The sequence below is a fragment of the Notolabrus celidotus genome, chromosome 21, assembly GCF_009762535.1.
Source record: "Notolabrus celidotus isolate fNotCel1 chromosome 21, fNotCel1.pri, whole genome shotgun sequence".
Classification (NCBI taxonomy): domain Eukaryota; kingdom Metazoa; phylum Chordata; class Actinopteri; order Labriformes; family Labridae; genus Notolabrus; species Notolabrus celidotus.
The window spans coordinates 22,096,063-22,359,316 of record NC_048292.1 but is presented as its reverse complement, the minus strand read 5'-3'; the positions used below and the strand labels follow the sequence as shown (position 1 = coordinate 22,359,316).

Below are 263,254 nucleotides of genomic sequence, written 5' to 3'. Positions count from 1 at the left end.
TTGGATGGTTAACTGAGGGCTGGTTTTCTGCTTCTGATGTTTGTTGAACATTAAAGTTGAAATCAGAAACAATCAGGACGGGTACAGAGTCCAGTGGTAGCTCAGCAGATTAATCATGCACCACTTGTATAGAGGCTAGGGTCCTTAAAGTGGGCATTCTGGGTTTGATCCTGACCTTCTGACCTTTGCTGCATGTCATCCCACATCTCTCCTCTAACCCAGGACTTCCACCAGATCCGTCTCTGATCCATCATGGCACCAGATCTGATAGGTTTCTATTCTAGTCAATGTGTTAACTTCCACTGGATCAGCTCTGTTGCGTTCCGGCTGCATCTCTGATCCGACAGGTCAGAGCCCTCCGGATCAGATACACAAGACTTCTATTTTTGCCGAATGCCGGAGCACGATGCATCAATCTCAACAGAGCAGATGGAGCGGGACAGGAAGTCAGGCACCAAAACAAAATGAAAACATCAGGTTAATAAAGAATGAAACACTCTGTGTTATCACCAGATCGTATTTCACTTAACTACAACAACAAACTGTCATGATGAGTGGAGCCAAGCCTGGAGTCAACAGGTCAGAGGTTTTCAGAGGACCAGAAAGACAACATGGATGAGGAGAGGAGGAGGAGAATCCTTGATTCAGTGATTAATGGCTGAAAACCTTGGTCACATGACTCCAGCTCTGTGCTGCGTTCTGGAAATGCAACCGGTCATTGTTGACGGATGAAAGATCACGGACCCGGACCGCAGCGGATCGTAGACGGACCGGTCACAGATCTGGTGGAAGGCCCGTGTTATACTCTTTTCAGAAGGTTGCAAAAATAATTTGCTGTTAACGATCATAATACCGATCATTTTTATTGATTATATGTTGTTCTGTATTGTATTTTTTATGTCAGTAAATCCTCATCTGGCTGAGGGGACAAAAATAATCTTCATTGTACACATTAGTGCATATTGTTAAAGCCATTTAGGTGTTCACTAAACTTGCTTTGAGATAGCACAAACTAAATCATGCAACTTTAAAAAAAAAAAACACAATTAATACAACTTTTATTTTTACTTAAAAAATATAAATTTTTAGAAAAAAACAGCAGCTCTAAAATACTCTTAATCATAAAATTAGTGAGGGAATATTTTCAGTTCTTACTCACCCAAATAAAAACCTTCATTTTTGAAAAATAAAATGTACAAATCCTTCAAAAGTTGGTGATATAATACACAACTAAAGTATGCAGTAGAGCTGTCACAGGGCTCTGGTTGCTAGAGCAGATGCTGCATACAGTCGTCAATGCATCTGTTGCAGGTTTGACTTCCAGCCTCAACCTTTGATACAGAATCGTCTCACCACGTCAAAGTCTCTTATCATCAACATATCGATTTATTGATGCAGCCTCACGTGAATATATCAGTTTCTACAGTCAGTGAATGCCAGAGTATTTGGTATTAATATAGCTGCTTTCACACCTGGCACAAGACTTTGCTGCCACCTAGGGGTTGTGTTTGGTAAATGCAGGCATTGTTACAAGAAATGATGGAAATCTGAAGTGAAGACTGCACATTTCACATTCTGCAGCAGTTCTGTGGGGAAGTCATTTTTAAACATGACTTAACTGGCTTGGGTTTAACACAGCAGATTGTTAAGAGACTTGAGAGGTGTGATTAGGTGATGTTGTCCATTATATGCTCTCTTACCTGGGATGGTGCCCGTCTATGTTCTTGTTTTGTTTGCCGTTGAACTGCTTGACTTCGGCTTGCAGCAGATGACCATCCACCAATGAGTCTGTTCCTGCCGAAGGTTTCTACCTACCGATTTAAGTGTCTTTCTTTACCACTTCGCAGATGAACTTTTGTAAAGACTTTTATCTACATAAATACTAATTGATTGACTGCTTTGCCCTTTTTTCTCTCACCCAGTGCATACAGAGGCTGTCTTAGTCCTAATGTTCAGTGTTGACACTGCAATACGTCAGGCATGAGGAATTTTTGCATATTCTGCAGAGTAATGAGGACAAGAATGTCTGCATGTTTTGCAGCATCACTGCCCTCTCTGATCTTTTTTAAGGTAAGTCAATGTGCATAGCGTTCTCTTTCAAGTATTGTGTTCAAGCATAGCTGCAGTTGTTGTCATCAAACATCACAATCTGTTTTTAAATGCTACCTTTTCATTTCTTATGCAAGTTGCATTTCTTATTTTGGTTTCCTTTCTGAGTTATGGGTCTCTGAGTGTAATTTTCTGGACGCATTATCAAACTAATGTAGCATTTTATCCTTTTATCGACACTTCATCTAAACATAAAGCAAGAAGCCTTATGGGAGATAGGGAGAGATCGCCATCTAGTGGACAAATCTGTGCACAACAAGAGCTGTCCAAGCTACCCATTTCATCCTGAAGTTCTCTGGATTTTTTCAATATTTGCATAAAATGAATGCAACTTCCAACCCAAACATCCTCACACTCTCCAACGATCAAATGCCAGAGTATGTCCAGTCCTACATTGCATTGGAAGAGCAGAGTGAACAAACTAATCACTGTTTTCATGTCACTTAACCGGGGTCTTCTTTATTTATGTTCCAGTTACAGTCACACAGAAGGATTTGTTGAATCAGGACCTCGTTAATTTATATCAAAAACAAACACAAAGAAAGTTTCTTCAATTAAAACAAAATCAACAAGAGAGCTTCGTTATTTTGTTCTTTAAGAGTTTGATCCAAAGACAAACGTTTAAATCCCAAATCAAACTAACTTTCATTAAATCTATGATCACATAATCTGAACCCATGCTGTTCCAAACAAAACAATAATTCTGCTATAAGTAAAAAACAAAAAGGACACAGGTGTGATTCTGTACTCAGTAGAGACTTCTTAATCAGTGTTTTAAGTTTATTCTTGTCCATGCTCAGACCCCCGAAAGTTCAGATCAGTCCTCAGAACACCTCCAGGTCTGCAGAATTGTAGACCACCGCTGTCTCCTCGATCCCCAGAGCAGTTTCCTCCTGCACCTCCTCCTCGTCTTCCTCTGCAGCCTCCTCTAACGACTCCAAGGCCTCGTTGGTATCGCTGGCAAATGTCTCTCTGGAGACGTCGTCGTGCTCTTGCAGATTCAGCGTGCCGATGGCCTGCTTCATCTTCTTTGCCACCATGTGCCGCCTCCTCTTCTGCGCAGCCTTTTTGCTCTTACACTCTTTCTGCTGCTCCTCACAGAAGACCTTCCTCACCTGGGACTTACTGATGCTGGGCGTGTTCTTCAGCAGGTTGAGATAAACCCCCCCAGGTGTCCGTCGCCGGCTTCCATCCATTGTGTACACACCGCCTGACTCCTCCAGCGTGGCGGTCTCTCCGAGGAGTTCTATAGCTTTCTTCTTCCCGATGATACTAACTACACGTTCTATCAAGTCCTTTTTAGGCTCCTGCAGCCTGTAAGCAATCTCATCTGCCACCTTATCGTCTGAGTCGTCCTCTGTGATCTCATACCGACCCTTGATGTCCATCTCAGCTCTGGAGCCCAGTCTCTCTTTAGCAGACCTCTTCCTCTTTGCATCCCCTCCTGCCCGCTCCTCTGAGTCCCTGCCCTTCATATACTCCTCCAGCTGGGCATCCAGCATGCTCACCTCTCCCTGATTATTCAACTTCTCCATCTCTCTCTCCTTCTCCATTATCTTTTTAGCCAGGACAAAGTTATAAGTCTCTACATTCCTGCTGGACATGCTGACTTCCCCCTCCATGCCGAATATGCCCAGCTCTGCAGCTATAGCATCCTGACACTGCTCCTGGACCACAGACCCCCATATGTTGTTCACCTTGCGGCCTCCCTGCGCGCTCGGAGCAGGCATGCGGGTGGAGCTTGCAGGTGGCTGCGGGGCGTTGGACACTTTCTGCCGCTTCCTTCGCCACAGAGCGGCCTCCTCGTCCGAAGAATCGGGCTCACTGTCGCTGGAGTCCGCCGTCTTCACAGTGCTGCGGTATGCGGCTGCAGAGGACTGTGCAGCGGCTCTGCTGTGTAAGGACTGTCCGCTGAAAGCTGCAGGAACCCGGAGAGGAGGCGCTGCTGTCCCCATGTCTGTATCCGAGCCGGACTCTGAGATCTCGCCATCCTCCAGATTCCCGTCCATTACATCTCCGCTGTCCGCCATTTCTAGCCTGGAAGCCACACATTAGATCACAGCTGATCACTTTCAGTTCATTGTAATACTTCTTTTAACATCAGCTCAAGTTAAGGCCACTCATTCACCATGTTAGCTAGCTTAACTTAACATTAGCAGCTAACAACACAACAGAACTTCATTAAACCGGCAGAGAATGAGACAAATCCGGGTTCAAACAGTCAAACCTTTAATTAACAAACACTTTGGTGAAGATTTACATCAAGATGAAACACTATTTTAATGTTGCATGGCTGTTGTACTCACTGTGAGCAGCTCGGATGAGTTTGACAATCAACAGAAAAACTTAAAACCTTCTGAAGAAATTCGCGCTGAGCTGAAGACACACTTCCGCTTTCCAACTGTCACACCCTTTCAAAATAAGAGCGGCCATGATTTAACGCTAGAACACTATCGCTAAAATTAGTAACACCATCACTAATGGTGGGTGTTTTTTACCTGATATAATATACCCAATAAAAAGTACTTGTCAAAATATATCAAAATATGAGAATACATGACAAATTAGAGTAGTGTTCTGTTATTTTAAACTGTGCCATGTCTAACAAAATGGGAAAAAAATGTATCATGGGAGAACCAAGAGACAACCTCCGGTCTAAAAATATGAGTCCAATGCAGAAGTGCTAAAAACTGCTGGTCATCGAGGATCTGCTTGAGGCTGGCTCCGGAAGTACCGGAAACCACATACACACCAACTCAAAAAAGACGATCTTTACAGCAGAAATAAACATGTTTACAGCCTGGTACAATAAACAAATGTAGTCTGGATAGCTTCTCGATCGGCACACACTGTAGGGGGGGTGATGAATTTTTTTCTAATGCTGCAATTTCAAAGCTATTGAGATTACGAGTCTTCCAATTAGAGGCGCAGCTGACTTGATTGACAGGCAGGAACACTGCAGCTGTGGGCTAGGAAGCTCAAACCCCGCCTCTTTACATCACTCTCGCTCGACAGCAGCAATATGGGTGACGCCGACGATTGGCCTCAAAACAACGCTTCAGAAACAGATGGGTGACGTCACGGATACTACGTCCATATTTTATACAGTCTATGGGTCATCTGTACTACATTCTAATCAGAGTTTTTACACCAACTTTTCCCCTTTGTAACCATCATAGTAATGTTCTATGATATTATGACAATAACAATTTAAAAAGGGGGAGTTCATCTAGTACTATATATAGATAAATTATTTGCCATTGATTGACTTTTTATTTACACTAACACAACTTCTACAACAACAAAATACTAATAATACTGCTTCCGCTTTATGTTATTTGTCTTAAAAATAAATCACTTGAGACTTTAATTTTTTTGACTCAATCGTCTTGCAAACGCTACCGGATGTTATGAAATGCTTGCGTCAGTGAAACCACGCGTGCGCGCAGTGTGGCGCATAACCAATATGGCGGCGTCCGTACAGCGCCTCACTTCAGCAGGGGGATTTCTCCTTCAAAGACATTTATTAAAGACTAATTATCTCAGCAGGGTAAGATACATGTGTTCAGAGTTGTGTTTAGTATAACAATCTTCATCGACTCTACTTTGACAGTTTTATTAAACTGTGTAAAGGAGGGAAACGTCTGTGCACGCGATGTGTTAGGCTACATGTTTGCTAACAGCTGCGACATTCACAGCTGGTCAGAGAGGATGTTTATCTCAATATTTAAAGTTTCACTTGTTTAAAGTATTAATACAGTCGATGACGTTGGTTAGTTATTTTAATTATGGCTTCTAAGTGTGTGACACCAGCTTAAGTCACTGACCTAAATGTGCTGGATCACCATGACTAAGTGTTCTCCACATGTCTGTCTGTTCTCCACCTGTCTGTCTGTTCTCCACCTGCAGCTCCCAGCTGGACAGCACAGACTCTTAGCTACTCAGGCTGCTCACCAGGTGGCTCTCAATGTTCCTGAAACCAAGGTGACCAACCTAGAGAACGGGCTCCGGGTGGCCTCAGAGGACTCTGGGCTCACAACCTGCACAGTAAGTTTAAAGTAAACACACTCGGGCACTTACTTTCAGTGGGTCAGGTGTGCTGACATGATGTGCTGCAGAGAGACTGTTGATAGAGGACATTGAGCTGTTGCACTTCTTTAGTATTGAAGTATAAATATAGATGTTAAAGTAATTTAACTTTATAAATTGAGTGAGTATTGGTGTTGGTGTTGCTTGACATTTACTACACTACTATTAATGTACATCCCTGACTTAAAGCCAATAAATTGAAGTACTTATGGAAGCTTGCCACATGTTAATTTGTGTGGGAATACATGTAAGGATGCAATTGTTTTGTGTGTTAACTATTCAGGATATGCACAATTGAAGGACGCCTTTCCTTTGACAAGGCAGCCTAAATCGTCACAACACCACTGTTATGAACTGGCTGTAGATTCTAGAAATGTTGAATTCAGCCATGAAAATAAAAACATTTTTATAGCTTCTTTTGGTAGAAATGGGGTCAAAACAAAAAAAGCTTTACTTTTTTCTGCTATGTTTGGAGAATACCCATAGACATTCATCAGTAAATGAAGTAATTTAAGATTATTGTGAAAACTCTCTGTTTTCCAATGTCTATGTATCCAGCTATGTTATGATTCCCATCGCTCCCTTTATCACAAACCAATGAAAGCTACTCTCCGACCCTCCGTCTTTATTGGTTGAGAGTGGCCCCTACTACGTTGTCCTGATGGATTGTGAGTACGGCACTACTTCCTCAAAGAGCGTCCACAAGAAGTTCCCAAACAAAGTTTGTAGCAACAATGGCGGACAGCCACGTCACAGACGTCCAATTTCTCCTTTGGCCACGACCACATATACAAAGAAGAAAATGGCCAAGATACCAAAGATGCTTGCTGAGAAGCAGGACACTTGTAAACATTGGTGTTGCGTTTAAAGGTGGAGCGCGCTCACGAGCAGAAAGGGGAGGGGGGATGAGGAGTGAGAGGACATCTGTTTGGGAGGGGTAGTGTTGACCCTCAAAGTCTCTGTCTGAACTGATGATTACTCTGTGACTACCAACAGCAGCTTTAAGGTTATGTTACTTTGTTTAATGTACGTTATTATATACCTTCTGTATGCAGAAACTTAATGAGATTACACAGTCTAAACTCATGAGTAGAAACTCAACAATAAAGTCCTTTTGAATCTGTTGAAATAAAAATACTACTGCATCTATGTGTAGGGTTTTTATTTGCAGGTGACAAATAAGAAAGCTGTTGGAAACCTAATCCATGAGTTACAAACCTATTTTGATGTATAGTTTAATAACATAAGCATCTTGTAGAGGTTTTGTAAAATAGTTTTAATTTATTGTTGACCAATGCTTGTCTCTAAAGCCACCTGTGCTAAGTACAAACAGAAGCAGTAGAAACTGTGAGCTTAATATTTTTGGCTGATTTCTTCCAGGTGGGCCTGTGGATCGATGCCGGCAGTCGCTATGAGAACGAGAGAAACAATGGCACCGCACATTTCCTGGAACATATGGCTTTCAAGGTGAGATGATGGTGCTGTTAAGTTTTGCATTCTGCTTACTATATTAAATGCTCTTTACTGTAAGATCTATCATTGGCACACATGCAGCAATATGAATATAAGCTTAAAAAATAGCAGGATTTCTTCAGGGTGATTTCATGCGAAAAATGAAATAAAACCACTGCATGCATTTGTGGAGTAAAAGATACAGTAATTGTTTAACTTTAGGAGTACAACATTTACCCAAATGTTTGTTCATGTGTGTGTGTGCAACAGGGCACCAGGAAACGATCTCAGCTGGATCTGGAGCTGGAGATTGAGAACATGGGGGCTCACCTTAACGCCTACACATCCCGAGAGCAAACTGTGTACTACGCCAAAGCTTTCTCTAAAGACCTCCCACGAGGTAGAGTACAGAGATGTGAAACCTGCTGCTCACACTGATGTGCACCAAACATCACAGACATGATGTCATTAATTTGTGTAATTAAACGAAATGTTGTTCATATTTTGACCTCCTGCAGCCGTGGAGATCCTGGCTGACATCATCCAGAACAGCACTCTGGGGGAGGCAGAGATTGAGAGGGAGCGAGGTGTGATCCTCAGAGAGATGCAGGAAGTAGAGACCAACCTGCAGGAGGTGGTCTTTGATTACCTGCATGCTACTGCATACAGGTCCACTGCTCTGGGACGGACTATCCTGGGTCCCACTGAGAACATCAAGTAAGACCAAACATTAGCTGCATTCACACATTCTCTGAACTCCTGAACATTTCACACATTTCTAGGAGTGGACTGCATGTGTGAACACAAACAGCTGAGTTTTTCTTCATCGTATAAGTCTGTTGTGTTTGATTGCAGGACGATCAACAGAGGAGACCTGGTGGAGTACATCACCAGTCACTACAAAGGACCCAGAATAGTGCTGGCTGCTGCTGGAGGTCAGTTCTGTTCATCTTATTCCTGCTTCATTTACACTGATCTATTGGCTTGATTTGAAGCAATAATTGATAGTAATTGTTATCAAGATAGATTCACAGATTTTATCACTGGCATGTTAATGTTTTTATTCATGAAAATTCAGCTTTTTTAAGGACTTTTGAAAGTCAGCTGACCAAAACAAAGCTGAGGACATTAAGCTGTTTTTGTCTCAGCGCTGTGTGAGATAAAATACCTTCAAAAACATTAAGAAACATAATGAAGCTAGGCTGATGTTACTGTTCTAACAAACCAAAGTCCTTTATTCACACTAAAGTGAAAGGTGCCTCTGTGTTTGTTCTGTTTTAAATCAGGAGTTGCACACGATGAGCTCATCGACCTGGCAAAGTATCACTTTGGAAAACTTCCCAGCAGAGATAAAGGAGAAGCTCCATCCATTCCTCCATGTGACTTCACAGGGAGTGAGGTAAGCTTGAAATCTTACTGCTCAGATCTGAGGTCATTAAAATCATAAGAATGAAGTTTTCATTTCTGTTGTCTCATTGAAATAACTCCCTGATCAATAACTGTATCATTCAGCTAAAATATGTCTTGGAATAGTAAGGTCTTGAATTACTCTCAGTGGGAAAATGAAGCCTATGTCATCACACACTGTTGTTTCAGATCCGTGTTCGTGACGACAAGATGCCCCTCGCTCACATCGCCATCGCAGTGGAGGCCGTTGGATGGTCACACCCTGACACCATCCCCCTCATGGTGGCCAACACTCTGATTGGAAACTGGGATCGCTCGTTTGGTGGAGGCGTGGTGAGTACAGAGGAAACGAATACTGTAAAACTTCAAATAGAAGCAGGTCTCAATTAATGGGTCTAAATTAGAAGCCCACATATTATAAACTGATTTGAAGCACCAACTTATCAGCCTTACTGCATGGAGAAAACTATAGGACATGAATGCTGTCAGGCTGTCAAGTTTAGGCTACATGAATCAGGAGGAGCAGGATTTAAGAGAGTGAGAGGAAACATAAAGCTGAACTTCAGCTTATGTCCAACAAACACGGTAACATAAAAGCCAACTGCAAAGAAGGAGGGTTGAGGAATTGCTGCAGCGTCATACTTGCCTTCACTGCGCAGAAGCTTGGCATTGATTGGTGTTATAGTCTTTGTTAAAACAATCAGGATAAAGACTAAATAAATGTAAGTCCCAGTCAGTAAAAATAGGGATGATGGAGATGGTCTTGTCCTGGCTTTATGGACAGATATAAAGGTTGAAATAACACAGAAAATTTGCAAACTAGTTTTATACATGGGTAAATATACTTGCTGGTTTGAATCAATATTATTTATGTTTTCTAATCTTTACTGTTTGAAAGATTTTATCCAAAATCAAAAATAATTTAAAGTTCAAAATCAAAATCCGTCTCCTTTAGCAGCCTGTCCCAAATAAAGGCAGGGTGAGTTTATAGATTGAAGCAAATAAAAGCTCAAGTGTATTGATTTAAGTTTTATGGTAATGTAAGTTAACTTCACTCCAATTTTGTTTGCATTTCTTGCAACAGGCAGCACGAGAGGAAATACAACTTTCCAAATTCTTGAAAAGTGAAAACAAACCTGTGTTTATCTCGCTGGTCAACATTAAAGTCTTTTATATAAACTTGGATATATCAAATGTGATGTTAGGTGAGGCTTTCATTATCACAGCAATAACAGATTACATATCTCAAACTTTGTAATTTATGTTTTAAGAACAAACCTTTGGAAGCTGCCTCACACACATATCGTTTGTTTACAGCGTTCCTAACTTTTTTCAAGCTCTCACACTGATCCCTTCACCTGTGAGATAAAATGTGTTATGTTGTGATCAAATGACAAATATATGGTGATATAATGATGATGATCTTATCTTATGTTTATCTTGTGATCTTACAATAATGATTTTTTAATTGTTAGGGGAGTGTATGTCACTTAATTTAAATCTGACCTGAATTCTGTCAGCCTGTATACTTTAGTACAAAACTTTCCTCGTTGTCCTGTTTTTTTTTCCTTTCAACAAGCTTTATTATGAAACCTTCCAGACTGATCAGTTCTTTACTTTCCTCATGACTGAAAAGCAAACAAAATGTCTCATTGTTTAATCTTAAAGTGACTGAAACATCAACAGACTCATCTTCATCCTGTAACCGTCCCTGTTTGTTTGTTCTCTCTGTGATTCAGAACCTGTCCAGTAAACTGGCTCAGATGGCCTGTCAGGGAAACCTGTGCCACAGCTTCCAGTCCTTCAACACCTGCTACACGGACACGGGGCTGTGGGGGCTTTACATGGTGTGTGAGCCCGGGACCATCAAAGACATGATGCACTTCACTCAGATGGAGTGGTGAGAACAGTTACATAGACAGCTTCAAATGTATATTATCATCACATATGTAATGTTAAGAGAGCTGGTGGTAAATGAAACATCTCCTCACTTTAGGATGTCTCTGTGCACGAGTGTGACGGACAGCGAGGTAGCCAGAGCCAAAAACCTGCTCAAAACTAACATGCTGCTTCATCTGGACGGTAAGGCTGAGCCACATCAGGCTGAGCTGATCATCAGTGAAACATTCTTTTTTGTTCTCTGTAGATGTGAGCATGTTTATCTTCCCTTTTCAGGCTCCACCCCCATCTGTGAGGACATTGGCAGACAGATGCTGTGCTACAGTCGAAGGATCCCTCTGCACGAGCTGGAGGCCAGGATTGATGTGAGTGGATGCAGTCAGAACGAACACCAGCAGTTGAGAATGATTGTGTTTTCTGCAGCGAGAGGTTTTAATCATGTTTTTCTCCAAACAGGCTATAGATGCTAAGACTATTAAGGACGTGTGCACCAAATACATCTACAACAAAGCTCCCGCCATTGCAGCAGTCGGTAGGTTCATGTTTGTAAATGTTTTCTCATTAAGGAAAATTCAACACCCTGCAGATAAAACTCATAAAATCAGGATCCATTCTAAGATTTAGCTGCTCACTGTTTACTAGCTTAAAAATGGCTTTTAAGATAACATCAGGCGATTAGAGTGATGAGAAAATTTCCTTTCAGTAGTTATGTGATCACTTACTTACACAAAGCAGGTTTAGAGCAAACCCTGACTCTGTTGACCTTGACATGAGGGAAACTCTGGGTTCTCCATTCCAGAAAGAGAGGTAACTGAAGCCCTGAGTCAGTTACTTGTCTGTGGTAACTGAGCCTGTGAACCTCACCTGAATGGGAGCAGGTTTTCTTCAGTGAACTAAACCCTGAATTTCTCTCCATCTCCCCCCTCTTACAGAGCCAGGACTGCAATTTTATTTCAATAAGATTTCACAAATGACATGTCCCTTCATCAGGAACCTGCAGATGATTGGGCTGCATTTCTCTGCAGGGAGTTGCATTTAAATGTGTGAGGATTTTGAAACATCAGCTGGATGTTTGATAATTACCAGATAACTACCCGTTGGAGCGTTGCAGTTTCTCTTCACATTCTGTACTGTATCTGTATGATCTTATCAAGCCTCACATCATCAACATCCAGATTCTTTTTTCTAATTCCTTTGAATTTGCAGATCATCCAAGTTTGCTTTTCTCCACCCGAGTTGCATTTAGGCTTAAATACTAGAATGTAGGTTCAGTACCACTTCACTAATTTTTGACTTGAATGTTTCAGTTTTATGATTAAAACATTAAATAATCAGAATACATACATCCAAACTTCATTGACTCCAGCAGTAGTTTTCTCTCGCAGTGCTTCCCTCTCTTGCCTCTGCAGCAGAGTTGCTTTTCCTTTCTGTATCGTCAGAGGTTCTGGGGATCTTTTGCAAGAATAATGAATAGTCTTATCTTCTGTTCATTACCTGCTCCAAATTATATGCTTGTAAACGCAAGAAGTAGTTGTTTGACACAATAATTGGAATCTGATCATGGTCAGGGAGCTTAGAATTGAATTAAAAACTGTTAATTTGTTCGCAATGAAGACTTGATAAGTGTCATACCTTTTAATTGCAGTTTTTCTGATTCATGATCTAAATTTAATGAAAGAAACTTTTGGTTTTGGACTCTGACTTCGGCTCTATTGGATACAATAGATACAAGTGTACATGTTTAAGTTATTGCTGCTCTAAAGGCAAGACATCTGATCAGGTCAGGTGTGAACAAGATGACAGTTTTAGTGAGTAGAAATATTTGTACTCTTCCCTGGGTAAATAAATGTATTAAGATAGGAGCAACAGTAAACCTCAGGTGAATGCATGAATTAAAAATCGCTGTAACATGTTACTGATAAATGTCTTCTGTGTTTCAGGTCCGATCGAGCAGCTGCCAGACTACGACCAGGTCCGCAGCGGGATGTTCTGGATGAGACCTTGAGCGGCTCTGAACTAACTGTACAGCATTCAAACAGAACAAAATATTTAAGTCTCACTTGTAGTATTTTTCCTCCTTTAATTTTATTATAAAATAAAGACCAACACAATAATGTTAAAATAACACAGAATACTATTCTTTGTGGTTCTTGTCATTTTTTACTCTTTCCTGCCACATGCTCCTGTGCAGCCTTCTTGGCTTTGACCATCTCCACCAGTTCCTGAAAGAGAGAGAGAGAGGAGGGTCGACAGGTTACATAGATGTTTCTGACCAGTCATTTTATCTTAGCCTACAGAATAAATAAACCACTGTACGCTCAGAATCCAGCTCTGACTCACCTTGTACCTCTTCATACAGTCTTTCTTGTTTCTTCCTGGGACGGCAGCAGCGATCTTCTCCCACCTCTCAGCTGTGCTGACTGGGTAGGTCTTAAGGGCTTGTTCCAGAAGCTTCTGTTCCTCTGTGGTCCAGGGGGCGGCGTTGCTTTCACCACCAGCGGCTGAGTGAGAACACACAGAAGGTCAATGTGGCAGATTTATTTCAGATACAATCATTTACATTTCTTGAGCTTCAAATGTCAGAAAGTACTCAGAAAGATGAACCATTACTGTGATAGTTTTCAGTTGGACACAAAGTGAGACAACATAGCAAAGCTGTTAAAACTCCCATCTTATCCAGCAGAAGGTAACTCAGTCACACGTGAACTACGTAACGTCTCTCAAACACTCACAGTCAAACCTCTCTGAGGGCAGAGCGTTGTCGATGGTTGGGGGAACTGAAGAGTGTTCCTTCTTGAACTTCTCAAAGGCTTTCCTGTTGATCTCGTCTTTCTGTAGCGGGTCTGTGCAGAGGGCATGAACACACATTTCATATACAACGTTAGGATGCAGACAGTACGACTTATTAGGAGAACTGCTGTTCATTTTTTTACCATTATCTAATATTTTCAGACTTCTAAGGCAAGAAATTGCTGTCGCTTCATTTCATACAGGCAACAATGACTCATCTATCCCTGTGTATATATAAGCAGATGAATATATGTATGTCTATATATAAATGTATGAGTACATGTATGTATTCAGAGTGTTTGTATGTATGATAGTATACATGTGTATAAATGTACATATAAACGTGTATGTCTGTATCTGTATGTGTATGTATGTCTACGAGAACGTGTGTGTGTGTATGTATGTATATGTGTGTGTATGTGTATATATATGAGTGTATGTGTATATGAGTGTGTGTGTGTATGTATATATGAGTGTATGTATACATGAGTTTGTATCTATGATAATATACAAGTGTAAGTATGTATATGAATGAGTATGTATGTATATGTAAGTGTATCTATGAGTGTATGTATAAATACATATACATACATACACTCATACATATATATTATATAGCAGCCTCTACCTTCAGTGAGTGAATGTGAAAAGTAGTGTACAAGCGCTTTGAGTGCTCAGAAAGACAAGAAAAGTGCAATATAAGTAAAAGTCCATTTACCATACATACATTCATATATACAAACACATTCACTCATATATACCTACATACGTGCATACATACACATTCATTCATACATACACATATATACATTCACTCATACATACATTTAAATATACATACATTCATATACACAATAATACATTCATATATACACACATACATTCACTCATACATTCATATATGCATGCACACACACTCATACATACATTTATATATACCTACATACCCTCATTTATAAATACATACACACGCATAAACTTACATAAACTTATATATTCATACACTTAACGTTTGTGTTTGAGTGTATATATACATAAACATACATACTCTCATACATAAATACATACTCATATACACACATACACTCATATATGTACACGTCGTGTATGTATAATTAAAATTCTTCTATTTAATTATTGCTGTTTTTTTAACAACACTTTGTGTTACAATATTGTTGTATAAAAGTGCTTTACAATAAAGTCTGATTGATTGATGGATTGCTGGAATGATGGAATGATCTGAATGACAGTTTGCAGTAAAGATCTCACCGAGCCTCTGCAGGTTCTTGGCTTTGTTGATGACGTCTTTGGCGGTCCTCTTCATGCCGCTGGTGGAGTGCAGGTTCATGTAGTTGGCAATAACTTCCCACCTGGAGGAGAAAGAAGGAACACGTGTTAAAGGTTAAACCAAGAGAGGAATCGTCACACACACACACACACACACACACACACACACACACACACACACACACACACACACACACACACACACACACACACACACACACACACACACACACACACACACACACACACACACACACACACACACACACACACACACACACACACACACACACACACACACACACACAATACGTTTCATCTCTGCTTCACTTTCAGACAAGTTTCCAGTAAAAGTTTAGAGAAAGAGTTAGAATGATCCTGTAATATGAAAAATAAATACGGTTTGTTGGTCTTAAGATTAACGTAGACAAATACTGGAGATCTTCCCTGGCTTGTCCCTGAACACATCCTGCAGGTGTCATGTTTGTACCTGGCGTTGGTTCCAGCAGGAAACAGATTAACAGCTTTGATGAGCAGCTGGAGGTCTTCCTCGTTCCAGCCCTTCCCTCCTCCTCCTCCTCCCCCGCTGGCCTGCTCAGTGCTGCGGGCCGCCTGCCTCGCCTGGATCTCGGCATCCCGCTCCTTCTGCAGCTGAGCGTTCACCTCCTGCACCTGAGGGGAGGAGGGACAGCAAGGTTTTTATACTGAGAAGACTCAACATGCATCAATAACTGAACTATTAGCTGTTAACAATTCAAGGAAGACAAAATAATTTAGATTTAAAGAAAGGGGAGAAAATCCTCTGATGAATGTTGAGTTCTTCTTTTCTCGTCTTTGGCAGTGACCAAATATCTTTGAGTTTTCAGTAGAAGAAGACATTTAATGTTGTTTTAAACTATTGGTGATAAAGATGGATGTCTTTTTATATTTTCTGCCTTCATGTAGATCAAGTTGTTGCTAAACAAGCGTCTTACCTGAGTATCCACCGCGGTCTTGCTGTCCTCTTTGGAGCCTGAGGCCAGGATTTCATTCAGAGACTGCAGACTGTAAACAGACAAGCAAAATCACATTCACTTACACACGCTGCTTCCTGTGTGCTCATCTTCAATCCAACAACAACTATATGTATTAGACTGTGGAGACAGACTTGATGTGGTGGAAGAATTTCAGTGTCTCCAACCTCACCTTCAAGAAGACATTAAAAAACTCAAACATTATCAAGTTTAACCTCCAAAGTTCAGCCATCTAACACCTTTTCTCACGGTAAGCAGACATTAGAATTTATGCATGAAGGATTTTTTCTTGCATGGCATTTTGTTTTACAACCTGATCACACACAACAGCCAGCACATTACAACCCAGTACGTCTCTCATTAAGAAGACAGTCAAAGTTTCAGACATGAAACCTCTTTATTTACATAACTAGAATGTAAGAAGCAAACATATTTGTCTTCTTTCATAAGTTGTAAATGTGCTCCCCCCCTTCTTTGAATGAACTTATCACAAATACATTTTCAGGAGAGACTTCCTTCCTTTTTGAGGACAAACTAAATGTGGAGACTGTGATGCACTGAGGTGTGAAGCTAAATTTAGTCAAACTTAATGTCGTCTGTTAGAGGCCAACAGTCCTGAACTAATGACCCACTCATCTCAGAGACTGTGAGGACTACTTAACCTTTAAACAAACACACATCAGTTAAAGACAAACAGGTCATGACCTCATGAATAATGTCTTTCTCTCCTCTGATGCTCGTTCTCAGGACTTTGGGTTCATCTTGCATTTTAACAGCTTGTTTTAAGTGGATCTGTTTTTTGTAGTGTGTTCACTTTGCATGTATTGTTTGTGAGGTACACTGTGAACCATCCTGTGATTGTAAAATGCTAAAATGTTGACTATTGTGCATTTCACTAATCAAATAAACTCAATAATCTTTAGAATCATAGAAACCGAGATTCAAATTACAGCTGCTTCTAAAACTTTGCTCTGCAGTCAGATTTATTTAGTTTTTATGTTCAAGCTGCTCCAAACAAATTTGGATAAATAAAGTTATTTCAACTGAAACAAACTGATCATCTAAAGAAATATGTCCTTAAAGATCTTAAAAGCATAACACTAAGTATTAATACATGACGACGTGGGTGTTTGTACCTCGCCAGCTCCAGTCGATCACAGAGCTTCTCCACCTCCTCCATCATTTTCACACTGTCTGTTTCATCGTCAGCAAAGTAGTTCCAGTTCTGTGAGGACAAAGAAAACGTGAAGCAGAGTTAATGTGTGATGGAGCTCTGAAAGGTCAGTCCAGCTCTGTAGGAATTTGTTTCATTAAGATGAAGGTATTAAAAGGTGCTCTGAATATGTTACAAGCATGAAACTTTTAAATCAGGAAGCTAAAGTCTGAAGTAGGGATGTCAACAATTGATCGAGTATCGATTAATTGATTGTTAAGAACTTACTCAAACACATTTTTTTTGTTTGGATTTTCTATCAAGTGGAACAAACATCATGTAGTCTCATATGTGGTTCAGCTATCAGGGAGGTGTTTTAAGTTTAAAGCATGTTTGGATGTGAATCAGCTGACCGAAGGTGTTGCTCACAGCGGAAACGCTCAGCTGGGGGCTGCAGCAGAGTGACAGGTCTCCACCAGCGCCTTTTTACTCCACCGCCGGGCTGATTATGACCCAGTTGCGCTTTCGGCTGACATCTGACCACGTTCACATGCTTATTTCTCTCAATAAGAACGAGTAGACAGAAACTCGACACTGTGAGTCTGAAATATGTTTCTGTTCAGTTCCCTTGTTGAAGTCTAAACCTTCACTTTTATGACTGTATGTCCGCAGATATTATGAGCCTGCTCCACATGTTGATATTCAGCATGTTTAACATATTGAACACCTCAATATGATCGGTAGCTTTTCAATACTGTCTGTTATATACACTGTGTCGTGAAGGAAAATTTCATTCAGGGGAAAAAACGCATTTGGTATTGTTTTTGACATGGAAAACAATTATGTTTTTTTAATGATTAATCGATAACTCATTGTTAACATTTCCAAAGATCGATCACGGGAAATACTTGAAATTTACATCCCTAGTCTGAAGAAAGAAATAAGAAGAGACATTACGTTCCTTAGGGCCTCCGTTTCTTTACTTACTAAGACATTTCTGACAACACTTTGATTTAATGTACAAAATCATAACTCCACTGATAAAGGAGAAAAATGGGTCTGGGACAACTGTTAAGATTATTACTGTTGGATGCTACATCAGTGACTGGTTTTAATATTTGGAGAGAAAAAAACAGCAGGGTCTAGAGATAACAGTTCAGAAGTGTTGGAGAAACTGTGGTCCAAAAAGAAAGGGAAGCGTACTTTATTTTGTGTTCTGTTAAAGTTAAATCAGGCTTGCACAGTCAGTCCCTCATTTTATTTCACTGCTCAAGACACACTTTTATTGTAAAGCTTTTATTTTGTGAATTTATCTTAATCTTTAACGTTTTACCTCTCTGCTTTTACTGTCAGTTATTGCTTCTTTGCTTTTATTGTGTTTTTATTGGTCTTGTGAAGCACTTTGTTACTCACGAAAAGTACTATACAAATTAAGGTATTATTATTATTATTATTATTATTATTAAATGTTTAGTTGAAGCTTCGGTGTTTGACACCTAGAGTAGAGAATTGTTTGATCAAGCTAAGAACCAAAGTCCAGCCCCCTCAGTGACCCATGAGGACCTTGGTACAGAAACTGTCTCAGCAGACTCCAGAGCCGTACAGCTTTATCTTCTTTTCTTCTCGTGCTCTCTTATTTCTTACCCTCGATGGGATATTTGCAATTTATTTAACATTTTAAGACCATGTGAGGATGTGCATTTGATTTGATTTCCTTATATTAAACCTGCACAGATAAGGAGCAGCGTTAAAGCTTGTGATTTGATGTAAACGATGTACGAACCTTGCAGGTGGTCCTGAGTTTCTGCCTCTCCTTCTTTATGGCTTTCTTCTGGATCTCTTTCTCTTTCTTGGCCTGCTGAGCTAACTGTTTGGCCTCCTCTTCCTCTTTCTCCTTCACCAAACGAGCCGCGTCCAGCTCCGCCTGTCGAATCTGAAACACAGAAAACAGACTGATGAATCCCCTGATGCCCAAGCCTATAATCTGTGGGACCGAGAGACTGAAACATCAGAACATTAAAAAGGTAAATGAAGGTCAGGCGTACCCTGTCCTTCTCTTCCTGCTCTCTCTTCTTGGCGTCAGCTTTGGCTTTCTTCTCAGACTCTTTCCGGGCTTTTTCTTCTTCTTTGAATTTCTTTATTCTAGGGTCACAGCTGTACGCCGTATCTGCAGAGAACATAAGACATCTTCACTAAATATTCAACAGCTTTGTGGAGCTTCAGGATGCTTTAAGCTGCTCTAGGAGAAATCTCTGATGCTGCGGTGTGTGAGAGACTGTACCAACTAGTGTTCGTATTCTGTTCATCTCCTCCTTTTTCCTCTGAGCTCTGGAGGCTCGGTTCTGCTTCTCGATCCATCTCCTCTCATCTCGACTGTGAGACAAGGTCACAACATGTTAATTAGATATTTTAAAGTGTGTTTCTGTGACATGAAGTGCCATCATCACACATCAACCTACCATTCAGCTTTCTCCTTTTCCTCTTCATCCAGGTACGAGAATTCCCTCCATGAGTCAAAGTTGTACCTGAAACAGAAACAGATTTAAGTCCAACACTTTCTCTTCCAGCTCAAAGATTCAAAACCTTCTTTTCTGACACCAAATAATCACCAATGTAACTCTAATCAAATAAAAACTCACCAGAAAGAGTAAAAATTATCGACGTCTTCAAAAGAGGACTCCATGGTTCCAAGTTTGGGCACGTGCTTTTTAGAAGACCATCTGGCATTTCTGTCAAAAACTGCAGCAAAACTCTCAAAAAAGTTCTCTTTGCCTTCGCTCTTTGAAGGCACGGCGTTTTCAAAGGTGGGGTCGACACTGTCGAAGGCTCTCCTCTTCATCGGGTCTGATAGGGTTTCGATAGCTGAGGGTCGAACAATGAGAGAAGACTGTGACTTCGGGAACTTCAGAGACATCAGAGTCACCACTGAGCACAGATATAAAGAGCTTCTCGTACCTTTAGTGATACAGGTGAAGTAGTCGTTGTCTCCTTCTACGATCTGCTCCCCAGCAGCTTTTCTCTTGTCAGGATGATGCTTCAACACGATTAATTTGTCTGTTCAGAGAAGCAGAGAGCGTGACTGAAACATTATTTAAACAGACAGAGGAATGATCGATAAGAAGAGAATGAAAGTCGTACTCACGGGCAGCTTTGATCTGTTTCTGCGTGGCTTTGTACCTCAAGTGTGGCAGCCCGAGGACAGAGTAGTGATCCTGATTCTGAAAGATTAAATCAATAAAACGTTCAATGATCAGTTTTATTTTGAGTAATCTATAAATAAATTATATCACATATGAAGTGGGACTGCAGCTTTCTGATTAATGTCAAATAAGCAGCAATCCACTTTCACAAACACATTCTCTTTATCATGATATATTTCTCTTACTGCATTTCTTTCTTCTTGTAGACATTCAGATCTTTATTTTTTATTCCATCACTGTTCTCATCTTTCTGTCTTCTACTTACTTTTGCATCTTTTGTCCTTTTGCTCCAACTAAACCTTCCTAACTGCACCTTCATTTTGCCTGCTTTTCTTTGCCCTTCATGTTTGGGCTTGTTGCTGTCATGTCACCTTCTGAGTATTCTGATTTGTGCGCCGACTGTGGAAACACTTTGTTATCACTTTGTATACTCAGTTATTTTTGTCGCTACAAAACTCTAAATATAATATAAATATCAAAACTTTTTTGCAACAGATTGTATGCAAACAAATAACCCATAGTTTCCGACAGCTTCATGTCATTTTCTACAGCAAATGTGTGACGGTTTTTAAATCCGTCCTGCTCCTAAAACACGAGGATTTGATGTTTTTTGTTCATTAAATCAAGTAGAAAGAAAAACTCAGCAAAAGCTCAGCAAAACTTCTGCTCCCGAGACGGCCTCAGTACCTTCCAGTCTTTGGGGTCAAGCGTGCGGAGCATGGGATACTCCTCCAGCTGAAACTCCTCATCCTCCTCTTCCTCTGAGGACTCTTCCTCCTCCTCCAGCTCCTGGAAGGAGGTAGATGTACTCCTGTTCCTTCTCTTCACGAAGGCCTCGAACCAGCGGCCCACAGGTTCCACTTGAACCTGCACAGAGGCTGAAAGGGGGGCGGAGAGGTGAGTGAACCGGACTGTCATCGAGTTTAATGACAAAATGAAGAAACTACAACTCTAACCACTGTACATTTTCCTTACACCAGCATCTTTGTGTTGTCTTTCTTTGGTGTCACTTGGATGCCTCCGTGTGTGTTTAATGCATTTAGCTGACCTCATCTAAAATGGAAAAAGGGAGAGGACTGGAAGAGTTCTGTTCTTCATTCTGATCCCCCTCCCAACAGAACTTTTGTTTAGTCAGTCTCTACCGTGAGTATGCTGTTATAGCTAATTGATTTGCTTGCCCTTGCTTTATCACTGAAGATCTACAGAGGAACACCTCATCCTACTTGGACAAGGACTGAAAGCAGGAAACATGAAAGCTATAAATACAAATCAGGGTTTCCTTCAGATATTGATTCATGAACTCTTTCAAACTTGAAACATTCCTTTTTTTTGCTGCATCATTCACACTGAAAAATACTGCATTTGTTTGTCATCCTGTTTTCTTTTCTGCAAACAATGACACATTCATGCCCTTTACAAAAGAGTGATGAGAAGTGAGGTCAGCTCAATCAATACCTTCTTTTAAATCGCTCTTTAAAACCTATTTTTATAAGAAGGCCATTTAGAGTAAATCTGCTGATTGTCTGTTTTTAATTTTATTGTTATTTTAGATTTCAATCACGTAATTTACTTACTTTAACTCCAGTACAACCTGCCTGTATTGTATCTTGCACTTTTAGCAGCTCAGGTCCTACACCTGATGTTTTTCTATGCTTTCAATGTTAGTTTAATCTGCCGGTGTACATTTGTACACTTGGTTTAAAGCGCTTTGTGACTGTGTTTTGAAAGGTGCTACATAAATATTTCAATCAAACGTTGTGGTTCTTTGTTTTTACAAGGAATATTTTGTTTTCTGTGGGATTTTCCAAAATGTGTCACCATATGACACCCAAGAAAAAAGGATGCCAGCTTATAATAAAGTTAAAAACCCTCTCTGTGTGCCACAGGGAAAAAGGTTACAGATAAAACACCAACTGTACTTCCCACCATGTGCAGACAAGTGCCTGTATCTGCATCTGTGTAATATACTTTTTCAAGTCTTTTAGTAGATATTTAGCATTAGAATCACTTTCATACCAACATTATTCTGAGGTTTATCCAGTTTTCTGCAGTTTTTACCTCACCCTGCACTGAGATTTATTTTGTATAATGCCAGAAAAAAAAAACTTAAATCAGCATACTCATGCATGACTCAGAGCATATTGTAATACACCAGTGCCTCCTTTTCTTCCCTTGTTGTGACATGTTATTAAGTCATGCTCAAGTAGAAACAGTCTTTTATTCAGGAAGTATCTGAATGAATGACTTTATGCATTTTACCCTGACAGGTGTGTGAAGGTCCAACAGGTGTCTACATATTATGTAACAGCCCTGTAGTGACTGTCTGACACACAGAGACTGTAAAAGCTTCTTAAATGTCAAACAGGTAAAGTTGTGTTGAATATAAAGAGCTTCCTACACGCTGATGTTGAGCTGAAATAAATCAGTGCACCATGAGTGGGCAGCAGCTCGGCTACTTCACATTATGCAACACAGAAACAGAGCCCGAGATACAAGATCCATTATTCAGAATACAAACCCCTTTACAGCTATATAGGTATAAATCATCCTATTATTAAATAAAGCTCTAACTGTCTTCATATGTGCTTCATGCTAACGAATATGTCATCTCTATCTTTAACACAGATAGCCTCGTTAGCTCCCTCCCTCCCTCTGGCCTCCCTCAGTTCTTACCGGCAGCGGCTGTAAAGAAAGCCGTTTCTTCTCCGTCCAGCGCTTCCAACAACATCTTCTTCTCTCTGGCTACACCAACATACAGGTGACAAATCTATCAAGAGAAACCTTTGTAAAGTGCTGAAGTTTCTGGCCCGCTCATTCACCACATGGGCCTCTCTTCACAAGTGCCAATCCGAAACGAGCTCCGGTGTCACGCCGCAAACCACTCCGTATTGTAGTTCCTCTTCAGCGCGATAGTTCCGGGGAACCATTACAGACATTTTAATCAAACTGGGGCCTTTTTCTTCAAAAATGTACCCCGAAAAAAAAGATTCAATACATCTTGACAATATTTTCCACAAAAAATCGGATAATTTGTGTTTTTAACCCTCCTGTTATGTTGCGGGTCAAATAGACCCTTTTAAAGATCTATTTTATGAAATATATGCCCTCCAAACCAGCCAAATGCAGAATAAAAGTCTGGGCAGCATGTGACAGAAGAGGTGTCGTATTAATTTATCAACATCACTTCATTAAAACAAAATAACTCAAAATTTAAAATACATTTTTTTAAAATCAATGTCATGTAAAACTATTGTTTTTTATATTTAGGGCTTTCCAATCTACATTAAATAAAAGTTTTAACATTAATTTCAATGAAAAACGATTGAGTCATCCTCATTGAACCATGATCTGTGAAAATTAATAAAAAAAATAAACCCAGGAACATTATTGCTGTTCTAGAGAAACGAGCATAACTGGAGGGTTGTTAAAAGTATTTATAACTGGATGTCCGTCCTCCGAAATGTTCCGACACACACTTCCGCTGAGCGGTCACATAACCGGAAGCTGAAAGCTGCTGTGTAATGGTTCAGTCTGGTCGGAAAGTCAGCTCGTTGTTTTGTTAGAAACAGTTTTAATCTCAGTTTAAATATGCCAGATTATTTAGGAGATGACCAGAGGAAGACTAAAGAAGAGGAAAAGGATGACGCACCCATCAGAGGTAATTGCTATATTCAATAAATGTAAAGAAATAGTTAAAAACATTCCTCATTGAAAAGGAATCTGGACGTTAGCATCTCAGCTAATGTTAGCATTGTCCGTCAAACCAACTCGTGCTCTTTTCTCTGCCTTGTATACACCGTAGAGTATAATACATGTCTTTAAAGATGTTTGGGTGAAAGAATAAAATACATAAGATATAATTTGACAGCATTAGTCGTCTATACTGCTCAATTGCACAGTAATGCTAGCTAGCGGCCGGTTGCCTGTCATGCTAACTCATCCGTGTTGTTTTTATCTTCACAGCTTTGGATGAAGGAGACATCGCCCTGCTGAAAACATATGTAAGTATGGATTTATTAAAGATTGTATTAGTCAGTTAATGTCTGACTAAGACAAGGGAAGTCCCTACAGATGATTGACTCCATGCATTCCTGACAAAATAACTAGTCCTCAGCTTGTTCCTTTAAACTTAGCACACTTAAACCAGTGTGAAGTTGGGCTTAGGATCATTTTCTATAAAATACTTAAAAAAACATTGATACCAAATGAGTTATTTTGTAAACACCTATTACAACTTCATCCTGTCTGAAAAGTAGTGTTTTACCCTGTCTATTTGTTGTACGATACTAAAGCTTGCAATCATTGAATCCTGCTTCTAAGATACCTCACACTTGCCTTGTTGTGTTCTTGTTCTCATCTGGTTGTCTGCATGTTGTTTGTCATCAGGGTCAGAGCACATACTCCAGACAGATCAAACAGGTGGAGGATGACATCCAGCAGCTGCTCAAAAAGATTAATGAGCTCACAGGTGAGTGAAAACAAACACACACTTAATGTCATTACAGGCGTTACGTGTGGGACGTGTGCTCCAGGGTTTGCTTCTATCCTAGCAGGCTCAAAATATATAAACTAGTGCTTTTAATTATCATTTCCAAAGTAAGAACAGAAACCCACTGTGAAGCATCCTTTTCATCTTCTACCTTATCTTTCTGGATTATTTTAACATGTTTTTTATCCTTCCTGTGTTAGTTGATTAAAAATTCATGATAGCGTCGCCTCCGTATGTCAGATCTTATTTTTATGAGCCCTTTATTTATACAGTTTTATTCCTTGTGCATAGATTATGGATTATGGGGTCACACTGTTTTTATTCAAGTACATTAAGTGACATAACTGTTGTATGATTGATGTTGTAGAAATAGTTGATTCGCCCACATACATCAGCTCTTCTCAGTACCTTGTTCAGATGTTCAGAATGTTTTCTTGTTTATATTTAAAGCTCTTTTTTGTGTTCCTTTGTCTCTCAGGCATTAAGGAGTCAGACACAGGCCTGGCTCCACCAGCTCTGTGGGATCTGGCTGCAGACAAACAGACTCTGCAGAGTGAACAGCCGCTGCAGGTAGCAAGGTATAGACACGTTTGGTCTTCATAGTGTCAAGTAACTAATGTAGCCATGTTTTTGGAATACAGCTTTTACTTGTTGTTCTTTTTTAAAGGTTATCAACCATGCTCCCTTTAAGTGTCAAACACATCTTTGAATTGGAGTCTCTAATGTTTGTCTTTCTGTTTTTGACTCAAACAGATGCACAAAAATAATCAACGCAGACTCCGAGGACCCGAAATACATCATCAATGTGAAACAGTTTGCTAAGTTTGTGGTGGACCTGAGTGACCAGGTGGCTCCAACCGACATCGAGGAAGGCATGAGAGTCGGGTAAAGCGTTAAAATATCTGAACCCATAATTCAAAGTCACATCTATGTTGAACATTCAGCGACACTAACTTTTTTATTCTTTGTTTCCAGTGTCGACAGAAACAAGTATCAGATCCATATTCCCCTGCCTCCCAAGATCGACCCCACTGTCACCATGATGCAGGTACGATTCAACTAAGGGACTCATTCATAAAAACAATGTCACTCTAAATACTGAATATGCAACATGTTTTTAACAGTTTCTCTGTCATGTTTGAGATGGAAATAGTTTCCATATTTCACTAGAATTCAATTGGAAAAATCCCAAACTCACCGCTTTATTAATTCTGTTCTCATGTTCCAGGTGGAGGAGAAGCCTGATGTGACCTACAGTGATGTGGGTGGATGTAAGGAGCAGATTGAGAAGCTGAGAGAAGTGGTGGAGACTCCACTGCTTCATGTAAGTGTCCATGAATGAAGATAATTTAACTACCAAAGTCTTTAAGAGTCCCAATCTGATGCCCATACGCTGCAGCTAACAGGTCTAAATATAAACACTTCACACACCTCTGTCCTGATTGATCATTTGTCTTTGTCCTCTTCTAACCAGCCTGAGAGGTTTGTCAATCTGGGTATTGAGCCTCCTAAGGGTGTGTTGCTGTTCGGGCCACCCGGCACAGGAAAGACCCTGTGTGCCCGTGCTGTGGCCAACAGAACGGACGCCTGCTTCATCAGAGTCATCGGCTCTGAGCTGGTGCAGAAGTACGTGGGAGAGGTGAGAAACGAACTCTGCAGAGAACAGAAGCTGTTTGAAATGATGAATCCTGATAAATGTAAACATTCACTCTGCGTTCCTGTCTTTGTTTTCAGGGAGCCAGGATGGTGCGTGAGCTGTTTGAGATGGCAAGAACCAAGAAGGCTTGTCTGATCTTCTTTGATGAAATTGATGCCATCGGAGGTAAAGCTCACCGGACTGCCTCAGGATTCTGTGATGGCCGATTGTTAAACCTGGACCTCCACTTTATCAGTGATTCTTTTTGTTTCTGAACCTCCCAGGTGCTCGCTTTGATGACGGAGCTGGTGGCGACAACGAGGTTCAGAGGACCATGCTGGAGCTCATCAACCAGCTGGACGGCTTCGACCCTAGAGGGAACATCAAAGTGCTGATGGCCACCAACAGACCGGACACCCTGGACCCGGCTCTGATGAGACCTGGACGTCTGGACAGGAAGATTGAGTTCAGCCTGCCAGACCTGGAGGTGAAAAACTCAACCTTGGAGCACACTATGTTCAACTTTTTCCAGATCCTTCTGTGAAGTCATCTTCTGACCTTTTTTGTTCTATGTTTCAGGGTCGCACACACATCTTTAAGATCCATGCCCGCTCTATGAGTGTGGAGAGAGACATTCGCTTTGAGCTGCTGGCTCGACTCTGCCCCAACAGCACCGGTAAGACTGAGAGAGAAGCACCAAAACCCTCATTGTCACATCTCAAATAGACCCACAATCGTACCATAGTTTTCTTCCACATGCTTAATAAAGGAGGTTCTTGACTTCTGAAGGACATTAGCTTTCTTTTATAAGGATTATGAAGTTGCTTATGGGGATACTGTCACCTAGTTATTCTGTAACATGGTGACAAATTTCCCTTTTAAATGTCTGTTCATAAGTGTAGCTCTGTGTTGCCACTAGGGAGTGCTGCAACAATATTTTATCTCTGTCCAATCAGTCAATCCTGAGTTTCAGGTCTTAATATAACTATTTTTTTATGCTAAGAGTTGAACATGACCTCTTTCTTCTTCTTCCACCTCTCCTTCGGTCCTTAAGGATGTTCTTAAATCAGACCTTGACGTTGTGTTTCCTCCCCAGGCGCTGAGATCCGCAGCGTGTGCACAGAGGCCGGCATGTTCGCCATCAGAGCTCGCAGGAAGATCGCCACAGAGAAGGACTTCCTGGAGGCCGTCAACAAGGTCATCAAGTCCTACGCCAAGTTCAGCGCCACCCCCAGATACATGACCTACAACTAACCGCGTGTGTGAGAGTTTCTCGTTTGGCTTCCTGTCAAACAAAGTACAAACAAATATTGTCTTTTTGTTGTTAACTTGTTCACTTAAAATAAAGTTTATTCCAGATTTCAGTCTCAATGTTTTTTTTAAAATAACCTTGATGTAACTTTTTAAAAGGCATCCTGTGTTAGACAGTAACAGCATAACTCTCAGGAATAAGAAAACACTTCTTTTTTTCTTACAGAACATATAATACTACTTTAGTGTCGCACTTAAATTGAGTGCAAATCCACTGTAACAACGATGATAGAGCCTTTGCTCCTTTAAATACACATCGACAGACAAATACAGCAGAAAAGATACTCAGACATCCAGCAGCACACCAGTCTTCAGTAACCATCAACATATGATAACAGCTTAATGAGACGTAGCTTCTGGTCTGCTTCTACAACAAACATGAGCTCCTTTCACACATGCTCAACACTCCTGAAAATGTCCTGACTACACACAGGTGAACTGCTTCTGTGAACGAAAACAGACAGTTTTATTTAGCTGAATTTCCCTGGGAGAAGTCTGGTGAGCTGATGTGAGAAGACATCAGGTGAATTCAACGATCGCTACGTTCAATGTTGAGCACTTTCTCCGCTTTATACTCTTTACTGCTCCACACACTAGTCTGTATTATGTTTTAAACTGTACAGAAGACTTCCTCCTCTTGCATGATCGACTGAGTCGTCCCTCCCCTCACTCAAACAGACTGTACCGATATGAGACAGCTTATCTGGCGGAAATTTTCCCAATATGCATGTGTGAATGGTGATTCTCTAGAAGACGTCAGGGGTTCATGTGTGAAAGGAGCTCTGCAGACGTCATCCTACAAAGGTAACATGGACCGCAGCAGCACACATTTTATCATATTCTTTCAACAGAGCAATAAAAGTGATCTACAAACACCTCAGAAGTACACATCTACATAATCCCAACAGCACAGAGGAATAAGGCTTTAGGAATGTCAGCTGGAAACTCAACACTGAATTTCTGATTAGCCTTATTGACCCGCCTTAGTGGCACTTATATGTTACAAATACTACAAACACTCCTCTATTCAATATGAATGACTGCTCAGTTCATCTCTACTGTGATGTTGTCAGAGAGACGTCCAATATCTGGCCTCCACCTCAGTGACCTCGGAGGTGATGTCACTGGTTGGTAGCAGCTGATGGGCGGGGCTTTGAGTGCTGACATCGCAGCACAGCATCGTGGACGGTGGGGAACACCATCTCAGGGGTCACGGTCTCGTTGAAAAACTGTAAGCTGTCCAGCTCAGACAGAAGACTTCCTGTGAGGCAAAAGAAACAAACTCAACATCAGATCTTATTTTTTAAAAATGTGCAGCCACAAACTGATTTTATATCTGGTCTGCCATGTATGTATCAGGCCAAGAGGAAATGTTTCAGCACAAATAAAGGAAGTCAAAAACATCAGCATATCAAAAACAACTAGAATAAACAGTAAAATGGGAACTAAACAGGGACGGTTAGGGAAGAAAAGAGGAACAAATTGAAGGTACAGTGTGTAGAAATGGGAATATTAAGTGATGTCAAGCGGTCAGACTCTAGGCTGAAACGCTTCCTTGCTCACTCCTCCCCTTAGGGAAGTAATGGTGGACAAGAAGCCCCTGTGATGCATGCTAAGTATGATCATTCTTTAAACCATAAAAACATCTAAATACAAACTCTTGTGTGCACAATAACCACTCTCTTCTTTGTCGTGCATTTCACACAGCCACTCCTTTAGTACAAACACATGTAGAAACATGTCGGTGAAAGGGGGAAGGGGCCTGCCTCTTGTAAAGCTTATAGTTAGAGCTGGATCAGGCTTGGACCAGCTCTTAGTTATGCTGCTATAGGCTTAGACTGACGCACTGGGATCCTGTCTTTCCTTCTCTCTCCTCTCTCCCCCCATCACTTTCTTTAACTCTTCCTGTCCCATTAAATTTACTAACCATAGACATTCTGGAGTCCCTGAGCTCTGGATCTCTGCTGCTGTGGACGTGCCAGACTCCAGCTGCTACAACTACTACTATCCATCTCACCACTATTTTTTCTCTCTCTCTCTCTCTCTCTCTCTCTCTCTCTCTCTCTCTCTCTCTCTCTCTCTCTCTCCTCTCTCTCTCTCTCTCTCTCTCTCTCTCTCTCTCTCTCTCTCTCTCTCTCTCTCCTCTGTCTCTCTCTGTCTCTCTCTCTCTCTCTCTCTCTCTCTCTCCCTCTCTCTCCCTCTCTCTCCCTCTCTATCCCTCTCTCCAACATGGTCTCAGCAGATGTGTGTCTAACATGAGTCTGGTCCTGCTGGAGGTTTCTGCCTGTTAAAGGAAGTTTGTCCTTGCCACTGTAACTTGCTAAATGCTGCAAAGTGCTCTGTTCATGGTGGATCAAGATGAGATCAGACTGAGTCATGTCTGTAAGATGGGACTGGATCTTAACCTGTCTTGATGTTGGGTCTTTGTTAATAATACAACATAGAGTACGGTCTAACCTGCTCTGTTTGGAAAGAGTCTAAGGATAACATTTGTTGTGATTTGGCTCTTTATAAATACAGATTGATTGACATAAGGCTCATTCTAATTTAACAAACAAAATTGTTTTTATACTCAGTTGATTTTATACTCTAACATCTAAACAAACTTATGAATATTTTATTCCATTTCTGCCGAGGCTGTTCTGCTTCATGTCTCTAAATATTACACACTGTAACTTAAACACCACTGATGACTGAAAACCCTAAATGAAACATGAAGAATACATTCAAATAATAACAAGAAATTACATGAAAAGTGAAGGAACTTTCAAAATATGGCAATATGGCATTTCAGATGTATAATTTTCACTGCAGCTGCAGTCTACTTTAAAACTGAATCTGTTTTATTTATTATATATATATATATACTGATGATTTATATTTCCATTAAAGCCTTTAAACTTCAATCTTTAAATAGGTTAAACAAGTAATGTCTGAACACGCAAATGGCATGCAAAAACAACAAACTCATTTACACACATCAACAGACAATTGTCAAATCTTCAGTTGGAATAACAAACATCCACCTGAAGAAACCTTTCAGCTCCTGAGGCTAAAAGTTCTCAGTATGTTGTTTGGAAACGGCTGTACTGTTCCTCTAAATCAAACTAAGTATTTAAATTGGGCTGCGTTTTAAAAAGGCAAACTGTGAGCATTAAGGTCAGTTTCATGTTTCTGATTTAAATAACAGACACAGGTGCTGCTTGTTCCCGTTTACAGTTCTGCTTTTCATAAACACAAACCAGTCATTGTATAGACTTACTGCTGCAGCCGGCGATCACCACGGTAACATCCACAGCTGCGTATTCCTTAATAACCTGCAGAGACACACACGACTCGTTCAGTCACATCAAGACTTCAGATTATAATCCACATTTAACGTTGAAAACGTTCAGAAACATCCTCTGCTGGAAAGAAAGGACAAACCTGTTTGATGGCTTTAGCCCCCACAGAGTCGATGAAGCTGGCAGACGACCAGTCCAGGACGATGAAGTGGACGGCGGCCTCTTCGCTGTCCGTCTCGCTGTGTCGGTCCCCGAGCTGGCCGTTCCTCTGCTCCTCTTCAAAGTGGCTCTGGGACAAAATCTCATTGTTCTCTCCTGGTTCCTTATGCTGGAATGAATCAAAGAAACTTACTCTGCATGACTGGATTTCAACAAGTCATCGTGTATTTAAAGCATCACAGCTCAATAAATCATCAAGACAGGATACTGATCTTAAGATATATGACTCTTGAGAAGGATCAGGGTGAAATCAACACTGTTGTTTATGAGAGATTAAAACAGCATGCCTTCCTCTTTCTCCTGAGATGTTAAGAGTTTTTTTGTTTCTTTAGTGAACCTCTGATTTCTTAGTTTAGGATGAAATGCTAAAAAAAAAATCACTGCCTTCTTCTTCCACGACTAAAACCTGATGAGTCAGCCTCATCCTGAGACCACATCGAGCTGTGAAACAAGTTTTTCAAATGCCCCAGGACTCAAACGCAGCCCTCACAACAGACGCACATAGCACCCTGCATATTTACCCTGTCAACAAGCTGAGTGTACTTACTGTACTGAACTGTACGCAATGAGGACATAAGGAGAGGAGGAGAGGAGGACTTACCTTTGCAGACTTCTTCAGAAGAGACTTGTAATTCCCGTTCACCTTATCCTGCAGTTTCTTTTGGGCTTTGCGCGCAGCTTGTAAGTCTTCAGGAGTCACTCCAGTCTGAACAGAAACCATCGCAGACATGTCAGTGAACACAGCTGCTTAAGGGACAGTACGTTTTCTTCACTTAATTTATACTGCTGAATGTGAGCAAGTCTGTGAGCCAGTGTTCACCTAACCAAGAGAAGATGTTTCAGTGACTGTATGGACTGTAAGCCGCTCAATACAACAACCACAGAGTCAATCAGGTTTTATAGCATTACAGTGTTATTAAACTAGGATTATATGACTTGTACACAGAGGACGTAATCCACCCTGATGGACATGGAGTGTGCAAACATTCTTCATTTTACACCCTGCTTTAATCCTGATGAGGCCAGCAGCTTCATCCCACACAGGCATACCAATAAGAGGGTTTTTCCACTAACATGACTCAACGAAAGCGTAAAAAAAACCTCATTCAAACAGAACAAGACTTTAACTAGGACTATTTTAAAACAGAAGAATCACTTAACTCAGGAATCAACTCAACATCTAGTCATCTTCTGTGTGTGTTTGTGTGTTTGTGTTTCCGTGCACCAGCTGTGTGCTCTCGCGGGTCACGTGAGGTGTTTCTGTCCTCGTATATCACTGAGTCTCAGTGGATTAAATGTCCTCGTGGTCTGCTTTACCCAGATAAGTTTTGACCCAGCTTTGAAAAACTAAAACAAAAAAAAACCTTATCAAAAAGTAAAACCGCAAACTAGAGCAACGTGGAATGATGCCAAGGTGTAAGAGGAAATCCTCTTCTCACCACAACATTAATCCTGACTGTTAGCTTACAGTTGTTCTAACAGCTACTTTGATCACATGACTCTGGGTAACTGTTATTATGGATATCATAATTAAAGCAATGTTTGTTTATACTAGACTTCATTGCAGGTCGAACACCTCAATAAAACCAAGGTTTTTAATCATTTTATATGATAATTGTAATATTATAAAAATGTTCTCTTCATCTTTAGAGCACTTCAAACAGAGTCATTGGGTGGAGATACCTTTTCCTTGAGAGCATTCACATAAAGGTCACTGTTCGCAAAGTAGATTGAAGAGTTGGAGTGGAAAATCTTAATCCCCTCGTATTCAGCCGCCTGGGAACAAAACACACATCAGAGACATGTTCAGCTCGGGCCAGCAGACTGTGAGAGATTTCTCTGGGAGTGTTTTTTACCTCTTCATACTCGTCCACGTCACAGTACAGGCCTGTGCCTGACACATGCCCCAGGACGGCACTTTTAGCGCTGAAACACAGAGAAAGATTTTAAAACTCGTACATTAAATGTGTGTGTTGGTGTAAGAAAATCTGCAGCCTGTGAAAAGCACCTCTGTGTCCTGTAGATGACTGTTAGAATGCCGAATGTGATGGCTACCAGGAGGCCGTAATCCAGGCCCAACAGCACAGATGCTACAAAGGCTACCAGCCAGATCGCCTGAGAGAAAAAAGGGAAGAGGAAACATTTAAATACTGAGATAAGGGGAAAATCTAACATCCACATCCTCCTTTCCTTTTTTGACGGGGTAAAAAAGGCAGATTGTTTCAGTCCTACTATCAATGATACTGACACAGATTCTCACAATCATTATATTAACATCCTTGTTTATATATCTCCTTCATTCCCAGCACTTTAGTACATAGGTAATTCTAACTATTCTGCGCTTCTGTATATACTTTATTATTATTTTATTTTATTACATTTTATCTTTACTTTACTTTATTTTATTTGTATTTATATCTTATTTTATTCCTTCTTCTATTAATATCTGACTTTCTTACAGCTCTGTAATGACTGAATTTCCCTCCCCAGGATAAATAAAGTGTTTCTGATTCTGATTCTTTCAGGACCAGAAGAGAAGAGTGACACTTATCTGAAGGGGATCTTTTGATGTCAAAGACCGTATGAAACATGGACGTAGTCTTAGTGATGTCACCCATTGGTTTCTGAAGAGCGCTCAATCTAACTTTCAGTCATATGAGGTACAGACAAACAGGAGGAGCATAGGAGGGCCCTATACCACGGACATTAAGGCCGTGCCTGCCTGCAAGTCCACTATGTCGCCCTTCTTATTATGCAAATCTATTCCCAACTCTTAGTCCAGCTATCTTTAAAAATGATTTTAAAAACATTTAAACCCTGAACAGCATGTACAAATACAAACAAAAAGGCTATCCAGACCCAACATTTTTGTGCGTAAACATATTCAGTCCTGCTGTAAAGTAGGACATTTTAACATGGGTGCCTGGGGGGATTTTTCTTGGCCTTTGCAGCTTTACACAGCTCTTTCTTAAAGGTTGACTATCACAGAACTTGACTCTGTTTAAGATAAGAATTTTTCACAATCCAAAAATAAATATGCATTCACAAGATGTGGAAAAAGAGCAGAGTTCAGGTGCCAATCTAGGAGCTCAAAAGAGATATTTGTGCTTGTTGTGTTGGACAGTAAAGATCCTTCTAACAATGAAAATGTTTACCTAGAATACACCTGTGACCAAAGTACTAAACATGCATCTCAGTTAATATTTGAAGGAGTGACGAACAAATACTTCCTAATGTGTGGTTTAAAGTTGTTCTTTATAGAGGAAGTGTTTAATAACTTAAGTTTGATTTGCAGACCATGTCTAACCACTGACACAAATCTTTTCATGAAAGTTGTTTTGAATTTGCTCATTTTTCAGAGAATCAAGTCTGCATCATAAAACATAAAATTGCAATACTGTAGAGTATAATGTTTCTTCTTACACTCCCATGTTAAACAAATGTAACATGCGTCTGTAGACTTATAAAACTCTAAACCACATGGATTCACTGTTCTTCAAATTAGCTCTAAATTAATTTATGCAAGACCTAAATTGCCATATTTATTTTTTGGATGCTTTTTAAAAACAGAAAAAGCAACCTGTAAAATGTACTAATACAGGCTAACTTCTTACTGGCTAATGAGGTACGAATGCACCATTTTCTTTATTATGGAGTCATATCCAAAACAATAACTTTAATTTTTGTTTGTCATGCTAAAACCACATTAAAACTGCTTGTAAGCTTTCTTTCAGGGTAGAGTGTCTGATCAATAAAGTCAGAACCAAACATAAACCAGAGCAGTCTAAAATGTGCAGAACGAGACCTCTATGATGGATTTTGTTGTGACAGACTGACCAGTTCTATCTTGCTGGTCCTCCACAGAGTAGGAATGTCCCTGAACTGTTTGAACATCCCCAACAGATTCACCATGATGATGGCAGCCAGCGCAGTCTGGGAAACAGAGCAGAAAATCAATCAGCATGAAACAAAGCAATAAAAAACACATTAGAGTAGATACTTGGCAGACTGATCGGCAGGTTTGGTGCCAGCAGCTCCACTGGTGATGTAAAACTGTCAGACTCAAAGGTGGAAGCCTTGCATCATTATTTTCACCCACCTGAGGGAGCGGTTGGAAAACGAATCCGATGGCCACCACCACAAGCAACACCACCAGAGACGCCAGCAGCCCTGCAATCTGCACAAACAATCAATGAAAACTGTGTCAGTGTCATCTCTAATCATAATCATGGCTTTACAGCATAAATCAGGACAGTGAGTAACTGACTCTGTGTGTGTGTGTGTGTGTGTGTGTGTGTGTGTGTGTGTGTGTGTGTGTGTGTGTGTGTGTGTGTGTGTGTGTGTGTGTGTGTGTGTGTGTGTGTGTGTGTGTGTGTGTGTGTTACCTGAGTTTTTCCACCTGTGCTCTCCTGCACCAGGCTCCTGGACATGGAGCAGGTGATGGCAAACGTTTGGAAGAAAGAGCTGATGAAGTTACAAATACCGAGTGCAATCAGCTCCTGAAACACAGAGGTTTGATGTCAGAAAGTTCAAATAATTAATCATAAATGTAAAACAGCTCATTAGGCAGTGAAGACAGTTTAAACCCATGTAGGAAAAAACAAAAAAAACCTATAACTTGTGTGAAAGGTGGTCGATGTTGACAGAGCAAAGGGCACTGAACTTCACAGAGGATCAGTCATTACCTAAAGCATACTGTAAGTCAATAATGTTTCTCTGCTGTCAAAGTGACTTCTTATATCCAGACTTTCCAGTGCAACATGCAGCTGTTCTTTTTATCCCTCCTTCATCCACCTCTCTCTAGTGTCTGTCTGAAGGATCCTACTCACACATGCTCACAAACACAGCTGAGTGGAGACCCCCAGTTAACATAAATTAGACTTCTGCTGGACAAATCTAGCAGGGAAAGGGTTAATAAAACTCTGTTTAAGACTTTAGCTTATTAAAGGAGGCTGGTTGTGACTCTATAGATTTGTCAGTATCTATAGAAGACCAGACTCACCTGGTTGCCATCCACGCTGTACCCGTGCTTCAGGGCGAAGATCTTTGCAAGTGAGATGCCCATTGAGAATCCCACGATTGCTACAGCAAAGGAGTCTGTGATCAGATTGGGCAACAAGGAGAACATCGGAGCAGCCGGAGGGAGAAGCCTGAAAAGAACCACAAACCACAAATTTAATACTGGCGCTGAAAGGACGAACCTTGCAATTGATGCAACTATGGAAGAGCGACACATGAGTTTGAAGGATAAACATATTTCAAAAGAGTATATTGATAAAATGCAAAAACTGTCTTTGTATCATTGCTCTGTCCATCATTCAGGCTTCTGCAGCATGCTTTTGAGGTTATGTCCTGCCTGCAGAGAACTAAACCCCTGCCCACCACACTCCTTTCTGTCAGGGATGACTTCATGCTGTGAGGGACATGTGTGACAGAGCAACTTGAATAATCAGAGAGGAGCTCCTGAAAATGTGTAGAACATTTCAGGACTGCATATCTAAAAGAGGCTTTAGGTATGGTTTCATCAATAACAGTCGTTCCAGACTCCAGCTGCTACAGACGTGCCGAACTCCAGCGGTAACAGCTACTACTACGTTTACTACTACTATCCGTCTCACCACTATCATCCCTCTGGTCCTGCTGGAGGTTTCTGCCTGTGAAAGGAAGTTTGCCCTTGCCACTGTAACTTGCTAAATGCTGCAAAGTGCTCTGCTCATGGTGGATTAAGATGAGATCAGACTGAGTCCTGTCTGTAAGGCTTATCCTGTCTTGATGTTGGGTCTTTGTTAATGATAGAACATAGAGTATGGTCTAGACCTGCTCTGTTTGGAAAGAGTCTGAGGATAACATTTGTTGGGATTTGGGGCTGTATAAATAAAGATTGATTGATTGACTGATTGATTAACAGCAAGCCTTCCCACACTCAGGCCACCTGTAACAGGATTGTGAATGACACTTTTAAAAAGTTGTTTAAATAACACATCAACTGTTTTTAGAAGGTAGGTTTCTGCTGAAGAAGAAAGTCAAAAGAGCAGACACATACAGTAAGCAACATAACAGCATACCCTGTTGGTATCTTCCCAACCACGTCCACCTTGTAGTCGTTTGATAAGGAGAGGCCAAACGAGACGCCGGTCGACACCATGACCACGATGATCTCTCCCGGTATGGGAATGGGCAGTTTCTTCTTGAAACGCTCGTTCAGGTCTTTGATGCCATACAGGAATATGAGGCATGAGAGGCCCAGGATGAGAGTTGTGACATTGGTGCTTTTGATGTCATAGAATACTGCCTTGACACTCTGGAGCAACAGAAACAGATCAGGGAGCAGGTTTAAATGATCATGTTTCTGCATTCATAATACATCAAACTAAATGCAACAAAACCAGGCAGAGACAATATAAAAACTTACATAAATAACAGCCAGAGGACCACTGAAGCGCTGTGTTTTCACCCCTAGCAGGTACTTTAACTGAGAAACAACAACATGCACAGCTGCAGCCGTAGTGAAGCCTCGCACCAGGGGCTCTGTGAGGTAGATTGCAACAAACCCAAACCTGAGAAGACCTAGGACAAACTGGGAAAAATGAAGCAGAAAGAGAGAAATAAGGAGGGAGAGTTAATGCGATGAGAACAAACATCATAATTGTGTTTCAAATGTAAACATGAAATGGAGGTGTGGATACAACAACAGTGATCCTGCTGCTTTGGATAAACACTGATTTCTAGAGTGTGAGAAGATTGTGAGCGAGCGGTATCGCTGTCATGTTTTGGTTGTCTTGAGGCTGACCTGGATGATTCCCACCAGCGTTGTGAGCACGACAGCCACCTGAACCCGTCTTGCGTCACGCTTTTCCACATCCAGGACGGCAGACATGTTGGATCCGTTTGCAGGAAAGACGAGAAACATGTTGTCTGGAGCTTCTCTTACTGCAACCCCACCAATCATCAAACTGATCACTGCGAAGGTGCCTGCAGAATGGACACATAAATGAGACTTGACTTTGCACGGGTTTCTGGGGTCCACTGTAAATGAAGAGCATCTGTTTGTGACAGAGTATCCCTCTGAATGAAAAGGCCATCTTGCCCAGCACTTGAACAGCAGCCCAGTTATTCCTTTACACTCTCTGCCAGAAGTGAAGGGATCTTTATTTCCACAGCAACCTGCTCTCAGACATCTAAATTAAAAGGACCTAAACTCTTCCAGTTATTCACTTCAAACTAGAACTTTTGTTTAAAAAAGTTGAGCAGGTTTGGTTTATAATGTCCAGTGATCAGATGGACTCAAAGGTTAGAGCTGACATCTGAGAAGACTTGGAGCTCTCTCTTGGAAAGAAAGCAGTCAGCCAAGGGAGAAGTGTGGGAGAGAGGGTCACTGACATTTCACAGTCCTGCTGCTCTTTTCAAATGAGGCCGCAGAGAGTCTGAAGTTTATTCAATGATCACCGGATGCTGTTTTCTTTTTTACCCCCCTTTTTAAATATTTCCTTTCCTTGTGATCTGGCACAGAGAGAAACATATGCATCTTTATTTAGCTTATTTAGTGTGGGACAGAGCAGGTTGGCAGTATGAGCCCACCTCGGCACCGACAGTGGACAGAAACCTGGCTTGCTGAAAAGGCAGACAACTTAAAGACCTTTAACTTAGACCAGGGTAACCATTAACAAACACAATCAAAACACCATGTCCTCAACACAGCTATACATTTACAGATATCTTTCCACTTTCCACACTGACGGTAAGGCGTCTCATTTCAGAGAAAGTTTGTTAATGGTTCAACTCTTTGTTCAAAAACCAGATCACCTCAGACTTGCTTAATTCAATTTCCCTGACCTGTGAGACTTCGTTATCTCTCCAGTGGACCTCTCTGGTTTTTGCATCCGGGCTCCCCTGCTAAAGATGTTCTGTATGTAAACATGTAAATATAAAATTGGCTACTCATCAGAACGTAAACCACATTTTTAATCCAACACATTTGACACATATGGTCTCATAACATGTTTGCCTTTACAGTGGGGACATAAAAACATGTCTCATTTCTCATCAAGAGCGTATTTCACCTTGCCCCTCCATGGTGTCCAGTGCAACTAAGGGGTCATGCATTTGTGTGTGTGTGTGTGTGGTGTGTGTGTGTGTGTGTGTGTGTGTGTGTGTGTGTGTGTGTGTGTGTGTGTGTGTGTGTGTGTGTGTGTGTGTGTGTGTGCGTGTGCACGTCCTCCTCTGAGTGAAAAGGCCACCCTGCCCAGCACTTGAACAGCCGCCCAGTTATTCACCCTCACTCTCTGCCAGGAGTCAAGGGATCATGACTGATACAGCAACTGTCCATCAGGAATAGGGTTGCAAAGGGGTGGAAATTTCCGGAAAGTTTCTGGTAAATTTCCATGGGAAGTTAAGCTGGGGAATTTTGGAAATATTCCAAATTGTAAACTTTCCATGGGAATCATGGGGATTAATTGGAATTAACTGTGAATTGAGGGTAATTTAATGGAAAGGTATCATATGCAAGTTTAAATAATTGTTTTTTTAATAAGCAGACATCCATACAAAATAATACAATTACATTTGATATTTGTAAGTTAAACATTAGTACCATACATCAAATGTGTTATATTACCACATAACATCATCAGAACTTAGTCCACAGGGTCAAATGTGTGTCTTCAATAGTCTTTTGCTCTGGGCTCAAAAGTATGGTCCAGGATTCTAGGAATCATCTGTGCATGTGATGGAGGAACGCACAGTGCATGTAGTGGGTGTGGTCTCAATAGCCCTGCAGTAAGCAGTGTGCTATGTGCATGTGATTGAGGAATAGCATAGGTATTCAAATGTACTTGTATGAAATCGGGTTGTTTTAGTCAGGATTATGCTAAAACATATTTTCCCCAACTATATTTAAGTTCCCTATTAAGAGCCAACCTTCAATTTAGTAAATTCCTGGTTTATTCCCATAAATTCCTGTTAATTCCCATGGAAAGTTTCCAACTTTGAAAATTCCCAGAATTTTGCAAACCCTAATTAGGAAGTGGACTCACAAAATTGGAGCTCCTCATCTCTTCAATCTCATCATCATGATGATGAAATGTTCAGATATCAAAGTGTGTTGATACTCAGTTCTGTACAGATAAACAACCTGACTGACTCATTTCCTTTTAGCAGCACATGACCTAAAAACATTATTCCACAAAGAGGGATCAAACAAGTCAGTCAATGATTCTTAAAAATCCAAATAAAATAGTGTTTGGTCGCTTCTAGAGCTGCAGGTTTCTGCTCTCAAATCTAAAAACATCAGGTATCAATGTGACTTAACAGAAGACTGAACGCAGAGATCAGGTGTGCACCTCAGGGCTACTGTAGAGGCATGACGGTGCCACACGTTCTGTCAATAGATCCCTGTCATATCAACACTGAATTAATAACAGTTCGCTACCCGGCTTTCTTATTAATCAACCAGCTGTGTTCAGTAGGGATGTAACGGTATTGTAAATATCGAGGTATTTCGGTATCAAAATTCTCACAATAATACCGTGGCGTGTGACGATATCAAACAGGAACTCGGAGTACTCCCGCTAATGTAGTTTTTTTCTGGCATCATTGAGTGGGCCGGTCTGAGAAGCAAACACCATCTCCCATGATCCCCTGCGCAGTGCAGGAAGAGATGGCAGAAAGCACAGAGGGGGAGCAGAGCGGAAAACTTTAACTAGTGGAACCTCCCGCAAAGTTTAAATCAGAAGTATGGACGCATTTTGGTTTTGCAGGAAACAAAAACGATAGAGGAGAAAACATGACGGACATGCCAAAAAAAACAAAACAGTTTGCAGACACTGCCAGACCGCGATCGTCTAAAAGTCGGGGAATACAAGTAATATGAGAACACACCTGATGAATCATCACCCTGCAGCCGTTTTCACTGGGGGACAATGAGGGATTTAAAAGAGATATTTTTTTTAATTTGCTTGTTACTTGAAACACTGGATGTGCCTGCACTGCTCATTGCACTTGAAAATACCTGTTGGTAGTAGGGCTGTCAACGAATAGTCTAAATTCGAATATTAAAAAAAACGGAGATTCGATTATGAAAATTAATATTCGACTGTGGAAAAGAAACACATCAGTGGCTGCTTTGCGAGTGGGCGCCCTGCATGACGGGTCAGGGACAGGTCACAGGAGTCACACATGCACAGCGTGAAGCAGACGGCAGAGAGAAATCCTTCCGTCCCCGGATCCTCAGTGCGCTCTGAACGCGTCTTTTCCACCGTTGGGAATATACTGAATAAAAAGAGATCGGGCCTCTTCACACTGACTGTCTTGTGTTTTTGGCAAATAACCTGTCCGGCCTAAGACCCTACATTGACAGTGGACTAAAAGAGCCCGACAATCAGTGACACTGGGATAAATGCAGTTTTTCCTCTTTTTTTTTATACAAGCGCCAAGAATGTAAGTGGACTACTTTTTCGTTTTTAACTTCAATTAATGTTAATAATATTTGCTTCAATCACTGAATGAAGCCTGCCTATATTAGGGACAAGAGTCGGGACCTTTAATTGCTCGCACAAGTCTTGTTCAGCACTCACTCAGCGCACTGCGCACAGACAGAGGGGAGGGGGGCGAGCGAGCGAGAGGTCTACGGTCTTAAAAGTGATACGGCCATTAGGTCATTTACTTGTTTTGTAATGTGTGGGTAGGTTTGAGGCATGTTAAATCTGAAATAAAAATACATATACAAGTAGTTATCTCCTTGTATTAGTTTTTCCACCTGTTATTGACATAATGCACAAATATAGATATTCGAATGGTTCGAACCTATGGGTTTTTTAGAGCGAATATTCGAACGTCATTTTGGAGCAATTTTGACAGCCCTATTTGGTGGTAATAAATGTGATTAGAACATTTGAGCATTATGTTTGTGTTCAATTACAGTAAGTGTGTTTATCCTTATCATTCCTGGCACTTTATTTTCCACACTATGACATTTTTTCAAAGTCATCTTTTTTTTTTTGACAATACCGCAATAATACCGTACCGTGGCCTTAATACCGTGACGATAACGTACCGTGAGATTTTAATATCGTTGCATCCCTAGTGTTCAATGCTTGATTCTGATTGGTCAAAGCCCCTTGACATGGTTATTAATTCTGAATAGCAAAGGTGACACCAGGGGCGACCTGATCACACATTTCAAATCAATCTGCAGAGAGGAGTTACGTCACATCTCGTTCACGGCGTATGATTTCACCTATTCCTGTTGACCATGTGGCAAAAACATTACTCTCCAAAAGCATCAATAGACATCACGGCAATGTTAAAAACACACAAGAAGCTGAGCGAGAGAGACGTCGACCAAATTGAAGACACAAAGCGACCTCAAACCACAGCACGATGTGGGCTCTGGCAGAGTTACAGGACTGGTTGAGGGAGAAGAAAACGCCAACAGACTTTTAAATTCTGGGGAAGGAGTGGGCGCTAAAATTGGCTCAAACCAGAAGTTCTTCACAGGAGCTTTAAATACGTAATCGACACAATGTGAGTATTTGTGAAGGCAGAAAGCTTGACAGGCGTGAGTAAAGAGGGGGCTTGACTACCACAAAGTGTTCACTGTATTAACAAAACATTTGACATCTTGTTAAACACAACAGGGACAGAATCTAAGAACAAGATGAGGAAGTTTTGAATTTCTGTGGATGCACCCGGACTTTGTTGAATCCTCAAACTGGCACCCACCACAGCTTGATGCAGGACATGTTCATGCTACAGAGTGAAACCTCTACCAGAAGCTTTATGTTTATGTTCTTACCCACGGATATGTGTCTGGATGTGCCGAAGAAGGTGTAGAGCAGGACCGGGTAAAAGGAGGAGTACAGACCATAAACTGGAGGCACAGCAGCCAGCATAGCGTAGGCCAGACCTGTGGAGCGGAGGAGAGGGAGATGTAAATAAACAGAGCAGTCCCAGGAGCAGAGCGATTTCAACACAACGTCAGAGCTGCAGAGATACAACAACAAAGACAGCGTGAAGCTGGAAGCAGCTCCTCTAGAGTCAGCAGCTGCTTTTCACAGAGCATGTCTTCATACCCTGAATTAGCAGCTTAGTACTGAGTTACCTTCGAGTCTGTAACATTTCACACTTCAACAATCTGAAACTGTGATTCTGTCAGGGATACCGACAGGTGATTGAGTAAATCTGTGAGGTGTTTAAGGTTTTTGGAGCTCTGCATCTGATGATTCGCTGACCTTGTGGGAGCTGCACCACTCCTGTGCTGAGGCCTGAGACCACATCTGAAAACAGGTACTCCTTGACCGGATAGGATGGAAGCCATGTCAGAATCGGCAGGAAAGTGAACAGTGCTGCCTTGGCTTTCCCTGAAGAACACCTGCAAAGAAAAGGCAGATTAATATTATATAAAAATAAGAGGAATTCCTTTGATTTTTTTGCACACAATCATAGAAAATGCATCCTTCTTTCACAGGCAGTCTCACCTGACAGCAGTGGCTTTTAAATATAGATATTTCCTCCTCAAATAAAACATGTAGTGAGTTTAAAAAGAGATTAAAGAAATTTTTGGCTTATATGCTGAAGAGATGACTCAAACTGTAACTGCTTGACAAAATTGATAAACAATCTTTGTTGATATACAAATAGATGATTCAAATATAAATCTTTGTGCCGTCTCCTGCGTCTGATTTCTGAGTTGAACATACAAGAACCCCTTAATGAGCTCATTTTTATGGCTAAATAACATCCTGATAAAAATGTACAGTCACTAAGAGCGGGGTGGGAGTGTTGGGTTTCCCAGGAAAGAGACCATAAAAAGATCATTTATGTCTACACAGGATAACGTCAGAGCAATAGAAATGTTGTTTTTACTGCTTTTTCCCGGATTAAGGACCATAAAAAGACATTTAAAGTCAGGAATGTAGTGCAAAGTCATTATTAGTCAGTGGCTACATCAACAGAGTCTAAATCTTCAATCCTAAGAGCAACAAGAAAGTGTTATTATGCCTGCAGTAGATCACTTAAAAGGGCTGCAATTAAATTATCTTCAATTCCAACAAACTCATAGATTGTTTCCATGATACATCAGTTGCTAGTTTAGTCAAAGTACATCGAAATATGTCTAAAAAGCTCAAACTGTTTCCTTAACTGCAAAGTTCTGTCTTCGAATTGCTTGTTTGTCCAGCCAACAGTCAAAAACTGATAAACTCTTACATTTAAGAGGACGAGGAATTGTTTGACATTTACTAATTAATAAATTACTGATCAAAGTACTGATCTGTGATCAAAGTAGCTTTTGGATTGGAAAATGAATTAATTGACTCGTAATTTAAGTCTAAACTTGAAGGGAAAGGTCAATCAGCACAGCAGGTCTTGTGGTAACCAGGATTCAGAATAACATCCCCAGACTGAAAGCCCTCACTCTGAACCTACCTGAAGCGCTGTGCCAGCCTCTGTCGGAGGTTTGTGGACTTCTCCTTTCGGTGAAGCTCCGTCCTGAAGAAGTCTTCATCACAGACCGGGCGCTCTATCCTGTACATGAGCAGAGTTTCTGCATCCACCGGAGCCTCAGCTTCCTCTGGCCCCATGGTTACATCAGGAGAGCTCATCTCAATGAGTCAGAGTGTCTCTGCTGTTGTTTATGTCCCCTGCTTCTTAAGCTCCGTCATTGCTCTGGCTGGTACATCCCCATTCCTTTTACTGGCTGTCTGCTCCTCCTCCTCTTTCTGTTTGGATGACAGGAGAAGACAGGAAAGATATGTAAATATAACAGGTTTGCATTCAAGTTTCCATTTTTAAACAATACCAGGAGGGAAATGATGCAACTAATCTGGCGTGTGTTCATTCTTGAGCTGATAACAGGGACTCCTTCTGGATTTGTAACTTCCACTTTTTCATCAAACGTCTTGCAAACATCTCTGGCCAGTTCATGCAAATACACAGGCTGTGTAATATGTGATCTATTAATAGGATAAAGCCCTCTGAACACAATCATATGGGGAAACAGCTCCTGTGTGTAAGCTGGAACAGGACAGGTGACAAAGATCTTTTGTTGGGGGAGAATACTTCTCATTCAGAAGTCACGCAGACACATGACATGATAAGATATCTACAGAATCAGGAACTCAGAATTATATTTGAATAAAAAATGGGAACTTAAAGCTACGTTTAAAAGAATTCAGAGCTAAGGGTGCAGCAGTGAGGACGAGATAAACATCAGGATGATTTTATTATTCCTGCCGCTGTAGTTTCAAGCCTCCTTTTACAAACAACATGTTCGTTACAGGCTGCACATTATTCTTACGCATCTTATCTGACATTGGAGTTCCAGTGTGTATTTGTCCCAGGACGTTTCATAGCTGTGGACAAAGACGACCTTTATCAGTGGAAAATATTACACCACATGTTTGGCTATCAATAAAAACAGGAACTTCTACTTCAATCAGCACAATCATGTCTCAGACCCTCACGTTAGAGCAAAGTTTAAAGGTTTGGGTGCACGGGAAGCTTGCAGACTATTAAACATGAGTCAAATTTTCTTCTGCATAGTCTCTATTATGATGAATTTATTATATTATTTATCATCAGTGTACCGATGATGCCAAATACAGAGATTCATATGGCATTCTGTAATATTCTGAGTACTTTTTGGTTGATAAAATATTGCAATGTATTTATTTTAGGACTTTCTTGCAATTTATCATAATGGCAGAATTGCTGTATCATTAAATTATCGTTATCATGGCCAATGACTCGGGTATCCTGTCTTGAGTCACCCTGATACTCCCAGCTTTAATCAGGATGATACTTTCACGTATTAATGACCTCTCCATATTGAGTCCTAATTGTCTTATTTGATCCTAACCTCGGCACAAAACCAACTTCTTCACGGTGAAAACTGGGTTCAGTTGTTCAGCCGTGAACATTATTTAATAACAGTCAAACCTGATTGATGATGAAACCGAGGTCGGATAATGAAGAGATTCAATGGCTCTACAGATGCCGCTGGTGTTTCAGTGTAAAGTGTGACCCTGTTAACTGGTGACTGTCAGCCAAGTGTGCCTCTCACAAATGCTTTCAGTTTTTCATTAAACACATATCTAATGAGTTTATTTTTATATTACAATACACAATAAATTAGGATGTATTCACGAAGACGTCACCAGCTAGCACGGTCACTCTTAACACCAAAACATCGCTTGCTCTGAAACGGTCTTAATCCTGTCTGAATTCCGGAGAACTTCAGTCCGTGGTGGAGTATCGATTCTGACAACCAACCACAGAACAACCAGACTCTTTGATGCTGCGTACAGTTTTAATTCAGTGTTTAAAGCTTGCTAACTCATTGGAATGAACGGAGCTAAACACCGCTTCTGTTGCCAAAATGCACACACACTTCTTCAGTGAGTAGGCTGTGAAGGGGTCTAATAAGTCCTTGGCTGTTGCACATTTTCATATTACAGACGTCTTTTATTTTGAAAATTGTTGGTACATTCCTTTTCCTTCAGAATTTACTGTTTGTAAATTTGTGTCAGGATTGTCTCTTGTAAAAGTGTTTCTGATTTTGTATGGTTTTTTTCTTAAATGTAAATTTGTTTTGACCTAGGTTAAAAATGTTTAATGTGATTCATTTCATAAATTGTAAAAATGTTTTCCAAAATATAAATTTGTCTCCAACTTTGTAAAAGTGTTTCATTCTTTGTAAATTTGCATTGCACTTCCTAGCCACCCTATGAAGGACTTCATTGCAACATGTTAACCCAATGGTAATTTCCATTGACTTTATCTTGTGTAATTGTCAAAGGTTGGTTACAAGATGAATGTGTGATGCTTGATCTTTTAAAGGGCCATGTTTTTATTTATTTTAAAGTGTAACAGTAGTGAGGTGTTAGTAATATCTGAGGGGCTGTACGTGCCAGTTCACAGTCTCATGTCCATGTTGGAGAGTCGACCACTGTTACCAGATGCAGCCAGTGATAAAGCTGCCACTGACGCACCTGTTACTATCATCTCTGACACTAAATAAACCAGTTACATTCTATGTTTATTTTTTATCTCATTTAACAGTATTAATCATTAAGAGTAGCTCTCTGATTTTAAACATGTCTTCATCAGTTTTCTGCCTGACGCTGAGCCGTTTCCTCTCCTTTACGTTAGCTGTTTAAGCTAGCACGTTGCTGATAAATGAAGGACAAACAGTGATTTAATGTTCTAATATCGAAATAATAATCATCATAGTTATATTTGAGTTACAAGCATCGACCAGGGTCCAACTCTACTCCCCTCAAACCAGCAGCAGGGTTTCTCCTGTTCCTAAATCCAAGCTAACTCAGTGATGCTAGCAGAGACAGACTCTTACCTGAGTCCTCCTCCAGCTCTCTGAGGGTGCTGTGGTGAGGATGAAGATGACGAAGGAGGATTATATTCATAAACTGAAGTCTTTAGTTGAAGTTTAACAAGGACACCGTCCTCTCCGGACAGAAGCAGCCGTTTATGAGATACTAACAAAGATAGTTCACGCAGACAGGATGGATCACTCCAGAGGAAAATTCCTCTCACCCTTCCAGGCTGCAACGATGGCCGTTCATCCTTTACGCATGCGCTGTCCTCGTTTACGCTCTGATGTTCCCCGAGTTTCAGGAGATCACAACATTTATTTATTTATTCTGTGTGTGTCCAAGTTTATGTTTGCTGAGCTGCAGGGGCGTGTCCAGAACCGGGGTGGCCCAACTGAGGCCCCCCAGGCAGGGGTGGCCAGTGCATTTACAAATAAATAACATTTACCCTTTCTGTCTTCACAACCTACTTTCATTAAAGTATTAAACAGTTCTTATATTCCTTTTGACTTAAAAAAAAAAAAAAAACATGACAAAGTGGCATAAATCATCTAAGCTTAATTCTTTAAGGACTTACAAAAGATGTTATTTCAAAGTCACATTTGAGGGCACTAATAAAGAAACCCCACCTCTGACAAGGCACACAAGGAAAAAAATATTTTTTATGAATTAAGAATATACTCAAAAAAATAAAAATAAAATGCAAATATATTTAATGAAAGCAAAATGATTTAAAGGTAAATGTCTTTCACAAAATATTAAGATTTTCTAAATTTGTTGCATTCAGGATTTTCTTTTTTGTATTCAATTTGTTAATTTTTTAGAATTTTTGAGTCATGTGGAATATTTTTGTGCCACATTTGATATTTTGGTTTGATTTTAAAAAAAATGAATTTTGTATATTTTTGGTATCAAATGAAATATTTTGGCATCAAGAGAATACATCCTTTCTACAGCCTCATATTTTTTTACATTAATAATTATTTTTTTGATTTCAAAGATTACCACACTTTCTATTGTGTTGATCACGTCTGCTTTTGTTTGTAGTGTGAATTATTTTTTAGAACCAGAAAAAGAGTGATATCAATATTTCATAATTAATTTGAATTAATTGAATTATGAAAAAGTGAAAGGTTGGATTATGAAAAAAATAAAATGTTGATTTAAATCAATTTGAATAGATTCTGTTATCACACGGTATCCATTGTGTGCATTTGTCAGACTAATGTAGTAACTTCCAAACTTCTGATAGATCAGAGTGAGAGCTCTTGCGTCGTTGTGGATCTCAGGTTGTTTGGGGGCAGGGATCTGGATGATGAAAGCAGAACCGCCTTTCACGTCCTGACGTGTGAAGTCACGAGGCTTCCTGCTACAGCTTCCACACTTTCACACTTTCACATGGTCCAAACAAAGCATAGACATATCTACGGTCCAAAGCGAACAAAGATATGCAGGGAGGGGAAACTGTCACTGTGTTGTTCCTAAATTTAAAATCTAAACTGTCTCACCTCTATCTTTATTATAATTCACAACCTTCAACAATGATGTGATTACGACATATGGGGGACCCCATGCTCATTGTGACATTTTTTTAGTTTCCTGTTATCCCATGAGGCGACAAGCAGCCAGTGTGGGATGCATTGTCATGAGTATTTATGTATTTACAGTTTGATTCCATTAGGGGGCGCTAACAGTCAAAAAGTTATCTTACTAAAATGGATGAAAAACCAAGCAGAGTTCAATCATTATGACAAAACATGCAAATAATAATAATGATAACAATAATAATAATAATAATAATAATAATAATAATAATAATAATGATAATCATGATAATAATAATAATAAGAAGAAGAAGAAGAATGATAATGATAATAGTATTAATAAAAACATAATTAAAATAATGATAATATTAATAATAATAATCATTATATAAATAGTAGTTATAATAATAATACAATTATAATACAAATGATAATATTAATCATAATTACAATTTGAAAGTTAAAAATTGTAATATTAATATTCATAATACCTATACTAATTATAATAATGACAATAATATTAATAATAATGATACAAACGATAATAGTATAATATTACAATGGTTATAATGTTAATACAAAAATATGTTATTATTATTAAACTGAAAAAAAAACAATGCAAAGGTTTGGTGTATTAATGAGGTTGTATTTATTTTATAATATATGCATGTTACAAATTATGTCTCAAAATTGAACACTGTATTTGAGTTATCGTGACTAAAGCGTCAAAGGGAAAATATCTTTAAACATCTGTAAACATTTTTCCAAATTTTTATTAATATTTGTGATTAAAAAAAAAAAAAAACATCACTAGATTTGTTGTGATAGGTCCTTAGTTGAAAAATCTGATGTAAACAATCTTACCTCCAAACCTCAATGAAACAACACTCCTCTGCCTCTGTTGGGCTGCATATGCGGTGGGCGTCCCTCTGCACTGAGTGTCATGTATCAACCCCCGGATCTTGAAGTGCTTTTCAAAAATATCATGTGAATGAGATACTAAATAGTGCTAATTAAAGGCACATCTCTTCAGCATTAATATGTGTAAAACACTGATTAGACCTCTCAGCCATACGTTTCTGATTCATCACGATTGTAAACTTCATCTGAGATATTTCAGTACTTCAAATAAAGAAGGCATATAATTCACATGAGCTGATCGGAAGATTTAAAGAGAATCTAAATTATAAGGTTGAATAGAAATGTAAGCATCAAAACATATGTGCAAATAATAAATAAATAATCAGAGTGTTCAATCTGCAGAGAAGTGAACCCGTTGACTATTTTATATGATATTAATCAGGTTGTTAATAAAGATCCATTAATGTGTAAGCATTTTATGGCTGTAGCTGCTGGAGGTGGAGCTACTTCTTACAGCTGGGTTTGGTGCGGTGGTTCCAAATCAAGGTATCCAGCTCCTTCAGCAGCCAAAGAGTGAGTGTGAGGTTCTGAGATGACTTAAGGAAGAGCAAATAAGGCACATATTTCATCATGTTTTTCTTTTACATTGATTTAAAGTTGAGGCTCTGCTAATGGATGGCTCAGTGGAGAGACTCCCTCAAAATACTGTATATTTGAGGAAAAATAATACTGTATATAACACAATATATATACCTACAACATGCATTAAGGGTTTGCTCTGTACCTTCATATGGCATCAGAACAAACCATGCTGGGAACCTCTGACTGTAATGAGTAACTTTTACCACTGCATCATATTTTATATGTTTTATGTTTCTCTGTTAAACCAGAGTTACAACAAAAGTGTCAAATGAATACGATGCAGTTAAAACCAAGCTGATGAGCCGTGAATGTATAAGTTACATGTAATGGAAATATTCATGTTAATCAAAAGAAACTCACTGCACCTGAAACATGAATACTTTCCACTGCTGGTGCTGCTACGGTGTGTCATTATCATCTCCTATTTTGATCTTTAAGGATGATACATCCCGGTGAATGAGTTCAGGGAGATTGCTGTTCAGTGTCATTGACCTCAGCCTCAGTAATAAACCAACAGTAAAACAGTCATGTTGGTAAAACTGTCAGAAAACTTTCCCTCAATCAGTCATGAAGAACTTTCTCTTGCAGGTGTGAATCCATACCTTTTGGCTCCACCAGGTGTGGGTCAAACTTCCAACTTTAATACAAGTTATGGTTATTTATTTAAAGAGTGCCTTAAGACAAAAAAACACTTCAGTATGAGATCTTCACTCATATTTTATCAGCCTCCTGTTGGAGACTAATAAAACCTGCAAAATACTGATATCAACGGCAAGCATCTGAAATGTCCTGTATTTTCTTTTCAGTTGATTTTAACTCTGGTGGTTCTTTGTTTTCTCTTTTTATTTTTCAGACTAAATCTATTTAGATCTTTTTTCTTCCAGAGATTGTGCATGGCTGCCAGGTGATGGTGCTCCAGCTGCAGCACTTTTACTCTGACTCCTCTCATTCACACTGCCAGATGATCTCTGCCTTCACAGTGCTGTAGTCGGCCAGTAACTCTAGTGTCTAATTTTTCCGGACAATTTTTCTGTGTGTTTGTTCGCTGGTGTTTTTCCTCATGGCTTACCTGTTGTGTCTTCTTGCTGAGCCAAACTTCACTGTGCCCCATCCTCCTGCATCAGCCAGCCTCAGCCTCAAATCTGACACAAACTTAGCCCATATCAAGCCTTTCCAATCAGCCTCACGCAAGCCTCCAACCAGAGCGTTCTTGGCCAATAAAAACTCACCTTTTTGTCTTCCTCAGTCTGCCTGTCTTGCTTCTGGGTCCAATTAAAGTTTAGTAGAAATCACAACATTAACATTTATATGCTCTATAGAAGAACAAGGAAGACATAAAGATATTTAAACAACATGCAGGTAAAAGAGATCTGAGCACTCTTACGTCCATGCTGTTGAAAAGATTTCACACAGGTCTGTTTTGTTCAGCGTGACAGAAATAAACATTGTTTATTGCTCCTTAAATGAGAAGTGGGAGAACATTGTTATCATGAGTGGATTTTCCTGCATCTGTCAGCCTTACGACCTCTTCCTGCTTCCCCCGGTGGAAGTGTAGGTGTGACTGAACAGATGATGGATTATGAGACTGTGATAGCTGCTTAAGCGATGTCTTTATTTACAGTGTCTGTCAACATGTTACGTATTATATATATATATATATATATATATATATATATATATATATATATATATATATATATATATATATATATATATATATATATATATATATTATAAAAGCAAAATCCAGACCTGAGTTTTATTCTTATAACAGTTTTATTTCACCTTACTTTATTTATTTATTTATTTATAATCTAGTTTAAATGTAGTCGCCTTTTATTATTTATTTATTCATTTATTTATTCATTTATTTATTTATCTATTTATTATCTAGTTCAAAGTTTAGTCACTCTTTATTGTATTTATTTCTTTACTTATTTTAAGTATAGCATCCTATTTTATTTTAATGGTTTAATATTTTTGTGTTTTATTATCTTAGTAATGTATTTTATTTTGGTGTGTTTAATTTCCTGTGTTGAGTTTTAACATTTATTTTACCTCCGTGTTTTTCCTCATTAAGATATCATGAGAGCATTTCCTCAGTTCGTTCAGCAACTTATTTTTTTTTTTTTATTTATTTTTTTTTTCATTCTTATTGGTATTATTATTATTATTGTTATTATTATTATGGCATATATTGTGTTCTTAACCTTTGGATTGTGGGGTGGGTTTGGGGTCTGGGCTGGGGTTGGGATTAGGATGGGGGGGTCTTTTTATTTAAATTTATATATATATCTTTTTTTTAAATTATATTTTAAGTTATCTTTATGTACAGCACAAAATGTCATTGTATGAAAAGCACTTTATAAATAAAGTCTGATTGATTGATTGATTGATTGATGTATTACCTCTTCAATATGCATTTGTTTTTCCACGTTGTGGCAGCATTCATGTCTTCGGAGTCTCATGGCAGAGCCAGCATTGTCCCTGAAGGAGTGCTTCCTGTGCTTTTTCCTCTCTTTGATTTTTTTATTGGCCCAATTATGTTGTCATTTCATTGTCACAGCTAATTTATACAGCAGACCTGGTTAAAAATGTGCTGCCAGAAATGAGAAACAATGGTAAATGATATCAGAGCACTAGATTAAACTGCCAAAACAAATGTTCAGCAGCAGCCTTTGTTTCATTTTGTAACCCTGCGTGCTCGGCTGTAAAGTGTTGAAACCTCTCCACAGAAGGACACCACATCTGATTTAATTACAATAAAATATATTTGAACAAGACACTGCACTGAGTTTTTAATTGCATATATTTTCGTGTTGCAGCAACAGCTTCTTTAACACCATCTCAAGGGGGGCAGTACAATTGACCAACATATTATGGCCAAGAAGACTCTTTGTTTATACAGCATGTTTGAGGTAATGAGAAGTTTCAAACCACAATGAAATGTAAGAGGTGGAGAGCACTTTTGATTTTCTTGGCTTAAAATATCAAAACAGTCAATCGAGACAATTTCAGGAAGGAAACCTTCATCCTGGATTCTCAAAGCATTCAGATGCGTCACTTAAATGAACTATATTGGTCTTTAAGGTGAGATGACAAATATTAGATACCGGCATCAGTCCACCTGTTTCTGCTCAACAAATGGAAACACAAACAATAACTCAAAAGGAAAACAGTCGTACTCCCATGAAGCAGATCACCAATTACCTCTCATAAATGCCACCATGAGATAACAGAGAACAGCTGAATCATTGTGACTAAAATAAGGACAAACCTGTGATGAAAGAGGGGCCAGAACAAAATATGAGGCTGCTAAGTATCCTGGTCTCCTGACCCAGTCGGCTGAGCTCAAAGCTCTCTTATCACTCTATCCGTCATATGTCATACCTTGTCTCTCTTGGCCTCCTTCTTCCTCTTTGTTTGAGAACAAGAATCCAATAAAAATCAATAGTCTTATATTGATGTGCTTTTTGTTAAACCCTTGTCACTGTTGGGAAATGGAGCCACTGGTAAACTGCAGTTTCTCAAGTGTCCACTTGATGCTGGCTCCAAAAGCCAAGAAATCCCCATTAGAACCCATGTTAACATGCAGTTTTACCACAGAATGAAACATGTTCACAGCCTGGTACAAATAAAAAGAATGATTGGTCTCAAAAGCTGATATCTTCATTTATGATAACTTTACATACAGTAAAGCTCAATCAGCTGAAAGTTAGTTGGATTCATGAATTGTAAAAAACAAACAAAAAAAAACATGTTCGTAGTCTCAGTGATGTCCGTTGGTTTCTGCCTCAGTTTTTAAGCTGAACTATGGCAGTGGCCATGTTGGAAATGCTGACTCAACCTAACTTTGGGTTGACCAAACAAGAGTCCAAGAGTTTAGGTGGGCCTTTAGCCACCTCACTAACAGCCATTGTGCCCGCCCACCTGCCAATCAAGTTAGCCACACCCCTAATCATGCTTTAATATGCTAATATGCTAATATGCTGTAAAATTGCCGTTTAAACATGGGTTTTCTTGGCGTCTTCACAGCTTTTAGAGCCAGCCTCAAGTGGACACTAATGGAAACGCAGTTTTGATTGTAGTCAGCATTTCCAATATGGCGACCCCCATCTTTGGACTTTATAACACCTTTCCAGAAATCAATGGGTGACATTAGTGAGACTAAATTCAACTTTTGTAGTCTATGTTGATGACGCACTGAAGAGCTTCAAGTTAGTTGCTTACGTATTGATGCAAAGCTGGTTAGCTAACACGACAAAGATAGCAGCTTAGACCAGTGTTTTTCAACCTTGTTTGAGCCAAGGCACATTTCATATATTTAAAAAGCCCTGAGTCACACCACCAACCAAAAGTTTTACAAAGTATATTAGTCTTTCAATATATGAATCTATTTATCTGAGAGAGGGACTTCGGCTACTTCTTTAACTGTGTCAGGGCGAAGCATCTTATTTACAATAGCTTTTGCAGGTAGTATTAATGTCTGCCACAATGTGTCCCTTTTTTTATTTGGCTACGAGTTCAGCTACTAAGTAACTAGCTGTGAGAGCTCTCCAAACACCGTTGCAGTTTTTCTCATATAAGTTGCCTTTTCAACCACCCATATTACGCTCTTCATCTGGTCTAGAATTTTGTCCAGGGCCCTGTTTGGAGTTTTCATTTTTCCTTTTTGAATATTTATCCATCGCTATTGTACGCCTACGTCTTGGCACATACACCTCTCGGGCACATCATTAATTCTATTGTCTTAGATTAAACAGGAAATTGGTGTGCTTTATTGCCGTCCAGTGGGTGGGTAGCACAGGTAAGTACATGGACAAGTATTCAATTACTCCGCCAGTCACTACACTGCAGGCACGGACGCACTCCATGGCAAATTATTTGCAGTATATGAATGATACTTTTTTGAAATAATTAAGTGAAATTTGATAATGTCCCACAGCTCACCTGACGATCTGTCACGGCACACTAGTGTGCCACGGCACAGCGGTTGAAAATCACTGCTCTATATTATAGAGTAACCTCCGCTCTTGAGTTCATTTTTCCTACAGGTTTGTGTATATTGTAATTTAGAATTTGTGATTTTTTTTTCAAAAAAGGGTGGGTGAGAATTTTTTTCTTTAAAGTTGTACTTGTTTTTCTTTAATTTCCAAGTAAAAAAGTCAGAGATATGGTGGGGGAACAAGCAAAAATAAGTTCTTAAAGTATAATTTGTATTCTATTTCTGATATTAAAGTGAATTTTTTTTTCTCATAATTCTGACTTTAATATCTGAATGAATAAAAAAAAGACCTTAAATTATTAATGAATGTATTTCTCTCCTGCCCTCCAAACATTGTTCTTTCAGTGGCTAATCCTCTTCTTTATAAAATATTTGTCACACCAATGAATATATTTTTAATTATGTTTATACTAGAGTTAGGGGGCAAAAAATTTGGGAAATGCATCACTTACAAATTAAGAAATTATATTATCAAAGGATTTCTAAGACCTCAGACCAACATGAACAAAAACACAGATGCTAGACCGTGAATATCCACTGCAAAGTAACATTTTCTTTGTTTTTTTTATGTTGTAATACTTAAATTCACAAACAATAGATCAGTTTTAAAAAGTTCAATTAATCAAACTGCCTGCAGATCTAGTTTGCTGATTTAAACGTCATTTTTTCCTACTTAGATTATATAATAAAGTCAAGATAAACTGTTATATGATTATACAGGATGTAATATATACAATTAAGGTGATGAATTATAGTATAGAATATAGTACCTATATTTCATTGCTTGTTTGTACCTGTTACATGCTCAATGACAACAAATTGAATCTAATCTAATATGTGTGCATTGACGTCATGTAGCCGAAATCATTTTTCAAAAAGGTTTTTTTTTGGGTCCCCTGACCAAACGCCCGGAGTTGGGAGTGCTGCTTACCCTCTAGTGATGTCCCAAGGTAAAGGCTAACAAAAAATAATAGTGAAAAAAAGGTAGCAAAGAACATCCTGAGGGCTGGACCTGGCTTCCGGCCTTACGTTGCTGTTAGTTGAATAAGTGAAGCTAACAGCAGTTATCTTCAGCCATTAGTCTACACAGAGGCGATCAGGCCTGAGAGTCAGCACCTTAACAGTCCATCGGGAAAAGAACTTTCATCTGATTGGTCAATCAAGTGAAAATATAATTTCCGTGAGAATATTTTGGTTAGTTTGGACATTACTCTGTACTAGTTTGGTCTATTTTACAAAAACTACTACATTGGGCTTAAGTGATCACAGCATCTTATATTACATCAGGCCATTACATTTAATACATGTTTCAATATTGACAAATACAATAATATAAACTGAGGAGTAACTATGACCAAGTGTTAATGTTTTTTCTTTTTTAAAATGTTGAATGTAGAGCTGAATTGATTCAAAACAGTGTCCTGTTGCAGAATATCAATCTCTGTAATATTTGAACTCTTGCTTTGTCACAAATATTACAAAATACATTTTACTCTCTGAGTTTATTGCTTTTAATGTTGCACAGAAAAGAGATTTGAATGTTCTACGGGGGCTGGGAACGGTGAGAATGGTTTGGGGGGTCAGCTCGTTTATTGTTCAGGTAAAAAAGAAAATTATCTGGATGTGGACAATCAGTGTTACAATTAAAATTAATCAAAGAACTAAGATTTCTGCCCGTGATAGCCACCAGCCTAATATTTTTAAAGGTTATTCATTATTTAGTAAATCTTAAGGTTTAATGCCAATAAATATCCATATGGAAATTCTGTAATGTAAAGAGAGAAATGCTGAGATGAAATCAGATGACAAAAACAACCTGTTGTTAAAAAGTGATTGAAAACCAGCAGCTTGTACAATATGCAACCTGTTTTACAAAATCTGACCTTTTTTAACTCTTGCATCTTATATTCATAAATCATATTGACTGTACCACTTTGAATTTCACAAAATATTGATGCAGAGAATTTATTTTTTATAATTCTCTCAATTATGAACTCTCAAATTCATTGTATTCTTTTTTTTATTGTTTTTATTCATGAACAAATGAACTAAAGCTAATTGTTATAGTTTTTGTGGGGAAAACCAGAGACACCTGGAGGAAACCCACAGTTGGTAAGAGGCTAGTTGGAGTCAGAAGGTTAGGAAGTGTTAGAGGGATGGGGCTGGGGAGTTGTGGACACCGACTTCTTCTTCTTCCACCTCTTTGGTTTCCTCAACCCCAGAGCGTGTCTGAATCTTTTCCAGAATGAATGCTGTGTGGTGTTCACTGCTTCAGCCTCTTCTTGTTGAAGTCCTACCATGGCAGGTCTGTCAGACGTCTCCTCCTCAGATGTCTGCTCTTCGGACTCCTGGGCCTCCTCCTGGACTTCAGCGGTCAATGCCTCAGGTAGGGGCTCCTCCTGCTGGCACGGCTCAGTCTCCTCCTGGCAGCTGGTGGTCTCCGTTTGGGAAGGCACTTCTTCCTCTTTCTCAGTCTTGCTGACCTCCTCTGCTATCTCCTTTTGGAGGGAATCCTGTTCAGAGATGACCCGCAGGTACTCCCTCATTCTGTCTTCATTAGACTGGATGACGTCAGCCTGCTGTTGGACAGTTGAAATCACAGTTTCATACCTTTGATTAAGGTCATTGTATGAAACTGTGAGGCTTTCCCGTTCCTCTTGGAGAACCTTGTTCTTTTGGTTTTGGAGCTGAAGCTCAGCAGCAAACCTCTCCTGGCTGATGGTGTATGTCTTCTTCATGTCCTGGTTCTCTTGTTGACATAGTTTATGGAGGCCGAGTTGAATTTTCAGCTCCTCCAGCTCATTCAACAGATCTCTCTCCCTTTCAAAGGCACTTTGCTGGAGGTCGTTAAAATCCTGCGCCATCTTCTGATGGAGAGCGTCATATTCAGCCCTCATGTCATCCATGTGCCTCTGGTCCTCCAGCACCCTGTCTGCATGAGACTGTTTCTCATTCTCCAGCTCATGGAGAAAGAAACCAGCTTGCTGTCTGAGGGCAGGGACCTCAGTATCATACCTTGAGCTGATGTTTAGGTATGATAGTTTGGTCTCATTCAGCTCCTCTTGGAGAATTCTGCATTTGTCCTTTTCTAGCTGCAGCTCTTCCTTTAAGGCCTGCTGGCTGAGCATGTGACCCACCTGCAGCTCCTCATAGTCTTCTTCAAGATTTCTAAAGTGTGAATGTTTGAATTTGCTGTTTATCAGGGTGGACATCTCTTCTTTGTTGAGGTTTCCTGCTCCATCGTAGAAATTGAGTTTATCCAGCTCTCTCCTCTGCACTTTGCTCCTCTCGATGTAAACATCTTTCAGCTTCTTTGTCTTCAGCAGCTTCTTCTCTAACTCCTCATTGCTGCGCTCCAGCCTCCGATTCTCTCGACGGAGTGAATCCATTTCTCCCATATGCATGTTATTGCTATCAACCTGCTGTTCAGAGGTTAGATCGTAGTCGTTAAAATGAGACATGCTTGTAAAAGTCAGTCTCCAAAATTCTCAATTAACAGCAGAAAAAGTTGATAGATTTGTCGCAAGTGGCTTTTTTGAGAAAGAGTTGCTAGAGGAGTCTGAAAAGTCTCTAAATTGGCAACACTGTGAACATCTGCTCCCGTTTATATACTGCAGAGTATGATCACTTTATGATGTAATAATCGTCATAGGCATTATGATGCGTATGAGTTCAATTATATGTTCCTTTGATCTTCAGATCCGCAACATTACCACGGTAATTTCTGTGTTGCCACGGTAACGAGCTCCGCCCTACAGCATAGCGTCATGAGTTCCTTTGGAGTTTCCCTCCACAGCAGCTGTCAATCAAAGCAAACCCGGAAGTGAAAACCCGTTTTTTAAACTCTAATAACTAACGAAAAAGAAACTTTTAAGAAAAAAGAGGCCTTGAACACAAAACAGTCAAATAACAACTACATATCACCACAGCATACGGATGTGAGAAACATTAGTACGACGTGTATTTATTTTTTAAAGTTTGACTGCAGCCCCATTCAAATGAATGGGAGAGACGGAGTTTTTGACCTATACTGCAGCCAGCCAGTTTGGTGGAAGCTTCAAGCTTTGTGTTGCCCTGTTTATAACTTTAAAACTTTAAAATGCCAACAGTACAGAGTATCTTGTAACAACTAAAAGCTAATATGATAAAGAATCAAATTTGGGAAAATTACCTTTTCATATAGACTCTATAGACAAGAACTGATACTACTCTATATCTGTGTTTTTCAACCTTTTTTGAGCCAAGGCACATTTCATATATTTAAAAAATCCTGAGTCACACCACCAACCAAAAGTTTTACAAAATGACACATTAAGTCTCTCAATATATGAATCTATTTATCTAAGAGAGGGACTTTGGCTACTTCTTTAACTGTGTCAGGGCGAAGCATCTTATTTACAATAGTTTTTGCAGGTAGTATTAATGTCTCTGCCACAATGTGTCCCTTTTTTGATTTTGCTACGAGTTCAGCTACTAAGTAACTAGCTGTGAGAGCTCTCCAAACACCGTTGTAGTTTTTCCCATATAAGTTGCCTTTTCAACAACCCATATTACGCTCTTCATCTGGTCTAGAATTTTGTCCAGGGCCCTCTTTGGAGTTTTCACTTTTCCTTTTTGAATATTTATCCATCGCTATTGTACGCCTACGTCTTGGCACATACACCTCTCGGGCACATTATTAATTCTATTGTCTTAGATTAAACAGGACATTAGTGTGCTTTACCCAGAGGGTGGGTAGCGCAGGTAAGTACATGGACAAGTATTTAATTACTCCGCCAGTCACTACACTGCAGGCACAGACGCACTCCATGGCAAATTATTTGCAGTATATGAATGATACTTTTTTGAAATAATTAAGTGAAATTTGATAATGTCCCACGGCACACCTGGCGATCTGTCATAGCACACTAGTGTGCCACGGCACAGTGGTTGAAAATCATTGGTTTAGACCAATGGGGATCTATCAATCCAACTCACGAGAGCAACGTCTGTAGGTACAATTTAACTCCAAATCAAAGTGGTGCAGTACCTGATGTCTCCCTTTGAGAATGGGCTCAGTGGTTTATACATGATTGAATTATTTCTAAGACCACTATATTTCTGTTAAATCAACCAACATCCTCTGGCAGAAGAACAAAGTGTATTTCTAACAGCAAACGTCCACCAACACTTGTTTGAGTGTGTTGATTGCTCGGAGAGGAACTTAATTCTAAACATAGAAAACCATTCATCTCAGGCTGCACAGCATGCGGTTCATCTGAGGCATAAACACTCTGTTTCCTCTTTGTGCTGGGCTGCAGGATGTCTGAAAACACCACTGACCCTGAGACACAGAAACACACTGCTGCTATCTTTGGTTTGGGTTAAGTTTAACTGTTAATGTTCTGTGAGGGCGAGAATAAATAACTCGGGGCCATGATTAAAAAAAACATTCGCAAGCTGTTGTTAAGAATAATTTCTGACAGATTCTAAGGTCTGCTTGGTTTAATTTTAGATAGCTATAAGGGCTAATTCAGTATGGTTTTATCCGTTAGCTGTTATCATTTTTAAGTGATGTACTTTTGTAATCACGATGACTGAGTTTATTAGCAAACAGGAAGCTAAGTTACTTAGAAATAAGTACATAATCATAAATCTTACTGTAGTGGCTATTTGACTTCGTCAACTTTACAAAACTCAAATCAAAACCAGCCACGGGGCACGGGGAGAGTGGATCGTACATGGTGTCCAAAGATTGCCAATGTCCAGCCAAGTATTCAGTATTTTTGGTGTTTTATTGAACAACAAAAAAAGCTTCTCTCAACAATAGTTAGAGTCTTTGTGCTTTAAAATCTCCCGGTTAAAAACCATTCACCTTCCCCGGTGTGCGCCCCCTCCTGTCTTACCTGACCATCTATATACACGTCACCTGCTGCAAAACTATCAACCTATAAAAGTGAGTAACGAAATATATCAATAACACCTAAGGCACCAAAGTTAATCCTAGAATTACCTTAAATTAAATAACAATAAATAAATTGATTCAAGTAAGATAATCAAATATATCAAACAATGTATTTTTGGTTGTGTTCAGCAGTGTGTTCAACTAGCTAAAAAATCAAAGACATAGACCCTGTTTTTAGTATTGAAACTAACATACGGGTCAAATGCAATCAGCTGTCTGAATGTAACTCTGAGCAAAGTAGTATTTATCAAAAGCAAATAAAATATCAGGTTGTAACAGGGCTTTCAGGGGGTTTCTCCACAGCCCAGTTGCTAATTGTCTTTTCCGTTTTAACAAACATTTTGGTAGACATACCTTTTTATTCCACATTAATGATTTAGCTTATCTTTAGTATTACATTTAATTTAAAAGAGCAACAAAACAAAGTTTTAACCCAATTTTTTAAAATGTGTTATTTCAGAAGCGTGTTGATCTAACCCAATCACACGCTAGGTTGTGCTAACAGTTAGCCTGAGCTGATTACTGCAATGTGATGTTCACCACCCAATGACACGTTATTTTTCCAGGTAGCAGAGTTTTACATGCTCCAAAAAATGTAAAGAAGTATTATAGCTGTTAAACAAAGCAATTACTAAAGTTGCCTAAGCTAACGTAAAGCTAATCAATAAGGTTAAAGAGGAAAATAACAGGAATAGAAGGATTGTTATACATCTACTCGGACATTTCAGGAGTTTCATCTCAGGACAATAAACCTCTGATAATAGCAAGACTACTGTATATTGGTGATTAAACATTTACACCTCAACATCTTTTGTTATGATGTTTTCAATTAACTCATTTGTTGATTACTGATTTGGCCCTCTTGTTTTTGAAACAAGGCTTCAGTGTTATGTTTGCTCTTAACTGTTACTATCGATCATTTTAACCCACGTGAACCCAAAAACTTTGAACCCTGAGCTGGTGTTTGTGTCTGGGTGGGAAACTTTGAAGATCCAAACATCAACATTGTTCCACAAACACAAGAACAATGTTTACTCAGTCCCAAACCACGATTGCTACTGCCACTCTGCAAGAACACTGCATGGATGGTAGTATTAGTCACAGAGGGAAACATGCTTACATATAAGAAAGCACACTTTAAATGTACATCCCAGCAGTCTTTGGGCCTTTATTCATTGCTCATATAAACACTGTTGGAGTTCTTCCTGAGACAGCAGAAGTTATAAAGCTCAGAGGACTGGGAATTTAGAAGCAGCACCTTAAAAGAGCCTTGGAGTCCTGATCATGAGGTGAGTGATCCGTCTGCAACAGTAAGTGCTCTTTAATTGCTCCACATACACTTCCTGCATGTTCGACCTCAGAGGGTCAGAGAGTTTAAGTTTGGAAAGTATGAATTTTGAACTTGGTCGTAATCTGTTGATAAACGTATGTTCATTTCTGGAGCACAAATCTTCCCATCATTAATACTATCTGTGTCATTTAACTAATGTGATTACATCTGATATCTTTGTACAAAATCTCAGGACCTGAATCGGAAGATGTTTGTGTAGTCTGCTGGCTTTATCTCCTCAGGTGATTGTTGTGCTCACAGCCTGAGATAGGTTTAAAGTCTGTGTCATAAAAAACACCTTTCGTGTGTCTGGTGTGAATTGCTATGAGTGTACATTGAAGTTTTATTGGAAGATTAACTGAGGGAAGGTTTATTTTGATGTTGTCCTTGACTGACTGTTTTTGAAAGTTAATTTTCAATCCTCACGTCAGAACAGAGTTTCAAGGAACAAGAGAAGAGTTTGTGTTTTCGTAGATAGGGTGTTTTCATTTGAAATAGCATTTATGAGTTGTATCTTAAATGTCATCCAATAGGCTGTTCTGATATCAAAGTAGCTGCTTAATAGGTTATAAATCTGTAAGTTGAAATACTTTTTTTTCAAATTTTATGGCGCTTAAAGTACAGATATATAAACTAGATGAAGACTGTTTCAGTTTCTGAATCCTTGTTTCATGCCTGAAGTCTCGATATCACACTGTCGTGTCTTTCTGGGTCAGTTAAATGTAAACAATTGTTTTAGTTATATGAATTACTTATGGTTTCCCCCCTCTTGAAGAGTCCTGTATCGAAGAGGCGAACTAAATGCAACATGATGCACATGAATTACACTTTTTAACCAGGATCTTTGTTGATGCTTTACTGCCAGAAAACAAACTACCAAATAACCTTTCACTATATTTTTTACATAGTTCTATTTGTTCCTACCTGACATATTTTTTAACATAAATTATGATATTGTGTAAAGCTTTTGCACCATGTCTTAGTCCCTGGCAGATTATGAACTAGTCATGAAACTCTGACAAAACTTTAAAGGGATACTAAACTAGTACAGTTTACTTCCATACCTTTATGAGATTTGCAATCACAATCAAGAAGTTGCAGTGTGAAGTATCGAGCTGATATGATATTAAGTAAGTAAGAGTATTATCACCTGATTGTAAAAATCATTTTGTGTTTAACTTTGAATAGAAAAGAATATCTTTATTGTCATTGTAACAGGTACAATTCATTTAAGTGCAATTGTATTTCACTGCAAAATGTTTCTGAGGTAATAAAATATAAAATGTGGGCTAAAAAGACCCTACAAAAAACACAAGACAGACAAACCTACACAGACATCTACATTCAACAGTTATTGCACAATTCCCTTGGCAAGGTATCACAGTATATGAATGAATTTATGTTTCGCAGCGTTCAATACGTCGATGGCTGTGGGGTAGAAACAGTTTTTCAGTGTGTTTGTCCTTGTTTTTATGCACCTGTATCTTCTGCCTGATGGTAGCAGTTCAAACAGATTGTGAACAGGGTGCAATGGGTCCTTAGATATGTTTTTTTCCACAGAGGGAAGAGGGAAGCAATTGACTTTCTGAGCAACCTTTATGACCCCCTAGAATGAGCTACTTTTATATCTACGTGAGGAAGTCATCTTGCACCGCCATGTTTCTACAGCAGCACAAAACGGACAAACTAGTAACATACATGTTTTGTGTTAAGTCACTGGTTGCAAAAATGCATGGGTTGCAAGACTAAGAAGAAGAAAGTTGTTATCGTGTGCAAAAAAAGTATTTGATGGAAATAACTTGAAAAATGGAGGATCTTACTTAAAATGCACTCAGGAGCTTCTTGTCCTCGAAGGCCACCGTCATTTCAATGACAGTAGGAGCAAGCAAGGGAGTAATTCAATCTAGAATCTGACAACTAGATAACACTAAATAATCTCATTTCTACAATCTGTACCTTTACCTTTTAGCAGAGTGTTTGGATTTGTTTGAAAGATTTGCCTACGTATTTCCAAAAATGCACCTAAAAATAATTTTGCTTAAGATTTCACTTTTCTTGTTGAGATTTTTCCTCAGACAATACAAGACTTATCTATGGGCAGATATAAAAATCATCCTTTTCCCCCATTTTTTGTTGCTTTTGGATTGACTTACTGTTGGACTACAACTCCCAAATGCATTGATCCATTCCAACACATTAGCAACTGATCAACAAAAAACAGATGCCGTAAGTCATTATGACGCAGGACTGTACGTTATACAACATCAGGAAGATAACTCAGCTGCTCTTCCTTTAATCCACTCCCTTTTATCTGTCTCACCACGTTCTGTTCACAATGACGGGACAGTCGAGTATGCTCTGTGTGCTGAGGCTGCGGGTTGTTTTTGTCCTCTTGAAGTTGCTGGGGATTTTTGCACATTCTCTCCTGTCTGTCTGATAATGTTCAAGGAAACAAACAAACAAGCTGAGTCATGCTGATCCACCACAGCACAAACTGGATTTCGTAAGATGAGTCCTAAACTAGAGAGACGTGAAACAGGTGTCACAACAACTTACACCAGCCGGATATTCTTCTATCAGCTGATAACGTTATTTTATCAAAGCTTTGAAGTTATTAAGCGCCTGTGAACAACAGAGTTATACTTGATAAAGAACAGCGCACAGAAGAGAGAGTCTACTGTAGTGGAGCAGCTCAGTTACATACTGTATATGTTGAAGTGTCTGTAAATGTTCATCCAGTCCGGCAGTTGCTTCTCATGAAGTTTAAACTATATCTGCAACTTTTCATGGATAAAATTCAGTCTTACAAAGACCAGTGAGACCTCATTTTCATGTTCAGAAGTGCTAACAGCTTGGCTCTTGGGGATGGTGCTGCCAGTCGGTTGGCTTATCAGTACACCACCACTTTGATCCAAACTCATATCCCAAAAAGTACCAGATGGATTTCCATTTCCATTTCCATAACTTAATGTACCTCCACATGTAAACAGATATTTCTGAAAGTAGTCTTTTCTCTCTGCCGACATAATCATGATCAGCCATTATTCGGTGATAAAGACTAATCAGTCGGTCAAGTTAAACATCTTAGAAAAGCATTGTGTGCATGATAACTGAATGTCTTCTTGAGCAAATGAATTAAATTAAGAACGATGAAATTTAAAAAAGCGAGAAGATTCATATCTTTGGATGGACGACAAGAGAGATTCACTGCTTTGTGTTTCATTGGAATAACAAGTCAACAAGTGCCAGGGGGATATCGACACGCCCACCATCTTGGATTTATGGTGCATGGGCAAATAATATTAACAACAACTGCCATTTAAAGTTGAGGTAATGATGTCAGCATCCCCCAAAACCTCTATTTCAGCTGTCTTCAATAATATAGGCAAAACACGATGTAAGACCAAAATGCAAAGAAAAAACCTGTGCTTTCAAAAGTATGCACGTATGGGGACAGGGCCTTAGTCTGTCATCTTCACCTGCCATTCATTTGAGTTGATAAATCCTTCGACAACAATGTGTGCTTTGAGCTGTGATAAGCTCCAGTTGTTGGCTTGTCCAGCGCTGGCTCAGAGTTGGATTGCGATAATGATAATTGTAATGATAATAGAAAGGGATAATAATAATAAACAGTTGATGTTTTCTTTCCTGAGCCAAAGTTATCAGCCAATCTATCAAACTATTATGGTCTGTTAACAAAATACTATCTCTTGGCCTGAGCTGGATCACCAGGCAGCAGGCCAGCGGACTAGAGAGGCTTTTTGGAAATGTTAAATAAAATCCTGCCAATGTTTATAAATGTAGAAAGCCTTTATTAACATCTGCCGCATGCAAACTTTTCCAACATACACCAGTATACAAATCCAAACTTATAAAAACTGTAACTGTAAGTATCATTCCAGATACAAAGCTGGGCTCCAGCCAACTGTGTCCTCATTGTCCTTTCGGTAAACTTGGGTTTGACAAATGACTGTTAGTGGGCTGTCGTTAAAGATTAACTAAGCACCACACCACTTCTTCTTTAAACTGAAAACCTCTGTGTTGGAATATTTGGAAGTGTTGTTGATCAGTTCAGGTTCAATCAATCTGGGCTTGAGCTCTTTTAGTCACCTCCTGCTCCACTGATGTTTTTGCAAGTGTTCGTGTGTGCGTATGATTTTTGATCGTGCCGACACAAAGGAGTGAGTGGGTGTGTCTTCATCCCTCCAGAAGCAGAAACTTCAGGGTTTAGTGACCTTTAAACAAACCCCCCCCCTGGGGACCCATCCAAATATTAGTGAGCTGAAAGGTTTTTCCATTTCTAAGCCATGTATCTTCCAATGTAGGTGAAAGAACCAACCTTTTTTAAAGGAAACTCTTGTGCCCATGTCCTGTTGAAACCTAACTTACTCGGGGGAAGGCTCAGAATATCAAACGACCAATCATATCTTCATATAATTAATGAACTACAATCAGGCGATTGCGTTGAGTACATGTTGAATTACAGCTGGCATATAAAGATAATTTCCCTGACACTGTGCGAAGCTGTCCCAATGCCATGAACTCATTTACTTAATTCAAGATATGAGTAAACCACTCTGGGATTTTGAGACAGTGTTGTGCCAGAGTGTGTGTGGTACGTGTGTGCCTCATGAGCACGTTGTTCCTTCACTCTCTGTTTATTATTGGAAATAAATCCATGCCAAGTGTAAATTGATTGACCTTGACTTAATCAACATTAGATCAGTGTTCCTCTATTCACCTGTTATTAATCTTTACTATGACAGAACAAAGGCTGGTAGAAACCACCTTACCAAGGCCGTACGATTCAGCCACCGCGGTCAGTTCAGGTCCTTTTTTTTCACTGCTCCAATAAGATTACCTCAATGAGCACACGTCCACAGTAAAAACAGGAAAGGTGCATTAAAATCAGTGTGCATTAATCACAGTCATTATGAACACCTGTGTCCTGCTGTATCCAAAGCTGAGAGAGTAGAAGTAGTGATTACAATGTCTTCAAGTTTCTTTCCTACCAGCTGTTTCTTTGCAAAGTCATCAATCATTTGCATTAGTCCTTGTAATACTTATGCCATAATGAAAAGATAAGCTCACACTGAGGACACGCCCCCATTTCACCCTCCTCCCAATGCTTTTTGTAATCCTTCAAAATGGCCTTACGTGACTAGATGAGCCAGCAGGGGCCAAATATCAACAAGGTTATCAAGGGAGCAATGCCTTTCACCTATGTTTGTCAAGTTAGACTAACAACACCTAGGGGAGGATCATCACTTTGCTCTGGTGTCCCTGTGTCACCCGTGTTCAGGCTGGCTCTCACTGCCCATCATATCCACATGTGGAGAGAAAGAGACAAGAGAATGACAGAGAAAAGAGAGATGTTAGAAAGAGGACAGGAAAGGCAGAGCCAAGACGAATTGCCTTTTTGGGCTAGAGGCTGTACTGTTACGAACTTCCCCGTGTAGAGGTATGAGTGAAAACTAATACAGCCCTAACATGAACAGTGATATTAAACAAGAGCGAAGGGAAAGGACTGGTTCTCAGTAAGGCAAACTGAAAAGGGTCAGCTCACCTGTGCGTCGGTCCGTCGGACTATACTGGGCGACGTGGGTGGTGAGGGGTGAGCCCAAACTTCTATGAGTTCAACAGTTCTTTTGTTTGGTTGGGTTAAGCTTAAAAGCGCTGTTGGTTCTCCAAGGTTTCATGGACGTCTCTGTCGTTGAGTCTTGTGGTTATCTGCCGGCATCCTCTTCGCATCCCAGCTGCGGCTCATCACCTCAATCAGGTGATGTCATACAAACAGGGCCAACCACCTTTCATGGGTGGCACCTCAGGAACAGGGTGTGTTTAACAATATCAGACAAACCAGTGACCAGTAAATAAAAGAAAAGAAAAGAAATGAAAAGGGGGCTTAAGGTACCCCTTTGTCCTAACAGTACGCTCTACCACCCCCCACTCAACAAGTTTCCTGAGGGAAGAGAGGCGAGAGGAGAGGGCCATCAAAGAGAACCGTCCTTCAAAGTGTAATTAAGAGGACAGGGAAGGCAGAGTCAGGGAGAGAATACTTTTTGGACTAAAGCTCAGCCCTGCCAGGTTAGGCTGTACGCTCTACCTCCCCCGATTCCTAACGTTTCATGAATGAAGAGAAGAGAGAGCCAGGAGAGAAGAGTCCTTGGAGATATGTAAGTAGTAGGACAGTTATGGCAGAGCCAGATCCAGAAGCCTGTTAGGGCTAGAGCTCACCCCAGCCTGGATAGGCTGTACACTCTACCTTCCTCTATTCCCCCATTTTCTCGGGGGAAGACAGGAGAGAGCAAGGAAAGAGAACAGTCCCAAGAAAGGTGTAAATTAGCAGACAGGGAAGGCAGAGCCAGGGCAGGAAGCCTGTTTGGGCTGTGGCTAATCCCCGTCAGGTTAGGCTGAACGCTCTACCTCCCCTTACTCTTACAGTTTCATAAATTTAGCAAAGAGAGGGGTGAGTTTTTTTCTTAAAATGTGCTTTGTGAAGGGAATTCTGCATACAAATATTTGCAAGATAACATTAAAAGCAACAGGAGGGAATTGTGTACAGTTTTCAACAGCAGCTCTAGATTGGGGAATCGTATCCCCAACACAAACGTGGTTGTTGATCATGTCGATATCAGAGGTCCTGCTCATCCCTTATTTTGATCGAGAAGTGAACCTGACATTAATTGAGAGAGCTGCAAGTGCAGAGACAAACACATCTGACACTGCTTTGTCTTTTTGTGCTTTGCAGGCTATTATTAATCTAAAAGCTGATTTGTCTTTGGTTGAGTTTTGTCTGTGATTATATTTTGATGATATTTAAGAAATAGATGATCATTTTAAGTACAATGAAGAAATATTTGCACGCCCTTGTTCCACCTCTTCTGAGCGGTACTCGTCTCCTTTCACACACAAACACATTTCCCATAAACCTGACCTGACCCTGTAAAAACAGAGGAGGGAGGTATCACTTCCACTTTATCCTGAGCAGACACCTCGATAAGACTGAAAGCAGAGAGCAAACCAGTTAAACCTCAACACACACACACACACTCTTACACAAACACACGTTCCCCTGCTTCAGGTTCTGCTCCTGCTTATCAGATATTTTGGAGCCGCTTTAAATTTGGACCAAGCTTCCTTCCCGTTAACTTTCTTTCCTCTCTTTTGTGTTGGATAACGATTAAAGGTTGGCAGAGTTTTAAGATTTCTGGTAAATGTGAAGCTTGATAGACATGCTTTTGAATATAACTTGTGATTCCCGCAGGCAAGCAAGCGTTGCTCCTGCAGACTATTTTTACCTTACCGACCTTCAGCAGCATTCCCCATCCTGAAAAGCGACTTGATTTCCACTTTGTAACAATGACCTGCCCTGTCTGTCCTGTCCACATCCTCCCTACCCTGCCCATCGGTACAGTATATTCCAAACGCTCCACAGAGGCGGAAAAGCCTCCAATGAATGTTGCAGGTTACAGATATCAGACAGAACAATGGTCAAGGATAAGGCAGGGATCCAGCAGTTGTGCGAAACGGAGACTCTATCATAATTGCTGTTAATAATTACAGTCGTGATAAGAGGCAGAGGTGGCATTTATGGATGGAAAAGTTGTCTGGTTTCTCAGTTGGTCTTCAGGAGCTGGAGGTGGAGGCAGAGAGAGTGGGGAGTTTGGATTTGAGACAGATAAGGACGCGATCAGGTAAGTGGGATGAGCTGCTGAGGGAGTGGAAGTTACTTTGAATCTTTTTGACGCTGTTGTGTCAGAAAACTCTAAAACTCTGGAGGATTGAAAAGGCACATGGGGCCAAGTTCTTCAATGGTAATCTTATCCCAGTAAGGCTATCAGTCTGGAGAATGAGATGTTTCAGATTAGATCTCGTTTAAAGCACTGATAATCCAGATTTGGTGATTTGAAGAGGTCTGGATCAGGCTGAACTAATCCAGTTTTGAATGAATTACCAGTGCAGACAAAGATTACAAAATCCAACAATTACTACAAGCTCTAAATGTGACCATGCACTACATAATTTGACCACAGGGGGTGCCAATTTCCACACAACTTGAAAGCCTGACTTTTGATTCTTAATTTGATATTTTTCGTTTGATATTTGGATGATTATATATTAATTTACTTCTGCAATTTAAGAGAAAATATAAATAAACATGTCTGAAGTGTTGACACTGTTGTAAAAAATGTGTTAGTTTGACCTACATAAAAGTTTTGTCATGTTTATCTTGAATCCAGCCCTCTGCTGGGATCAAGATAATCTGGATTTTTTGGATCAAAGTGATACCAATCCTACTCAAACGTTTAAACAACACAAACTGGAGGCTTCACCTGCATGAGAACCAAGATCAGAGACCTGAAATAAATTTCTGGAACTTTTTTGAGATATGATGTTTTTTTTTAAATGTTTGAATCGGTGGATGCTGGATTATGAAATCCAAATTGTGAATAGCTGTGTCTGGAATTCTTGAGGTGCTGATAAAGAACCTGATCTAAGAAAGGTCAAGAAGCTGCAACACTCCAGTGAGAATCTGTTTTCAGAGCTCAGTTAAAGTCTGACAAACCCAGCAGGTCCTGACCTGGCTCGTGTTCCCTGACGATACTTGAGGGTCTGGATCTTTGTAGTTTGCTGTTAATGTTCTTTGATAAGTCGTGTTCAAAGCCACCACAGCATCCTCTTCCTAACTTAATGTGATTACTTGATCTCAGAGCCACATAGAGACGAGGCAGTGGTCCCCAGAGAGCAGAGGAGAGATGATGCGAGCAGGAGCAAGGCAGTATGTGGTGGCCCGGCCGCTGTACTCCGAGGAGTCGTTCTCTGAGGAGCACGAGAAGGTCTACAGACACCGCAAGACCATGCTGGACCACGTCAAGCAGTACTTCACGTAAGGAGCATGAACTGCTTTCAATGTTTCCTGTTTTGAAACCACAGTTTGGTTAACCCTTAATGTCTGTGAGTTATGAATATTTAGATGGAAAAATAATGTATGATGATCATTATAAGAGGGATCATGCATCAGAAAATCAAGTATTATTTTAATGAATTAGATTTTTCCCTCTTCTGACAAGTTTTCACACTTTTCTGTTTCCCATGAGATGTTGTGAAAAAGCAAAGTCCTGACATTTTAATCATTTATGATTCAATAACCCAAAAAATGTCATAAAAAAAAAGTATTGTTATAAAACTGTTTGGTACAGCAGGAGAAAAATACCTGAAACTTGATCCCATTTTTAAAGCAATTTAATGAAACTTAAGTATATAAGAAATTAATTTGACAGAAATCCCTCCACATCAAGTGTATTAAACATTTATTGACTTATTCATCTCTGAACATCTTATCAATGAAGAAAAGATACTACAGGTCAAATCCTAGGTTCAGAAAATTGTTTAAGTTGTTTTAAAAAAGAGCTGTGAGGGAATGTTTTAGTTCAGTGTCTTGTGTTGTATAGTTGAATAAATTCATATTAGATGGTCTTGGGTTACTTCAAGTACAACATTTACAAAACCCATAAATTGGCTCTGTTTTACCATACAAGTCCGGGTGAAATAACACTTTTTACAGAGGAGTTCAAAGGCCACATTAAGGATAAGAAAGTTGAGATTTTGAGGATATAGCCATCATGTTAAGGGACTTAGATTGTAATTTTAAGAGATTCAAGTTGTGACAAAAAAAGCTGAAATGAACGAGAAAATAAAGACAGAAATGTATGAGAATAAAGTAGTAGACTCACATGAAAGTGGCTGTAAATTTACATGATTAAAACAAGAGATGAGAAAAAGAAACAATTTATTTTACAAAAGATTCTTAAGAGGAGAAGAGTGCGAAATGTACAAGAAAAACGTCGGATATTTAAAAAAAGCCATGAATTTACAAGAATAGGCTCAGATATTTACAAGACAACTAGTTTTAAATGCACATGAATAAAGTCCTTCATTAATGAGGAAAATTCAGAATTTAACAAGAATTAAATCAGAAGAGAAAGAAACTTAATATATGAATACAAATCTGAAATTGAAAAAAAAAAGTAGCAAATTTACAAGAATAAACTCACAAGAACATTTACAAAAAAAACATTAATTAAATTTTTTTTAGAAAGTAAACGTAGGATTAAGTTAAATATCTACAACAAGTATATATATATATATATATATATATATATATTTCTTTGGACTGTGGTTGTGTATACACATTCAGCAGTTTCAGTGTGCCGTTCAACTTCTCCTTTCTGTTTCATTAACATTAACTCTGCTGTCATGGTGCAAAGTTTAAAAGCATTCATTTGACCCTGTTCTCCCCTCATAGCTTACTGAAGAGTATTTCTGTTCTCGCTTGATTTTATGTTTCTAATGCTGCTTAGATTAAAGATTTGTCAACCACTTACGCTGCAGTCGGCGATACTTTAAGTGTGATGTACTCAGTTTTGTATTTCCTTTCACTGGCATAAATACATACATTAAACTCTGACTTTATATTTGTTTGTGTTGTTGTGTGGTTGTAGATGTGACGCCAAACGGGCAAAGAATGCAGCTCTCTCCCTTCTGCCTGTCATTGGATGGTTGAGGATCTACAGACTCAAAGAGTGGCTGCTGAGCGACATCGTGTCCGGTGTCAGCACTGGACTGGTCGCTGTCCTGCAAGGTAAATGCTTCAAACAGAGAGGTCCTTTCCTCTGAAGTAGAAACTCCTTAATGCGGTCAGAGGAGAGGAATGTGTGTGGGTACTGTGATACTCCCACAGGTTACACTCAGCTCACCTTCAACTGCTGGACGAATCCTGCTTCAAAGAGGTCGGTCTGCAGAGATATGGAGTCTGAAATTGAGAGAAAAGACTGCTGGGAGAGGTCACTTGGAGAAAATGTAGTATTACACAGAACTGATTCACTATAATGCTGTTTCCTTGAATAAACACTTACACACACCGGCCTGGAAGTGAAAAAGAAGCTGACATGTTTATCAGTCACCTCATTCTCTCTGCATGACCAAACTGACGAGAGCACACAAATACATCTTCAATCACTCAGAGCTGCTAAAGAAAAACCTTGTGCAAGATCATTCCCAGGAAAGAGTTGTGACTGATGCATGCACACATTTGTTTAACCTCTAGATAAGTTATCTGTTTACACAAAAAGCTCCTGTTAGGGACTTCTGGTTTGTGCAGATTTTGGTGCCCTGTGTGGACAAATCTGTAGCTTATTTATCTCTCATACATGAGTAAGCAGCGTGCACTTTCTTCTAAGGGTCACATGTTTCACTCAGAGAGGATCTTTGATGTGGAAAAGGTGAGAAATGCTCCTCATGTCACATCTTTAGACATTCAAAAAGACCACATAGAAAAAATCTTCTTCACTACTCATGGTCTGATTTGCTTTTGTAGGTCTTATATAGGCATCAATGTTTATTTCAGCCAGTTTCATAACCTGCAACAAATTCCACACAGTACCTTTTTACTGTGGACTTTTCAGGTGAATGTGTCTTGAATTAATTGTAGTGAGATGTTTGCACTTGAAATAAGTCAATCTCAAAGAGGTGAGAATTTAGTTTTTGCTGCGGAACACTCTAAAATTAAAGCATTCGTTGATCAAAAACGGAAGAAAAAAAGGGTGAAAGTATTTTTTTTCCTTCCTCATTGGAGGTCTAATGTATTCAATGTGGTTTTACCTTGTTCTGTATTTTTCTCTTAATTTTTAGACTTACATTGTATTTGCTTTGATGGAATATCAACAGTCCAGTGGTGTCAGTGCATGTAGCCTCTAATTTAAACGTCCATACTCTTCCAGCTTTGTAAAAGCTTTTAGAGTTACACCACTTTCTCCATTTCTCAGTAGCTTGAAGATTGTTGAGGCCTTAAAGCATGCATCAAATTCTCTACATCATATGATTCTTCAACAACCTATACAGTTTCTCTGAGTGCAAGGGTCCTCTTTAAGCCGTTCATTTGTATTAGCTTACTTTGACGCTTTGCACGTTTCCCTGTGTCCGATTTCCTAGATATAACACCTCGTAAGTCTGAAGTACTTCATACCCTTACCTTGTTCTGTATTGATAAGTATGCATCTATCCTGTTGTTGCTGCTTTGGCATACAATATTTTGTTGGTGCTGAAGTTTGCAGTCAGTTTTACGTGCACATGTTGTTTCAAACATCCCTAAACTTAACCCTGGCCCTTTCAACCAATACAAAAATCAAGCATGTCGTGCAATATTTATTAAAGCATCATGAGATTTAATGATCGGACTCTTTGGCTCCAGCTTTCATGCTTCTGATTTCACTTGTCTCGTCTTCCACATGGCATAGCTTTCCAATCAGCTCTTGTGTCCAACCTGATAATATATGATAAGCTTCCTGTAGGGTACACAGTCAGTCCTCCTCTATAGCTGAGCTGTTTAGAATAATTATACAGCTCCATGATAATAAATCTGTGGCAGCGGAACAGCGTCCCTCACATGAAAGTGATAAACAACCTGTAGGTTCAATTATTTTACAATATTTATACACAAGTTTGTCTGAAAATAGATGCTGAGAAAGTTGTGTTTATGTATGTTTTACAAGACAAAATGGGACAAACTGGTTGTTTTTTACTAAAAAACGCTTCTTTTGCAACATGGCATCATATTAGGTCCCATTGTGAACTCTCTCACTCTCTATCCGCGCAAGGAGTAGTAACAGGAGGCTGAAAATACTGGCTGACTTTCCTGAAACAAACAAAGCATCAGGACTCTGTGATCTATTTTCGAATCTGAATAATGTGTTGATGATGTGTCTCAGGTCTGGCTTACTGCCTGCTGGCCTCTCTTCCCCCCTGGTACGGACTCTTCTCTGCCTTCTTCCCCGTCATCATCTACTTCTTCCTGGGAACCTCCAGACACATCTCAGTGGGTGAGGCCTGCTCCTAACACGCTCAAATGCCTGATGTGAAGAAGTCAGCCATCTACCCTTCCTCTCTAAGATTTATACACATACATTACATATATATTCATTACATATTATATTCATTACATATATATTCATTACATATATATTCATTACATATTTTATATGCATTAAAACAATGGTGTCACCCACACAGCATATCTCAATGTCCTCACTTGATGTGGTTTGCTCATAAAACCTTCACCTAAATTCAAATATTATGGGATGGTGCTTCTCTCAGGCTGTGACAGGCAGACACATATTTAGCAGCCAGAGGAGTTGCTGACCCTTCCCCCAGGAGAACTGACAGTTTCTCTTCTGGGGTTAATGTTGGGAAGTTTGTTATTATTTAGTAATTTCCCTGTAGTGGGAATCTCTTAGTAAAGAGAACTTGCTACAGTTCAGGAGGAAGTGCATCTCTGTCTATCATCTCTTTCTCTCTCTTTTATCACAGGTCCGTTCCCGGTCTTGTGTCTGATGATCGGCTCAGCGGTCACCAGGTTGGTCCCTGATGAGGGTCCACCTGCCAACATTACCGGGTTTGAGGGCCTGAGCAGAGACGAGCAGAGAGTGTTGGTGGCTTCCTCAATCACCTTCCTGGTCGGTTGCATGCAGGTGAGACAGACTCACCTCAAACACTGAGGTTAACCCTTCAGCAGATCAACTTGCTTAGTGCTTAGTTCCAGCAAACATCTGTCCTGCAAGTTTTGACATCTAACTAAGGGCTGATGGAAACGCTTTCGTCAACATGATCTCTCGGTCTCTTCCAGCTGGCGATGGGTGTCCTTCAGGTGGGCTTTGTAGTCATGTACCTGTCCGACACTCTGATCTCTGGCTTCACCACAGCAGCTGCCGTCCACATCCTGATATCGCAGCTCAAGTTTGTGTTGGGGCTGCATGTCCCGGGCATCAGTGGACCACTGTCTCTCATTTATGTAAGTCCAGAACCATTTAAAGCTTCTAAATGTTCTGAAAGTCAGATGTGTGGGTCTTTCATCCTTCAGACCTGTTTTTTCCAAGTTTCAGAGGCAGACTATTTTTTTTATAAAAGTATAGATCTACCTGGGGGGATAGATCTTTCTCTGTTGCCGCCCCCACCCTCTGGAACGCCTTACCACTAAACATTCGAAACTGCCCCAACCTGTCCACTTTCAAATCACTCACCAAAACCCTCCTATTCAGAACTGCTTTCAATGTATGATTGCTTTTAAATGTATTTTATGCTTTTCTTTCATGTATTTATTCATCTGTTGTTTTATATGATGTTTTTATCCCCTGTGCAGCGTCATTGAGTTTTCAGAAAAGCACTTTATAGATAAAATGTATTATTATCATTATTATTTTAATTACAGTATTAGAAAAAACACTAGTTGTTTATTATATTCAGATTATATCACCACCAAGCTACACATTCCACAGTTCCAAAGTTGGAAGAAAAACTTTTGAAAAAAACCCAAATATTATTAATTTGTATTTATGTAATATGCATTTATTTATTCCATTTTAATTTTCAATTGAATATTTATTTATTTCTGTAGGACTATGGACCTTTTTTTTAATGAAGTATTTGTGTATGAGATCTGCCTCTGAGTCTAACGACTGCATTGTTGTTTTGTATTGTGTTGGCTAAGTCAATTTTTTTAAATCAGGTTCTGCAGAACTAAAGTTAAGTCTTATTTGACCTGAAATGACAGAAATATGCTTTCACTCTTAACTGTTAAGAAGCTGTTTCCTTTTCATACACCCTCATATTTAAAGCTAAAGAGAAACTTTTGTGCTTACTTTGGCGTCCCCTGTGGACAAAGTTGTATCTTTAATGTCTTTGCTGATCTTGACCCATGCCTCGTCCTGTGTTCTTCTTACCATCAAATCTATCACTCATCGAGAATCTTTAATGTTGAAAATGTAAACAAAGTGTGTTTCTGCAGTGTGCTGTTAATATTTGTGACACCTCTCCCTGCTGCAGCAAATTTAAACGTTAGAAATAAACACAGGAATAATCTGTCTTTATGTTGATGGTCTGACTTGTTTCAGTAGCTCATAAAGAGGTAAGAATATTAATTTAAGTCTGTTTCATAACCAGTTAAAAAAAAACTCACAGGAGCTTTAAGATGACTTTATAAAGTCTTGTATTTCAGCTGAACCAGGCTGTCTCACTAAACCCATATTTTCAGGGTAGTTGGCCCAGGTATTAAATTTGATAATGAGGTGAGATGTGGTAGCATGGGTCAGTCTTTTCTTATAGCTCTTGATTTCTGTCTTTTCAGACTCTGGAGATCATTTTTAACAAGATCTCCTCCACCAATGTGTGCGACGTGGTGATCTCTTTGGTGATCATGGTGGTGGTGTTCATCGTGAAGGAGCTGAACGACAGATACAAGTCCAAGCTGCCCGTTCCCATCCCCATAGAAGTCATCATGGTGAGGAACATTGTGAAACACGATCCTCGGGAATGTCTCCATAACACACGTCATATAAGTGTTGTTAGTCATATCAGTAATAATGATAATGTTTAATTTGACTGTGACCGTAACAACCACTGATCTGATTTATGAGGTCATTGAAGGCTTTAAAGGAAAGGATTCTTGCCAGCTCAGGGAAAGAGTTCACAATCTGTGCAGCAGGACATAATAAATATCTCTTCTTTTGTAACTCACACCTCCTGTTGTTTCTTTTGCAGACGGTCATCGTATGTGGAGTTTCTTACGCATTCAACTTCAAGGATCGATTCGGCGTTGATGTTGTCGGACATATTCCAAAAGGGTGAGATATTCTGCACAAGAGCTGAAAGCAAAGGGTCTGTTTTGTTTTTCAAAGCAGGAGTGGAAAAAAAAAGAAGAGCATATCAATGAAACCTTTTGAAACTGGATTCAGAGCAATAAACACATAAAAGGATAATTAGATTAGTTTTTACAAGCAGGTTACAGTAGATAGCTCCCTTGTTGTTTTGCAAGACAATATAAAAATTCCACTGGACTACAACTTAAACGCATTAAAACCTCAAGAGAAAACGTCAGCCTCTGTTGGCCAAACTGAAAATTACATCAACAAACACTTTTCAAATAAGTCTGGAAAAAGAATTAACACGTTTCCCCAGGTAATACATTAATAAAGTAAGATCATTCTGCAAAGATCACTAGCTTTAACCTACAGTAAGGTTGTATTTAAAGGTACAGTGTGTAGAATTTAAAGGTACAGTATATACCTTTACTGTACCTTTAAATACTACACACTGCACATTAAAATACCACACACTGTACCTTTAAATATAACACACTGCAACTTTGAATACAACACACTATACCTTTAAATCCTACACACTGTATCTTTAAATATAACACACTGCACCTTTAAATACTACATACTGTACCTTTAAATACTATACACTGTGCCTTTAAATATACAGTGTTCAGTGTATGTGTAGTTCTTAAAGGTACAGTGTGTATTATTTAAAGGTAGAGTGTGTATTATTTAAAGGTGCATTGTGAAGTATTTAAATATGCAGTGTGTAGTTTTTGAAGGTACAGTGTGTAGTATTTAAAAATACAGTGTGCAGTATTTGAAGGTCCAGTGTGTAGTATTTTAAAATACAGTGTGTAATTTTTAAAGGTACAGTGTGTAGTATTTAAAGTTACAGTGTACCATAATAGAACAAAACAAAACATTACTGCTCAATAACAAGAGGCAGATTGGAAACCAGACTTTAGAGGTAAATCCAGCAGCAACTAAACACTAACTTTAGGGACATAAATGTGCAGGAGGAGCCAGAAAACACCCTGATTGGCTTGTCAAGTGGCTTCCAGATAAAAACTTAACATGAAGACAAATGGACAAATTATGATCTCCCATACCAATTCATAATTTCATAAAGTAAAATTACAACAACCCAGGAGTGATGGGTTATGTGGTTAATCTTTAAGTTTCCCAGATCTCTTCTATGCTTCTCAAACACCTGTCTAAGTTGATTTCAGGTCAGAAATGTGTCTCATATGTGTCGTTACTTTATGAGTTTCTCACTATCAGTCAAAACAGACTCATTCATAGTATCACAGTGTAAAGATAATGAGGTCTTAACAATACAACAAAACATCCATATACCTTTGCCTTAGACTGCACCCATCAGATAGACACTAAGGAGGTGTTTTATGAACTCTGATGTCAGTCAGCTGTAAAAATCTGTAAGTACTGCAATATACGATTGAGTTGATCATTCTTTTATGTGCTCTGTGCAAACTGGGCCAACGACAACTCTTAAGCTAAGGCAGCATAGTGAAAGTTAAAAACATGGCACCTGTTTAAAAATGAGTTACACAGTAATCTCAAGCAGACATGTAAGGAAAGGTAGACTATTGTTGTATTTTAAATACAACCCTACATGTAAAAGATAAGATTGATTGAAATGTGATGTTTGGGTGTCGAAATGCACATATGATGCGTTAGAGTACTCCTATTTCTGTCAAGTAATGTTTGACTAATATCTAATTTGACTTAAGTTACTTTTTTGCAGAAATATTTCAACATAACAGACTACTAACTGTGCTTTGTTCTCAGGTACGAGACTCCGATTGCCCCGGACCTTCAGATCTTCGAGGGAACAGCAGTGGAAGCTTTCCCCATGGCCATCGTGGGATTTGCCGTCGCCTTCTCTGTGGCTAAAGTCTACTCTGTGAAACATGACTACATCATAGATGGAAACCAGGTATGAGCTACAATGATGTTAATCCTCACATCATTAACATTGCAGCTGATCATGATGATGATAGATAGCATGTTTTTTTCTGTAGGAGCTGATAGCTTTTGGAGTCAGCAATATCTTTGGAGCCTCCTTCAAGTCGTTTGCAGCGAGTACAGCTCTGTCCAGGAGCGCAGTTCAGGAGAGCACAGGAGGAAAAACACAGGTACACTAACACGTTTGATTTTATCCTGGTTCAGCCTGATTATAGTCCAAGCTGAGGATGACTTTGAATCAAAGTTGGACAAAATTGAGTAAAACTAGAGCCGAGCCGAGGACACCAAATGGAGAAAACATGAGCGCAGAACTTAAACTTTACTTGTTCTGAAGTTTTGTTAGTTAATTACTGTCCAAACCCTCCAATTGGAGTAAAAATCAATTTCTGTGGAGAATTGTCTTTGCTATAATGCAACATTTTAGCTTTGTGCAGCATGTTTTCTCTGATTAAAGCACGTCCCTATTGCTGCATAGGATTTGGAGTCTTGCATTTGTTCTCTAATTTGCATCGTTTCTGCATTTGTGGCACATTTCTCCTTATGCAGATTATTTGGTCTGTTGCAGATCAGCTGTCATTGTTGGCCTTCTGCTTTTCTTTTGTATAATTCATTTTCTTGTTAAGTGTCTTGGAGAAACTTTTAAAGCGCTTTTATAAATAAAATGTATTATAATTATTACTATTATTATTATTATTATTATTATTGTGCTTGAATATGTGTCAGTAATGAAAAATATAATAATGTCATAAGCAATCTCTCAAACCCTCAGAAGAAAAGTAACTGAAATGATTTTTTACTTTATAGATATTTAAATGTATTACCCAACTTTCTTGCCAATCACTTGCTTATGTTAAATACTTGATTGTGATTGGTCAAAACCCCTTACAATGTGGACAACCAGATCACACGTGTCATATAAAATCAACCCACCGAGAGGAGTCCGTCACATTCCACCTCTGCTTGTTGACACTGTGGTAAAAACATACTATCCAATAGCATCGCTGACAACATGGAGTATATTTTTAAGATTACTTTCATTTAATTCAGAGAGCACGAGCTGATCTGACGTGTCACCTGCAGAGAAAAGATGATAAGAGGATGGAAGCTGGGCAGATAATTGCGAGCAATGTTAAAACACACGAGGAGCTGAGTTAAAGAGACATCTAACAAACAGAAGAAAACAGACAGGAAGCAGTTATGTGAAAGCCAAATTATGCAGCAGTCATGGGGAAATGAATTGCTTCAGGATAGAATAGATCTTGTCTCACATTTTAAGAACTCTATTTTGCATAGCCACCCGCTCACTAGACATTATCCCACTTTGCACAAGGAAATAGGGCTATTAATCACTCTAACATACCTGTTCATGCTTTTCAGATTGCCGGTTTACTGTCAGCCATCGTTGTGATGATCGTCACTCTGGCCATTGGATTCTTACTGCAGCCACTCCCAAAGGTGAACCAAAGAACACCTAGGAACCAAAATAAAAGAGTCTTCAGGGTCTGGACTGTCTGAACTTTAACCTCTGATCCATCATTTACAGTCTGTGCTGGGCGCTGTGATCATTGTCAACCTGAAGGGCATGCTGATGCAGGTCAGAGACGTCCCGTACCTGTGGAGGAAAGACAAACCGGACTGTGTAAGTTCTCTCATACAGATGACTGATATGAAAGATTTAATAATAAGACGTGTGCTTTAAACTCCCTCTCATCTCTGTGCAGGTGGTGTGGATTACTACCTGCGTCGCTTCCATCTTACTGGGGTTAGATATCGGACTGGCTGCAGGCCTCGGTGTGGAGCTGATCAGTGTCGTCCTCAGGGTTCAGTTGTGAGGATCCATCTGACTACTTCTATATCAATCGGACTTTGTGACTTTTAGTTCCTGATCTCATCCTGCAGTTTCTTAGATTTTGTCAACTTTTAGACAAACTCTCATTAAAATGTGTGCAGACCTCAACGGTAACATGTAAAAAACATCTTGAGGCTTCATACCTCCAAATCTAAACTCAAACCATCAGCCACAGTTTTAGTTTTTGTTGCATGTTAACAAGCAAACAGTAGCATGCAAATATGCTAAACTGGAATGCTGAATTATGGTAATGCTACCGGCTTAGCATCTATCTGTTCGCATTGTTATTGTCAGGTATGTTAGCATGTCGAGTTGACATGTAGCTGAAAGCACAGCTGTTCTTAACAACATCCTCTGGAGTAAACATGGCCCTTGTCTTTTAATCTTTCCTATCTTTGCTCAGTTTCAGATTTTGCAGCTTTGTTTTATTTTTTAATAAGTTGTCATGTCCTCATTTCTTTCAGCCCTCGCTGCAGTGTGCTGGCCAACATCCAAGGAACTGATATCTACAAAGACAGAAAGGACTACATCAATGTAAGCTGATCGTGTTCTGAAAGATGTTTCCTATATCTTATTTTGAGTAAAGTTCTTAAGATGAGGAGAATAATACAACACTGTTAAAAGGAAAAAGCTGTGAAAACTCAAGATTTCAAGGCAACTGTCTGCACTCGATTTTTGAGTTTTGAGGCTAACTAGAAATCTTAAATTTGAGCTAACTGATTAGTTTTTGTTGAGATAACTTATCATTCATATGTGGTGTAACTTCAAGTTTTAAGTTCTACATACTAAGAAGTGAAAGTTTTGCAAACTTATTAGTTATTGTTCAGAAAATGTACCTTTATTACTGCACGTCACTACACCGTTTTCACACTTGCAAGGTAGCTAGCTAATGTTCAAGGTGGCTAACTATTGTAATGACCATGCCTTATTAAACTAACTACACAAATTAAAGTTACGTTAACTGGTAATCAATTCACCAACTGTAAAGCTAGAGTTTCAATATAATACTCAAACAAAATACTCACCTTTAGGGCGATCAAATCCACACAGGACAGGAGAGATGGCGCCACATGTGGGGAATTGAAAGTGTTGAAAAACCCTGTAGATTTGAGTTGGAGACCCCGTTCTTTGCCTGAAGCATACTGAAATAATTGAGCCGAGCCTCAAACCCATAACTTCAAGTTTTGCAGACCTAACTTATGAAATGAGACCAACTTTACACAACAAACTTAATACAGGTAGTGAGTTAATACTTTGATGTAGTTTGCAACAAAATTGAATTTTTTTTGTTTACTTAACCAGAAAATCATTTTCAGGCCAACAATTTTAAGTTTTCATTTTTACAGTGCACTGTACACCTGTTTGTAAACATGAGGCTGCATCATAACTGGAAGGAAGTAGAGTTAAAGATCTGGCACATAGGTTGTCCTGCTTATGATGCGATTACTAATATGCATGAAGAAGGAAGAAGGATGTTAAAGGTTAATTTCACCTGCAGTAAGAAAAACTGTTTTTAATGAGCGCTTACTCCCTATAAGAAACACCCTGTGTCTTTATAATCCTTGTGGGAACTAGAGAGGTGATAGATGCCTCCTTCTTCCTCCTTCCTCCTGTGACTTGCATGCTTTTGGCTTTAACCAGAGGATAAATGTGATGCTTCTCTCCAGATATACGAGCCTGAGGGAGTGAAGATCTTCAGGATACCATCACCGATCTTTTTTGCAAACATCGAGTTCTTTAAGAGTAAGCTGGTGGAAGCTGTGAGTACAACATTGGCTGTTTCTTTTTAACGTTGCAGTCTCAAAATATTTATTCACATCCAGAAACCTTCAACGTAGTTCCTTTAATTTGTAAGACATCATCGTCTTGTTGTAGCTACTTTTGTTTCTTAGAAGTCTAAGCTAACTTGAAGGTCTCCTCAGGTTGGATTTAACCCTTTAAGAGTGCTGAGGAAGAGGAACAAAGCGCTGAGGAAGATCCGGAAACTTCTACAGAAGGGAGACCTGCAGTGGACATCAGTGAGTAAAGACTTTGACCGGTTTCAGGTGTAAAAACATCAACAACACACTTTCACTGGAGACACGTTCAGTAAGCCATAAAAGTCCCAGTAAATCATCTTTTATTGTTTTATCGCGTGAAATACTGGGAATGGTTTTTCCTCAGAAGATGGTACAAAGTTCACTTCCAGCTATCTTTTAATTGAAGTAAATGTGTGTTCATAAAATAGGTAGGTCTGCGTTGTGTCAGGCAGGTCAGGCTCTGGTGTTTTACAGCATGTCTACAACTTCTCATACAACATTTAAGCAGACTTTAGTTGTGTTATTTGAAGCTTTAAAAGCTGAGGAACTCCCCTACAAACCAATCAAAGTACAGACCACAGGTAACACACCACGCAATCAGTTTCCCATCAGTCATGTGTGAGATTTAACTATTAAACCATTACAGTAAGTGCAGAGTAGTTCCAAGGATGGACATGGTTTGTGGAGCGGTGCATGCTTCATTGAGCTTTGGGGCTGTCTTCGTTGCAGGAGATATTAGACATCGGAGATTTCTGTCTACTACTCCAAGATAGGGGGTAACAAACTTGAATCCATTAAATAAAAAGGTACAAACTCTGTTTCCCCCTCACAGAAAGGGCTCTTGAACACCTCATGTGGACCCCTCAATGAGTCAGAGGATGAGAGTAACGTAGAGGAGCTGGACCTGCCCACAGACTTTAAGGACCTTCCTGCACGGATTGACTGGAACGCCCGGCTTCCCGCCAACATCATCGTCCCCACAGTGGACGTCCACAGTCTGATTCTGGACTTCGCTGCCGTCTCCTTCATCGACATCTCAGCCCTAAAAGGGCTCAAAATGGTGAGTTGGTGATTTACAGCAGCAGGAGGAGCTGTTTGTCTGTTAATCTAATCTTTAGATGTTTTACAGATGCTGACAGAGCTGATCCGGGTTGAAGTTGAGGTCTACATTGTGGCTTGTGACAGTAAGTATAAACCTGAAGAGATTAAGTCTCGACCATAGACTGTATAAAATATGGACATAGTATTCGTGACGTCACCCATCTGTTTCTGAAGCGCTGTTTGGAGGCCAATCATCGCGGCAGCCATATTGCTGCTGTCCAGTGATTGTGACGTAAAGAGGCGGGCTTTAAGCCTCCTAGCCAACAGCTAAGTGTTCCCGCCTGTCAATCGAGTCAGTTGTGCCTCTCATTGGAAGACTAGTAATCTCAATATCTTCTAAATTAAGGCATTAGAAAAAAATCCCCCCCCCCCGTACAGTGTGTGCCGATCGAGAAATGAGCTATCCGGAGTCTACAACTTTTGTACCAGGCTGCAAACATGTTTATTTCTGCTGTAAAGATCAGCTTTTTTGAATTGGTGTGTATGTGGTTTCCGGTACTTCCGGAGCCAGCCTCAAGCGGATCCCCAATGAACCGCAGTTTTTAGCACTTCCGCATTGGACTCATATTTTAAGACCGGAGGTTGCCGCTTGGTCTCGACCATAGACTGTAAATAAAAATGGACAGCGTTGCTCCGCCTCTTCCCGTTGTACGGTTCTGAAGCCAAAAAATCCCCATTCAAATGAATGGGGGAGCAGTCAGACCTATACTGCAGCCAGCCACCAGGGGGCAGACACACTGCTGAAAGCCTCACTACCAGCCACCGGAGCCTCTCCCTTGGTCTCGACCCACACAGACAGACCTGACAAAGTCATCACCAACCGTTCAGAAAGATCCAAATCTCTCTCTAATGTGTCAATAATGAAGGCTTTTGCAAATCACTACATCACAACACAATCATTCATCAGTTCATTACATCCCCAGAGTTGTGCTAGTTCAGCTGTTTGTGGTGAGTCTCAGTTTCCCTGTAAACCACACCACAAAGGCTTCACTCTGGCTTCCTTCAGCGGTATGAACCTCAAACAGAAACTGATGTTCTTGTGATGTTCTTGTAATTAACGGGTCTTAAGTTTGCTGAAATAACAACATCATGATGCAGATTAGTCAAAAGTCAAGCTTTGTCAGGTCTGTCTTCAAGAGGAGAAGAAAACTACTTTTATAATGTTTGTTTGTTGAATGGAGGTGGGATCCATCATTTCTGATGCTGAGTTTCAGGAAGTCAAGAAATCTAAATGCTGATTGTCTTTAGTGACACAGCATCAGGCAGATTTGTGTCTCATACAAATTATAAATGATTATTATTGCACCACAAACACCAGTGTAGATCCCACACTGACATTCAAATGCCCGGGTAGATTCAGCCTTTTATAAAGAAGTGTTAACAGAGATTAAAAAGTGTGTGACATACTTCAAAGTCTGCGTGAGAGACAACATCTGTAATATAATAGAAATTTTGACTTTAACTTCTTAGAGATAAAACTTCAGTACTTCTCATACCTTCTTCTCACCTGCAGCTTACATTCTGGAAAAACTGCACAACTGTTGCTTTTTTGATGATGAAGTTCAGCCGTCGATGTTTTTCCTGACGCTTCACGACGCCATGCTGCACATTCTAGAAAAACATCCCGAGTCCACGGAAAAGAAATCCGACTTTGACAGGGTAAATATGTCGAGATGTAAACTGTTTGCATGACAATAAGAGTATAAATGTCCACAACATGTTTATTTCTGCATGTTCCTGTTTTGCAGATTATAACAACAGTCACAGTGCACCACCCTGAAGGCAGTTTGAGAAGCAGAGATAGAAATGTAAGTTACTGTATATAGTGATATTGCTGGTCTACTGTATGTCTGCCATGATTAAGCTAATACCTGAAACACGACTCTTCTTCACCCGCAGGCTCTGGATCCAGAAACCAGGTTCTGACATCGGATTTGAGAGATTTCTGTATGAAAACACAAAAAAGACCAAAGAAAAAAGAGTAAATAGTTTACTGATCATGCTGTAAGAGACTCTGATGTAATGAATGACATGATGCTCTGTTTGACTTTTGACCATCTGAGTTTACATATTCACTTTTTACTCTAATGTAAGAAGACAAATTCATGTTTTTATACTGTATATAGCGAGTTTGTAGAAATGTTAGGTGCAATATATTTTACAGTTTTGTATCATATTTTCATGACAATAAATAAGTGCACTTTGAGACACTGCTCCTGAGGTGAGGTGTCAACGCAATGTCAAAAAGACTGAATGTGCATGTGCTGAAATATTGTAATAAATATTTTATCACTCTAAATGATGATATTCAATGTTTGTGTTATTTTTGGGGATAAAAGAAGCATAAAGATTTATTGTCGTGCAAAGACCGTGTTTAGTGGACTGCCTTAATCCTACATTATTTGTAATGGTCACCAGGGGGAGACTCCACTGGTTGCATGGAGACATCTGGTCGTATACAAGTCTGCACATTCAGTGAGCCCTCCTCAAAGTGTGAGTAAAGATGAGGTTAAAAGATTGTCTGCTTGCGTTCACGCATTCTGCACCACCATAAATCTTGGAAAATGCTCAGCGGTTCAGTGAATGTGTTAATACAGCATTACAGGAAAAGACCACACTTCTTGGTTGGTTTATCACAAGCTTCAAGTCTTCCGCAACTCAGCAATGTGTTTATTTTGCAAATTACGGTGCCATTTATAGTAATATAATGATAACAAAGCAGGGTTTAGTGTGTTTGTGTTCCTATCTGAATCCAACCTCTCATCCTGATGTCACTTCTGGTTGCAAAAAGCAGGATGAAGACAGACAAACTATCAAACTCGAGGCTTAAAAATGTTAGTATGAAAAAAAATCTGGGCCGTAATGCTGGTCTTATATACAGTCAGTGGTCTAGTTAAAAAAGTGTTGTAAGTGGCATTAAAATAATCATACTCCTTATTTTGATGCATGCAGCATGAGCTGATATCCTATGATGCTGAACTTTGTTCCTGTTTGCTAAAAGGTGAGTGTTTCCATGTCCTCTGGAGTCCAGTGTTCTTGTAAAAAGAAAATAATCTTGTAAAAATGGTTTGAATGACAGCTTCCCTTTTCAGTTCAGAACATTAGATCATAATTTCATACCTGCAGACATTTACTTCCTGTTTACCGCTTTATATATATTCTGCCATACACACTGGTCATACATTTTCATTCAAACTTTACTTACTGTGATGTGGTTTTTGGTCAGACACCTTTATACAATAATAAATCTCTACTGTATGTGAATAATTCAGTGTTTGCAGTGAAGTTCACAGTCTATGCTGGGTCACACTCAAATGACGGTGTTCAGAGGTGGGCAGCGTTTGCATCTAAATGATTTCCCAGTCTCTCTGTTCCTTTCTTACTTTGATAAACTTTAGTGTGACCCTTATTGTACAAAGATTTTCTTCTCCTTGTTGATAAAACATGCAAATAATCTAAAGTGATCTTCTGCTATTGCTCTATCAGTCAGTTCAAAGCAATTTACGATTCACAAATTGATTTAGCAGACACTTTTGTCCAAAGCAACGTACGTCTGGGAGGAAGCGCAACACAGGTATAGATCTCATTTTAACAAATGCAAAAAAACTAAACAACAACGTGATAACTGCATTATTTATCGTCTTTTGGCTAACCTGCTCTTTAAGTAAGATAAGATAAGATAAGATAAGATAAGATAAGATAAGATAAGATAAGATAAGATAGATAAGATAGTACCTTATTGATCCCCGGGGGGAATTCGGATGTTGCAGCAACACAGACATAAGCACAAATTGAGAATAGTTTAAATAAGTAATAATAAAAATAGAAACGTAAAAATTTGACTAAAAATGTAAGTTATATACAAATGTTACACATGAGTATCAGAATCAGCTGTTGAAAACTAGATATTGGTCAACCACTAGTTTTCACTTATTACAATGAAAACAATGAAATCTGTCTGTGACAATACCTGACATCCGTGGAGTGTGAAAAATAAAAAATAAGGAAATAAAAAGTCATATCAACGCAGTGAATCATACATCTGTCTGTTAATTATTGAACAGAGTTCACACAAAACGGACAGGGATGAGATTGATCTCTGATCGCAGGTAGATAGAAACATACTGACAGACAGACAGTGAACAGAGAAGAAGCAACAGGCAGAGGTTCTCCTGGGAGTCTACAATCTATACCTCAACACATTTTAAACCACACTGGGATTAGATCCCTCCTAGACCTGAGGTAAAACCATGTTGAGGAGTCAATACACAGTGACCAGACCGGTGTACTCTGATGATTCCTTTGCTATCGATCATGAGAAAGTCTTCAGGCTGCGTAAAACCCCCCTGGACAAAGTGAAGGAGTACCTGACGTATGTGGCGAGTATTCTGATCACATTCTTTAATTTGACTTCATAGCTTCCTCTCTTAAATCTTTTAACACAATCAGAGCCAGATTATGATTGAGGGTTTGTAGGCTTATTTTCTGTCTGTTAAATCCAGCTGTGATTCAAAACGCATCAAGAACGTGGTGCTCTCTCTTCTGCCCATCATTGGCTGGATGAGGATCTACAGAATCAAAGAGTGGCTGCTGGGTGATGTGGTCTCTGGAGTCAGCACTGGACTGGTGGCCATCATGCAGGGTAAGGCCAGAGTGTGTGTCTGTAACTGCAGAGTCCTTTCATTTTGGAGCATTCAAAGGAAGTCAAAAACAGATACCAGGAGAAGTGCTTGTACGAGTATCATCGTGGCCTCCACTTTGTACCTTTGATCATTGATAGTTGGTCTCTGGCTTGTAAACACTGTCAGTAAATAAACATTGAAAGAAAAGTCAGATTAACAGACTCGGCATTAAAGGAGCAGTGACTGTAAAGTTGTGCACACTCAAGATAAAAGCAACATTTCTCCGCATTTAGCTTTTTTAAAAGCATGACGTGAACTTTTTAAAGCCACTTTTTAAAATTATAAGACTAATATTAGTGAACTTTGTTTATTTTGTTGTAAAAATATATTATTTATATTCTATAGTATAATATAATTGAGAAATATGAATCTAAATATAAAATTTTAAATCTAAATGATAAAAATAATTTGAAATGTTAAAAAAAATACTTTACATAAATCTGAATGTTAAAAATAAAGCAAAATGTTAAATCATATTGTTTGAAATATATAAAGATATTAAATAGTAGTTTTAAATGTTTAAATAGAAATCTGCTTGTGAAATGTTAGATAAAAGGTTCTACAAATTACTGATTTATATGGATTTATAATTCACACTTGGATTTGAATTTAACATATTGAGTTGAATTTAACATTTTTATTTAACAGTAACAACATTCATATGTTTCAACATTAAAATAAACATGGTAATGTCCACAAATATTGTTCTTAAAGGGATCAAAAAGTGACTTTGAAGAGTTCTCACCATGTTTTTTAGAAATGTTAAATGTAGAGAAATGTTGCTTTAATTTCCGTGTTTACAACTTTACAATCGGCGCCCCATAGTCTTAATTTCCCAACACTCCCCTTTTTATTGTATTGTCACTTGTTCTTGTTATTAAGCTCTTAAAAGTCTTAAAGCTTTTTGTATTTTCATGAAATGTTTGCCATGATATGAGAATTTTAGTATTGCAGTAAAACATTGACCAAAAATGTTACATTCAATGACTTTGCTGGAAAAAGCCCTTCCATTTTGAATGTCTTTTCATCAAAGACAAGCCCAATAGGTTGTTTCACATCATTCAGGATACCACCCTTACTTTTGTTGTACTTTATGAACATCACGAGATTTGTCCACATTATTGCCCAATCATTGAATAGGTGACTGAGAGCTTGTAAACACTTGCATTAAATTAGTATTGAAAGCAGAGTCAGATTAAAGGCCATGGTAACTAGAAAGGAAGAATGTTTTTAATCTGTGCTTGTTATATTTATGTAGTTTTCTTGTTTTTCATTTGATTGTTGGCATGATATGGAAGATTTTACAGATTTTGAATGCTCTGTCAGCAAACCTGCATTGAAATTTAACGTTCGGTCAAAGAAAGAGTGCTCAAGAGGTAGCTCCATAACACATGCATACACCATCCAGACACACACACTTATTACATTGTGCTGTGTGATCTGTTGCCTGGATTATTGCCAAATGCTTGACTTAAGGGTGGAAAATACTGTCATTGAATGCATGGTGAGACTTTTTGTGTTGGGTAACTATACCAAGAAGTTGACAATAATAAGATCTACTTCTGCTGTCGTCTTCCCCAGGACTGGCCTTCTCTCTGCTGGCCTCGCTGCCCCCCAGTTATGGTCTTTACACAGCTTTCTTCCCCGTGCTGACGTACTTCTTCCTGGGTACTTCAAGACACATATCTGTAGGTATGTCACGCAAAGCTTTGCTGAGATTATCGATCAATAGAACATAATAAGATTTTATGTTACAAGGCTGATCTGTGTCATCCATACCCACTTTTACCCAGGATCCTTCCCTGTCCTGAGTCTGATGGTGGGAGCAGTGGTGACCCGCCTGGTCCCAGAAGTTGGACCATCAGCCAACATCACCGGCTTTGATAATCTGACCATGTACGAGAAGAGGGTTGTGGTGGCATCCTCTCTTACCTTCCTCATGGGGATCTTCCAAGTCAGTTCAAATCCATACCAAACCAAACCAGACCATATGAGGGCTAACATACATTACCTACCAATATTGTGTTTTTCTGTCCCATGCAGCTTGCGATGGGTCTCCTGCAGGTGGGCTTTATTGTTGTGTACCTGTCGGACACTCTTGTGTCTGGCTTCACCACAGCAGCTGCAGTCCACATCCTGGTGTCACAGCTCAAGTTTGTGTTGGGATTGGAGGTTCCAGGCATCAGTGGTCCGCTCTCCATCATTTATGTAAGTCATGAATGAGGGAGAAACGGGTGGTTCACTTATCTTTGCTCAAAGACTAGAAACAGGTGAAGGTGGCTATCCTGACTCTGAAATTATAACACAAATTTAACTTCCAGCACTTCTGATTTTTTTAAATGTATATTTGTGGTCTCAAAGCTGGGGTTGGTAGTCAGATTTAGATACACTTCTTGTTATACTGATTAAAATGATCTTTATTTCCCGATGGGAATCAATACACAATGTGTTCTTAAAAAAGAGTGAAAAAAAATGCTATCTACAGCCGGAGTAAACCTGGGAAAACACCAACCAATCCCTACCATCAGGAGCCAAATTATGAAACCAATCAAATCCTGTCCTGCTGTTCTGCCCGCCTCCTGCGCGTACATTTCATGTTTGTTTGTGTTTTTAATTAACGTTTTGGAGGAGCTCCAAGGGGAGGGGCAGAGGGGTTAGACGGAGTCCTGACGAAATACTACATTCAAATTCATGCAAGTTTTCCGTGACTACCAACCCTAGACTTTATAAAATATGGACGTAGTATCCGTGACGTCACCCCTCTGTTTCCGAAGAGCTGTTTGAGGCCAAACGTCGGCGGGAGCCATATTGCTGCTGTTGAGCGATTGTGACGTTAAGAGGCGGGCTTCGAGCCTCTTAGCCAACAGTTAAAGTGTTCCCGCCTGTCAATCAATGAAATCAATTAAACTAATTTTAAAAACGCAGCCTTGAAAAGGGTCGTCACAATTATTCCTTAGAGCTAGCTAACTGCCTGACTAACTGCTAGTTAATTAGCATTTTGAAGAAGCTAGCTTAAACTGCCAGTTAATTAGCACTTTGAAGAAGCTAGCTTAAACTGCCAGTTAGGTAGTTATAGAGATAGGTGCATGTACAGATCATTTGAGCAATACAGTTGACATGTTGATGTCTGTTACATCACTATTGGGAATGTTTTATGAAATTAAAACAACTCAAGAAGTTGTATTTTAAAAATTGCATCATCTCTGTATTTGTATTTTGTCTACTGGTACAATATAATAGATTAGATCTACTATCATATGATAGATTAGATCTACTATCATATGATAAATCAAAGTACACCGGCAAACTGCATCCTGACTTAATGCGTTACACTAGGCAGGTTTATTTAATGGCCTTTATATGACTTCCATATCATCTTTATGTGATTATCCTTGGAGTTTTGCCTTTGTGAAGCGTGATTGATAAAAACTCTTTGTTTTAAACGTGATCAAAGTGCTGATTAAGTTATGTTTGTGTTTTTTCTGTACAGACGCTGGAGGAGAACTTTGTCCAGATCACCTCCACCAACATCTGTGACCTGGTGATGTCCATAATCATCATGATTGTGGTGTTTATTGCGAAGGAGCTGAACGACAAGTACAAAGCCAAGCTGCCTGTTCCCATTCCTATAGAGGTCATCATGGTGAGAGAAAGCACAAACGTACTTTACAGCAGCCAGTTTAACTTATCAAGGTTGGAGAAGCACAAGAGGAACTCTAACACCATTAAACTATGCATGTCCATGTTTGTTTTTCATGCAGACTATCATCTCGTGTGGACTGTCCTATGGTTTCAACTTTGAGAAAAGATTTGGGGTTTCAATTGTTGGCAAAATGGTTAGCGGGTGAGTTTCAAGTTTGTTGCATTTATGAGGAGGTAAAGGTCAAAACAAGCTGGCTGCTGTTTGATTTCTTTCTTAAGGAGCACTGATGGTTTCTATTATTCAGTTAAGCTTACAATGATTGGTTTGTGTCTATAATCATGACTCAAGTTATCAGTGTTATATACTAAACTTAAACCCACTTATCTCTCAGGTATGAGTCTCCCATTGCACCCAGTATAGAAGTCTTCCAGGAGAGTGCTGTGGAGGCTTTTCCTATAGCGATTGTGGGGTTTGCTGTTGCCTTTTCTGTGGCTAAAGTCTACTCCATCAAACATGACTACACCATCGATGGAAACCAGGTGAGTTATAGACTTTATGTGGAGACCTCTTCTATTCTTGTCTGGCTCTGAGAGAGGAAAGGGAGTTAATTTGTTACTGAAACAGAGTGAGTGTGAGAGTAGTGATCATAATGTTATCTCAAGGTTGCATGTGAGCATTCAAGTCATTGTAAAGTCAGCTTTCAGTTGCAAGAAAGGCAACATGACTTTCTATTTTTATCCCAGGAGCTGATTGCGTTTGGAGTCAGCAACATATTTGGTGCAAGCTTCCGGTCGTTTGCAGCCAGCACCGCTCTCTCCAGGTCGGCTGTGCAGGAGAGCTCAGGAGGAAGAACACAGGTCAGTCATTCCTCAAAGAAATTTCTCTGTAATGTGGCTTTACAATCTGTTTGATGTCACATGCTTTTACAACACTTGCACGCTGAAATGAAACATTAACTCTTTTTATAAATGCAGATTGCAGGACTGATCTCAGCTTTAATGGCGATGGTTGTAACTTTGGCGCTTGGCTTCCTGCTGGAGCCACTTCCCAGGGTGAGACTCCCCTCTTCGCCTTTAATGTGCGTTCCTTATATGGAGGGAGAATTATATTCTGTGCTGTTAGGATGAGTCATACATTTGAGAACGCCAAGGAGGGTATGGTTTACAACAGGGATGGGCAGCTCAAGGCCTGTTTGCAACATGGGTCCCCCTCCTCATGCGATGCAGCCTGCAAGTCCAAACATCAAGAAATTATAAACATCACTAAACAGCTGACCACATTCTTACTTTTTCCAAACTGTAATCCAAACTGTTATCCAATAGAGGATGCTCCCTGCAGACACTGGAGCTCCTGTCACAAATCTTCATGAACAGATGAGCACAGCTCTCTTAAAAGACCTGTGATATGGGACGGCATGAGCAATAAAGAATTAAACTAGAGTAAAAGAATCATGTCCAACCAGCATTTGTGCTAAAAATGTATTTCTTAAGGAATCAAAATCTGTGCAACAAATTCTGCCACGATGAATTTCAATTTTGGGTCTACTAAAACAAGGGTTCCCAAACTTTTCAAGCCAGGACCCTTAAAATAAAGGTGCCAGAGACTGGTGACCCCCACTGTCCCTCAAGATGGTTTAACAATACACATTGTTCCAAGCACACACTAACAATCTATTCCAAAAGCCAAACCCAACACAACAAGGTAAGAGGAAGTGTGAAAGTAGTCTTCATTTTGAGGTGGATTTACAATATTTAATTTAAGACGCACTGATGTTTGTTTCAAGGATTTTCATACCTGCTTTAAACCGAGGATACTTTATTTGGTATTTAGGATTCAACACAATCTTTGTATAGGATTTCACACCAAAAAAAGCATTTCAAATAATTTAAGATTTCATTTGTTTTTTGGAAGCATTTCACAACGCCCTTTCAGTGTCTCACGGCTCCCTCTTTGGGGACCACTGTACTTAAACACCATGACCAAACACGCTACTGGTATATGTTTCATTATTTTTGAAAAATGAGTGGCTATAAATTTCCTTGTTAAGCTCATTTATGCAGAATTACTAATTAAATTTGAACCAGATATGGAAATGTAACAATATGCACTTGAATCTAAATAAATACTCTCTTCTTTACATCGAGGAGTTTGCCTGAATTAAGCATTACTATTTGCATTTGAGTTAAATCAATAGAAATGTTGTTATATTAAAGTTTGAGAGAAGGTATATATATATATATAGAGAGAGAGAGATAATTTTTTTTTTTAAGTAAATATAATTTTCTGACTGCAACAATTCTACAATTTGCCCCTCTGTCAGTCAGGATAAAATGTATGGCTCACTTAGTCATAGTTACCTTCGATTGGGCGCTGGTTTGGCCTACAGGTTAAGACGTGAGCCCCATGTACAGAGGTTATAGTCTTCATCACAGCAGTTTGTAGCTTGACTACGACAACCCTTTGTTGCATGTCATCCCCAGCTCTCCACCCCCCACATGTTCTATCTTTCTTCAGCTGAGAAAAAAAAAGTTACCTTTCCTTGATCAACAATAATGTCTTTTTATTCATACCTCTTCTTTTTGGACTCCTTAGTCCGTCCTGGGAGCCTTGGTCATCGTGAACCTGAAGGGCATGCTGATGCAGTTCAGAGAGATTCCTTACCTGTGGAGAAGAGACAAAACAGAATGTGTACGTGCTCCAAGTTTACTATTCTTCACTCTTCATATGATTTTGCTTAAAGTCAGTTCTCTTTCAGTGTTTGACCTCAGGTGTTTTCTGCAGGTGGTCTGGTTGGGGACTTGTATCGGTGCCATCCTGCTGGGACTGGATCTGGGTCTGGGGGTGGGCTTGGGGATCGAGCTGCTCACTGTCGTCTTCAGGACTCAATTGTAATCACACAGTTCCTAACATATTAAAGGTTATGCTTCACCATCAAAGTCCACTCTCTGACCCACTCATGTCTCTGCAGCCCTCGCTGTTCTGTCTTGGCCAGCATTGCGGGCTCCGACCTCTACAAAGACCGCAAAGATTACGTGGAGGTAAGTATTCAGCTGACTCTTTGAATCATGAGATTACCTTCTGATTAGCGTTTGTTTTAACATTGTGCTTCTTTTTCAGCTTTATGAACCTCAGGGAGTAAAAATCTTCAGGATACCCTCGCCTATCTTCTTCGCCAATATTGATTTCTTCAAGGACAAACTTATAGAAGCTGTAAGTTTGACAGGACTAATCTCTCCCCTGCTTCAGTTGCCTTTCATATAATATAAATGTCTGACCGTGATGCAAACTCTTGCTTTTCACAGGTTGGGTTCAACCCTCTGAGGGTTTTAAGGAAAAGGAATAAGGCTCTCATGAAAATCAAGGCAATGTGGCAGAAAAGGGATGTTAATATTACAGAGGTGAGACTTTGGTTTAATATCAACATCTGCATCAGTGAGTGATTCAAAGTCTTCTTCTGAGTGTTTAATCCTGCTCTCTTGCATCCCTCAAACAGAAAGGCATGTGGGATTTATTTCTCCAGATGACCGATGAGTCTCAAATGAAGCCGAGTGAAACGGCCTCTGAGCTCAAAGGCCTTCCCTTTAAAGTCTGCTGGAATGCAGAACTTCCTGCCTGCATCAGCGTTCCCAGAGTGGACATCCACAGTGTGATCCTGGACTTTTCTGCCGTCTCTTTCCTGGACATCTCGGCCCTGAAGGGACTCAAAGCGGTACTAAATTATTCCGGTATAGGCAATGTAAATCTGAGGCCATGACAGTCAGTCTGCAGAGCCATGCATGAAACAGTACCTCACTAATATGTGAATTAAACAGGAGTCAATAACAACAATTCTGTATTTCATATCTTTGAACAACCTTTAAACATTTGACATTAATGTAGATCTCTATGTCACGGCCTGGATTTTGGGATGGGAAGTTTTCTGGTTTGTGTTTGTAGTACATTTGTAATTCCAGTAGGGTTGACCAATCATGCATATGAAGCAGGCTTTAGTGTATGAAGGTAAAATTGTCCATATGGAGAGCAAAAGCAGGCAGGTCACAATCTGCTGTAATGAAAACTCAGCTTCTATCAGTGGTATTCTGATGATGATATATCATGTTTTGCAGCTTGAGTAACAAATCTGCTCGATGTTGTGTCTTGAAAGCAAATCAGCGTTCAGATTTCCTGACTTCCTTGAATACATCAGAAATTAATGATCTTTTCTTTTGCAAATCAGAATCATGGTGATGTTTTTTGCATAAGACTTGTTAATTAAAAGTAAATCACAAGGGGTTCGAACCTCTTAAGTAAGCCAGAGTAAAGCCTCTGTGTTACTTACTATTTACAGTTAAACTGAGACTCACCAGAAACGAATGAAGCAGTACAACTCTGGTGATTTAATGAACTAAGAATGGATTCGGTATATTTTGCAGACAAATCTGGGCAGCTAACTTTGCTTTATTAGGATTTGAGGACAAGGCTGCTTTTTAAGTATCTACTTGGACGGTAAAAAATGCAGCCTGCTGAAAAGGAAGTCCACTGTTAACTGCTGGCTTCAACAGAACAACGGAATAGTTGGCCATCGTATCTGGAGGCATATATTAGTGTCAGATGATTGCTAATGTAGGGAAAAGGATTAGGGCAACTGAAAAAAAGGAGGCTAGACCAACACACATTTTTTGTGATCCAACTTTTTTTTTAAGTTCTTACTATTTCTCAGAATTGTTACCTTCCTGTATTGAGTCTAGTAGATGGTGGTGGTGGTGTTGCAGGAAGGGTGCAAGATGAGCTGATGAGCTGGAGCTGGACACTGACAAGAAGGATCAGAGGTGATCCAGGTGGAGGAGGGTTGAAACATTCAAAGTGAAACGCAGACTGAAAGCGGACCAGGGGAGAACATATTTAAAGTTTTTGGCTGCAGCAAGGTGATTGGTTGATAGAGTTTGAGGCTTGTACTTGAAAAAGTTAACGCCCCATAATAAGCTGATCACTAGAAAGACAGAAACAGGGAGAGGTGTTGATGTGAATAGAACTTACATTAGCTTAAAGTAACTCTTCTTTCGATCCTCAGATGCTCAAAGAGTTCATCCACGTCGATGTGAATGTTTACATCGCTTCATGTGACGGTGAGTTTTTCAATATTTCACTTCAACCTATCACTCACTGTTTACTGACGATACATAACGTGCTTCTCGTGTACCGACAGTGTACATCCTGGAGACTCTGCACAGCTGCATGTTCTTTGATGATGAGATTCACACCTCCATGTTCTTCCCGACCATTCATGACGCCATGCTGCACGTGCTGGAGACACGCAAAGACATAAACACAGGCTGCGTGGTAAGAAGAAATGGAACGGTTCAACTCTTTAATACTTAGGGACTTTGTACTTTAATAGAAAACTAAGTAGGTTAATCACATCTTGCACTGGGGGTTCTCTAAATGATGGGCTGATACTAAAGCATTCTTTATGGGCCCCTACACATCGATGGCCCTCCTTTTTTTATATCTTCTATTATATCTTATATCTTAATGGGCCTTTATTGCATGAGGGCTCTTTACCATCCTCACCCTCAGAGCCATCAGAGGAAACAACCCTCAGATATTGAAATCCAATCTACTGCAGTCCTTGACCCTGATCCTGCCGTCGAGGTAGAGACCTCACCTCTCTCACCTTGCTGAGGTTCTGTTGGAGTATGGAAGCACCACATGAGCAGTCATAACACTATGCTTCTTTTACAGCTCTAACACTCATTCATGTTTTATTCTTTGCAGTTATCAGACACACAACTATAAAAGAGTAACAGCCTCTGGGAAGGACCATCAACAAGACCTCATAGATGTTTACTACATACTGTTTTTACCAACATTTGTACATTTTATTTAGTGAGTTTTTTTTGTTGTTTTTCTTTTACAATTCCTTAAAATTTGAAGAGCATCATGTGATTTTTAGAGGATTGAGTCTTTGTTGTCACAGGACTTGTTACGCTCTATTGTGGTGTCATTTTTAAAGACTGTTTTTACAAGGAATGCAATGTATCCAGTTGAAATAAACACTGTTATACGTTACAAACTGAGTTTAATTTTCATTCTTCATCTCTTTACCTGCAAATCTGTGGCATGCAGTGATTGTGATGTAGATTTGAGTTGAGCAGGGGTGGGTAGGGACCCCCTGGGGGGGTCATGAGACACAAATGGGGGGTCATGAGATGTCTTCCAAAATGTTTTTTTTTGTATTATCTAAAAATAGTACATTTTTACCATTATAGTAAAAATATTGACAAATATATTAGCTTAACTTGGAATAAAACCATGAAAGTTGAAAGTTTCTGCCTTTCTTTTTGCCAGATGACCCCTAAGTTTAGGGTTAGTGAACAGTTCATTATCAAAAGCATCAGTAGCAGTAGGTTAATTCACAACAGCACAGGAAACACAGACACATGCTCATATAGGTAGGCTTATTTTCTGAAGACCAGCTAAGAGAAGCCACATTATATCACTTTGAGGGACAGTGGCGGTCGTAAGTCTGTGGGCTGAAAAGTTTGGGAACCCGTTTTAAAGGACCTGTCAGTTAATTCCCGAGACACTTAGATTTGAGTAGAAGGCAAGTATGAGAGGGATTACTGTCGTGAGGTGGAAAAATTAGCTTGAAAAGAAACACTCAGCCCAGGACTGACAAAATGTCTTGAAAACTCACATCTTTGGTTTTTATCTCTTGTAAGACATGTTTAGTAACCAGATTTGCTGAAAGATGCATTAATGAACAAACCAAGCTGCTTTTTCTGTCAAACAAAGGTGAGATGCAGATCTGCAGTTAAAAATTTATTGACAGTTAACGTCTTTCCATGTACAGTACATGTGTGTGATCAGCTGACATATATACAGAAATATTTACCATACGCTATTAAAAAAAAGGGACATTCCTGTTCTTCTCCAAGTCTATTTGAACGTTCAGCGGGAAGTTCAGAACATGTAACTAAATGTGCAGCACGGACACATTTACTTTGGGGCAGTTGTATTAAAATTAAAGTCCTACATCCTGTAACCCTGAGGTTTGCTATCACATTATTCAGACAGAGTGGTGTGAGACAGAATGACACAGACTGCTGCCCTGCAGTCAGTTGGCAGTTTACTGGTAGTAAGGCCGATAGCGGCCCTGATCTGGGTGGTGGGGTCCAGGCATCTGGCCCTGGGGAGGAGGACCCTGCATTCGCGGTGGTGGGGGTCCTCTCGGAGCCGGCCACATCCCAGGACTGAGCCCTCCCGGCTGGCTGAATGGAGGACTGAGGGTGCCCTGATCTTCAGGGAACTGCTGCATGGAGTTGGGGTTGTAGTGATGTGGCGGGGGAGCGTTGACAGGGGGGCCACTGTGTTGGGGTGGAGGTCCTGGGGGTGGGTGGTTCATGTAGGGGGGCATTTGGCCCATGATGTGCCCTGGTGGAGGGGTGATTGGAGGGGGAGCTGAGGACATGGGGGGAGGAGGGGCCTGGTTGTACACCATGTGTGGTGTCCCGGAGCCCTGAGGAGGATGCTGCATGGGGTGGTTGATAGGAGGAGGAGGGGGCGGCAGGGGGCCAAAGTGCTGTTGTGGTGGCGCCATCATGTGGTGAGAGTGGGTCACTACAGGGGGCTGACCAGGATAGTCGCCTGGATGGTGATGGGGAGGCTGACCAGGGCCTGGTCCAGAGTGTGGCTCCCTGGAGGAGGAGTCATCTTGAATGGGCACGGTGATGAGATTACTGTGTTTACGTGTCGTCACTGTGGCGATGCGGAATGTCTCAGGACCAAGGCCTGAGTTTGGGGGCGGGGCGTCATGAGGGGAGGGAGGGGGTGGCTGACTGTAGGGGTCATGGCCGCCGTGGAGCGGGTTGGGGAGGTGAACGTGGTTCTTGGGTAGGTGAGGAGGAGGCACGCGGAACCGGTCGGGGACCTCAGATGAAGGGGGCATGTGGACCTGCTCCTGGCGGCTTCCAGACTTAGCAGCCCTCAGGTGACGGTGGTTGACATGAGCCTGCAGGTCACGCTGGGACAGGTAGGTGCGTTTGCATCCCGGCACAATGCTGCACATGTAGAGGGAGCCGCGCTGGCACTGCTCGATGCGCTGCACTGGGTCTGTGCAGTTATACATGGTGAGGCTGAAACCACAGAGACAAGCGTTAAACAACCAAACACAAGTATGATACAAAACCACTTTGATACCTCAAGATACAGCAGCGTATAACTCAGCAGGTCTAAAAGATTATAACACAAAGTGTATAAAGCTCACCCAGGACACATCTTGTCTCCCTTCTTCTCGTGTAGCAGAGCACAGTCGTAGCAGAAGACGTGTTTGCAGGGGATCTGAGGAGTGAGACAGAGAGAGTCAGTAAACTCTTACATTAAGTGTTGACAGACAGCAAAGGAGGATTGTTTAAATAAAACACATACCATCCTTCCATAGAGCTGAATAGGAAGACCACATTTATCACAGAAGTGAATCGGTACTTCATCCCTTTCTCCGAGCAAATGTAACTGTGAAGGAAAGAAACTGATTATGAGGAGACATCCTACACCAAGGATCTGATGTGAGTGATTAAGAGTTGGTCATGAACATCACTCTTTAAAAGGCTGCACAGGTTGTTAAGTGGATTCAGTCCCCACAGGTAATGTACCTTGTAGTCCCAAAACAGCTGTTGGGGGAATCTCCTCTGAGTCGCAAACACGTCACCAGCTTTGGCTCCACAATCGAACCTCTCGTCTTGCTTGAAGACAAAATTATCTGCAAAACACACGAGACAATATTAGGATGCGTTCAGAAAAGTGAGGACAGTCCTAAACAAAATTAACAAGTATACATATCCTTTTCTTTTGAGAATCACACATAAAACATTAACAATGACACATTCTGCCTAAATTTGTTTCTTTGAGGATGAATACTCAAATACTGTTTAGAAATGTTATAAGAAAACAAGCTGCCCTAAATATAAAGAGACAATTTAAGTGCTTTTCTAATTCTGCAACACACTGAACCACACTGGATTCAATAACCGAGTTATGGTCACCCCATGTAATTCACTGGCACTCTCTGGTGGTGCAAAGACAAACTGCATAATACACAACTTGAAGAAAAAACACCTCCATAAGCTTTTTGAGCTTCTTATAATAAACCAAGGGTGCCAATACATTTTTAGGGAGCCTTTTTTAACATCTGGCAAGGGACTATGGATGTAAACGAGCCTTTTGGCTAACTCTGGCATATTTACAGAAATGTCAATTAATATGCATGGTCCTTTTAAATAACAAATAAAATAAATAATAAAATAAAAGAGTTGACCCTGTTGCCTATAAAGGAATCACCTTACAGGCAATGATCCTTCAAGATTCTGTGTGCAGGAATCAAAAGAGAATGACGTCTGCGCTCAAACTGCTCCTTCAGAGGGGTTGGGGAAAGAGCTGTACGCAGACCAGTCCAGGTCCTCCTTACTTAAGTGATTTAACTTACTTTTTTTGGCCCTTACTTTGTGCACAGGAGCAAGGTTGGTAAAGCGAAATGTCTCCCCCAAAGTGCTGCCACAAAAACCTCTTTCACACTGAGACCCTGCTGCAGTGCTGTAACAAAGCTCTGTTGTCACCCTGCTTTTGTACTTTAACACTGAACCCCTTGAACAGCACAAGGCAACAATATTGGTGTCCAAGTGTATGTCACTGCTTGTTTCCTCTCTGTTGGTGCTTCTTTTTTTTTTGGCCTTTTTGCCTGTATTAGATAGTACAGCTGAAGAAAATCAGGAAATATGGGGAGTAGAGAGTGGGGGAAGACATGCAGGAAATGGTCGACCGGCCGGGAATCGAACTGGCGACCCCTGCAACGAGGACTGTAGCCTCTGTATGTGGGGCGCTTAGACCGCTAGAGCACAAGCGCCCCTCTGTTGGTACTTCTGATGCCACATTGATAGAAGAACAATCACCTCATCATGGGACACTTATATTGAAGGGGAAGTTAAACAGCGGCGTAACAGTGCCATCTTGGACAGGAAAACTATTATCCCCCTTCCATGTATGGACATTTTTGCTTTCCCACTCAATGCCGTAGCCTCTAGCACCCCTCAATCTCGCTTTAAGTGTAAATGTCACCGATTTGTAGTGGTGGGACCAAGGATTTAATGTCCTCAGGGGTACAGTCCCTCAAAGTGATTTAATGTGGCTTAATTTAGCTGGTCTGCTGAAAATTAGCTTACCTACATGAACATGTGGCTGTGTTTCCTGTACTGTTATGAGTTAACCTACTGCTACTGATGCTGATAATTAACTGTTCACGAACACTAAACTTAGGAGTCATCTGGCAACAAAGAAAGTCAAAAACTCATTATATTTTCAATTTTCAAGGTTTTATTTCAAGGTTAGCTACTATTTTTGTTGATTTTCTTTACAATAATGGGTTACATGTACTAATTTTAGATAACTTTGAAAGTCTAGAAGACTTCTCACGAACCCCCATTTGTGTTTGCGAGACCCCCAGGGGGTCCCGACCCACACTTTGGAAGCCCCTGCTCTACAGTGTTCTAGCCCTCACTTGGCATTGATCACAGTGATGTGAGGTTTGTGTGCAGATGCTTGGCCAAGGAAACTTGTTATATGAAGCTGTAGGAGCAGAGTTTATGGACTGATGTTGGTTAAAGAGGTTGTTTAGATCCCTGCAGTAAGAGCGACAGGTGTCTGTGATTATTAAGCTCTATCAAAGACACTAACCCTGATCTGTGACTTTGAGTGGTTTAATAATTCATGGCTGAACTGTTGCTGCGCCAAGGTGTTTCTACTTCACAATAACAGGACTCACAGCTGAACGGAGGAGAAGTTGCTGAAATCAAAGAAACTTTTTTTGACTTAACTGGGCTTACCGTCCTCCCCAGGCTCGTTCTTACACGGCCTGCTGCTGGGTCTCTGGGCGCGGGGTGGAGGTTTGCTCCTCAGAGGCTGCTTGGATATGAGTTTGATGGGGATTCTTCGCCGGACATCTGGGCCTCCCAAACTCCCAGAGCCATCGCTGCCTTGAAGATCATTGTCTGCAGAGGAAAACACAGGAGAGACATCAACATAAATTCAGCTCGACTTTTTGCGAGGGTGACAAATATGCAACATGTGATCGTGATCCTGTCGACATCAGTACTTCATGACTACTCACTGTGGTGCTCAGCCATTAATCCGACCTTATTGAATATCTCAGAATCGCTGTAATCACGATATTCTTAATGTGGACAATACATCTGTTATCGTCATATTGTGAGTGACCCTGCAATCCTCACCTCCAGCTTTAAGACTTCTAAACTTAAGAAGACTTACAAGTACAAGCATTATACTCCCATGTGCAGCAGGAATGTGACATATAAGAACCTCTTGTTAACTTTTAATGCAAATGCACTGTGACAAGACATGAGATATGAGCCCTAGCCTGCACACTGTCTTTAAACTTTGCATTTATGAGCTTTTAAAACAGCGATTGTGCAGAAAGAGAGAAGAAAACTACAAAAAGGACATGAGGTTGTGGGGGTGATGACATATGTTGCACAAGATGAATACTTTAACACACACTGACATGACTTTTTTTTTTTGCTGGTTGAATTCATTCACATTTTTCCTGTTTTTTGCATAAAAGTAGTTGTTTGATGATCATAACAGAGGCCAGCAGGAGAGCAGCTTCCTGTTACGGCTTGTAACTTGACAGCAGCTAATTTTGTGGAAGGTAGGCCTCGTGTTTACTGAGTCCATCCGGGGGGTGTCTGAGGTATAACAGGGTGAGTGCGTTAGTGAAAGTGAAAGCAAGAGTTTTTGATATCGTTGTTACTGCTTCCTCCGAGAAAGGCTGATTAAAGGAGCACAAACACTACGAGCATGGTGAACCATCATTTCTTCACTTTCCCTCCAACAGCAGAGTCGAGTGCCATATCTGTTCCATCCACTTGCAGATCGTGCTCATCACCTACAAAACCCTCAATGACATCGCCCCCTCATACCTGACGAACCTCCTTATCTTGCCACCTAAGATCACAAGATGCCATCCTCCTGACCTCCATCACAAAGTCGAAGCACTGCACCTTGGGGGACAGAGCTTTCGCCATTGTTGTCCTCAACACTCTCCATATCTCTGATGCATCTTTCTATTCTCCTATACCTGTATCTGTTGTGCACACTATGTTAAGGCCCTTTTAGTATTTAAAAAAGTGCTTTATAAGTCATATTAATTATATTTACTATTAAGTATATCAAGTTTGTCCAACAGAAGTCGGTCCAAGAGTTTGTAGAGGATGATTGTGTCCCCCATGCATGCTGCCACATGTCCCATTATCTGAATGTCCAGCTTTCTCCCATCTTTGTTAAAAACAGTCTGTAATTAATGCCATGATGTAGCTTGGCTTATATATTAGACCTTAATTGATCCTTGAGTTGTAGGCATCAATAGATATATGAATAACTCTCACCTCTTGAGCTCCAAGTACCTCTCCAGCATGTAATCAAAGCTGTGAAACTCCCATTTTATATCAATCTAACACAGAGACGTGACGCCAGAGTAAACACACTGTATCTATAATCTTGCAATGCTGGGAAAAAACTAAGATGAAATGTTGGCCATGTGAGCAGTTTAACCTCTCTGGAGGAGGAATTGTTTGAGCAATTTCACCCAGAAATCCCAGTAATGTGATGTTACTGACATCTATTACTGCCTAACCATCAGTTGTGGACTGTAACAGAATAGATTTACTTGAGTACCTTACTTAAGTAAATTTCTGTACTTTAGTTGAGTATTATCTTTTGGGGGAACTTATTACTTTTACTCCACTACATTTCTATCAATGCTCTAGTTACTCACTACCTTTACTTTGAAGTCAGCTCATGAATATCCTTCTCTTTTCTGAAATCTGATCCTAGAACAGTAAACTGTGTTTGTGTAGTTCTGTTTGTCTCAGTGGTTTAGTCGTACCTGTATATCGTGCGTCTCCACGGTTGAACGTGGAGCAAACACAGAGCAAATTTCACTCAGATCAGGCAGTTCATGTAGGTGGTAATGATGGCTATAATTCTCCACCTGAGCACCCATGGTCATATCTTCAGCCCATGTTAAAGGTATTTGAAATGAGGAATGATATGTATTGTTTGAAATCTTCTCCATGTTTCCCACTCTGCACAAACATACAAACATTCACAGTCCAACCTGAGAAAGTGTGTTGAGCTACGTAACATTTGTTTCATTCCAGATGAACATTTCAAACTAAGCTGTCTGTGCTTGGAGTAACTTTGTTTCTGTTTTTATTCCATGGTATAGTTTTTAGAGATTTCAAGTAATGGTTTCTAGATAAACAGAATGTACTCCCATGTATTCTTGACTGCACTTATGTATTGTGAAAATACAACACTTTGAGATTTTTAAAAGTACTTTGAATACTGAAGTATTCTAAAAACCAAGTACTTCAGTACTTAAACTCAAGTAATAATTTGACAGAGCAACTTTCACTTGTATTGGAGTAATATTTGACCTGGAGTATCTATACTTTGACTTTAAAGTAATGAAGCTGTGTACTTTGTCCACCACTGCTAACCATTACGTTTACTTCCATACAACCTAAACACATCTAAAGCTACCCTTGCAGTTTGGTGTGAAAGCTGAAAGTTAAGAGAAAGAGTTTAAAACTTGCATTAACAATTAGATGACAGCCTCGATTTGAGTGGGCTAGCTTAGTTAGTATTAAGCTAACACTTGCTAGGTTGCATTCGCGCCCCCTACACTATGCAGAAACCAGTAAGCCGTTACGCTGCTTAACAGATTAGATGCATATAGTGTTAATATTTCATATATTTAATATGTTGACTGTGTAAACTCGATTATAACAACCCTGGTGGTGTTGTGGAAGCTCTCAGAACTTGATGCTAACTTTTATAGCTCTAACGTTGCTCCATCAAAGCCTGTAGCTAACATTAGCTTCAACCGTTACGCTGTAAAGCTGTTTCTAAAGTTAACTCGATGACGTAGCAAAACAGAGTTAAAGGAGATTAATGCAAAGCTGTCTGTAGAGATTCTATCGGAAAAGAATAACCGTGTAGTGGTGAATATACTCGTTAAAACAGTTTACAAACATCGGCCCAGTTTTTCGCTTACCGCTTTGGTCCATGATCCAACGAGTGAACGCAGTGCATTGTGGGAAAGAGCGAGGAGAAGGAGAGGTGAAGGAAACGAGGAGGGAAGGAAGGAAAACATGAAGGAATGAGTGTAAGAAACGTTTTAAAAGTGTGTGAAATGATACAAATGTCGTTATGAAGAAGAGATGACACCATGCATTAAAAAAATAAGGATTATACAAATCATTGAGGGCATAATCAGTTACACAAAATCCAGCTTGTATCTCATGTATTGTGTCTTTAAACATAAATCTTCTGTTCGCGTTAGGGATGTAACGATATATCGCAAATCGGTAAAAAAAAAAAAATCGATACAAATAAGGGTGGATTAAAATCGATTCAACAACATTTGTATCTGGATATTATTTTTCTTAGTCTTCACTCTATGAACATGTGTCTGCAGAGATTATTTATAAGTCTGCTCCTCACATTGATATTCAACATGTTTAATATTTTGATCACCTCATTATGATCCGTAGCTGTTCAATACCGTCAGTTATATACACTGTGTCATAAAGGAAAATTTGATTTAGGGGGAAAAACACATTTTGCATTCTTTTTGACATGGAAAACTGCTGATTAAACGATAATTTATCATTAGCTTTGCCAAAGATCGATCGAGGAGAATACTTGAAATTTACATCCCTAATTTAAAGAGATTGACCTTTTTTGTTTTAATATTTAATACTTTCATTTTGAGAATCGTTCACTTTCCATTTCTCTATAATTGTTCTGACATTTTCCGGCAAGGTATTTTTGTACAGTATTTTAAAAAAAAAGTGTGCAGTGGTTTTATTTGAGTTACAACACACCTTAAAAATGAAAAAGGATTACTCTGTTTACATATAAATATAAGAGAAAATATGTATATTGCAACTGTCCATATCAGAGAATTAAAATAAAATAATAGTTATTTAAATTTTGAATTCAATCCAGTTTTCTTGAACATCGTTAGAGAATCGTGAGTAAATTGTATCATGAACCAAAAATCGGGATTCGAATCAAACTCATTGTTTTTTATGTGTTTGGGTACTTGTGTTTTCTTCCTAGGTATGCTGTTGCTTGTCTGTCCAATAATTATGTCAACTGTTGTTTTTAAAGGTTCTATATAAATGAAAAAATATCTATATTGCAATGACCTTACTAATCTATGCATAAGTATAAAGTGTAAATATTGTTTATTGTGAGAATACATTCTGAATTGTGAGATTAAATTCAGAATTCAAATCTAATTCACGAATTTTCGAAAAATACATCTATTTTTCTTATTTTTTCTTTTCAGCCCTGCAAAATTGTGACTTATATTGTCAGATTCTAACCCTATTCTCTTTTGTAATCATCTTATTTTTTTCATATTTAACTATATTGAACATACTATTTTATCTTGATAAGCTTTGATGAGCATATTAATTGTTTTAAACTCTTGTTGATTTATTTGTGATTGTATATATTGTTTGATGTGATTTTGGCAATATTGTTTTAACTTTGATGCAAATAAAGCTATTTCAATTAGAAATTTGAATTTAATACCAAAATAAACAGAGGGTCCCTTGGTTTCTCGCAAAGAAAGGTCCTATTGGTGCCATTCATGTTGTTTTAAGAGGCTTCTTAGTGAACTGTTATTTTCATTGAATAAACAAAGATAGCAGTGTCGCATCATTCAGCCACACAGTCCACATCCACACAGTCCACATCCACGATGCTCTGCTGAGCTCAGTCCACATCCACACAGTCTTCATCCACACAGTCCACATCCACACAGTCTTCATCCACACAGTCCATATCCACACAGTCCCCATCATGGTCCACATCCACGATGCTCTGCTGAGCTTAGTCCACTGCCTGGAGTCAATGCTCGTACCCGTCTAGCTCTCTGCGCGCTCCCGTACATGTCGCCATTTTGATTCGAATAATATGACTGAGTTTTTCCTGCTTTGCTTGCTAAACTTAGCCCCGCGTTTGAATTACTTTGTTAGTGAGTACGAATCATTCTGTCTCGTGTGAAAGAACAGTTATTCCTGTTGCTGTTTAGAAGCCATTGTCGCCGGGGAAGTGTGGATTTGATTGACTTTAAAGGCAGATCTGAGTAACGTTAGCTAAGTTGAGCTAGCTAACTGTAGCCTGACCCTTCTTCAAAACAAATCAAGGCTAATGTCTGCTAGCTAACACAGCTAATGTCTGCTAACACGGAGAGCTAGTTAGCTGCAGAGAGACTTAGTCTGCCTGACGGAAAACTCCACCAACACTCTGATACTGACGGGAGGAACAGCAGCTTTCAATCAAAGGTGAGTGTTTGACGGAGACATCGTTACGAGTTTGAACACTGAGCTAACGTGAACTCTGCTGCTGCTTCGACAAAGTTGAACTAAGTTGTTGAAGTTGAAGCTAACTGAGCTGAGGACACGTTCACTGCTGGAGCTAATTAGCTTCGGTGCTAATCAGAGCAAAGGAGGAACTAACATAAACGTTAGCTGGACATTTCCTAACTTCACAACTTGGAGACTTAAAATCACACCTGATAGTATATTAACAAGCTTAAGGTAACAATCGGTCAACTTTGCTGGAGGTGTCTGTTTTAGCTGTGGTGTTACTTAAAGCTGATCAACGTTAACTTCTGTTTTATGTGGTTGCCATCGAGATCAGCCTTTGTAACTTCTGTCGCAGGTAATATATATCATAAAAGACTAAATGTGTGTTATTTTTCCTGTTTTAAAGAAGCTAGTTAACCTGGGTAATGTGTACGATGCAGCCTCTCGGAGTTGTTTGAGGCCAGCAGCGACGGAGCCATACTGAGTGACTAAAATCAGCCAATTTGAACATTTGATCAACATCAACAGAAAGTTCGGCCTCTTTTCTTAACCAACGAGGTGAAAATGACCTTATAGGTTATAATCACTGTGTTGTAAATGTATTAGTTTATTTTATCCTGTGTTATTTGGTCGTGGTGCCTGGAGTTGAAGTAAACAGAAATCTGAGCTCTAACCGCAGGTCAGTTGATGTGCACTTCATGCCAAGGCTACAGGAGCTCAGTTTACATTTCTTAAGCTACACACAAGTGTTTCTCTCATTGTCATAGTCTTAACTAATGAGCAGAGTACTGTAATAATCAATGAAAGTAAAGTACAGTGATGATATTTGACTGTGAGGAGTTTTGAGCTGCCTATGAAACAGACTGTAATCAATACTGATGTGTCTATGTGACTGAGAATAGCAAACAAGACCATCAGTAACATTGATTACTATTACTATAATGTAAATTGTAATGCCTAAATAAACCACTGCAGCAGGGTAAGTGTCAGGTAAGGCAGAGGTTCCCAAAGTGGGGCTCGGGACCATTGACTGTATTAATAATGGACGTATGTGACATCAGCCATCTGTTTCTAAAGCCAATCATTGGCGGGTGCCATATTGGAAATGCTGAACCCAACCTAACTTTTGTCAAGCTAGTGTGAGGTAAAGAGGTGGGCTTTGATCCTCATCACCAACAGCTACAGTGTTCCCACCTGTCACAAGAATGCCTTACAAAAACAAAATAATATGCAATTGGAATATGTTTTCTTTGTTGCCTCAAAAGACAGCTGAAAAGTTTTACCTCTGAGGTGACTGAGCAAGATAAAGGAAGGTAAACACTAATTTGTGCACATAGGTAGTCTAACTTTCTACTTACCAGCTTAATTAATTATCTTACACCTTATTTTTGTTTTATTTTATCTGTTTTCGGATTAATTTATTAGTTTATTATAGCATATAACCACCTCAAGTTACAGTCAGGGTCGTTTGTCTCTGCTGTCTTTTTTTAAGGGGCTGAGAAGTTTAGGAACTCTTTAAGTAAGGATATGAACAGCAGAGAAAGATCCCTCTTTTGTATTTTGCAGGGCTAAGATTTTTGATAAGCGATACATTCGACCGTCAAAGGAAAGTAGGATGAGATTTTAAAAAATAAGCAGAGACGTACGATATACCAGTTTGTCCACAGGGGGCGCCAAAATAAACACTAATTTAAAGTTACAGTAAGGACCTTTAAGAAGAGCTGTTGGAGCTATTTACATTGATTCATACATCTGATTATTTTTACTTTACTTCATTAATTTAAGGTAAATATGGGATTAAGTTTGATGCTTTAGGTATTTATGAATATATATTTCATTACTCACTTTTGTAAGTTGATAGTTTGCACGGGTGACGGAAGAGAGGGACATAGGAGAGCACAAAAACACAACCTATTGTTTGAAAGAAGCCCTTCCAGACTTCTACCAAGTCCATTTGCCTTACGGATCAAGCTTTGAATTGGACTCTACTCTAGCTAACGTACAAAATACTTCACTCAACATTGACTTTTTATACTTTAACTCAGGGGATTGGGACAGAAAGAGGGGTTGAAGAAAGAGATATGACCCCCAAATTATGTAAAAGCATCCTAAGATGATTGCCGAAGTATAACCAACAGGAGACTATTCATTTATGAACAGATCCTGTTGAAAAAACACCTCCAGGTTGAAGTTATTGAATATTTTAGTAGCATCTTTTCCACTTTATAGATGCTCCCTCAGCACTAAGTTACAGCCTGAGAGTTCACAGTATATTGTCCAGCTCACAGGATGGTTCACACTGATTAGTTTTTGGTTTTATCAAAGCAGCGTTTTGCTGACCTGTGAAGGTTGGCCCTTTGAAGGATAGACCTGTGAATGTGTTCCAGCTTTACAAGAGCACTTCTTGTTGTGATTTCTGCATGAGCATGCATGTTCTCCTCCTCTACATCTAGTGCACCTGACCGTCAGGTGGTGGACTTCAGCCAATTAGCTGGCAGTCATGCAGTTTATGAAGAGGTTGTTTCCTTTTTGCTTTCACTTGTTTTTACTCAGTAACCGATGCAGAGAAGTTCAATACTTCTCACAAGTACACCAAAAAGCCACTCAATCACAGACACTTGAGTAAATGTTATTACTTTCCACCTTCTTATGTTCCAAGTTTATCTATTGGTTCACCAATATTTCAGCTGATTATTGATATCTGCCCCATAATTTGGCATTTACTGAATGCAGTAGCTGATTTATCTTTCAGAAACAAACAAGGTTTTGAATGAAAGTTTGTGGTTGCACCAAGCGGCAACCTCCGATCTCAAAATATGAAGCCCATGCGGTTATAAACTGCAATTCATCGAGCATCCACTTGAGGCTGGCTGCAGAAACACCGGAAACCAGATAGACACCCATTCAAAGAGACGATCTTTGACGATCTTTGCAGCGTTAATAAACAGCCTGGTTCAAAAAACAGCTTGGTTCTACGTAGCTAAATTCTCTATCGGCACACACTGTACCGATTCTCTAACACAAAAGTTCAGAAGATATTAATGTTACACGTTTTTGCCCCAATAAGGACATGACTGACTTGACTCTCTGATGGGAACACCTAGCTGTTGGCTAAGAGGCTGAAAACCTGCCTCTTTACGTCACACTATGCCTGGTTGAGTTCAGGAGTTCATGTAGTATCCGTGATGTCACCCATCTGTTTCTGAAGCGCTGTTTTGAAGCCAATCGTTGGTGGGAGCCATATTGGAAATGCTGAACTCAACATAACTACTGTCAAGCTAGTGTGAGGTAAAGAGGCGGGCCTTTAGCCTCCTCGCTAACCGCTACAGGGTGCCTGCCTGTCAATCAAATTAGCCATACCCGTATTTGGGCAACACTTGTAATCTTAATATCTACTGAACCGTTGCGTTAGAAAACAATTAACCCCCGTACAGTGTGTGCCGATAGAGAAATTAGCTACGTAGACCCAAGCAGTTTCTTGAACCAGGCTGTAAACATGATTATTAATGCTGCAAAGATCGTCTTCTTTGAATTGGTGTGTATGTGGTTTCTGGTGTTTCTGCAGCCAGCCTCATATTTTGAGACCAGAGGTTGCTGCTTGGTTGAAAAGAGGCTAAAGTGGTGAATGTGGAGCAGTTTGATTGTTCAGAAAATAATTTGAGTTAATTTAAATTAGAGTTTGTACAATTGAATTTGTGGTTTTAAAATATTATTACAATGTTCATAAATAGTTATTTAATGAAGATTGATTTTGGTCTAGATTGGGAAAAAAAAATTTTTTTAAGAAAGACAGCAGCTCATACTTTCTTAGTGCATTCTTAGTTTTCACAAACAATGGATACAGATGTTTATGAACTTTTATTTATTGATCCATCATTTTAGCATACATAAATGTATTGTTACCTATAACATGTAAAATATCAGGTGATCAAAGTCAACAAGTTCTTGAAAAAACAAACTCTTGTCAACATCCTGTGACTTTTGTACCAAACATTAGAGATGGATATATTCAACTTATCAGTGCATAAAAGTGAATGTAAGCAGCAACACACTGAGCCAAAATGTAGATGTTAGTCATCTGAAGTGTTCAGTTAGAGATTGTTTGATCCTCTATGAGCACATATTCTGTTCAGTATCCAGTACAGCATAAACACTGACTTTCCTTCAGTGTTCATTTAGTCAGAGAGCGCTCGTGTGAAGTGAAGGTGGGACTTCCCTTTGATTTCACTGCCTGCTGAACTTACTTAATTACAGACTGCTGTTGGCTCAGAACATCCACATCTCTGCCCTTTACATGTCATGCCATTGTTCCTCTTTTCAAGGTCTGTGTGCCTGTACACTGTTTTTTGTTGAGGTTGCCTCTGGTGGGTTCTATTTTGGATGTAAAGTCAAGCATTTGCTTTCCTGCTCTGTGTCCACAGGGAGCGTTCAGCGGGGTTATTATTGCACTTGTGTACTCTGTAAATGTATGCCAGATGGACGCTAGTGCTGCTGCTGCTGCTGCTGCTGCTGCTTCACGTACAGAGAGGGGTCCTCCTCAGGAAAATAAAGAAAAGAGAAAAGGAGGAAGCTCTTTAGTTTCCTCCTTCAGTTTTACTTCCACCACCAACAGTCCGTAGAATGTTGCGAAGAGAGACACATTAGTGCCGACACAGCCGCAGATGTAAATGTGATTTGTCACTGCTGGTGTGTTAGGTTGTCTGGATTAGCTGCCACAGTAACCGCACCAGGAACAACAAACCAAACATACTTGCGTAGTCACAAAAGCATCAAATACTTCATCATATTAACCCCCCTCTCATAGTGAGAAGTTAAAAGACGGGTGATGTTGACTTCACCATGTTTATCACTTGTTTATGTTTACAGTTTTTATACTTTAATGCTTTTCTGAATAAAAACCCCACTTAGAGACCGGCCGGGATCTTGTATTGACATTTACATGACTTAACATGCGTTAAAGTGAAACCTTAAGATAACAGTATGCTTGACAGTAGAACTTGAAATGTCTGTCCGTTCAGTAGAATGGGATGTTATACCTGAGGGAGGCAGTTTCACAGCTAGTGTTGTTCATGAAATCCTCACTATCACAGACATCATGCTACACTCTTTTTGAATGAACATTCTGAAGTTGTTTTTGTTCAAAAGTCTTGTGTGGATTTAAAACAGACTGATTTTATGATGGCTGTCTCTTAATAAGCTACATAAACAAATCAGAGTATTAAGATAAGATCAGATAAGATAAGGGAGTCCTTTACCCGTCCCACAACGGGGAAATTCAAGTGTCACAGTAACAAAGTAGACAGTGCAAAAAATATAAAGCAAACAAGAGCCTATAAAATATCAATTATTAGAAAGTTATTAGCAATTAAAATTAAAGAGTCGAAAAAGAAGCATATCTACAATATATATATAAATATATTATTGGTTATAGAGTCTGACCACCGCAGGAAGAAAAGACCTGTCTCTCATAGTTGAAGTGTACCTCTGATGAAAATTACAGACCTCTTTCATCTTTATAAGTGGGAGAACTTGCAAAATCAGTGGCTGACTAAATACTTTTTTGCCCCACTGTATGTATATATATATATATATATATATATATATATATATATATATATATATATATATATATAATATTGGTTATAGAGTCTGACCACCACAGGAAGAAAAGACCTGCGGTATCTCTCCGTGAGACACCATGGGTGAAGAAGTCTGTCACTGAGCGAGTTACTTAGTGTTGTTGTGGTCTCCTGGAGGGGGTGTGACGTGTTGTCCATCAAAGAAGATAGCTTTGCTATCATCCTCCTGTCAGCCACCACCTCCACAGGGTCCAGTGGGCAGCCCAGGACAGAGCTGGCCTTCTTCACCAGTCTGTTCAGCTTCTTCATGTCAGCAGCAGAGATGCTGCTTCCCCAGCAGACCACTCCAAAGAAGATGGCTGATGCCACCACAGAGTCAAAGAAGGACTTCAGAAGAGCCCCCTCCACACAAAAGACCTGAGTCTCCTAAGCAGAAAGAGTCTGCTTTGTCCCTTCTTGTACAGCGCATTTGAGTTGTCTGACCAGTCCAGTTTATTGTTCAGGTGAACACCCAGGTACTTGTAAGATTTCACAATCTCAATGTCCGTTCCCTGGATGTTCACTGGTGTGTGAGGACGGGGCTTGCGTCTTCTGAAATCCACCACCAGCTCTTTGGTCTTTCCTGCGTTGAGCTGGAGGTGGTTTCTCTGGCACCAGACTGCAAAGTCCTGCGTCAGTTCTCTGTACTCCCTGTCGTCCCCATTGGTGATTAGGCCAACAATGGCGGAGTCGTCAGAGAACTTTTGCAGGTAGCAGCTTGCTGTGTTGTGGGTGAAGCCTGCAGTGTAGAGGGTGAACAGGTACTGATACTGTTGGCATTTTAAAGTTTTAAAGTTATAAACAGGGCAACACAAAGCTTGAAGCTTCCACCAAACTGGCTGGCTGCAGTATAGGTCAAAAACTCCGTCTCCCCCATTCATCTGAATGGGGCTGCAGTCAAACTTTAAAAAATAAATACACGTCGTACTAATGTTTCTCACATCCGTCTGCTTTGGTGATATGTAGTTATTTGACTGTTTTGTGTCCAAGGCCTCTTTTTCTTAAAAGTTTCTTTTTCGTTAGTTATTAGAGTTTAAAAAACAGGGTTTTACTTCCGGGTTTGCTTTGATTGACAGCTGCTATAGAGGGAAACTCCATGGGATCTCATGACGCTATGCTGTAGGGCCAAGCGGCAACCTCCGGTCTCAAACGATGAAGCCCATGCGGAAGTGCTATAAACTGCAATACATCGAAAATCCACTTGAGGCTGGCTGCAGAGACACCTGAAACCACATTGACATTAATGGGAAAAAGACGATCTTTGCAGCATTAATAAACATGTTTACAGCCTGGTTCAAAAAACGGCTCTGCAATGCTAATCTCTCTAATGGCACACACTGTACGGGGGGTGAATTTTTTTCTAACGTGACGGTTCAGAAGATATTAAGATTATGAGTTTTGCCCAAATAAGGACATGACTGACGTGACTCCCGGTCGAGAACACATAGCTATTGGCTAGGAAGCTCACACTACGTCACACTCTGCCTCAGTTCCGCATTTCCAATATGGCTGCTGCCGTCGATTTGCTTCAAAACAGCGCTCAGGAACAGATGGGTGACGTCACGGATACTATGTCCATATTTTATACAGTCTATGTGTAGGGCGGGAGGACCAGAGACACATGGATGACATGAGGGCTGAATATGACGCTCTCCATCAGAAGATGGCGCAGGATTTTAACGACCTCCAGCAAAGTGCCTTTGAAAGGGAGAGGGATCTGTTGAATGAGCTGGAGGAGCTGAAAATTCAACTCGGCCTCCATAAACTATGTCAACAAGAGAACCAGGACATGAAGAAGACATACACCATCAGCCAGGAGAGGTTTGCTGCTGAGCTTCAGCTCCAAAACCAAAAGAACAAGGTTCTCCAAGAGGAACGGGAAAGCCTCACAGTTTCATACAATGACCTTAATCAAAGGTATGAAACTGGGATTTCAACTGTCCAACAGCAGGCTGACGTCATCCAGTGTAATGAAGACAGAATGAGGGAGTACCTGCGGGTCATCTCTGAACAGAAGGCTGAACAGGATGCCCTCCAAAAGGAGATAGCAGAGGAGGTCAGCAAGACTGAGAAAGAGGAAGAAGTGCCTTCCCAAATGGAGACCACCAGCTGCCAGGAGGAGACTGAGCCGTGCCAGCAGGAGGAGCCTCTACCTGAGGCATTGACCGCTAAAGTCCAGGAGGAGGCCCAGGAGTCAGAAGAGCAGACATCTGAGGAGGAGACGTCTGACAGACCTGCCATGGTAGGACTTCAACAAGAAGAGGCTGAAGCAGTGAACACCACACAGCATTCATTCTGGAAAAGATTCAGACACGCTCTGGGGTTGAGGAAACCAAAGAGGTGGAAGAAGAAGAAGTCGGTGTCCACAACTCCCCAGCCCCATCCCTCTAACACCTCCTAACCTTCTGACTCCAACTAGCCCTCTTACCAACTGTGGGTTTCCTCCAGGTGTCTCTGGTTTCCCCCACAAAAACTATAACAATTAGCTTTAGTTCATTTGTTCATGAATAAAAACAATAAAAAAAGAACACAATGAGTTTGAGAGTTCATAATTGAGAGAATTCTAAAAAATAAATTCTCTGCATCAATATTTTGTAATAATTCAAAGTGGTACAGTCAATATGATTTATAAATATAGGATGCAAGAGTTAAAAAAGGTCAGATTTTGTAATACAGGTTGCATATTGTACAAACTGCTGGTTTTCAATCACTTTTTAACAACAGGTTGTTTTTGTCATCTGATTTCATCTCAGCATTTCTCTCTTTACATTATGGAATTTCCATATGGATATTTATTGACATTAAACCTTAAGAATTACTAAATAATTAATAATACGTTGTTTCATGTTTGGTTGCACCATTCCGACACAAAGTTTATTTTAACTAGAACATAGTAATGTCCAAACTAACCAAAATATTGCCATGGAAATTACATTTTCACTTGATTGACCAATCAGTGGAAAGTTCTTTTCCCGATGGACTGTTAAGGTGCTGACTCTCAGGCCTGATCGCCTCTGTGTAGACTAATGGCTGAAGATAACTGCTGTTAGCTTCACTTATTCAACTAACAGCAACGTAAGGCCGGAAGCCAGGTCCAGCCCTCAGGATGTTCTTTGCTACCTTTTTTTCACTATTATTTTTTGTTAGCCTTTACCTTGGGACATCACTAGAGGGTAAGCAGCACTCCCAAATCCGGGCATTTGGTCAGGGGACCCAAAAAAACCTTCTTTGAAAAATGATTTCAGCTACATGACGTCAATGCACACATATTAGATTAGATTCAATTTGTTGTCATTGAGCATGTAACAGGTACAAACAAGCAATGAAATATAGGTACTATATTCTATACTATAATTCCTTATCTTAATTGTATATATTACATCTTGTATGATCATATAACAGTTTATCTTGACTTTATTATATAATCTAAGTAGGTAAAATGACGTTTAAATCGGCAAACTAGATCTGCAGGCAGTTTGATTGATTGAACTCACCCAGCATGGCATTTTGGTTTCATCTGACCACATGGTATTCTCCCAATCCTCTTCTGGATCATCCATATGCTCTCTGGCAAACTTCAGACGGGTCTGGACATGTACTGGCTTAAGCAGGGGGACACGCCTGGCGCTGCAGGACTTGAGTCCCTCTCGGCGTAGTGTGTTACTGATGGTAGCCTTTGTTACTTTGGTCCCAGCTCTCTGCAGGTCATTCATCAGGTCCCTCCATGTAGTTCTGGGATTTTTGCTCACCATTCTCATGATCATTTTGATCCCACGGGATGAGATCTTGCGTGGGGCCCCAGATCGAGGGAGATTACCAATGGTCTTGTATGTCTTCCTTTTTCTTACAGTTGCTCCCACAGTTGATTTATTCACACCAACATGCTTGCCTATTGTAGATTCAATCTTCCCAGCCTGGTGCAGGTCCACAATTTTCTTCCTGGTGTCCTTCGACAGCTCTTTGGTCTTGGCCATGGTTGAGTTTGGAGTCTGACTGTTTGAGGCTGTGGACAGGTGTCTTTTATACAGATAATGAGTTCAAACAGGTGCCATTAATACAGGTAACGAATGGAGGACAGAAGAGCTTCTTAAAGAAGAAGTTACAGGTCTGTGAGAGCCAGAAATATCGCTTGTTTGTGGGTGACCAAATACTTATTTTCCACCATAATTTACAAATCAATTCTTTAAGAATCCTACAATGTGATTTCCTGGATTGTTTTTTCTCATTTTGTCTCTCATAGTTGAAGTGTACCTCTGATGAAAATTACAGACCTCTGTCATCTTTCTAAGTGGGAGAACTTGCAAAATCAGTGGCTGACTAAATACTTTTCTGCCCCACTTTATATATATATATATATATATATATATATATATATTATTGGTTATAGAGTCTGACCACCGCAGGAAGAAAAGACCTGCGGTATCTCTCCGTGAGACACCATGGGTGAAGAAATCTGTCACTGAGCGAGCTACTTAGTGTTGTTGTGGTCTCCTGGAGGGGGTGTGACATGTTGTCCATCAAAGAAGATAGCTTTGCTATCATCCTCCTGTCAGCCACCACCTCCACAGGGTCCAGTGGGCAGCCCAAGACAGAGCTGGCCTTCTTCACCACTCTGTTCAGCTTCTTCCTGTCAGCAGCAGAGATGCTGCTTCCCCAGCAGACCACTCCAAAGAAGATGGCTGATGCCACCACAGAGTCAAAGAAGGACTTCAGAAGAGCCCCCTCCACACAAAAGACCTGAGTCTCCTGAGCAGAAAGAGTCTTTGTCCCTTCTTGTACAGTGCATTTGAGTTGTCTGACCAGTCCAGTTTATTGTTCAGGTGAACACCCAGGTACTTGCAAGATTTCACAATCTCAATGTCCGTTCCCTGGATGTTCACTGGTGTGTGAGGACGGGGCTTGCGTCTTCTGAAATCCACCACCAGCTCTTTGGTCTTTCCTGTGTTGAGCTGGAGGTGGTTTCTCTGGCACCAGACTGCAAAGTTCTGGGTCAGTTCTCCATACTCCCTGTCGTCCCCATTGGTGATTAGGCCAACAATGGCGGAGTCGTCAGAGAACTTTTGCAGGTAGCAGCTCGCTGTGTTGTGGGTGAAGTCTGCAGTGTAGAGGGTGAACAGGAACGGAGCCAGAACTGTTCCCTGGGGGGCCCCCGTGCTGCAGACGATGGTGTTGGACTGACACCTCTGGGCCCTCACATACTGCGGACGATCAGTGAGGTAGTCCAGAATCCAGGCCGTGAGGAGGTGATCCACTCCAGAGTGCTCCAACTTGTTCCTCAGAAGCAACGGCTGAATGGTGTTGAAGGCACTTGAGAAATCAAAAAACATGATCCTCACAGTGGCGCCAGCCGTGTCCTCGTCTGGGTGAGAGAGGGCTCTCTGAATGAGGTATATGACAGCGTCATCCACCCTGGTGCCAGGTTGGTAGGCGAACTGCAGCGGGTCCATCGATGGTCTTACCAGGGGTCTAAGGTGACCAAGTAACACGAAGCTTGATTATTTCTGTACATTTGTTTTCGACGTCTGGAGCTGCCGTCAGCGGTAGGTTTCATATGAAGAGTCACGGCACACTGCAGGAACTGACTCTGTTGTGTTTTCCACAGATGAGTGATGCATTTTACTGTTACGGCGTTTATTGACCGCAAGTACTTTTCAAAGGTCCCGGGGCTTTCGGGGGGCAGGGCCTGCAATGCTGAACAGGTCTGATTGGTAGATTAACCGCATTGTTTTTATTCCACCCGCCGTCCACAATAACATCACATACATCTGTGATTCACTTGATTTCTCTTTCTTTCATTTGTTTATATTTGCTCTATCTTTTTTGTATGTGTGTGTACTTTTCAAAAGAGGAAGCTGTGATTCACTTGAACAGCTTGTAACTGCCATATTTAAAGCAATGGGTTGGTGGATCCGTGCAGAGTATTTCTAACCGTTTTAAATTATTTTTTAAAATGTAATTAGCATTACTTTATCTATTTTTATTTTAACTTTATTTGATTTTTTTCTCATTTTTTTGTCTGTGTTGCTGCAACAACCACATTTTCTCCCGGGATCAATAAAACATTATCTTATCGAATTAAAACTTCTTTATTTGATGATAAAATCCAAGCTTGTCTCCCCTTCATCTCCACTCGTCCCTTAAACCCACTAATGGTTGAATCTATTCATTTCTTCAAAGCTGTCTTTACATTAAAGTAACATTGACATACTTGGCAGCCTCACAGCTCTGCATTAACTTTAGTAAAGCAGCATTCAGTAACACACACGTGGTATTATAAGTTGGGCTCTAACCTGCGACTGAAGAGAGCGAGTGAACCTGCTGCCCTGACCTAAGTGAAGTAGAAGCACAGTGTCCTGTTACTGTTGTTGATTAAACTGAAACCTACATTAGAGATACAGACCGCATCACTGTCCTCTCTAACATCATTATCATGAGCCGGCAGGAGAAAGGCACCAAGGTCACATCGTTAGGACTAACAGGAAGCTTGGTGTCCTAACAGATTTGTTTTTAATGTGTTTGCAATGTTGGGTCCATCAGGAATGAAGGTACACATGGATTCTGTACATGGTATTTACATTGAGTTACACATTAACAACATTATACCACAGTCCCTGACAAAGGGTAGATGCACATGTGTGAGGTTTCTTTCCAGGCAGCATACGTTCGTTTTAAAGAGAGAGAGAGAAATAGTTTGCTGTCTTTAAATTTGTTGTTGAACTCGTCTAGCGGTAGATGACACTTCTTTTGAAGCTCGTGCAGATACTATATTATTCCTGAATCTTTCCCTGACTGGATTATATTACCTCTAACAGCTGATTTGTAATCTGTGCGTCCTCTCCTTGTCCTGCAGGTTATGGTGAGCCTCTCAGCGTCTCATCTCCTACAGAGGCCTGCGTTTTAAGAGGAGACCCATGCTGATAAATGCCAGGCCTCGCCACACTCTCTGTCGTCTGCACAAACACAAATGCCTGCCTGCCTGTGGGGGAGGTCTGATTAAAGATATCCACATTTCATCCACTGGTATGTGTGAGCACTTTGCTGTATGACACCTCCATCTTTTTATACTCGTGTAAGCTCACAGCTGCTTTACCTGGACCACAATAATCCAGCTGTAGTCCTGAGTGTGTTCACTGTGGTATTTTGATATAACGTGGCACAAGAGCTGACTGTAGATGTGTTACTTTCCTTATCCAGCTCGAGTGTCTCACATTGTTTTGATTTACCTTCATTTTTCAAACAGAAGAAGGTTTTGTTTATTCCCTGGACTTCATTCAAAGAGTTCAGAGTTATGTTGTAGAAAAGATCACTTCAACAAAGATGGAGGTTATGGAAAGATCTGCTCCCTGCACCCTGCAGCTGACCTTGTGAGCTAACCTCACTGTAGTCATTGCCCTTGCTTCTTGGAGGTTGCAGTATAGCTGAATGCTCACTTTGCATTCTGCAAGCTTTCCCCACTTAGTCCCTCCACTCCAGGCGTCTCCTGGCTGTCTGAAGCTCCTTCTTTGGCGGTTTAAACTAGTAAATGGTTAATGGCAACAAGAAGCATCCATCCATCAGGAAGCTCCTACGGTAGTTTAAGTTGAGTTAAAGCAGTTGGAGGAAAACTGATCTCTGTAAATCATGATCATTGTTCACCACAGGGAGTAGATAAAGTTATAAAGTTTGGATTATTTCCACTCATGAGTGACGTCCGACTGGACATGGATTTGGTGGAAGTCCCATGTAAGAGCTGTCTCTGATCCGCTGTGGTCCGGCTCCGTGCTCTCTTGTTCGTCAACACCCACCGGTTGGTGGCAGAGACGCAGCCAGAACGCAACAGAGCAGATCCAGTGGAAGTTAACACATTGACTAGAATAGAAATCAGATATGGTGCCGTGATGGATCGGAGAAGGACCGGACTTGTGTTTGGTGGAATTTGGCCGTTAGAAAAACTCAGTGGAGTTCATGAACTTTGACCTAATGCCGGTGGCAGCTTCATGTCATAACAGTGTGGCTACACAGACTTAAAGGATTACATGACGTGAGGCCACTGTTAAAGTCACAGTCATAAGTGTATTTGTATGGCATAAACTGTTGTTTGACAAGCATTATAAAATAATAAAACAGGTTGAGAGGAACTGTGAGCAAAGACCAGACCCTTTTAATTTTGATGCAGATTTATCAACAAGATCCAAACAGTCGGACACTTCAAATATTTTTTTTCTACAAGAAATGAATCAGAAAACTTAAATAAAAGCTTGTTGGTCTCCAAGTCAAAACCTGCTTTAAATGCTTTACATGGTTGCAGCATAAACTGGACTCCCCCATCTCAATTTGATTGTGAATAATGTGATTGTTGATCCAGCTCTAATGTATTTAACCCTCTGACTAACATCTTTGTATCAATTTCTCTCTCCTGATTCCCTCCCCGCTGGTTTCCTCTCTTCCTTTTCTGTCCTGTCTTGCTCTCGTTGTTCTTCCCCCCCATGCTCCTCCACTACCTCTGTGTTTGTCTCTCTTGCTCTCCTCTGTTGTCCCTCCGACCTCAGGGCTGTGTCCCCCGTCCCAGCGGCCACCATGTTTTGGAAGTTCGACCTGCACACCACCTCCCACATCGACCAGCTGCTGGACAGGGAGGACGTGACGCTGAGAGAGCTGATGGAAGAGGATGACGTCCTCCAGGAGTGTAAGGCCCAGAACCGTCGGCTTCTCCTGTTCCTCTCCCAGGACCACTGCATGCAGGAGCTGGTCAGCCTCATCACCACAGAGCCGCCCGCCGACCTGGAGGAGAAGAGTCGCTTTAAGTGAGTCTTTGGACACGATGACGGAGAATTTAGAGATGTTCATGTGAATGGTGAAACGTCCAGTATAGAGCTTATGGAGTTCTCAAGAGTTAGATTTTTGTCAGATAATCAAAATGATACTCCCAGGCCAAATACAAAGCTAATCTTTGGAGAGATAACTTTCTTAATGTGTCAGACTTTTGCTCTCCATCATTCCAACATGCAGCCTTGATGTTTGCATGAATCATTCCCCAGAAGACATCAGATGCATTCACCTGATCTCTGCTTGATACAGTGAATGTTTACTGGTTATGACATGTCAATTATGAAACTGCCAGACAGACGTACAAGGAAAGTCTGCCACCAGTCTCAGCTCACTGGCTCGCACTTCCTTCTGTGGTGGAAATCTGGAAATGATAGACTCAAACAACAACGGTTTGTCTTTGTGAGCTTTATTCCGGCCTTCAGTAAGCTTTGCAAAGCGGTCAGATGGCAGAGTGATCTAACAACCGAGACAAGGTCTGCTCAACTGACCCAGAGTGAAGATACAACACGTTACTTATCCTCTTCAGAGAATAATATTAACACATCATTAAGCATCTTCAAAGAACTGTGAGACAAACAAGAGAGTTTCTTATCACCTCTTGCTTCCTGGTCACCTTCCTGACTTCTCACCTTATGGTCTGCTCCTCAGCCATGGGAACAGATAACAATATGCAAATCACAGGAGGTTTGGTATGTGTGAATGTTTCTAGCTTCTGATCAAAGCAAGAACAACATACTATCATGTCTGTATTTTTCCCACCACACTTCCTTCCTCTAAGTTCAGATGATCAGAAAGATTTCCACATCTTTAATATAAAGGACCGGACTCTTTCTAATTGTCATCCTGTGCTGTTTTTTAACAGGTTTCCCAACATTGCTTGTGAGCTCCTCACATCAGATGTGTCATTAATAAATGATAAACTGGGTGCAGACGACTCTCTCCTCGAGATGCTTTATCACTTCTTGGAGCAGGACCCACCACTCAACCCACTACTGGCCAGCTTCTTCAGCAAAACCATTGGCAATCTCATCGCCAGAAAAACTGAACAGGTGAACTGTCAGTTATTGCTTTGTAACTTTTATTTAATCAAGAAGAAGCTTTGTAGACTAAATTATCATCACTTTGTTTCCAGGTGATCACCTTCCTAAAGAAAAAGGAAGGATTCATCGGTCTAGTGCTGAAACACATTGACGCCTCGGCCATGATGGACCTGCTGCTTCGCCTCATCAGCTGTGTGGAGCCTGCTCCCTTGAGGCAGGAGGTCCTCCATGTAAGATGTCTTCATATGACTTTGTGTACTTGTACATGAGTGTACTAGTGTCTTTAAATGATATAACACTGTGAATGTGTTTCTCCCTGAAGTGGCTAAACGAGGAGAAGTTGGTACAAAGACTCACAGAGCTCATCCATACAGGCAAAGATGAGGAGGTGAGGATCAGAGCTGTCACTGTGTCACATGGAGGAGCTGTTACTCTGAATATCTTTTTATTAACTATGAGTTTTTCACTCTTTCAGAGACAATCAAATGCATCCCAAACACTCTGTGACATCATCCGCCTTAGTCGAGACCAGGCCAATCAGATGCAGGAGAATATGGAGGCCGACCCACTATTGGCTGTACTAGAGTCGTAAGTTTACTCTTTAGATTGAGTGTCTTGGATGAAAGTGTAAACAGTAAAACCAAAACAAAGTGAGTTCTTAACTTGTACCTTTTCTCTTTATTAACCCTCATGTAAGTGGAAGCATTCAGCTGCATAAAATACCCCCTCCGAAATGTTTACAGGAATGCGTTTTAACAGCCAAAAACAACATCAGAGACTGTCACATGCACATCATATCAGAGACCAGCTCCTGTTTTAAGCTGCAAACAAAACCACAAACACACTCTTTCATTTCTACATGGATCTGCCGACGTGTCCACACAGGCAGAGTCAGTAAACAAACTAACTCTGCCCTAGCTGTTCATTAATGGCAAATTTCCCACTTTTGGATTAAAGAGTGTTTCAGGAACCCCTCAGGTTAAAGTGTGCACAAACATTCGCTGGCCCAGCCTGTTTGAAAAGTTGGAGTTTGTGTCCATGATGATGCTTCCTCTGTGTTCATCATGATTTCATCCTCATGAGCTGAAGAAGAGGAATGGAGGACCTGTGAGCTGCCTGATAGAGAACTCCTCTTCTGTTTTTAAAATGTGTCACTTTAAACATCTTTGTCTTACAGGCAGGAAAGTGTAGCAGGGCTCGTCAAGAACATGTTCGAGGGGGAGAGGAACGAGGCCTCCATTGTTAATGGAACTCAAGTGCTACTTACCTTACTGGAGACCAGGAGGTCTGGGTGAGTCCTCTTTGTTCTTAATGTTACGTTTTTAACTCCTTAAAGGAATCAGGAGCGTAGCAAACACAGATATTTTTTAACGTTTAAAGTCCACTAACCCTCCTGTTTCTGTCTGCTGGTGTCTCCAGGTTGGAAGGGCTGATGGATCTGTATTCTCAGGGTTTTGAAAGGTCTTACACTGTCAACAGCAGTATTTTAAATGCCATTGAGCCCCATTTAAAGGACTTCCAGCAGCTTCTTCTGGATCCCCCCAAGGTAAACCCACAGAGCCTTCATGAAGCATGTTTTAACCCTCCTTCTTAGGCTGAATGAGCATATTTTCTGTTCTGCTGGACTGTTTTCTGATACGACCTGGTTTTTGTTCTTCCTTCAACAGAAAAGTGCAATATTGACGACCGTTGGCGTTCTGGAGCAGCCACTGGGGAACGCTCGCCTTCACGTAGCCCGGCTGGTGGCCGCCCTGCTGCAGACCAATGCCCCCAGCATCTGCCAGGAGCTCTGCAATCTTGCCACCATGGACCTACTACTGGTGAGCTTAACCTGGACATCTGAACTCTGCAGCTCCTCACTCTGACTTGTTTTACTGCAGTTTGATTTAACTGCACTCCTGGTCAGAGTGTTTTTAAAAGATGCTTTGTCTGAAAAAAGTTGCATCAGATTTCCACATGTTTGTTTTGAGGCCAGGGAGCTCTGATTACCGTATCACACCACCCAATCAAAGGGCATTGACTGACTCATGTGGAGCAGGTTCATATAAGAGCATATGATTGTTTATAGACGTCCCCTCCTGCCCCAGTTTAACAACACAGCAGCTCTAGAGAAGTCATTTCTGGTCAAGATGTTACACACACACTTTATTTTTATTAAATAAGGGCATGATTAGGGGGCAGAGAAATGTGAGAAATACTCAGAGATGGACTTCTACTTTTGGAGAGATCTTGACAGCTGCTAGTAGTCAAATAAATACACCCCGATAAAATGATAAATAAGACATTTCTTTCAGAAAACAACAAGCTACTAACGTGTACTTGTTGTGAAAGATTAAGCGTCTGATTTATGGAGCATCTCTACGTCACCCTCACACTTCTCTGCTACGTCTCTCCCTCCCTCCCTCTCTCTCTGAACAGGATCTGTTCTTCAAATACTCCTGGAATAACTTTTTGCACTTCCAAGTGGAGCTCTGCGTAGCGGCTATCCTGAACCATCCATCCTCGGACGAGCGGCCCAGCCCAGGCCTCCAAAACCATGACGGAAATCCTGCAGCAACCAACTCGGAGGTGCCAGGGGAGGCAGTGGAGACAGGCCGGACCAGTGACCCACAGACCTCCATCCACAACGCCCTCGTGGCACATGTAGGTGTTGTTCTTAACTCAGAGCTCTCTCTTCTTTTTTTGTAAGCAAGATTTTGATGCATCCTCTGTGTTGAACCCTCAGCTCTTTCAGAAGTGTCAATTGGTACAGAGGATCCTTGATGCCTGGGAGGAGAATGATAAAATACAGTAAGAGTCTCACTATGTACTCAAACTCAGAAAGTTCTCCTTCTCCAGATTATTCTGTTCATGATCAGACTCTGAAGTGAAGTAAACTGAATTTAGACGTTAACTGAAGTGTGTTTATGTCAATCTCAGAGCTGAGGGTGGCACCAGGAGAGGAAACATGGGCCACCTGACCAGAATCTCCAACATGGTGGTTCAGAACCTGGAGAAAGGACCAGTACAGGCCCAGATCACCGACCTCATCAAAGGTATAGTGGTTCGTCTGGTACCACAAAAAGTCACCATATTTAATAAAGTCGGATAAAAATTTGCATAACTGCTCTTCCAGAGCTTCCAGAGGACTGCAGAGGTCGCTGGGAGAGCTTTGTAGATGAGACCCTGCGAGAGACTAACAGGAGGAACACCGTGGAGCTGGTACGAGACTCTTCAGAAGCACTCTGCATCGTTCACACGTGTAGATCTCGCTTGACTCCTTCTTCTTCTTCTCTCCTTATTCTAGCGTTCTGTGTTTAGAGCAGCCAGTCAGTCAGGACAGGAGCAGGCAGACTGGCATTGTGTCAGCCCAAACGCCACCAACATCCCTTTTTTTGTTTAATAAAACCAGAATCTGAGCAACAAGAATCAGAAGTGTTGTTTTGATTAACAAAGAGAGACAGTGGTCCTTGTTTCACTCAGCGTGTTAGAAGCAGGGCCGCAGACGGGAGCTGAACAGCATGTTTACAATGGTTAATGTAATGTTGCTCTCGGAGGAGAGGAGCTTATTCTATTATTAGAAAGATTAGAGACAAAGATACTTTTAGTTTTCATGCCCCGAGAGATGAAATCAGCGTGACAGTTACTGTAGGATGAGAGACAGTCTGCTCTCTGTGTCGAAATCTTGAATTTACAGATAAACATGCTACACATTGTGTCTGTATCATAAATACTAAATGTCATGTTCCACATCTCTCCAAAGAGGCTGCTGAGGATCTGTGGTATGTTTTTAAAGTCTGTAAAACTTCTGCTCTGTGTCGTGCAGGTGAGCACTCACAACATGCACTCATCCAGTGAGGACGACGACATGGAGAGCCCCTTCCCCAACGACCTGTCTCTCCAACAGGTAGGACACAAGCCATCGCAGTGCAGTTAGCCTAGCGGTCTAAGCACGTACCCCGTGTACGGAAACTATAGTCCTCTTTGCAGTGCTCACAGTTTCAACTCCCACTTGCTGCACGTCTTGCCTCGCTCTCTACTCCCCACATTTCCTGTCTTGCTCCAACGAAGGCAAAAATGCTCAAAAACACCACTTAATAAAGGATAGATGCAATCATGGGAACAAAGGAGCCTCTAATAAACTGGTCTCCATATTTCTGAATCATGCTCTGCACGACTCAGAAATGTCTGTAGAGTAGGAAGTGATTGTTCATGATGACTCTGAACACAGATGTTTCTCAGTCTGATGTTTTCCCTGTAAGGCCCCAACTCAACTACACTTCAGCACTCGATCTAAGTCTTTGTTTGAGTCACCTCAGATTTGTTTTCAGCTTAGTCCTTTAATCAGGTGTGAGATTTTTAAATCTGATGTCTGGATCTGAAGCTGTCAGAGAAACAAGCAGAGCAGCAGCTCAGCTGTCAGCCTCTTAACACTGTAAAGCCTGACCATCAAATAATTGCCAGAACATTCTAATTATTTTAAAATGGAGAATTTATTGGACCCTCTGACGAAAAAAAAAAGAAAAAGGAATTAAATAGCAATTTTCATATATAAGTTTTAATTCACATCATATTTGATAAATCAGGCATTTTGGTGCAATTTCTTTTGCTCAAAGTTACTTCTTTTTTAAACAAACTAAAACATATAAAAAAACCAAAATGTATCCTATTAAACTTTGAGTTTCATTCAAATTTTTCCCAAAGTAATTTCAAACCTAGAATTAATTTCTCCCATCTTGCACAACAACGTCAAACATATTTTGTATCTGCTACACAACAAAAAAAAAACTAATTTATTGTATATTTCTTCTCTGAATTGTAAAATTTTTAGTGGAAATCAATGAGCAAAAGACAATTGTTTACTATGGAGCCATTGTAACATTCAACCAGTCATCATTCATCATGATACAGCAGGTTGCATATATAGGAATACAATATACATTATAAATATCTGAATTTCTACTCCAAATATACCAAATTATGTCATTTAAACATGTTCTTAAATGACAAAAAATACTCTATGTTGCTTTATGGAATACATAATGTATGAAATTTAATAAAATGATGATTGGCAGATCTGTAAAGAAATGTCCTTACATACCTGCTGTATCAATTTAAATACACACTTTCAACACGATTTGACTATAAATTAAGTTATGAAATATTACTAAGTTTTACATTGCATCAATCCAGTAAATATTCCTCTTGAAGTTTCAGTAAAAAGTTCTTTTCAGATATGAAATGCTGGGCATTATAGGGTTAAAACCTAATGAAAACACTGACTTTTAAAGGAAGCTGCTGTTCAACGTTTTATTTAGCATGTTTCTGAAAGACGGAGACACCTTCAACTTCTAGTGAAAATAAATCATGATAAACATTTACAGGAGAAAAACTGAGCTGTAGCTTAAGACTTCAGCATATTCCAACATATTTTTGACAAACTGTGAATCACCCTGTTGTCTTCATAGAAACATATGACTCTTATGCATCAGTGTCACTCATCAACTCTTCTTTCTCAATGATGCCACCGTACGTCTCCTCTTCCTCCTCCTCATTTAAACCCACCTCTCTTTTCCCCTCCAGGCCTTCTCAGACTATCAGATCCAACAGATGACCGCTAATTTTGTGGATCAGTTTGGGTTCAATGATGAGGAGTTCAGCGAGCATGACGAAAATATCAAGTAGGTGGTGAAAGTCTGGACACGTTTCCCTCTCAGAGAAATGAAACTTCTTCAAGCACCAAAAACCTCTACTATTATTGATCTGTTTCGTGATATTTTAAAGCTTCAGGATGGATGACTTAGGTTTCTCTGTCATCCCTGAAACATTCTCCTCACATGCTGAGTGTTTGCTTTTCATTTAACTTCTTTCTTCTCTCTCCTCAGCGCTACTTTTGACAGAATCGCCGAAATAAACTTCAATCTAGATGCTGATGATAATAGTGTAAGTGTTTGTGTTGGACTCTCATACGTCATCATTTGTCATGAGGTGATGGGTGTCTGTGCTGCTCCTGTGAATTAACGGAGGCGTGTTTGTTCTCAGGCCAACGCGGCTGCTTTTGACGCCTGCTGTAAAGAGAGGATACGCCCGTTTGACGACGCTGAAGAAGAAGAGGACATTTGGGAGGAGAAGGAGATGAACTATGCAACACAAGTCAAATCCAGAACACGGTAAACCTGAAGGCTTTGGATCTTTGTGTCCTCTCTTTGTTAACCTGTGTCTCTCATTATAAACGTCCGTCCTCATCGCTCTGTTTCAGGTTTGGAGTCACCCAGACCTCAGACGGAAGCTCCAGAGGCAGCTTGGAGAATGGAGGCAGAGAGCGGGACCACAGATCTGAGTCTGACGATGACGAGGACTCTGAACAGAACACATCAGAATCAGGTGAGTGAGAGACCACACGTACGACAGACAGACGTTAACTGAGTCGGACTCCTCTCTGAATGGAAGAGTCTGCTCCTGTTTTCAGGTCCCGGCTGGACGGCAAACTTCAGGGACTCGAGAGGGACTGCAGCATCCCAGACCCCAGCAGGGTGGGAGAGCTCGACCGGAGGCGGAGGAGAGATGCAGGGAAGCGGCTGGGCCAACTTCACTGAGTTCCAGCCTTTCTCTGGGTGAGGAGCAAACTCGCGTCTCCAAACTGAATCAGTCATAGCTGTAACTAGTCCAACAAACGTCAATATATATGAGTCTGAACTTCAGGTACTGTCTTCAGCTGAGACCAGGTAGAACTAAGAAAATAACAAACTCAACGTTTTGGAGCGTCAGAGGCGACGTAATGAGCTCTGACCTCTGATGCGCAGTCACTCAGATGCTTTTAGACTCAGTTTGTTCACAAAACATAAAAACGCTGCATCATCACTAACTACAAAGACATGAGTCGGCATTCATGTTGTTGCTGTTGTAAAGAAGATGAGGTGGAATGTTAAGTTGTGAGAGGATTCTGGTTCATGTTTCTTTAACATTTGTGGTAATTGTTTTACTTATTGATCTTATTGAAACAGAAAAACTTCAGGAGGATTCTTGTAAGACCAGAACTTTAACTAAACTGTTCTATTATCAACAAAGACCCAACATCAAGACAAGATAAGATCCAGTCCCATCTTACAGACAGGACTCAGTCTGATCTCATCTAAATCCACCATGAGCAGAGCACTTTGCAGCATTTAGCAAGTTACATGGGCAAGGACAAACTTCCTTTAACAGGCAGAAACCTCCAGCAGGACCAGACTAATGTTAGACAAACATCTGCTGAGACTGAGTTGGGATTTGATGATCCAAACAGATAATTAATGGGTCATAAAAAAAGAGGACCATGTCAACCTCTGTCATTCTTTTCTTCCTCCATGATCTGGTTCAGTACGGAGACTGAGCCCAGGTGCAGCTCTCCTGTGGAATCTGCTGGTAGTGACTCTGATAAACAAGCCAAACAAAACCACGAGAAGAGCGGTGAGTGAGACCTAAACCCTCTGAACACCTCTTCACTTCACTTCTTTTAATATGTGACATGAAGAACAAACTGAATCCTCTCTTGTGTCTGTTCTTGTATCAGCAGACGGAAGTGCCTCCTCTGGTGCTTGGCCGGTAGGAGAGGGGAAGAAGGCTCCTCTCGTGGCCTCGGACAGCAGCTCCTCCGGGGGATCAGACAGCGAGGAGGAGAAAGGAGAGAAAGGAGAGAAAAGAGAGAAAGGAGAGAAAGGAGATAAAAATGCTGCAGCAGCTATCACCTCCGAAACCCCCGCCTCCCCTGCCGCCCCTGTCTCCCCCGCTGCCCCCGCCAACAAGACAGCTGACCTCAAAAGGTTTGCATCTTAAAGTCCAGATCCTCTGACCGGTCCACTCTGCAGCCATACACACAGAGAGAGGGGACGTGTTTAGAAGCTTCTATATTTGAAACATAATGACCACATTGGGATAATCATAGAGAGGAGCAGAAATGAAGGCACTCATGGAGTTTTCCTTTTTAAGTAAAGTATGACGGGGAGCTCCTCTGGACCTCTGCAGAGACCAGAACTTAGAACGCAGAAATAAAGAGCTTCATGACAGAGACACGGTTCAGAAAGGACGACAGATACACAAGGAGATATTAAAGGTGCATTTCGACCAAGCGCTCCGGGGTCTTTTAGTCCCCAGAACTACTTTACCATGGAACTAAAAGGTTCCTGTGCCCCCATTGTTGTCTGCGTTTCGATTGCGGGCTGAAGTCCCGGGTAGATTGTGTAAATCAGGCCAGTGACGTATGGAGAGAAACAAAGTAAATGCACTACACCACCAGACCAGTAGAGGGCAGTAATATAGAAGCAGACGGACAGGCAGGTATCATTATGAGCAACACAACAGTTAGCCTGTTAGCATGGAAGAGACTCAGATCGCGCTGTTTTAGATGGTGCTATATTTCATCACAGATGGATTCACTGAATCAACACACGTGAGAGGAGATAAGCGCGAGTAGCAAAGACGTTTCAACACGGCTTTAAAATCCTTTTAACTCAAAAAGCCATGGCAGAGATCGACCGGTGTTTTGGTTTAAACTGCGACCCTGTTAACTGGAGACTTTCAGCCGGATGCGTCCCTCATAAACGTCTTTAGACGATCATTAAATATCTGATGAGGATATTTTGAAATCTTAATAAAAACTAAACTAGTTTGCATTCCCAGGAACTCCTTCTGTGTTTCAACAGCTTTGTAAACTCCACAAACACTGATACGTTCAGCTGAAGGTCTCCAGTTTACAGGGTCACTTTTAAAACCATAACACCGGAGAAACATTCACAGTGGGTTTAGAGAAGACTACTGTTACAAGCTGCTAAATCAAGAGAATCACAGCTTCTTCTTTTGAAAAGTACACACACACACACACAAAAACTAATGAAAGAAAGAGAAATCAAGTGAATCACAGATGTGTGTGGTGTCATTGTGGACGGCGGGTGGAATAAACACACTGCGGTTAATCTACCAATCAGACACATTGAGCATTGCAGGCCCTGCCCCCCGAAAGTCCTGGGACCTTTGAAAAGTACTACGCCCCCAGCAGGGGCTTTTCAGGGGTGAGATTAACTACCCCTGAACTAAATTTAGACCCTGGGTCCTCCGCTCGAAACGCACGTAGTTCAGGGGTAAAGTTCCTGCGGTTAAAAGACACCTTTAGAAAATGAAGAAGATTGAGGTTAGCTTAGAGAGTTTTAACATTTAAGGAAATAAATTTAAGATTGAAAGATGATTTGGAGAAGAAAATAGAAGATGCAGAAGAAGACATATCTGATTTTAACCTCCTCTTCATCATCGTCTTGTTTCTGTCATACCTCAGATCTGTTTCATAACCAATGAAAACTCCTCACAGGAGTCTGAGCCCAGAATAGAATGAGCAGAGAGGTCAAAGATCAACTCCAGAACAAAGAGAAGACTTCAGTGGGAAGGGAGGAAGTGTCGGTGAACGGACCTGTACACACACTGCTACAGGAGCAGTAATGACTAACTGTGTATGTATGTGTGTGTGTGTGTGTGTGTGTGTGTGTGTGTGTGTGTGTGTGTGTGTGTGTGTGTGTGTGTGTGTGTGTGTGTGTGTGTGTGTGTGTGTGTGTGTGTGTGTGTGTGTGTGTGTGTGTGTGTGTGTCCGTGTCCTGCAGCGAGGAGAGTCCGGTGTCTCTAGAGAAGCTCTCTCTGTCAGATCCTCCTAAAGCGTCGGAGCAGACACCTGCTGACGACTCACCTGTAGCTCCACAGACTGACAGGAAGTGAGTGATGCTTTTAAAACTCTTATCACACTTTGTTTTTCTTCTCTTTGCTGTGATTTAAAATGTCTTCTTTTAACCTTTTGTTTGTTTTGAAACTTGTTGCTTTGCTCTTACTGCCATATTCCACCAGAGCCGTCTCCGGTCCATCTCCGATCTGTCACAGCACCAGATCTGATAGGTTTCTATTCTAGTCATGTGTTAACTTCCACTGGATCCGCTCCGTTGCGTTGAGACTGCGTCTCTGATCCGGCAGGTCGGAGCCCTCCCGATCAGATACACAAGACTTCTATTTTTGCCGAATGCCGGAGCACGACGCATCAATCTCAACAGAGCAGATGGAGCGGGACAGGAAGTCAGGCACCAAAACAAAATGAAAACATCCGGTTAATTTTCAGAATAAAACATTCTGTGTTATCACCAGATCCTATTTCACTTAACTACAACAACAAACTGTCATGATGAGCGGAGCCAGGCCTGGAGTCAACAGGTCAGAGGTTTTCAGAGGACCAGAAAGACAACATGGATGAGGAGAGGAGGAGGAGAATCCTCGATTCAGTGATTACAGCGGGGAAACCTCGGTCACATGACTCCAGCTGTCCGGCGGTCCTGCTCCATGCTGTGCTCTAAAAACCCAACCGGTGGGTGTTGACGGACGAGAGAGCACGGAGCAGGACTGCAGCAGATTGGAGACAGACCGGACACAGATCTGGTGGAAGTCCCTTGTTACTCTCTGCGGCGTAAAGCTTTTGTCTCTGAACCCTCACACAGTTAAAGTGTGTGTGTGTGTGTGTGTGTGTGTGACTGTGTCCTCTTGTTCCCCTCACAGAGAGGAAATGCCCCCGCCCCAGGAAGTGTCGGTGAACGGGCCGGTCTGAGCGCGTGCAGACTGCTCACAGCCACCTGTGACGGTGCGGCGGACTGTCAGCCTCCTCCAGAGTGACTCCCCTAAAATAACCTCACTGCATACGGTGTTTTTTACTGAATCACTCTGCCATGTTATTGGACCTGGACACTGCCAATCAACACCAATAATGAGGCGGCGGAACATGTAAAAAAAAACAACAAAATTATGAAAAATGAGAAACCAACCAATCCGACAGACGGAGCGGAGGAGTGCCGAGGATCATCTTCAAAGCCTTGTTTCCGATGTTGCACATGATGAAAAGGTGCGGTTTTAATGTAGCAGCGACAGAATCCGAGGGGTAACATCGTCATTATTATTTTTTTATGTCCTGAAAGATTTCTCCGACCTGCTCCCAGCTGTTGGAATCCCGTTGTTTGGGATTTTTTACATCCTCACCCCTGAATGGATAGCACAGGCTAACTTTTAACGATGCCTCAACAATAAATACCTTTTTTTTTCTTTTTTTTTGACAGCATTTTTTTTGTCTTCGAGCTTAAAGAAAAAGCACTTATGCAGCCATTTACTGTACATTATAGCACAATGTAAGTGTTCGACCCTCATCTCTGCTGGCTGTCTTATCTGTCCTCTCACCACGTCGAGGTTTTTATCCCTTTCTTTTCTTTCTTTGGTTGCTGTTGATGAAACATGTCGTTGTCACCAGGTTTCTGAATGTTTGAAGTGCTTCAGGAGGGCCCGTCTAAAAGAGGAAGAGGAGGAGGAGGAGGAGGAAGAGGAGGTCGATGAACAGAGCTCTAATAGTATTACTGTCTTTTTGCTCATGTGCAATAATGTCAATTAGTTATTTAAAAGATGAAATTCAACATTTATTTCTTTCGGATCAATCGAGCGTCACATTCGGTCGTAGCTTTGGGAAAACAAATCTGGATATAATCTCTCTGATTTCAATCTGATCTCTTTGTTTGTTGTTTTTTCTTTTAGTGCATGTATAACCGGTTCTCTGTTGACCTAGCTAGTGAGCTAAGACCTTCTGATTGTAATGACTTTAAGTTCTTATTGCTATTCCCCTTAAATCAACCAAACATTATCTACCTATATACCAATATTATCTACATTTAAAAGTAATTTTACAAGCAATCTTGAGATTACTCTTGTCGTCTGTTCCTTTTCTCTCTCTCCGCTGAGCACTTACTCACAGGGCGAGAGCGGCATCTGGTTAGAGTGACGCTGTATGTTTCTTTTTTTTTTTTAAAGTTTAATTTTATTTCTTTCTGAGCAGCAGGATTTGAACGAGGACAGGTCCGGGCTCTGCAGAGCTCCGGGCCTCTTTGGTGTACTTAAATCATTTGACAGCGATCAGGTTCTACGATCATTGTTAAACAAAAAAAAATGAAATTAAAAGTGTCTGGTTGACCACATTAATACCAAAACCTGGCTTCTGGCCGTCTCGTTGTTGTCTTTCCACCTCTGCAAAGCTCCGGCTGTCGTGAACACAAACGCTTCATGCTCCACAGACCTCTGAAAGAAAGCAGAGGTTCACAAACCTTTCATATCTGAGACCTCCAAAATAAAGGTGCAGAAGACTCACGACCCCCGCTGTCCCTCCAAGTTGTTCAGCGTTGTTTCAGACTTCATTAAGCCGGACTGCAGAAATGTAGCCTCCTACAAGCACGTGTCTGTGTTTCCTGTGCTTTCATGAATGACCCTGCTGCTACTGATGCTAACTGTTAAATGACCCGAACCTCCGGAGTCATCAGGCAACATAGAAAGGAAGAAAAGTACTGAGACTTTTTTTATTTGTCAAGTTGAACTATTATTTTTGTCTTTATTTATACACTTTACATTTTAATGTGTGAAATATTAGGGGTGTAACGATTCTTTTTAACAACGATTCGATTCGTATCATGATTCGTGGTTGTGGATATGATTAAAGGACGATATTGGTTAATTTAGAAAGATAAGATCCGAAACCATTCAGTGACTTGAAATCGATTCAGTAACTTTTCAGCCAAAAATTCAACCAGTGTGACCGTGAAATAAATCCCTCGATACTGGACAGTCCTAGATTCCTGTTGTTTCTTGTAAGAGAATCAGGTATAAATTAATTATGGATATAAACGTGTGAAAACCCATGGTGCCTTAGGTGGTTGGATAGATTTGTGGTGTTGCCGTGGTAACTTTACTTGACCTTTACATATCCTACAAACAGCGAGCGACTTATTTAGAACATCTCCGTCTTTACAAAAACCAAAGTGTTTCCACACGCTGGACTGTATTGGTCGCTTGATAATTTCTCGCTCGCCGGCTTCTTCTCTGCCGTCCGCCATGCTATGTTTTGTTGTCTGCTGGGGCGTGGCGATGATGTCACAGACAGGCAGCCTGAATTGAGTAAAGTTTAACGTCTTTATCATTGAAAGTGCTAAAAAAAACACATCTATATAAAGTCTGCCGTGCTTAAATCCAGTGCGTTATTTCCTAGTATGGATACAATCAATTTATTACTTTTTAAAGCGATGTTAGATCAATATATATGTCGTCAGGAAGGCCAACTTGCCGAGCACAGATCGATGTAGTCGGATCCTAGGAATACAAATCGATACATCGATGTAGTAGATGAATCGTTACACCCCTATAAAATACGCAATTTTAGATTCCTAAAAATAAATAATAATAATGGATCACATCTCGCGACCCCTCAGGGGGTCTCCACCCCCGCTTTGGGAACCCCTGTCTTAAAGGAACGAGAAATATGTTGTTCTTCCTGCTCTGACGGGGGCAACAAAGGTGTCACCAAAGGTCCTAGGAGGTCAGAGGTCAGGAGTCAGCGTCAGATAACAGCAGCAGTCTATAAGGTCATGATAGAAACCGTTCCTGATGAACTGTTGGAGTCCTGTAAGTTGTGAATCATGTTTCTAGTTATTTAAAAAGTAGAGCATCGATAGCCGCAACATCATGACCACTCACCTAAAATTAAAGCCCTTGTTTCTTCACCTCAAGGCAAGCAATAACAGCCTCGACTAGATGAGACCTGGACTCCTCTAGACCTCTGAAGGTGAGCTGTGATATCTGACATCCAGTTGCAGCAGTGGATCCTTTAAGTCCTGGATGCTCATGGATCAGAGTTGCTGTTCTAGCTCATCCCACAGATGCAATGTCGACGCCTTGAGCATGTGGTCCTCCAGGCCGCCTTATTCCATTGCTCTGTGGTCCAGTCCTGATCCTCGTGAGCTTATTGCAACAGGTTTGAGGGGTCAGAATGCAAGTGCCACAGCTCAAACTGTGATCCTCTCTGCATGTTCTGACTCCTCTCTGTCAGACCTTGCATTCACTGTTTCAGCAGTCTGAGCTCCAGCAGCTCTTCTGTTAGGTCGTTGAGTCACTGGTTATCCTTCCTTGGACCCTTGCAGACCAGGAGCACCCCACAAGAGCTGCAGTTTTAGAAGATGCTCTGACCCAGCCTTGTCATAGTCACTTTCATTCTCACACTCACCTGTTCTCTGCTTCAAGGAAGAAGAGCTCACCTGAGTCCTGACAAGTCCATGGTCATGATGGCCAGCTTGTTGTCATATCATCATTCTTCTCTGGTCTTCACTGAAATGTTTGTAAGTTATTAAGTACCTCATTTCTACTGTTGACCCCCGGCTGTGATCAGAGGTTTAATCTCATGAGTGAAAATGACACACCACACAGATTGAAACATTTAAACCCACAGTTTTTATTTGGAACTAAAAACTATATTGACATGATTGACAACATAACCCGGCTCAGAAAATCATTTCTAATAAAAAAAGAAGAAAATAAATAAAAGGATTATGTCTTACTGATGTGGTTAATGTTTCTGTTTAAGAGCGATACCACAGCGAGATGAGTAAACGAGTGAAAAGATGAGCGGGGTCCGACTGGATGTGGACTACAGTCACAAACACAGAATCTGACGCTGCTCCACGACGAGTCTCTGCTCGCTGAACGATGGCAGTGAAGACGTCACAGAGAGACACTTTGAGGTCTAACAAACTTGTGTTAAAGTTCGTCCTTTAAAGGTTGGATTTTACCGCTGAGTGATCTGAAATTTCTGAAACAGTTACAGAAAGGATCCAAACTGCATTCACAAAAACAGCAGGGACAGAAAACAGGAAGTTGCTGCTCTGCTGCGGCCTCCACGTGTTTTATTGTGATAGCGTGTTTTTAAATGTTATTTCAGGTACAGAGGAATACTTGTGCACCTCTTAGGAACACAAATAAAGCTCATGAGTCCAGACAGATGCACGAGCAACTCCAAAGACGTCGTTTGGTGGCTTTGAAACGAGCCGTGTTGCAGATTATTCAGCTTTTCAAATCAGAAGTTATAAATCTGTAGCTTGTGGATCCATCAAGTTCTGTTAGATTAGAATTAACCTTCTTTAAACACCGAAGCCACAAAATAAAGAAACTTATAAGGATCAAATTCTGACTTTCTGGAGGCAGCGATAGACGAGCAACTCCTGGGTACAAAGCTGATTCTGTGAATGAAGTGAGGCGGCTTTAAAGAGATGAAATAACTCTCTTCGGTTTGTTTCTGTGTGCATGAATCTTCAGTGTTGTCAGAAAAGCAGACATCAGTCCGTCAGCGGTGAAACAGACTCTTTAAGAGGATGTTCTTTGACTCTGGAGCAAACTAAAGGAGCAGTTCCAAATCTAAGAAACAAACAGGCCGTTGTTTCTGAGAGTAAACATCAGAATCACCGTTAAGACTCGCAGCAGGCGAACTCAACGTGTTTGAGATTTATTGTGACTGCACTCTTCATCCAGAACATCCCTCCACTGTGGGTGAGCAACACAGTCAAATCCAACCTTACTAAAAACAGCCCACAGGCCTCAGCGTCCGCTCACACAGCGTCTCCACTCCTGCATGAATGGTGACGAGTAAAGACGATGTTACCGAAAAAAAGAAAAAAAAGAAAGAGAGAGCGAGAAGACATCGAGGGTTTAAAAAAAAAAAGCATTAGTCACATTAATACAGAAAATAAACAAATGGCACATTGAATTCCTAATCCAAAATAAAGTGGTGCTTGAGGAACTTTCTTACTGAGGAGACAAGTTAAATAAATTACTACCATAAACGTTACATACAAATCTGGAGTAGTATATACAAAGTTTGAGTTATTAGACACAAAAATCTACAATTTCAAATTTTATGTTCAACAAAGACAGCAGTAGAACCGTATTTTACAGAGCAGGTTTTGTTAACGCAAGTGGTTTGTGTGTGTGTGGAGGAGGGGGGTGAATACAGGTGTGTGTGTGTGTGTGGGGGGGGGGGGGGGGGGCAGTTTAACGAAAACCAACATAACGTATAAAAAAAGTGACGTGATGTTTGAGACCTTCAGGTGAACGTGCTGCCGACTCGTCTGAGAGGAAGCTTTGAGTCTGACCCGCGTCTGATCCGCACACGGCGAGAACACGTGAAGGTGGCGAGACCTTTGAATATGACACACACTCCCAGCGTCAGCTGTGTTAAAGGAGGAGTCAGGCGGAAGGGTCACGCTATGTTTGCACTCAGAACTAGATCGTCTCCTTCACATGAGCTAGCTTTGTTTTCTACGGATGAAACGGTACGAAGCTCACTCTCACTCAAACAGCCGGCTGGTTTTCTTATTCATGCCGGCTGATCAGCTGATCAATAAACTCTGGATAGAGATTAAAAATGCAGAGGAACAATAGTTTGTCTTATTTCATTTGTAAAAGATCTGCAAGAGTTGCTCTTCCTGGTTTTCTTCTTTGGATGTATGAACTTTTATTTCATCATTTTAAGTTTTGTTTTCTTGGATTTTTATGGATCTTAAAGCTCCTGTGAGGAATTTACACTTCTCCTGGTCCTCGTGAACTTCTGATCTTGTCCTGCTCTTGCATAGATTGTGTTTCCTGACTAAACTAATCCTCCTGCTTTATCTTAAGAGGAACATATTTCTGTGTAAGATGTAAAAAGTCCTCTTCCAGGAGCTGATCTAGACGTTAAAAGAGTCACCGTTGGTTCAGATGTGTGGCTCGGTTTCTTCTTGCTGCAGAGTGCAGATCGACTTTGAACGCGTCTATCAGAAATATAATGTGTGGGTGAAGGCAACTCACACCTCACTGCAAAGTCTAAAGATGGAGGATTATAAAGATAGAGGTGAGAAGGTGGTGGACAAAACTGTTACGGTGTGAAAGCAGCGGCTGAATCGGTCTCCTTTCTTTTTCTGCTGATCTGAAGAAATGTCGATCTTATCTTAAGTGTTGCATCCTGAACTGGAGGTGTCCAGAGAGTTAAAGTGATCCACCCCGAGTGATGAAGAGTGTTTGTTCCTGTTTCTCTGAGTGCAAATGTAGCGTGACCCGAAGCCAAAGTGGAACGACTCCACGTCCTCCTTTAACAAACTTCACTTCTTCGTCCCTCGGAGCTCTTCTTTGAGTCGCCTCTTTAAAACTCTGTATTCACTCTAAAGCTTCACTCTACTCACACGTCTCCCTCCCCTTCTTCTTCTTCACCTTCCAGAGCTCCTTCTATAAACTGTTTTTAAAGAAACCGCTACAAAATAAATCCCTCCTTTTTCCTTCAGCATCCCTTGAAATAATCTGAATGTTCGAGTGGTCGTACGGATTAAACACACACAGGCGTGAAGAGTTGAGCTTAGTGAGGGAAGTATCGGTCTACTTTGTAAACACTCTCAGTGAACGCTCGCCGACGACGCACTCAGAATACCTGACAGACTGCGACCTCTGAGCGCCTCTCCTGCTTTGATCTGAACGAGCGAATCATGGCTTTCACAGTATTTAATCATCACGCCGTGCTTAAGACGGCGTGATGGGCGTTGATCTCTTTCTGGTACAAATTTGAGATTTTGGAAAAAAGAAAACAATAAAAGGAAATCCTTCATGAGCCGTTAAGGAGCCCCCCCTCCTCCTCGTGTCCCTGCGTTTGGGCGACATCAGGCAGCGAGGGTTGTTTTGGTCTGTCGATCCACCAGGTGATCTTTAAGATCCGTCTCTGAAAGTCTAAGGAGTCTGTGTGCGGCTGGGACGTCTGCAGCTCCTCCGTCATTCCTCCTGGAGCGTCTGAAAGGGCGGGTGGGGTTAGTCGGAGGGGGAGGAGGTTACAGGTGGAGGGTCTGGAAAGATCTTCATGCTGGTCCGAGCTGCAGATGCATCACGTGCTTCATATGCGTGGTTACTGTGCGCACACAGACATCCAGCACACACACCGTCAGACTGTGGGGGGTGGAGAGGCTGCAGCTACATGTGAGACGACAGCGAGTGGTTCTTCAGGGACGTTTTTTTCTTCTTTTTCTCATTTTATAACAAAAACACTGAAACATGGTGACGCAAAGGTTATTAGTTCAATACTAGCAGACGGAGCCGAGCAGAGCTGGAGGGCGAGAGTTCCCCGTCCTCTCTCTCTGGTGTCCGTCAGGTGATGCAGCTCTGCTCATTCGCTCCTTCAAGAGTCCTGCCTCCTCCTCAGGCGTCTGACAGACAGCTCTGAACGCTGTCCATCCACAGCTGAGCGTTCAGGCTGTCCTGGGCACAGAAGTTGTACACTCGTTTTGTCGTCTTGAGCTGAAAGAGGAGAGGAAAAGAAGTGACTTAAGCCGTTTGGAAAAAGGAAAAACCTTCCGTTTACACGTGCAAACTCAAATTTTCTGCAGCAGACCCAGACTGCGTGAAGCGGAGGTGGACTCACATCAAAGAAGGCTTTCTCATCAATGTTTTTGGGTGCTCCCATGGCGGGTGTTCCTGGAATAACAGACTCTACGTCGGCCAGCTCGATCACTCCTTTACACTCCTTGTCCTGCCGGGTCTCATAGTATCTCAGCTGGAGGCAGAGAGAGGAGATTAAAACTCTGCGACAGTCTGGAGAGTTTACAGATGATAACAAACGTCTCCTTCTTACCTGATGTTTGGTTTTATCCAGGACGAACCATCGTGGTTTCCAGGGTTTCAACAGCGCCCCTTTCTTGTAGAGGATTCCTTCAAAGCTCCTGAAGTGCGCGAGAGAGAGAGAGACGTTTGATTTTAAAGATTTATCTGACTCTGATATTTAAACGCTGTAACGTGTGTCGCTGCACCGACCTGTTCTCACTCTCTGTGCTCTGGAACTGGCTGTACAGCGTGCTGGTGCTGGGCCGGCCCGCGACAGGCGTGGAGGTGGCGCTGGCCTCGCAGTCCAGAGCCAGGTTGATGGAGGATCCCACGCTGCTCTCCTGCAGGTAGACACCCTGAGAGCGCCGCTGGTGGCTCAGGTTGGACGACATTAGCAACGAGCTGGAGAAGGAAGGCTGAGGAGGAGAGAGGAGAGTCAGAGTTTAAATCTGACACTTTAACGTCTCCTTCATGAGCCACATCTTCTTTTAGGGATCCGTCTGTTTATTTTCTAGAAGATGTTTTGGACTCTATCTGTCGTGTGCTGCTGCAGCGCCTCACTCCTTTAACAGCCACAGATCTCAGAGGATAAGAAAAGCTCCTCTAATCCCCCGCAGGGAAAAAACAACAAACAGACAAATCATCACATTGCTTGAGTGATGAAGATAAAAATAACACTGTCTTGACGGCTTAATTTGTTGCACAGGAAATGGTTGGAGCAATGTGAAGCATCATGATGTGACTAAGATATGATGAATAATAAATATTTACTGAGGTAGAAATCTAAACATCACTGAAAAACACAAATTAAAAGATAATGAGGATGAATAAAAACGGAGTGAGGTGCTAAAAATCTGTCTCATTCGTGTTCCACGTAACGTCCTCTCAATTTTGAACAGGAGTCTGAATTTCCACCACAAGATGTCAGCAAAGAGCATCACTCCACACACTCTTCTTCTCCATTACGTCTCAGTCTGCTGTGTTTAATGTTACTGAACAGAGTTTGGAGTAATCCTCTGACGCTCTCTTCAGACCTGTGCCATCAGACAGAGAGTAAAAAAACAGGAGTACTCACCTTGCTCTCCAGTTTGGTCTCGGTTCTCTGCGTGGTCTTGATCTTGTCCCACGTGTCCTTCCACTTCTCCGACGTCTGTCCCAGCTCCGCCTCCAGACTCTGCAGGTCCTGTAGCAGCTTGGTGATGGCGTCGGGCACCGCCTTGCTCAGGCTGTTGTAGCACGGCCACACGATGTGCCTCTGCGATTTGGGCCCGCTGCTATCTGGTTTCTCCGGCGTCTCTTCCACGACACGCTCCGGCCGGCCCCTCAGCTCCCAGTCGTAGGACGGGCCCTCCGACAGAGTCTCCTCTGTGTAGAAGTCCCACACCTTCAGGTTGGAGTTGAAGGTGTACGGCCGCAGAACCTGCAACACAGACACTCATAATAAGTCTCCTTAGTTTGAACTCTTCTTCTGTGATGTGTGAACGTTCAGCGCAGAGCGGCGGCCCACCTCCTCGTCTTCAGGGGCGAACATGTAGTTGTAGAAGTTTGGCGTCTTCTTGTTCAGCCTGTCGATGTAGTCCCACACAGACTTACACACCTGAGGGCTCTTCCTCTCACTTCCTTTCTCCTCGTACAGCACACCTGCACACGCACAGAGGGCTCATCAGAAACACACACACAGTGACACGACTCTCTCTGTGTTAACTCCAGATGAAGAAAAGTTTGTTACCCAGCTCGATGCGCTCGTAGTCCGAGTCCAGCAGGAAGGTGCGGAAGCGGTTGGACACGTAGTGGTAGGCCAAGAACTTCAGGTAGTACTGACTGAACTCAAACTCCATGGGGAACTGAAGGTGGATCTGAGGGAGGGAGGGTCAAAGGGTCAGGATTACAGATTAAACTACAAAAGAACTGCACAGAAAACTATGGGCTGCATTCACACGACTCATGCAGACCCTTTAAAGATTAACGTCACAGATCGAGAACACATGGTGTTTTTTTTCTAGCTTGTGCTTCAAGTATCACCTGGTTCCTCTTCCTATTCTCTAAAAGGAACTCTGAGGCCATTGAAGCTAAGTGACACAAACTTCCTGCATGTGATGATAAGAGGACAGAACACACGTCACTGATCCGCAAAACAGGAAGTGCAGGCGCACAGAGAATAAACATACACGGCAGCTTTAATCTGCTATACGGTGAGAGGACGGAGAGCAGGAGGCTGACGACCTCCAGTTAAACATACATCACATTAAGAGGAGCGCTGATGAGCAGGATGAGGACCAGCAGGGAAAACCCCTGAGCCCTTTCTCTACTCCATCCCACGAGTCTCTAAAGTTATTTCAAGCTTTCAATGATTCCTTATTTTCATTGTGATATAAAGTATTTTAAGAGATATATGACGGATCCTGTAACTTCTGCTCATCGTACCTAAAGTCTCTAAAAGTAGTATGGGAGGTCGAGCCTTCAGTTATCAGGCCCCTCTCCTTTGGAATCATCTACCAGTCAGGGTCCGGGAGGCAGACACCCTCTCTACTTTTAAGAGTAGGCTTCAAACTTTTCTTTTTGATAAAGCTTACAGTTAGAGATGGATCAGGCTTGGACAAGCTCTATGTTATGCTGCTATAGGCTTAGACTGACACACTGGGATCCTGTCTTTCCCTCTCTCTCCTCTCTCCTCCCATCACTTACTTTAACTCTTCCTGTCCCATTAAAGTTATTAACCATAGACCTTTCTGGAGTCCCTGAGCTCCCTTGTCTCATAGGTTCCTCTGGATCTCTGCTGCTGTGGACGTGCCAGACTCCAGCTGCTACAACTACTGCTATCCATCTCACCACTATCATCTCTCTCTTTCTTCACCTCCCTCTATCCTTCTCTTCAATCAGCAGGTGTCAGCAGATGTGTGTCTAACATGAGTCTGGTCCTGCTGGAGGTTTCTGCCTGTTAAAGGAAGTTTGTCCTTGCCACTGTAACTTGCTAAATGCTGCAAAGTGCTCTGCTCATGGTGGATTAAGATGAGATCAGACTGAGTCCTGTCTGTAAGATGGGACTGGATCTTATCCTGTCTTGATGTTGGGTCTTTGTTAATAATAGAACATAGAGTACGCTCTAGAACTGCTCTGTTTGGAAAGAGTATGAGGAGAACATTTGTTGTGATTTGGCGCTATATAAATAAAGATTGATTGATTGAAAACATGATCTGTAATCGAAGCACGAAAGACGTCCATCAGAAACCACATTTCTTCGACGACTCTGCTGACTCACCTGATGCACGCAGTCAAGGAACTGCAGGAAGACCGGGGTGAATCCGCTGCTCTGGCTACCCAGCGTCTGAGCTCCACGGTGGCTGAATCTGTGCCCGAACGACAGCCACTCCTTTTCCACCAGCAACCTGAAGCCGTCAAATGTTCTGTAGTACGGGTCCGAGAGCAGCTGCACCAGAGACACCACCTGAACGCAGCATGGAACAATCAGAGCTCGCTCAGAGGACAGATTTGAGATAAGAAGTTTGAGTTTATGGGTTAGAGTCTGACCTGTGTGGTGACGTCCCATCCGTCCTCCAGGCTCACCATGACCGACGACCCTGTATCCAGGAGCTCCACCACCAGGACCGACACCTGCAGCACTCGGTGCAGCTAAACACACAGAATTCAAACACAAAGGGTCAGAAAAAAAAAAACACTTAAAAGGTCCAACATGATCTGAGAGGACTAAGAGGTATTCACCAGAGCCATCCACTCAGAGTCCTCCAGGCAGCGCAGGAAGCTCATGTTGGGGTCAGAGGTCGAGGAGCTCGGCACACAGGCTTTCATCAGCTTCTTGAAACTGTTCTTCACCTGCCGCACGTCACACACCTCAATGGGAACCACCTCCCACTGCTGGAACGAGTCCTGCTTCCCACCCTGAAGGAAACATGTTCACACTGTAACTCCAAACCAGGTGAAAGCACACCTTCCTCAGCTTCAGGTGCTTTCTCTCATCCCTCTGTGATCCTTATTTCTTTTCTTGCTGAGATTCGGCTCAGGAGGAATTAGAGTATTCAGAAACCAGGGACTCCTTGTTAGAAACATATTTGTGGTCTAAAAGGTGCCAGAAGTTTGGGATTTGCTCAGGCTGATTGCTTCAGACCCTGGTCTCAATAGGACAAACAAATCAGGGCAAAGGTGCTTTATTACAGAGAGTCTGATAGTTCTGGGTTTGTCACTAATTATGGAAAAGAAGCAGAGAAAGAGATCTTTTGTTGAAGCACAGGGAGACCAGAAACTGTTCTATTCCAGACTCCAGTAATTTGATCTCTCAGAAAACAGAGGTTACTGCTCGACCTGTGCTTTATCTTCATGATGTTTATATATGTCCCAGGTCTAAGAATATGGTATTCGTGGTGTGGCATGTTACCTTGAGCTGGGCCTTGTCCCCGATGATGTACAGGTAGGCCTTCTGCTGGCGGAGGAACAGCGCCTCGCTCGGCCCTCCGTTGGGCTGCGGAGACTCCTTCCCTGCCAGACGCGTCCCCACGTCTGGGTTGTAGGCACTTAGACGCCCGCTACCTCTGATACTGCCCCATTTACCTGAATCAAACACAGACAGAGTACAGTCCTCAGAGCTGGATCATCCACAATCCTGTAGAGCCAAAGCCTTTAAAGGATCATTCCGCTTTAGCAAGAAGTGTCCTTTAAATCACATCCACAGCTACGGACAGCCATGCTGGTAAACAAGGCAGAAAGGACTGCAGACTACTCAGCCCAGAGTGCTACAGCGGGCTGAACGACGGCTACATCATGATGAAACTGTGACGAACAGAGAGAAGAATCAAACAGAAAACAACCGACAGGACGTCAGACGGCTGCAGCATGCACACACAGCAGCTCTCTGATCAACACAAGCAGCAACAACAAACCATTAGTCCGCAGAGACAGCACACTACCAGGTCACTGCAAACACACTGACGCTACAGGAAGAGAGATCTGATTGGTTAAGACAGGAGTGAAGGCAAGGGAGGGGGCGTGGCCTACTGTACCTCTAGGAGGGTTCCTGGCCTTGCCAGACACTTTGGGCTGAGAGAGGGAGATGACTTTCGCCCTTTGACCCAGAGCTGAGGTCAAATAACAGAGACGGCGAGTTAACAGCGCCACACAGTGGAGGATGGTTTCAAACACACGCCTGGTCCAAGTCACAGATTGAAGGAGGACTCTAGTGTCTTTAAACCTGATACACTTTCCATTTTAACATATTCTAGGTTCTAAACAACGTATAGATGAAAATGTGGGTCAATTAAAAGTGTTTTTTTTTTTTTTTGCTGATGATTATTCTAAGAGTCTGAAAGCATTCCTCAAGATCCCCTTTAACTACAGACCTTCATGTTGAGGTCAAACGTTTCTTTTTTTAACCCTAAAACACCCCCCTCTTCAAATCCTTCAGACCACACTGACATAAACATTAACTTTAGCTTGTAGAATGAAGGAGGTGCTGATCTACCGCTGCCTTAACCTCTGAGTTTGTCATGTTTTTGCATACTTTGGAGTGTTGCAAGCTCAGTTTTTGTTAAATAATACTGATGTAATTCTCATATCAACATAAATGAAAGTTAATGACAGGGTTAGACAAGAAAGTCCAGTGAATTGAAAATTTTAGTCACTGTCCCCAAACTTTAGTTGCTTTTCGTCATCTAAACCCTAAAACATATTAAAGTATTCCCAGGTTTAAAAGTACCGGAGTCATCCTCTAACACTTCACACACTTTGTTTTGAAACCAGGGCTGAAATTGACTAACAGAAGCTACAGGACACACGGACGCCTCTCACCTCCTCTGCTGAACGTTCCAGGTAAGTCCTCCTTCGTTCCCATCACCTGTTTCATCAGAGCGCCGATCTTGGGCTGCCTGAGCTTATCAGACGAGTCTGTGATGGAAGAAAAATGAGCTCTGTGACCTGAGAGTCTCCTCCATCAGAGAGACGTCACATACGCGTGTGTGAAACTCACCTGAGGTGCTCATGTGTGTGGAGGTGAAGCCGCTGAGCGTGTTCCTGCCGCTGCTCTCGCTGTAGGAAGGCATGGAGCTGATGATGGCCTGCAGGTACTTCTCCTGCTCCAGGCTGGTGGAGTCGGCCTGAGAGGGGACTGCACAGAGAAGAACATTGATTTTCTACTGCCCTCCCAAAGCTTGATCACTCCGTCACTACTCCTACTTCGTTCTTTTAATTCAATCACTTATGTTTCTCGTGTTTTAATGTCATATTTCATAGTTAAACATCTTACTTTTGTCTAATGTCATATTTCTTCATGCTCTTAATGTTCTCAGTGCTTGTTTTCAGTTCCTTGGATCACATTAATTGGCTCTGTGTGTCAATGGTGCATTATAAATAGAAGCTTGTTGATTAAAACCGAACATTTGGAGAAAAGCTGAAGTAAAGTCTTGCTTAAGTTTTTGTTCTTTTATGACTTTTAAACCCTCAATCTTTTGGCTTCTTAATGCCATTTAATATTCTCATCACTACAGTCTAAATAGCAGCTTGTAGTCATGACCTTTGACCCCAATATTCCTTCCTACAGGAGTGGAGTTAAGACTAATCATCAATCATCAAGAACTGGAGAAGAAATGAGTGTAAGATGCGGGTAAATGTGCGATTCGTTTCCTGTCAGTGTGCCACAAAGTGTAAAGTTTGCAAAGATAAAAACTACCATAGATGGTTTAACAAGGTGTTGTTGTTTTACCTGAAGAGGGGGCGTTGGGGGACTTGAAGAAGCCGACCACCCCCTTGGCATGGAGTCCTGCAGACCGCAGCAGGACGGCCTTCGTTCGAGAATTTCTCCAGCAGACTACAGGGAAACGATTCTGTCGATAGCACCGACAGATTCTCTGGATGGTCGTATCGGGGATGCTCTGAGGCACGATCAGCAGGCCGGGGTAGCTGTCACACACACACACACACACGATCAGGTTATATTACACACTCCTCCATATACAACTTGTTCTTCCTACATGTCAGCGTATGTGTGTGTGTGTGTGTGATCTCTCACCTCCTGCAGACGGTGTACATGCGGTTGACGGTCGAAATCCTGAAAGGCTCGTTCTTGGAGCGCGTCAGGCTGTTACTGAGCGTGCCCAGACCAAGCCGCTGGTAGTCTCTGCAGCAGGCCCGTTCCACAACGTTGCTCATGGTCTGCCTGTCGGACGAGCGGATGGTGGAGGAGAGGGTGAGGGAGCTCTGGTCCACTTCTTCTGACACTGAGGAGGGAAACACAGGAGAGTTTGATTTCCAGGTCTAACATGGACCTGATGGACCTGATCTAGTCCTGGTTTTGTGCCACTTCTTTTAGTGAAATGTTAAATGCTTTAAAGACAGTACGCATTTTCTGTGACGAGATGGACGGAGCTCACGAGGAGACATGATCTGGGATAGTTTGAATTTGTCCTCCCGTCTTGGTTTAAGGTTTATAAAAGTGTGTTAACCTGAGATTTCATCCTCGTCCATCTCGGACTGGAAGCTGCTCCTGTTCTCCCAGGTTGGAGGAGAATACTTCTTCCTGGTCACGTGCTGACGCCCAATCGTCCTCTTCGCAGTCTTCACCAGGTTTTTAGAAAGCGTCCTGCAGAAAAGATGAAGAAAGAAAGATATTTGTTTAATTTATTTAGCCGTCTGTTTGGTTTTCAGGACACAGAGGTGCATTTAGATTTGAACCAAGGCACGACTGATTGTGACTTAAAGTTAATCAACAACCTTTAATTTGCTGCTGTGCTGCTGGTTCAGCTTGAGACACAGCTGCAGTGTGTGTTAATATGACTGAATGGAGGTTTTTTTTAGCATTCACACGCATGCACTCATGGAAAGTGCATGGGAACAACAGCGACCACATTTTCCGCTGATGAATAATTCAAAGGTTTCTCTTTCTGCTCCTTTCATTCAGCAGAGGAGAAAGAGAGGAGCGCTTTGACTGTGTGTGGGTTTGAGTGTGTGTGTTCAACAGCGAGCGAGCGAGTGTGTGTGTGTGTGTGTGTGTGTGTGTGTGTGTGTGTGTGTGTGTGTGTGTGTGGTTTGGGAGGGGATGCTGAGGCACTGAATAAAGATGGGATATATTCCCATTGTGGTAAGATCAGGACATTGACTAATAAAACGCCTACGCAGAGAAACATTTGAGGCTTTTAACGTTTCCTCCTCCTGCTTTTCAAACTGAAGTGATGACTTCAAACACGAAAAAGACGCAGAGGGAGTTTCTCCAATCTTTCCTGAGAGGAAGTCAAGCTGAAGTTTTGCAGTGAGGATGATTCACAGCCAGAGCTCAGAAGGAAAAGTGGCAAATTAAGGTATTAACTTAAATTCGGGAGCAGCACCACCCCCTAAACCACGCCCTCAATCACCTGACAAGCCTACTTAAATGTAGCCAGCCTGCTCCAAGCGTTTGTCTGTGATTCTTCAACCCACCCTCACTCACCTTACTCTGCTTCAATGAACCTTTTTCTTATCCCCTTCTACTCAACTTGTGCTCGCTTCTTCTATGCCCTTGTCTACTTCCAGGTACAACCTGGGTCAAGATCAGCTCGGCAGGATAACGCTGAGAGGGAACCCCCAACCTAAGTCTCCTTCTGCTGGGCCACACTACGCACAAATAATTCATTAAATGTTCAAACTTATATCCTTGTGTGGCGTGGTACTTGAAAAAGCATCCAGCGGGACATAAATGCTGCTCTGTTCTCGCTGTCTGACCTGAGAGCTTTTCATGTTTTCACTCTCACACTTCAGGTGTAATGCACCGTGGTGTCGTGACCAAGGGGACTCCACATACATGCACATGAAGCACGTAACATGCAACGAAGAAATCAAACTCCTCCGGCAGAATAATCTGTTTATTCCTTTCACACACTGCGATGAGGTTCATGCAGCTGAATCACAAAGGGGCGAAGGTTTGTTTAACAGACTGAGCATAAGCTGCTCGTGTTTGTGGAGGTTTTGTAGGAAGACAAAGAGAGGCAGGTGCTGTGTGCTCATTTCAAAACATTTCCCTTTGACGTCAAAATCTTTTGAACTTTTCTGCTCAGAGAAGTCAGAGTGATTGAACTTTTGCAGAACAGTGTGGTTTATATTTCCCAATGAGGAGGATGCATGTTGGGCGGTCGTCTGCAGAGTGATGGAGTCTAGATTAGATGGTTCAGTTTAGATGGTTCTTGTGCAGCTACTTCAAGAGTCTGAAGATGAAATCTTCTGAACTTTCCAGGAAGATTCTTCGTCACTGTTCTTGTGTCTTAATTTGTTTTGTTTTTTTATAACAGTTAAAATATTCATTGTCATGCATAAAAAAGAAGCTCAAATGAGAGAGGAAGATGGTAAGCAATTCAATATTTCTGAATCATGTCAGTAAAAATAAACATGTTTTACAGATTATATATTCTGACATTTATCTTTGTAAAAATGTTAAAGTTGTACTTTATGTCTGTATTATATTCAATGAGTTATTTCACTTTATCCACCCTGAGTACCTGCAACATCTGGCTTTCAAAAAATAGCTGCATCACGCTCCTACCTCTACCTCATTGGTTACACAACTCACTGTGACCTTTGACCTTTAGCCTCCTGAAATATGCAGTGAAAGTTCTCGGTAAGTAGGGCAAATATGAGAGCAACATCTGGGGCAGCCGTGAAGTCACAGATGTTAATAGACGGTTAAAGATGTGAGAGGCACCGCGTGTCATCGGCTGAGTTACTGCGCAATAACAGACAGAGTCAAAGTAAGTATGAGGGATTTAACAGTCGGTGATGGAGAGTTTCAGAGCAAAACTACAACTCTCTCTGACACTTAGTTTCTCCTACATTAAACTGCAGTTCATCACAGAACCATAAGGACAAGATTTCATGAAGAAGTAGTCCCTAAAGTCTTCTTTCTGAAGGTTTATTTCAGGTCATCTTTTCCCTCTACACGGACAGTTCCATACCTGAGCGATTGGTTCTTGTCCTTGGTCTTGTGCTCCACCACCAGCTTCCCACTCTGACCCACTGTGAAGGCAAAGGTGCCCTGGACGTGCTGAGGGTAGCGCAGTTTGTGCATGTGCTTCCTGAAAACCTCGGCCAGGTCTGACGCCACCTCCTCGTCAAACGCGATTTTTATCAGCTATGGACGGATGGAGGAATCGGAGAGAGAGAGAGAGAGAGAGAAAGAGAGAGAAAGAGAGGGAGAGAGAGAGAGAGAGAGAGAGAGAGAGAGAGAGAGAGAGAGAGAGAGAGAGAGAGAGAGAGAGAGAGAGAGAGAGAGAGAGAGAGAGAGAGAGAGAGAGAGAGAGAGAGAGAGAGCGTTAAGCAAGGACAGGGGTAAAATCAGAATCCTGCTCATTCATGCTGATTTAATACAATCTGCAAATGTTAAAGTTCTTCATGTAAGACTGAACACCCGAGGCAGGAGATGAGAGCGTACCTGGAAGGTGCAGGAGCGCAGCTGCAGCCCCTCCTGGACGAACTGGTCCATGGGTAAAGTGACTGAGATCCTCTTCTCCTTGGTCAGAGAGGCGATGGGGAACGATCGAGTCACCACCTGCTCTCCCACTGCAGGACGAAGACACACGAGAGAACGAGCAGGGTTTAGAGAACCTTCACACACACCATGGAGACAGAGAGAGGAACTTCAAGACTTTCAGATGTGTGTTTCTGCTCTCACCCAGCGGGTCGGTGGGCGTGCCCCTGAAGATGAGCCTGTAGGTGGTGAGGAAGATGGCGCCCTCAGCAGGAAGCAGAGGCGGACCTCCCATCAGCCCCGTGGCCTCCTCGCGGCCGTCGGGGATCAGGTGGACCCGCATGGCGTCCATCACAAGCTCCTCACCGGGTAGGAGTGTAGGCCTCAGTAGCTTCGGCTAAACGGAGACAGAGACAGAGAGAGAGAGAAGAGGAGAAGAGGAGGAGGAGGAGGAGAAGACGAGAAGAGGAAGATTAATGATGCAGCAGAGAAAGACGAGTCATAACAGAATTCAGACTGAGGGAACTCAAACGTTGTTACACCAGAGGAGGACAGTTTGACACAATTTCAAGATCCTAGACTGTTTCCAGATTGATTTCCTTCCTTCCCTCTTTCTCTCGCTCCCTCCCGCCCTCCTTCCTTTCTTTCTCCCTCTCTTTCATACTCTCTATCTATCTCTCTCCGTCTCTTTTTCCTTCATTTCTTCCTTCCTTTCTCTATGTCTCTTTTCCTTCCTCCCCATCCCTCTTTCTTTCTTCATCTCTCACTCCCTCCCTCCCTCCCTCCCTCCTTCCCTCCTTTCTTCCTACCTCCCTCCCTTCTCCCTTCTTTCCTCCCTCTTTCTCTCTTTCTCATACTCCCTATCTATCTCTCTCACACCCTTCCTTGTTTCCTTCCTTCCCTCCTTCCTTTTTCTCCCTTCCTTACCTCGCTCCTCACGCCCTTGCTTCCTATCTTTCTTCCTTCCCCTTTTCTTTATTTCTTTCCTTCCTCTCTATCCCCCTCCCTTTCTCCTTCTTTCGTTCCCTCCTTCATACTCTTTCCTTCTTCCTTGCTTCCTTCCTTCCATCCCTGATGCTTTCCTCCTACCTCCTCATTTTTCAAAGATCAGATTCTTGTAGTGTAAGGGAACCTAGTGAGCACAATAATGCCTGGCAGAATAATAAACTGTGTAACTGTTCCTTTAAATACTCCTGATTGTTGTTTCTACATCCATAAAAAAACGCTGCACTCATCAGACATGTTGTCGTTATTGATCAAACCTGTGAGGTATCCCAGTATTTAGATTTGTGGTTCTCTTATAGTTAATAAAAACACAGTCACTGGTTTACCTGAAGTTACAGATGAAGAGAAACTATTCAGTTCATTTCAGAAACAGATCAAAACAATCATTTTTAAAAAAGCATCTTTTTACTCAGATTGTTGAATATGTTAGTTTGCCCTGCGTGCTCTGACGCCTTCCTGAAGTTTAATATTCTCTGCAGAACAAACATCAACACCAAACCACTGCACTCTTCAGGATCTCATGCTGTCACATCCAAGCTGAGGTTTCACGGCTGCAGAGTCTCTGAGGTTAGAATGACGGAGGCTAACGATGACGTATCTTTATTGTGTAACACACACTGCGAGAGGACGATCCTTCCATATTCTTTAGATAAAAGTCTGAACACTCTTGAGTCCTGATTACAGCACTGACTTTGTCCTCCAGCCTCTTACATCACTTCCTGTTCCTCAGTGAGGCCCGGAGAGCTTCCTAAGGAACTCCACCATTGATAGGAAGTGAATTACAACTCTGCTAACCTGTTTCATAATCTGTTGCACAACACCTAGTGCTGCACGCGTCCTCAGTCCAGCTGCAGCCACACAGCGAGGAAAGGGGCGGCGTTTCCTTCGCAGCTGAGACATCAAAGATTCATACGACCTAACAAAATGCTGTGAGGGCGGTTTGGAGGACATGAGAGCACGGGGCAGTTTAATGTTCCACTCGAGTGTTTCAGTAAGTGACAGAACGCGTCACATCATGGTCCGCACGGCGGCGTCCCTCTCCAACACACTGCACGCAAACGTCACACTCAGGAGGGAGAGCAGTCACCCAGCATGCACTGCTCCGGCGTGCAGTGAGTCACACGCTTCTGTCTCAGGAGGACAGACGTACCTGTCGTGACACTGTGAGCCTGTACTGCAGGGATTGGTGGAGAGGGGAGTGGGCGGGGCTTGCAGGGGCTTAGCGTGGTCTTTGTCCAGTGGGACGTAAAAAATGGAGTTCTTTACCTTTTGGATCGGAGGCAGTCTCTTACTCTCCCGGTGGACTGCGTCTAATGTCTCGATGTGCATCTGAACGATATCTGGAAACACAGACATGTCAGATTTCTCCACAAGGTTTGGTTCAAAGCTGTCAGAGAGTTCAACGAGGGATGCTTCAGGGTGTGCTTACCTGGTATCATGGTGTGGAGAGCCTTCAGGTGCTCGTTGGTCACTCCACTCTCGTTACACACTTTGTCTACGAAGCGGTTGATGAAGCGGACCACAGAGTTGGCCACGTCAGAGCTCTCAGCGTCTTCGAAGCCGCTTTCTGTGTCGTAACTCTCTGCCATGCTGCCAGCAATACTGTGAAAAAACACAAACACAACTGCTGTAAACATTTAAGCTCTTTATCTACACAACCAGCTTTAGAAATCGACAAAGTGTGTTTTAAGGATACAAAATCTCTTCATCTCCCTCTATCCCTCTCTCAAGTGCTCTGCTCATGGTGGATTAAGATGAGATCAAAGTGAGTCCTGTCTGTAAGATGGGACGGGATCTTATCCTGTCTTGATGTTGGGTCTTTGTTAATAATAGAACATAGAGTATGGTCTAGAACTGCTCTGTTTATAGTACAGTTTGTTGGGATTTGGCACTAAATGAAAAAATAGCAGTAGTCGGTACCTGTTTGTGACGTAGCTGTTGCTGACGCTCTCCACGTCTCCGAGGCCGGTGCTCCGGAGCAGCCGGTTCTTGCTGGTGTCGAGCGGCAGCAGCAGGTAGCTCATCCTGTTGGCGTAGTGGATGGCCTGACTGAACACGGTGCTCTCCTCCTTCTGCACGCGCTCCGCCTGCATCTCCTTGCTGAGCGTCGGCCACAGACGGTTCTGCTCCGAAGCCAGGTCCAGCGCGCTGATTTCCCTCCCGGTGGCTGACCCGTCTGGCAGCTCCTGGAACAAATCAGAGGAAGTTTGTTCATGATTGATCATCTCAGGAAAAAAGTGATGTCCTGCTCAGCGGGCTGGGAGGCTGATTTATTAGTCTCCTCTCTGAAAACTTTTTACACAGTTTCTCTCTAATAACGGCGCTCACCAAGTTGTTCTGCTGCCCTCCGTCTTCCGTCTCCAGGTACAGAGCTCTGATGTGGTTCTGCACGTCACTGTAGAACATGGACTCCCAGAACTGCATGGTGGTCCACACCATGTGCTCCTGGACGCAGCTGTAGGCGAACTGAGTGATGCCTGCGCCCAGTTTCTGTCACACAAACACAAAACATTTAAGTTTAAGATCATGCATTTTTATTATTTGATAGAACCATACAGGAACACTGGATCTAAGCTGTGGTTTATTTGCTGGATGTGAAATGGCTGCTGTGATGAACTCACTCTGCAGAAGGCCGTGACCAGAGGAAGAAGAGCTGCTGCGATGCCGTGTTCATCCATATGAGAGCAATCCTGAAGAGAAACAGGTCAGGAGTCATGTAACAATGTGCAAATTATTAAAGAGAGCTACATTAAAAATCTGTACCAGCTGAGTTAATTATTCACTTATTCATCTGCAGCGGTTTAAAGACAGCCTTCATCTTTATACTACACTTGTACTGATAAAAAATGTAAATAAATTGATTTTTTCTTATATCTGCAGCTAAAAATCAAGTCAAGGTGTTTCCGAAAAAGTTCAAAGATTTATTTAAGTTTAATTTGACTTTTTGATTGATTCGACTGAGATCAGAGTTTCTGATTCCCCCAGAAAAATGATCCAAAAGGCGACTAGACTTCAATAAAGTTCTTCAACACTTTGATAAAGTTGAGCTGAATGACACTCTGGACTCTCAGCATGCTCTACCTGCAGCGTGCAGTTCATCATCCTGACGATGTAATCAAATTGCTGATCATCCAGAACGGCTCGGTTCTGCAGGACGTGCTGGTTCAGCTCCTGGGTCAAACAAATCCGGGCTGCACGACCCTTCAACGCTCGCAGCACAGCTGGCATCAACTGAGAGGAGACAAAACAACCGCAACAGCTTCATTAATAACACAGTTCTGTAATCTGAGAGTGGATTTAATCTGAGTGTATCTCTCTGTTTTACCTTCTTGGCCTCCAACATCTTGTTCTCAAAGATGTACGTGATGCAGTTCCTGACCACTTCCAGCCTGCGGGCGCTGTTGGCCATCACACTGCCGTTTCTGTCCACGCTGTCTCCTGCAGAGACGAGGGAGAGAAGATCAGAGTCTCATTCATCACCGCAGCACCGAGACTCGATCCCATTAAACACACACTGAGAGACGAGCTGTCGTAGCTTAGAGTTCACACCAGAGGCTCAAAGGTGGAGGGGAAACGTTGAGGTAAAGTTTTCATCAGTGACAACATCTGTTATTTCTGATTACTGTGATAAACTTTTTTTGGAGTGTCTTTGAACAATCTGTGCAACTTTAAGATTTGTACATGGTGTAAGCTTTTATCTTAATCAATCTGAAAATGTTGAAACTGGAGTTAACAATCAAAATTGCAGCTCACCCAGCGGAGGCCCGGACGGCACCATGCCTTTGAGCTCTGCTTTGACTACAGGGGGTGCCGTCTTGAGTTTGGCTGCAGCGTGGTCGATGAAGAGTTGCACCGCGACATCGTCCAACGCGGGGAACTGAGACTGATTCTGTGCAGGATTCTGACTGTTCTCTGACGGCCGCTGGACTTTGTGCATTGCCACAGCGGGGTACGGATTCTCCTGCAGGGGGGAGGAGAGACAGAGAGGGGATTAAACAAAGGGAGAGGGAAACTGTTGAGGAAAGAAAAACCAAGAAGCAGCAAAACAAGAGAGAACAATGCAAAAAAAACAACCCAAAAAGCTCACAGGAAATAAATGAGAGAGGAGACAACAGAGATAAAAGGAATCCTGGTGAAAGGAAGGGAACGTACGTTTTTAAAGAGCTGCTCCGCCAGCTCTTTAACGTGGTTCATCACTTTGTGTGGACACGTCTCCTCCTGTCGTATCCGCTCCCCATGATTGGCTACAAGCTGTGGAAACAGGACAAAGAAGTGCGATCACATTAAAGTTTTGCATCATAAATACGTTTATTCATCCCTCAGTGTAACAGTAAAGGTTTAGCTATCCAATGTGCTGACAGACTCACATCATCAAACAGGTCGGTGGCTCTGTACGGCGGCCCTCTCTCTGACACAAAGCCCGCAAACGCCATCCCGTCCAACACCTTCATGAGGAAGTCATCCTCTGACACCGCCCTCTGACCCAGGAAGGCCGCCTTTAGACAGAAACGTTTCAGTAAACTCTAACACGTCTTTAAAAATTAGTTGTTCTCAGAAGATTTTAGAGTTCACAGACCTTGTGGAAGCGAATCACTGGTTCTGGGTGGATGCGGATGATGTGTAAACACCAGCGATAGCCCTGGAAGAGCCGAGCAAACAGCCACAGGAAAACTCCCCGGATCTCCTTATCCTGAAACACACAGAGCAGGCCGGTTAAAGCCGACTGAGAAGAGACTGGAAAACATCTGTTATCCAAGGCTTGCAAACTTAATCTGGTCTCATTTCAGATTTACCCTGACAGAGCTCTCTCTGATTCAGCTCAAAGCCTGGTTTATACTAGCCTGCGTTGACTCAACTTGGTAGTAGCCCATGCCATTGTGAGCACTACACTTCTACGTCAGAGTGTCTGCGTCACTCTGCAATCAGCAGTGGGATTTCTCTGCTTGTTTGTGCATGTCGATTCAGAGTCAGAGCATATTATTTTATTGCAAAGAAAAACAGAGAGGAGACATTGGAGGAGATAGATTGTACGGCTGATGCGCGACGATTCTGGAAATATGATACCAACCAGTGGAACCAATCTGTGCATCGTTTTGACGAGTAATTACATTTTTAAGGAGGTGCACGTCAGGATACTTGTATAGACTTTTGCGTAGAGTCGATGTAGAAGTATAAACCAGGCTTAATGTGCAGGATATCTGCACTTACGACAGCCCCTGCAAAAAAATCTGATACTGGAACCCTGAAGAAAAGAATCACCTTGATTGATCAGAATGCTCTCCCAACAGCTGCCTTCACTGTAAGATAAGACGTCCTACCACCATGGATTATATCATGGTTGCAACAAACAGCTGTAACTCTGAGCTGGCTTAATGTCACTAAGTGTGTTGCTTTCTTTAGCAGACACACAACTCTCTTAAATCAGTTTAGTAAAATAGTTACTGCAGGAGCCAATGATGAAGTTTCTTATCCTAAGGTTTCTTTGCAGGAAAAAAGCTGCAGAGAAAAGATGGCCGATTGATGTTCTCACCTGGATCTTTAGTGCAGAGGGTTGAGTGGAGGGAGGGGGAAAGGCCTGATCAGCGATTTCCAGCTCAGGATCCAAAAACTACAAGAGACACATAAGAAGATAAATCATTCACTGACTGCATCTCATCATCACAAGGAGGGCAGGACATGAGAGACACCTGGAGACAGAACCATGGCCTCATCATAAGGTGACAAACTGACGTAACTATTAACAACAAAATGAGCTTTAAACTGTGAAACTGTGGAGTTACAGCAGCAGGTAATCAGAGCAAATAAAGCAGCAGGAATTCAACTAACCAGGAATAAATAATGGGCTCAAAAAGAGTAAATATAGAGACTAACATATATTTAAAAAAATTGACAAGTGTGTGCAGGTTATTGATGCACAGTTATTCCATACATCAAAATTAAAACTTGAGACCTGTTTGAAGGCTGTTTGTGATACTTTGATTTTCCAGATGTGATGTTTTTCTTTGACGGTATGACCTCTGATTACAAATCTTTGGAATAAAATCAGTTCTTTGTACGTCAACTTCGACTAAAGAGTATTTTGAAGCGCATTTTTCTGGAATCTAATGGGCTAGTCTGTAACCTCATTCAAAAACACATCAGATGATCAATGGCTAATGTTAGTGACAACCTATATCTACAATATGTCTTCTTTTAAAAGCATAACTTCCTGAAAAACAAACATTATTTCATCAAATCCAGGCCTCGTTTTTCATTAATGGTCTGGCTTTCTGCATATTAAGGTTAGAACTTATGCAGCAACTTTCTTTAAAGCATAACAAATTAATTAAATGTGTCTTCTTTAACAAACTGATGTGTTTAGTAGAAACAAAACACCTGTAGGTGAAGCATTGTCTGTGGAACTGTACCAAACATAACTTCTCATTTACAGACGGATTATTTCTGCAACAAAACTCTGAAGACGACGGCATAAAGATTGACCAAACTGAGCCAAACCAGCAAACACCATCGATGAAACATCCTTCAGACTCAAACCAGAAAATAGAAATTAATCTGAGACTGTAAGAGGAGAGCAGCAGCTAAGCCCCGGTTCACGGTTGCTCCCCGACAATCTTCTGCATCACTCCTACTGCAGCCTTCGCTCTGACCAGCCTTCAACAGATGAAACACCTGCTTCACCAACACCCCGATCAGTTTCCAGGAGGTCTGTCCTCTCTCCGGTCTGGCTTTAGTGCCCGTTTGGAGCTACGATCCTGAACTTTATTCATCTATGTTAGTGTCTGCTGTTTGAGGACACAGGCCTGTCACCCAGTAAACTTCAGTTCCCAGTGCTACTTGCATCACTAAAGAAGAGTCTCTGGGTCAGAAGCTACAAAGCACACAGAGCAACCAAAAACAAGAAACACAAAAACATGCAGATTTCCCCAAAACATGACTTCTGTTTGTTTATAAGATCAATGCAGAGGATGATTAAAGGGCAAGAATGCAGCTCAGGGACTCTGACTCATGAAAAATGCTGCCTTTGGGGTCACAGCCATTCTTTAAAATCATCCAAAGTTTATCAAAACAAAATATTAAGTCCAACTTTGGAGTCCTCCAGCTCTCTTTTACCTTATTTATGATCTAACAGGAGGCTGAAAGATCGTGTTGAGCAGGTTAGAAACCGAGGAAGGAGTGATCTGAGTCCCCTCCTTGCACACTTTTAATTGGCTTTCCTGGAAATAAACATCAGCGTAGATAAACTCAAGATAATAAAACAATTAAGAGGACATAAAGGAGATAAAAGAAGGTTGTGTTGTGTTTGTGTGAGCAGATAAGCAGGAAAAAAGGAAGTGAGGGTGACATAATGAGTGATTATGTAGCTGCAGAGTGCTGACTGAGGTGAGTGAAGGACTCAGAACATAACATATTGATCCAACACAACAAAGGTGGATGCTTCAGGTCGTCAAAATGATGTTACAGGTTGGAAATCTGTTATCTGAATGAGTTTTTGAACTTTTTTTACAAGTTTAAAACTCAAAAAATCCTCTTCACCAGGATTCCTTTGTGAAAACATTGCCTGTATTCAGAGTTAGGGAAAGAAAAAACTCTAATTAAACTTCATTTTGGTAGGGATGTGTTTCCTGTTACAAGCAGACGGTTAATTGGGACATGAAATAATTTGCACTTCTTTTGCTTCATCATTCAAATAAAATATTTGTAGTTTAGCTTTTCAGAAAGAGAGATTACATTTCCAGCATTTCTTAAATTACAAGTATTTCAAATATGTAAGGAGTCTGTGGGAATATCATGTTTGCAGTCCCACACTTTGCAAACTAGCCAACTGCATTTTCTCCAAAACAAACACTTCTTACATTCCGCCTCTGCGGTATCACTTTTATGATTCTGTGCAAACTCGTTTGCCAGGAACTCATTTCATACAGTAATCAAACGGGGATTACGATAAAACTGTTAACACAAGACTACAGGAAGAAATTACTCTGCATTTTACTGAACAGGAAGAATTCCTCAGCATTCTTCAGATAACTGGAAGCTGCACGTTTTAAATAAAGATGAGGTAACAAGAAAGTCTGCTAACGGAGAAATACAGAGAGCAACAACTGCAGGTGTTTTTATGCCTCATCATTTACTTTAAAAAAGAACAGATGAATTTAAAAACAATAAAGAATGGTGTTTAAATATGACATACAAGAACTTAGTCAAATTTGAACCAGACTTTGTTATTATACATTAAATTAAAGTTAAAAATACAGATAGACTAATATGTAAGAGGGATTTACTTAAAGGGCCAGTTGAGGTTATTTAATTGTAATAAAAAAGCGGAAAAGGTGTTTTAGTCTCATTTTTTAATATTTAAAAACCCTTTAAAGTCTTATTTTCTAGGTTATAATTTTAAGGTTTTGTGAATGATCTTGTTTTATTTTTTTAATCCAACTAAATTTAGTCAGTTTTTTTTCATGTTGTTGAGACGTTATGGTGCAAATTTATGAAGAGACAGCAAAAAAGGATCAATCAAAGCTCTTTATCAGCTGGACCCTCCAGACAAGATAAAAAAATCATTGCATTTATAACATTTATATTCTTATTTTTTATCTGTAGAGGAGAGTGACATCCAAGACTAATGAACCATTAGATGATCTTCTCTACAGCCCATGAATATACTGCATGTGTTGACTGACACATGCTCTGCAGTTGATCACAGAGAGAGGTCCTACAGTCCATCCCTCCTGTTGATGCACTGATTGAAGTGCAGCATCTCATGTTAAATTTAAACCTTCTCATACATCTGCTTTAAAAATGATGTGCAGCTGATTGCTTGCTGTTTGGTTCGTTTCCTGTGTGTCACTCCCCTCTCTCTATCTCTCTCTCTCCTGGTCTCCTGCTCGATCCACCGTCCTATCCTCTCTGACTGAAGGCGTACAAGCCCCCGAACTTCAGCTTTGGAGAGAGTCTGAAAGAGTGACACAAAGCTGCATGGAGACAGCACGTGTGTTTATCTCCTCCACATGTTTCCTGGTTGTCATCGTTATAAAATTCAAATTTAACCCTTGACTATTTCATGATTGAAATAATAATAAAGCAGAAATTCAGGGAAGGAAATGCTTTTTTTATGAGTGCTCTAAATTCCTTATAACAGCATCATTACGAGTAACATCATGAAGTCTTTATCTGCTCGATACGTGACTCAAATGTAACATCAATCTAGTAGAATAATCATAAACTGAAGAGCATTTCCTGAAATATTCCCTGATTTATGGAACTAAGTTTTAACGTAAACACACAGTCATCACATATTTGATAGGATGAATCGTAAACGATGCAAATGAAGGGAAGCAGGAAAGATGTTCGTGTTTTCTACAGAGATTAGTGAGAGAATAAGGAAGCAGGGGAATTATTTGTTACACTTCATAAAACACATGAAAAAGTATTTCCGAGAATGAGCTTGAGTTCAGGAAGACGAGTTCAGTGCATGACACGTAGTGAAGGAGTTATACCTCTGCTCCTGATTTTAAAAAAGCATCTTACTCTATAATTAAAGTCTCTGTCAGTTTACCTGCATGGTGAAGTCAAGCTATGTTTGTGGTAGGGATGTAAATTGTAAAAAAAATTCTGGATCGATCTTTGGAAAGGTAACGATCAATTATCGATCAATCATAAAACAAAAGCGTAAACATTTTCCATGTCAACAACAATGCCAAATGCGTTTTGTCCCCTGAATTGAATTTTTCTCTGACCTTTGACTTGGAGAGATTTCAGTCAAATTGACATTTTTACAAGTATTTTTAAAGTCCAGTTTAAGTCAGACTTACTAATTGTATTAGCGTGATGTAAATGTTTTGACTTGAAATAACATTTTGAACCTTTAAGTTGCAAAAATAAGACTTTATAAAAGATATTGAACCCATCTCGACTTGTTTGCAGCTGCTGGTTGAAGCTACCTATCAGAGCCAGACAATGAGGCCAAGTTTTTACCTTTAAAGCTCAGACTGAAACAGAAACCAACAACTTTAAACTTGCAATATGAAATTTAAAAAAGTGAAACAATACACCATGAACAAATTAGAAATGAAAACAAGACAGACATCAAATCACCAGGAAAACAATCCAAGAAGAGATTCCTGGCATCTCAGCCCATAAAGCGCCACCGGGGAATTTACTGCCTGGTAGAAACCACCCACATGATGTTAATGAGACTTCCCAGAGTTCAGTGTGCGTGTGTGTGTGTGTGTGTGTGTGTGTGTGTGTGTGTGTGTGTGTGTGTGTGTGTGTGTGTATTATTGTGAATCAGGGGTGTGTGCAGTGTGTAGGCTGCAGCTCTTACTATGGAGAGCACAGTCTGGGTCTGCTGGAGGAGCGGCTCAGGCAGCAGCGAGATGTGGACACACTCAGGGATCGTCACGGTGCCGCCATCCAGGTCTGCGATGATCACGTCCAACTGAGACACACACAAACACAAACACACGCATTAACACATTTTTAATGTGTGTGTCTGACATCGTAGATCAAAAGTAATCATCTCCTTCAACAGCTTCTCATTACTCAAAACAGACACACATTGACCTCATGATGACCTTTGACCCCTGACCCTGATGTGTGCTTGTGCATTAATAATGACTACACAACAGAATATGAGATAATGACTCCTTCAGCAGCAGCAGACAGTCTGATATCTCCAACAGAAGCATTCATTACACTCTCATCAGACTTTAATAAGACAGCAGATAATCACTTCCTTTGATCACAAGGTATGGGCGGTAATTATCGTTGTGTGTGTGTCGGTATAATTCATGTTGGCACAGCTTGTAAAGAGCAAGAATGTACATACGTACACCGGCACAGTAAAGGAGAGAGAGCAGTTTATTAAAAGATAAGTGTACCATTAATCAAAGGGTCAGGGAGAGTTTAGATTAGACTCAGATCAAGGTCAGTGTTTTCTAATGAAGACTTTTGGCATCCTCTGCTCATGTTTTGGTTCCTTAAGGGGGTCAGTTCACGGAGATACAGAACAATGCATTCTTCTCCTTCTATACTTTCTCATAAGTGATAACACGTTGCATCATGTTTGCTTGAATTTCCAGGACACAGATGATATGTTGTCAGATTGTAAATGTTCATCCAGATTACAGCTGGCTCACAGTCTGCACTCTCTGTTTTGTTGATTTGATTTGATGGGACTGGATTTGATCCTGTCGCATTTGGCATTTTTTTTGACATGGAAAATCTTTATGTTATTTTTAATGATTAATCGATAATTGATAGTTAACATTTCCAAAGATCAATCACAGAAATTACTTCAAATTTGCAATTCCCTAAGGCAAAGTTATGTAATTTTAAACATGCCATTAAAAATGTGATTGTTCAGGAATTTAAAACTTTATGCTTTGACAGCTCTAATTTTAACATTTATAAGAGTTTTCAACCATGGCAGCAAAATGTCTCCACCTTATCTTTTAAAAACAGCACTACCAAAGCAGTAGCTCATGGTTATGTTTACTGTTTGTCATAAAATCAAAGAACATTCAGTCATTTGATGCTCTAAAAGAATAAATGTTAAAAAGCTGAGAGGATTAAATACTTCTTCTCTCTTTATTGTGAGCTGTTTGTTTTATAATGTTTTAGAAAGTTTTATAGATAAACAGAGCACTTTGTTTTACTCTGTGATCATAACATGTTTCTTTCCATCAAATGTGCAGCAGGTGTCAGTCTTTTCAGCTCCACTTGCAGGTCTCTACAGGGTTCTGAGAGTAAAATTCAAGCACTTTAAAGGTACCTAAACAAGTCTCTGAAAGCTTTTATTATCACTCTTTTACTCTGTAGTTTCAAAATAAAAGTTTACGACATAAGAAAAGTTTTTGTTTTTGGTTTAAGAAAGTGGTTTCGCATGTTCAATTGCACATTCAGTGACCATTTCAGAGGATTGCACACACTCTGATGGTCTTTGGCTCATTGCTCAACATTCAGCATCTTTGTTCTCTTCGTCTTATCCAAATAAACAAAATACTGTTGTGACATTCTTCGCGTTGCTGGGATGAGAACTCACCAGTTCTTGTGTCTCCGAGCGAAAGAACGAGTTGACACCGATGATGAAGGGAGTGGGAGTGCTCAGGACCTCGAGAAGCTTCCCGGGCAGGATGGGAATGTAGGTGAAGCTGAAACGGACGCAAACAGATCGAGATTTAACACATCTGTCTTCAACAACAGCTCTCCTCCTCTAAACTGTGACTCTATCTGATCAGATGTGTGAGAGGGATGAAAGGACATAGAAAAGGGATGCTGAGAGGGGGTCACACCTGTATTTGAGGGGGAACATGATGGCCAGCAGACCCCGGCATGCGTCTGTTAGTCTCTGGTAGCTGCTGGACAGAAACAGGATCTTATGCTCCGTCAGGGCGGCACAGAACAGACACAGCACGTTTGCGATACCTGAGGGGGGAACAGAGAAGAGACGAGGCGTCCCAGGGCGTCACTATCATCTGTTAGAAACATGAGGGTGCTAACAAGGATCGATCCAAAGCTTCTGTCTTTAACTACCACGAGTTAGGTTTTATTTGTTAAAGGGAAATTCTGGCATTTTAACCACATTGCTCCTGTAGATTTCTGCAGTTGCTATGCTGGCTTCAATAGCTGCAGATTCATCATCCTTGAGGGTCTCCTCTTAAAGTTCTTGTGTCTGACTACATCACAAAAAGGTTCCTGACACAAAGGACCTTAAAGAGCAAAACCAGAAGTTACTGCTCCACAATCTTCTGTTATAATCCACCTGACAGAGGAACGCTATCTTACTTCACCGTTGAACTTGAGTCGCTGGTCTCCTGCTTCCTCTATCGGTAAGTTTTTTCATGTTTTAGTGTTATAAAAAATCTTGTGACGGTTTGCTTTCTAAAAACCAGAGTCACACAATGCCACAGAGACATGAATGAACAAGAGGAAGCCAGGAGAGTGAGTGTCCTGCATGATCAAACTACTGTTTCTGTCCCTGGTGTCTGACACCTCTGAAGAGAGCATTTAGTGTCTCTTCTGGGTTTTATAAAAAGGACATTACTTTAAGAAGAGAAACTATTTACATCAACTGACTTTAAAATGTGATGCAATGGAGAAACAGGGGGAGAAATGTCCTTACCAGGATCGAAATCAGAAGATTACAGCTTAAAGATAAGCACATTTTAAAAAGAGGGTAGCGTGTGATTCAGGCCATGTATCGGCTTTATTTTTCATTTGAAGTTATTTCTTTATTTTGTAGTTTTGTTTGCATTTTTACTTTGATTGCACTTGTTTAATACAAATACAAAGTACGTTTGCTGATTTTACAAAGTCAATGCAATCATGTGAAGACTGACAAACGATATACTTTATTTAGAGGTAAACTTTTTTTCAGAGAAGACATGAAAACGTTAACAAGTGGAAAACTGTGTTTTCAGTGTTTGTGTGTTGATGTGGTTAATGAAATAAGAATAAAAATACACTACCAGTCAAACGTTTGGACAAACATTCTCATTCAATGGTTTCTATTTATTCAATTATTTTCATCATGGTAGATTAATACTGAAGACATCAAAACTATGAAATAATCTGGTTTTGCCATAATCTGGATTACAACAGTAGTCAAATAGGGCTATCCATTGTGTACTAACCCTACCTCTGAACAACACTGATGGAACTGATGGTCTCAAATACATTAAGAAGGCAAGTCATTCTACAAATGAACTCTTGACAAGGTTCATGTTAATTAGAAACCATTCCAGGAGACCACTTCATGAAGCAGACTGAGAGAATACCAAGAGTGTGCAAAGCTGTCATGAAGGAAAAAGGGGGCTACTTCACAGAATCTAAAATATAAAACATATTCTGCGTTGTTTAACACTTTTTTGTTCATTAAATAATTCCATATATGTTCTTTCATAGTTTGGATGTCTTTGGTTTTAATCTACAGTGTTTACAATAATCAAAATAAATACAAACCCTTGAATGAGAAGGTGTGTCCAAACTTTTGACTCGTAGTGTATGTATGTATGTTGGAGAAACTTAAATAAGTGCAAAAGTACGAACAAGTTTAAGAAATACAAAAATTTCCTGTAAACTTTCTGATTCATGAGATTTCACCTTTGTAGAAACATAAAAATCTTTCATAAAAAATATTCGTACCAAGCTGTCTGAAGAGCTGGGCCACGCTGTTGCCGCTGACAGGAAGGGCGTCATCGATGGGGGTTTGGATGACCTGCCGGTCGCCAGCACCTAACGTTATAGTCCTCTATAGATTAAAAGAGAGAAGGAGAGAAAAGAGGGATTATAAAGGAGGTGAGAAAAACAAGAAGACATGCGTGTTTCTTGGAAAATCAGGGTTTATCAGCCGTGGTTTAATCAAAGTCGTGCGTGTCCTGAGAGCAGCGTGATCAGCGACAGAGAGATGGAGAGGGATCCCAGAAGCTTAGCAGGTACATCACAAATCAAACACAAGCCATTCCAGCTGATCAGAACCAATGGAGCTTAGCGGGACTCCATGCCGACGACCTTACATCAGACAATAACAGATCAGAGGGAAGAATCAAAGCGACATGGCAGGCGTCATGTGCAGGTGATTTTCCACTCGCTCCAGAGGAAGGAGGTTTATCAGAGTGAATCTGCATGGAGGATTCATCTCAGGCCGAGACGTGTGACGATGATTAAATTCAAATTTCTGTCATTTAACACTACGGACACACGTAACTGTTACCTCAGGTCTTTCAATAGAGCATCATTAAAGCTGTTAAAGGGAATAAAAGATCAGCTCGTACTCTTCTGTGTTGGTTTCTGCGTCCTCTTTGCAAACAGATTGATTTTGTAAAACTGTATCAGTGTGCTCCGGTTCAGACAGAAGGCAGAGCCAATAAAATATTGATTTATGAGCGGTTTTGATAACAAGCGTAACCCAGAGGGAGAGACGGATGATTTAGAGAGCCAAAATATAAATCAATACAGGATGAGCGCTTTGATACAGCACGCCCAAACATTGAAGAAGCATTGTGCTTGAATTCAATGCTTCCGTTTCATCAGTGCAGGAGTTTAATGCTGCAAAACTTAGAAACTGAGACTGGACTCCAGACGGGGTTGCCGCCTCCATCTTGAACTCTGCGGCAGATACTCAAGGCGGCAGAATTTGGTGCATGATACAAATCCACATTTTTCTCGTGATCTCAACCAAAGAGAAAACAAAACGACATGAAAGGAGTTGAAAATCAGAAATCTGAGGCCTGCTGCTTCATCCAGGAGTGGTTCAAAGTTTCAGTCAGTAATCTGTGTGCAGCAGACGAGCCACGGCAAAGAAGTGCAGGATTATTCTCATGCTCTCTACAGAAGCAGCAAGCATCAGCAACCATAGATGAGCTGTTAGCGACTCCAAACTGTGACCAACATCTGATCTGCATGTGTCCCGCTCAGGTCTGACAGGCTGGATGTCTTTATTAAAGACCACGTGGCTCTGATGCATCATCTTCACCAATGTGTGCAACAGACTTTTGAGCTAAGCTTGTTGGAGAAGAAACTCAAAATTACTCTTTTTAAGGAGCGGGAAGTTACAGCTTCAGGAAAACTGTGTTTAATACCCATCAGAGATCAGATGTTGGTCACATTTCAAGTCAGTATTCAAGTGTTTTGATTGGTTCTCCAGCCACAGAAAGTGTGCATGGATCAGCCGAAGAAAACTTGGTGGAGAAAAGGAGGCTGAGAAAGCTTGGAGCTGATTGTTCGTTATGTGAGGGGAGAATGAAGTCAGGCTGGCGTACCAAACTCTCCTCTCTCTCCTCCTGGCCCGGCTACTCAAGCGCCCAGCAGAGAAACAAACACACAAAAATACACACCCCGCAGGAAAAGACACAGGTTAGAAACAGCAGTTACCCAAACTTGAAAACAATATGACAGTAATGTTTCAGCACGCCAAAATAGGTAAGCTGCACAAAGGATAACATAATGAATATGGACTGTAGGATGAGGACTGTAAAAACATGGTATGAGCATTACAGGTGACGGACACATGTGCAAAATGAAATAAGAGCATCGTTTAGCATTCTGCAAAACAATAACAGCAACAGATGGATGTCATGACATTTCACTGCCAACTTTAATCTAACACACAGAGGAGAAACAGGGATTTCAGCAGCAGTGATGAGGGAGGAACAGAAGCAGCTGTCGTCTGAAGATAAAAGAGTTACCCCAATAAGGCCAACATGACATCAGAAAGATATTTGAGGTGCAAAAACATTGTGCGGTATTGCTAGGACAGTGTGAAGTGCATATGATCACTTAAATCAGAGTAAGTAGCAACTTTACTCTGGTGTTTGAAAAATGAAGCAAGTGCAGATGTGCAAAGCAACTGCAGTTCCTCAAGAGACCACTTGAGGCTGGCTCCACAAGCAAAGGAAACCCCATTAGGATCCATGTTAAAATGCCAGTTTTGCAGCAGATACAGCAAGTTTTTATAGCTCATGTCTTAATGCATGAAGACTGTGAGGGGATGAATGTTTTTATTACCCATTTTTATGATATCAAAGTAGCTATGGATGCATTCGCATAATAATGGGTGCACTGAGTTGACTGACACTAAGGCGGGTGGACTAACTCGGGACTTCCACCAGATCTGTGTCCGGTCTGTCTCCGATACGCTGCGGTCCGGCTCCGTGCTCTCTCATCCGTCAACACCGGTTGCGTTTTCGGAACGCAGCACAGAGCAGGACCTCCGGATAGCTGGAGTCATGTGACCGAGGTTTTCCCGTGGTAATCACTGAATCAAGGATTCTCCTCCTCCTCCTCTCCTCATCCATGTTGTCTTTCTGGGCCTCTGAAAACCTCTGAACTGTTGACTCCAGGCCTGGTTCCGCCCAAAAATTACATTTTGTTGTTGTAGTTAAGTTAAAAACAATCTAACGATGACACAGAGTGTTTTATTCTGAAAATTAACCAGATGTTTTCATTTTGTTTTGTTGCCTGACTTCCTGTCCCGCTCCATCTGCTCTGTTGAGATTGATGTGTTGTGCTCCGGCATCCGGCAAAAATAGAAGTCTTGTGTATCTGATTCAGAGAGCTCCGACCAGCCGGATCAGAGACTCAGCCAGAACGCAACGGAGCAGATCCAGTGGAAGTTAACACATTGACTAGAATAGAAGCCTATCAGATCCGGTGCTGTGGTGGATCAGAGACGGGCCAGACACAGATATGGTGGAATGTGGCCCTTAGTGATGTAGCTGTTAGCAAGAAAGCTAAAAGCCTGCCTCAACTCTCATTTCCAATATGGAGAGCATCATCTTTGGGCTTTATGATACCTCTTCAGAAACCAAAGGGTGACTTCTTTATGTCCACGTTTCACAGAGTGCATATTGGCTAAGACTTACAGTTCCTTTGCTTGCAACATGTTCCTGAATCCAGACTGAAACCAGAAAGTTGAACTTGTAGCAATGATTCAGAGTCTGTTTGTGGGACTATTAAACCAAGACCTCAGTCTCTAGTTTCTAATGAGGGCATTTAAGAGCATTTCAAACTGTCATCATACAAACTGAATTGATTTAAATATCGTTGATGTCCTTGCAGTGTTTAATTCGCACCTGTAGCATCATCAGGGAAAATAATATACAGATTAAGGTTCTATGTTAGCCAGCACTCTACGTCAGAGACTTGGATTGGGGATGAAAAACTTAACCAGGTAGGACTAAACAGAGGTGAAAAAGAAGTACGCAGTCCACTGTAGGTCTTATACACACACTCTGCAAAGGTGCAGAGGGGAAGCTTTAAGCAGCACATCTATCACGTGATCTTCGCCCCAACATGATTTTTCAACAGTAACTCTAATGTGATGAGAAAGCTTCTTCAGTGGTTTTACTTTTACTTCCAGAATGAAAACCATAGTAGGGCTTTCCCGACACCACATGACTGATTAAAACCTGCAACAGGTGCTCGATCTGATACTGGAAATAGGAGTTCCTGTAATACAATCACATTTCCCACCTCAATCTCACCGACACACTGAGCTGATAAGAAGTGCTTACGAGCTACGTGAGAAAAAGCGCGTGTTTCATCATGTAAGTAATAAAAAGCGGTAATCACCTGGAGGAGAATGACTTACTCAACTATCAGTTTGTCGGGGGTTTCTCTCAGGTGGAGCTGTTCATGTCAGTCAGAGCAGTTGGCTCTGCGACAGGGAGTGTCGAGAAACAGGGATTTTAATTCTCCCATTATCTCTGTTTATTTAGGACACAGATATTAATGAGTTCCTGTAAAAGCTGAAATCGGATGGGCTGCAAAAGGAGCAGGTAACCTTCCTCCAAAGTAAACAGAAGTCATCCACCCACACTTCCATACACACATACCGGTACACAAACACAGGTCAAAGGTCAGGGTTCATGTACAGATTCACATCTTGAAATAAATCCTCTATATTTGTCGCTCCTTGTTTTTTGGTTAAATGTAGCATCCTTAATTACAAACATGCTCCACTTTGGTAACTCCTAATGTCTCACATCGGGCCAAAAGCCTGCAGTTCACGTCACATCAGGGTTGAGTAAACTACTCAGATGAATAACTGGAGTGTTGAAACACCTCACAGGTCAACCTGAGCAATCAGACACTTCTGGTAAGATACAAAGAAAATAAACAGTTTGGTTCTTTCAGGAGAAAAACTGCAGCCAACTGTGACGGTTACTCTATAAGATAAATGTTGACACTTTGCTCCAACGGATTACGGTTATAGAAAAGGACTTTGAATCCTCTCAGTGACCCCTGATGTCAGTGTCTGGCTTGCCAAATTTACCATTCACTAAGCCCCGCCCTCCTTAGTTAGCTTGCTTAGTCTGTCAGGCTTTCTGTTCCTGAGCTAAAACATAATATGTACATTAATAAATACTTGACCTTAAATGTAGGGCCAAGTTCTGGATCTGGGTAGTAAGCTTTATAGCCAGACATGGTAATGTGTTCAGGTTTCATCACAGCAGACAAACAAACTGTTTCCAAAGAGGCGTCCACACAGTCTTAATTCGAAAGACTGCCTCTGGTGAGACTTTACGGAAGAAAATAAAGTTAAACATAAAGGTGCTTTTCAACTTGAAGTACCAGGAACTTTTACTTCAAGTAACTACTCTTCAAGGAACTAAATGGTTCCTGAGGCCCATTGTTGTCCAACGATTATGCAAATCCAGCCAGTGATGCATGGAGAAGCAATACAAGTAGTTGGACTACACGACAGACCAGTAGAGGGCAGGGAGAAAGAGATGAAGGCCGTTCAACAAGGATGACGCCATAGAGGGCTACAAGCATGTAGGCGTCGGCATGTGTGATGCTACAGATAGCCTGTTAGCATTGTGATGTCTTTCATCTTCAATCAACACATGAAGGGAGACAAGCATGACTGGCAATGCAGTTTCAAAAGCCTGAAATGCTCGACTTAAAGCAAGAAGCAGTGACTTTTCAAAGGCCAGAATTAAATTAGACCCTGGTTCCTGCTGTTGAAACAGCCAGAGTTTCTGAGGCAAGCTCCTGCTGTTGAAAAGCACCATGTTGTAATTTTTAACACTTGTAACTGCTGCTGCAAGGTCATTGTCAGGTGAGACACTTTAATGTATTCACATTGAGTGACACATCTGACATTTAAAGACAGCAGGAAGAGACTCATTGCTATACAACACTCCTCATATACACTACCAGTCAAAAGTTTGGACACACCTTCTCATTCAATGGTTTTTATTTATTTTAATTATTTTCAACATTGTAGATTAACACTGAAGACATCAAAACTATGAAATAATCTGGTTTTGCCATAATCTGGATTACAACAGTAGTCAAATAGGGCTATCCATTGTGTACTAACCCTACCTCTGAACAACACAACTGATGGTCTCAAACACATTAAGAAGGCAAGTCATTCTACAAATGAACTCTTGACAAGGCTCATGTTAATTAGAAACCATTCCAGGAGACCACTTCATGAAGCAGACTGAGAAAATACCAAGAGTGTGCAAAGCTGTCATGAAGGAAAAAGGGGGCTACTTTACAGAATCTAAAATATAAAACATATTCTGCTTTGTTTAACACTTTTTTGTTCATTAAATAATTCCCTATTTGTTATTACACAGTTTTGATGTCTTTGGTATTAATCTACAGTGTTTCAAGCGATTATAATATGATGTAATAACTAACATTTTAACTGGTAGTGTACGTACAGAACAAGACCACCAAAGAGATTAAAGTTCCTCACTGGAGCTTTAATCCTTCTTTCTACCTATCTCTGTAAAAACTTTACGATCTGCTGCATCATTACATAAAGCGTCTCAGCAGTCCTGAGGCAATGTTGCACTTTTGTTCAACGGATTATAAAACATACTTACACACATATAATTTATTAAACAGGATATTTGCAACACTTCATTGAACAATAGTTAATGTATTACTCCACTACAGTCTTGTTTACTTCCTGTAAAGTCTTTCATGTTTGTAGCAGTGAAGTTTAGTATTTCCTATCTTATCTTAAATAAATCGTTCCTAACTAAACTTTGTCTCCTTCCTTTCCACAAGATTTTGGGAAGGATATTTAAAAAAGTACCACATATATTTAGAATGAACAGACTCTTACTATAACCCTGTGTACCCTTTGGAGACTGGGTTAATAAACCATGATCAGACAAATACTGAAGAGTCAGGAAGTCATTGCTTCAAATCAAAACAGTCTTCAATAGAGATTCTTGTCGGTTTCCAAATCTGCTGGAGTAAATGTAACTGCCCTGCTTGTTGGGTCACTTAATTAGGCGTCTATCAAGCTAATATTTTAAGTAACATGCAACTTTGGAGAAGTGTTATTAAATCATTACATCAAAATTACCCAAGATGTATCATATCATGATATTCAGCTAGAAATATATCAGGAATTTCTAGCTCATACCAAGAACTGATGCTTATCAATCTAGCAAATACAAATAAATCAACAAACACATTAAATGATGTCTCATGTCGGCACTGCAGACTTTGAAAGAAGGTGTTCCTTTAACAGAGCTGGCTTCAGTGTCACGTTGCTGCAGTCTCTTTGCTCTGTGTTCAGGCTGAGGTTGAACAGACAGACTCTGTGATAATGACACACACTCAGAAAGGCTGAGTCCTGTGTGATTTAACAGTTACAGGAATGTGTGTGAGTGTGTGATCTTCTCCTCTAAGTGGCCTGTGCTCTTCTTGAGTCGAAGGATCAGAACTGTTTGTGCTCTGCTGGAAGAAACAGGACAGACTCATTTGTTAAAGGCTAGAGGATGTGTGTGTAAATATGCAGGTGTTTGTTTAGAGAGACTGCAGACACAACATTATTCTGCAGCCTTAAAATCAGACTAATATTACGCCTGTGAGCCACTCAGTGTTTGTGTGTTTGTGTGTGTGAGCCGAGCTGCACTCAGCCGTGTTGTTGTGGTCTGTATGTGTGTTAATACTGATTAGATCTGGTTCTGTCATTCAGATGCTGCGCTGCCCGGTAGGAAGCCATCTGCCGTCCCATATGTTCACCTCACAACTGAACTACGACCTGCACAACAACCGCTTTGAGTGAGTGTGTGTTTTAAGAGTGCAGAAACAACCCATAAATAATCAGTGCTGTAAAACATTAAAAAGAAAAAGCTGGAACAAATCAAGTTGATGACAAAAAAGAAAAGAAATGCATGAAATGATTAACACGGTCCTGTAAAAACTGATCACATAACACATAATAAAGCTGAAGCACCATCAATCACGCATGATTTGAAATGGCTGCAGAACAGAAAACTCGGGTTGTTGCTTGATCAACAAAAACATCGAGCCAGTTGTTGATTGGTGAAGCTTGCAAAAACATGAAAGTTACCTGGAGACAGGCCAGCAGCCAGTCACAGGCCAGCACCTGAGGAACCTTTTCTAAACTACAAACTGGGGACTCATTTATCTGTAACACAGAGGAACCAGTGTAGAGTGGAGTGCACACACATGACACACAAAACATCTGGAAACCACACTCATGTGCAATAAGAGAATATAGACACTTCTACTGCTTGTGCACCAATTGTTACGAGACTTTGGGTTTCAACTGCAGAATACGATCATCAATAAGCAGAAAGAAGTCACTATTTTCTGGATGTGATGCAAGAAAAACATGGCGCTTACAAATTAAAGGAAATCTGAGTAACAAAAAACATGAAATGTAAAGAGAATTAAAGAAAAAAGCTTCCTTTCTTTTCTCATGCCCTGTAACTTCAGAAACGAGGACAAACCCTGCTGCTGTTTGGCTGAGTTATTTCAGCTATTCTGCAAGTAAACAAAGATAAACAAAAAACTGAAGCATGGTTTCAAGAGTCTTAGATATGAAAAGTTATGTAACAGGAACACAAACATGTTTGCTTGTTTTATCTTGTTATAAATAGAAGGATTGTTGTTTTCTTTCACGGCCATATCACTTCAAAATGTACAATTCAGAGGCAGCTATTCTTCTGATGAGCCTGTTACATTTAAAATGAACTGAAGTAATGCTGAAGAGTAATGTGTGTGTGTAGGGAGTCTGACTGAGCTGATTATAGGAGCTACTCTGACACCAGATCTATCAAAAAAAGTGACGTTTCAGCTTTCATGGCTCTTGAGAACATTATAAATCAATGACTTCAAGCAATACACCTGCATGTTAAAAAGGTCTGGATGTGCAGCGCCACAGTCTGTATATCTGCAAAGAGCCAAATGACTTCAGTCAAGTCTGACCTGTGAAGACGAAATGGTATGATCTCAAATATGAAATCCTTTTAAAGCTTCAAATCCCAAATTCAAGGAATTATGGGAAAAAATATAATCATACATTAATCCTAGGAGCCCCTATTTTGTTTGATTGTTTTACCTAAGCCATAAACACCTGAGTGCATGTGTGCATATCCTTTCACCCTCTCTTTAAATTGAAGAAAACCCTGAGTCGTCATATTTTTTTTGTTCAATTCTAATAACACAAAGTCTATACTGTTGTGAGTTTTGTGCACTAGCGTCTCTGCATGGTTAGCCAATTAAATACCATGAAGTTTCAACAAAAAGCAGTCCCCAATTAAAAGCAGGGTTCCTTTTACGTGTCTGGTGTGGCTGAATGGGTTGAAAAATAAAGGCAGGGCTCAATTAGAAGCCTACATACATTCATTGTTTACCTGCCTAATGTGCACCTTATGTTTTTACTCTAACTCAAACACCACAGCAAAGTTGACATTTATAAATGTGCATGGGGAAACAGAATACTGTCAGGCTGCTGAGTTTACAAAAATCAGGAGAAACAGCTCTACACTTAAACTTTTTTAGGTGTATTTAGTTCTATACTGTGTTCAAATTAAAATACATATATGTATATATCAAAAAACGTGTCCCCTATAGAAGCCTGTCCCAGATAAAAAGCTGGGTGACTTTATTGATTGAAGGAAATAAAAGCCTGCGGCATTAATCTAAGTTTTACAGTAACTTAAAAGCAAGTTATCAGTGGGCTTTCTCAGCCGCTGTATTGAGACTGTTACAGCAATTTGCAAGTAGTGCAAACAGCAACAACTGATACAACTGATTGTGAGATAATTACGCTGGAGCTGATAAATGTTGCACAGCAGTTAATGTAAGAGTGTAAAATATACCTAAAGATAATAAAACAAGCACAGCCACCTGCAGTGCTATCAAGCTGACCAATCACAGCAAGGCTTGCATCACAGGAATGCGCATTTAGATTTCTGAGAAGCTGCACGTAATGCTATGGAATAACATGAATGATGTTCCTGTGCTAAGCTCTACTTTATCAATGGCTTTCTGGCTGAAGAAGCTATCTTGCTGTGCAAAGAATGAGAAAACAGAAGGAGAATTTACCACCCAGCAGAAGAAGTCACAGTTTATCATTGTTACTTTCATCCTCGACCACAGCAGCTCTTTCCTCATGACATTAAATGACAATCCTTGCCGTTTGCCTCTGTATGGTTGTGTAGTTTGTACAGGTGTATTTGTGAGAAGGGGTCAAGGGTCAGACGTTACCTGTGAGCCTCCAGCTATGGGGATGATACATGTGAGGAGGTTTCCTATCACTGTTTCTAAGGGGGCAGAGAGGCCATCTACATGGACGGTGTAGATCAGACCCAGACAGTTCTGTTCAATGGAGAGAGAGAGAGAGAGAGAGAGAGAGAGAGAGAGAGAGAGAGAGAGAGAGAGAGAGAGAGAGAGAGAGAGAGAGAGAGAGGTCAAAGGTTAAACTACAGTCTTTTATTCTAAAACAAATCTAAGTCAACTGTGCAAATAAGTTATCACAACATTAGTCCCTACTAGTCCACAATGTCACAAAAAATTGTATCGTGCATGCAGTAAATATCTATATAAACAATAACAAACATGCTTGTTTTTTTTTGTTTTAGCTTATTTTCAGAATCAGAATCAGAATCAGAATCAGAAATACTTTATTTATCCCGGGGGAAATTCAGTAAATCTAAATGTATCATAAATAATGGAAAAGGTTACAATACTGTAATATTTCAAATAACATAAGGACAATAAAAAGCATTTGTAGTCGTCATTTTCGTACCCTGAACACCTCGGTGTAGTCCAGTCGGGACACCAGCACCAGGCTCTTGGGGGCAAAGACCTGAGCTGATTGGACGACGGCCGGCTCTTCATCCGCCTCATCTACCTCGTTGGCTTCAGCTTTCTGCAGCTGGACACAGAGAACAACAGATATTACTGTAATCATATCGTAATACAACACATGCATGGTTTCACTCTTCATCATGTAGCATCTTTAGTTTACAAGCTGTGTGGTCTCAGAGTTAGCACGATGGACAAAAACACAGAGAATATTCACATCTGTCTAAATGTTGAGTAAACACTCAACCTCTGGATCACATCAACATGAGCCCTTTGTTGCAGATGGTCAAAATAATTGTCGAGAAGAGCAGTTGCATTGATTATACACGACCAGTCAAACGTTTGGACACACCTTCTCATTCAATGGTTTTTATTTATTTTAATTATTTTCAACATTGTAGATTAACACTGAAGACATCAAAACTATGAAATAATCTGGTTTTGCCATAATCTGGATTACAACAGTAGTCAAATAGGGCTATCCATTGTGTACTAACCCTACCTCTGAACAACACAACTGATGGTCTCAAACACATTAAGAAGGCAAGTCATTCTACAAATGAACTCTTGACAAGGTTCATGTTAATTAGAAACCATTCCAGGAGACCACTTCATGAAGCAGACTGAGAGAATACCAAGAGTGTGCAAAGCTGTCATGAAGGAAAAAGGGGGCTACTTTACAGAATCTAAAATATAAAACATATTCTGCTTTGTTTAACACTTTTTTGTTCATTAAATAATTCCATATATGTTCTTTCATAGTTATGATGTCTTTGGTATTAATCTACAGTGTTTCAAATCATTAAAATAAATTAAACCCTTGAATGAGAAGGTGTGTCCAAACTTTTGACTAGAAGTGTACGTGATGTGTACCCGTGCTCTAAGAGATTTTTGAACAAGTTTAAAGCTCAAATCTCAATCTTAATGTGCGATTGTTTATCTTAAGTCTGTTTTGCATTTTAAAGAGTGAACAGGGACTCTTTAACAGGTCGTAAATAAATGTAACTATTGCAAACTGCCTATTGTTACATGCACAGTTAAAAAAATCTATATTTACTAGAAAATAAGATTCTGAGAAGTAGCAGTAGTGTACTCATTCATTGTTTTTGTTAAAAAAAAACTTCATAAATATCCCAAGGAGAAAAAACTACTGTTGACAGTCCCTGCAAACTGTAAACTACAGGGACAAAATATAGTAACTAAAGGTCTGTGAACATTCTGTTTTATTAATTCAAGCTTAAATAAATCGTTTTAATTTAGTCTCCTGTTCTTAAAAACTCGCTAAAGTTTTAAATCTCTGTCAGAAAAACAATCATTGATATTCCCTGAAACTGTAGATCTTCACACAAGAATGGCTCAGGGTGTTTCCTTTGTGATTAATCCAGTACAGGTCCTGCAGCCTAGATTACATTACAGTAAAAGGTAACTGATAACTCATATCAGTCTCACCTGGCTCCGGTCCAAACCCTCCCAGAAGGTGAAGCAGGCACAGTAGTGACGGTCTGAGTTGATGTCAGTCAAAACCGCTACAAAGAAGGAGGCAGGCTGCCGCTCAGGAACCAGCTGCCAACCACTGGGCTGACAGAACTAGGGAGGAGGAGGAGGAAGAGGAGGAGGAGGCCAGAGGGGAAACAGGGACAGGAGAAAGATGAGTGAACATAAAAGCTGTGCACGTGTTCTTACAACACTTCAGTGTGATTCATCCTGTGATGAGCTGTCATTACTTTAACAAAAACATGTCCTGAAAACTTTCACCTGATCTAATACAACATGAAAATGCAGCCAAATCTCAACTGAAGGATGTGAAAGTATATTTTACTATCTTTTCTACTTTACTGCTTTTAAAAATCTGCAGTGTGTTGTTTGTGAATATTTACTCAACAAGATGTAAAGTTAGTGAAACAATCTGAAGTGTTATTGCTGCTGAGCAGACAATAAGACGTCCACGTTAGATGTGTTTTCTTAAAGTATTGAATTTCTTACTTAATATTCAGGGTTCATCAGATTACCTCACTGACTCTTGGACTTCCTCTAAACTTTTTTTAACCCTTAAAGGTCTGTTTTAGAGATTCCCCTCCAACACCTACAGTCGTATGTTTTCTCACGTGTTGATGTAAGAAAAATGAGCTGTCATAAGTCCATGAATACCTCATCTCTCAAGGGAATAAAACACAAACAAACTCTTACTTTTCAGAATACCTTTCATCAGTCTTCACGTATTTCTCCTTATCTAGTCCAGAGTGTGATGACAGGATAAATCTAAGTCCTCTAAAGTGTGTCCGTGTTGACTTACCAGCTCTATCCCTTGTGGGAACGGGCTGTCCTCCCAGTCTTTCTCAGGAAACCGCTGGAGAATTCGACCCTGACCCTCACCCTCCACTGCAGAGAGACAGAGAGAGAGAGACAGATGCAGAGGTCAGTCTGTGTTATTTAGACTGTTTGTTGTGTGTTTGTTTCTGTAAATAAGCCCCTTTAAGTCCTTTTAAAACCACATCAATGCGATGACGTTTGTTGTGTCTTCTTCGGGTGTTTCATTGTTTGTACGACAGCTTAAATTAAATCTTTAACATTCAAAGAATCACACCACTGAGGCTGTAGAGTTTACCACACTGTCCTATAACATATAAGAGACTGGTGAACATGCTCCACTGAGTTAGTGACCCGAGGTTATTTGAATGCATGCAACATACAGTTAGACAGAAAGTCTGTTCATGATATTACACATGTAGTGCAAAGAAAGCTTGTTTGGATGGTTATTCCAAATAAAACTAGCAAATAAAAAAGCAAAGGGCCAAAAGAGCATCAAAATACACCAGACTGCTCCTCAGTTTTCACAGAGTCTGATGTTGAAGAGGTGAGTAAGCACTTAGGGCTCACGAGGAAAGGCAAACTAATTTGTGAGCAGGCATGAGTAGATGAAAAATTACATTAACTTAACTTTCACAACTTAAAAAAAGGGAAATATTCTGCAGCCTGCAAATAATCACTCAGACTGACACCTACCCCCAGACATTAAAAATAATCACTGATAAACAGTCTTTGTTTGGACGGTCTGCTTTCTTTTTGTATCCCTTAAAACGTTCTCAATAGCCATAGCCAGACTCCAGACAGACCACCAGAGTGCCCTCTTCCTCATCTCTGGGGACTTCAACCATTTATTTATTTTCTACATACATACACATTGGAATATCTTCCAAAATGACACGTCATAAAAAAAATCACCCCTGTACAGTGTGTGCTGATAGAGAAATTAGCTACGTAGACCCAAGTTGTTTTTTGAACCAGGCTGTAAACATGTTTATTTCTGCTGTAAAGATTATCTTCTTTGAATGGGTGTGTATGTGGTTTCTGGTGTTTCTGCAGCCAGCCTCAAGTGGACGCTCGATGAACTACAGTTTTTAGTAGGGATGGGCATTTCAAGCCAAAATACTATATGATAATCATTGGCTTCTATTCAACAATTATTTCTCCACCCCCCACCCACAGACCTGTCACATTAACGTCCCGTTTGTGTGTCAGTCACGTTAACCAGCAGCAGGACGAGGTGCTGCTAGTAGCGGGCACTGTCAGCGTCTGTCTCGATCTTTATGTCAGTGTTTCTGTGACGCAGCGTGGCGTGTGTGTTTTACAGCAATGCTCAGTTTCTGGAAATAAAATCACAGCGACTTTCTCTTATGTTTTCTTCTTCTTTTGCTATTTAATGCAGTTAGCGTTGTTCTTCTTCTGTTACTTAATGCGGTTTGCAAAAAGCTTTAAGACGCTCTGTAGCCACTGCCTGGAGGGAATACCGTTTTTAGGCACTGGTAAAAAAGATGAAAATTGAACTTTTAAAATGAGAAAATATTCGAAGTAACTCTTCGATTTTTACAAAGTGAACAAATATTGGAATACTGGAATATTTGAATATTCCAATGTTCGAAAATCATTGCCCATCCCTATTTTTTAGCACTCCTGCATGGGCTTCATATTTAAAGACTGGATGTTTTGCCGCTTTGCTTCAATAGAATGTATTACTACTACACAGAAGCTGCTGAGCTCCTAAGTTATGACTTAGGAAAAGTGCAAAAGGAAAAGAAAAATGTTTCTTCATAAACTTTGTGTCAAACATTGAAATGTAAAATCTCTTCTTTAACACAGAATATTTAAAACAGTGTGAATCCCTCCGTCCTGCCTGAAACACTGCGAGCTGTGTTAAATGTTTATTTGCTGCTGGTTAATGAGGCCACTTCCACTGTTGGACCGGGCCCGGCTCATCACATCAGCACAATGACATGACAAAGAGCGACTTATGTAACCACCACAGGCCCGCCTTTCAGCCCAGCTCCGTCTGAAGCCCGGCTGGCTGCTTAATGGCAGCATTCATCCACACAGAGAATACACTTATCCTCCAGATACAAAGGATGCAAATCTTGCAGAAAAACGCAACAAAACTAAATATTATCCCACGCTGAATACGAAGACTTTCTCCTCCAGCATTTAAACTGAACCTGGACAGTGAGGACTAAATGCTGCCTCAGAGAAATAAAAAAGCCTCTGGGCTTCTACCGAGGGAACTTAAACAGAGGCAGAGACACACAGAGACAATACACAAACAGAAAGTAGGCCAGCTCCCAAAACACACAGGGAAATGCTCAAGTCTTCGCCTCTCCCTCGTGAACTGGAGGCTTGTGGGAGTGCTGCTATAGGATCATCTCAGACGAGAGGTTACTTTGCTTTTTGTTTGGGGAGGACCAACATGAGAGGCTCTTTCAAGCTGTTTCTCAGGTTGTTCTTTTAACATGCGCATGTGTTATAGTCATTACAGGATGCACAGTGTGCATCATCAGACCTGAAACATGTCATGCTGTCTCCAGTTTCTCGTTTCCATCATGAAACTACCGTAAAAGTCTGATATCCCTTTACTGCATCCTCTCTAAAACACACAGAGAAGTATCGCTGTGCCTGCAGAGTCTGTGCAGAGAGTGTCACATGACTGCAGAATGTAAACATGCACGCAACACTGCTGACCCCAAATAACGCTGGATTAAGCAGAATGGATTTTGAGAGTATCCTCACTCTGCTCGGTGCTCATTGATGTCGTAGGTGCACATTAGACTCTCTGTAAGAGGGATTGATCCAGTGTGGTAAAAGCAGGAGGGGGGTTGATTTGAAAGAGACTTAAAGGTCCAAATAATAAAAAACAATCATATGTTTGACATTTTGGATTGTGTATAAGTGCACAAAACACGCTGCATTAGTTGGCGTAAATTCCTGGTTTTTTTTGCAGCCCAAAGAGAGCTGCGTTCAATCATTTGTAGGGCAGAAAGAAAACCTATTTCTGTATGGAGGTGTGTGAATGTTGAGCAGAGGTGAATGAATCGTGACCTCCTGAAGCAGATTCATCTAAAATTTAAGACAGCAAAGGCAACCATAAACGGAAGTCCTGTGCAGAATAACTCCATGTGTAGATGAAGTAGGGATGTAAGGATACGCTCAACCCACGATTTGATTTGAACCCCGCTTTTTCATTTATATTTCTGATGGTATTGAATAGCTACGGATCATAATGAGGTGTTTAAAATATCAAACATGCTGAATATCAACGTTAGGAGCATGCTTATAAATAATCTCCATGGACACAAAAATAATATCCTGATACAAATTATGTTGAATTGGTTTTAATCCACCCTTATTTGTGTCGATTTTTTACTGATTTGCGATATATCATTACACCCCTAAGATGTAGACTTTAAGATGAATGCAGGATCAGACAGGGCTGGGTATCGTTCAAAAATGTTCGATACCAATACCGATACCTTCATTTTGATACCGGTTCCTTAACGATAATTTTTTCGACACCAACTTTATAAAATCAATTGTAACAAAAAGAAAAACACATTACACATTATCAACAAATGTTGAGTTTTATTTTTCAGCTTTGTTATTCAGACCTATATCTGGTTTAAGTGCAGATATGTGAAATCAAAACATACGCATAAAAAAAGCAGATTGGAGTCACATATGACCAAAAAAGATCAGACTTCAGCCACCTTTGTCTGCAGACTTAATGCTGCCTTTGTTTTGACACTTCACATCATGTGACTGAGACAACCCCTTGTTTTACTGGGGTGAATCATCCGGTGTTGTGTACCAGAGCTGATGCATGCTGGGACTTGATGTCACCTCCTATCTTCCTCCTTGGAGACGTATATTTAAAACAGCAGCTCACACGTCGCCTTGTTCGGCCTTACATTATGCTCTGAAGCAATGCATTGGGAGTGGATGGCAAACTGTAGGTGTGTCAGGAACACACAAGCACACACACACACACACACACAATGAAAAAACACTCACAGCCAATAGTGAGGCAGGGTGGAGATTACACAGCCAGTCAAAGCAGGACATCCTGCTGCAGAGGGAGGGTTGTGTGAATGAGTCTGATGGGAGTGAGACAGGAAGAAAACTGAAGCTAGTTCACTCCCTGAACCCTGCACGCTGCACGAGGCCGGTTCATGCAGAGGTATGCACGACACAAGAAGTGTCTCCTCGCCACAAGAGACTCTTTTCAACTCTAATCCAGTGATGTCAGATTATGTGCATGTACACAAAAAGGAATCTGAGGAATGTAAACAGGACTGTTAGAGCTTCAATTGACTTCACAGAAGCAGCTATTACTGAGAGAAATGAGAGATTACAACAACGCACAAATAAACATAACTTTCAACATACTCAAGTTAAACTAAGAGGTCTCTCCTTGTTCTTCATGCAGCTGAAATGACAATGTGTCTTTCAGTCAAAGCCGAGTTGCTCAACAGTGTTACAGTAAACTCTCCCAGATTAACTTCAGCTGGAGTCCGGACAGTCGTCTTTTTACTTCAAGCTCTAAATCAGTCACAAACAATAAGCAGCCGCGGTTAAAGCTGGGGAGTCCTATGAGTCCTACCAGCAGATTGAAGAAATGAAGCTTTTGTTCCTTCTGGGAAACAAGTTTCAGCTTCTCTTGAGTTGAAGATGATAGGAAATATGACGAACAGCGTTACTTTGTCTGCAAGGTTGTCTTTTCTGATTAATCTGGCAATGATTGTTCCACGTGGTCGTTAGTAAATTCTTCCATAAAACGTCTGAAAATGTTGAAAAATGTTTCCAAAGTCCAAATAACTACTGGAAAGGATAAACCAGCCAGTTAAATATCAAAAACAGGAACAAATATCTTTGTCTTTGTATCTAGAATATTCAGTTTTTCTTGAAATAAAAACAACTCTAAAAGCAATACAAGCTCCCAAAGATAACAAGCAACTAACTGAATAAATAAACAAGACTCAAAACCACAGGGAGTTTGTTAGCACAGCAGCTAACCAAACATAAGGCACTGAAATGAAACCAAATTTGAAAGGAGACCAGACCAAAGTCATGATTACTTCCCTGTTTTAATGTTTAATTGTCCTCAATAAAGCAGACTAAAGATGGCCGTCGCTCTGCAGCATTAATGGCTTATGATATAATAAGAAAAACTGAGGCAAGTAGCTTTAAAAATACGTAGTATCCTTATACGTTATTACTGGCAAGGTAGAATGTTGGCAGCTTAAAGCTTTCTCTATCTAAAGGTGCTTTTTGACCAGAAGAACCAGGAACTACTCTGCCAGGAACTAATACCCCTTTTTGACCAACCAGCCCTGGTTGTATGTCTGGTCTGGTGCTCATGTTGGTTCGGAGCTGGTTCAACTCGCGAAATCAACTCGGCACCAGTTTGTTTTTCCACCCGCTCGAGCCAGTGGAAGAGCGACGTCATGACGTCACTTCTACGTGACTGCTTTTCCCAGTAGCCGTAGCTAGCACAAACTTTTCCTCACAACAACAATGATGGCAAAAAGCAGCAGCTTGTCCCTGACATAAGCCGTTCGCAGTTCTAGGCCAACAAAGAGTTGGAGCTGCTCTGGAACCTTTTTTCCTGGCCGGGAGCTGGTTCTCTCACAGTCAAAACACAAAAAACTTATTTTCAAGTGAGCACCGGCTCCGAACCAGCCCTGAAACTGTCTTGGTGGAAAAGGGCTATAAATGGTTCTTGTGGCCCATTGCTGTCTGCGTTCCCACCGAGGCCTGAGGTCCTGTGGAGATTATGCAAATCAAGCCAGGGACGTATGAAGGGGGTAAAAAAAGTTATGGAAGAGCTATGGCACAGATCGACCGGTGTTTCGGTTTAAATAGCTACCCTGTTAACTGGAAACTGTCACTGCTGTCTTGAGATGATAATTGAATGTATGATGAGGATATTTGGACATTTTATTTAACAACTAAACTAGTTTGCATTCCCGAGGACTCTTTCTGTGTTTCAACAGCTGTGATAAACTCCACAAACACGGACATGTTCAGCTGAAGGTCTCCAGTTAACAGGGTCACTCATAATACCATAACACCGGGAGTTGACGCATTCGTAGTCAGCTCAGAGAAGGTGACTCTTACACAGCTAATAAACAAAGTGAATCACAGTTGTGTGTAGGTTATTGTGGACAGGGGGATATTAAATACCACAGAACTAAATTTAGTCTCGGGTTCCTACTAGTTCCTCAAAAGGTACCTAGTTCCTGGGGAAAGGAACTGCGGTTGAAAAGCACCTATAGTGAAACTAACAGCCTGAAAATAGGATTTTTTCATTTAAATTTTGGAGAACACTGAAAGTCTACTGAACTCAAGGTAAAACTTCATGCATGTAACTTTTTTGTGGCCCTTTGGAGCTCACTAACCGAGGAACAGAAAGTGAAACAAACTCTGCAGCTGTAACAGTCTCTGCTGAGTGCTGTAGCATGCAGAGGAGGGTAAGGCAGAGGTCAGACAGGGAGCTACGAGCCCGTCAGTCACCGCAGGGAGCTGCAGACATACAGACAGATCAGCTGCGTACAGGAGGACAGGAACAACTTTTAGCACGTGTGGTGTGATGAAGAAAAAGGCCATGGACTGAAAACCTCACACCTCAAAAACAAGCTGCATGACATCATTCCTTTATTCCCTTCATAAAGATTCTTGGTTTCAAATTCCTCTGTGATTAGGAACTCAAAGTTCACAGAGCGGATCCTAAACGCTGATTGTGAAGTGAAACTAATCTGCGAGGGAGGCCACCTCTCAGCTTCTGCTTAAAGGTGAGTGTAGGAGACTGAAACTGTCCCTGCACGCAAACATCATTTTACAAACTCATCTTGGATATTTCCTCAATAAAAAACAGGAATCGTCAACATTTAGCCACAAAAACAAAGCCAGTTGGATTAGAGGAATATCTGGGTACTAGCTGTTTTTGTTTTTCAGGGCTGCATGGAAATGAGCATCTGTCACAAAGCAGTCCAGAAGACATGGTGATGTGAAGCTGTTTGTAAGTGCCAAACTCCAAGAGAGATTATATCCCAAATTTGAGCAATTTACCAGCAACATTTTCTCCCACTAAGTTGCTCCTTATTGTCTTTTTGTTGTGACTGGCCAGGCAGCCAACAGGTGGACTACAGGATGATCCTCTGCCACGAATAAAACCAAACGTTAACTACTAGTTAAACCTAATATAATATATCCTATACACATAAATAATAAATCAAAGTAGACTTTAAAAAGGGCAAACATATCCCTGCACTCTTGGTCTGAAAAAGCATCCTTGCAGAAAGCCCTGAGGGTGAACTGTAAGGCCACTTTACTGCTGAGCGATCACACAGCAGTAAAGTGGCATTAGGTAATACTCAGAAGCCTGGTTTATACTTCTTGGTTGAATCTACGCTGCAGCATACAAACCTAAGCACGTAGCCTGATGAGCACCGCCTCAAAAATGTAACTACGCCTCAAAATGCAGACAGCAAGCCCTGTGATTGGTCCACTGGGTTGGTGCTTCCTCTGCGTACACCAATTCAGTGGCTGTATATTCTGTCTCCTCCGAATTCTCCTCTCTTTCCTTGTTCCCAATAATTCCAGCATCCTCCAACAGCTCTAACTCAAACAAAATATGCTCCGATTCAAAGGCACCATAGCTTCTTGTACACAAACAATCAGGGAGCATAAGGGGATTGTAAACTAGTGGTGTGACTTACATGCAGACTAGCGTTTAGGTGAAATATTACAGAGCGGCGCAACACTTGTTAAACAAGCATGCAGTGCTCTCCATGCCGTTGGCAGCTACAGCATAGCTATGGGGTAGAATCAGATTGCATTATTAGCATTATGATCATTGTTTTAACATTAATTGTATTAATGTTATTTTATTCTATCTTATTCTATTTTTAGTGGTATTTATTTTATTTTATTTTATTTTTCTGGTATTTATCTGATTTTATTGTATTAATTGTATTTAATTAATTTGTTTGTAATGATTTGATTCAATTTTCTGGTATTTATTATAATCTTTATTTATAAAATATCTGATTTTATCTAATTGATTTCATTTTCTAAATACTTCATATCACTTTGCTTTCCACTTGCTCTAGTTGTTATGAACTAACAAATGTAATGCTGTCTTCATGAGCTCAAACTCAAGCTACTTCTCAGTCATATACACATCTAGATTAGATTAGATTAATGCTTTGTATGTTGAAATATTTGCGCCCTTCTTCAGTTTAATTCATTGTAATCTAATCTATTTCTGTCTAACTCAAGCTGCAGTTATTTCAAGTAATGAAAACAACGATCACAGCCATGACCGTGTATTTATTTTCTCTGTTTCAATACTATAGTTTATTTTTCAACACGTCCACACCTTCATAAAAGGCACTGAGGTGACACAGCTGAGAGGTTGCATTCTGTTCAGATTTTATAACACCTGTAATTCTCTATATATGTTCTGCTAAGAGTTCTGGGTTGTGTACAAACAAACAAACACAAACTGAAGGACAAACTTTTCTTCTGAGTAAGAGCTGAACAACAGCAGAGCGTCGTGTTTTATGGGATTCATTACTCGGACTGGAATGTGATTCTGGCCTTTTAGGCTCCTTGGATCAAACTACCCATTATTAAATCTAATTTTTTCCAGCTTCTGCAGAAATACTGTTGCGTGTCACTGGATTGATCCGCTGTTTGTTGGCAGAGCGATGCACTGCCTGATTATACGCTCTTACCGACTGCAAATAAGCCCGCTTTGTTCGATGTTTCAGAACACAAACGTATTCAAAGTGCGATGCAGTCTTAAAGGACTGTAAGAAGACTGCGTTGTGGAGCTTAGAGGAAGGCCTGCAGGGGTCTGGCACTCAGAGCAGACACTTGGATCTTCCAGTTTAGGGTCCAAACAGTGACGCATGTTAGTTTGTCTGCTGGAGACAGACTGAGAGCAGAAGAGAAAGACAGCGACGTCACCTCGGCTCTTTGTGATTGATCCTGACCTGCAGAAAGTCACAGAGAGCTTCACACTGCTGCACAATGATTGATGCTTTAATATCCAGAATAAGAAACAACAAGTTACACAACTCGACCACGATAACAGGAGAAGAACAACCTTAAGTTTCAGCAGGTCTTCTTCGTGTCACCACATGCTTTCCAGTCACATCCAGTTAAACGACCGTGGCTGCGAGCTGTGTGTGAAGAAACCCCCACACACAGCGGCCCTGCACCAGATGAATCATATCCAATCAAACTACATGACCTTGATTTTTGTTCCAACCAGCTGCAGGTTAGCATCTGGAACCCAAGACGTTTTTATCCATGTTTTATTCAACAAAAAGAGAAGCTCATCTTTAATTAAGGACATACTTTTCTCACTAGTACACGATAAAGAGGTCAAACAAAATCAACATTTAACACTTCATTTCACTCGCATCACGTGACCCGCGGCTGTTAAACATTGACCTGATTTTGACATCCAAAGCCAAAAGTGCAGAGCGAATTAATGTTCCACTTACAATCCAAATGAATCAAAGTAATTTCCTTATTAACCGCAATGATACAGCCCGAGGTGCGTACATAAATGGATCTGGCACACGTTCATGCTGGGTGTGTGTGTGTGAGCTGCAGGTGTAAACATTCAATAAGACGCGCTGCTGTTCAGGAAGAAGTGAGGAATTTGCAGGAGTGAGTGACTGCACGAGTTATGTCAGACGAATGTTTTCGCAGCTCACTATCAGTCTGCGGTGAGTGAGGAATCTGAAACGTGTGGAGTCTGTGGCCTCGCAGAACTATCAGCTCTACCAGCAGATTCTTGATCTATAATCGACTATCATTCCACTAAACTGTACTGTCCATGTTTGCACGATGTCTTTCTGGCATCAGATTGTCGTGCAGCCTCTAACTTATTTCGACAATTTCCTCCAGCAGCACAGTATATCCTCAAATCTTAAACTCTGGACATGACCAGAAACTTCATCTGCAGGTTTCCATCTGTGCATCAGCCTCTATTTCCTCCTGGACGGACTATCCGTGCACGACTTGCTGCAACAACAAAAACAGAGTGCTGTAGACTGTGCTTTGTCACCTCATGAGCATGCATTGATCTGACAGATAAAAACAAAGTATTATTTGCTTCACCGTGACTGCACAGTTCAGTCCTGTGTTGATGGCTCCTGAATCTGCAGCTGCATGTTTTTACACGGTGAGAAACACAATCAGCAAGTCTCAATCAGTGCATTCATGTCCTACAGTGCTGAGCAACCAAAGAGCCTCCCTGAATGTGCAGACTGTGAACAGGCTTTTCAACCTCTGCTGGGCTCTCTGTTCGGCAAATAAAAGACAGATCTGGCTTCCCTCTGTGTCTGAAGTCTTTTTAATTCATGCACTAGTTCAGCCCGCCGAACCTACAACGGTTTGCAGGTTCATTACAGACTCTTAAGAAGTTCGGCACTGCAGATTTCTGTTTCTAACCGAAAAGCTTGAATATTTAGTCAGTTATCAAAAACAGAAATTCAACAAAATATTACTTTTCTCAGGTTTTTAAGAGGAGACATGCTGTTTTAACAGAGAAGAGGATTGCATGGGTTGAAAAATAAGCAAGATGATGACTACAATGAACATTTCTAGTTAGCAAATATGGCCTTTTAGCATAGTCACACTGCAGTGTCAATTTCATTAACGAAAATTATGACTATATGTGTTCGTCAACAACCCGTTTTTAATGACGAAGACGAGGGTATGACGAGCTAAAGTGCATCACTGATGATAAAAAGTCTGACCGTGTGTTTTGTTTTTATTATTATTTTTATTCATTATTTTTATTAGTTAGTGGCCGACTGTCGGACATTGAAAGTCCATGTTTTCACTCGTTGTGGGTCTAATCTTTAAAGATAAAGTGATGACTTCCTGTGACAGGCTGAGTTATTATCTGAGGAGCTCAGTGTTAGCTTGGTCTCTACCTGCAGCAGGTGTGCTTTATGAACCAGCTCTTTCCACCTCCATGCATCTGTCTCATCTTCATTGATGATTTTTACCTCCTAGTGTGCGTTAGTGACGAAGACACAAGCTTTGACACAGCTCTGCGTCAACAGCTTGTTAACATTTGGTGATACATCAGACACATTTAGTAAGTTTTGATCAACTCCTTGTCATCAAACAACAACGCAGCCCTTGTGTTTTGTGTTCATGGCATACAGTACAAATACAGTCACAGTGGTCACATCATGACAGTTTCCTTTTGTCTTTTTAGCAGGGACAGGCTGAATTATTTCACTTAAAGCTAGGGTTGGTAGCCACAGAAAACTAGCAGGAATTTGAATGTAGCATTTCCTCAGGACTCCGTCTTCTCAAATGCTATTTCTTGCTCTGTTCTAGGGCTGTTGCAATATACCGATAATGACAATAACTGCCTTTTCTTTAAATTAAATATTAATATTCTACTAAAGTAAGCTTACTGTAAAAGCATGCATCTACTAGGTTCATTGAAGGGGCAGTATGTTCTTTATGTTGGTTTCCAAGCGCCATAGACAATGTTTAATTAAGCAAATATTAACAAACATTAAAGAATGCAGAGTGGCTATGACGCACATTTTTTATGTCGATATGATGTTTGTGATGTTTCGCACATACCATGCCCATCTTAAATTAAAAACACATCAGAAAGTTGGGTTTTTTTATGACTTAACTGGAGCTGATTAATCTGAAGCTGCCTGAGAGCTAACTTGTGCTTCACCTGACCTGAAGAGAGAGGATGTAGAAGCATGAATACTTTACACAGGCTTACTTCTAACAAATAAAGGTTTATTATTACTTGTTTAAAAAGTCTTTCTTGCTGCACAGCAACAGCACAGATGAGCTCATCAATCAGAGCAGCAGTAACAAACCAGAGGCCTTGCTGTCTGCTTCTTAGACATGATGCACATGTTAAAAAGCTTCTTCAAACTCAGGGAGAGAGAGAGAGAGAGAGAGAGAGAGAGAGAGAGAGAGAGAGAGAGAGAGAGAGAGAGAGAGAGAGAGAGAGAGAGAGAGAGAGAGAGGTTTGCAAAGGATGAAAGACAGGAGCAAGGAGGAAATGTGGGTCACATGTGCAGTGTGTGTCTGTGTGTGTGTGTGTGTGTGTGTGTGTGTGTGTGTGTGTGTGTGTGTCACCATGATGACTCTTCACACAGATGACTCTTCACACAGATGAATACTTGCTGTGATGCTCTGTGACACAGGAGAGAGGCAGACCGGCTGGTCATGTGATCTCTGAATGATACCAGTCAGAGCTGAAATGAGTCTGTAGTTCAACGTACGTGTGTGTGTGTGTGTGTGTGTGTGTGTGTGTGTGTGTGTGTGTGTGTGTGTGTGTGTGTGTGTGTGTGTGTGTGTGTGTGTGTGTGTGTGTGTGTGTGTGTGTGTGTGTGTGTGAGCCATGCCACAGCTTCTCGTTTACAGGCCTCCTAACCACAGTGACACGACATCAGGCGGTTTCCACAGCGACAGGACAAAAGACCTTTGAGCGCCGTTTGTTTCCACGCGTCTTTGTGTTCATGAACAAACTGTGTGTGTAGATCTGAAACTGCTGCCAGAATAAAGTGTGCAGTTTGGTCTCAGGCGAGTTTACTGCATTAAGTAAGGTCACTAAGTTTTCCTACAGGGATTTATTGACGAGCTGTGTGACCTTATTGGTTTTTAAAGTCTGTCTTCACCTCCACGTCTGAGTAACCTCACACTGCATCATTCTGAAACATGCAGAGTGAGTGAGGGCGGACTAACAGCAAAAGACTGATAATATCAAGTTCTCTGTAAGCTATCAATGCTTTCTAACTCAATATGGTTATAATTGACCTGTTGTATGGAGATCTGGGTATAATAGCCATGTTGACACATCATTTTATTGCACTCAGATTAAGATATCAGCTACTCTCAGATCACTTCATGCCAGTTTAGTGGTTCAGGGGAGACATGTTGCAAACAGGTATTGTGTTAAGCCTGGAGAACAACAGAGACACTAAGCTGTATTCACACATGCATAAAACTTCTTCAAACTTCCCAAATATTTCAGGTTGAGCTTAGAGCCGGGCGATATAAAAAAATATATGTTATCACGATATCTCTGATCCGGAGGGCTCCGACCTGCCGGATCAGAGACGCAGCCAGAGCGCAACGGAGTGGATCCAGTGGAAGTTAACACATTGACTAGAATAGAAACCTATCAGATCTGGTGCCGTGACGGATTGAAGATGGACCGGACACGGATCTGGTGGAATCATGCAATTGGTGCAAAGTTAGAAGAGCGATCGATAACAGGATGAATAAAAATATCCAAGGTTGAAAGAGAATCATTTTCAAAACAAGAGACACAAAGATGTCTGCACGTAGAATTTATATAAATGCAAAAACAATCATCACAGCATAAGTCTCTGCTGCATCGTCTTTCATCGAGTTGTAAACACTTCACTGTGGCTTTCACAGCATGCTTTGGTGTCATTGACTCATCTCCTGTAAGTTTGGACAAAGCTTCGAAGAATTTCCTAGAAGATTCCATGGGTGCACGTTTGAAAGAGGGTAAAGACACAGGGAGTTACATCTAGTCTGCACTCCATTATGCACATTGGTTTTGCAATATTGAAGAATGTTATCCCATATCTTTCTGCAGGTCTACTCACATCAGCTGAAATATTGATGGCATATCTGCAGCATCTCTCAAACTCAGGCTGTGAATATAATCCTGATCTCATTACTTACCACACTTTTTAAGAACCAGCTCAAAGCTGCAACAACATCTTTACTTTATTTGTATAACAGGATAAGAGCAGACACTGCACAACTTTTCAAAACAAAATCTGCTCTGAGTTAAGATAAAATCTCATCGTAGAGTTCAAGTATTCGGGCAATAATCAATTAAACTATGACATCATTATGTTCAAACTTTACACCCCACCCTCTGACGGAGATCGCCCAGTGTCCACCCATTCTTTATTACACACACACACACACACACACACACACACACACACACACACACACTCCTGAAGATATGGACGCTCAGACACACACTCTGATACACAACATGCAGGAGAGTCCCGTTGAGTAATATGAAGAAGTGTGAGTCACTCTCTGATTAAAAACAGCCTCTCATTGTTTCAGGAGGAACCACAGAGGCGTTCAGCACATCAATAAGTAACACTTGACATTCAGAGCTGTCCTAAACTTGCATCAGATGACGTAAAAATTATAATCCCACTCTGAGTACGTGTTGGAAACCGACTGTCTGAGCGAAGCTGCCATTTAGGAGCCGAATAAAGGCTGAAAAAAAAAAACCTTGCTCCATCTGGCAGCCACCGTCGTCCTGGAGACAATGTGGGACATTTTCTTTGTGAAAAAGCTCTTCAGCAAACTCACATCCTTCCTGCTAAACTAATGCCCCCCTCTCTGCAGCAGCAGAGCCCCCAAAACAAAAAGAAAGGCTTTCCAGGAGAGGAAACGGCCTAAGAGAGCGACACGGCTACAGGGATGAGAAGTGTTCGGATTAAAACGATTTAATGAAGCTGAAACTGAAGAAATCAGATTGTTACACAGCGATGATTCATGACAGCAACTTGGTCTCTGCTCACTTCTCTTTTTGCTTCCGATGCTACAGGTGGCTGTCTGATTAACGGACATCCAGGATTCAACTTCACTCCATACAAAGAGACGATGGTGGTTAGCTCAGATGAACAGGTGAAAAATGCCTCACTAGCGGCGTGCTAGCTCTTATCAGGGATGCACTGATCCAACTTCTAAAGTCCTGATCTGATACCGATACCAGGACTTTAGGTATCGCTAACCCACTCCAACGAAGTCCATGGTATTTCATGCTGCTAGAATCTTCTCTCCAAAAAGCAGTTCCTTGATGGCCGTCTGAATCGAGTCACAAGTCTGGTTTGGGACAGGAGATGAGTCAATGACACCAAAGCATGCTGTGAAAGCCACAGTGAAGTGTTTACAACTCGATGAAAGACGAAGCAGCAGAGACTTACGCTGTGATGAGAGTTTTGGCATTTAAATAATTCTACGTGCAGACATCTTTGCTTCTCTTGTTTTGAAAACGATTCTCCTTCAACCTCAGATAATTTTATTCATCCTGTTATTGGTAGCTCTTCTAACTTTGCACCAGTTGCATGATTCCACCAGATCTGTGTCGGATCCGTATCCAAACGTCACAGCACTTCCACTGGATCCACTCCGTTGCGTTCCAGCTACGTCTCTGATCCAGCAGGTCGGAGTCCTCCGGTTCAGAGACATAAGACTTCAATTTTTGCTGGACCGGACACGGATCTGGTGGAAGTCCTGTGTGAGTCAGTATCAGACTGATATCCACAAACAACTGCAAATAAGAGCAGCTGTAGCCAAAACTTTCCTGCTAATTTCCCTGAAATGATGTGAAATCATCTCAAAAGTGACTTTACTTTACACCCAGTCTTTGCAAACTCTAAAGATCTGTGTGTTCAAAGTCTGAGAGGATTAGAGAGACCTTTCAGAGTCCTCCAGTGTGTGGTTAGCTTGATTTAAAATATGCATGTTTGCCTGTATTGTTGGACTGCTCAGAAGCCAAAATGAAGTGACAGAAGGAGAGTGACAGGACTCGTCTGTGAATGACGATCACATGATGAGGAGTATCTGGGACGCTACTGAAGAAGCATCATCAGAGCAGGGTTCAGAGCAGGATGGATTACATGTCAGTCTTAATAAACTTTGTGATTCAAACACAATGAAACAGGATATAACGTACACTCTTAATGCAAGCAGCTCCTCTGGAACAAGATGCACACAAACATTTCCGTGTGCTCCCCCAGATTACCGCAACAGGAAACATGAGAGCTGTGGGCTAATGCACTCAATCACTACTTATCTTCAGACACCCGGGCCTTTTGTCTCCACTGAGCAGCACATCACACTCGACTTCTCTCACATATCACTTACACTACATGTTAGTGACACATTGTGTTTCGTTGCAGATTAACCCTCTCACCTTTTCGTCTTATAGTAACATCAATCACACTCGCACATGGCGCTGAAATTACATCTCGTCAGCCGGGCAATCAGAAGTAAAGACACAGATGTGTGCTTGATCTCTCATCAGGAAGCAGACAGAGTGACTCTCACACAGTAAAACAGACTGCTCAGTGAGGGCTGAATCTAACATTTAATGTCTGTTTGAATCCACTGAATACTAAAATATCACCTTTTTATACACTTAATCTGTTGTGACACTGAAGGAGCTAAAACGAGTGTAACTGTGCACAAATAAATCCAGCTTTCGGCGTGATGATTCAGAACTTTTTCTTCAAACTTTTGAATTAAAATGAAGATAATGTAAACATTTACCTTTAACTCAACACCTCAATTTAATCCTACCTTTAAGCATGAGTCTATCTTCAGAAATGAACCCTTAACCACTTTTCCACCGAGGCAGTTTCAGTTTTTTGTGTTTCGACTGCGAGAGAACCGGCTCCCGGCCAGGAAAACAGGTTCCAGAGCAGCACCATCTCTTTGCTGGTCTAGAACCGCAAACCGCTTCTGTCAGGGGCGAGGAGTGAGGCTGCCGTGACATGTAAAGCATGACAAGAAGCACAGAAGTGAAGCCAGGAGCAACACCAGCAAGCCTGCTAGGTTGTCCGCCATCGTTGTTATCGTGAGGGAAAGTTCCTGTAAGCGCTGCTGGGTAAAGCGTTCACGTAGAAGTCACGTCATAGGGGCGCTGGTGGCCTAGCGGTCTAAGCGCCCCACACAGAGGCTACAGTCCTCGTTGCAGAGGTTGCCGGTTCTTCCCCCACTCTCTATTCCCCACACTTCCTGTCTCTCTTCAGCTGTCCTATCAAATAAAGGCAAAAAGCCCCCCCAAAAATTATAACTTTGAAGTGACGTCATGACATGGCTCTTCCACGGGCTCGAGCAGGTGGAAAAACAAACTGGTGTCAAGTTGAACCAGCTTTGAACCAGCTTCGAACCAGCGTGAACACCAGCACGCAACTAGAGCCACGTTTGCATTGGTCAAAAAGGGGTAAGTCTGAATCAAGACACTTTCTGAAGGAGACTTTCTTTCATTCTACCAACAAACACCTTCAGGGTAATACCTTCCTAAATCGCATGTCTGCAAGTTTTTGCAATCAAATATCTGAACTATAAATGCAAATAGTTTGACACAGAGCGATGCTCAGTGAGTTTGGCTGAGTTAATTAGCATGCAACAGCTGATAAGAAATCTTACTGCCTTTATTATCATCTTACTTTTTATCCCATCTTATCATCCTTTCATTGTTTTACTCTCTTAATATCTCATTTACTACCACTAATGCTTTTATTCATCTTGATTTGTGTTTTTATTTTATTCCTTTTATCTCTTTCGTGTCTTTACTTCTTGTTATTGTCCTGATTTATTTTATTTCAATTTATTTGATCCCTTTTTATCTAAATGATGATTGTAACTCTGTATTGCTTTTACCCCTCTTTTACTGCTTGTAGCCTTAGAGTTTCTTTCCTTTTATACTTTTAATTCACTCACTCTCTTTGTCCCTCTGGTTTCATTTCATATCGTCGGATTGCCTGTGATGTTGGGTTAAATCGTTGTTTGGGTCTTGATGTCTGATTTTAATTTCTGTTAAGCTCTCTCTGCGGTTGAATTCTCCTTGTGTTAGGTTTTATGTGCCCTGCCGTTTGCTTTTTAAAAGGTGCTATATAAATAAAGGTATTATTATTATTATTATTAAGTGGTGCCTTGCTTGTGAAACTGCTGTTCTAGAAACATCGTTCTTCAACTGTATTAGGACATAAATGGCTCCTCTGGGTTACATTGTGTAATAAATACGTTAGCAGAGAACCAAAGCGAGGGTTTGAGGCGTTATATTGTACCGTTAAACCCCCTAAAATAAACCCCAGATATGCAATATGTGCACATTTGTGGTTTCTGGTCATATTCACTTGTGCAGCATAATGTTCCTGCACAATGTTTCAATCAGGAGAGACAACGCTGTGTCATGCTTCTTTCTAGACACTTGTGCCATCTGCAGATTATGCACAGGCCTAATACTATTTTCAAGCTACACAGAATTAAACGATCACGTCTGATAAAGTTTTTTATGAAGTTACAGGTGGCACAGGTGTAATAGTACATGTTAATGTCTGTCTGCACAAAGTTTGTCCTTTTTTGTCTCTTTTGTCCAAACTGTCCTGCAGAAAAAATAACTTTAGGAAACAAATAACACGAGACAAACCTCCTCAAAACTTTGTATTCCCCTTGTCTGATGGTTTCATACGACTTGATTTATTCTCCGTGTGAAAAAAGAGCAAATGAAGGAGTGATTGAATCCATGACAGCGCTGTAAATGAGCCAGTATAAGATGTGTATTTAATCCCTCCCTGTGTATAATTAACTGTGTGCTGCTGCAGCCTTTAATTATGAGAGCATTCAGTTCAGACCTCTGATGTATTAAAAGAAATGCTCCAACATGGTGAGACTGCAGATGTGATGTTTGCATGGCACAGGAAGTTACTCTGTGATCGTCAGTGAAAGCTCCTGTGCAGGTCCAAAGGTGAACCATCAGGCCAACACTCACTTACAGCATGATGTAAAGCCCTAAGCTTCAACATTAATCTTAAAACAACTGACACCCTCCTTTGGGGGAGGGGAGCAAAGACGTGCCATAAATACAGTGCAGTGATAAAGACATCAAACCAGGTCTGGACCAATAACAGACCTTTAATCTGTGCATTTAAACCAATCACAGGCTAGATTAGAGCGAGCACAGTGTGCGTCTGGGAGGCAGATTTTCTTTTTTTCTGAAGGACAGATTTGACCTGGAAACCGTCTTAACAAAGACGAGACTTAATCTTCCACCGGCGGTTGTCGTCGATCACCGTCAGTGTCACTGATGTGTTTATGTAGCCGACGCTGAGATTCAATCAACGCAGAAATCTAAGGATGAGATAACGAGGGAGCTGAAGAACAGACTGAACTCTGGGTAACAAACAGGCAATAAAACCCAGGAACAGACCTTTTCTCATCAGCACACAATGATCTAAAGTTGATCATTAAACATTCATGTCTTCAGCAGGCTTTAAAGAACATCATTTCCCAGAAGCCCCAGACATCCATGGGCCAATTTAGGAGTCAAAACAGGCGTGCACAACAAACACATTGCTAAAGACTGAATCAATACTTTCTCACTCTGCATGTGCACATTTCTCCTCGTGGATGAGTACAATCGTTTCACTTTAGCATTTATATGCAGCCTGATGAAGCTTAAGCTAACTATCATGCTACTCTCTGAGTACCTTGTGCACATTAAGCAATAAAAAAACAGCTTTTTAGATTTATTTAAGATGCAGGAGGGACATTCTGCAAAGGCAGGTATTGTAAAAATGCAATGTTCCCTCGCAGATATTGCGACTTTAAGTTGAAGCTAATATGCACAACGTAAATGAACATTTTCCTGATAGAGTGAAGGCATGGTAAGGATCATTTGCATCACTGACTAATCTGTTCATTGTGTTTTTAATTGATGCATTTGTTCCTCAAACTCACACGGACAAACTTAAGATTACTTGTTTAGACCTCAATCAAAATATATAGAGTTTAATGTCAGAAAGTAGTGTAAAAAACTAAGTATTGAAATTAAAGAAGCTGAAATCAGAGATTTATGGGTATATATTTGCAGAGGAGACATGTAGAGCTTTTTCATTTTGTTGAAATCACTAAATAAAAACTGCTGAAACGAGCCTGATTTATTCAATTATTTTCTAAAACAAGAATGAAAGGACTGCTGCTAGAAAGGTTGCACTGAGGTGTAAAAAGCTGGAGCACATGCGCCTTAAAGTAGCATCATAATATTTGTAATTAGACTAAATGATAAAAAAGGATTGTGGTAAAGACTTAAATTTAAGATTTTCGATCAAGGTGCAATGAAAATATTCTAAGTAAGGATATGATTTGCATACGATCATTTGTGCAGCGATGTGTTTTTACCTCAGCCTCACCAACCATCTCTTCTAATCCAAACAACCCCCCCCTATCTTAACTATCTTAAAATCAAAAGTGGTCTGGACACGCTGGAATCACCCCTCGGGGATCTGAACGATTGCTCCCTTGGGCGCCGAGAGGCCGACTGTGAGCAACACTGACTCAGCCTTTGTCCCGAGAGGGGACGGAGACATTCTCTGGATTCCAGGGAAACCATCAAAGCATCAAGAACCAGGGCATCCCTAACACACACACACACACACACACACACACACACACACACACACACACACACACACACACACACACACACACAAACACACACAAACACACACACACACACAAACACACACACACACACACACACACACACACACACACACACATTAGCATCTTTCATACTGTATGATTTGAGTTTTAGTCGTATAGAGAGCTTCAAAAATGACAGCACATCTTGTAGAAACAGAAGCCAAGTCGCATCAACTCAACTTCTTTTAGAATTGATTTTAAAGTTATTTTACTTGTTTCAAAGCTCCTCCATACATCACTGATCTCCTGTTATTTTATGTTCCACAACAATCACTGAGGTCCTGGAATGTTTCCCTTTTAAATGTTCCTCGTGTGTCCCTCACAAAGAGAGAGAGCTTTCTGTTTTTATTCCCTTAAACTCTGAACTCTCTGCATCTGGACATTAAAACGGCAAGCTCTCTAAACGGAAGACTTACCTTTTTATCTGGCTTTAACTTGGAGTGTTTTATTTTTAGCCGTGGACTGCTTTATAACCATTAATACCATTCTTTTAGCATCATTTCTATTTTTTATTTGATGCATTTTATTTTTATTAATTCATTTTCTTCTGGTATTTGTCTGATTTTATTATATCGATTTTATTATAATTACTTTATTTTATTCTTCTGGTATTGATATGTTATTTTATTGATTTTATTGTACTAATTCATTCATTTTTTCTGATATTTATAACATTTTATTTTATTGATTTTATTGTTATTATTTTATTTTATTTTTCTGATATTTATCAGATTTTATTTTATTAATTTTATAGTAACTATTACATTTTTAAGTATTTCATATTCTACACTAGCTTGGTTTAGCCTCATATAATTTTAATTGCTGTTGTTTTCTCTCTGTTGTTGTTTTTTGTGAAGCACTTTGGGCTGCATGCTTGAATGTATGAAAGCTGCTGTATAAATAAGAATGAGTTGAGAAGTCTAGCCAAGTAGTACAGAGAAATACAATATAAATCAGCGTTTTCAGTGTTTTTGACATTTCAATGACGTGTTCTGTTTGTTTTAAAGAGAAGGAGATCTCAGAGAATGATTCATTCATTGTTTTATGAGATACTGTCAAAGTTTACAGCCTAACATCCCACTGATGTCTCGTGTCTCTGTGTATAAAAGCATACAAATAAAATCAAAGAAGAAATGGTTCCTAAAAATGTGACATTCTCTTGGTGTTTCCCGACAAGGGGGCGGTCCTGATGTAGTCTAAATCTGGGGCAAAGAGCAAGCCCTCTGTTGACCCCCCGGGGTGCACATCACATTTATTAAGTAACACACACACACACACACACACACACACACACACACACACACACACACACACACACACACACACACACACACACACACACACACACACACACACACACACACACACACACACACACACACACACAACCACACAGAGTATAAAGTTTGTGACAGTAGAATAAGTGCCTGCCAAGAAAAGTGGTGCACAGGTCCTCTGTGTGTAAAGAAGCATGTGTGTGTGTCAGCATCCCTACCCCCAGCACGCACGCACACACACACACACACACACACACACACACACACACACACACACACACACACACACACACACACACACACACACACACACACACACACACACACACACACACACACACACACACACACACACACACACTTCTCTGTATCTGTGTAACAGGAATGAGGGAATGAGGGCAGTGTTGGGGCCCCGGGGCCGTCGTCTTCCTCATGAATAACAACATTCAGCACAGCAGACAGACTGTTGTAATGCAGCCACACACACACAGACACACACACACATAGACTCACTCACACTGGGACTATTACTACATCACAGCACTAATATGAGGGAGGTTTTAACCCTGGCCACAGCACCATGACAACAGTCTGCAGCGGCTGCAAATATGTTTCCTGTTCTTTTAATTGCAGATTATGAATACATCATTTTGGTCGTGCCTCACTAAAGCAGAAGTCTACGTGTCTTTAGGAGCTGCTGAGGCTTCATATTTCTCTAAATCAAGCACCTGTGGAGGCTTCAGAAGTTTCACTGCTTCAAAAGTTGAATAAGAGTACAAAATAAACTCATAATCAACAACATATCAGTGAAAATATCTTCTTAAAGTCTGAGCATCTTGGCTACCTGTGAATGGTCCAGCTCTGCTCACCATCCCCATGCAGCCTGGCAGCCTGCAGGGGGTTAACATCACCATGGAAATGCAGCAAACACACAGAGACAGCCACAAACATTCAGCCTGAGATCTGAATGGCTGAGTGGAGAGAGAGAGGGAGAGAGCAGCTCACGCCAACACACAGACACACAAGCGTCAGTGCACCGCAGCCATGACCCAGCGTCACTCTGTCCCCCTATGAAAGGCAGATTGTGACGGCTATTTCTGGAGGGCTGAAAGGCTGCAGCCCGGCGATGGAGCGACGGAGGAAGTGGCTGGCCACAGGCAGGCACTGCTGGCAGCGTCACACACACTCCTCTCTCCTCCACTCACTTCATGTTGCTCTCAATCTGAGGTTTCTGTTTCCCCTCTGAGCTTTGTGCATACTCATATCGACCGGATCCTGCAGTGACTGTCAGCACTGAATTAACCTGTGAGATCCACCATGAAAGAAATATCGACTTTAAAACTGCAGGAACACTCTGCATCAAATATTATGAGGCTTTTCAACAGTATGATGACATGTTTGTTAAAGCAGGGCAGCTTAGTGAGGTGAGTGTTTAACAAAGCTGCAGGGTGGGACCAAAAATCCCCTGGTGCAACTTTAACTTCTCACAGCCAAATTCCACCAGCTCCGTGTCCGGTCCGTCTCCGATCCGTCACAGCACCAGATCTGATGGGTTTCTATTCTAGTCAATGTGTTAACTTCCACTGGATCCGCTCCGTTGCGTTCCAGGTGCGTCTCTGATCTGGCAGGTCGGAGCCCTCCGGATCAGATACACAAGACTTCAATTTTTGCCGGGGTGCTGGAGCACGACGCATCAATCTCAACAGAGCAGATGGAGCGGGACAGGAAGTCAGGCACCAAAACAAAATTAAAGCATCCGGTTTATTTTCAGAATGAAACACTCTGTGTTATCACCAGATCGTATTTCACTTAACTACAACAACAAACACCGTCATGATGAGTGGAGCCAGGCCTGGAGTCAACAGGTCAGAGGTTTTCAGAGGACCAGAAAGACAACATGGATGAGGAGAGGAGGAGGAGAATCCTTGATTCAGTGATTACCGCGGGAAAACCTCGGTCACATGACTCCAGCTGTCCATGTTGCGTTCCGAAAATGAGTGATTGACGGACGAGACAGCATGGAGCCGGACCGCAGCGGACTGGCCACGGATCTCGTGGTTGTCCCGTATCAGCGTTGGCATTGAAACTTTGACAGAGTGATGATGAACCTCTGTTTTGAGCCCTGCTTCTTAATGACAGTCACCTAGCTATCTGATAAAAGGCTTCATATGTTGGTGTGCAGGAAATCCAGAGTGGCCAGCATTTTAAATACACAATTAGCTGCACTGCTTACAATTAAATCAGCAACTTGAGAAGCCACCATGTGTTCAGATCGAAAGTTCAGTTCAGTTCTCCCCCCGAGATATGTCTGCAAAGTGAACGCTGCCATTCTTGAGTCATAAAAAGTCCCCACCGTAATGCCAGTTTATTTATTTGTGGTGAGTCTCAGTTTCACTGTAAATTGTAAGTTCCACAGAGGCTTCACTCTGGCTTACTTCAGTGGTTTGAACCTGAAACAGAAACTGATAATCTTGTGATTTCCTTGCATTCAATGGGTTTGAAGTTTGCTGAAATAACATCATGAAGCAGATTTGTGAAAATAAAAATGCTAGCTTTGTCAGGTTTGTCCTCAACAGGGGAAGAAAATGCTAACTAGCTTCAAACTCATGATCTAGGAACAGAACATGATCTAAAAGGACAGAAATGAGGCGTGCATCAACTACTTTGAAGCAGCTAGTTCAGGAAGCTGATCTAGTCCCATTGCAAGAAGCCACGTTTCCAGTTCTCAAAGCCTCACCTTTGGGAGATCAAGGTGTATATTTTGGTGATTTATGGACAACAAATGTGAGTGTTTTTCAACTTTATGTTATATTTTAGTACGTTTTAAAGCAAGTGATCGATTAATTAAACAGGATTGTGTGCCTGTGTGCTGGCGAACCCAACAAACTTTCATCCGACGGCTTACTGTCCTTTTTCACACCGACACAAATATCATACAAAGATTTATTAGTGCCTTAAAGCACTCAGCAGATTGATTTCTAACATCGCCGACAGCTGCCTCATAAATCCAGAGCTACTTGCTGAAGGAGGAACTATCACAATCAGGACAAATCTCTCATTGGCTGACAGATTTGATGCTGCATATTGCACATTGACAAACCCTCGTATGATACGTCACACATTGGAAGCGACAAATTAACACCTCTAATGTCGAGGCAGGAAATGATACAAGCTGACATCTGACATAGACACAAGGAGCACACTACCTGATTTACTTTATGTGTTACAGAATCAGAGGACTGTCACTATTCTGCACAACACTGAATGACGGTTACAGAACAAACAGCCTGAGATCTGTAGACTCAACAGCCCGCATGCACGCTCCATCTGCTCTGTGTGCACCTCTTTATGTCCTCACCGGCCTCTGATGTTATGAATGGTTCAAGCTTCGCTGCAGGCTGTGTGTGTGTGTGTGTGTGTGTGTGTGTGTGTGTGTGTGTGTGTGTGTGTGTGTGTGTGTGTGTGTGTGTGTGTGTGGTTGTCACTCCTCCCTGGAAAAAACAATTCTGCATTCTGTTACAGGCTGTCGTAGCGATGACCAACCAGCACCCTAAAACTGCCCCGCCAGAGGCTCACAGATGGAGCTACAATAGAGCCTGTATGCTAGCATCTGTGCGTATGAATGCATGTGTGTCTCTGCTCTGTGTTGAATAAGACCGGCACACACATTCACACACACTCACATTCACACGCACTCACACACAAACACACGCCCCTTCTTTTGGTTTTCAGACACGCACGAGGGGACAATCTGGATTCTCGCTCTAAACATAAGTCTCCCTCGGGTCCTCTCCCCAGCTTCCTGTTTGGGCCTCGCTCTGCAGATCCATTTAGCCACCCCGTCCTTGCCGAGGCGGAGGAACCGCTGTCAAAACACAGTGACACGCTGTGGAGTTTCTCAAAAGACCCTCGAAGAGAAGACCACACCCAACAGGGCGCTGTGGATTCTTCTCAACCAATAAGCAGCCATCTTAGCTCTGAATTAGATCCACTGATAGCATAAACTTAGCTTCCAGGTTGAGCACAATGTGAGCAACCCGACACCCAGGAGACAAACTGAGGGAGCTATGCCCTCAGGTTAAACAAGGGTTTTTAAAAATGAAGCAGGGACGATCCTAAAAGCAGTCTGGTCTTCCTGCAGGACGCTCTGTTTGTAAACACCCACCAGGTCTCTGCTGGTGACGGCAGACGAGCAGGGATGATGTCAGCCCTGAAAACCTGTCAGTGCCCACGCTTGCAAAACATTCCTCTGACTGAGTGACAAACAGTAACCACACACACACACACACACACACACACACACACACACACACACACACACACACACACACACACACACACACACACACAGGATGCATGAAATATTTAGACACAAGAGGAAACTCTACTGTGCTGCAGAATTCCTGGTATTATGATCGAGGAGAACTGTTCTTGGTTGTGGGTGTTTTCTTTAGACCCTTTCAGAGGAGGAAAACTGGAAACATTTAAATATAGACATTTTTTAAAAACACATGAACAGAACTTTGGCTCCAGAGTCTCTAATCCACCCCAAACCCTTGACAGATACTACTGCTGACACTGGAGAAGACTCTGATAATAAGGCTTCCGGTTCCAACGTGGTACCTGTACTAGAATTCTGTGAGTTATGGATTCGATACGGCACGTGAATTTGGTTCCACCTTTTCTGTTATATAATATTTCAGGATTAAACTTCCGGGAGAATTTTGCAATCCACAGAAGTTGTATATGTCTGCCAGGATGGTCATTTGTGACGCAGAACGTCAACAAAGTTGTGAGATGTGCATCATGGTGGCTTGCAGCAAGTACGAAAGTTTGCCTACTGATAATGACATGTGTGGCAGAAACACTTCATGCCAGAGAGGGAGAGCGGTCTTTATGCAGAGACCCTGCAGTGCACAGTTTGTTTCTTGTTGACCTAATGAAGGACAACAGAACAATCTTCAAAAAAGCTCAACACACTGTCATAAAGACTGTTCTACCAAGAGGTGGTTTTGCAGTGAACTCGAAGAACTATGCGGACTCACCAGTGCACAGGCTGAGATGCTCTCTTTGGCAGAGGCCCCACATACGCAGGCTTCAGTGTGGCAGAGCAAGCTTGTGTGTGTGGGGTTGGTGGTTTGAACATTGCTCCACTATACTTCTTTCAAAATCAAGGCAAAGTTGCCAATCCTGATTAAATCTTTCTCCATCTTTATTTTAAGCTTTACGTGTATGTTGAGGAACCCGACAACTGCAACTAACAACAACTACTACCTAACTGTGGAAGATTTATTCAGGAAGTTAGCGATGAGGAGGATGAGGAGGTTAATAACACCATTGCATCTACTGAAGATGTTAACACAACACCATGCCTCCACCTAGAAACCTCAGTGAAGTTATAGTAAACAGTGAGGCAACAGTAAAGGGGCAACGCCAACAATTATCATCACCCTTAAGTGTTTGGTTTTACAAGCATGGAGCCTTGATCCATTAAAGCCATTGTGGCTTTAATGTCTGGTTCCCAGATGCTTTTTACAGGCTTGCTATGCTCTGCATTGCATGCAGGCAGGAAGGAGTGTTTCTGCAGCGTTTGCAGTGTCCACGTTTTAACATCCTGTATTCAGCGCCCCTCTGCTCTGAAAGAAGAAAATACAAGATGCAATAAGTGCAATCAGAAAGTGATGCAAGTCAGTGAGTTGAGAGCCGGTCCTGTGCAGCTCCAGAGGACTCCTGATGTCACAATTTGCCTCTTCTGAATTAATCATAGGTAAAAATCCACTCTGAATAAAACACCACAACGTTACAAGTTGCATGCCTCCATCGGATATGCGGGTTAAATATTTCATGATTAAACGGGCCATTATACTGCACAGATCTAGGCCAAGGCTCAGGCCAAGGGAGGGGGGCTCAGATAACGGTCCAAACCCCGTCCCAGCAACACAGGGGGAACAGAGCTCTGGTCCGAGGGGGCTCAGGGAGGGGCAGAGCAATCTGGGTTAATCCACACAAAACACAAAGAAAACAATCAGCATGCACAGCATCGATTTCAGTTTAAAAACCAGCTTAAAGCCGAGATCAGGACCGGGGTCTGGTCAGACTGTCCCAAGTGAACCGCTCTGGACCCTGCAGCCACAGCACTGACACCCCGGTGCCCTGCAGCCTCTCTGAGACCCTCTCCTTTAAAATGCATGTTTTAATCCATTGCACTTGTTACAGTTATATGTGAGAGCCAATTAAGGAAGATGGGGCAGAAATTGTGAAACGCCTGAATAAATCCGTCTTAGGTCAGAGCCGAGCAGCAGCCAGCCCGGCTAACGCTAGCCCTCAGCGGGCAGAGTTAGCTGAAGTTTGTTGTAAACACAGGGACACAGTTTGTGTTGCTAACCCTCAAACATGGCAGGAAGTCAAGCATTGAAAACGAGTGGGGGGTTCAATTCTGTAACAACGTCAGAAATGCGGGACAGCAGCTGACACGCTATCATTTAAGAGCCCTAATCCCGTGAGGCCTGTGCATCCCCGGCCCACAGTTCACAGCTTATCCCCTGCTGACAGCGCCTAGCGCGGGTCCGCTGGAACTACACGGCCCTGTGTTCTGGCGAATACTGCTTCCCTATCGAATCGTCTCTGCGCATGCGCAATGGAATGATTCTAGAGCAATATTTAAAAAAGAATATTAGTCTAATGAGACACAACTCCAGAAAACTTACACCAGTATTTTATAATAGAGTATCAAAACATGATTTATACATTTATTAATGCAGATAAGGATTCAAATAGGGAGCATTAATTCATAACGGATATTTATTTTTTTGTTTGTTTGTTTTTTTGTTTATTTGTTTCTGAGGTTTTTTTTGTTTTTTTGCTTTGCTTTCCTTTGCTTATCTATTGTATAATTTATTTTTTGTAAAGTGCCTTAGAGAAACTTTTATAGCGCTTTTATGAATAAAATGTATTATTATTACTATTATTATTATTATTATTATTATTATTATTACTATTATTTGTCCACTGAGATAAAAATTTTGAATACATTTTTTTTAAATAAAGTAACAATACATTTTCAAAATACTCAAACAGTTTATTTTTTTAAAGAAAATTGTGAATTGATAGCCTCTGCTGCCGATTCAGGCACAGTAAGCATTTGTTAAAATAGCAGCCAAACTCTCCAGAACACCGGCCCGTCCCCGCCTCCCTCCCCGCCTCCACATCATAATTCGCCGTTACAGCTAGCTTAGCAGGCTAACTCAAGCACCTACCTCTCTTCTCGAGGTCGTAAGTGACCACCAAAAAGTAGTCTGCGAGCCTGGCCATCTTGGGAGCTCACGGCCACAAGCCTTTCTCGTTAAATCCTCTTCTGTTTTTGTCGTCAATACTCCAATTACGTCCTGCCGGCGATAGACACATCACGGGCGACGGTAGCATCCTTCCAGCTGCACCCCGCCGCCATACTGTCAGTCTGCCGAGCCCTGACAGCGGAGAGCCGCGAGTCTGCGCACTGAGGGACTTCAGGGAGGGGCTGCTCAACAGGAATGTCCCATGTGAGGAGCCAAACCAGCTCAGGGGCCAAAAGTCTGACCAAAACCTAGAATAAACCCAACAGAACCGACGCTAGACGTGGGTACAAGGTGGCGAAGGTTCTAGAAACCCTAAACTTAAAAAGACCCACATGAGGAAACATCCAACAGTAATATTATTCTAAAGCACATGGTTTCTCCATGTGCAATATAGCTTAGCTACGAGGAGATATGGTTCGCACAAAATAAGTATTATTGCATTTTCTGAAACATAATCTTTTAAAATCCTTTATTTTCATTTTTGGTTCAGACTCAAGTGATGCATTGCTCATTTAAGAGGTCACTGTGGTGGCCCTGAAGTGCAAATCACTTCGGCAATTCAGAAAACACAACTGCAAATCAGAAAACCTATACCTACTACTTCCAGTTTGGTTAATGTCCGAGTGTTGTCTGATTTGCTTTCAGGGCCACCGAAGATCACTACCCCAGGACACACATAAACATGGCAAAATGTGCACAGTTGTTTCAAATTACAGCAGCTTTTGTTCATAAAACACTTTTTTTATGTAAAATAAGTACAGAATGCAGAATTGTAGCTCACTTTGAAATATTTACATGGCTGCGATGAGTACTTTTTGTTGATTGGTCAAATATCCATGGCAGAGGTATGTTATTTCTGGATAGCAGACCGTTGCATTGAAGAACAGACCTTTGGTGTGGCTTTACTCCCAGACTCAGGTGGACTATCTGTGATCATATTGATGTCGGTAAGTTTCTATTAAGGCTGTCACAATATTAGATTTTTTTTTAATTAATGATAACAATATTATTGCAATATTTTTGTAATTAAACAACGCTGTCAGTCAAATTGATATTCAACTGTATGTATTGTTAATATCTTCTTTGGCAAAATACTCGAACACAAGCATAAGCAGGTGGAGAGAGAGTTTGTTACCATATTGTACAAAAAGTGTACATGAAAGAAAAAGAACACTTGTGAAAAGTGAAAATATAACAAGATAAAATTTGGTGGGAGTGTGCACAAATCCCAAATACTCCTAATCTGGACTTAATTTGGGTGCAGGTAGACGAACTTGATTTTTATCTGTCATCTCCTCAGACATGATTTGCGCTTCAGTAGTAGCAACACACTACTGTAACGGCTGGCTGGCTAGCTGGTTACTGAATCTTCTTCTGTTGCTGGAAATTCAACTATACTGCATACTGAAAGGAGCGTCTCATTGTGGATGATGTAGCTGCAATTTAGGAGACAGAGTGATCTGCTGGAGTTCTGTTTCTGGCCAAAATTAAAGTAGGCACAGAGTTTCACAGAGGCTCAAACACGAGACCTCAGTGCCAAATCAATTTATTAAATGCTTCAAGAAACACAAACAAATAACCCAAACTCAAATAACCCTCTCTTATCTCAAATATTTCCCCACTTGAAATCGTTGTTGTGGTTTCAAAGTCTCAGTGAAGAAACTTAAATGGATTACCAGAAAAATGTTGAACTTTAAACCTCACACTCTTAAATTCAGCTAAATTGGGCCTGAGAAAACCTCGGCGTGATGCTGTAGTGTCAGTATGAATCGAGGGATAATAACATGTCAGTGGGTTGTAAGGAAGGCCCGATGACGGCTCACATCCGCGTGGCCTGTCCTTGGCTGTCAGCACTGTAACAGCCTCCAGAGAATTCCAACACTTCCTGCACCGTGACCTTTGACCTGAAGTGCTTATCACTCTTCGGTTGAAAACAATCCTGAGCATGAGATGTCACATTTTTCTTTAAGAGTTTTGTTTTCCCAACACTCAGCAACAACTCGTCTCCTTCATTTCTCAAACAGATATCTGCTCTTTGCTAAACACGGTGTCTGACCACCAAAGCAATGTTAGCAGCAGATAACACACGTGAGTTCTTATTTTCAGAGGGTCACACTGAGGTCAGGGTCCTCCAGCTGAAGTGTACTGTATCCTGACCTTGAACCACACTTGACAAACCGCCAGAGAGACAGAAAGGAAGAGAGATAGATGAAGACAGGAGCAGCTCAGTCTCTCTGACTCTCCCTTCAGGACACACTCGCAGTAATAAGGGAGTCTTTTCTAAATTAATTCATCAGTTTTCTCTGAAGTAGCCTCTGGATGAACCAACCAAGCAGGAAATATTCCTTGTCCTGTAGTGTAGTACTTTCTCTTTCAGCAGCAGAGTGATGGTACTGGGGATTGTTTGCATTTTCCTTGCAAATTTTTGTGAGATACAGGAGAAATTTAAAACAGTGGCAGTCATAAAGACCTGTGGTGGACGGTGAGTTTCTGCAGAGCACCAGTCAAATGTTTAGTTTCACTTCAAATAGGAAGGAAAAGTAAAATAGATATCCGTCCGTCACCCTGAAGTGTCTCTGTTTCGAGCTCTGCTGGTGAAGTTTGTCAGTGAGAAGTAAGTTATTAAGCAGGAGGAGTTTTTCTTCTCTAGATAATTTTCTTTTGACATAATGTGCTATCCTCATGGCTGATACTGTAGCAGGATTATCAAACAGACTGTTGAAATGCTCTTTGAGGATTGAAGAGTTAAACTGTGTACATTATTCAGATATTTATTGGGATGCCAGAGATTACAAGGTTTAGTCGTTGTCATGTTACGGTTCATAATTTGACGTAGCAAAGTTGAAATGTCTTTGCTACTCGCGCTTATCTCCTCTCACGTGTTGATTCAGTGAATTCATCTGTGATGAAATATAGCACCATCTAAAACAGTGCAAGCTTAACCTTAAGTCCAAAATCCTACCTGCACTTGTTCTGTCCACTCTATATTGAGTTTGTGCATACACATGTTCATCTTTGTTGCCATAAATGTTGTTGTCAGAGAATCAGGGTACAAGATTTATTTTGAACACTTGCAAAAAAACATCCAAGGAAAGTATTATTAAAGGGAAGACTTCAGACTTTCAGTATGCAACATACAGTAGCTTAGCATTAAGAATGTACAGAGGCCTTTGCAAATCTGTGCGCAGATTGCAATCCATGAGAATGGATTTGCAAACCGTGCACACTGATTGGGTTTAAAATTCATGCACATGTGTGAAAGATCTGATCCCACAGATTATGAATTCGTACCCATACATTTATAATCCATACATGAATTATGAATTTGTCCCCATGTACTTTAAATCCATACGCAGGGATGTAAACACATGGATCTATTTTGCTTGACCTGGCATCTAGGGGGCTCCGTGAGATGCTACTGTTAGCGACATAAATAAATAATATGTTATCTCACACAGTCAAAACTGATGCCTTTTAAATATATTTTTTTCACTTACCTAATAAATACAGGTTTGATTTAATGTCTGGGTTTAAAAAAGAGTCCATAATCAATAAGAAGCTTCTGAGGGACACATCCACAGAAATGTAAAAATGTACCTAACTGTAAAGAATGAATAAGACGTACAGGTTTGTTTGTTTAAAACTTTATTGGCTTTGTTTTGTTGATAATTGTGTGTAGTTTTAGGTGTCTGTGTAGAGCGAAGAATACCAATAAAGAGGTGTGTATGAGGAGAGGGTTTGTGGTCACAGCACTTCTTGCAGGTTGGGTGCACAAAGTTGAGTCACCATATTTATCTGTTGGTTAGAATGGGACTTTCTTACCATACCACGCACCTTTACATAGCTTTTTTAAAAATGTTCTTAATAAATAACCAGGATTTATTATTATATTCTTTTTTAGGGGGGATGAATGTGAACTCATTTATTTATAATATTTACAGCATGCACTGACAGCATAAGCAGGAAGAGGTGTGATACAACATCTTCCTCAGCAGGCTTTTATTTTCCCAGTAACCAACACAGTTAGTACTTATTGAAGTATTCTGTCATCATTTATGTTTTTTAAAAATATTTTGTCACCTTTATTTCTTATTTAGAAGAAATCTGGGCGAGGTATCTGTATTGTCACTGATTCTGTCCTCTTCAAACATGCAGCCCAATCAGAGCACAGAGCCACTCTCTGCAGGATGCAACAGACCATGTGACTTCCTGCAGACTAACCAGCATACAGGAAGTGGTTTGAAGGCATCTCGCACATCGCTGCTCTTCATGAAGCAGCAGACTTCCCCTCTGCTCATGTGAAGCAGAGCAAATAAAAACGCTTCATTGGGCACCATTAGTTTCTCAGAACAGATGACGGCATGATTACTGCGATATTTTTTTTCAGATGCTGTCATTTCACACATGCAGGTGGTTGAGCTCTCATGGAGAATAAATGACTGCGTTAAAACATGCAGATTTTCTTTGTTGCATATTTCTCATTGCTGTAATTGGAGCGTCTCTGTGTCAGCACTGCAGAAGCCCTGAGGCTTAACCTGTGTGTACAGTAAGCTGAAGTAGACCAAGATTTGTAACATGTGTTTATACTGACAACATCCAAGAAAGATGACCTCAGGTAAAAAAGTATGACAGTGTTCAATATTTTCTGCGTCTAATGTGCCATAAAATATATATTTTATTGCAAAGTAATGTAATTCAATTGAAAAATAAATATAAATAGGAGGCCTGTTGTTGAATTTTAGAAAGTTAGATAACTTGAAATAGACGTATAAAAAGAGAAGAGATACATCCAGGAATAAAGCTCTGAAATGTTTAAAACCAAGTTAATTATTGACAAAACTAATGAAATAATAAACACTAGATCCTCAAAAACCTTTTCATAAGCTGAGATACATTAAAAAAAACAACAAGGTTTTTCAAAATAAGAGCACTACCTGAACCTGTGAGGCATGCCACCCACGCTAACAAACTTAACCAGAGGTGTAAACCCACCTCGATGCATTCTGAGGACTAATCACCCGGAGGTGGTCTGGCACCCATATGACCACATTGGTCAGGCAATGTGTGTGCTCATTAAGCCACATGAAGGACCGCCTACTCTCCTCATATTCATGGCAACAACGATGCAGTGTAACTGACCACTTACTTCTCATCTACGACTGGTTTGATATCTCTCTGCTGTGTCTCGTGAAAGTCATATTTTCAAATGTATTCCTCATTTCATTCAAGCATGTGGTTATAATGTACATGCATTACAGCAGAGTATGCATTAAAATACAAATACGCAGTGTCACAGATGAGATAAAAGAAAGTTCAGAGTTTGTAATAAAACAGTGAAGGTACAGATGATTTATGAAGGAGATGATCAGATATAACATAGATCTCTGTGTCGAATTGCTATGTTCTGCACACAGTAAATAAGAGACACGATCTGTGATAAATCATCATGCCACTAAACAGAACTCCATCAGAGTGCTCCTCAGGAGACACTGATACATATATCAACATTTTTGATCACAGAGTAAGCAACAATTTAAACACAGATCTGTAGTATGACATACAAGAGTTATATGTTGAGATATTGCTGTAGTCTTTGCTGAACAGTGACCTCTGTGGACAAACATGGTAACTACAGGGCAGAGGTATTCCCTCATTTCCTCATGTCTTAAGTCATTTGCTGTACAGGTGTCATCATTACCGGTCCTATTCCTGACTGAGCTGAGACATGATGTTACATGAAGAGTCATTAACTCTGAGGAGTAGGAGGAGTAGAGTCAGGCACAAGGATGCTGTGGCTAAGAAGAGACTGTGTATTGACTATAATCATGTTTTTAAAAAAAGATCTATTTAAGATGAAGAACACCATGACTAAGTTAATTTTCAAGGAAACAAAATGCGGAAAAAAGGGCAACAAAATCATGGAATTTAAGTGAATTCAACACAGACATACAAAACAATTACACACATTCATAAGCTGTATTTCCATGTGCACAAAACTCCTAAAACGTCCCAAAACTCCCTGGTTGAACTGCAAGCGTGTACGCAAACAACAGAAGTTTTCATCCAGGATTTTTCTAACCTGCCCTCTTATAAAATGTCACCATGAAGCTGGAGTTTCATCCATTGATTAAGAGATTGAATTGGATTAAATCTCTTCTAACCTGATGTTATTTGATCAGTAGAAATATTTACCTGGATGTATTTACATACATTTTTATCCACATCAGGGAGTGCTTTTGTGTGTTAAATATATGTCCGGTCTAGTCTTATGAGGAAACGCTCATGTTTAAAAACAGATGCTCAATTTACACTCAGACACCGGGTCAGCAGAGAGAGGGGCACAGAGATGGATGCAAAGGGAGATTGCACAAGAAGATTCCCTGTAACCTGTTGTTATATAATGATTAACACAGTTTACATGTAGCTAACATGATTAATGACAAATATCTTCCAACAAAGGTTCTCCAACTGTCTGTCATAGCAGTTCTGAAGCTTGCTTAATTGAGTGTGCATTGGTGCCTACATGTACCAAGATGCATTGCAGCTGCTGACTCTGCTGGTTTGCATCCACATGAATCATCCGGCTCATCCATAAAATACTCTATGCTCCTAATTTAGGACACAGTTGTGTTTAATTTTTCAACATAAACCTACGTCAAATGAAGTCTGTGAAACTTTTTGCACAAAACTTCTGCAACATCTGCAGGCATTTCTTTTATACTAAATCAGCCAAATAAATCGATAACAGAAAAACTTCAGCTAGTTAGTCTCTTTAGCACAAGACTCTGGTTGCCGATTGCAGGGATTAGCGTAATTAAAAGATGATTTTCTAGAGAATTTGGATTTCCTGATGTCTCTTGTCTTAAAACAGTCCAAAATAAATGCGCGCTATGTATTTTGGCTGGACAAATTAAGGAATAAAACACTTTAAGTTATAGCAGTTCCTTTTCAAAGTGGTGTAATTCATCTTAAATGAGTCAGGACTGTTATCTGAACTCTTTGCTGACCACTCAGATTTCCCCTTCTCAAACTGAGATAGTTGTTTTTATGGATCTGCTTTGTGCACAGGAGTATTTTCATATTTCAAAGCCAAGTTTTATTCCCAGAAACTATTGGCAGAAGCACTCAAGTTCATTATTCCAGTATTATTTGATGTGGTATCAGGGCTCCCTGGTGTTATCAGCCTCTTCTGTCCTTCACCATCATCGTTCCCACACTGAAATCTTATCCTTCATTCGTCCACGCAGCTGGCAGAGCACCCTCCAGTGAGCTCCCCGTCTCCTCCCACATGTCCCCGCTCTCTCTGGTGATCAGCCATGCCAAACAAACTGCACTGAGACGACTGGGACAGAGACAACAAACGTTCAAACAAACTACAACATCTCAAACAAGCAATGAACAGAACAGCAGTGGGAAAGCTTCTCCTCTTCACAGAGATTTAACGTTGACTCATGAAACAGTCGCATTGTCATAAAGGATTCCTGTTTCATATTGAGGAGATCAAATCAGTCATTTGCATAAATTATATTTCATATTTGTTTTGTATGTGTCTTTTGAGTGTTTCTTGTGTTTTCATTTACTTGATATTATTATTATGATAGTTTTTGTGCCTTTGTTGTGGTGTAAGTTGTTGTTCTAGCTATTTAAGGGATAATATGGACTACATTAGCCAACCTACGATCGTTTGAATTAACCTTAAACTGAACATTTTCATTTACGGTAAAGTCTAACCAATATCCAGCTTTACTTTTATAAATCACAATCAACTTTAAACACAACTTATCCTCACTAAACCAGTTGTGTAACTCAAACCATGCTGTGGTTTCTGTTTTCTTTGTGTCTGTTTTCTTTAATTGGTAGATGTCCCTCTCACTCAGCTTCTCATGTGTTTTAACATCCCTCACTGTTTATCTACATCTTTGTTTTTCTGCTGGTTATTAGTCGGCCATAAACCATGAATCTAAAGTTTTGTACTTCCAATAAATTGAGATTAATATAGAAATGTCCTCCTTTTTGCCACACTGTCAACAGGAAGAGGTAAAGTCATTAACATTATGCTAAATGTGCCTTAACTCCCCTCCATGGATTGATGTGATGTGTGTGATCAGGCTGTCTCCAGCGTTGACTCCGATTAATGTAAGGGTGTAAGTATAAGGGGTTTTGACCAATCAGGATCAAGTATTCAAATCAGTCGACTGAGTATAAGGAAGCCAGGTCATAAAGTGGATGTAGTGTTAAAATTTGAGCATGTTTTTGAGTATGCAGTACCTTTGAAGTTCTTCTGGAGAATGTTGAGAATATATTCTGGACAGTGTCATTGTTTTGGATAGTTGCAAAAATAATAGACATACATGAGCGTAAAGCAAACATATTTGTCCACTCGCATTGATAAAATTATTAAAAACTTGAAAAATGTCTCTTTGAGGCAGAATTTAAAAGAGATTTCAAAAAGTGTGCAATTAATCGTGAGTAAGAAAAAAAAATCTATGAAATATTTGTTGATATTTTTGTTGAAGTAAGAGTTGCATTATTTTAAAACAGAAAGTGATATCTCTCTTATTTTCTTATTATCGTATGGTGGTATGTGATTTATTCATCAATACTGAATACTTGAAGTTTGTATAATTATTTTTCTCTTTTTATTTCAAATATAATCTTTAGTTGACTGCTTATTATCACACTTAAATTTAACATTTTTACAACAAGTTTATTTGCTTGCTTTATTTGCTTTAATATGTGTGCTTGTTTGTGGTCATCTGTAATAAAATACACAAAAGAAATATAAACACACTGTACATTGGGAATACACTGTAAAAAATAAGGGTGATCATCACTAAAACAAGTCTCAGAGAAAGAAGGAGGTTGAATCGGGGATGAGAAGCATCATAACATCAGACTCACTCTCAGCAGCAGAAGCTGAACTTTGTTCATGTAACACAGGGTTCACTAGAGGGCAGCAATCATTAGTTTACAGCACTGTGACTCCTGGTGGAACTAACCTGACCCAGTGAGGGAAGGTTGGTTTAAACAAAAAAACTTAGACATTCAGTCCCTTTAGAGAAGCTGTGCTTATCTCTGAATGTGTCACATATTAGAACAGGGAGGGAGGAGGAAGTAGAGGCGGTGCTCTCCAGGTGTGGTTACCTTTTACTGGAATCAAGACTTATTATAAAGGAGAAAGCGTTGCTTAAAAATGTATATTCAATGAGGCTTCACAATGACAGGAAATGAGAAACACTATAACATAGAAGGGCAAGTAAAGAAGCAGGAGGTGGCTCTAAAATCCGAGAAACGTGTATTTTCAGCTGCCTCAGTGAAGTGAAAACATGCTCTCTGGATCAGCTGTTGTTCAGACGCATGAGCTCCTACTTTTCAAAAAACAGAAGATATGAAATTGGAGAATTGAGACTCTCCTCCCTAAACCAGCAGGTGTTGTGTGTTTGTTTATACATATAGTACTGTAGAGTCCTACAGCTGAGGCTTTTCAGATGACATGACTTCAGCTGGAACGATTCACTTGTTAGGGATTTTAAATCAACATCCAGCTGCTGTATACATTTATTTTTCACATAAACACTCCAAAATCACATCATAGCACAAACGTCTGCACATGCTGGAGCTGTTTACGACCTGGCCAAGCTGAAAGGAGCAACAATATTTATCTTCAGCTACAGAGGGATGCGTCAAAATGTGTCCAGTACTACTGGTAATACAACAATCCATACATCAATTTTTGGGGGTTTATTATCATATGAGATGTGTATTCACACAGAATCACTTTATGTGCAGTCATTGTATGAATGCTGTGGATGTTAAAAACAATGAACAAAGATTAAAAATAGAAATAAACAAAGTAAGACAGACTGACTGGACTCCATTTCCCTGCTATCCCAGAGTGATGAATATCCATCCAGTGTGTTAACCGCTTATCCCGTTCAACAGGGGGCTGGAGCCTATCCCAGCTGACTTTGGGCTGGAGGCATGGTACACCTGGACAGGTCGCCAACCTATCACAGGGCTAACTTAGAAAGACAGACAACCATTCACGCACACACTTGCACCTACGGGCAATTTAGAGTGACCAATTAACCCGGTGAGCATGTCTGTGGGAGGAAGCCGGAGTACCCGGAGAGAACCCGTGCATGCACGGGGAGAACATGCAAACTCCACACAGAACGACACCTGCCCAAACAAGGACTTGAACAGGGAACCTTCTCGCTTCTCGCTTCAGCGCTACCCACTGCACCACCATGCAGTGAGTGATGTGTACATGGCACGTTTTCTTGAAAGGCTGGTCATTGGTCAACAAAGCTGCCATCAATCATTTAAAAAAAATCTATTAAGTAATTAACCAGCTGAGAGATAGGAGGACTTTGTCCACATGGGTGCTCCAAAACCAACACAAACTGAAAGTTCCTTACTTCGGCTTTAACATGGGGTTTAGTGGGGTTCTCTTAGCTTTTGGAGCCAGCCTCAAGTGGACACTTGAGGAACTGCAGTTTTTTTCACTTTGGCATTGCAACACCTGAGGTTCCTGCTTCTTTCTGCTCTGCAAAACTTTGAGCAGGTTTTAAAAACAGGCATATGTTATTAGTTAACCTGGAAGTAAAACGTTATTCAGTTGCATCTACACTCTTTCTGATTTATCTTATGCACGCAAGAATTTGTAGATTATGACTCATTAAACATCACTGTGTATTGCACTGTTTGCACAACATTGAAGGCAGGAAACGACTCAGTCTAATAAAGACAAGAAAGAGATGAACAGGTCAGTTAATAAAATGCTGAATCATCCTTTAATCTTTGACTCATTGAAAGGGGCAGAGGTTGTTTTAAAACCGACTTCTGCTTGAGTTTTTACGTCCTGAAGCAAACCTAAAACCAGGGAACGACTGAGAGATTGACCTTAACACAACAGAGAGATTGTGTCAGGAGCCCTGATTCACACAAAGCTCTTAAATGGGTCAGAGTCAGTGGAAAGGTGACCTGTTTCAAAGGCCAGGTCTGAGTGTCACTGTCTGTGTTGCAAAACAGCAGAGATAAATCAATGTTAACCACAACAAGCTCTATGTGTCAATTTACTTTTACTCCAAAATGAAGACAGCAGAACCTCAACTGACTCCTGAAAATGAAGCCAAAGCAAAGACCACAAAGATTGTTCCATTGCACCCAAACCTGGATTAACATGTCACTGCCAGTTCTCAATGTGTGGCACTAACTCTGATGGCATTACATTCACTGAGTAACTACAGGAGACGATCAAAAGAAAGATCTGAGCCGGGGCCAGGCGGTGGGATGATCACAGCAGGGGTGAGAAGTTGGCATCTATCACTGATGAATCCGCCCGAGCGAATATCACTCAAGCAACGATCACACCAACCACAAGGCATGGATCACGTAACACATTAAAGAGAATAAACGTCTCTCACTGTCAGCGTTTGTGTCAGGAATCATGTTTGGTGAGCAGGTGGTGATGTGAATTACAATCTCACAGGAGGAGCTGGTGAGAGGGATGATTGGGGCTACTTGCTTAACCTGCAGCCACTGTGATTGGGCAGATAAGCACTAGCTCTCAAAGCTCCCTCAGGTGGGTCGGGTCCACAGCGTCACAGGTTCTTCTGTGGGTTTGAAGCAGACTCTCACGTTATGAAAAGTTCAATGACACTTCCTCTCACCGTTCCTCCTCTACTCTGATAATCTGGTGCACTCAGCGCTGCAGGAGCCTTATTGGTCAACAGAGCTGTCAGTCAATCTTCTTTTTGACATCAAATGAGTAAAATATCAAAATGTTGAACCTCTTATTTCATCAGAACAGGGTATATCTGTCTGTTCTAAGTATAAGCTACATCTCTACATAAGCAGCCCTCCATGCCAGGACTGTTTGTGTTTATGTGTTTGCATAAACGTGGTTTTGCATCACCAAAAGACAAACATTACATCCCAAAATTCCTCATGGCGCCTTGTTTTGTTGTCCTGCCTCTATTTTTGTTGTTGTCTCTCGTGCACATGGATGCACAGTACCAGGAAAGGCCACTGTTGACAACGTGCTCACACGCCTTCTTAGAAATGAATGTTACGTAACTCCATCCGAGGCAGGATCAGGTTTATGTTGAACTAGTTTGAGTCCCTACATCAGTCAATTGAGCTGGAAGGGAGGAGGAAACTTGGACACGGTGCAAAAGAATCCACACTAATGAGATGAAATGTGCCGATTCATCTGAGTCATTACGCACAGTTGTAAGACACAAGTTTGGACCTGCAGCATACCTGAACCATTACTTTGGTAAACTTGTTTCAAAACACAAATGAAAGTGAAGATTTGGTAACTATTTTAAGACAATACATGAAAGCTCCCTGATTAATGTTTTCATCCCGGAGCTTCTCAGTAAGAAGTTTAAACAGAAATAAAACTGTGAAATGTTCATGTTGGGAAGTTATCAGTGATGTTTCACTGTAGGCCTTACTCCACGACATGTTCTTCGATGAGTCCTCAGTTTTCTGTCTATCAGTTTCACACAGTTGTCTCTCAGCAATGATAAGGACGTGGGTTTGGTCACAAATAAACTGCTCAGGAAATTCATGAAAATGTGGCACCTTTTTCTGAAAGCAGATAATCTCAGAAGCACATGGCAGGAGAGATTGGGGTTGGTAGCTGCAGTGTTCATTAAAACCAGACTAGGGTGCACTGTTTCATTAGCTAGCATCAAATATTTAATGTGATGTCATACATGTTTTTATCTGTCACAAAATCACTGTAAGTTGTATTTTTCATTCTTCACTTCAATTTTTGCTTGTTTGTTTGCTTGGGTGCAGAGCGCTCTGTGCTCTCATTGGTCAACATCACAGATGTGATGGAAGACATCAGGCAGAAGGAAAAATCAAACATGCTAGACTCTCTGTCGAGGGGTTATATGGGGTCCTAGACGTGACTTCGTCGTTCTTTATAACACTAAAGGCGATCAATTTTCAGGGCCAATGGGTCATGAAACTTTAATAGCCAAATTCCACCAGATTCATTTCCGGTCCGTCTCTGATAGGTTTCTATTCTAGTCAATGTGTTAACTTCCACTGTATCCGAGCCGTTGCGTTCCGGCTGCGTCTCTGATCCGGCAGGTTGGAGCCCTCCGGATCAGATAGGCAGGACTTCTATTTTTGCCGGATCTCGAAGCACGATGCATCAATCTCAACAGAGCAGATGGAGTGGGACAGGAAGTCAGGCACCGAAACAAAATGAAAACATCCGGTTAATTTTCAGAATAAAACACTCTGTGTTATCACCAGATCATATTTCACTTAACTACAACAACAAACCGCCATTATGAGCGGAGCCAGGCCTAGCGTCAACAGGTCAGAGGTTTTCAGAGGACCAGAAAGACAACATGGATGAGGAGAGGAGGAGGAGAATCCTTGATTCAGGAATTGCTCCATGCTGGTTCTGAAAACGCAAGATCTCGATTGGAGACTGACCGGGCACAGATCTGGTACGATGTAAGTCTGATCGGACCCTAATATGCCTAAATCTTGTGGTCTTAACTTAGTATTAATAAATGATATTCATCCATGCGTGCGCACACGTACTTCATGCCGGTGGCGAAGGCGGAAATCATCTTGTGGGCAGGCAAATCAAATATTAGGTGGGTCTGCCAAAGCTTAACTAGGACATTACAACTATAATTGATTTAATTAAATAAACCACATCAAAGGTGATGTTACAGGCACCAACATGAACAGCATCATGAGTCCTCTCATTCACAAACACAGGTGACAGACACAATGGCACCAAGTGCTTGAATGTGATCCATAAAGAAGCCAAGTGGGTGGACCTTTGCCCGACTCTAAGTAAGTCAGAACCTGAACTGGGACACGAGTGAAAAAGTCTGGATCTGCAGTCTGCAGAAGCTTTGATTGTAGTTTACTGTTCAACTGCCTGCAAAAACAAGCTGGAGCAAGCTTCAAATGTTTGGCTAGCGGTCAGGACAGGTGACAGGTGAAATATGTCAATATTATGATATTGTTGCTATGATGTTTTGATTCTAATGATTGTGATGACATGTTGCTGTTTTGATTTTGTACTCAGTGTAATGAGCTATGCTTCATTCACATATTAAAGGATGAGTAGAGTTGATGATGTCATTCATTTTCAAGCTTATTTGGTGCGTGTAGCTAAAGTAACTCAAATGCTGATTTTGAATATTTTCTTTTCTGCACTAAGAGGTTAATAACCGTGGACAAACAACTGCACTCAGTTGGACTTGTTGCATCATCTCAGGACATATTTAATGTCTAACAACTTGGTATTGATACAAAATACAAGCATTTGAGGGGCACTCTTTTTAGACTGGTCTTTAAACTCCCCTTAAATGTCAGATTGGTTCTTTAATGTTGTGTAAACAGGCAGTCAAAATAATGTGACCACTAACCCTGGTCTCCCCTATTACTAAGTCTGTGTGAGTATACTTAGTATTCAGAGCAAAGGGAGCTACATTATGACTATAAGAGATTTTCAATGTATCAAAACAATATATTATTGTGTTTCTAACAAGACCTGAAATGGTTTGCTGTTTAATTGTTATACTCTTTACAACTTAGACAACATTATGACACTTTTGAGTAATAAACTCATTATTTTTTTAAGATTACGAGCAGCCTTTATAGATGCAATAAACTCATAGGTTATTTCCCTATGTTTACAACATTAAAAACGGAAGATATGTTCCCATCATTGGAGGTTTTGATGTTGCAGCACCTTAGCCTCTGATATTGCCCCCCGTGCCGGTTTTACTCACAGGACTCCTCCCACTCAGTATTTAAGCCCTCAATGTCAGCAGGCACTCAGCTTCACACTGCAGAACTTGATCTTGACCAACACGTCTCATTCATGGGAAAAAAAACTCAACACTAAAACCAGAGTCTGAGCTGTAAATACCAAGAAGGTAAGACTTGACTTTAACTTATGTAAAACTTAATATATTCAAGATATGTGGCTTTTACATGATTTGCATATTACATTGAGGTGGCATTACTGGGCGTTTTCACAGTAATCTCCTGTTTAAGTTTAATGAATGTTTAAGGGAAAACATCATAAGAGGAGGTTTTGAGGAAAAAGTTAGAAATGGTGAAAAGTCAAAGTTATTGCACTGAAGCCATAAGTTAAAGTTTTCTTTGAGCTACAGGTTAATTGATTTTTATACTTTTTGCTCTCCTTAAAGGTTTCATCATCACATTTGGATACCTGGACTCTGACTCCTGGGAACATTTTTTATTTATTCCCACTCCTTCCTCCTCTTCATTTTTTTTCCCCACTCTTGGGATTTAAACTTGCCCAGTCGGTGTGGTGGCCCCCTCCTTCCCGGAGAGGGTGCAAAGTGGACGTTGGCCCGGAGATGCGGTCCTTTTTCCCGCTGACTGTGTATTGCATCAGCCTGGTTTCTCTCCACCGGCTGCTGGCTTTGCCTGCGGAGGAGCGTCCCGACGCGGACAGGTAAGACGCGCGCCTTTTTACGCTCTAAAAGAATTAAATGTAAAGATCTTATTCTCGCTTCTGATTGGCTGAATAGAGTTCTTAAAGATAACGTTTAAATAATTGTAGCCGAATTACTACTTTTTAAAATATCCTTGCGCCACCGAGTTCCTTGATTGGGGGTTTAAACTCAATATTTCACATTTGTATCAATGTTAGTCATCTCTAACAAACTTATATTCTTTAATTAACATATTTCACATGATTTTAATCCAAAGTCTTTAAAATAAGCCTCAGAATGTGACCCAATTATCTTTTGTATGGAAGCCCTACCTGTACATTTAAAGTAAGGCTACCAAAGTTATGTTAACTCATTGCGTTAGTGTTATCATATTAAAATGATAAGTTACAAATGTTTTGGTTAGCTGATTAAAAAAAAAGCCAGATAATGTCAGATAAGATGTAACTTGGCTTAATTTCCCCTAAAGGTACAGTGTGTAGAAAGGGGAAAATATAACAGTAATGCTCAACCCCTGGAAAAGAAGCTCCTGTGATGCATGAGAAGTACGATCCTTTTTTTTATCAAGTATAAAAAAATGTGCAGGGTGTTTAATTTGGTCATTCTGTGCTGCTGTAGAAATGTTGCAGAGCAAGATGGCGGTCTCCATGGATAAAATGTATATATAAAAGGCTCATTCTAAGTTAACAAATGCATCATTGTTATATAAGGTGATTATATACACATTGAAACATATTTACTGAATATTGTATTCAATTTCTGTCTCTTCTGCTAAGGGCACGACTTGTTTGAGTATATAACTAAAACTGTTGCTTTGTTTCAAAACTTAAGGACTTTTAAAACTCCCTACACTATCGCTTTCTCTCCAGCATGTCATTTAAAGTAAATTTGTGTTGACTTCTTCAGTCTGTAAAGATACCAGCAGAACGGCTGAGTCATTTCAGCGTGCAGCCTGAATTTATATCAAATCATGGATAGTTACTGTGTGTAAAAGAAGTGAAAGTGCTGTGTTGTTGTGTCGAGAAGATAGTTGATAATGTAGTCTCCAAGGTCAAAGGCTGTGTCGTGATACAATAAAACCCTTCTTTATCTTTTTCTGAGAAGAGCCGCTCCAATGTGGCAGAAGTGCCTTTGACTTTTTGAATTGGCGAAATAGAAAGTAGGCCAAAGTTAAAAGGCTTATGAGGAGGTCATGCAGGTTTTGAAGCTGGGTTGTGGAAAGAATCTGGCTGATCGACAGTAAATATGACCCTTAAAATTCCAGTATTTGCATATCTGAATATGTCATGATTAATTGCATCGCACTGTTTGTACTCTGAACAATTCAAGTGTTATTTACTCAACTTTGTAAACATCATTCTCTCCTTTCTTCCTTGTCTTTCTTCCCAAACATTGGTCAAATGAGTTTCTCATTCCCAAGGTTTTGTTTTGTTTGATCTCTCTGAGATTCTGAGTGGAAAACTGTAATTTCTGAGGTGTGAAAACCAGTTTGTACCTCATGAATAGCCCAGCAAGAAATACCAGCGTGAACTATTGTTAGAGGATCTTGTGAAGAGTGGCACCTGTACTTTTCCACCCCTCAAGTGTGAGAGCTTTCATTCATAAAGCACTGCATAAAAACCTGAGGCAAGAACACAACAGGTCTGATTACTAACAGTTCAACACACACACACACACACACACACACACACACACACACACACACACACACAAACACACATACACACACATATATACACACACACACATACACTCACCCACACAGTACAGTGACAGTTTACAAGCTGTGATGTGTAAGGGAGGTCTGCCGGCGATGCAATATGTGTGTGGTATTTCATTGTTGAGGAGCGGTGGGGATTGGAATGTGCATGAGTTGGTGCGTGGACGCCCTCTTCTGGTGGAGTTTGGACCCACAGGTGCAGGGTCAGTGTCATCACTGATGAGATATGAGACCCCAGTAGGCCTCCTTTTCTCTATGGACCCCCCTCAAGCTGTGCAGAGCATGCAACTGAAATGTGTCTGCAGATTTTGTGGTGCTAAGATGCCGCTTGGATCTTTTTAAGGGGGCTTATTTTGATAACCTACACCAAAGAGGATGACAGGAATTAGGAAAGGGTTGGATGCAACTTGTTATCACTTACTCTCTCACTAATTTTGACCCACTTAACAAATTAAAATAACTCAAGCTTTGTGTGAGCATGTCAGAGGACCCTTCAAGACGTCTTCAATTTACAAAAGGCTGTCATTTTGAACACAGCAACATTTCCCTTTTGGTAAAGATTAGTATGATTAGTGAATAGATAAATAATTGCAGATGAAGGGGGAAAGAAAACAGAAATAAGTCTACTTTGCACCCCTCGTATTCATAATGAAAAGGTCAAAGTCTTCACGTCGGTGAGGGAGACATCCGAGACAAGAGGAGGGGAAATAAAACAAACATGCATGTCAAATAAAAACATAATTAGACATGTGGAAAGGTTTTCAATAAGACATTGTAGACTTATTTGCTCTTTTTCTTTTCTGATTTTCCCAAATTAGAACCATATTTTGCGTTTATGTGACTAAAGACACAAAAATGATCCACAGTCGGTGACATATCAAATACTATTGTTGGGCAGGATTGATGGCATGCACAAACAGACTCTTACATAAGCTTTTGACATTGACAGTGCTAATATAACAGAGTAAGAAGACATTGGAGTTGAGTTTTCCTCCTGGTGATCATCCACTGCATGTGCATGATATTGAATGATGAACACCCGGCCTGGCTCCTGTATCTCCTCTGTGACTGTGCTTCTCTGGCCTCTGAGTCAGAGAAGAGTCAGCACTATGAGCATGAGTCGTCTCTGCGATAGTGTGTGGAAAACGTATGCAGCAGCTGAGTGAGATTTAAAGGTGGAAAAAGGATTAGTTGGACTATTAGACTGGCCCATATGTTACTTGAACATTCAGTAATGTCCCCACTCCAACAACAACAACAGCAACAACAACACAAGTCCCTTAATTTTACAATTTTGTTAACTTATTTTGTTGCCTTTCTTCATACACAATGACGAGATATCAATAGAGATATCAAATCACTTTAAAGTGCTTTACATGTTTTAATTGCTGTATTTTTGGGCTGTTAGTGAGAGGTAGGAAACTAGGAAGTAATAGTGTTGAATAACTTCTGATGGAGGGTCACTCGCTTTGAGGACTAGAGCCTCTGTACATGGGGCACACAATTTAACCGCCAGACCAAAGCAGCACATCTTATTTTGAAATTTTGAACCCTATCAGGCCCCGTCCAGGGAGGTTCCCGATAAGTTGTCTCTCTTACAAAAGGACTCAGACTGATTTAACTCCTGATTATTGGAATAACAGTGATGTCAAAGTGATATCAGACGGCTGAATGTACAGATAAGTTTAGGCATTACATCCCTTATAAATACTCCAGTGAGCAGACAGTCAATATTTCACTCTAACTGAATCAGGTGTTATTTATCATGAGTTTCAACTGCACAGAAAGGATCCTACTTTGCATATAATGAATGCATAATGGCTCACTTAAATCTGTGCAGACACCAGCGGTGCACAGTGACCCTCTTTTCTCTGCAGATCAGTTTGTGTTGCACTCAACCCTTTGCGTGGGCTTCGTGAATTAGACTGTCGTTCTGGCTTGTTTGCACAGGTTTAGTGGGTGCAAAAGCAACACAGCCCTTTTATGAATCATTCCCTCAGGATTCTTTAGAATTTAAAGAGAAAAGACATGGCAGGCGTGATCGGAAAGAAAAATAGGACATCTCTCGTGCTTTGCCTTGATATTACTCTCTAACTCTTTAACTTATCATGCCACGTCATTGAAGCCTCGCATGGCCGAAGCATCTCAGCAGGAGAACACGGTGTACACCTGAACACACTTTCCAGCACTCTCATCTTTCCATTAGAGCACCTGTTATTTGAGTTGTGTTCATTGGATGCTCCAGAGTGTGCTCCTTCACGCTGAACACAAATGTGCCCCACACGGCTTTTTGAATCCTGTTGTTTGTGGAGGAAATACTGCTTTCTATGAAACCATGTGTACACCCTCTTTAGATCAGACTTCTTATAGAGTCATAAATCTGATTAATTCAAATCATGTGCCTGACGCTGATTTCTTCCAGTGATCTCAGGATGGTGGAGTGTGTAAGCACTCGCTGAGGGCCTCTGGTTGGATTATGACTTTTACTACAGTAGCTGATCTCAGCCTATACACGTGTATTTCACTCTAACAACACAGTGACATCTTTCCCTCCTCCTACACTTCTACATCACATGCATATTCCCAACATTCCTCATAAATGTCTTGTCTGACTTTTACTAGGACAGTAAATTCTGCTCATAACACCACACAGCACACCCTGTTCTGTGACCATCAGCTCGATAATACACATACCTGGTCCATATTTGTTTTGTGTCTTTCCTTTCCTCTGTTTGTGTCCATGTTGTCCCTGTGTATTCTGATAAGGACACGACAAAACCCCACAGAGATGCTGTAAAAACGGCTGACGGGTGCTTTCCAAACAGAGAAATTGCATGTTCTTCATGATCATACGCAACGCATACCCCTCATTGTCCTTTTACATAACATCTTGTGGTTTTAGTTGTAAGGGAAAAATAGCCGGCCAAACAACAAGTTAAATATGGCTTTAAGCATTGAAGCGGCTTTACAATACAGATTCCAGCAGTGGGAAGCGGCTCACTGCTGCGAGACGAAGGACGTGTAAAGCTCTTTTGCGGTCGAGCTTTTGTTGCATCGACCGGCTCGGCTTCGGCTCAGTCTGGACCGGGGTACTATGACATGACAAGTCAGTATGTGTGTGTGTATGTTGTTGATGCAAGTTTCCAGCTGGTTCAAGGCCATATAAAGTCATGTTTTTCCCAAATGGTATGTTAAATCATTAACCCCTGTTGCGCGCCTGGTTCTGAATTGCGTCGGCTGTAGTGTAGACGCTCTCAACAAAATATTTACCTGAGTATCAGAGTCAGTCCAGGCTGTTGATGTTTGTTGAGCCTTTTGGCACATGCAGTCGGCTTTAGGTCCATCTTTTTGATTTGCAAACCATATCCTGACATGTTTTCGCCTCATCAAGGAACAACAAGAACATTACGCTCCCCTCGACCGCGTATACATTCTCAGAGAACCACTTTTAGACACGCAGGATGATTTAAACCAGGATTTCCTCTGCTTTCAATCATCTCAAGAGTCGTCTCTTCTTGTGTATATTCTTTAATTTGTTGCATGTTGTAAACAGGATATTTGGGTTGGGCTGCAGAGATGTATGTTCTGTACAAACAGTGGTACAGCTCGTTGTAGGACAATCTGAACATACCCAGGCTGGAGCTGAGGAGGAAAAGCAAGCGAGGAGGAGAATTCCTCTGTGGATTAATCGCTAAGACCTAAATTCCACCCTCTACATCCATAAAGAGCAGGTTTCCACTCTGCACTGAAAGCCACACCAATCTTGAGGAATGAATACAGTATCAAAATACAGTATTTACGCTGTAGTCTGTCTGCATGTGTACAGAAAACAGCTTGGGAGAGCGAGTTATGGAATAAAAAGGCTTAACTGAGACAAAGGCGGCATCTCACAGGAGAGAGGGAACCTGATGTTGGTTGTTTGTTGTCGGCATTAATGTGGTTTAAGAGCAGGGGCATAGTTTTCCACTGGCCTCCTTTAGAGATGTAGATAACCACCTGTACTACAGTAAGCCTGCTACGATGTATCGCTTGCATAAAGAGACTCACATCCCACTGAGGAGGTTATGAAAGCAGAAACAAGCAGCAGCAGTGTTTTGTGAGGATAAATCACCTTTTCTTTATTTCTGTCCTGCTTCCTGTTTGCAACAATCTCCCCACTGTTACTCAGAGAGGGATTATAAATGAATGTGCCGTTTTTACTGCTGATTAAGGCTGCATCGCTAAGCTTCAGCCTCACAGGTAATCAGGTAGTGGGGCAGCAGAACGGTACCGAAGGCTGGGCTCGCCCTCTACAGGCTAGGGGTCGGCACTTGAGGTACGCAAGGTGGAGAAATGGTGAAACCAAACTCTGCAACTTTTATAAATCAAACAGGAATGATTGGACAGTTTCTTTCCTTCACGGTTGAAAAATGAAGCCAATGCAGGAATGCAAAAAGTGCAGTTCCTCAAGTGTCCACTAAAGGCTGACTGCAAAAGCGGAGGAAGCCACGTTAGGTCCCGTGTTGAAACGCCTGCTTCAGGAACAGTTTTGGTTTCTGTCACTTAGTTAGGATGAAACAGCATTTCCAATCTTATGCTTAATAAATTATGCACAAAATGTATGTTTTCTTGGGGTTTCATAACTTTAGACAAGAAGCTTCATCAGAAAGAGGGAATAAGTCACTCCAGAGCATCCCTACTGCTGAATACAGAGAGTTGGGGTTGGGTTCAGGGAGGTCTTGCACTCTGCAGAGTTTGGGTGTTGAGGTCTTCACCTCTATTGGCAGTGTATCAGCTACAACTTAAAGTCACTCCAGCTGTGTTTGTCATCCTGAGGGTCGAGAGACAGAGAACCAAACAAGGAAGCAAAGCGAGATCAGTCTGGCCTTTTATCGAACTTTGAAATCTCCAGAAATCATCTTCGGTTAAAAGGAACACAAGTTCAAAGCTTAAGCTCTGACCATGCGTGGTGTCAAATACCAGGGGACTGAGCAGGTAGAGATGAAGCAGTTCGGACATCTTTGATCGGCTGCCAGATGTGGAGATTTTCGCTACCGTTGAGTGTTGGGATTACAGTGCTTAACGTTAAATAGCTTGTCTTGTTGGATCAAACTCTCTCTGCATCGTTCTTTAAACTTCAGAAGAGAAAAAAAAGAAGATCAGTCTGAAGTCTAACAGGATGTAACTAGAGCTGCTTCTGGGCATGCTGACTCAGAGCTTGGCCTTGGCTTCACCAACCATTATTCTGCAACATGACATTTAAGTTTGGCTGAGTGCTGTCAGAGAACTGCTCCTCTGTTTTCTCGCATGGATAAAACAACTCGCCATATTTACCTGGTACTCTGATACTCAGTCCAGGTTGATAAAGAGGTCAAAGCACTGATTACATGCAGACTAAAGGTACAGCTTGACTTATGTTACAGTTTGTTCTCTGCAGGGTTTACAACTTAATCTCCTTCATGCTGGATTACTGACCGGGCGAAGGGGGCAACTGCCTTGGGTTTCAGAACCTCTGAGACCCGAAAGGCTTCGCATTCATGGTGTCGGAAATGGCTTGTTGTCATTTGTGTCCTTTAAGGGCTCTCCAGCTGATTATTGGCTGTATCCCAAAAAATGGACACAGCCTTGTAGTTTCAAATTTAGCAAAGTCCTGATACCACATTTCTTCAAACTTTCACTGGCTTCACAAAAAGCCTGATTGTAGACGTCTATGGAAAAGTCTATGACCAAGTCAACAATATATTTCCACAGAGTTTATAGTCCCAGCCACTGGTTGTACGTCTAGTTGTGAATCACCTGCCACTACCAAGATGGCCTCTCAGTAAGAGGTCAGACAGTGTGTATCTGGATCCAGACAACCTAGAGGCCACACTTGAGACTTTAAATGGTTGTCTATGGACAAAAGGGTCATTGTGGCAATGAAAAACCTCTATGATGAAGTTTATTTGAGAGGGGGGCAGGTACCCTTTATGCCATGTGTGAGTGGATTGAGTTTCTTTTGCTTTAAAAATTTCAACCTCCAGCGATCAAACTCTAAAAAAAGTCAGACTACAAAAGCCAGCTGCTTTGTTGGAAAGAAAATAAAGTAAAAATAGCATCACCATGAAGTCACCATGTTTAAATTCATCCCTGCCACACTTAAAACCATTGAATGTTCGACCCAGACACAACACAAGCTGGTTGTTTTCTTGTGAGTTGCATACAGATGCAAAAAAAGACAACAATTTGGTGCAGCCGCCACGTGACTGGTGAAGTGCTTTCCTGTGCAGCCAGGTGGGTGTAACTTGGTGATGTGGCACCGTGGCACAATGAGCCTGTCCTGGAAATAGTGCCGGCCTCTGTCTATGTTCAGGCGTTATGCAACTATTTATTCAGCCACTGTTGCACAGCAGCAGGTCATTTACAGGCTACCGGACCTGCCAGCAGAGAGCCAGCAGCTGCAGGAGAAACCAAAAGCTTCACATTTCACAGAGGAGTCCCAAACCCAGCACAAAGCAGGCCGACACTGTGATGTCTCACATGCTGGCCTCTCACCATGAGTAAAGGCTGAGGGGTTCAAATCATACAACACAAGTCAGCACTTCACAAGTGGAACATGCTTTTATAATTAGACGCACTGTGGCTTCTCAATGTGGGAAAATAATGTCAACCCTGATGCAGTGGAAGATTTTTTCCTCAGACTCAGGAAAGCAAATGACAGATTATATTTGTCCTGCTTGAATTACATTCATATCCTTTTTATCCACTGGCTTTTTGATGCAACAGTTTTCCTTTTCGTTCTGGCGATGGTGACGGGCAAACGCTCAGAGACTTGAGTCACGCCATGCTGCTGTACAAACACATTCAGAGAGGAGCTGCTGGGTCAAGTTGTGAGAAGCAGCGGTCTTTGTCAAACAGTGAACAGATGGCGAGATGCTCAGTACTGTGTTTGCTGAACGACCCGTGCTTGCTGGTCCACCGCACTGCAGGGCCTGTTCATCTTAACAGGTCATCAACTCCAATGTGCATTCTCAGAAACCTTCTTATCCAAATAACGTAAGTGTTTCTTAACCTAGACTACTGATTTGACATATTTTAGGTCTGAGGGACAAAAAAGGACCATAAGTTTCCTAATTTTTACAGTAGTTTGCTTCAGCTGTCGGCCACAATATGAGCTCCAATAGCTGCGACGTCATCCTCCGAGGTAATAGCATCAACAACCCACATAAGTAATACATTGAGGCAACAAGCAACTCTTTGAATAGAGGTTAAAATATAAATTATTCTCAATGGAGTCTGGTTACTTTAAAACTAACTCATGTTTGTGCCCATTATTTATTCAGACCCCTGGATAGTGGAAAGAGGCCCTGGTTTCTAAAAGCTGTAATTTACCTTGGGCTTAAAGTTCAGTTTACACAGATCAAAATGGACTAGATCAAGTTCATAGTTCATTGTTCTTTGCCCCAAAATGAACTAGTTCAAGTTCATGATTTTTAGCTGCACCTAAAGTCTTTCCTAGTGAAGCATCTTGTGCTTCAATCCCCCACCCTGAGTCACTAACAAACTTCAGCTGAACTGCTAGCAGCATAAGTCATGCTGAATACCAGCTGGTTACATTAGTCTGACTTCAGCTGTTGTAAAACACACCACTTGGTAACTCTTGATACCTCTGAGCTGTCTCCGGAGTGAACCACCGTCATGTCTCCTTTATGAGTTGTAAACTGAGTCGTTCAGTTCATCGTTCGCCAAAATATAAGTGCACAATGTTTTCTGAACTGTCTCTTCAACTGTCAAGACGTCCAAGAGTTGACAACAGTTTCACCTGTGTTAGTTTTGTATTGAATCACCATAAAACCATTCTTTTAAAATCCTTTTTGGCACCAGAAGTGAAGTAATCAAGATTATCTGACTCTGTGGGTTTGTTTTATTTCTTAACTGAGACTTCATTGTTTTCTTTTTGGGACATTTATCCGTACTGAGACGCTGCTGCCTGCCTAAATCTCCCTCCGGTCGCTGCTGAAACCCAGCTGGGTATTGACTACAGCACAGTGCAGATTTTGATTCAGTAATGTTAAATCAAAGACTCACGTTTTCTCAGGCGTGATGAGGAAGGTCGTTAATTTTGGTGACCACATGGATGGGTTAGCACTCAGAGTCTCGCTGTGTTCGGACAGAAGACAGAAATGATTTGTTTATCAAAGCTGCTTTGTGCAGTTAATCCGACTCTGCATGATTAGTTGTGCACTTCCATCGTTAGTTGTTATAGTAATGATGCAGAAGGTACACACGTGATTGAAGATTATTTTATTATTAAATGACTCATAAACACCAAAAGGACACATTTTCACCTTGTTTCTCTTTCTCTTTCAGGCTGGACCTCCTCGACAAGCTCTTCAACCAGATAGAGGATAAAACCTCAGCGTCAGAAAGCCAGACGCCGTCCGTCGCCCCCTCCCAGGACCCCAGCGACACCCCAAAATGGCTGCCTGGTTTCCTTAAACAGAAACCAGCTTCAGGAGCGAGAGCACCCTCCCCAAACTTGGCATGGGCGAGACCTGCTGAGTCATCGCAGACCGAGCGTAAGGTGCTCAGGGCTCGTCGGCACACCCATGCGGGATCACGAAATGGTCACCACCACCCTCACCATGCCCAATTGATGAGAGTGGGATGCGTCCTGGGAACATGTCAGGTGCAGAATCTCAGCCACCGGCTCTATCAGCTCATTGGTCAGAGCGGCAGAGAAGACTCCTCCCCCATCAACCCCAGGAGCCCCCATAGTTACGGATGAGTTCTAGCAACCTGAAACGCCCATAGCAAGTCTATCTTTACCTTCATTTATTTATCTCCTAACGTATTACTGGTAGTGTTGGCATTAGATTTTGATGTAGTTCATTTGTTATCTATTTTTGAAACGACAGTTTTATTCCTCGTAAATGTTCCTTTGGCTTTGTGCTGATCAATGGATTTAAAGACTGATGTTCAAGATCCTGGCTGACTGAATCTTCTTTAAAAGCCCAAATCTGAGTTCTCCATCCAACCAATCTGGCTTCTCCATTCGACTCTTGCACGCTTGATTTTCAAGGAAGCCTAGTTAGAGTCTTGAAGATTCAAAACCAAGATAATGACTGACTGAATCCTCTCTGTAACCCAAATGTTATTCCTCTCTCCACCCTGGGAACTTTTGCCTTTTGAAGGAAGTCTCCCAGTCCCCTCTGAACTCCTTAAAGAAGCCGATTGGCCTTAATTTTACATTTAATCCTGTTAAAATAAGAGTGAAGGCTTGTTCTCAACACCACCCAGCAGCCAAATGACCTCCCCATTGGTGGTTATCCCATGGCTCATTGATCAAACACTTAAGCCCCTGATGTGGATTTGAACCTGCTCTCAAACTCGGGGCCCTGTCAAAACCAATGTGTCCCCAAAGACCCAACGAACCCTTTTACCTCTTCTTGTTGTGCCCACTCTGGAGCTCCCAGGTCATACCCAGCTACAAGTTTAACATGAACGCTGACAACCTTGGAATATCCCAAAATCCTTCAGCGGGAGCAGGAATTCCTCACTCAGCAGGACTCTGTGTTTCAGGACCACAGTTTACAACCAAAACCAGCCAAAGCACTTTGGCTACACCCGAGTTTAAGAGCATTCTGGGGTCAGGACTTAACCACACGAACTGAGACTGAAGAGAAGAGGGTCAGCATCCAGGTCCCTGAGAGGACCTGAAACAGACTTTCAGTGCTGCATTATTTTGGTCAGTTTGCCAACCCAGTAGGTGGCAAAGAAAACATTTGGAGCCATGGATCAGTGCTCCGTCACTCCACTCCTAGAGGTCAAGTTTGAGATATTATCCCTTTCACATGATTCATGAATTCCTCTTGCAAGTCAGGACTTTGGTTTGACAGCAGTTTCACTGACCTTATCACACAGAAGGGGACGGGTTCCTGGTCCTGAGCCTTGCATAGTCTCCAATAAGAAACAAGACATGCTATACTAAAGGCTTGATTCACCAAATTCTGCACTCTCTTTGTTGGTTTTTCGTCTTCAGTCTGTGAAATTTGCAGAATCACTCTCCAAAACTGTCCCAAAATCAAAAACTCTGTGTATGTTTTGCGTTTGATTTCAAGAGTTTGATGCTTTATAGAAGGGGGCCAAACATGCAAAGTTACATAGTCTGGAATTAGCCGTACAAATGAACCCTTTACCTTTGCTTGGTACCCTGACGTAACTACCTGACGTGTCCGAGTTCAAAGGGTAGCAGACTTTTAGACGTCCCTCCAAGAGAGGACTTTCGAAATGTAGGCTTAAAAAAGGACTGGTGGAAAACTCCCAGAATGATTTGCCAATGAGGCAGTAAAACATGACACGTAGATACCAAAGGGGAAAGATCCAAAGTCAAACAATCATGTGTTTAATTTTGGTATTGTCATGGCACAGTTTTGGTTTTGTTACAACCAGAAAATAACCAGAACTAGAGAAGAGGCCAATCTCTAAATGATTTAAATCCTCCTCCTATAACCCAACGTTTCTTGAAGGCTTCACGGCACAGGATGTTTTTGGGCATCATTCCCAAGTCTTTGCCAAACTAGAGGTCATAGCAAGACTTTTAATGTTGGCAAACCCACCAATCATCTATTAAAGCACATTTGCTTTGAGATATAATGGATGAAAGGAATGTTTCTAACGAGTGAAAGCAGGTTTTTGAAAGAGAATAACTGACAGCACGTTGTAGTTCATGCACAGTTTTATTGGCAGCAGCAGGCGCCCTTTTTTGTTCACATGTAGTCCGTGTAATGGGTTTAAATTAGTCGGGCGCTGGAGGGAGTACGCTCTGCTGTTACATTGTGGGTTTCTAATGAGAAACTCCAGCAACCAAAATGTTAGGTGTCAGAGTGCCTGTTTTTCAAATATGTACACAGAATGGCCTAGCACCATCAAAAATACATGCCCTCACATTTCCTTTTTCCTATGTTTGCCCGTCTCTGAAATGGTGGGCAGATTGCGGGCCCAGAATAACTGAGGTCAAGCTCTGCAAAGCAAGCGTGCCAGAACTCAACGGGCCTTAAACTTTCCAAAAACTGCAACCAGATCTATAAAACGTACATTTGTGTAGAGATATTACTTATTACTTGCATACTTCTGAGCTTCTATTCTCAGACTTTGACTTGTGGTTGCGTATTTCAAACTGTTGGCCCACTTTCTGAATTTGGTGCACAGTCCAGCTTTGATTAGTGTTTTTTGTGTTTTAGCCTTTGCTATTGCACGACATTTCACAACCAGCATTAGTTTTACTCACCAAATACCTGGCGATACTTGACAAATCGAAAGACTTTACAACATGTGATCTACGTCTTATGAAAATGTTTTCTTTTATATCTTAATCTTTGTTTTTTCTGATTTCACTTCGTGTCTTTCTCTTCTTTTTTTGCATCAGTTCTTTCCTCTCATATTTAGTCTCGATCCTGACTCTCTTGTGTCTCTAAGCATGAGGGGCCTGGAGGTCACAGGGTTATATTCTTCGGTCTTAAATCTAATCTGTTCAAAGGCTTGCTGAGGTGAAACATGCCATTCTCTCTGCTGTAATGGAGCTAATCAATGTCTCGTGACGGATCATTAAAAGACTTTTGAAACGCTCTAAAACCCTGGTGAATCTCTCTACTTTTTAAAATGTGCCAATTCTGTGTTTGAGCTGCTGTACGTCATCTATCAGGAGACTTATCTCCCGTGTTGAACTTATGCTTCGGACCATTGTGCTCTCTGTCTTTGCAGTACAATTTTGTGACGTCGGAAGTTGCGTCACGTAAAGTTGCGTGAGCACGACCGCTAATACCTCCCCGTAGAAATATCCAGAGCCTTCATGCAGTGTGCAAAGAGAACTGAGTGCAGGCAGTTAGCATGTGAAATGTTTGTGTTAGTCGGGGACACAGATGCAGGTTTTTGAAAGTCCCATGATCTCCTTTAGGGTCACAGGAAAGCACTTTAATGCAAACATTTGTGTCTCCAGTTTCTTAATGTCACTCTTTGTGATGAACGTGTGAAAATCTGATGAGCTCCTCTTGTAAATGTTGCATTTGAGATTAAATGTGTTTGTAGATGTCCGTGCACTCCATGTGGATGCACCTCTGAAAAGTATATTTATATCTAGCCAAACTATTTAAAGAAAGTTATGTATTTAAGTTATCTTTGTATGTTCATATCTGTATGTCACCAAAGACTATTTATCTCTCCTTCAACGTGACCTTATGGTAGGAAAGGAAGTCTTAACTGTAGTTAAAGTGTTACTGTTTAACGATGTCCTTCACTCTGTTGAATAAAGAACTATACTGTAGCATGATGGAGTTTGGAGTGTGATTTGAGCGTGGCTGTGTGTGCATGCATTCCTGAAGGAGGGTTCATACACGCACATCATTTTGCTGCTGAGATGAACACCATACATGAAAAATATAATACTACCAAACAATAATTTATACATCAACATTTACACAGTTAAACACTTTAGTTTACCACATAAATATTATTTTCTCTGATATAACTGTCAAAAAAAGTATCTTATACATTATGAATATTCATAAAAGTAATCCAATACTCCAAAGTGCATACTATGTAGGATACAGGCAGACATAACATATTTGTGAAGTCACCGTTGGTGCAAAAAGTGGCATTACACGACGCAATCAGGGGTTTCCTTTGCATCAAAGCAGGCGCTGTTCTACTCAAAATGCTATTTTAACACTGTTACACTCCTTACATGTTGGGATTTATACAGGCAGACAGATGGCAGAGTCTCTAAAGTTGGTTACAATCAACAGCATACCATTAAAACTATGGCGAGAACACTAACAGGAGTGATGGAGCGATGTTTCCTGGAGCGATGTTTCCTGCAGCACATGTTGCATGAGAATCCTGTGGTTTCCGGTGATGTGGGTGAAGACAGACTGAGAGCTCTTAGCATCTTTCAAAAAGATTAGCGTATTAGTGTAATTATTTTAACTATATCACATTTTGATATCACTATATAGACCATACATCATATATGTTGTATTTATTAAATAAAGCATTTCCAGCTAATTACATCTAAAAATGTAATTACCATAAATACTAGAAGAAAGGAAATTTATTTTATTTTTGTTCAACAGGGACTGTGTGTTCCAACAATATATACTTATACAAAGAAATATTAAAGGTGGTTGCAGCAGATTTAGCGAGGCACTAATTTCCATCATGAAGAAGACACAAGACGAACAAACAAACAAAAACACTCAAGAAGAGGACAGGAAAAAAAAATCAGGCATCAGTAGATGACATAAGAAACACATGATTGAATAACCTCAGGCTTCAAACCCTGAAAAAAGTCCCTCCTCTGTGGTGCTGTGTCCTTGACCGAGCTGTTCTGACCCAATAATCCCCAAACAAGTCAATCATTAAAGTCTGAGCTGCACAAAACCAACACGTCTGAGGGTGGACGGGGAGAATGTGAATAAAAGGTTGAGAAATCAGAGCAGGATGTGACGGCAGGAAGGTTTGCAGCGTGGGTCTCATGACTGCACAGAGTTAATGAATGACAACAGGGGGTTTGGTTGAGGGCAAGGATGCTATTGGTTCATCTCACATCTGACAGAGGAGAAGGGAAGTGAGGATGGCATATACTTTCTTTGTTCCTTCTGTTATTGTGAATATTAAAATTATGAAACAAATATGCAAAACACTGAAACAGTAGCAGCCATAAATCATAAAGACAGAAAATTAGACAGAACAGTTTTTCCAGTCTTTTGGAGCGGGAATCTAAATACTCACAAACCAGGTTAGTAAATATAACACTAACAGCTTTCAACGAGATCAACAACAGGATGATGCTGAGGATGTTCTTCGAGTCTGTGGTGGCCGGTCCTGTCCTGTCCTGGGGCAGCAGGCGGACGCCAACAGACTTAACAAACTGATCTGAGAGGTCACTGATGTTGTGGGGGAGGAACTGGACTTTCTATCGATCAAATCAAAGAAGAGGTTGCTGTCTAATGTCCACCACCCACTCTGTAACGTACTGGTTAAACACAGGAGCACACTCAGTGCTGGACTCATCCCACTTATTTTCAATTCTCTGAGCTTTTTGTGCATCCTTTATTTCCAAATACTATTGTTGTGTTTTCTATGTATGTATTCTCTTTAAAATGTATTAAATATCATTTGTTATTTATGCTAATATCTGTGAAGAACCTTTAGGTAGATTGTGACAATGTTGGTGGTGATGGGAATAATAATTGTTGTTGTGGTCAATTGTATTTTCAAGCTTTGTCATATCTGGTATTTGATTGATTTGATGATTGAACAGTAGGCACTTGAGGGATTACTTAAATGATTTATAAAAGGTTTATTGTGATCTTCTTGGTTTTGTATCTTGTTTTTTCTGGTGTTATTCTTATTTATGAGTGGACACTGGGGGGGAGTTGCTAACTTGGTAATAAATAAATAAATAAAAATGCATAAAAATACACAAATAAATACATACAAATATACAAATAAATATAGAAAATAAATAAAACATTGTGCATCAAATCAGCTGAAATGACAGATCTTGTCCTGGAATGAATGAAGTATTTCTGATTCTGATAATTGGTTAAAAAGATGTAGTCTTTGTGTTCTCTCTTATGATTCATGACGTAATTTTGATAAAGAGAGATCCTCAAACAAACATTTTTCTAAAAAGTGCTCCTTTATTTGTCATTATTGCTTCTTTTCTTTTACATGATGCCACTCTACAAAACAGGAAGTGTTGAGTACATGAAGTAAACCTTCTTAAATACTTCATTCTGATTGGTCAAAACCCTATAACAGTAATTCCTAGGAGCAGTGTAGCGCCCCTACATGCCTGGAGCACTTCTGTTGGAAGTGGGTTTGCAGCTTTTATGTTTTACATGTGTTTCGGCTTCATGCATTTCAATTAGTGCAGTTTTGCGTTTGCATGTGTTCATATATTCTACCTTTGCAGCATGTTTTTTACCTAATGAATATTGTTCGGGTCATTGCAGATAGTCTTCCCTTGTTTGCTGGAGTCTGTTTCAGAAGATGTCTAATCGTCAATCCAACAAGCTTTTACATTTGGTGGTCATATGACATCTAGATCTTAACATGCTAAATAAAATCACGTGCGTTGGCCTGGTCGAGAATCTAAACTGTCAGAGCTTCAGGAGAGAGAAATTCTGAACGTCTAGTGGAAACAGAAAGCTCAGTTGGTTATTTCAATCCAAATGTTCATCTTTAAATTCACCTCAAATGGTGTCTTAGCTACTTAAACTCCTGTTACACATTCAGCTCTTCTGTTTGACTACATCATCACATACCAAACCTGATCTGGATGTTCTTGTTCCAGAACGTCACTGAAGCTGCAGACGGATGACGAATCTGAGAGTCAAACTATGTAAACTGTGTTGAAGCTCTTTTTCCACAGTCAGCCTCCTGAACCTGCTCTCTCTCTCTCTCTCTCTCTCTCTCTCTCTCTCTCTCTCTCTCTCTCTCTCTCTCTCTCTCTCTCTCTCTGAAACTCTGGTTATATGAATATTATCTGTTTACACTGCTTTCATATTCATCCACCTGGGCTGTCCATTGTCTGCTCGAGAGTCCAGCGCGTACAACTGAAGTTCATGGGGGAATTTGTTGGGTGTCAGCGTGAGTTCAAGCAGGTTCCATATTCATTCTCTCTATATCAGTCTGTCTATCTCTTTCTGCTTTTTTCATCACCTGATCAGGGGCGTTTACTCTTTCACCAACAACATTCATCAACCAATCATCCTGCAGCTCCGGATCGTTAAATCTGATCTCCTGTCTGCTCGGTCAGTTCCTCGTTTCAGCATGGATCACCGAACCGTCCTCCACCTGTCACCTCCTTATCATCAGTGTCTGAGCTTAGCTCTTCAGATGTCCACCTCTCTTCACATGCTGCATCAGTTCAAGGTTTTCCTATCTTGCAGTGGACCTCATCACTCCTTTCGATGGGGTCTAATCACTAAAGACATTGCACATTAAACCCTCTTTTCTAAATCTTGTAAGATAAATGATTGATCACTTGTAAGTAAGAAGAGTCTTGTGATAGAAATACTCATGAAGCGTACGTATCCAAGTAATGTGTCAGGTTTTTTTTGTGGTTCAGCACCAGATGATATTCTACTGATTGATTCAGTGAAGCATTAAATAAAATGCTGTCATGTCATCTAAATCATTCCTCATATGGATGTTTTAGGTGCGCATTAGTCAGACATGCACCTTTGGGAATGTTGGGAATCCGGCTTTAAATTTAAAATGCCATGTGGTGGGTTTGGTTTTTAAATTGTGAGTTTTTTTTAATGACAGCTGACCTCAGTAACCGGAGCCAAACAGCCACCATGTTATGGCTCAGCGTTCATGAATTAAAGCCTCCATTATTAGTGCTTCATGGTAGGAATACAGACGAGTGATAGAGACATGAAACTACAAGTAATGCCTTGATAACAGTCCAGGTAAGACGGAAACCCCTCTCGGAGCCTAAAGGTGGATGCTGGGGAGGAAGTGGGGTTTGTAAGTTTGGCAGAGGCAGAGACAGGGAGTCTTGCAGCTTAAATAGACAAATGAGAGGATGTTTGATCAGCTGATAGAGAGGATGACATGTCAGTATGAAGCCGTGCAGCTCGAGTTGCCTGCCTGAACAGGAATATGCCTATGTTCCCACATTTCTAAGATTTTTTTCAATCAGGTTTTGTTGGTCGGACTTAAGGAAATGAAAACAAGGGTTTGGCATCTAGAAGCTCTGCTTCAGCTGAAACCATTTTCAATCAGCCTATTTTATTTTTTCTTGTAATGATTGTAATTGTGACCATTTCTGCTGCTGCTGATCAAAATAAAATTACTCATTAATCTATTTACCATAAAGTGCTTCCAAAAAATATTGTGGGAGGATAGGGCTTAAATTGAAGGGAAATGTAGGAACACAAGGCCTAATTTAGAAAATGTCCTAGAAATGAGGGAACATAGGGTTGTGGGAACATCGGGATGACTACGCATGAACTACCTTGCAGGCAGTTCTCCATATACACATCCCAAAGCATATAAACAGATATCTGACAATTCAAATGCATGACATCAACTTCATTTATTCATTTATACACTTTTAAGACAAAATCATCTGCAAATATTTTATCACAGTATATAAAATGAAAGTTATGAAACAATGTGAATGGGGATGCTTGTAATAAATCTAGAGATACATCTCAAAAATCTAGATTTTATTGAGGTAATTTATTTGCTTATTAGCTGTAATAAGTGAAAAGAAAGATTTGTGCAAATAAAAAAGCAAGCAAGGTTACTTATATACATCAAAGCTTTAAATAGTTCAAATATTAACCCTGATATTGCACTGGGATATTAATGCCCCAAACACGACAGTGCAACGCAGAGACCCAAACATTGTGGTAAGAGTGATTTGAAGACAAATGCAAGATTTTAGAGAAATAAGAAGTACGCATTCTCATTTCCTGTTTATATCTCATCCATGTGCTGTGATAATTTAAAACAAAACTGGGACTTAGAAGTACAGAAAAGTCCAGGACACAAAATACAGTCCAGAAGGAAAGGTTCTTTATTCAACAGTCAAGGGGTCATACACAGGAAGTCAGCAAAGGCGTATAAATCCAGCAAGGGAAAATCCACAAAACCCAAAATCAGGGCAAAGTTCGAAATGTGGCAAGCAAACACGAGCAAACAAAGCTGTACAGCATGACCACACCACGGTGACAGCACAGGTTATATATAAAGGTCAGGCTGATCCCAAAAGAGCTACAGGTGTGTGCGGGAAAAAGGCGGGAAACAGAACAATGGCAGGAAGTGACCATGGACTTATTATAAAAACACCAATATTACAAAATAAAACAGGAAGAGAACACAAATCTTACAAAATCATGATTACAGACTAATCATAATATGACATGTGACTTCTTTCATCTCTTCACTCTGACATTTTATCTATGTACAAATAACACACTGAATGAATTATGTCATATCTGTCTGCAGATAATTGTGTCTGTGTCACTCACGCACGCACGCACGCACGCACGCACGCACGCACGCACGCTCTCATGTCACTCATATTTCAGCTTCATTGCAGTGGCTGCTCATAAAGGTCAGGATTCATTTTAAGGCTTGTAAAATAACTTCATGGTTTTATTTTCAACCTTTATCTCCAGGATGATGAACCTCCACTTATCGTCCAACCAAAACCTGCACAAGTAAAACATGAGGCTAAAGATAAGTGGTCTTTCTCTTTGCACCCAGACTTTGGAATAAACTGGCCTCAAATCTCCTCCAAAATGGTGATTGGTTGCTGCATGCTTCCTGTGTTTCTATGTACTCGGAAATAATGTTTTTGAAGTTTCTGATTCAGGAGTTTTCCTCTTGTTTTCGTTTTTTAAAGTTGGCCGGTCCCTCCTAGAATTTGTGAAACAGTCACAAAAATAAAACGGACAGAATCATGCATGTTTTCATAGGTTTGGATTTATGTATTTTATTTTGTGCCTGCAAAACAAAACCTTTTGTGCATCAGTCAGCACCACGGTAATGTGTGGTGATGGCAGAAATAACGTGCTTTTAGACCAAAAGCACTGAGGAGACAGCTGTTGACATTTCACTTGAGCCTAAAACATAAGATTTTCCGACATCTGACCAGCTGATTGGATGCCTGCGCTCTAACAGAAATAGTAGCAGCTTGGTTATGTTTAGGTTCTGGGTGAATTATGGTGCATCAGGGAAACTTTAAATACACAAAGTCATGCTACAAACATGACGTCACTTATCCCCAAATGGAATCAACTTTGACTTCTGGCCTCGTACAATCTCAAACTTTGGTCTTCTGGGTTTTGGGTCCAGACTTGACCTCCAGCTTTGGGATCCATGTCTATATATACTACATCCTCCAAAATTCCAGATCCATGTTCGGTCCGTGTTCAGTCCGTCTCCGATCCGCTGTGGTATGGCTCCATGCTCTCTTATCCATCAACACCCACTGGTTGCATTTTCAGAACGCAGCACGGAGCAGGACCGCCGGACAGCTGGAGTCATGTGACCAAGTTTTTCCCGCGGTAATCCCTGAATCAAGGATTCTCCTCCTCTTCTCCTCATCCATGTTGCCTTTCTGATCCTCTGAAAACCTCTGACCTGTTGACTCCAGGCCTGGCTCGGCTCATCATGACAGTTTGTTGTTGTAGTTAAGTGAAATACAATCTGGTGATAACACAGAGTGTTTTATTCTGAAAAGTAACTGGATGTTTTCATTTTGTTTTGGTGCCTGACTTCCTGTTCCGCTCCATCTGCTCTGTTGAGATTAATGCGTCGTGCTCTGGCATCCGGCAAAAATAGAAGGCTTGTGTATCTGATCCGGAGGACTCCAACCTGCCGGATCAGAGTCACAGCTGGAACGCAACAGAGTGGATCCAGAGGAAGTTAAATGATTAAATAGAATAGAAACCTAGCAGATCCGGTGCTGTCACAGAGTGGCCATATTTTGAGGAGAGGGTGGAGCTGAGGTGAGCGAGATACCCCGTTAGTGCCATAAACCATATAAAAAGAGAGATTATATGCCAGATTTAGGGTGAAGAGTCCCAAATTTGACAAAAAAAACAGCTGTAAAAACTGATTGATTATTTGGCATTCGAAACCAGCCTCTAGTGGACAATCAAGGTACTGCAGAAAAAAGGTTGTCAAACAGACAAAGTTTTAATGGACTTATTTACCATTGAAGATCTCTCCTTGCATTCATAGTTTAGACTTCTAGTTGACTCTCATGATCTTGGAGTCACATGTAATGATAGGTTAAACTCTTCATAGAATTTCTACACCAGCTAAAATAACCGACATCCTTCACGTGGTAACAGAGCAGCGGAAAGGTCATCTCCAGAGTCAGAGCACATTATGTCGCCTGTAGAATGAAAACCACTAACTCAGACGTTGGTCAGGTCGGTGACAGGAGATAGATGACTTATTATAGTGAAGTCGAACTAAGTGGAAACTCACAAGACTTGAGCTCTGGCTCGTGTAACATTATGAGGAAAAGGGAAACACCCTGTAAAAGCTGTAAAATGTTCCACAGCTTCCAGTGGAATGTAATCCTGCAAACACAGAAAACAGGCAATGTAAATCAGAGATCTGACTCTAACAAGGGGAAGAAGACACAAAGGTACATGCAGCTTCTCCTTGTGCACAAACAGAACATTTTTAACACTTTTAGCAAAGCAAAAGCCGCATTATAAAGAAAGGCAACTGTATTTCTTATACCAATATGAACATACATTTCTCCTGCTGTGATTGTTTTGGATACATCTCTTTATGGTTCAGTTTTTAGAGGGTCTGAATTGAAGTATGGTGTTCTGGTTTCTACTTCAAGTGCATTTATAGTCCAAGCAGAGTTAACCGATCACGTATCAGCAGGCTTTGATGTCATACGGAGAGCAAAACTAGACGCAATGAAACTCACTGAAACACCATCCTGGTCTACGATTGGTTAATCTGACGAAGATCTTTTCACGTCGATCTACAGATATCTACATATCTAAGACCCTTAATTGCAAACGTAAATAATGAGAAGGCTTTTTTTTTTTAACTAGTTAGCTGGGGAGAAGCTTCTGTGGAACTTACCATTTACAGTGAAACTGAGACTCACCAGAAACAGATGAACAGGCGCTACTTTATGGGGTGTTTTGAACTAAAAAAACACTCATTGAACACTTGATCACTTCTCTAGTTAATTGGACCTCAAACAAGGCAGTGCACAGAAAACAAAATCTTGGATGGATCAACATTTATATAGTGCCAAATCCCAATTAATGTTATCCTCAGACTCTTTCCAAACAGAGCAGGTCTAGACCGTACTCTATGTTCTATTATTAACAAAGACCCAACATCAAGACAGTATAAGATTCAGTCCCATCTTACAGACAAGACTCAGTCTGATCTTAACCACAGCAGCAGATATCCAGAGGAACCTATGAGACAAGGGAGCTCAGGGACTCCAGAAGGATGAATGGGATAAAGTCCTTTATTAACATTGTTGTCCATCTTGGCTTAAAGCAGGAATGATCCACAAACACTGAGTTTACTTCATGATGAACTTTTTGGGCTTTATCATGCTTTTTTCAAGGAGATGGGACCGTGGATTGAGTCGAAAAAAAGGAATAAAGAGTGGTGGGTTACAAATGGTGAAAAGCTAGGGGTGGGAGTCGAACCCAGACTCTGTACATGGAACAATTTAACCAACGAGCTCAACCAAGACTTCCCGTGTGGACTTCTGAAGGCTGAGTCCGTCTCTGGATCTCAGCTGGTTACTCTTGAGGAGCTGCTGTTTCTAAACATTTGATGACTTTTCCAAATGCAGTGCCTTTTTTTTTCTCCTCTGTGGTTATGTTTGGTCCCTAATACCAAGAGTGTAATTTGGAGCTCCTGCAGCCAGCTGCCAATTCTCTCCAGATGGTGTAATTGCCTCTCTGTGGTTGCTAACTCTGTCTGGTGTTTGGTGCTAGGTAGGTAACTAAAATGGCAAACCTGTGGCTAACTGATGCAATGAGGGAGGAATTTGCAGGCAAAACAACGAGCAAAGTGGCTATAAAAAGCGACTTAACTACCTCTGAGTTATAACTCTCAGAGGCTTTATCCTGGAGCTCAGATGACTCAGGGGAAACCAGATGATCTCAGTCTGTTTTTATAGATTTCTTCCACTGGGTCACAGAGGACCTATCTCTCCTCTCTTTCTCTCAGCCCTTAATGTTTCCTTTTTTAACAGCGAGGTCAGACAGAAGATGACAACACACCAAACATGTCCACTCATGTCAACAGACACGAGACAGACCCACCCTCACCTCACGCACCTGTCCGCAGAGCCCCCTGGATCCACACTGACCCCCTTTTTCTGTCATAACATTTACATTCCAACACACGATACGAGTCAGGCACAACCTTTATGTAACTTACACACTCCTGCACCATATCTCCAACACACACACTCACATACACATACACAGACACATACACAGACACACGCGCACGCACGCACGCACGCACGCACACACACACACACACACACACACACACACACACACACACACACACACACACACACACACACACACACACACACACACACACACACACACACACACACACACACACGTAACACCTGTTAGGCACATATACAGTATGTACATTTCACATGACTGGTATGAAGCTATTCTTATTAGAGGGACACACAAGAAGTGAGACTGCAGATTGCTTTGTCAGCTACACGGAGCATGCACCAACGAAGGATGTCACAATATAAGACATGCACAAGTCCCAGTCCCTCTCCTGGAGAGGCGTTATGAATTCCAAAGATGGTGGTCCCCAAACTGGATATCCTTACTCTAACTAACTTTTGGGAAATCTTGCAGGAGGTAGAGGCAGAGTTGAAGCCTTAACCTTGCTGCCTTGCTAATAGCTGGAGCCTTCCTGTCAGTCAGATCAGCCATGCCCCATATCATGTCTACTTATGCACATCTCTTGTTGCTTATTGATGCTCCCTTTATGAACAAAAATAGATAGATGCAAGTTTTAAATTATATAATCATCACTGCAACTCCAACTTGTCCTTTCCATTGGGATGCCATCTTCTGAAGTATTCTTCTTCGTTGTGTTTCTCTGGTTTGCCTTGAACCTGCAGCCTCTCCTGTTTTATTTTGTAGTTCTGGCCCTCTGTGTATTTGCCCTTGGTTTCATACATGATTAATGAGGCCGTACTGGGTGCAACTTAAATCTCCTCCATTATGTTTTCCCAACGTTAGAAGAAAATCTTTTGATACACCTTTATTTTTTCTTTAAAGCAGGCATCGACAATTTTACATTTAAAACCTTCAGAGCACGCGTTTTCTCTCCTGGCTTCCTGATTTGCAGTTCACTGATTTACCTGTGTAGCTGTTATTGATACATTATCTTTGTTGTGACTTCCAGGGACCAAAAAGTAACCGTAAGTTTGTCACGATGAATTCAGCAGAGCATGAAGAACATTGTGTTTGTCTCCTACATCAGCAGACTGGGTCAGATAAGAAGCTGCAGTGAGACGCTTCCAATCTGAAAATGTCAGAAATGATGTAATTGGTAAAAAACTGCAGCTCGTCAGTAGGTTATAGTTTGATACACTGTAAAAATATCAATGCAGATATCCAGAACAGCGTGCACAATGGTTATCAGTCAGCTGACAGCAGTAAAGGTTGCAGCAGATGATAATGAACTGGATAATATAATGAGTAGCTGGTTTTATCCCAGCTTTGAGTGAGTCACATGATCATTAATATAGTGACAGGGAGGTTATTGTTCTTTCTCAATGACACGTGCACAGCAGATAGTCGTTTCTGTTGGTGAACTTTGACACATTGGGGATTAAAGCAACACAACATCAGTTTTAAGATAGTGTTAAATCATCCTCCTCTCTGATTGGCCACCTCAGTCGTTGGTTTCCTTTACCCCACAAATTAATTAAGACAATGGAAAATGGAACTCAATTCCGACCCACATTAGAGACTGTACAAACCTCAGTGTTTTTAAAAGTAAACTGAAATTATGGCTCAAGGAAAAACAATCATGTGATCATCTAAATGCATCAAATTAGAGACAATGAAATGTAATTTTAAATGTGTTGTTATTAGTGATGGACTGTGTTGAGTAGTCTATGTATTGTTTTAAATGCTAGTATGTTTTTTTGTTTTTTTTCGTTTGTATTGTACATTTGTTAACATCTTCCTGCCCAGGGACCACAGATGAAAATTAGCTTATAGCTAACTCTGGCTTGACAGTTTTTGTTTTGCATGGCCCCTGTCAAACAAACTAATAAATAAATAAAATGAATAAATAAGACGATTCTAACGTCTAATTCAAAGCCAGCACATGGGTTTAAAAGGTAGATGTTAAATCTATAGAGATTAGGGGTGTAACAATTCATCTACTACATCGATGTATCGATTTGTATTCCTATGATCCGACTACATCGATCTGTGCTCGGCAAGTTGGCCTTCCTGACGACATATATTGATCTAACATCGTTTTAAAAAGTAATAAATCGATTGTATCAATACTAGGAAATAACGCATTGGATTTAAGCACGGCAGACTATCTATGGATGTGTTTTTTTAGCACTTTTAATGATAAAGACGTTAAACTTTATTCAATTCAGGCTGCCTGTCTGTGACATCATAGCCATGCCCCAGCAGACAACAAAACATAGCATGGCGGATGGCAGAGTAGAAGCCGGCGATTGAGAAATTAAAAAGCCACCATTGCGGTCCAGCATGTGGAAACACTTTTGCTTTTGTAAAGACGGAGATGTTCTAAATAAGTCGCACGCTGTTTGTAGGATATGTAAAAGTCAAGTAAAGAACCACGGCAATACAACTAATCTATCCACCACCGACTAAGGCGCCTTGGGATTTCACACAACGGTGACCGTCCAGGCACCTCTTGCAGTGTTCCTGCTGCAGCAGCAGCGCAAGGTAACATCAGCTCTGCAGAAGCCTCAGGCCTTGCCAGCATGTTTAGTCAGAGACTAGGACAAAACTCAGCTTGGGTGAAAAACATCATGGCAACAACAGGAATCTAGGACTGTCCAGTATCAAGGTATTTATTTCACAGTCACACTGGCTGAATTGTTGGGCTAAAAAGTTACTGAATTGATTTCAAGTCACTGAATTGTTTCAGATCATATCATTCTAAATGAACCAATATCGTCCTTTAATCATATCGGCAACCACGAATCATCATACGAATAGAGTCATTGTTAAAAAGAATCGTTACACCCCTACTAGAGATGCAAGAGTTGGTGCAATGCATTATGGTCTTTTTCCTGCAACTGTAGGTGCAGATATACCATTTCTGCAGTCCATGAATAAACATGAGTGCTGAGTCAAGGAGGCTGTTGCTAATAGGCTTACAGTAACTTACACATACACATGCTTTTTAAGAGTCTTTTTGCGCTAGTCACTCTCAGACATCACACTCTCTGAAGCCACATTTCCAAGGTGCTTAAAGTCGTTTAATATCTCTGCTGCATTGATAACTAGGATCTGGAAACCAGCATCATAACTCACCTCAGTTTTCAAAAACCTTTGAGCCACTTTGTTTCGGACATCTTTCATCCCTCTGTCGTTGTAGATGTGAGTGACAGCTGGCCTCAGTCTTTAGGGATACACTCACTTTTAGAGGCGCTTTCTACTGTTGTGAACAAATATTGGCCCCCGGAAAAAACGTGATCCCACTTTCTTAATATGTATGAAATGAACTCTAATTGGAAAGACCCCTAAACCCATGCTTCTTCCACTGAAGGATTAAGTCAAGTCTTGGGAAGACATCTGAACACAAACACACTGTCTGCCTCCTCTTTCCTGCTCTTATATCCTGTCACTGATTGTTAATCAGGTACAGGTGAGCCTAATCACCAGCTGCTGCAGTGAGGCTCGGAGCAGCACCTGTTGGGAGAACAGAGAGAGAGACAAAAACACATCACTTATCCATGCTCGTCCACCAAGCTCTCTTCAACTCTTCTGTTATTGCAGAGGATATGTCTTTCCTTATAGAAGAGAGGATATCGTCTTTATTTAATGCGGTATCCATGTTTGAGGCTGCCGCTGGTAAGGGCGGCGTCAGCTTGAGGTTACCTGAACTCTTCGCCGAGGAGATGTCTGGCCTTGTGTTGGACGGACTGTCGTATTTGTATTTTCTGAGATTTGATGCCATCCACGTCGATTTTACTGACTTTCAGCCGTCCTCTGGCTAATATATGGAATATTTGGAGCATGGAGCGTCATCAGAATGAGGATTCTGCAGGAGCTCTGAGAAGAGCGTCTTACTCCTCTTGTCACTGGCGAGCGCCCTGGTTTTATGGTTTGGGATGGAATTTAAAAACACCTACTTCATATGTCACATGGTCTTTTGGGGGTTCAATCTACAACATTTGCTGTTCTAATGCATTTTAGCTAGCAAAAAATATTCATGTATTGCAACATATTTTTCTTAACGGCAATATTTATGAATTTTCTTACTTACAAATACCGAAATATAAACCTGCAGAAAGTGTTATTTTATGATATCCTCTAATATCAAACCTCTCCTGCATCTTGGGAAATAATCTGTATTGCATTTTAGCAGCTCACAGGTTTCATAACAGCTTTCACAGAATGACAGCAGCACTTTGAGATCGACCTCCTGAACAAGGCCAAACTGAAATTCTGCATTCATGTAACCCGCTCCCAGGCGTCCTGTGAGAAAAGCATCCAATCACACATCAACACGAGAGTAACAACAGAGTCTTAGTCTCGGCTTAGTCCCTGCGTCACGAAGCAGCAGACGCTCTTTAATGAAGCTTAGAGCTGGATTCTGAAATAAAGGGTTCACCTGGATTACTCGCCCACCTGCCACGCTGGAAAGTTTACTTCAATAACAGACATCAGCATCTTAGACAATGAGCTTTCTTTTTCTTCACTTCTTCCCTGATGTTGTATAAAAAGTGTTGCACCACTCTAAGAATGCTACAAGCTAAGCTAAGTCTTCACAAAGGATTGTGGTGTGGTCTTTTATTTGTACAGACATTAAAAGTACCATCCGTATATTTTCTGTGATTGATAGAAGGCTTCATTCTGATTTCTGGGCAGAGCCAAGCTAGCCATCTCTCCCTAAGCAAGGCTAAGCTACAGCCGCTACCTAAGCTAAGTTAGCTCCCTGGTGAGTTTAGTTGCAGAGCAAGTTCTAAAGAACACTAAAACCTGATGAAACATATTTTCCTCTTGGTAACGAAAATGGAAAGACGTGTTTCTGTTTGAGGGGAAAGGAGATATTTGTTCTAAGCAGTTACGATTTTTTTTAATTTATATATTTTTCTAGAAATAATCCGAAACCGATTGAATAAATGTAATACAATTGATTTTGAATCAGGCTGTAGATGTGTTTTATTTTACTGTGAAATTGGACATTTTAATATGGATGTTTATGGGATTCCTTCACTTTTGGGACCAGCCTCAAGACACTCTTGGAACTGCAGTTTTTGCACTCCTGCATTGGCTTCATCTTTTAACAACACAGGTTGCTGCTTAGTACCAACCGAAGGAAGTGTGACAAAATCCAGTTCCAGTTAGCGCCCCCTGAAGGCCTGGAGCACTTTTTTTATGTCATGATTTTCCTGGTTTTTGGTGTGTTTCTCATTTTGTACCATTCATGTATTTAACTTTTTCTGTTGATGCATCTGTTACAGCTTTCTGTAGCTCTCTTTCACTTACAGCATCTTTTAGTTTTTAGTTATAGAATGTTTTTCTGAAGTTGCATCATTTCTGTTCCTCCGATTGAACATCGTTAGGGCTGTTTCAGGGCATTTGTCCTTGTCAGTCACTGTACACACAGTCATCACACTTCAAACACAGATAACCAGACGTGTACTCCACAGTCTTTCATTTTATTAACCCTTGGTAGGCTCTGTGCCCTTTAGCCTAGTGTCCAAGTTCATCTGTGATTCAGCTTTCAGCAAACGTGACCATTGCAGTGAGTCATCGGGTTGAGCAGGAACGTGTTACTGTACCTCAGCTTGGAGCCAGGGCGGTGATTTGAAAAGAGACAGAGGTGAGTGTCCTTGGTAAACCACAGGGCAATTATTCTGATCTGGGCAAAGCTTTGCACACCTACAGGGAACGTCAGATTTCAAATTGTAAGGAAGGTGGCCCGATAAGCTTCTGTGTGGACAAAACAAGTAGAAGAACACACTGATAGGAACACACACAGATTCTTCTTGTCCGTTTTAATTTACTGTGAATGCAAACAGAACAGAATGCGGTTGTCATAATACACCACCACAGGAGGAGAATGCAGTTTTGTTGCCACAAGCATTTGCTCAAAAACACCATTTAACTCCAGTGATCGCTGTTTTAACTCTGCATGTCAGCGTGGAAACAAACACGGGATGAAGCCCTTACAAACTCACTGATGGAACATTTCAGACAGCTCATGTTGGCGGAAAACCAGACATGACACAGCAATCACATGTTGTGTCAAACATAGTCTGCATTTTCTGAGAGGCTGGGGGAGGCAGACGCCGGCTCCACACTTCTGCAGCTGTACGATGATTTACTGTAATTGTGCGGTGTAAATTTAGACGTTCTTTATGTTCACAGGTTTTCAGGGTCAGAGGGATCACAGCATTCTGGGTCGTTTATTACAGGCTGCTAAAATAGCTGTATTACATAACACATAATGAGAAAGCCATAAGAGGATGTATGCTGTGGAGGCAGAGAAGGGAATGTATGGAGAACATTAAATTTGGTATGCAGAGGTTTGATCGCAGACTTTTTTATTTACTGTGCATGCAGAATAGATGCATGAAGGAGTCAACTTTAAAGGATTAGACTCATGTAATTCTGTAATGCAACCCAGGACTTCCACCAGATCCGTGTCTGGTCCGTCTGCAATCTGCTGTGGTCCGGCTCCGTGCTCTCTCATCCGTCAACACCCACCGGTTGCATTTTCAGAACGCAGCTGCAGCAGGACCGCCGGACAGCCGGACAGCTGGAGTCATGTGACTGAGGTTTTCCTGCGGTAATCCCTGAACCAAGGATTCTCCTCCTCCTCTCCTCATGCATGTTGTCTTTCTTGTCCCCTGAAAACCTCTGACCTGTTGACTCCAGGCCTGGCTCTGCTCATCGTGACGGTTTGTTGTTGTAGTGAAGTGAAATACGGCAAAAATAGAAGTCTTGCGTATCTGATCCGGAGGGCTCCGATCTGCTGGATCAGAAGCGCAACCGGAACGCAACAGAGCGGATCCAGTGGAAGTTAAATGATTAAATAGAGTACAAACCTATCAGAACCGGTGCCGTGACTGATCGGAGACGGACCGGACACGGATATGGTGGATGTTTGTCAAAAACACTTCCTTCTTCTTCATTTAACACTCTAACAAATACAGCAGCTGGGTTGTGGCACTAGCTTCAAGGACTGGTACTCTGCCTTTCTGGGTGAGAATCTGTAACGCTACCCTCATACTGCAAACTAACCAAGTCAGGGATAAGAAATGGAACCAATATGCTAGAGCCAAAAAGTTGCAGTTTAAGGCCCGGATTTGTCCATATTAGATGAAAGATTTGGCGTGCATTGCTCTGCTTCTATCCTGGTTAACAGATTGTTAGTTCTATGCCTTGAAGCAAATTTTGCTTTATGTTCAATTACATTCTCAGCAATCATCTTACGATATATACCTGTGGGAATGATGGCCATTTCCTTTCAGGTACTTTGGTGTAGCCAGTGGTTAGAGCCGAACATCGTTGACAACTTGAGAAGTGACCTTGTGCTCAGATCAATCTCTAACTTCCAGACAGATCTGCAAAATATAACATGTCTTGGTCTCTACATCCTTTACAATAACACCCATTTATATGTTCCTGGTGAGTCTCAGTTTCACTGTAAAAAGTAAGTTATTCAGAGGCTTCACGCTGGCTTACTTCAGGAGCATGAACACAACTTCCTTGTGTTGCTGAAATAACAACATCATGGAGGAGAGTTGTGAGAAGTAAGAGTGCAAGCTTCCTTAAGGGGAAAGAGAACAGCTTTTAGGGCCTGTGTCCATTATTGCTGATTTGGGCTGACAGCACCTCTTTTCTGGACAAAAACGATTAGACTCAGTGTTTCCAGCGCTCATCATCCTCAGCACGGTCAGCTGTTTGATGTTGCAGCGCTCTCAGTTGAAGATAGTTCAACTTTGCAATACTGCTTCTCTCTCCAATGTCACCTCTTCATCACTGACCAATCAAAATCAAGAAGGGGCGAGACTGGTGTAGTCAGAACCATCTGGAGCTGAACCCACTCAAGACAGTAGAGATGACAGTGGACTTCAGGAGAAGCCTGTTTATAGTTGATATTATTATTATTATTATTATTATTGTTGTTGTTATTATTATTATTATTATATATTTTTTTATTCTTGTACAAAGAGAGCACAGCTTACCAAGTCAAATTCCTTGTGTGTTCAAGCATACCTGGCCAAAAAAGCTGATTCTGATTCTGATTCTGACTTCTTTGAACTTCTTTGAATGGAGGTGGGATCCATCATTTCTGATGCGTTCAAGGAAGTCAGGAAATCTAAACGCTGATTGTCTTTAGTGACACAGCATCAAGCAGATTTGTGTCTCAGTGTAAATGTTTGATCTAGAAGAGATTGTAAGATGCTCTTCATGCAGATATCTGTTTATAGACAGAAAGAAATCCTCATCATGTTACGAGAAATGTGACATACACACAGTGGATTGTGTTCCTCCTGCTTTTGCGCTCCATTCAGAATGTTACTCCAAAGCCTGCTGATACCTGATCGGACTTCAAACTGAAACCAAAACAGTTCTCATTCTGAAATCTAGATTTACAGATTCTATATCTTTATAGATAGCAGTTGTGTTCTTTGTTACTCTTAATGGGGCTATAATTTAATGACTTTATGATTCAATTGAACATCATGTTATATTAAAGACTCTAGACTACTGACTTTGCAGGCATGACAGTTTGGAAATTAATTCATTTCTCTCTGCTTTTAATAAGATTTGCTGAGTAGAGGAAAAAATAGAAAGAATCATCATCCCAATCCTATTAAAATATCTGTGTGTGTGTGTGTGTGTGTGTGTGTGCATGTGGTGTGGACATTTTGGCAGAGCAAACTAATCTGTGGAAAACCAGTCAGACGGCCAGTGACCTCACACTGTCTGCAGACACCATGCAGCAGAGATAAACGTGCCTCCACACCATGCTCCACACACACGTACACACACTCACACTCAAAGACTCACACACACACACACCGCCGTGGCTTCCCCTGCCCTCCTCTGCCAGCTGTGAGCAGCATACGTGCCGTCTCACACATCCTCTCCTCCCAGGCCAGAGCCTCTTTTCACACCAGGATTACTGGATTCTCTGCTTAGTCTCCATGGTGACATCAAAATACAAATCTATTAACACAAAGAAACTCAGACAATTTACTGTTAATGCACACTGGTTTTAGTTTCGTTCTCTTTTCTTTAGACTCTTTTGTGGTGAAAACCTGCAGCACTCGGTGAAAAACTGCAGGAGAGGTTCACTTAACTGTCAGAATTACTCAGGATGTATTTGGTACGACATGGTGCAACTATGAAACATTAGTCTATGGTGGCAAAGATTTGTATTCAGAGACACAGGTCACAAATCTAGAACAATTCAGTCAGAAACACATATTAGAGTCTGAAACAAAAAAATGAAATATGCAGCAAATAAGCAAATAAACAAATGCTTTGACTACAAACGCTCTGCAGTAACACTCATCATACAAAACATAAATCAGCCAGCCGATTTAGCATGCTTACTGAAACTACCGTTTCAGCCACATTGTATTGATGCTAACGGAAGCTAACAGTTTTACCTCACCCTACTGTCTATGGTGTCAACAAGCAGAAGCAAAATGCGCCAGAACTCTTTTCCCACAGATTGATTTGAAATGACGTGTGATCAGTTTGCCTTTAGAGTTGCTCATGTTAGTGAAAGTTAATAACCGTTGTCAAGGGGTTTTGACCAATCAGAATCAGTAAGAAAGCCGGGTAATACATAAGGGATAACAATCAGGTCCGCCTTGTCCCTGAAGATGTTCTGCTTTTCCAATATAGATAATTCTGCAAGTTACACAGCTGCAGATTTTAGAAATCAAATATTGATTTGGACGTGATTTAAATGTTTTAAAATTGTTATATTTGTAGTAAAAATTGTCTGTTTCACTCACAGACTGATCCATGCCCAATGAACTATGTAGCCTTTTTAAAATGAGCTGACTGAGCTGTTATTACTCACATGAAACCGAATATTTTTGTTGACGGTGAGAGGAAACTAGGTGATGTATCAGCGCCTCACCTGATTTACTTTTCGGCCTTATCGCTATCATTTTCTTTCCATTAAATACCGCCTTATCCCACATCGTGTCCTGTTGAGAGTTTGCTTCATGCAGCATATTTAACCTTATAGATATCTCTGTCATAGCCTGCAGTTTGAGTCTTTAACGTCTCCTGCGTTTCTGTCGCTTTTATTATTCCCAGTGTAAACAAACCGACGTGAAATGAACCGGACTTCTTTCGCCAGGTTGATTTTAAAGTCTGTGTATCAAGAAAAGCCAAACTGTTGCTTTGGAGTATTGACCAATCAGAATCAAGTATTTAACACAGCCATGTAATACATGATAAATCGTTATGGTGAATACATTTCTGGAGAAAATGTGTGACTGCAGGTTTTACTTAAATTTTTAAATGTTTCTTTTAATTTCCTCCATGTCTGTCTGAACATATAGCATAGTTATAGTTTTACAGACAGTGCAGACAGACTTTGTGTTTGGAGTTGTAGAGTGAATGTGATGCTGATTGATTTATAGTAGACATACAGTAAGTTCACTGGGGCAGCGTACCTTCTGCTAGTGATTTACAGGCGCTATCGTGTGGTGGACTGAGGTACTAACGGTAGTTTCACCCTCTTACAAGTGTAAAATTAAATAAAATGTTGTGGTTTAATGTTTGATTGTCATTTTTTATTTTAACATGTTAAGGAGCATCGATCTAACGTAGGCTTGTTTGTACTTAAAGGTTAGTTTCATATTCATAAAGGCTCTCGACAATTCAAGTGACAAATAAAAAAAATTAAAAAATGAATGAATAAATATCTAAATGAATAAATAAGTAAATAAATAAACAAATGAACTTAAAAAAATAGTGCAGACTAGTGCTCAAAATAAACGTTTAAAAGGGAAATAAAAATATATCAAAAAATAAAATATATTAAAAAAAGGGGAAATATATATATATCAATGATTGTTTTAAGATAAAAATGTAACTGAGACAACCCATTTTTTCCCCTCCAGTTGTTATTTTATTTATTCACAAATTGTTTAATCAAACAAGAACTCTTCTCAGTGTCGCTGTCTTTAGCTGCATTCAACTGATCAAGGTGGTCCTAATTTCTGATTCTATTTTTTTTTTTAAATCACTCAGAGCCTGGTATTAAAAATATTCAAACAGTTAAACAGTTATGACTTGACAAGAGGAAGATAAAAAGTGATACAATTTAAAATGTATCACTCTTCAAAAACAGAAAAGGTTGTTTTGATCTGAGAGACATTGTAAATGTCACTGAAACTCTTGTGTATCGGTGCACTTTTTGATATGCTGCCAGAAAAAAAGAGGATAAAAAAACTTCACAACAACACGAACTTGACCTCTGATGCTGCAATGACGTCAAACTGCAAACACAAACGCCTCTGATGCATTCAGTGCCACCTTCCAACGTCAGAGATCCTGCTTCAGGTTCCAGGAGGAGTCGATGGGAGTGATACTTTAAATTCCTACTCCTCTCCCTTTCTGCACACACAAACATTGTTGTGCACACACACACACACACACACACACACACACACACACACACACACACACACACACACACACACACACACACACACACACACACACACACACACACACGCACCACACATACACAGCTATTTACCTGTGACCTTTACCTCAGATTATTAGGTGGTTCTTTTAACTAGTTGGAGTTTGATGCAGCGTCAGTCCTGAAATAATACACAAAGGTGAGATCATTCACTCACACAGTTGGATGTAGTGTTGATGTTCTCATGTTGTCTCGTGATTACAGGTTGAAATGTTTGATTTTAAATTTGGGTCATGTAATTTCACTTTATTTAATGTGAAAAGTCAGAGCAGGTTTCATGTGCAGCCAGAAACAGTTTTTACACTCTGTTTCTACTTCATGAAATGTGCTTAATGTAATTTTACTTCCAGAGTCTGGCAGCAAAACTGAATCAAGGTAGTTTCCAGCTCTGAACAGGAAAACACTTTTCTTTTTTCTGCAAATTAAATAAACATATATTTTGAATCCTTGCTCTAGATAGTACCAAGTCCATCCGGGCTCTTGAGTAGCTCTCTGGCGCCACCCAGAGGAGCTGGATCAGTCAAACACTCTCTTTTGATTTTAAGAGTCTGACAGCCGACAGTTTTAAGTTTACTAAAGTTCAGTGACTTTATGAGATTTTGTTTCCTACAGAGAAGAGGAACCTCAGAAGTTTTGTTAACTTCTTAAAGAACACATTGATGTTAAAAAGCAAGTAAAAAAAAAGGGCTGACTCAACGTACTTTAAAGCTACTATAAGGAACTTTACCTTTGTGTTGTTCTTGGTGCCTCACACAAACAGGTCAGTGTCACACAAGGAGATTAAAAATATGCTGCTTTAACAGCCTTTGTTTACATTTTCTACAGCAAAGAGTCAGAAAACGAGCGTTAAAGGGGCAGGATGAGATCATTCAGGGAGACATGATTTACACATGACCTGACAAAGCTTGACTTTTAACTTTTGACTAATCTGCATCATGATATAAGTATTTTGGCAAATTTAAGACCCATTAATCACAAGGATACATCAATTAATCTGTTTCATTTTCAGGTTCATACTGCTGAAGGAAGCCAGAGTAAAGCCCTGTGGAACTTACTGTTTACAGTGAAACTGAGACTCACCAGAAACAGATGAACAGGCGCCCTTCTGGGGGGTTTAATGAATCAAGGAGTGACTGTTTTTTGCACACAGGGGAAATTAATTTATAATCTGAACACTTTCTGGCTTCCAAAGTTGCTATTTTGGCTTTGAATAATGCAGTGCATTGAAAATAGGCTTTTGCAGGAAGTTGAAAAGTTTGCCGTTACTTTCAAAGACATAATCTTAGTCGAAGGGT

At 41.0% G+C, this 263,254-nt stretch overlaps 11 protein-coding genes and 3 long non-coding RNA genes across 27 annotated transcripts; 6 read left to right on the top strand and 8 right to left on the bottom strand.

Annotated features, from left to right (window-relative positions):
• Positions 1 to 2,540: 2,540 nt before the first annotated feature.
• phax (phosphorylated adaptor for RNA export) lies at positions 2,541 to 4,548 on the bottom strand. Its single transcript, XM_034673495.1, has 2 exons — positions 4,416 to 4,548; positions 2,541 to 4,146 (listed from the first exon to the last, which is right to left on the bottom strand). The coding sequence occupies exon 2, from the start codon at positions 4,137 to 4,139 to the stop codon at positions 2,934 to 2,936; it is 1,206 nt and encodes a 401-aa protein (XP_034529386.1). The 5' UTR covers positions 4,140 to 4,146; positions 4,416 to 4,548; the 3' UTR covers positions 2,541 to 2,933.
• Positions 4,549 to 5,524: 976 nt separating this feature from the next.
• On the top strand, positions 5,525 to 13,093 carry pmpcb (peptidase, mitochondrial processing subunit beta). The gene is made up of 13 exons (XM_034673391.1): positions 5,525 to 5,659; positions 6,019 to 6,156; positions 7,579 to 7,665; positions 7,921 to 8,050; positions 8,169 to 8,367; positions 8,506 to 8,585; positions 8,937 to 9,049; positions 9,247 to 9,390; positions 10,797 to 10,957; positions 11,054 to 11,139; positions 11,233 to 11,321; positions 11,413 to 11,488; positions 12,897 to 13,093. Exons 1-13 carry the CDS (start codon positions 5,525 to 5,527, stop codon positions 12,959 to 12,961), a joined length of 1,503 nt encoding a protein of 500 aa, XP_034529282.1. The 3' UTR covers positions 12,962 to 13,093.
• On the bottom strand, positions 13,017 to 23,285 carry dnajc2 (DnaJ (Hsp40) homolog, subfamily C, member 2). Its single transcript, XM_034673390.1, has 16 exons — positions 23,073 to 23,285; positions 21,087 to 21,277; positions 20,342 to 20,417; positions 20,155 to 20,253; positions 19,839 to 20,061; positions 19,659 to 19,724; positions 19,481 to 19,572; positions 19,245 to 19,366; positions 18,983 to 19,132; positions 17,183 to 17,271; positions 16,008 to 16,077; positions 15,524 to 15,705; positions 15,016 to 15,116; positions 13,689 to 13,799; positions 13,297 to 13,457; positions 13,017 to 13,178 (listed from the first exon to the last, which is right to left on the bottom strand). Exons 1-16 carry the CDS (start codon positions 23,125 to 23,127, stop codon positions 13,110 to 13,112), a joined length of 1,857 nt encoding a protein of 618 aa, XP_034529281.1. The 5' UTR covers positions 23,128 to 23,285; the 3' UTR covers positions 13,017 to 13,109.
• Positions 23,286 to 23,861: 576 nt separating this feature from the next.
• psmc2 (proteasome 26S subunit, ATPase 2) lies at positions 23,862 to 27,883 on the top strand. The gene is made up of 12 exons (XM_034673129.1): positions 23,862 to 24,057; positions 24,363 to 24,400; positions 24,786 to 24,867; positions 25,367 to 25,466; positions 25,642 to 25,773; positions 25,864 to 25,936; positions 26,117 to 26,212; positions 26,363 to 26,527; positions 26,623 to 26,710; positions 26,809 to 27,011; positions 27,104 to 27,200; positions 27,621 to 27,883. Exons 1-12 carry the CDS (start codon positions 23,988 to 23,990, stop codon positions 27,776 to 27,778), a joined length of 1,302 nt encoding a protein of 433 aa, XP_034529020.1. The 5' UTR covers positions 23,862 to 23,987; the 3' UTR covers positions 27,779 to 27,883.
• Positions 27,854 to 47,917, bottom strand: slc26a5 (solute carrier family 26 member 5). The gene is made up of 18 exons (XM_034673128.1): positions 47,687 to 47,917; positions 44,761 to 45,053; positions 43,566 to 43,705; positions 43,130 to 43,240; positions 38,129 to 38,310; positions 37,751 to 37,915; positions 37,404 to 37,639; positions 36,341 to 36,488; positions 35,724 to 35,837; positions 35,438 to 35,515; positions 35,176 to 35,271; positions 33,347 to 33,453; positions 33,195 to 33,264; positions 33,022 to 33,114; positions 31,940 to 32,044; positions 31,262 to 31,447; positions 31,098 to 31,152; positions 27,854 to 29,096 (listed from the first exon to the last, which is right to left on the bottom strand). Exons 2-18 carry the CDS (start codon positions 44,934 to 44,936, stop codon positions 28,957 to 28,959), a joined length of 2,202 nt encoding a protein of 733 aa, XP_034529019.1. The 5' UTR covers positions 44,937 to 45,053; positions 47,687 to 47,917; the 3' UTR covers positions 27,854 to 28,956.
• Positions 47,918 to 70,402: 22,485 nt separating this feature from the next.
• Positions 70,403 to 87,683, top strand: LOC117804659 (chloride anion exchanger-like). Of its 2 annotated transcripts, XM_034672946.1 has the most exons (21): positions 70,403 to 70,686; positions 71,704 to 71,879; positions 73,495 to 73,634; positions 75,760 to 75,870; positions 76,358 to 76,518; positions 76,674 to 76,838; positions 78,171 to 78,323; positions 78,584 to 78,666; positions 80,455 to 80,602; positions 80,688 to 80,801; positions 82,009 to 82,086; positions 82,175 to 82,270; positions 82,353 to 82,459; positions 82,945 to 83,014; positions 84,148 to 84,240; positions 84,403 to 84,498; positions 85,112 to 85,339; positions 85,409 to 85,463; positions 86,894 to 87,039; positions 87,129 to 87,188; positions 87,280 to 87,683. In XM_034672946.1, exons 2-21 carry the CDS (start codon positions 71,749 to 71,751, stop codon positions 87,304 to 87,306), a joined length of 2,262 nt encoding a protein of 753 aa, XP_034528837.1. In that variant the 5' UTR covers positions 70,403 to 70,686; positions 71,704 to 71,748; the 3' UTR covers positions 87,307 to 87,683. The 2 variants fall into 2 exon arrangements, with proteins under 2 accessions (XP_034528837.1, XP_034528838.1); XM_034672947.1 differs by lacking the exons at positions 87,129 to 87,188; positions 87,280 to 87,683 and having other exon boundaries at positions 70,431 to 70,686; positions 85,398 to 85,463; positions 86,894 to 86,962.
• On the bottom strand, positions 78,397 to 82,097 carry LOC117804660. Of its 2 annotated transcripts, none has more exons than XR_004629214.1 (2): positions 81,992 to 82,097; positions 78,397 to 78,702 (listed from the first exon to the last, which is right to left on the bottom strand). It is a non-coding gene; the product is annotated as an uncharacterized LOC117804660 (long non-coding RNA). The 2 variants fall into 2 exon arrangements; XR_004629213.1 differs by lacking the exon at positions 81,992 to 82,097 and adding an exon at positions 81,562 to 81,672.
• A 1,932-nt stretch (positions 87,684 to 89,615) lies between the features above and the next one.
• On the top strand, positions 89,616 to 99,757 carry LOC117805413 (chloride anion exchanger-like). Its single transcript, XM_034674136.1, has 20 exons — positions 89,616 to 89,752; positions 89,883 to 90,022; positions 91,644 to 91,754; positions 91,856 to 92,016; positions 92,106 to 92,270; positions 93,553 to 93,705; positions 93,824 to 93,906; positions 94,097 to 94,244; positions 94,449 to 94,562; positions 94,680 to 94,757; positions 96,298 to 96,393; positions 96,487 to 96,593; positions 96,674 to 96,743; positions 96,823 to 96,915; positions 97,008 to 97,103; positions 97,199 to 97,414; positions 98,756 to 98,810; positions 98,891 to 99,024; positions 99,262 to 99,367; positions 99,460 to 99,757. Exons 1-19 carry the CDS (start codon positions 89,631 to 89,633, stop codon positions 99,364 to 99,366), a joined length of 2,247 nt encoding a protein of 748 aa, XP_034530027.1. The 5' UTR covers positions 89,616 to 89,630; the 3' UTR covers position 99,367; positions 99,460 to 99,757.
• LOC117805414 lies at positions 94,599 to 98,596 on the bottom strand. Of its 2 annotated transcripts, none has more exons than XR_004629424.1 (4): positions 98,414 to 98,596; positions 96,469 to 97,405; positions 96,276 to 96,366; positions 94,599 to 94,932 (listed from the first exon to the last, which is right to left on the bottom strand). It is a non-coding gene; the product is annotated as an uncharacterized LOC117805414 (long non-coding RNA). The 2 variants fall into 2 exon arrangements; XR_004629423.1 differs by having other exon boundaries at positions 96,469 to 97,396.
• Positions 99,758 to 100,480: 723 nt separating the features above from the next.
• cbll1 (Cbl proto-oncogene-like 1, E3 ubiquitin protein ligase) lies at positions 100,481 to 107,938 on the bottom strand. Of its 2 annotated transcripts, none has more exons than XM_034673720.1 (6): positions 107,810 to 107,938; positions 104,559 to 104,723; positions 102,336 to 102,442; positions 102,112 to 102,195; positions 101,951 to 102,024; positions 100,481 to 101,819 (listed from the first exon to the last, which is right to left on the bottom strand). In XM_034673720.1, exons 1-6 carry the CDS (start codon positions 107,820 to 107,822, stop codon positions 100,814 to 100,816), a joined length of 1,449 nt encoding a protein of 482 aa, XP_034529611.1. In that variant the 5' UTR covers positions 107,823 to 107,938; the 3' UTR covers positions 100,481 to 100,813. The 2 variants fall into 2 exon arrangements, with proteins under 2 accessions (XP_034529611.1, XP_034529610.1); XM_034673719.1 differs by having other exon boundaries at positions 104,550 to 104,723; positions 107,810 to 107,937.
• Positions 107,939 to 109,662: 1,724 nt separating this feature from the next.
• ppp6r2a (protein phosphatase 6, regulatory subunit 2a) lies at positions 109,663 to 137,609 on the top strand. 5 transcript variants are annotated; one of them, XM_034673258.1, is made up of 24 exons: positions 109,663 to 110,114; positions 122,607 to 122,776; positions 124,285 to 124,539; positions 125,427 to 125,613; positions 125,697 to 125,834; positions 125,927 to 125,992; positions 126,080 to 126,192; positions 126,782 to 126,895; positions 127,024 to 127,150; positions 127,272 to 127,424; positions 128,023 to 128,247; positions 128,330 to 128,394; positions 128,524 to 128,639; positions 128,729 to 128,805; positions 129,410 to 129,490; positions 131,167 to 131,264; positions 131,469 to 131,526; positions 131,626 to 131,753; positions 131,843 to 131,967; positions 132,053 to 132,197; positions 132,944 to 133,032; positions 133,139 to 133,385; positions 135,210 to 135,317; positions 136,144 to 137,609. In XM_034673258.1, exons 3-24 carry the CDS (start codon positions 124,313 to 124,315, stop codon positions 136,190 to 136,192), a joined length of 2,736 nt encoding a protein of 911 aa, XP_034529149.1. In that variant the 5' UTR covers positions 109,663 to 110,114; positions 122,607 to 122,776; positions 124,285 to 124,312; the 3' UTR covers positions 136,193 to 137,609. The 5 variants fall into 5 exon arrangements, with proteins under 5 accessions (XP_034529149.1, XP_034529148.1, XP_034529147.1 ...); XM_034673257.1 differs by having other exon boundaries at positions 109,664 to 110,114; positions 133,136 to 133,385; XM_034673256.1 differs by having other exon boundaries at positions 109,664 to 110,114; positions 128,720 to 128,805.
• Positions 137,610 to 139,870: 2,261 nt separating this feature from the next.
• Positions 139,871 to 211,441, bottom strand: sbf1 (SET binding factor 1). Of its 6 annotated transcripts, XM_034673307.1 has the most exons (43): positions 211,227 to 211,441; positions 182,376 to 182,461; positions 181,532 to 181,669; positions 180,024 to 180,152; positions 179,483 to 179,593; positions 177,318 to 177,395; positions 171,247 to 171,276; positions 169,631 to 169,736; positions 167,779 to 167,911; positions 167,529 to 167,637; positions 165,810 to 165,923; positions 161,019 to 161,096; positions 160,065 to 160,178; positions 159,856 to 159,984; positions 159,641 to 159,739; positions 159,242 to 159,449; positions 158,814 to 158,926; positions 158,570 to 158,719; positions 158,110 to 158,178; positions 157,817 to 157,978; positions 157,409 to 157,674; positions 156,918 to 157,090; positions 156,755 to 156,828; positions 154,688 to 154,880; positions 154,448 to 154,575; positions 153,972 to 154,147; positions 151,497 to 151,633; positions 151,064 to 151,271; positions 150,758 to 150,954; positions 150,026 to 150,163; positions 149,848 to 149,943; positions 149,064 to 149,138; positions 148,442 to 148,614; positions 147,772 to 147,948; positions 147,580 to 147,681; positions 147,311 to 147,496; positions 145,781 to 145,907; positions 145,559 to 145,692; positions 145,127 to 145,471; positions 144,262 to 144,467; positions 144,083 to 144,170; positions 143,873 to 144,004; positions 139,871 to 143,748 (listed from the first exon to the last, which is right to left on the bottom strand). In XM_034673307.1, the coding sequence occupies exons 1-43, from the start codon at positions 211,279 to 211,281 to the stop codon at positions 143,650 to 143,652; spliced, it is 5,841 nt and encodes a 1,946-aa protein (XP_034529198.1). In that variant the 5' UTR covers positions 211,282 to 211,441; the 3' UTR covers positions 139,871 to 143,649. The 6 variants fall into 6 exon arrangements, with proteins under 6 accessions (XP_034529198.1, XP_034529200.1, XP_034529203.1 ...); XM_034673309.1 differs by lacking the exon at positions 177,318 to 177,395 and having other exon boundaries at positions 139,879 to 143,748; XM_034673308.1 differs by lacking the exon at positions 149,064 to 149,138 and having other exon boundaries at positions 141,980 to 143,748; positions 211,227 to 211,440.
• Positions 211,442 to 226,138: 14,697 nt separating this feature from the next.
• adm2a (adrenomedullin 2a) lies at positions 226,139 to 240,783 on the top strand. Its single transcript, XM_034674206.1, has 3 exons — positions 226,139 to 226,237; positions 226,514 to 226,785; positions 236,832 to 240,783. The coding sequence occupies exons 2-3, from the start codon at positions 226,688 to 226,690 to the stop codon at positions 237,247 to 237,249; spliced, it is 516 nt and encodes a 171-aa protein (XP_034530097.1). The 5' UTR covers positions 226,139 to 226,237; positions 226,514 to 226,687; the 3' UTR covers positions 237,250 to 240,783.
• Positions 240,784 to 251,373: 10,590 nt separating this feature from the next.
• On the bottom strand, positions 251,374 to 254,214 carry LOC117805304. The gene is made up of 3 exons (XR_004629400.1): positions 254,141 to 254,214; positions 253,574 to 253,951; positions 251,374 to 251,564 (listed from the first exon to the last, which is right to left on the bottom strand). It is a non-coding gene; the product is annotated as an uncharacterized LOC117805304 (long non-coding RNA).
• Positions 254,215 to 263,254: the final 9,040 nt, after the last annotated feature.

Bases quoted from the DNA above. Each gene is read 5' to 3' on its own strand.
- phax (XM_034673495.1), bottom strand. From the start codon at position 4,139: ATGGCGGACAGCGGAGATGTAATGGACGGGAATCTGGAGGATGGCGAG.
- pmpcb (XM_034673391.1), top strand. From the start codon at position 5,525: ATGCTTGCGTCAGTGAAACCACGCGTGCGCGCAGTGTGGCGCATAACC. The intron at 8,368-8,505 runs GTAAGACCAAAC...GTTTGATTGCAG, and splicing joins GGTCCCACTGAGAACATCAA to GACGATCAACAGAGGAGACC. The intron at 8,586-8,936 runs GTCAGTTCTGTT...GTTTTAAATCAG, and splicing joins AGTGCTGGCTGCTGCTGGAG to GAGTTGCACACGATGAGCTC.
- dnajc2 (XM_034673390.1), bottom strand. From the start codon at position 23,127: ATGTTGTTGGAAGCGCTGGACGGAGAAGAAACGGCTTTCTTTACAGCC. The intron at 15,706-16,007 runs GTAAGACGCTTG...TCCTCCCCTCAG, and splicing joins AGACCGCGGTGGATACTCAG to GTGCAGGAGGTGAACGCTCA. The intron at 13,800-15,015 runs GTGAGATCTTTA...CCCTCTGCACAG, and splicing joins CAAGAACCTGCAGAGGCTCG to ACCCGCTACAGAAAGACGAG.
- psmc2 (XM_034673129.1), top strand. From the start codon at position 23,988: ATGCCAGATTATTTAGGAGATGACCAGAGGAAGACTAAAGAAGAGGAA. The intron at 24,401-24,785 runs GTAAGTATGGAT...GTTTGTCATCAG, and splicing joins TCGCCCTGCTGAAAACATAT to GGTCAGAGCACATACTCCAG. The intron at 25,937-26,116 runs GTACGATTCAAC...CTCATGTTCCAG, and splicing joins CCACTGTCACCATGATGCAG to GTGGAGGAGAAGCCTGATGT.
- slc26a5 (XM_034673128.1), bottom strand. From the start codon at position 44,936: ATGAGCTCTCCTGATGTAACCATGGGGCCAGAGGAAGCTGAGGCTCCG. The intron at 43,241-43,565 runs GTCAGCGAATCA...TCCGCTCCACAG, and splicing joins AGTGGTGCAGCTCCCACAAG to GTCTGGCCTACGCTATGCTG. The intron at 37,640-37,750 runs GTAAGTTTTTAT...CTGTTGCTCCAG, and splicing joins GTCCTCTGGCTGTTATTTAT to AGTGTCAAGGCAGTATTCTA.
- LOC117804659 (XM_034672946.1), top strand. From the start codon at position 71,749: ATGATGCGAGCAGGAGCAAGGCAGTATGTGGTGGCCCGGCCGCTGTAC. The intron at 71,880-73,494 runs GTAAGGAGCATG...GTGTGGTTGTAG, and splicing joins CACGTCAAGCAGTACTTCAC to ATGTGACGCCAAACGGGCAA. The intron at 78,667-80,454 runs GTGAGATATTCT...CTTTGTTCTCAG, and splicing joins GTCGGACATATTCCAAAAGG to GTACGAGACTCCGATTGCCC.
- LOC117805413 (XM_034674136.1), top strand. From the start codon at position 89,631: ATGTTGAGGAGTCAATACACAGTGACCAGACCGGTGTACTCTGATGAT. The intron at 94,563-94,679 runs GTCAGTCATTCC...TTATAAATGCAG, and splicing joins GCTCAGGAGGAAGAACACAG to ATTGCAGGACTGATCTCAGC. The intron at 96,594-96,673 runs GTAATCACACAG...ATGTCTCTGCAG, and splicing joins GTCGTCTTCAGGACTCAATT to CCCTCGCTGTTCTGTCTTGG.
- cbll1 (XM_034673719.1), bottom strand. The intron at 102,196-102,335 runs GTACATTACCTG...TTTCCTTCACAG, and splicing joins AGCTGTTTTGGGACTACAAG to TTACATTTGCTCGGAGAAAG. The intron at 101,820-101,950 runs GTGAGCTTTATA...CTGTGGTTTCAG, and splicing joins GGAGACAAGATGTGTCCTGG to CCTCACCATGTATAACTGCA.
- ppp6r2a (XM_034673254.1), top strand. From the start codon at position 124,313: ATGTTTTGGAAGTTCGACCTGCACACCACCTCCCACATCGACCAGCTG. The intron at 128,395-128,523 runs GTAAGAGTCTCA...TGTCAATCTCAG, and splicing joins GAGGAGAATGATAAAATACA to AGCTGAGGGTGGCACCAGGA. The intron at 131,754-131,842 runs GTAAACCTGAAG...GCTCTGTTTCAG, and splicing joins CAAGTCAAATCCAGAACACG to GTTTGGAGTCACCCAGACCT.
- sbf1 (XM_034673307.1), bottom strand. From the start codon at position 211,281: ATGGCCAGGCTCGCAGACTACTTTTTGGTGGTCACTTACGACCTCGAG. The intron at 145,908-147,310 runs GTGAGTCAGCAG...TCCCTCCCTCAG, and splicing joins TCCTTGACTGCGTGCATCAG to ATCCACCTTCAGTTCCCCAT. The intron at 144,468-145,126 runs GTGAGTACTCCT...TCTCCTCCTCAG, and splicing joins AGACCAAACTGGAGAGCAAG to CCTTCCTTCTCCAGCTCGTT.
- adm2a (XM_034674206.1), top strand. From the start codon at position 226,688: ATGCGGTCCTTTTTCCCGCTGACTGTGTATTGCATCAGCCTGGTTTCT. The intron at 226,786-236,831 runs GTAAGACGCGCG...TTTCTCTTTCAG, and splicing joins GAGCGTCCCGACGCGGACAG to GCTGGACCTCCTCGACAAGC.